Below are 288358 nucleotides of genomic sequence, written 5' to 3' on the forward strand. Positions count from 1 at the left end.
TAGCAGCCACAATAATTGAGTAGGCTTTGGCACACCCTACTGATAAGTGGTTATATCAGCCAAAGTAAATCCATGATTTATTGGAATTCTCATACCATACCTAATGGTGCATTGCTCTGTAGCAGCATTAATGGCACCTATCCCTAGCTTTTTAAGGCTTTAAAAAGTGCACACTGCCGCAGCACGGACTCAGTACTGAGTGAGTCATAGGTGAAATTGTGTGTGCATGGAAATTTAGAAGAAAGAATAATGGCTGTGTAGACATTTTCAGACAAGACACTAAATAACCTGATTTGAATCACACTGCAAGCTGTAACTGACAACAAATCACCAAGTGTTTCACATTACTCATTAATTAATCTTCCTGTCATCTTTCTGTTGTTGTGGTTCATGATTTATTGGACAGTTGGCAGAAAGACAGACCTGGAATCAGAGTTTCCTCATCTTTGCCAAAAACTTTTTGTGAGTCAGCACTGTGTGGTAGAGTCACTGATACAAGCTGTCTTCAGTGATGACTTTCAGAATCTCCTTATATTTAATTTTATTTGTGCAGCACAAATTCACAACATATGTCATCTCACAACGCCAAAAATGTGCTTTTTATGTGGCATTATGCCTTCTATTTTTTCCTCCTCATTCGTCATCTGGTCTTTACCTTCTCTCCTCCCTTTTTCGGAGCAACTTCTTCATTTTGAGAACTGTCACGACCTGTAATTTGGTGATTTAGTTTTTGGGCTGATGGCTACTACTGTAAATAGTGAATTCTTTGGAACTCTTAACCTAATCTTTATTACATTCACGTTCAACTACTGCTTTTCAGATGAGTGTAAATTGCTGGCTGTTCTAAAACATTTCAGCACGTTACATTCTTTTTGAAACAGTGCCAACAAATGGTGGTGGCATATGCCAATCATCAGCCACAAAATGAAAAGCACTGACTGGTGAAATAAACATTGATCATCTCATTACAGTCTTCTGGAGTGATTTGATAGGCTATACATCAGGGGTGTCAAGATCCGTTCCTGGAGGGCCACTATCCTGCATGTTTTAGATGTTTCCCTCTTCCAACACACCAGATTCAAATGATCAGGCTCGTTATCAGGCTTCTGCTGAGCTTGATGATATGCTGATCATTTGAATCAGGTGTGTTGGAAGAGGGAAACATCTAAAACATAGAGGATAGTGGCCCTCCAGGAACTGAGTTTGACACCCCTGCTATACATCAATAAAACTCCTTTAACTTAACATCTGTAAACAAAACAAAAACCTATCAACAAAGTTTTCTGTTAGTTTGTGTTCTTCTAAGTTTAACTCCAAGATTTTAAATAATTTCATTTGCTGCAAATGAATATCTCCTCCAAATGTCTCACTAATAATCATTATCAGCCTTAAAAAACCCACAAAACACCCCTCTATACTCGACCACACTTAGTACAGTCCGGTTCCCCCTTCTATAAATCTGCTTGGAATCTTCTACTTCCTGTTTGTCAAAGTGGCCTTCTACCTGGAAAGGTTTTGTTGGAGGTCATGCAACAAACATTTTGGGTAACTGCACTTTAATATGGATGGATGACACTGAATTAGAGTCTGTTTTAATGAGACTGAGTTCAGATTTGTAGCTCTGTCATCAAAAAGGAAATTATTTCTCAGAATTCACAGAGAAAAGTCTGAAATGTTTGCTAGGTTAGCATCCCACATGTTCTTTGGCTCAGCTAAAGCTAACTCTCTCCACCTTCTGGATCTCTTGAGTTCCTTGTTGTTAAAATATCTTGCTAGAGGTGCTGAAGCTCAGAAAGTCTGAGATGTTTGTTCAAAATAAGCTCATTCTCAAGTCTTATCTGAACTGTCCTGTTTTGTTTGAACTTTCCCTAAACTTAGGAGAGCAGCACATCCAGACTCAGTCTCATTTACCAGCCCGGTCTCACGGGGATTCGTGAAACTGTCACGTCAGTTTTTGTTTCGGTTTTATGTGCACCAACACGATGTCATGTTTTTCGTGCCGCTCACCACGAGCGAAACCCGCTGTGGTAATCACATCTGAAAGTGGTTTATACCGGCGGATTCATGACGATCTAAGCTGTCCATCGGCATTTGCGGCCGCCGGACATTCTTTAAATTCCTATGCAAATTAGGCGGATTCATGACGATTTAAGCTGTCCATCGGCGTTTGCAGCCGCAGCTGCGGCCGCCAGACATCCGGCCGCAGTAGCGGCGGCGGCCGCAAACGCCGATGGACAGCTTAGATCGTCATGAATCCGCCTAATTTGCATAGGAATTTAAAGAATGTGCAGCGGCCGCAAACGCCGATGGACAGCTTAGATCGTCATGAATCCGCCGGTATAAACCACTTTCAGATGCGATTACCACAGCGGGTTTCGCTCATGGTGAGCGGCACGAAAAACATGACATCGTGTTGGTGCGCACGAAACCGAAACAAAAACTGACGTGACAGTTTCACGAATCCCCGTGAGACCGTGTTGCATTTACATAGAGATTAAACTTCAGTGTCATTCATTGATGTTAAAGTGCAGTTTTTCAGATGTTTGTTGCACATGCTCCTCAACAAACCAGTCCAGGTGGAAGACGATGTGACGAGCAAGCTCCAGAGGATGAATATCACATTTATGTTGGAAATAAATGTCCTTTAATTCAACATTGTCATGCAAAAGTTGGATTTCCCTTTAATGATGTTGAATGTTTTGTTGATGTTGGTTTTGTTGGGTTCAAACCTGAAGAATACACAAACAGCACAGGAAGAAGAGACAGCACTCACGAGCTCCGGTCTTTTACTTGCGCACAAGGAGAGAGATAGAGACTACAGCTCCGCAGTATGCATCACTACAGACTCACAAGCTCTGGAGAGCCTGCCTCTCGTCCTTTTATTTCCTTCTCACACAATCATACGATACAGAGTCATCATACATCAGTCATAAGATATCAGAGCAGTACAAAGACATAACGTGTTACTTGCATGATCTTATAAGAGCAAGTCAGCTCACTACAGGAACAAGTCAGCTTTGTTCTTAGCTTAGAATGCTGATGGTAGTCCTCATTTCTTCATAGTCACTCAATGATAACCTGAACTCAACATAAGTATAATCATTTTAATATAAGTGTAATTCTTCTAACAGTTTCTAAATGTTTTCTGACACTCGGCCCCAAAGATTAAAACCTTTTACGGCTCACAAGCTGCAACAACTCACACATTATCAATTATCTTTCTGACTAAACTAAGATAAAAAGTGAAAAAGTGCCCAATTCCTGCATGTGGACCTCACCCCACGGGTCAAGAAGGTTTCCTTCTCCTTATTTCTACTCTGAAGTTCACCTTCTCCTGCTCAAACTGCTGACAAATGTTTCTGCTGTTCTAAAGTCTGGTATCCAGAACTTTCTAAAAACTCTCAAAGCCTCTTCTGCTGCAGATTGCTTTGTAGAACTGTTACAGAAAACCTCACTAAACCACATGGAGGGGGTTCAAGATAGTCGTCCAAATAAAACCATACAAAACCCAAACTAGCACAACCCAAATGCTCAAGTCTGCTGCAGCCTACCAGAGAAGCTCTTTAAACAGAGAATCAGGACAGGAACTCTTACCTTCTGGACAACCAAAGTTGGTTCACAAACAAGAATACAGAATGTGTCTGACCAAAAACCTCTAAAGACTCACTACAGCCAAGATAAAGACACAACTCAGCTGCACCAAATCCACTAATCACTGCACACATTAGCACCATGTGCTAACTGTGGCTAAAGAACCACATTTACCAAGACAACTATCCAGTACAAAGCCCTAAAACACACCAAGAAACACATTAAAGATGATTTTACTGCAGGAAGCTGCAAGCCAACGCCTAAAGAACAAACTAAAGCATCGGCGCCAAACCAAGTTCAGTGAAGAGAAGCAGAGGAAATGTTTGACTGCAGCCAAAAAGCAGGAAGACACTGAGCTGCTCATGTGTTCCTGATAACACCAAGCAGCCACCTGGACAGCCAATAGGAACACAGCTTAGTGGAAGTCCAGAGGGCTGGCTTAGTGAAGTAAATTTAGTTTAAAGTTGAAGCAGAAAGTGAACAGAGAAAGATGAAAACCAACTTCTGATCCCTGAAATCTCTGAGTTTTTACACATAGAATGCCTGAACATGTCAAACTGGTTCCATAGTAGAACCTCCACTGTAAAAACGTCATAGTATGGTGTGTTGCTCAAAAACATTATGACGTGGCTCTCTGGAGTTGCTGAGGAGCAACACAAAAACAGGACAAACGCTTGTTTCCAGGGGGTTAGGAGGGTATTTATTTGAAAGAGTAAATTTACAACAACACAACACATGAGCAGAAAAATCACAAAGTCTGTCTTTAGTTCAGCTGAAAATATTAGTTTTTGTCTTTTTTATTGACCAGAATTTTCAGGAAGTCGATAAAGAATAATTAAAGCTCTCATGTAGAAGTCCTACTTCTTTTGGATCCTTGTGGAGAGTTTAATCTTAGAGTTTGTAAAGCTGTTGAGTTTTTAGAGTCACATGGATTGTTTTTGATATTTAATAACCGAGTCCTGAAATAAAATTACAGTTGTGGATTTCTGTCATTTCGTCTCGACGAAACAAATAACAGCAGCATAAATCTCAAACGTCATTATGAGGAGTCTGGATTGAGGTTTCTCACTTGATAATGATCAAAACGTGGCATTTACATTGGTTTAAAGGAATGTTCCACCTTAAATCTTTCAATGTTGACCTAAAAGGTTGGTTTCAGGAAGCATTCCAGCTACAAGGTCCTCACACATCCACCTTAAAGGAACATTCCACCAAAAATCCCTGGACATACACCTAAAATGTTGGTTTAACCGAGTATTCCATCCAATATCTTCAAAGAGACTTGAGGGGCTGGTTAAATTTACTGAGGGGACCAGTCCTTGCAATTTATTCGATTTTGCAAATCAGACTATGAGGCATACACAACCCGAGAGAGCTTAGAGAGTCTGAGTATCATCTATATATGTAGGTACTGTTTCAAAGAGGATCAGTTCAGTTATGTCAAAAAAGGCAACAAGTGAAAGGTAGATAAAGTCAGAGAGCCACTTGCAGGAAAATGGTCAGGGATGTAAGCTGCATGACACTTATAGGGCTGATAAAATCAAGTAAACCATTAAACAAATATATCGTTTTTAAGAAATGAGTGAAAAAAAAACTTTACACAAAATGAGCAGTCTTAGTAAATTTATTTTGGTTATATGTTATAATAACATCATGGAACAAAATTGTGATCATTCTTTACACAGTTACATGATACTGTACATCATCTACAGTATAGCACTTTTCATGTTTACTAAATATTACAAATATTACATCATTTCCCTGGAATATAAAATACATTTAAAATCAACCTTAGGCATTTATTCAGATCTGAAGCTTTATGTTTTTTGAAAAATTTATATTCGCTCCTATATGCATGTCAAATGGGTGTTAAATGTCAAAGATGCACAAGACAGGAAATGTGTCAGAAGGGCGTTCAGCTTTACAGAAACCAGAGAAAATCTTAACAAATGAGCGAGAACTGCTTTTGATTTGCAGTTGAGTTGATAAAACAAAATAACTGTTTACAGTATGAAATCAAGTGAAACATTACTTCTTGTTGACATCATCTAATTTTCATATCTTCATCTGACAGCCCCAAACCTAGGGGCTCGTCACCTACTCTATCGGGTGGGGTTTGGCACAAACTGTTCTTCATTTTGCATTGTTGGAATTCCCAGCAGTGCCGAGGTCCTAGAGTTTTGGACGCAGGGATCCGACCACAGGTTTGTCGGAACAGAACTCTTTCCACCAGGACGGACGTTCCAGCACCTGGTTGCCCTGCATCACTGTCGACCACAGGTTCTTGTACAGCTGCAGGAAGAGACACAAACAGGTGAGTCAGAGAAGCGTTTTGTCTGTGCACACAAACCCACTAAAGACAAAAGATGCTCTGTAAAGTTCTGCATTTGGTGATCAGTAAACCCTCTGAACCCCAAAACCAACTGGTAGGTTTGGAAGTGTTACATTTAGAAGGCATGTTATTTTTTTACAAATCGCCACAATTACACCACTTAACATTGCCAAAAACTGTAAAAGCAGAAAGAAGCATTTTTACGGACAACATTCTAATGGTCCTTGAACTACTCATCTGTGATGTACGTTTCCATCAGAAAAAAATAATTGAATCTGAGCTGAAAATTGAACAACTTCATCAAAATCACTCCATTCTACAAGTCTCAATGAAGTCTCAATTATGTTTTACCAAGTTTCACAAAATTCTGTATTCGCTAACTTTTTGGCATAATTGGTCCAAACTGCAAGCTATTTTTAAACAGAGAAGATAGCTGCCAACTATGGATGCAAATAAAAGATGTCAATTTAAAAAAATCTACTGTATGTGCCACATTTTTTCCTAGTACCTGTAACACATGTTGATGCTGAAAATGTTGATTCCAGAGGGGTATACTACGAATCTAATTTTCTTTGTGCAAGTCGGCTCAACAAAAAGCAAAATAAAGTATCTATCTATCTATCCATCTATCTATAAATGAGAAACATAAAAATGTATGATGGTAAAAAGCTGCGGGTGGAAATGATGGAAGACAGGAATGCTGGTAGAAAACTGTTAAATGTGCATTATATGTTTATTTTATCAATCAGTGCAGCTGATTATTGACAACTAACAGCAGCACATTAGACCTGTTCAACTTCCGACTTCAAATATTCAAACATGATATCGTATTTAAGTGTATTTCGGTCTGACACCATCCCATAATGCAGGGTATCACTGTAAATTGAGGCCAAAATCAAAGTGAAATTAATGTTACTGACTGAATCTTGTCTGTAATAAAAAATTAACAGAGTAATCAATGGTCTAGTCTGTGTTCTATCAGCTGCAGTACCAGCAGGGTGAACAGAATTGGCAGCAAATCAGGATCAAACTTGACCTATTTAGACAATTTCTGCATCACCAACTGAATACATACTGGGTTCCCATGGCAAGTTATATTTTTCAAAAAGCAGAAATCTAACCACTGTGCTGCTTGTGCAAGTAGCTCATCATGCATTTCTGTGGTGGTTTTGTACGAACCACATGAAGGGAAGCAGCCATCTTGAACATACAACTAAATGTTCGAATGTAACGTCTCAATAACTGCACAGTAACAACCCACACAGATCTGATGAATTATGGGTCCGGACCACACTGGGTATTTGCATGTGACCACAGTTCTGTATTTATTTGGTTACACTTGAGTTAATCCAGGATAATGGAGATTCTGGAGAGTGAGTCAAAGCAGAATGCCCTGCAGACAGCCTCTGACTTCACAATGTTTATCTTCTTCAATCTTTAGATGCATTTCTTCTTCTGTTGTTGATAAATGTTATTAGAAATTTACAGGAAGGAGGATGAGAGGGAGATGACAGCACCACAGATAGGAATAGGATTGAGTCACATGTCTATGTGTGTATAGTAGTAAGATTTCTTCACAAGCTGCCTGGAAGTGTTCCCCTTCCAGAAAATAACAAAATCAGTTTATGAATCATGAAGATGATTAATATGCAAAGGTATCTGAATAATCAGCAGGGAATGTGGGACACTGCCCTAGTTGCACAGATCCTTGGCTAGACAACACTGCAGACCCTTTATGACTTCATGACAAATTACTAAAGTCGCCATGGTTGGTATAAATGGGTATTTCAAGGTCTCCCTTGTAAGAACTGAAAATGAAAATAATGTAAAACTGAAGAATTCTAGAACTGCTATTGCTATCTGTTGCCTCTAATGGGGGTAGACCAACATTTGAAATGGTTAGCACTATTGCCTTACAGTACAGCAAAAGGATTCTAGGTTTGCATCCAGTGGTATTTATGTGTCACTCCTTGCTTCCTCCTCCTCCCACAGCCGAAAGACATGTACGGTGGATTAACAGCTGATACTAAGTTGGCAACCTGTGCAGATTGTATGCAACTCTCACCTAATGCTAGCTGAGATGGACTCCAGTTTCCTGCAACCCTCCTACAAGATGAAGTGGCTCTCGTGAATAGATGGCTAGAAGTTGTGGTAGTACTAGTAAAGTTCACTGACTGTTGTGTGGGTGTCTCTTTATTATGTTCGAGATTTTAACTCGTTTTGACTCCCTTTGTTGTCACAGCACTGGAACCACTTTTTGGAGCAGAAAACAGGACAAGGGTTTGTTTGCTGATGATAAATTATAGCTGATCAAGATTCCCATGTAATTAAATTCACCATCCATGGAGAGATATGCTTCACAGGATCTCAGGACATGGAATCAACTGGGACACTAGCATCACCTAACTTTGTTAGTCTTCCAAAGATTGATATCTTGAAAACACTAGAGAGACCTTGTCGATGTTTGGAAATGTCTTTTGTAACTGATTCTAAAAGTAGAAGGATGAAGGGAAAAGTAAAAAAAAGCAGCCTGTGATATCAAGATTCATGATTAAACTATAAACCTTTAATTTATTACAAACAAATTAGAGAGATCAACTGAAAAAATAAACTTCATGAACCCTGAAGTTGACACATAGTAACAGAATACATTGTGGCTGTTCATGACATCTGCATTGGGGGGGCAGGGAAAACAAAGATGGCTTATCCTTGTTATACAACGGAAAAGTTCTCAGACGCTGCACGCAGGGTCATCGTCAACAACTGTCAAACAGTATTAATGACTTTTGCTTTCTTCTTTTCTTACCAAACACAACTCTGTGTGTGTGTTTTCCTGGATCAGCCAAAGCCTTACAGTCTTGTTCCAGTAATGAGATTTAACCTGGCAGACTACACATGTCCCAGAGTGCACACAGATGGAATGTAGTTTATGTAATTATTTTGGTACCAGTGTTCTTAGCTTTAATACTGGGAGACGTGAAATAAAAATTTTAGAAAAAGCATCAACACATATGATTGTGTGTGACCTTGTGGAGATGCACACACTCCGTTCAGTCTATTTTACTATCAGTGTGTGTTGTAACAGAAGTGAATACTCTCCAGTGTAAAATAACTTGAATGTCAAATGATTTAAAATTGCTTCACCTCTTAATAAGTGGACTATTCCTAAGCCGGTCAGTGGAGTATGTCCTCATACAAACAATCAAAAACAAATACTTTAGAAAGACAATATTGAAAATACGGGCCCTAAAGTATAAACGGCCAACAAAACCAATAAACCTATAATCTCCGGCATACAAGTAAAAAAAACTGTAGTCGTTGATGCAGAACTGAATAGATCTGTGATGTATAGTTAATCTAATATCCAAGAACATGGTAATAAAGGGACATGCGAATGCTAGAACTTAACCTGTGTCTATCTCAATGTCTAAATCATGGTTGCATGTGGAAAAGAATGGCCAAAGGAAGGAAAAATTCCGATTGCGTTACTTTACAAAGATGGAAAACGAAAGAGGAAGATGAGTGACCAACTAAAAATTAGTTGAAATACAGTTCCAGCAGTAATCAGGAGGCACAGAACAAGTCATAGCATCACTTATGATAGTCACAGTGAAAATGACACCACAGATAGTGCACTACTTGCAAAATCTATCTATGAAAAACAGATGGCTAAGTGTTCCTGACTTGGGATTATTGATTGAAACTGGGAGTTTTGGTGACAGTTCAGACAGTCTGATGGACTTTGCAAGACGTCAACCTCGATGGACGACATCCAAGAAAAAAGACCTTGGTTGCTTTTTAACACTAAACTGCTAATTAAACATTGCTTAAGTACATGCAAAAATGCATGGTGAACACTGGGAGCACATTCTTTGATCAGGTGAGGTGAAGATAAATGTGTTTGGTGGCTCAGATGGACTCTAGCATTTTTGGCAAGAACCTAGGCAGGACTACCACTGTGAAAGTGACAGTGAATCACAGAGATGGGAGTGTGATAATTTGGGCTGGATAAGTGCAGAGGTGGTGGAGGTTGACATCTACAGATGGTGTTATGAATGTCTATGGTGAGATATTACAATGACGGCTGACAAGATGATTCTTATTCTCCAGAAGCCTGACAGAAGAGCAAATCCCTAAAACCTTCTAAAAAAAGAAAAAAAAAGAAAAAAGTGAAAACTACAACCTGAGTATGTATGCTGCCTGACTTGAATCCACGAGAAAGTAGAGCAACCTAAACCCTCCAGCAAAAAGCAGCTGAAAAAAATTGCATCTGAGAAAATGTAAAGTATCTCTAATGAAATTAGTGAACCTTGGTATCTTACATGCTGAGGAGTATTGAGTCTGTGATGAAAAAAGTGGGCATATGAAATATTGGAAATTTCTGGAAAACACCTGAATCTTAATAAGAAACGTTACACTGACTTTGTAAAATTCATTAACTACTATGGCATCTGTATTTTGAGACAGTAAAAAGGCTTTTATTTTTTAAAAAAGAGCAAATACTATACTTAAGTGAGAAAATTTTAAATCATTTCACGTTTAATTGATTTTGCATAGCAGTGAACTCACGTCTGTTGTATAGTATAGTTTTTGTTAAAAAAAAAAGAACAGAATAGAAAAGAACAGACTGGAAATCGGACAGTGGAAATTTGCAAAATAAACGATAAAACTAACAATCTCAAACAAACACTGTTTCCCCAATTTGTTGCAATGGATGTGAGAAATACAAAGTCAGCAAGAGCCACAATAGCGGCATGAACAAGAAATATAGCAGGTTGAAATGAATCGGAATTCTCCTTTAAGCAGCTTCTTTAGTGGAGAAGAAAGACATTTGCTAGTTCAAGAATGTTTTGGTAGCATTTCACTAATTTTCTTTTTTAATTATAGTTTACGGACCAATCAGCAGCCAACATGACAATGACATATAAATATAAATATATAGAAACTACAGAAATTTAATATAGAAAAAAATCTGAACTTTTATCAAATCTGTTTAGAGCTTTCACCATACATTGTATGACTGCTCTGGAGCATTCAAAACCTTGTCCTGACAGGGTTTGCCTTCTGCTTCAACAGAAAACACCACTTGCTCCTCACAATTATGTCGGAACCTGACAGGTCACATAATATCACATAATACTGGTATTGGACAGAGGGTGAGCAAACAAATGCAACACAAAGACATTTTTACTGTTTCATTAGGTTTTGTGATTTTGTAAGTCTTTACCTGTCCGTCAGCATTGCCAATGGGAGAGTTAAGGATGAAATCAGTAGGTGCAAAGACATCCACCAGCGCTACCGCATCATCTTTCAGCTGGGGAAAGATATGGAAAGAGTCAGGTGGGGAGAAGCATCGTCAGCCAAAGCCATGATTTCATCATTTAGATTCATAAAAACTGGCGAAAAGTATAGATGGACACAAGGATAGGAAAGACCTGACATCAATAAACAACAGTCATGTAAATTAAAAACACAGAGGATAAATGGTATTACCTGGAATGCAAATGCTTAACTACTACATTTTCAATTTTTTAAAATAGTAGGTCATCAGAAAATCTTAAGTTTAAGACAAACACGAAAAATGAAAAATAGGTACTGTAGATTAGTTATACAGAAATTGAAATGCAGACCATTTTTAGGCCAAGTTTGAAGTCTGAAGAGATCATAAATGTGACTAGCTTGACTAGGTCTAAAATGTGGCCCCAGCAAAGCTTTGGTGGCTGGGGTCAGTCGATGGTAAAGATTCATACAGCGTGTGACAAGAAAATCTGGCTTCAGTAATGTAGCAAACTAACTAAATGACATGTTGACAATGACTCCCAGTGTGTCTGCTAATGACCATAAATCATTTGCTGTGAGACCTGACAAAGAGTGAGGCAGACAGGAGGACAGATGTTTCTGTACCTGGGAGCAGAGAGCGAGAATTGCCATCTGGACCAGCTCTGCAGGCTTCCTTCCACTGAAGTAATTGCCTGTACAGGATGAATGCAGTGTTACACAATCAAGATTCAGATTTCTCTATAGATTTCTATGTAGAACAGGTAATAGTACATACCCTGGTAGAGTGTCGCCATGTGGTTGCTGAGGCTCCACAGCCCATACAGGGCACACAGCTTGCTTAGCACTGGTCTGAGACCAGCTGGCGTGTCCTGATCAGTAGTCAGATCATGGAATCTCTGGAGGCAGTTGCATTCAATGTAGGCAATGGCAAGGGACCTACAGTAGTAAACCTGAATGCACATAGGGAAGATTTATGCTTTTAATTATTGCTTAAACAAAGTAGTAAAGCAGTAGCCTAGCCACGCTAGACCCATGTTCTGAAGGCACAAGGGTCTAGGGCCGCTCGACAGGGAGGGAGGCGGGCTAAAAGGTTGTCTATCAAATCACTCTGCAGCAATTGGGTAGGTATACAACCAATCAGCGCAATGAATAGGCTGACGTAGTTCCTAGAGCGCCGGCGGATTGTGGCTAAGTCCCATTAGCTTCCCAACCAGCGGAGCCAACTGGTATATTAAGGATTTGCCATATCCCGTCGGTGTAAGTCCAAATACGTCTTTCTTCTCAATGAAACACTTCAGTGCCGTCCTTTGTTTATCTTTCAAGTTGAATTTTAGCTTCAAATCTTTAAGGGCTGTGGCCAAAGCCAAGGTTGAAAGATAACTGCTTATTGTGCGCCGGTTGTTTCTGTCAGAATCGTCGCGCCTCTGTCATCACTTAGTTATGCCCGCCTTCTGACTCTACACTTCATGGTGATTGGTCCGGCCAGTTTTAGGAGAATCCAGCCTCGAGCCTTATGAAGGGTAACTAGACCCACCCTGGCAGAGAATTAAATTTGTTGCCGTGGGTTGTCTAGCGCGGCTAGGCTAGTAAAGCAGTGCTACAAGAATCACATTTACACTCTAGCCACTGAGATGTCTGCGTTTCACTTCCTATTTCTATCAGTGACAGGTCCAGTCTATTGTAAATCACAGAGACAGGAAGTAGGGAAACACTGGAAGAGAAACATTTTATTGTTCATTGCATTTCTTTATGACCAGTTTATCATCTTCTTATGGCAATTTTCAGTGAGATAATGCATGTGTCACAGCAGTAGTCTGGTCAAACTGGTTTCATTAACTTGTCAGTGGCCTTCCCTGTCACAATGCAGTACAAAACTTTTGGCACGTGGTAGAACAGTCAATTTGCAAAATGAAGGTGCAGCTAGCAAGTCTGCACAAATAATGTGATGAGTTATGTAAACATGGAGCAGTAACTCAGAGGAAAGTTTCCAAAATGTTGTGGAATCCATGAAAAAGGACTGAAGCTGTCTGAAAGCAAAGGGAAGCGCAACTCAATTTAGTACAAAGATATAAAAACCTTGTTCCTACAGCTAAGGAACTTTGAAATGTAAACACCTGGTGTCATGTTATGACATTTAACACATGAAATCTAGCATGCTATTACAGAACAGAATGCTGTGGAGCTGTACTTTACTGAAATTAATGAATCAAGCATTGTTTTATAAACAAACATTGTACATGTACCCAAACACTGAGTAATACGACCATGTGAAAATGTTATACTCATAAAAACAAGTCAATTAAATTATGGAATCCAGTGACACACACATTTCCCAGAACTACAGCACACACCCGTCTGACCCTGTAACCTCCAGCTTGGATGTGTGACATAAATACAAACCCGACGGTGGCAGCCAAGACACTATGAAGACACAAAAATGTTGAAAAAGTTTGGTGCCCCAGCATGACAGCCCCTTACACCTGAGATTCAGCTAAGCACAAGTTATTTCTGTTTTTAATCAGCTAGCCAAGAGAAAAAAAAATGTAAACCATAATGTCTATCTTTTTGGGAAAAAAATAGGAAAGAAATCAGCAGTATTGGTCTTGTATTTTATTGTGATTTACAACTTAAATGGAAATAATGGTTTTAACAGAAGACTTTTCAGCCGTTACCCTCAGAACTTCTGCAGTTCAGTTTTTTTCTTGGATGAAAAGCAAATATCTTCTGTCAAAACCCTGGTAGCAGACACAGCAGTTGGTGAACCCTGAATGCCAACTAAGACCAAAAATGTTGGTTGTATCTTGAGCAAAGAGGCTATCCTGTGTGTGTCAGTCTTACTTGGCTGTTGTTGCGGGCCTCAAAGTCATCCTTTCCCAAGGATCTCTGCTGCTCCAGCCTCTTCTGACTCTCCCCAAGCAGGAAACACACCAGCCACTTGTAGGCTGCCACAGGCACTGATTTGATAGACAACAAGAAGGATATTAACTGGGTTAAACTGCGAGGCACCAGAAGGGTAAAGTGACCTGGTTTTATGGAAACCAGTAAGCCTTTTAGCAAGGGATGAGAACAAGGGAGATGTGCAAAGTTGTGACAACTACAGATGAATAAAGTTGATGAGCCATACAATGAAGTTATGGAAAAGAGTAGTGGAAGCTAGACTATGGACAGAAATGAGTATTAGTGAGCAACAACATGGTTTCATGCCAAGAAAGAGTACTAAAGATGCAGTATTTGATTTGAGAATCTCAATAGAGAAGTACAGAGAAGGTCAGAGGGAGCTGCATTGTGTATTTGTAGATTTGGAGAAAGCAGATGACAGGATGCTCAGAGAGGAACTGTGGTTTTGTATGAGGAAGTCTGGAGTGGCAGAGAAGTATGTTAGAGTGGTGCAGAACATGTATGAGGACTGTAAGACAGTGGTGAGGTGTGCTGTAGGTGTGACAGAGGAGCTCAAAGTGGAGGTGGGACTGCATCAGGGATCAGCTCTGAGCTCCTTCTTGTTCACTATGTTAATGGACAGGCTGACAGATGAGGTTAGACAGGAGTCTCCATGGACTATGACGTTTGCAGATGACATTGTGATCTGTAGTGAGAACAGGTGGAAGAGAGCAGATTGGAACGGGTGGAGAAAAGTGTCAGGTTTGATGTGTGATAAAAGAGTCTCAGCAAGACTTTTTATTTAATTTGCATCTGGCTAGCGGAGTTTTATGCATGTATAAAATAAAGGGATATTTTAACATTTGATTTGAGATTTGTAAAGATCAGCTTTGGCAATGACAATTGTCTGACACAGACCTACATATAGTCCAGATTGAATTAACACAAAAAGAAACATGGCTTCGTTTGAATTTTAAAGAACTCTGTTGACAGTGGACTCAGTGTGACAATACAACGGACATAACAGACAGTAGTGCTCGATCATATATCACCAAGACTAAGAAATATTAGAAAATAAAGCCATGACAACACATTTATGGAATGATGAAGAGAAAGAGATAGTCAGTGAAGATTACTTGTTTGGTAATCCCTAACAGTTGGATGGGTTGTTGAGGGTGGTGTTCATTTCCACAAAAATTTCATTACTGAAGGTTCCAACTGCACTGTTCTTCTAGTGAATCAAGATATTTACAGTGAGACATTTGATTTTTGAGATGATTAGATCTTTGATTGTCTTTGACATTATGAAAAAACAGGAACTGAAAAGTTGTATTATTGTTCTGTGAAAAGTTTTGAATTCAAGTCTTAGCAGAATATACTGTAAAGTGTGGAAACAACATGCAGTAAGGATGATCTAATTCTAAAAAAGCAAAAAATACTAAATACCTGCAGAGTCCATACACTGCTCCATTGTTGTTGGTGTAAACCTGCTCTCCAAGATCTTCTGGTAATCATCCAGAAAATCCACAGTGTGAAGAGGAGACTCAATCCGTGAACCATCTAAAATCAAACAACACACACTGAAGCTTGAGAGACCAACCATACTTCCACAATAATTCAATTCAATTATTTATATAGCACCAATTCACAACATATGCCATCTCATAGCACTTCACATAGTAAGGTGAAAGCCAAACATATCCAAAGCTTCCTTTGGATCCCTTTTAAACAAGCACTTTGTAACAGTGGAAAGGAACAAAAACCTCTGCTTTCCCAGGATGGACATAAAAAAACAAACTCAGAATGAGCTCAGGGAAAGCAGCCATTTCAAACAGTTGAGGGTGAGGATGGGATGAGGGGTTGAAAAAGTGGCTGGGTAAGAGATAGCATGATAGCAGATGGAGAACAGGCAAACAATACAAAAGAGAACAATAAGCACTTTGGAGATCCGTGACAAAAGTGACTGCAGATCACAGATGTACAGCTCCAGATCCAGAGACAGCTGGAGAGAGGAGTGATTCCACAACAGAGCCTGTTAACTGAAAGCTCTGCAAAAGTAAACCTGCAGTCTGAGAGTGAAGGGCTCTACTAATATGGTACAATAAGGTATTTAAGACCAGATGGATCTTGGTCTTTGGGTAAGCGCGCGTGTGTATGCGTGTGTGTTTTATTCTCTGTGCGTTTTATTCTATGTAAAGCACTTTGTGCTGCATGTCTAATGTATGAAAAGTGTTTTATAAATAAAGATTGATTGATTGATTGATTGGTTTTATTTGGCTTTCAGATAAATATAACTGGGTGCCATCTGCATAACAATGGAAATTTATGCAGTGCTTCTTAATAATATTGCCCAAGGGAAGCATGTACAAAGTCAATGATATTGGTGCCAACACAGAACCCTGTGGAACTCCATAACTAACTCTGGTGGGAACAGAAGAATCATCAGTAACATGAACAAACTGAAATATGTCAATATATATGATTTAAACCAGTTTAGTGTGATGCCTTTATTCCCAATGACATGCTCCAATTCCTGTAATAAAATGTTGCGATCAATCGTCAAATGTGACACTGAGATTCAGCAGGATCAGGATTGAGACAAGCCTACTCTCTGAAGCTACCAGAAGATCAATGGTGAAGTTCTGTCTCTGTAGTAAGATGCATTCTAAATCCTGAATAAAACTCTTCAAACAAATCATTTCTGTGCAGATGGTCACGTAATGGAAGAATTTTAGAAATAAATGAGAGGATGGATATAGGTCTATAACTCACAAAAGACTTAGATCCAGAATAAGTCTTTTGAGTAGTGGTTTAATTGAAAGAATCTTAAAAGTCTGCAGTCAGCCTGTTAATAAAGAGAGGTCATGTCCAATAATTTACAATATTTGTAAATTTGAAAGAAAAACATCCTTGGGTAGTCTGGTTGGGACCGGGGTCTAACAGATACAGTTGGTACGGAAAGTATTCAGATCCCTTGAAATCTTTCACTCTCTGTGTCATTGCAGCCATTTGCCAAAATCAAAAAAGTTCATTTTATTTCTCATTAATTTACACTCAGCACCCCATCTTGACAGAAAAAAACAGAAATGTAGAAATTTTTGCAAATTTATTAAAAAAGAAAAACTGAAATATCACATGGTCAGAAGTATTCAGACCCTTTGCAGTGACATTCATATTTAACTCACATGCTGTCCATTTCTTCTGATCCTCCTCGAGATGGTTCTGCTTCTTTATTGGAGTCCACTGTATTTAATTAAACTGATTGGACTTGATTAGGAAAGGCACACACCTGTCTATATAAGACCTTACAGCTCACAGTGCATGTCAGAGCAAATGAGAATCATGAGGTCGAAGGAACTGCCCAAGGAGCTTAGAGACAGAATTGTAGCAAGGCACAGATCTGGCCAAGGTTACAAAAGAATTTCTGCAGCACTCAAGGTTCCTAAGAGCACAGTGGCCTCCATAATCCTCAAATGGAAGAAGTTTGGGACGATCACAACTCTTCCTAGACCTGGCCGTCCAGCGAAACTGAGCAATCATGGGAGAAGAGCCTTGGTGAGAGAGGTAAAGAAGAACCCGGTGGTGGTGGGAGCATCATGTTGTGGGGGTGTTTTCAGCTGCAGGGACAGGACGACTGGTTGCAATTGAAGGAAGGATGAATGCGGCCAAGTACAGATATATCCTGGAGGAAAACCTCTTCCAGAGTGCTCAGGACCTCAGACTGGGAGCAAGGTTCACCTTTCAACAGCACAATGACCCTAAGCACACAGCTAAAATAACAAAGGAGTGGCTTCAGAACAACTCTGTGACCGTTCTTGACTGGCCCAGCCAGAGCCCTGACCTAAACCCAATTGAGCATCTCTGGAGAGACCTCAAAATGGCTGTCCACCAATGTTCACCATCCAGCCTGACAGAACTGGAGAGGATCTGCAAGGAAGAATGGCAGAGGATCCCCAAATCCAGGTGCGAAAAACTGGTTGCGTCATTCCCAAGAAGACTCATGGCTGTACTAGCTGAAAAGGGTGCTTCTACTCAATACTGAGCACAGGGTCTGAATACTTCTGACCATGTGATATTTCAGTTTTTCTTTTTTAATAAATTTGCAAAAAAAATTCTACATTTCTGTTTTTTTTCTGTCAAGATGGGGTGCTGAGTGTACATTAATGAGAAATAAAATGAACTTTTTTGATTTTGGCAAATGGCTGCAATGACACAGAGTGAAAAATTTCAAGGGGTCTGAATACTTTCCATACCCACTGTATGTCCAAATAGAAGTCAGGTTCGGTGGACATCTCTAAAGCTGCTGCACCTAAAGACATGTTTATGATTATTTTTCTGACAGTCAAAACTATACTTCTTAAAGCAGGTCATGAAGTCATCACTGCTAAGTTCCAAAGAAACACAAGCCTCCACAGAGCTGTGACTCTTTGTCAGTCTGGCTACACTACTGAAAATAAACCTTGGTTTGGTCTCGTTATCCTCCATTAGAAAAGAATTATGAGCAGTTCTTGTGCTATGGAGTGCTTTTTTTTTGTCCAGAATTAAACTATGTTTGCAGGCGAAGTGAAATTCTTCAGAATTTTTGGACGGCCACTGCCTGTGAAGGAAAAATTACTCTTTCCCTCTACTAAGGAATTTTCTTGCAGCTGTTAGCTGAAGACATCTCAGAATATCATACAGGCTGCATCTGTCAACTGCAGTCACCTGAAATCATCCTGTAGATCCTATAGGTCACCTCAAATGAACCCTGTTACAATTTATTTCTCTTGAACAAAGGCTGTGAGCACGTTCAGGCCTTCTCTCTCTTTAATATGGCCATGAGAAAGACAGATGCTAAGAAGAAGATACATTCAAAGACAACTGCTGATGCACAATTGTGAACTATACCCTGTGTCACTAGTGTTCCTGATCACTGCATACACTACTTTTTTAGGGTACAAAATAGAGTTGGACAATTGTCTTAATATTGTATCAGTAAAAATCCCTTTCTGCATGAATTACAACATCCCCAAAGTCAGGTCCATCTCTTTATTTGAACTTACCATCATTTCTCAACCATATTTCCTCTCAACTCTCCCTTTTCCACGGCAAATATCTAAAACAATGTGAATCCTAACGTGGGAAAGTACTTGGAAATCATAACAACAAAAAAGCTGGTAAAACTCCCTCAGTGGACAGAGGACTCACTGATGTGTTTGGCGTGGAGCCAGCTGAGCAGATAATTGCTGGTCTGTTGCAGCAGCACATTGTTGTCTCCCTCGTATGTGCAGTTTGGGTCATTGTCATCACGCAGATCAGCCAGCCGGTTCACTGAAACAGACAGAAAACTATGGCAGTTAGGGATCTGCATTTGTGTTTCTGTATGAATATCTATATGTCCAATACTGACTAGCCAGGTATCCATGTCCACCACAGGCCTCCCTGCACTCCTGGATCCCCCTTTGAGCAGTCCATGAGCCCAGTGGTTTACTGGAGCAACCTATGGCATGGATCTCCCTGCCCATCTCTGCCTGAGAAACACGCATCAAACATGTACCACTTCAGTTTATACAGAATAGTGTGTGAGTACCCACCGGTGTACACAGTGTGGACATACACTCCACAGACACAAACTTTATGCTTGCTTACTCACTTGTCTGTCACTCTTGTCTCCCATTATCTGTCCGATCTGGAACTCAACAAAGTTCATGAAGATGGATTTGGAAAAGTGGTCAAGAGCGTACATTGCTGCCAGGTACGGAATCAGACGCCATTGCTAGAACAATAAATCACAGAGAAAAGATGTGGCTTTAGATACCTTCCTTAACATTATCCATAAAAATGTATGACTTTGTTGGATATGTTAGACTTGGTTTCATATCTAACAGTGCAGTCTTGTTTTAGTCTGATTTAGTTCTCTCTTTGTGATAACATGCTTTAATAATCTTAATATCTTATGGTAATAAAAAGTGATTTTCACAGTAATGTGTTGCTACTTCCTTTTCCTCATTTATCCTTCTCAACCCGCCCGGCCAGCAGGCAGATGGGTCCCCCCTATATAGAGTCGGGTTCTGCTCGAGGTTTCTTCCCTGTTAAAAGGGTGTTTTTCCTTGCCACTGTCGCCTTTGGGCTTGCTCTGGGGGTCAGGCATATGGGTTCTGTAAAGCGTCTTGAGACGATTTGACTGTAATTGACTCTATATAAATAAAATTGAATTGAATTGAATTGAATTAACACTTTGAAATTCCGTAATCATGTTTCATACTGATTCAGATAAAATTCTCAAATAATGGCCACATTCTTTAATTACTTTGCAATTATAAAACACAGCTCTTTAATTCTGAATCCTGCTGCCTAATAAGCATACTTCATAATGCTTTAGGATGTTAAAGGCAACAAGATATACTTCATGTTTTGTGAATCTTTCAGCCACTCTGTTCATCTCTCCAGCTAATTCCTCCATTCTGACCTGCAGCTGGTACTCCAAAACAGGAATCTCCCCTTTGTCTGAGGGTCCAAACTGTCTCCTGGTGGCTGAGAAGCGGATGGCTACAGTCATAGCCAGCTTCAGGTTGACCACAGCCATCCTGGTGATGGACACCCTGCCACCTGACAGGGCACCTAGAGATGCCCCAAAGCGCTTGTTGGGGTCCTGGAAAGAGGAAAGGAACATCAAGGAAGCAAATTATGTTCAATTGTATCACCTTTGAAGGATTGCATTATATTTCAAGTTGAACAATAGAGTATTTTGTCTTAGAATAATTAAAAACAAATACTTTATGATGACTATGTTGAAAATACAGGCCTAAAGTAAAAACTGTAGGCAACAAAAGCAAATACACCTTTTGTCACTTGACAGAAGTCAGAAAGTCTGCGATCATTGAAACAAAGCCGAGAACACCTGTGATTTCAAATTAGTCTAATTGCATTAACATGGTAATAAAATGGCCCTTAACACCAGAATTTTCTCAGATCTGGATCTAAGGAATGTATCCATCTGCATGTCTGTATCATATTGCCACAAAGATACAGGAAGACATCTGAACAATTACATATCAGTGAAAACACAGTTGCAGTAGTAGCCAGGAAGTACAGTACAGCCATAGTACCACTAACCAGAGCTACAGTGGACTCCCCCAAAAATTACACAGACAGTGCACTATTTTCTCCATCTAGCTCTACAAAAACAGATGATAAATTGCTTCAGACTTAGCACAGGGATTCTGTGAGTTGCTGTACTTCAGAGGAGGAATATTCCAGCAGGATCACAACTCAAAGCACATTGCCAAAGTTACACAAGAGTTTCTGATAAATAAAAAGATGGAAACTTTTCCCTGGCCAACTATGTCACCTGATTTTATTCCAATGGAACATCTTCGGTAAATTTTAAAATTGGCAGAGCATCTCTGCGGAAGTTTGGTATCACTCATGCAGAGGAGGATTCAGTCTGTCATTACAAATACACTCCCCTCCAAAAGTGTTGGAACAGTGAGGCCAACTCCTTCATTTTTGCTGTAGACTGAAAACACTTGAGTTTGACATCAAACAATGAATATGAGACTAAAGATCAACATTGATACACTATTTAGAAGATATTTGTAATGGAACACCAAATTTTAAGATGAGCAAAAATACTGAAACTGATAAACTTAAAATAGGCTAAAGTGAATAACATTTAATATTTATTTACAAATCATTTGCTTGCAATAACTTCATCAAGCCTGTGACCCATTGCCATCACCAAACTTTTGCATTCTATTTTTGTGATGCTTTTCCAGGATTTCACTGCAACTCCTTTCAGTTGATGTTTGTTTTGAGGTGTAACGCCCTTCAGTGTCCTCTCAGCAGGTAAAACGAGACGAGCCCTCAGTAGAGGGCAAAACCACGCCCTCTACTGGTGAAAATTCTGTCCTCCCTATACAAATGATGCAATATGTATCAATTTTGATCATCGTACGTATCTCCCTTCCTACTTGATCTGCTGACCTGTAACTCCACAACTGAGTAGGGGACCTTAGACTGATCTTCAGTGCTAAGTTTGATTATCCTGACTTCAGCACTTGCAGAGATATCGGAATGGACATAGCCACATACATACATACAGTACTTACCCAGCCAGCCAGATACCGCACCGAATGCAGTAACCCCGCTGACGTTCGTCAGGCGTGGTTAAATAGCGCTCTATAGGGTTGAAGTCTGGAGATTGACTTGGCCACTCTAAAACCTTCCACTTCCAGACCCTGATGAACTCTTTTGTTGTTTTGGCAGTATGTTTTTCGGTCATTATCTTGCTGATCTCCCAATCAGTTTGGTTGCATCTTTCTTTTAATTTGCGGACAAAATGTTTCTGTAGACTTCTGAGTTCATTTGGCTGCTGCCATCATGTGGTACATCATCAATGAAGACTAATGAGTCCATCCTAGAAGAAGCTATGCAAGCCCAAGCCATGACATTACCTGCACTGTGTTTCACAAATGAGCTTGTATGTTTGGAATCATGAGCACATCCCTTCTTTCTCCAAACTTTAGCCTTTCCATCACTTTGGTAAAGGTTCATCTTGGTCTCATCAGTCCATAAAACTTTGTCCCAGTTTTGTCCCATTTTTGAGGCTTGTTTCTGTACCGTTTGTCAAGTTCCAGCCTGGTTTTCCTACTCTTCTTGCTAACAAGCAGTTTGCATCTTCTGGTGCAGCCTCGGTACTTTTGTTCATGAAGTCATCTGTGAACAAGTAGATTGAGATTCCTTCACTCTTGCCCTCTGGAGGTTGTTGCTGATGTCACTAACAGTTGTTTTAGTGTCTTTCTTTACAGCTCTCACAATGTTTCTGTCATCAATTGCTGCTGTTTTCCTTGGTCTACCCGTTCAACATCTGTTAGTACACCATTGGTTTCTTTCTTCTTCAGGACATTCCAAATGGTTGTACTGGCCATAGCTGATATTTGTGCAATGGCTCTGATTGATTTTCCATCTTCTCTCAGCTTCACAATTGCTTGTTTTTCCACTCATAGACAACTCTCTGGTTGTTTAGTTGGTTACACTTCTAAATATAGATGCAGTCTTTACACATCAGGGCAAGAAAACACACCTGTCAGTCACATTTTGCAATACTTTTTCTCACATAAAAAAAGGGTGGGATCAAAAAAAGGTGCCATCTTCTAAGTTGTGTAACAGATCCAGATATAAATCCCTGGAAATATAAGCTGAAATGTTGATCTCTTGTCTCACATTTATCATTTGATGTTAAACCCAAATGTTTTCAGTCTCCAGCAAAAACAAAGGAATTGGAATCCCTGTTCAAATATTTTTGATGGGGAGTGTAAATGTGGACATATTTTAGTGATGATGAAGTTTGATTTTCAAGTTCCTACTGTGTGGCCTTCATTTTAGGTATAGTAAGTCAAACTTAATCTACAAATTTTACATAGTAGCAAACACCCTATTTACTAACATAAAAGCAATGTAATCATGGAGAGATAATACAATTATGAATTACTTGACACGCTGTAGTAATGTCTGTTGTATACTGTATGTAAACAAAGTATTTACTAAAAAGGTAAAACTTTAAAATTTGGAGAATAAGACAAATAGTGCTGTCCAATGGAAAACCTTCCCTCTCCATCTTGCCTTTGTGTACTCAGCATCTCCAGATGTTTTACTCAAGATGAACACACTCCTGGTTATTTACACCTCTCATGGGGTGCGGGACTTTTTTTTTTTTTTTAACTTGTTGCAGGCCTGGTTTTCATTACAAACAATCTTCTCATCATGTCCATGCATCTCACAGCAGTCACAGGGGCATTCTGAGTTTTCAGTTCACTGTATTTAGGGGGAAGGCTCACATAAACAAACTGTAAAGTATCCTAACAACAGCAAATAGCCAGCAGAGATAATTAGAGATGCGCCTGTAAACACAGTGGAGCATTTAACAGCAACCAGGGCTAGTGTTTCCCTCAGGAATTGGTGGAAATCAAAAACAGAGCTTAAAGACATAACTCCCTAATGAGTAAAGTAATAGTATCTTGCTCAGGGTTAGGTTAGGCATTTCAGCGAAAAAGGTTAAAACATTAATGATGTGTTCCCAACCTGTTTTCAAGCAGCCAAAAAAAAAAAACCCAAAACTGAAAGCAAAGCAAATACAGGGGCCAAATTTATTCAGTATCAGCATCCAACACAATCATCTATCAATCGTCAAAAACGTTTTAGCGGGAATGCTGTACTTATTTAACTTAATACTAGGAATACCCTGCTTTGGCAATCAGTAGTAATGGACACTGACCTTGAACGGTGTTACGTAGCGTCCATCAGGAGTAACATCTCCTGTCCTATTCAATAGGTTCTCCCGTGGGATTCTCACATTGTGGAATAATGCAAATCTGTAGAGAAAGAGAAAGATCGGGGGAAAAAAAAAAAAAATCAAAAAAATCTTGGTTGCACAGAAATACATAAAAGTACAGCCTACAGTGTTGTGAAAAAGTATGTGGTTTACAAAGATGAACTGCTATTTTAAGGTCTTGCCACAGCATCTCAATTGGATTCAAGTCTGTACCTTCCCTCTGTCGCTCTAAAACCTTACTTTCGTTCTTTTTTAGCCACCCAGGGGTGGACTTGTTTGTGTGCTTTGGGTCATTGCCATGCTGTATGACACATTTGTGCAGAGGTTTAGGGCATGAACTGACTGGTGGGTATTCTGCAGAAGGATTTTCTGATAGAGAGCAGAATTCACGGCTTCATCAGCTATGACAAGTCGTCCAGGTCCTGTCGATGCAAAGCAGCCCCAAACCATCAAACTACCACCACCATGTTCCACTGTTGGGATCATGTTCTTCTTATGACATGCGGTATTACCTTTACACCAGATGTAATGATCCATGAGCTCCAAAAAGTTCCATCTTTAACTAATCAGTTCACAGGATGTTATCCCAAAAGTTTTTGGGCTCAGGGTTAGGGTTAGGGTTGTTCTTTTTGGTCAGGAGTCGTTTGCACCTTGCAACTCTTCCATGGATGCCATTTTCTCCCCATGTCTTCCTTATTGTGAAATCATGTACACTGATCTGAACTGAAGCAGGTGAGGCTTGCAGATCTTTTGATGTTCATCTGGGTTCTTTGTGACCTCCTGCATAAGCCAATGTGTTCTTGGAGAAATTTTGGTAGGCTGACCACTCCTGGGAAGGTTCACCACTATTCCGTTTTTTCCCCATTTGTGGATAATGGTTCTCACTGTGGTTCGCTGGAGTCCCAGAGCCTTCGCAATGGCTTTGTAACCCTTTCCAGACTGATGTAAATCACTTGACTTGACAACTATTAGAACATGGTATCATGTGCCACTTTTTGAGACCCTTTAGCATACTTAATTATGTAAAGCAGGACACAAAACAGGAAGCAAAACAACTGTTAGCAATAAAAGATTTTTAAATGAGAAATTGTAAAATACATCATAAAATGCAAGATCAAAGACTGAGAACAGTCTATCATACAGTCATATACTCTAAAACAATGGAGGTAAGAAAGCAGTAAATTGTATATTTAAAAGAGAGATTTAAAGTTATTTATATTCTTAACATAGAGATAGAACATTAGCCATGTGTTTAACTGTTATTGCTGTTGCAATTAGGCACTTTGGAAAAAGTCCTTACTGTGTCCCATTTGATTTGAACCCCCTATGACTTACAGTAAGGGTTCATGAGAAAGCAAAAAATCTTCTAATAACCAATATTAATCATAGTAATGACAAAAACAAGAAAAATCAGTATCAGTGTTCATATGCAGACGTGACTTGATAATGTTTGAACCACTCCTTTAATCCTTTGGTTGGTGGAATGGGTTTGAAATTCACATGGAATGGAATGTATGTTTTATTTCTTTGTCAAGAACTGGGATGTTGGCAGTGGGTTCTATGAGGGCTGAGGCCTCTGTAGATTGGGCGTGTTTCAGTGTATCCCATGGATCCTTGATCAGAGTGAAATTCGGGAAGTTCAGAGACTGAGGCACTGGCTTCGTCTCTTTGGTGTAATCCCTGAACCACTCCTGAGAAGTTTTTGTAGTTTCGTGAGGTGCATTCTGTTAGGAGTGGCCACTAACTGGGACTGCTGTTACCCCAAGAGGATGAACTTGGTCTGAAACATTGTTTCGTGGATGGTCAATAGTGAACTTACATACACAGAAATGCCAGAACCCAAAGTTTCCAAGCAAAACGTTGAATTGTAACATGATCAGTGTTCACAGTGGCTGTCTACGTGTGACGTTTATGAGCTTTAAACAGTGTACGGAGCTCCATCCAGTGGCTTTACACAAGTACTGAGGGGTACAGTGTACTGCATGCATGTACTGCTGGTCATGTTGTTTTACAGGACCAGCAGTGTCCATAAAAAATGTTGAATGCAACACAGTTTCCAACAGTACGAAGCCGACTCATGTTAAGTCTACTTAGCTATCACTCATTTTAAACTTGCATAATAGAACACGTGCATGGACGTGCCACTGTCAGGTTAAGAGCATGATCCTAGAATGTGACATTTAACAATTCTAAGCTAATTCAGTTATATCAGTGGCAAGCATCAAACTTCTGATTCCTTTTTCACAACTGTCTCATACAGTCTCCAGAAAAAGCCAGTCAATAGACTTTGAGACTTTCTTTCTTTTTTGTGATTTGGACAAATTCAAAGGTTACAGCTAAAACAATTTTCTGTCACATTCAGATCAACCGACTGCATACACTCTATTGCCCAGTAAAGCTTGTCCTCTGGGGTCTGTAGAGTTTTCCTAGTATTGCTTCTCTCCAACATAAAGAAAATATCACAGTTCAGGTCACACATATCACACCAGTACCACTAATATTAATAACTAAGTCTTTTAATCAGTTTGCCTCCCAGCAGCAAAGCAGTCGGAGCTTATTCTCACTCAAAACAAGCATAACAGCATCTTTGTAAAGGCTTGCATTTTTAAAAATATTTTATTTGAATTGGAAGTATTGAGGTGATTTAAAAGTGACAGAATAATCTGTAATCAAGCACTATTACTTTAATATTGGTATAATTTGATTTGGGTACCTACTATTTTTGTTTTTTTTATAAAGGTGAGCAATTATAAATATTTCTCAAAACCTCCAATACTGGCTGCCACCTACCCATTGTCCAGTCCATTCTGGCCCAGCTTCTTTCCTATGTCTCCAACCATCACTCCAGGCAGAGATAACAGGGTTTTGGGATCTCTCACCTACAGCACAGTGACAAAACGGCAGTAAGATCTTGTCTATTTTATCATTATGCACTTTTCCTTATATTTCTAAGTCCAGTCATTGGATTTAAAAGCATCCCTGTTAAAATATATATTCTTGGATGAGTAGTTGACTTTAACTGTTCTCAAAATGTTGTAACTTTTCAAGAGTCATGCTCTTTTCACACATTTTTATATTGCTGTGTTGCATAAAATTATTAAATGATGATTAGGGTGTGAATAATTACTTATTGTGAATAAGTCTTCTATGTAAAGTAGAATTACAGAAAAATATTCAATTTTTGCACATTTCTCACACTAAAATGCTCCAGATCATCAAGTTTATTTTCAGATTAATTAAATATTAGACAAAGATAACCCACAAATCATAAAATGGATGGACAGCACGGATAAATACCAAATGAGGAGTTCATTCTTAAATTGTGTCTAGTTAACCTTCTGGTATGTGCTCAATGTAAAACCATATGAACAATAAACCAAAGCAATTAAGCTTGACTTGTCCTGTTTACCCTCACACTGTAGCTGTGTCAGATGTTTCATGTGACATTCCAGCTACTACCGTCACTATGGCTACCTTGCACACATACTTCTTTCTACCCTGCACAGCTCCATTTAAGATCAGTGATCCACACTTCTAGTTGAGGCTCCTGCTCCTCTGCCACTGGAACCAGTCAGAGCTACTCCCCAGCTATCTCAATACCTTCCTTTACAATACACAACCAATTGGTCCCACATTGTTTTTGTCTGCTTTTATGTTCACTCATTCATGTAACACTTGAAGTGTATTCAAAAAAAGAATACATGCACATTACTCTCCTTTTCATTTCTTTTATTTTATGAGGATTTGCCTGCCATCCATTCAACCACAGAGGTCCTCCTCAGATAACATGAACCTGTAAATATGGTCAGTTTATCTCGAGATGTGCTCCATACACACTTAGACAATTCACATGTCTATATGCTGTGTGGTCACATTTAAACTGTCATGCGCATCTGAAATGTACATTACACTTCAGTAAGCAAACCAACATGTGAAGACTGTTTAAATTGGATACTTTGCTTGTTGTCTTATTTGTCATTATATATTATGTTTTAGAAAGTCAATCAATGACATTTATGATCCCACTTTATAATGTGAAAAGTAAAGATAATCGGTGTCACCACGTTCTAAAGTCCTCAAAATTTAAGAGACGTCTATTCCCCATCTCTCACACACCTGGTATGAACCTCCATGTCAAAATGCCATTTAAGCTCATTAGGCCATCATGAGCTGACATTACACTGTAAATTGCCTGTTAAATCTACGTGCGATCAGTGTTTTGTTTTAACCTGAGGGAGACAGTAGTTGCAGTGCCATTGGGAATGTGGCTGTACTCCACCAGACCAGACTCTTTATACAATCTGAAGGTACAGCATTAAAAAACAATCTAAGGCAATGTGAAGAATGTAATATAGCACAGTAAAAATAATTAGTATTTTCTACTCAAGCAACTGTGAAGAGAGGGATACTCATTGTCCGTTAAATATGGGTCACTTTTGACCAATGTTGTGCATCAAAAGGTAAGTTCATTTCACATCAGAACAACACAGATGGCTGAAAATGTGGATAATACTGTGTACTCTATGATGCAACTGTGTTATCTCACCACATCAGACAACAGTGCCTGATAATGCCACCAGCTGTTTCTTTATCAAGGGTCAATGGTCAGAGTCTTACCTGGACAACAAAGGAGTGCAGGCCATGGCAGACCTTGTCAGGTGTGTAGAGCTGAGCGTACACTACAGCATGGGTGGCGGTCTTTCCCAGGTTCCCCACCCAGAACTTGGCAGCTTCAAAGTCTGGAGAGTTAATCACAAACTCCTACAGAGAAGGAACATAATCAGAATTTAATAAGTGCTAACTGTGGCCATGTCCAAATTCATGCCCTACTTGTTTAAAATAAAATGAGGTTTGAAATGTTATTACATAAATACCGTAAACATTTTATGTCTCCATGAGCTACATATATTGTCATTTAACAATTACACAAATATATATTGTGTGTGTGTGTGTGTGATGACCTCAGTGGAAGGATCATATGTGGCTGTAGTCCTCATGGCTCTAGAGTTGCTGCCATGACTTAGCTCTGTTAGTGCAAAGCATCCAAAGGTCTACAAAGAAATACACGCACAGACACATTTATTGTGAATACAGTAAGTTCCTGCTCCTGAAAATTCACTGATAAACTTAGGAATTATGATGGTGAGCTACCACCCTTTCAAAGTCTGCTCTGTCCAGTTAAACGGCCTTGAATAAGCACCGACATGTTGTAAGGTAGGGTTGTTGGCAGTGCGAAGCTGTACTGAACTCTTACCGTCATGTCGTTAGTATCTTCAACAAATTTGTTGTGTCGACGAGATCCAGAGCTGGCGACAGTTCTTCCAAACATCTGAAACAGAAGATGTGTTCAGTATCACTTACTGGAAAGAAAGAGAGGTTAGACGGAACAAAGTTTAAAGAAATACCAGCAACAATCATGAGGCTTTTATGGCTATAACGCTAAATATACGACCAAATGTACCCAAATGTTACATAGATGAAGATTAGATGATAAATGTATGTACATTCATGCTAGCAACTAACCACCAATTGTATCACATTCAGCAATTCATTATTTGTGCAAGTATTAGGTCAGAATTCTGTGCAAATTTGACTCTTTAGCATATCGTTAATTTATTGATGCTGAAAATTCACCGAGAGGACAGCATGGTGTCTGTCTTTCACTTCACCGTGTTTTAAATATACCATATCTGAAGTAACAACATTATTAATAAATTAAAGTGTAAAGTTAAGTGGAGTAAAATGTTCTCAAATTTTTACCACAGCAACTCATATTACAGATATTTACCCCTAGGCTGAGAAAGTACTTGGCATGCATAGCCCAGTCATACATCCCCAAACAGTCAATGAGCGCCAGACTCTTCGAGGGGTTGGCCATTGTCTCTTCTTCTGTCAGGAAGTTGTAGCGAAAGAGCTGTTTCACCCTGCAAGTATCATCTCAAGTTTTATTTTCTTCATGTACGGTCTGTACATATGCAACAGTGTAACCACTAACGGGTGTTGAAATAACTGAATCGTACAGCATGAGTCTAAGTATGTTGATACCTGAGGAAGGTCAGCTCTCTCTTTTTCTCAATAGGGATGTCCTCACCAGGCTGACGGGCGAACAGAGGATCATTTTCCAAAGTTGTAAACACATGTTGCTGCAGCGTAGAGAAGAAAATACAGTGTACAGAATATGTAGAGAAAGACTGACATGGTACAGGCCACTAAAATGTTTTCTGACCACTACAAATGAATGAAGTTACTTCTGTTTTCTGACAGTTCAGTTTCAGTTGAATCAGAACAAGGAAATGAAGTGACATTTGAAGTCGAAGCACTGAAAAGAGTTGAGTTCAGACCCATTCCCAGAAAAGCCAGAAGAAAATGAAAGGATGGATGTAAAGACCTTACTGATGCATGTGGTCAGATTGTTTTCACAGTGTCCATTGTCAAGACTGAACTATGAACTTCATATAATCCAAAGGCAAAGAACAGCTACTAAATGGATGTTGTGGTTAGACTGTCTTCTCAGCCTCAGTCAATGAGAATTTCGTGACACTGTCCTTCATTACCATGAAGCTTTGACTTAACATAACATATACCGCCCACGTGTCACAAGTACTCACTACAGTATCAAATGTAGATCAATCTGACGCAGAATCAGCTGTTTCCTCTTGGTTAAGTCATTTTTTTTTTACTTCAAACGTAAGCGATTTACAGAAGCAAATGCATACACTACTTTGTAATTTGTCCTCTTTTTGCCAGAATATTTTATTCCCTTGTGAAGTATCTGTAACGTCTCATTAATGTCACAGTTAGACCGATGCAGTGTCTTCTTTATAATACCAACAGAAGTTGCTGTTGTTTGTAAAATCCTACACATAGGGGCATTAACTGACCACTTTCAAACATCAGCAGTAGCAGAAAATTTGATCTAACCTTAAACAGCAGTATTTCCTCTCCTTCTATGAAGTTAAGCATGTCCTTCAAGTGAAAAGATGCTTTCTTCCTGTAGACATCCAGCAGGTTGCTGGAAAGGTCAGTCAGGTCATGGTCCATACTCTTGGGTTGAGGATATAGGGGTTCCCAATGCAGAGGAATAAGGCACTTCTCTCTTTTTGAAAAGAAATATGAAAGAAAATCAGGATTTCTGCACAGACCATTTGATTAGTCAATTGGTCAATTAACATAGAAATAAAGGAAAGTACTTTACCGACAAACAAATGTTCATGCTTTGCGGCGTCACACATGATAGTAAACTAAACATTTTTGACTAAATGTTATTCAGAGAAAACAAAATATCTAGAGCTGCCAGCTTGGCCTGGAGAAAAACAGAACAACAATAAAGAACGTTCTATGAGGTGGAATTTTCCAGTAGTAGAAGATTGGTTGTTGACAGCTGTCACTGACTTAATGACTGAGCAGTAACTAAGTTGACCCACCTTCGAGAAATGGAACAATGACTCATGATGCCATCTTTCCATGTATCAATAATATCACAAATCAAACATATGAACAACGTTCAGAAAGCATCCAAACATGATATGTACTAAGTTTGATGAAGATCTAACAAAATATGTAGAATATGGAGTCAGTAGTTGAACAGCTGAAAATTTTTTATGACACAAATCGGGGTGGCTTATATTAATCCCTTCAGTATCACTCACTGATTTCACAGATTAACATTTTAGTGGGTCATATTCTTGGAGTCCGTGACTATCTTGTTCAAAGGTTGTTTATTGTCATTGATATACAAACAACAAAAGGCACAGCATTTCCAGCAATGCAATAAATAAGCTGTGATAGAATAAATAAACTTCCTAATCTTTTTTCTCGATGAACTTCTATTCTATTATAGAGAACACACCACTGGAAGTGATGGCTAACTCTGCAAGAGCCCAGTTTTCAAAATCGCTGTCAACATCTGGCCAGGTCACCAGTCTATCACAGGGCTGCTCATAGAGACAAACAATCACACTCATATTCATACCGACGAACAATTTATAATTACCAAGTAATGTCAGCCTCTTTTTGGACTGTGGGAGGAAGCCGGAGTCAGCTCGGCGAATTTGTCACCAATAACCTGTAACTTGCAACATTGTTTCCTATGACTGGGTTTAACTCAAAGTAACCTTTGTCTTTTGGCTGTTATCAAAACGGAGCAAGGTTGAAGGCTATTCCATAAAAGGCTGAATTGTCCATGCAGCTTGTGCGGGACTGTAGGTTCAGTAGCTCCAAACTGTTTAGCTGGAAAATGCCGACATGACATGACATGACTGTCTCCTCACACTGTCACTGTTGTTTACTGGCGGACACGATGGAGAAAAGGTGGAGTTTACACAGAGACAACCTTTACTTGAACAGCAACAGCTCCTCAGCAGTCTGCATGCTTTTCTGTCCGCTATCACACAAACTGACGGTGTGACTAAAGCCACAACACGTGGACAAAAGAAGTGACTTCTTTGAGGAAAAACGTTAATTAAACTGGTGTTACCTTGAAGCTCTGCGTGAACTCTCCCTTACTTACCTTCTTTGCCGCTCTCTCTTCTTCGTGTTTTCAAAATCAGCTGTATATCAGAGGTTCGCGTCACCAGTAAAGTGGGAGGACTTTTATCTTGATTTCCGCAAAGACAGACGTCACTTCCACTGCGTATTCTCCAGAATAAAAGCACATACTTCAAGGATGACAAACCTTACGTCACGCTTTAGTGCGACAGTAACAAATTGTACAATTGTATTGCACTTCTGTGACACCAAATAATCACCTGTACTACCACTATGTAAGAATGAAAATTAAATACAATTCACTATGCCATACTTCAAAGCCATTTAAAGCCATTTTTCCCTTTATTGTAAAGGTCTGATGTGTTGTTTGTTTCATTCAAAGCACCTGAAAGAGACATTCCGTTTTTATTCATTGAGGGTACAGGGACTAAAATACAATGTAAATATATTACTGGGTGTCTGATTATAGAGTGGAAGTGGTGAAATTAGGGCATCTGTTTTGTATCTAAACCTGCGAACAGCAAAATACAGTGAACTGAGACCTCTAAACTGTTCTGGAATGATCCTTATGTCTCCTGCTGTATTGTTCATTTCTAAAAGTTTTATTACTGACATGTTATCGTATTGATTATAAAAGCAGTAACTGTCAAGGCGCACATTTGAATCCAAAGTGCAAACACTCAGTATCAGGCGCAAACATATCAAGTTTTATAATTTTAAACAAAACCAAGTTGAACAGCAACTGGCTGAGGCAAAGTAACAGGAGAGAGTAAGCAAAGTCTAGTAAAAAAAAAACAAACCCTAAGAATTCTAGAATTTAAAAAAATGGTTAGTTTTAGCAGTGCTTAGCAGGAGAAAACAGAGACAAACTCAGTTTGTTGAAGAAAACCTGCCAGAAAGAAAGTTTGCAACTTTATAGAGTAATCAGAGTAACTGACCCAGTCAAAGTCAGTCCATACATTCCACAGTAGCTGCAGGAAATTCCACTTCATGCAAGTAACATAACTGCCCCCTTAAAGACAACTGTAGCTCTCCTGTTTGGCTGACCTATTTAGCTACATTTATGTGCAGAGCAGTAGACCTATGTCTACATTAGGGCTTTGTCATGAAAACACAGGGACCCAGTGTTAAAAATGATGGCTAACTGCACCACATCATATCAATTACAAAAAAACAAACACCGCAAAACAAGTATAACGTCAGCCATTTTTAAAAAATTAAGTTTATTTTAGTAACAGTTATTTGTCTGCTTTTCTGTTCTCTTTTAAAGCCGCAATAATACAATTTTTTGGAGTGTAGTTGATCATTTAATATATTCCCATGTTTTATGTTAATTGTAAAAATCAGTCTTGTTTTTAAAGGTTATGAAATAATTTGAATATTATTTTAATTTAGACTAATTCTTTTAATAGTAACAGTTTTAAAACACTATTTTGAAAGTAACACCGTATTCCTGAAAACCGACATCATGTTTTGTTTTTGTTGCCATAAAATGGCTTAAATACTAAAATACTGCTCTCCTAACAATAAATTAACTAAATCAAACAATCAAGCAAAAAAATCATAATCTTTTCATATTACTTTAGCAATTCCATCATTTTGTTATTCTCCCATCATTGTCATTAAAAATGTTTTTATTTTAGAATATTGTAATTTTTTCCCCAAAATGTACAATATGACTTTCTTGCCATATCTTTTTCTTTAAGTTAATACTTTATCTTGCATTATTAGTATAATAGTGTGACACTGTGACTTCATCTCAGCCTGACACTACTGTTTTCTTTAGCTGTAAATCAGACCTCAGCAATGTTTAGGAGTTTTGCAGTCTTCCTCAGAACAGCTGCAGCTCAGCATTTCATTAGATATGTGGTGTGAAATGCTCACTGAGTAATCCTGAGTGTTATGAAGTGTCACCGTGCACCAAAGAGCAAATACAGAGGATTTTTCGGGGGGAGCAGTAGCTTCCTTTCTAGTGTCCTATCATGAACACTATACTTGTTCAATAACTAGCTTCTCCTATGATTCCTCTAAATATTTTTTTCCAAACCAAACTGGGAATATGTATATATGAACCAAACATTACATTGATTTGCAGGTTATTGGCTAAAACTGAAGGTGTATATAACTTAGATGAAGATATGACCAGGTTTCAAGATAAATTTATTCATAAATGCAGATAATTCCAGTGCTTCAAGTGTCAACTTACATTTTCTTGCCATTGTAGTGACGTGATGGAGGAATTCTGACAACCCACTTTTCAATCATGATTCATTTTTTGCTGTCAGCTGTCACTTACCAGTGATGCATTCTTATACTTTCTCTTCCTGGGCCAGCTATTGCTTGGAAGGAATTCCAGTCGAGTTGATGGTAATATTTGTCATCAGACAGAAGTACCAGTATCCATCAAACAGAACAGTAGACAACCAAACAGCACAAGGAAACAAATATGTGGGGGAAAACAACAACAACAACAAAAAAAACTTTGCAATAAAGTATCAGAAAAAAATGCAACAATATGGACATTGGTAAAAACATTTCACCTTCGTATAGAAATTTTCAGGATAAAAAGTGAGAATAAAAGTATGGATAGCCAAGGAGGCTCCATCACTTACACTACCGTTCAAAAGTTTGAGGTCACTTAGAAATGTCATTATTTTTGAAAGAAAAGCAGTTTTTTCAATGAAGATCACATTAAATGAACCCAGTCGAGACATTCTTAATGGTGTAAATGACTATTCTAGCTGGAAACAGCTGATTTCTAATGGAATATCTCCATAGGGGTACAGAGGAACATTTCCAGCAACCATCACTCCTGTGTTCTAATGCTACATTGTGTTAGCTAATGGTGCTGAAAGGCTAATTGATGATTGGAAAACCCTTGTGCAGTTATGTTAGCACATGAGTAAAAGTGTGAGTTTTCATGGAAAACATGAGATTGCCTGGGTGACCCTAAACCTTTGAATGGTAGAGCACATGTAAGCCCAAGTTACATTAGCAGACATAGTTCACATCACATAAGTAAGCAATGACCACCAGTGTACTCACAACACAGGATAAAACTTTGAAAAAGTTTCAAGGAACATCAGTGTGCTGTCCTAAATGAAAAATGTTGAGTTACAAAATCTTACAACACAGTTCAATTATCCTTCTTCGCTTCACCAATTTCTTCCTGATAGATTTATTTGTTCTCTAAGTTTAAATTTCTTTGAACATTGGAGAAATACGTCCACACCAGTTGCTTTTTAGCCACAAAATCAAAGCTGTTTGCATGCATGTACCTCGTATGAACAGTTCTCAGGAGTAATGTGCCAATGTGAATCAAGGCTACAATAATGTTGGTTGGTATGAAAGGCTCTCATTCTTTCACGTGGCTGGAGAAGTTGGAGAACCTGTGGATAACTTGTTCTGCCATAGCAAGTATGACGCAGGTGTTAAACTAACAAGACAGCCAGACTAACTGCCTTCACTCATTAGTTTAAATCTACCTTTGGCTTCTCAGATGGTATTTTAAATTTGTATGCATGCAGATTTAAGTTACATTATTATCGGCCATTCATTCCATGGTTTTCATTTTTTTCTTTCATTGCTGTTGTCAGTAGTCTTTACATTTTTGTTGCACTGGGTATTCCTTCCTCCTACTGCCATGGATACAACGTACAGACTTTTTCTAACTTTGGTTTTTGTGACACTACAGCAGCCAATAATGACAATATATCCAACTTCTCACCAATATTTTTTTAGTTTGTACTCAAATCTGCTTGATTAGGCCAATGCAATATCTCAGCTGATACAATTTTAATATTGTTTTGGAAAGCTTGGTGAACAATGGCTGCATGTTGACGTAGCTGAACAAGGGCATGTTGAGATGATCAGTTACACATTGAAAAGACACATCTCAAGCAAATGTGACATTTGTACAGACAATTAATTATTTTGAATGTCAGTACCTCGTCTGTTTTTTAATGTTTCTGTCAAACTTACTAATTATTCTTCGGTTTACATGAAAATACGATAGATTTTTGATGTGGCCAATGCAATACATTACCTCATATACGCACGCGTTACACATGTATACAGTCAATATTCTGTATTGATGGCAGAAGGTATGCTGCTCTGATGAACTGAGTGAATATGTGTTCCATATTCATTCTGCAACAGCTGTAGCAAAAATAGAACCGTGTGAATTTGTGTCATGTAGTGGACATCTGAAGCAGGTTTCTCTGTGACATCAAATTTTTTGATACGTTAACAAGAATAATTTCTACAAATACTATTTCTACATCAGTCTCAGAGCAGTACTACAAAATATTTTCATATCAAACTATAATAAAGAAAACTATGATAAAACTATGGTAGGTAGTCACAGAATGAAAAAAGGTCTGAAATCCTTTATCACTATGTAAAGCTATCGGTACCACAATGTAAGAATACTGCACTTTAGAGTTTATGTAAGTAAAAGTATTTAAAGTCAAATGTAGTAAAATATAAGAAGTACAAGTACTCATGGTTTTTATAGACCTGTCACATAAGGTCTAATGTGTTACACTGTAAGTATTTCATTCTCATCTCAAATACTGCTGGTATTAAACTCTTAGAGGAATAGTTCCACATTTAGATTTTCATAGTTTATAAATATTTTCCGTCTTTCCATGAGGAAGAAGAACAGATGGATATCGACTTCTACGTTTTCAAAAGACAAACTTTGATTTCAGAAGGAGCTTTGCGCTGGAACTATTTCTTCAAACATCTGCATCCTGAGGTCTTTCCAGAAAGGCCGCCGGTACAGAGCCCACAACTACAGCCTGTGCTCACTGATCACATCTGGCAACCCATGCTGTAAAGGTGTAGCCTACTTGGAGGAACAATAAACTATTATTCCAAGAACAGGACATAGTCATGTGTATTTCAGCACATAACTCCTCCTAAAGCCATAAAGTGGCATTTTCACACATTTTTCTAGATCTCATGCTGTTGGTAGTCTTCATGCTAAGCTAGGCTAACCACACCTGGACTCAAGCTCCTTACCAAATATACAAACATTTGATTAATGTCACTTTTTTTCATTTCACTCTCAAAAACAAACCATATTAGCCTAGCCGCGCTAGACCCATGTTTCTGAAGGCACAAGGGTCTAGGGCCGCTTGACAGGGAGGGAAGCGGGCTAAAAGGTTGTCTTTCAAATCACTCTGCAGCAATTGGGTAGGTATACAACCAATCAGCGCAACGAATAGGCTGATTGTGGCTAAGTCCCATTAGCTTCCCAACCAGCGGAGCCAACTGGTATATTAAGGATTTGCCATATCCCGTCGGCATAAGTCCAAATACGTCTTTCTTCTCAATGAAACACTTCAGTGCCGTCCTTTGTTTATCTTTCAAGTTGAATTTTAGCTTCAAATCTTTAAGGGCTGTGGCCAAAGCCGAGTCGAAACATAACTGTTTATTGTGCGCCGGTTGTTTCTGTCAGAATCGTCGCGCCTCTGTCGTCACTTCGTTACGCCCGCCTTCTGACTCTACACTTCATGGTGATTCATCCGGCCAGTTTTAGGAGAATCCAGCCTCGAGCCTTATGGAGGGTAACTAGACCCACCCTGGCAGAGAATTAAATTCGTTGCCGTGGGTTGTCTAGCGTGGCTAGGCTAAAACCATATAAGAGTAGAACTGAAATGTTGAACTATTTCTTTAAGACACAGACAAGAACCTGATATCAACTGTCAGCTAACTCTCAGAGAGAAAGCAAATGAGAGTGTTCCATAAATCTTGAACAACGGCTTTCAAAAAATAAAAATAAAATGAAAGAAAGCACAGACTCAGTATTTGTCTTTACTTAAAACAGAACAAATGAGGAATGCTTGTTCATGTCTCACCTTCTGGAGCTCCACGGCATTATCAATCAAGCCATGATAAAGCAATCACTCCAAATGAAGCACAGAGAAAGATTTAATGTACAGAGATAAAGGTTTGCATCACTAAGTGCATATCAAAATAAAATTATCTTTGAAGCCTACACATTTGTCACACTGACTAGTTTAAACTCTAGCAGTGCATCTTATTTATATTTTGCTCATAACAACATTAGTCTTCAAGGTAACTAGTTACTACAGCTGTTAATGGAATGGAGTAAAAAGGACAACAGTTTTCTCTGAAGGTCTCACAAAATGAAATTACTCACATGAAGTACTACACTAAATGTACGGAAAACTTTTTATCTGTTGGTTTAACTAACTCAAACCTGCATTACTCTTTCAAGCACATCGCCATTTCACCAACCCATTCTGTTAAATTGTTCATCTGTTCTGAGAACAAAATTAGGATTCTTTTTTTTAACGCCACTGTGTACTGATGTACAAAATGCTCTACACGTCTTTTGTGAAATGATTCAGTTTCGAAGCAACATTGTCAAACTGACAGAACCGATCTTACATGAAACTTGATGACTCTTTCTGAACATCAAAATGTACAACGAGAACAGTTGTGTTTCTTTGAAGTTGATGCTACTTTACAAGAGATGGGAGCTTATCTATTATTGCCAGAGACAACTAAAGTGCATGCTGCTTTACCCACTAACTTAATGGCTTGTACAGTAATTCAATAAAACATACATTAATGTCATAGATAACCCTATAATACCTATAGGGTTTGCAGCACAATGTATTAGCAGTTTATTCACTTGTATACTATGTATACAATCATCATATTTTTCAAAGTGCTATAAGTAACCCAAAAACATATTTCAATAATTCAAATCATTGTCACATTAAACCACCAATGATATTAACTTTGACCTTTGTTTCTGTGCTGTAGGGTCACCGGGTAGAAGAAAGACACACATTTAACTTAGATTAATTTTCAACTAAGGCTCATATTGAAAATAAAGGCTTTAAAAATTGACTTGAAATTTGCTGGGTATTTTTTTTTCTATTAATTTAATTGAGAAACATAAAGGTTTAGCAGTTTAGCATGAAATTTGGCACTTCTTTGAGCTTCCTTGAGCACACACTGTCCATCCACATTCAGTGAAAAAATACTGTGCATATTGAACATATTGTATATTTGTACACAATTTACCGCAAACACACGTCTAAAGTAAGCAAGGGCCTCCAGCTCTCTGGGAATTCTGAAAACAGTGACTCCACGGCTGACGATACTCTCCCTGAATAATGCGATCTGAGGGCTCTACCTGATGTCAAAGCCAATCATATGTTTGATATCATTAGCAAAAATGCTTTGTTTTATTTTCGTCATCATCTAATAGATCCTCTGTGTCAGAGTATCCCAGAATGGTGCATTCTGATCTTTTGTGCTCTTGCCTCCTGTATATATAGTACCATAACACTTCATAAACAATATTTTATTAGATGGTAGTAGCACATTTTATCTTTTTTTATAAGTTGTGGCTAAAGGTATAATATTGTGTCATAGGGATGAAGCTCTGGTGGACGATGGGTCAACAAAGTGTGTAACACATGCCACCATTGATACACTGTTATTTCTCACCTCTCTAGCATTAGCAAAGTAGCTGTTTTCACCACAAACTTCAATCTTTCCCAAACACTAACCAGTGTCCAACCCTAACTAAACTATAACTAAAGCATTGACAGGTCAGAAAGCAGTCATATTCATAATTTTTTAACGATAACCCATAACCATTTCACACCTCTGCGGACCTAAGCAAAGAAAAGGAGCACCACAGCCTTGTTATTTATTGGCCTACAACTTGTTAACCCATTACTAAACATGACTTACAAAAATGTCAATGAAAAGGTTTAATTCTGTGTTTAGTTCAGTTGTTTTTTAACTGTTATGTGACACCAAACAATCTCCTTATTAAGCATATTATTGATCTATACTAAAGACACTACTTATTATTTGTAATCTTTTAAAAAGTATCTCTTAAGTGAACGTTGAATTGAACAGGGTTAATCACATATTCTGCTGGGCTGTGTGTTTGACAACCATTCAAACCACATTGCACTCCAATTCCACACTCCAAAATAGAGGTTCTTCAAAGTCTGGGGGCCAAGCAGAAGAGCATCAGGCAGAGAACAAATCATTTCATCCTTGAAATACTGCAGGAAAGCTGTTAAGTCTTTGTTTGAATGCTCTTTTCCCTTTAGGACAATATTTAGTATCTTTGATCACATTCAAAATGATGATCACTAAAACTTAAACCACATTTGTTGGATTGATCTCAATCTGCAGAACTCAGTGGCAGAAACATTTTTTTAAATGAGTGAAGCACTTCAATTCATAGACTTCAGAGGTATGTAGAAGCACCTTAACCTTTGACGGAGGTTTTTAGAAAAGTGAAACTCTGCAAGACTTGTATATGTCATGAGCTATATGGATGACGAGCAAGGCAAAGACGCGGAAATGCAACTTACTGACAGCTTCTGTTTAAAAAAATTTAAAATGTCAAAATGCCTGGTAGGCCATAATAAAAGCATTCCCAAGATGCTTCAGTTCATGTGATGATGACTGGGTCAACTTTATGGGAATGATGCAAAAATAGGAAGAGAAATGATGCTGATGTTATTCATACAACTCAGTGTCTGTTTACATATTATACATATAAGATTAAAGGGTGATTTATAAAAGGTTAGAAGGTAAAAATTTTGAGTTATTGATCCAGGGGGAAGACATATACAGTGCCTATCATAAGTATTCACCCCCTTTGATGTTTTACCCTTTTATTGCTTTCATAAATCAATCATGGTCAATAAAATTTAGCTTTTATAACAAAAAAAATTATTGGAAAAAACTCTTTAATGTCAAAGTGAAAACAGATTTCTATAAAGTAATGTTAATGAAAGAAATTATATAAATAAAAATATTTTTTTGCATAATTATTCACCTCCTTTTTAATTTAAATGTCTAATTCAATGGAATTCCATCAAATTGTTGCCAATAGCCTCACAATTAGTGAAATGAAGATCACCTGAGTGGTGTGGGTGTGTTTCAAGTGATTGAGTTGTAAAATACCTGTGTCTGAAGGGTCCAGAGAGTGGTTGATCAGTATTTCTGGCTACCATTACACCATGAAGACAGAAGAACACTCTAAGCAACTCAGGGAAAGGGTTATTGAGAAGCACAATTCAGGGGATGGTTACAAAAAAAAATTCCAAGGCACTGAACATCCCCCAGAGTTCAGTGAAATCAATTATCAAGAAATGGAAGGAATATGGCACTTGTGTGAATCTGCCTAGATCAGGCCCCCCTCGTAAACTGAGTGACCGTGCAAGTAGGAGACTAGTGAGAGAAGCCACCAAGACCCCTACAACTACTCTGAAGGAGTTACAAGCCTCAGCTGCTGAGATGGGAGAGACTGTGCATGTAGCAACTGCTGCCCGGGTTCTTCACCGGTCAAAGCTTTATGGGAGAGTGGCAATGAGAAAGCCACTGTTGAAGAAAAGTCATATTAGATCTGGACTAGAGTTTGCCAAAAAGCACGTGGAAGACTCCATGGTCAAGTGGAAGAAGATTCTTTGGTCTGATGAGACCAAAATTGAGCTTTTTGGCCATCAGACAAGACGTCATGTTTGGCGGAAACCAAACACTGCACATCACCAAAAACACACCATCCCCACTGTGAAGCATGGTGGTGGCAGCATCATGCTGTAGGGATGTTTCTCAGCAACTGGACCTGGAAGGCTTGTAAAGATAGAGGGCAGAATGAATGCTCTAAAATACACTGAAATCCTGGGGGACAATCTTTTTCAGTCTGCAAGAGAAATACATCTTGGGAGAAGATTTATTTTCCAGCAAGACAATGATCCATAACATACTGCAAAAGCTACACAGGAATGGTTCAAAAAGAACCAGGTAAATGTTCTGGAGTGGCCGAGTCAAAGCCCAGACCTCAATCCTATAGAAAATTTGTGGCTGGACTTGAAAAGGGCTGTTCATGCCCGATACCCGTGCAACCTGACAGAGCTTGAGGAGTTTTGCAAAGAAGAATGGAGCAAAATTGCAGTGGGCAGATGTGCAAGACTGATTGAGACCTATCCACACAGACTCACTGCTGTGATTGCAGCCAAAGGTGCATCTACTAAATACTGACTTGAAGGGGGTGAATAATTATGCAAACAATTATTTTCATTTATATAATTTTCTTTCATTAACATTACTTTATAGAAATCTGTTTTCACTTAAACATTGAAGAGTTTTTTCCAATAAATATTTTTTGTTAAAAAAGCTAAATTTTATTGACCATGATTGATTTATGGAAGCGATAAAAGGGTAAAACATCAAAGGGGGTGAATACTTATGATAGGCACTCTCAGTATGCTCAATAGAAAGCTGAATGATCAGTTTCGGGAAGGGCTTTCAATAGCAATTGAAATGGCACTGCATTTATCAGTGGGGGGTTGTTGGGTTTCTCTCTATAATAATGTAAGACTTTACTATGTAAAGTGCCCCCCCGTTACCACCTCCCAGGCCCTAGATGGCCTAAATAATCTTGAGACCAGATCCAGCAATGAAGCTGATGATGTCAGGACTGAAGCAGGCAACTCAAGCTGAAATGGTTTTTAAAAGTAACGTGGCAACAGAGCACATTGAATGAACATCGAAAATACACATTTTATTTCTTTTTTAAAAAAAGTGAGGTGATCAGTGATATGCGGACACGTTTTCTGAGGTAAATTCACAACTGACTACTTTTGTAGTTTCCTCAGAACGAAGCTACCCTAAGCTTCATGACCATTCAAATATCAGCATTAAGTCTTAATTTGGGCATGACACAAGCTCAGGTGACTTTTCCAGCCAAATGTACAGTGTTCACACATGTTTTAAATTATCAGGACAAAAGACAACAAAAATTTTTTCATGCATTTATTTGTCTGGGATACCTCTATTTGCTAAATTGGGATTAAGGTTTAAGATATTTTAAATTAAATACAGGGGCTATCTGATTGTAAGGAAAACATCCAGCTAATTATATTTCAGAGATTACTCAGCTGGCTCAGTGCTGCTTGGTAATGTGCGTGTGTTTGGGGGTGCAGACAAGCTGCATATGTACATTTCCTCATCATCAAATGAAGGCATTTCAAATTTTTTATCTTCCTCGATATCATCTTCATAAAGAAAGGAGTAGAACACATAGGTTAACATGATATTTGTTTGTTTTAAAGATCTTTTCTATGAATCACAAGAAAATTATCTGACTGTCTTGAAATTGTGATTTTTTTGTGACTATAAAATTACCATAATCTAACAAAATGACTGTGAATATTTGACAAAAATAGGCAACATATATGTTAGGATGTGTATGTCTGCAATTGACATCTCTAAGTTGAAAGTCATGATGTTCTGCTAGCAAAAGGTGGGTGGCTGACTCCAAATTATAGTAGTTGCCAACAAAAAATAAATAAATTCAGTTTTATTAGAGGGTGTCCCTAAAGTCTGGACACATAGGAAATCTCATTAGCTATATTTTTTTGCCTCCACAGATTAAATATCACTTTGTCAAAAGAAGAAAGAGTTGAACTGGTACTTCTCAGTGGACGTGAAGGGAAGTATTTTTTGTGGCTAGCATGAACTTTAGCCATGACCAATTCTAAAGTTTCGGCTGATACACAAGGTCGTCCAGAACAGGGTTTGTCCATGGCACAGCCCATTTCTTTAAACTTTTTAACCACCTTTGCACCGTGGAGAAGCCAAGTGGAATCCTCCTTGGCTGACATGCACTATCTTTATCTTCATCTGCTATCTTTATGTTCATCTATACGTCCGTCCTTCACGTTGACTGAGAAGTACCAGTTCAAGTCTTTCTTCTTTCGACAAAGCCATATATAAGACATGAGTCCAAAAAAAATGACATAGTTAATGAGATTTCCTGTGTGTCCAAACTTTAGGGACACCCTGTAGAGTCTTGTTTACAAGTGAAGGTGAGATGGAATGCCAAAATAAAACACATATTCAGTAGTGTTGTGCCAAACTGCTGTGGTGAAGACTGGCCTTAGCTTAAAAGCCAAGTACTAGATTTACAATAAATCCAAAACTTGACTCAAAGTCAGAACTAGCTCCTTCACATCTGGCAATATTGCAAATAACAGTGGAATTGAATATTATCGCTACATTGCACAGACATATACTGCATTAGACTTAGGCTGGATTACCAACAGTCAACATACAGTCAACTTCCATGCGACCCCAGACCTTTGACTGGCCCCAGAGTTTCCACATTCATTGTGTGGCAACTATTTTTGTTGATCAATTTAGTTTAGTTGCCTAATTAAATAATTTATTTACCACCATTTGGGGAATGCAAGAAAACAGAGCCACCAAAAGACAATATTAAATTACGTGAAAGGGTGGATCTTATCATGGTGTTGTCTTAAAATGCCCATAAAATCCAGTTTTATACCTCCATTATTACGGCTGATTTTGTGAACTAAATGTGTGTTTAATTATATGGCCATCCACCAAACCTGGAGTCAATTCAGGGTTATTAATTCTTCCACATCATTAGGTTCCACTCATCCCTTGAGTAAACCCTGATACCTCCCAATGTTAACAGCTAGTCTGAAATGTGTGCTGTGTGTTAGCCGATAAACATGGCTATCACCTCAAAATCACAATCATGAGAATACAGCTTGGGCTATGTTATTCTAAGATCACTAAATATGGGATATGTAATCACAAAAAAACAAACGTAATTGCAGCTGTGGCTTTTACAACCTTCCATTTCTACGTGTTCACTACTGGCAGCAAATAAAAGGCCATCAGTTTAGATTATTTTCTTTGGTTACAAACTCAAGGATATAAAGATAGTTGTTCATGATGTTTCTTATGATCCCTGGGATATATGAGAGTGTGGCTACTCTCAATATTCAGAATTTTTAAAAGGAGGACTGTTTAATGATCTAATTCTGTTATGTAAAAAGCTGTTGAAAAGATTTCACTCATCGTTTGTGTTTCTTTAAAAATAGGCCCAGTCATCCTCACACCTACAGAATTGCATACCAGAGGAAGAAGGAGGTCAGAGTCGAGATAAAAGCTTGTCAAGGCAAAAGGGACAAAAATAGTTCTATACAAAATAAAGTGTATCTCCAAAAACAAACTAACTGCAGACTCAGATAGCTGCGCAGTCTCACACTCTGTACATGGGCATTTAAATGTAGAATAAGAGAGTATAAAAAATGAAGATGCTCTTATGACATAATTTTAACGCCACTGGGGAACTAATCTCTAGAGAAATAAGAAAGAATATTTAGGCCTGCTATGATACCTCCAGCTGAAACTTAATATGCAGGTGGCAATGCAGGCATAAGGACATGGATAAGGACATAATGCACTACAGGTAGGCGGAAGGTAATGATTGTTGTTATTTTTTATATGAGAACGCAACAGTGTCTATTGTGTTTATATCATGGCCATTAATCAAAGGGACAATTTTACAGTGACGCGAGTAGCTTTATCAGGCTGTCCATTAGCAATATGCTAATGTCACCATGATAACATGCTCATGATGTTTAGCCGATGTAGCTTTTACCATTAGTTTAGTGTAGTAGGTTAGCACACTAACATTGATAATTAGCATTATACAAAAATAACAGATATTTGATCAGATTTTAATGGACAAGTGTCCGATGCAGCAAAATTTTGTGTCATCCTTGGCCATGTATATAATCCACAATATTTTGTTCATGTTTAGACAAAAAAAACCCAGAAATTAATTTGTCCTAACGTGGCAAGAAAACTTCTCTTAGCACTGTTCTTTCATAGGTGCAACGGGAATACTTTCTAATAGCTTTCGCCTGCTAATATTAGAGATGATTAAAACATGTAACATTATACTTCAGTTAATTAAAATAGTTACTTGCATTACATTCCCTTTCCCCTTGTTAGATGCAGCCAGTAAACTGCTCAGCCATCTTTTAAACATTTTGAAGCATTAGCATTATGTTTGGCATTATGCTAAGAATCTACAAAAGTAAGCCTAGATTTCACTTACAGCTTCGAAAGTTAATCATTTTATTGCAGCATTTAAGTGAAAATATTAAATATATAACACATATATATTTACAGTCAAAGATTTGAAATTAAAAAAAGAAAAAAAGCTAAGACACAAGCTTGACCATAACAGAAGATAAACTGTCAGACATTTTGTGTCTGGGCATGTATATTTAACTGTGTATGCAGACAGTTGTTGTTGATAGTCCGAAGGTAATGCTAGTTAAAATGCACCCATGAAGAGTAAAGGGATGGGATCTGCAAATTACTCCTATTTGATCCTGAACTGTTCCTTTTCATTCTAACCTGTCTGTGTAGTTTAAATAAAGTGCCTTTAGAGTTGTGCAGATTCAGTAACCCAACTCAGCCTTTGTACACATTTAGAAGTGCCATATTTACAGAACGAGCAGAATTGAAAGGTTTGATGCTCTAGGGGTACTTCCATTGGTTTTCTTCAAAGAAGAGCATTTGCATGTTTGCACTATTTTTAGATTACATCACTGATACCAGTGTGAGAAAGCTTCCCCAAGCTAATGACTCTTATCACACTTTTCTAGCTCATGGGATATACAGGGCACAGACCAAACATCAGTAGCACCTGTCATCACTATGGTAAAGTATCAATTCATCCATCCATTCTCTATACACCACTTTATCCTCACTAGGTTCTCAGGGGGTGCTGGAGCCTATCCCAGCTGACTCGGGCGAAGGCAGGGGACACCCTGGACAGGTAGTATCAATTGAAGCTAAGCTAATTAGATGATTAATAAATGACATGATAATTGTTTAGGCGATAGTTCATACTTTTGTTCAGAAATATGGGTTCTGTAAAGCGTCTTGAGACAATTTGACCTGTAACTGCCGCTATATAAATAAAATTGAATTGAACTGAAATTGTTCCATTGGATTGTAATCACCACTCACATTGGTGTTTTTTTTCACAATGACATTGGAGACAAACATTAATTTTCTTTCAATGTAACAGGATGACTCTGAATTCATATGTGGGGGCTTTGATGTACAGTTCAACTTTGAAGAACCCTTTTATTAAAAAACTCTCTGTTGACCAATTGAAAGCTCTCTTGTCAGTACTAACAAAATTATCCTTGGGGAGACTCAAATTGGGCCCCTCTCAGATTGGGTCTCTCCTCTTTTAAAAAAAAAAAAATATATAAACAGTGTGTTTGCATATGTTTTCTGCAGGTCCATTTTAGACCTCTACTAAGAGGTAGTTATGTTATTTCATGCCCACTCTATGTATTTTGGGGACACAACATATTAAAAATGCCTCTTAACTATAGCCTTAGATCAGTACCTTTCTAATGTCAATTGAATATTAGGATCTTTACAATGAAGTATTTGTCACATCCCAATTGTAGCTGATTGTGTGATGTGTTTATGATTTTATGTGCCTGCCGTGTATTTCTTTCTGTATTTGTTAAATGAAATTTACTGCATTCTTAGGAGTTTTGTTTTGAAAAACTAAATTTTGTTTGTATGATTTCTATCTCCTCAATACAGAGGGTTGTGTTTCTTTATGATGTGGAAATGGTTTATGTCCATTTTTGTTGTCAAGACCCTTGTCTCATTCCTTTCTTGCCCCCTCACCTTCTGCTCCTTTCCATGCACCCTCTGTAACTAGACGACATCTGACTCCACCACGCATTGCTCAGTGTACTCTTTCACCAGCTCCACGCTCAAGGTGTTGTTGCAGAATTCAGCCATCGACTTCCAAAGTGGTGGATCCAAGAACATCTGGCACATCACATGACCCTTCAGGGTTGCAGTGTGGCGCTGCAGGTGGCACAAGAACTGCTGCCGAGCCAAGTTCAGGTCTTTACCGAACATGTCAATGTTCAGGTAATACCTGGTTCAAAACAAGTGCATCAGTAAACATGTGGAAGAAAATGAAAATGAAGAACGTGTATGTTTAAGTATCAACAAATCTACAGATAAATCCACAATTCTTGCATGCCTTGTGGTACTATTAAAAGATACTATGGTAGCCAGAAGTGCTCGTCTTACATTTTGCATTTTTTATTCTGTTTTACATTTTCTTATTGAAAATGGTTGACTCTGCCTGAAGTAGCAACATCAGCTTTAGCTTATGAATGAATAAAAACAAGACATTTACCAGTCATCTCCAATGGGCACCCTGAAAGGGAAGGTGCAAAGACTGGCCACGGTAGGATTGGATACATCATCTACCATCCAGTCAATGTCCTTCTTGAGAAGGATGGCCATGTTGCTGGGCAATGGCTTGAATGGCTGCCAGTCTTGAATGATGGTAGCATTAGGAAGGACCCCCTGCATCAGGTCAGTGGTCAGATAAAGTCGGTGGATGGCTGTATGGTCAAGTCGCACCGGTGGAATAATGGAGGGGGAGGAGGACATCGAGGAGTGGATGTCTCCACCCAGACCAAGTTCAGAAAGACGCAGCTTGAGGTCTTCAGCTCTGAAGCGCACCAGCAGAATCCCCTGTAGAAAGGACAAGCCAATTTAGGGACAGGCCGAGAAATAGAACAGTAAACATACTGAGTAAAATAAAGATTAATGGTGTTCTGCTGTAGACTTTGTGGTCTTTACCAGCAGCCATTAACCATAAGCACAGATCAACACAAAGAAAGGTGTTTGAGTCTGGTTGTGTACCTGCTTAGTTATGATGCGATATTTCTGGAAGTCCTTAGGGCCAAGCTGATCATCACGGGTCAGGCGGCTCACTTTGACCTCTGGGTACTTGGATTTGACCAGTTCAGAGCAGAAACGCAGCAGAACTCCTGCCACGCCCTTTCCTCTTTCCTGAGGGGCAACTCGAAGACCTTCCACCAGCATAGTCTCCCCGTCATCAATCACACAAACTGACTCCAGAGCAATCTATGGAGCAAACAGAGGAAGATGGAAGACTAAAATTTGAAAACAATAACACTGACACTGTCCATTTAAGTTATCCAAGTTATCCAATACTTTGGGTTGATGTAATATCCATCCATTCTCTATACACCGCTTTATCCTCACTAGGGTCACGGAGGGTGCTGAAGCCTATCCCAGCTGACTCGGGCGAAGGCAGGGGACATCCTGGACAGGTCGCCAGTCTGTCACAGGGCTACACATACAGACGAACAATCACACTCACATTCATACCTACAGGCAATTTAGAGTAATCAATTAACCTCAGCATATTTTTGGACTGTGGGAGGAAGCCAGAGTGCCCGGAGAAAACCCACGCATGCACAGGGAGAACATGCAAACTCCATGCAGAAAGATCCCAGGCCCACCCCGGGATTTGAACCGGGGATCTTCTTGCTGCAAGGCGAAAGTACTAACCACTGTGCAGCCCTTGATGTAATATTTTCTTTTGAATTCTATTTTATTTGTATGTATTTCATTATGTCCCACAGTGTTGCAGTGTCCTGTTTGCTGGGCAGCATGGTAGTTGGCATTAATTCTTAAAGGACTCAACAGCTGATTGGACTAGCATGTCTCTTGGTGATGAGAATAACATCCATTCACAAGCACATAAGGAATATCGGAATCTGGTCTCTATGGAGAAGGAAGCCAAAGACCTTCAAAAGAGTTACATGAAGGTCCCTGGACTTTGACATCATATCTCATTTAAATTCACATTCTGGTGGAGTTTGCTCATCCAGTTATTTACTTGGTTTTTTGGACTTGTTTCAGAAGTATGCAGTTCAGCCAGTGAATACTGATTAATGGTATCCCTGCTCCTCTTTAAACTATGGTAAGTCTGAGCTGAAGTAACGTGACATGCACAAATAATGCTAGTTTTAAAATTACATTGAATTGATGTTTACGTTTATAAGTTTAAATGTTGATTCTAAATAGGTTTATTCTGTACTCCATGTCATTTTTGTCTTGCTTTTTCACATGAGTATGAGTGTAAATTTATAAACAAATACACTAAAAATGACATAAATATAAACTTATTGACTTCCTCATAGAAGTAATGCAATTCTTTGCCACTGCATGGAGACAAATCACCGACTATAGTTTGTTCTGACTTTGCTTCTGGAATATAAATTTTCTGCTTTTCTCTTAAACCCAAAATAACTAAATGCTATTGACTAAACTTACCACTTTTCCCTGTTTGCGGGCCAATATCACTATACGGTTGGTTTCTTGCAGCCAGCTGGTGTATCTGGTGGGAAGGTAGTCAAGGCCTCCATAGATGTCCTGGCTCATAGCCATGATTTCTTCAAAGTCCTCCTCAGTGGCTACAGCAAATTGAAGGCCTGTGTGGGACAGGGCCTCTGGGAGCTGGGGCATAGTCAGGCTGGTGTCAATCTTCATCTTGAAACAACTGATGAGATAGAAAGTGGGGGAGAGATTATTGTGGACTGTATTTATTAAGTGTCCCACAGCGGGAGGCCATTCTCAACTTGTCAAAAACAGTCAGTCACAAATGACAACCAACTAGTCCTCCCTTAAGGCAGTAGTAAAAGCATGGTCAAGAGCTGTATTAACATAGAAGAGCCTGATTGATGTCGTTCTACACAGAATGGTCGGGATGCATGCCGTCGCAGACAAAACATCACCCACTCAAGTATCAACTGCAGACTAAATGAAGAAAAACACATTCATGGTCTCAAAGTGCCGAACAGAGGGTAGTTAAACACAAATAACTGCCTGAAGAGAAAAGTGCCAGAAAGCTAAAGTAGATGTCAGGACGAGTATAAAAGAAGCAACATAGGAAAAGGGACCAGCAGTAAAGAAAAAAAAAAGAAAGCAAAGCAGAAGTGAACTAAGCAAGACAACAAATCATAGGCAAGATGCAGACCGAAATATGGGACAAAAGAGTTAACTGACAACAGACACACAAAAGTGGTAGGCTGACACCTATCTGGATCCTTATGTCTTGTCACAGAAATCCTATTTATCCACACCCTTGCCCTCTTAATCCGTAACTAACACTCTCTGATACACACTCCACATTACAAACACCGATATTTCTCAGTAGCGTGGCCGAAGAATTCACAGAATTAAATGGACAAAATGCAACAGCAATCAGACATTTAGGGCTTAGAAGTACATCATGTGGGACCCGATACAGTTATTTCATTGAAGTGATGTAAATTAGATACAACTTGTGTGTTAGGAACTCAGATAAGCTATGGAGGGGGCTCACAAAATTCCATTAAGTTCAAGCAGCAAAGTGCTCCAGGAGCTATGTCAGAATACTGAACAAAATCAACAATATCAATCCTCAGAGTGCACAGATATCAAGGCTCTGCACTAAAGAAAACAAAACAAGTTGCTGGCTCTTATGTGGATTTTTGCATTTAATTATGTCAGGATACAATGCTTTAACACATGATGCAATACAAAGCAATCAGAAATCATGAAATAAACTTCAAAAACAAAGCATCTATAACATAAGAAATCATACAAAAAAATGACACAGCATGATAATCTAAAATAAAATACCATAAGCATGTGATAACATACAATAAGAGGTAGGGCTGGGTACAACATCTTAGTAGGTTTTGAGCATGCACCAAATGATGTTGAGTTTCAAAAGATTTCAGGTATCTAAAACTACCTCTATTCAGATGACAGTTTAAAAATAATGTAATTTGTTACTGTGATTGTCTACTTTACATGGGTATTGAAAGTCCTTCCTGTTTTTGTGAAGTTTGGAATATTGGATCAGTTGTGCAGAATAACTGGTGTCACTGCCATGTCCTTTGTTTGCCTGAGGGTGCTCCCCGTGAATTACTTCCACAGCAAATGATGACTCCAGCTGTTTCATTTCACCAACAGTTTTGACCTTAAACATCCGGGTTCCCCCACCACTCAGGAGGAAAGGAGCAAAGCAGTGCTAGAGCAGTAATATGGACATCAATGAGCACTGATGTTGGATGAAAAGGCCAGACTCTCTGTCTCTGCTCCAATTCATCCCAAAGGTGCTCAGATTGAGATCAGATTGAGGTCAGGACTCTGTGCAGGTCAGTCAAGTTCATCCACACCAGACTCTGTCATCCATGTCTTTATGGACCTTGCTTTGTGCACTGGTGCACAGTCATGTTGGAAGAGGAAGGGGCCAGCTCCAAACTGTTCCCACAAAGTTGGGAGCATGGAATTGTCTAAAATGTCTTGGTATGCTGAAGCATTCAGAGTTCTTTTCACTGGAAATAAGGGGCCAAGCCCAGCTCCTGAAAAACAACCCCACGCCATAATCCCCCCTCCACCAAACTTTTCACTTGGCACAATGCAGTCCGACAAGTATCGTTTTCCTGGCAACCACCAAACCCAGACTCGTCCATCAGATTGCCAGATGGAGAAGCGTGTTTCGTCACTCCACAGAACACGTCTCCACCGCTCTAGAGTCCAGGGATGGCGTGTTTTACACCATTGCATCCGACGCTTTGCATTGCACTTGATGATGTATGGCTTGGATGCAGCTGCTCGGCCATGGAAACCCATTCCATGAAGCTCTCTGCTGAAGCACTGTTCTTGAGCTAATCTGAAGGCCACACGAAGTTTGAAGGTCTGTAGCGACTGACTCTGCAGAAAGTTGGCAACCTCTTGGCACTATGCGCCTCAGCATCCGCTGACCCCGCTCCGTTAGTTTACATGGCCCACCACTTGGTGGCTGATTTGCTGTCGGTCCCACACACTTCCACGTTCTTATAATACAGCTGACAGTTGAGTGTGAAATATTTAGGAGCGAGGAAATGTCACGACTGGATTTGTTGCACAGGTGGCATCCTATCACAGTTCCACGCTGGAATTCACTGAGCTCCTGACAGCGACCCATTCTTTGACAAATGTTTGTAAAAGCGGTCTGCATGCCTCGGTGCTTGATTTTATACACCTGTGGCCATGGAAGTGATTGTAACACCTGATTCTGATTATTTGGATGGGTGATCGAATATTTTTGTCAATACAGTGAATAAAGGGTTTTGACATTGGTTGCAAAACCCATGTTTTGTTATTCCAATTCATCACAAAAAAATTGAATGATACCCAGCCCTAGCTATTTGTAATATCAAGGAGATGTCAACACAAGTATAATGACAAAGAAACTGTAAATTGTCCAAAACAGAGCTAAGCAACTTACTCAAAGACAGATCGTAGATACTAAGGCGCTAAAACTGAATGTCCACAATTGTGGCTTCTGAGTGCTAAACAGGGGCTACTGTTCCTGCTAGCCACAGAAAATGACCCACCCTGGAAGCACAGGTCAAGATAACACAAGAGATGATGACAAGGAAAGACCATCAGCAAACTACTGATCTATAACCTCCCTCTCTATAGCATGGTATCATAGCCTCCAAGCTGCACTACAGTACTACTCTTGCATTACAGGAAGAAAATGGAACAGGAACAGGAAACAGTTCCTTGGACTCAAAGTGCTCAACAACAGTCATTGAAGACTTCAAGACTTTAGAGCTAAGCTGACTGAGTGCTTTCTGAAGTTACAACAAGCTTTCATCTCAGTGTAACATACGTCTTTCTTGTAAGCCTGCCACTCTAAATGATCAAAGGATACTCCAGAGAAGCGGTCTTCACGGGTCCACTTTGTTTTAAAGAACCAAGTAATGACCTGGTACTCAAGTCACAGTGACTCCAATTTCTACTCAGTCTAATTATGCCAGGAAGGGTCCTATTGTACTGTTGGCTAGCTTGGTTCATCTCGTGATCAAGAGGTAAGTCACAATCAGATCTGTTCTTTTTCAATTTGATGCACATTGTACACTGGATATGGAAAGGTCCTCAACATGTGTCCCTTTCATATCAGGTAAAAATGTAGGCAATCACATGCATTCACATTGCAAATTGGTAGAGGACACTAAAAACAGTACATTTTGGTACAAGTCTTGTCCTGTCTACATAGAAATTCTGAATCCAGGACTTTACTAGATTACACTTAGAAACACATTTCCAAGTTGGAGACAGTACAGGCTCTCTGTCTATGCAGCAACATGCCATACTTGATGGGACTACTGAGTAAGGCCAGAATACCAAAATGTATTAAATATTCAAGAATAAGACAATTGGCTTACTCTACTGTATGGACCTCATGTCCCCAGTTATGAATGGAGGGCTATTAGAAAGGAATACCGGAACTGAAGAGGTTAAACTAACAGGGCAGCCCTATACTTAAGGATTTCTCAATCACAGTGGGGCCCCAAGGCCAGGAAGACAGAATAAAAGTACTCTCCTGAAGTACCACAGACACACAGAAAACAAGTATATTAACAAGTAGATAGTCATCACACATCTGTATAGGAGGGAAGCCAAGGTCAATGACGAGGCAACTCAAGGACTCAGAACTCCAAATTCAGCAAGAAGGAAGAATTCTACCACAATTCCACTATCCAGAGAGGGTGTAACTACTGTAAGAGAAAACGACTAAAGCTAAGAAACAATCATGGACAGTTTCCTGAATCAAACATAACCTGCCCATAGGTACATCCATATAGAGCATTCCACAGAGCACACCAGTTAGGGGTTTAAGAGTCTTATACTTGCATATTATAGAGGTTGGTTTGAAGGCTGTCAGCTGGTTGACAATAACAGATGAAAGCACAACATTGTGTCACCAGCAGCAGGGTAAGACCCAAGGCAAATAAAATACCAAGAAGTGTACTTGGGTATTTCAGTCCTTTAAACTCCACAGTACAAATCACAAAGTCATACAAGATCTGCATCACTGTGTGGAAAATATTTCAGTAAATCTTAACTTTAAGACTTGTTTTCTTACAACATCACAAAATAAAGAGCTCCAAAACATAATAGGCAGTTTCGTAATTATTGCTTTGTTAGAGGCCAACACAGAAATGCTAGACATATTCCAATAATCTATCAATGGGCCATGTGAGCTGTGAGGGCATTTGCAGTGAAAACACTGTCTGGCCACTGCAGACACACAAGCATACACACTGTGGACACTGGTATTTTTCCATCATGCTCTGATCCTTTGAGAAGAGCTGTCAGGCTTTGCTGGGCAGTCTGGCTCTGCCAATGAGAGTGATGCTGTTTTGTTTTGGTGTTTCTGTCTCTCACTCTCTCTCACACACTCATTTATTCACTCGTCTCTTTTTCATTCTTTCACGCTGTTGCTTCCTCTCTTTGGCTGGCAGTGTACTCCAGACAAAATGGAATTTGGCAAGTTTGCAAAGACTGTTGAACTACCATCATATACGCATCTGTGGGCAAATTCCAGTAAGCTCACTTCAGATTGCATTACGGTCAGTTAATGATGCCAATGCCAGATAAAGGAACTTTAGAGACGTGGTACGAAATGAGATTGAGGAGACAAATGCGCACAATTAAGCACACAAAATTGCTCGATTGGGTGATAATATGGAACAGGCATGGCAGTCAACAAGGTCCTTTGTTATTTTGCTTACATGGCAGTTGTCTAGATTATTGGTAGTTGAATGTTATGGTTATAGTCTACCAGTACAAACTACTATACAGTTAACAATATAACCTAAAGCTCCCCTACAACCATATCTGGGAAACAATTTTACCAACAATGTCCATAAAGAATGGCTAAGAATCAACTAATGGCAATCTTCAGTCTTTGTTTGATGATTGAGCACTATCAAGGCCTGCATTTTCCACCAACTTGTGAGAAGAAGTAGCATTCATATGATAATTTCACATAAAAGCAACATAAAGCGAGACAAAGTGAGACTGGTATTATGGCCATTTCACACTCGTAATCAAAGTAAAATGCGGTGCACATTCATTATGAGCATGCCATTTTTTTTTCTGCTAAGAAACCAAATGTAATTTTATTTGGAGTATGCTGCCAGCTGTTCTCTGTCCTCCCACACGGAAACACAGAATTGATTGGACCATCATACTGAAAAGAACAGGTCTCTTGAGCACCTGAATATTACAAAACTCAAAGGAACACACCATGTCGTCAGTAGATTATCCTGTTGGTCAAGTGATGAGAACATGGACACCAAAATCATTCATGTCTTCTGGGTAGATCCTTGGCTCCAGTGCTTCATACCAGTAGGCTCCATGTTGACGCAAACACATTAGCATATCACTCTGTTGCACGATAGCAGGCTCCATTTTTCCCACGTAGGCCCGCCTATACATGAAACAAACCATTGACACACAGGCACCAGAAAATGATTAGTTGGTAAATTTGTCAATAATCACTCTGTGCTTGTCGTCATGAAAACAAGACTGTGCCATGTACTTCGACACTGCCATGTACACTTGTTGGTCTGGTGTAAGATTACCAATACTTCAAGAGAAATACACATGCAAATCATTGCAGCAGAGCGACACATTTCTCCGCACTACCTAAAGTTAAAGTAATATTCTGCGCTGACTGTGAGTAGATATTTGGCTTTTGTACATTCAACTAAATTTGAATGACTACATTAAAAAACGAAGCTACTCTTGAGATTTGATCTTTTCAAAATAAAACTTGAGGTAATGACACTCTAGTGGGAAAACACAAAACTTATTGTCCTTAAACATACAATATCAGTGCAGGGTTTCTGCAGACATCAGCCAGTCAAATTTAATGCTTTCTAATGCCATTTTAATGCTATACTGTAAAAATGTTAATGCCATGACCACAAACTCAACAAATCACAAGGGTTTGTTTTATTTTGTAAAAGATGATTTTTATATGAAAACTGTCTCTACATTTATCTATTTCTGAATCCAGAAACCACCCCTGACCGCCCACGTGCTGTAGTCATTCATTGAATTGCACGTTTTCTAGCCATTTTTGCGGGAATTCGCATTTTCCAGCTCTCCTCCATCTGGTTCAGCCTGCCGGCCACTTTCCAAACATGTAGTTTTTGGCAATTGTTCTCGACAGGCCAGAACAATTATCTCAACGCTTCAAATTGTGCAGATGCACATATCTGATGAATCATAGTCTATAATTATATATTATTATAATCAAATATTTTTCTTGAAAACTGCAGAAAGAATTTTTAATGCCAATAAGAATCAAATTTAATGATTTTCAAGCCATTTAAGGCCTTAATTTCCCCAAAATCTATTTATTGACTATTAATGCTTCTTAATGCCCTGCAGAAACCCTGCAGTGACTACCATCCTCAAGTGTACATTTGTGTGGTTCTGGGGTTTGTTTTCAGGTTCATTTCCCAACTACATGACTCTTTCAAAGAGAAATATTGAGTGAGTGATTATCACACTGAGCTAAATAATGTGTGTTGTCCAAGCAGTCTCAAATGATTTAAAACAACAGGGTCCAGTAAGGTAAACTTGTAGAAAGTGATTTACTCACCATGAGAAACTTTCTATTTTATGCAATATATTTCTAAAATACACCTGGTGGCTAAATTTATCATTAATGATGTTTTGAAATAAAAAAAAAGACACTTATTTAGGTCCTAGGTGTGACAAAAAGAAACAGGATGTAGCTAATTGTCGTACAGTAGTACACACTGTTCTGACTTAGCATATTTTTGTAAATCAAAAACCAGAATGCAGAATGAATGACCCCATTTCCACACATTATAGAGCAGAGGTCATGGTTACTGTCAGTCCTTGGATTTACTGATAATGAAGGATACTCTGTAATAGTCCCACTATTTTTCAAAAATGACTGCTATATTCATGTATAAACAAAAAGGAGGTTATATTACAAACCGTAAGCAGGTTTAGACTATTAAATAGTAATAATTCTAGACACAGTATTGTATATTTGAAAATGCCAAAACAAGGGACCATAAATAGACACCGAAAAGATAAACCTGGCCCTTCATCAATGTTTTATGGAAACCTAGAGTAACCACAGTAAATGTAAATCTCATTTAGGTCTCACTACAAACGATCCCGATGCACCACATACAAATCAATACATTCCATGCTGAGAAAGGCCTGCCAACCACAATCAGATCTCACTGTGCACCTGGTTGTTTACTCTGTCATACTGTAGAGGCCCTGGCACTGAAACAAAGCCAAATAAATATGCCTAATGATCTAAAGTAGACAAACAAAATCTCATCATCTTAATTAGGGATATACTATGTCTATAAAAACTCCTGTTTCTCTGATCTTTCATTGTTTTGTTTTGTTTTTTGCTTTTTCTATTCAGAAAGTCATATCTTGAATTGTTTAAAATAATCATGTCTAATTCCTGCAGACATATCAAAGCTTCAAAATTAAAAAAAAAAAATGCTGACATTCCCTGTAAATAACAAAGGAATAAATGTACATAATTCATAAATGCCTTCTTTGTGTAGAGCAAATTTAGTGTTGTGAAAAGAATGCTCTAATTTAAGACAATCTTGCTACATGTAAGGGCGCAAATCAGTCCCGAAATTCTACGTTTCTATTGACATTCTACACTTTGCCCACAAAAAATATATTAAGTTTTTTCTTCCAGAATATAATTCCTCTGTTTTGGTAGAATCGAGATTACTTACTACCATGTACATGTCTATGTCCAGGAACCCAGGGTTTTAATTACAAAACTACACAAAGACAATTCTGGACCAGACTGAAAAAATTCATTCATCCTACCCAAATTTGAGAAAAAAAGTCATCATATTTTCTTAGGTTTAGAAACGTACCTAACTTGAACTCACAATATGCAGAAGTTATTCTTGTCTTACTTTGATGTCATTGTTTTTTACTGTTAAGGTCCTACCCAACAGCAACCCCAGCTCTCAACCCAAACTCAGAAGTGATTTTTTTTTAGTTATTCCTTTTGATCTAGTTACATTTGGAGACTATAGAATAGCAGTGTGATGATTTTATTCAAGCCTGTGTACGAGGAATCAACAGGAAGTCAGCCAGGATGGCCAGCAGCAATCTTAACTGTGAAGGACACTAATGGAGTCTTTCTATTTAACCAACAGTTGTGTCCAGAACACCCAAGTACCAATACAAGGATTTTCCAAATAGCACCACATATTGTAGAAAAGAATTTTAAACTGGATTCACAGCAGAGGAAGAAGAGCTGCATTTGTACATTCTCTGATGTAACTAAGTTTGAAATGGCATAGGAGTATATTACAACATCAAGCAAAGACAAGAAAGAAACAAAGATATGAAAAAAGTGATGCTGGTGGATCTTCAGTGAAAGAAACTCTGACACTAAAACTTGCCCCTGGACACAGGACATTTACCCCCGTACAGTGATTTGGTTCTGGTGATTGTTCATTGAGTAATTTATTAAATTGTTACTGAAGGGGGAGAAAAAAATATTCCAAGGTACAAACCTTTTAACTGTTTGCTGTCATTAACTCAGTTGCTGACAGGACAATAGGTTCACATGTTTTATTTAAAAGCTGTATCGATACCATTGGTCTTAATATTCAAACCATATGTTTACATTCCAACAGAAGAAAGTTCAATTTAAACATACAAACTTACATATAGTTATGTAAAGATGGATTTTCAATGGTCAACGGTACCAATATATGGGTCAAAGTTCACTAAAGTCAAACCAGAGGTGAAATGAAACTGGTTTACAAGTGTTGCCACTGCTTCTCTGTTTAAATTTGAGTGACCAGGCCAAAAGAAGAACCCTCACCCTCAAGCACATGAGCTCCTAGACAATGGTGTCAGTGACAATGGTGTCAAACACCATTTTCAGGACTGCAGTTGGTTAGTGGTCTAACCCTAACCCTTCATAGAGAATACATTACAAAACACTGAGTTGTATTTTATTGCACTTTGTACTTTCTGATCACACAAAGTGATTCAGAGGGTCTTTACAGCACGTGTTCCATGTTCTCCAAAATCAATAAAATTTTCTTTCTCAACACCCATTATCATGCAACACGAATAACTGTTTAACCAAATAGAATATACAAGATCAAAAACACATTTTGTGTCAAATGCTTTATTTTTTTAGAGATTTGTTTTTTGAGAATAGTAAATAGAACATAGAATATATACAAAGTTTACATAGACAAGTAATGAGACGTTGGAAACTCAAGACTACCATGATATACTTGATCTTTACAAATTTCTGTAGACTTTTGTGTCTGTGCATACACACACACACACACACACACACACACATATATATATATATATATATATATATATACATGGGGTAGCTTTTGTTCTTCATCCATATTAATGCCTCTGTGTTAATATCACCTGGGTCCAGTCGTGAAGGAAAAGCACCAGGTCTTTGCCCTTGACTGGTAATGGGGAATAACAGACCACACCAAGACAACGGTGACACAGCTTTTACCCTGAAAATAAAGAAACATACATTAAGCAATGAATTTTGACATTTGTGTATAATCAATTCATGCATGAGAAAAAAACAAAAAAACATGTTTATTTGTGTTTCCCTTACCTTGTCAAATATGTTATAATCCCTGGATGGACACAATAGAAGCATCATTCCTCTAATTGAACTGTTACTTTCTCCAAGCACTCACTCAGCCACTTCTGCAAATGTGCTTAATGGTTCAAGACTGCCACCTGTGCAATGCAACATCGGTCATGAATAATGCGTTATCCGAGCCAGTATGCATTATTCAGAATAAGGTAGTATAGGCTTACCAGTCGCTGCTGTGGCTGTCTGGTATGCTGCAATCTCCCGAATAGCTTTTGACATGTTAAAGAATTTTTAGTGTTCTTCGGATTCATAAAACACAACAGTAAACTTGCCAAAAAATTAGTTTTTTGACATTTTTTTAGAGACACACCTACAAAGAAATCAATGCCCTAAGCACACACCCATGATCATACACAGCTGATGACAGTTCCAGCTGTCATATAGATACCAAATGAAGTTCTGTCAGGTTGGCATTATTAAGGAGGCAGACCCTCGGTAGAGTTATGAGTTGATGGTTGTTGGTTTGTCTGTCTGTCTGTTTGTTTGGTAGCAGCATTACTCAAGAACGGACTAACAGATTTGGATGAAACTTTCAGGGAATTTCAGAAGTGACACAAGGACCAAGTGATTAGATTTTGTCAGTCTGGATCCACAGAGTTTTTAAAGATTTCTGCACCACTGGGGGATAGCAACATGGCGTCACTGTAACTATGACAACAAGTGAACACTCTGTCAACTGCCTGCTGACAATCACATGATTGCGATCCTGCTACAAATCGACAGCTGCAGATTTATCAGGACATATCTGCCGGAAATGACGCAAAGAACAATTGATTAAATTGTGAGGGTGTTTCCGAGTCCCATAAATTCCCGCCACCCGCTACATATTCAGGTCACGCAATTCGATATCCGTACAAAACATACTCATGCATAACACACAACTGTGCACAAGGTCAATTTGTTTACAGATATATCTATTTTAAATGGCCACATTCTATAATGCTGGCATTTCTGCCACAAATTTTTTCAAGATTTCAGCCGTTGGAAATGATACAACGACTGAGCAGCCTTGGCTGAGTACTGCACTCTCTGAGTGCTTTTCTTGTTGATATTGTTATTGTCCTATTCCTTTGTGGGCAGCTGACCCAACTCGGAAAAAAAACAGGAACAGGAAAGTAAAATGAAATGCACTGTCCCTTAGCTTTCCCTCAGTGTTATGTGCAGATGGTGCACATAACTGTAATAAAAACTGAAAGTAGCGCAAAAGTTGTCTAATTATGCACATTTGTAGCTTATGAGTGTTTTTGAGAGTATTTGAAGCAGAGTGATGATCCATGTTAAACTGAATCAAAATGAACTGTAGTGTGTGTGTGTGTGTGTGTGTGTGTGTGTGTGTGTGTGTGTGTGTGTGTGTGTGTGTGTGTGTGTGTGTGTGTGTGTGTGTGTGTGTTCATTATGTGATAATGAAAAAGCATGTCAGGCAATACAGTTGTGTATTTTAAAGGTATATTTTTAGGACAACAATGGCGCAGAGGAATAGGGAGAATCAAATTACATACCAACAACTTGTCAGTAACACAAATCCGTTGTTGGTTTGGCTTTGCAAATAATTTCCACTCATCGTTCCTGTATTTAAAATCAGAGTTTCAGTTGAAGTCAGACTTTAGACTGAATTACTTTGACTACAGCAATGCAGAGCTTGGTTTTTCAAACTGCTACACTGTTGTTGTCCTGAGTCATGTCCATACACAAGTACACAGTCAAAATCCCCTCAAAAAACCAATTGAGCATATAAATGTCAAAGCAAGTAATATTGCAGAAATCCTCATCAACACACTAAAATGTTCCTGCTGTAAAGTGAATGAGGGTCATGAGGTGGCAAAGATGGGTTTGGGGGAAGGGTGGGGATTATGTCATTACACCCATGGACAGCTGTCGGTGTAATAAAGATGATGAAACAGTGGAAGGGAGAGGTGAGAGGACAGAAAGAAAGCTTTGTGTTCTGTATATTTGTATTTCCTCTAGGGCTGCAACAACGAATCGATAAAATCGATAATAATCGATTGTTAAAAGCGTTGGCAACGAATTTCATTATCGATTCGTTGTGTCGCGTGATTCACATGTCATTCGCCATGTCGCGAAGCTGTCTACTTCACCTGCAGAGCAAGTTGAACAGAGAGGTGGAGGCAGAGCGGAGGCGGTGTTTTCAAAGGAAGAGTAAATAAATTCAATAAATGATCATGACTGACACGGAGAAAACTGTTTCTCAAAACAAAAAAAACATGCCGCTTGTTCACTACATGCGATTTTCCCCGCACGGCAATGCACGCATCTGAAAATGGCACGGATGGCGGACGGTCACGAGCGGACCGATATGTGGTCACGTGACCGTGCTTTCAGTTTGACCGTCCCACAGATGAGTCTGATAAACACAGCGGCTCGGTGGTAAACTTTCTGTATTATTGCGAAAACACTTAAGCGAAAAATATTTTTGAAATAATTTGAAGATGAATAAGCTGCAGGAGCTGATGCTGTCCTTGTTTTAGTTCACCAAAGGCTAGTTTAGATGTTTGAGGACAGTAGAATTCAAGTCTACTTTATGCAAATTAGCTGCAGGTAAACACACAAACGCACCAACCGGACCAGCATGCCACATGCGATGTGTCGCATCTGGTGGACACACACCTTAAGTCACTACAAAGTCCTGCATTTGTTCCACTTTAAAGTGAGGAAATATAACGTCAGTAGCCTATTTCTGTTAGCTCGCCTGATGCTAGCTTTAGCTTCTTAGCTGATTAATGACAGTGATAGGGCGTGTGTGACTGTGAGAGATGCTTTTTATTTCACTTTAATCAGCTTAAGCATGGTTTTGGATATGTATTATAAATAAACCTAACTTGCACTCAGGTGGTGGTAATAATTTAAAGATTGAGCCTCAAGTTTTAAATTTTCAGACAAAGTTTGAGTGAATACACTGGTCTGTGTTGGAGTGAGGCAGGATGAATTGCATTGACAGGCTTTATGATGAGAAAGACATCATGTCCACCACAGCAAGCAGCTGTCTGACTGAGAGCATCCTCAACATGACCGTCACTGACATGAGGCCTCTGTTGATGGTTGAAGACAAAGGCTTGACTACAATGATCTTATTTGCTCTGTCATTCCAAATCTTCGATTTCTGAATAAAGAAGCAGAAATTAAAAATGTATTTTTTTATCCGATTCATCGATTAATTGAAAAAATAATCGACCGATTAATCGATTATAAAAAATAATCGTTAGCTGCAGCCCTAATTTCCTCTGTTCAATTTCAATAACTAGACCCTCCAGAAAAACGCGGGCTAAAATCCTTGATTATGCGAATAAATATGCGGGGTTTTTATGCCATTTTATGCAGGGAAATTGCGGAAAGTTACAAAGTATGCGAATAGTTGTGAAATATGCACAAATATGCACGATTCACCTGCAGTCTGGCCGCGGAGTGATGTGTCCTCTAATCAGACACTGGGTCTGCTGCGGGGTTACTGGACTGACAGCCTGTGCTTTGGGAGGGGGAGAAGCTCACAGCAGCACCTGCTGCTTGTTGAGGACAGTAACTGCAGAATGATCCGAGTTTTCCTGTCAGTCTCCAAAACGGCAGAAAAAGTCGCTAGATTTGTAGCTAGTCGCTTTTGACAAAAAAAAGTCGCTAGGACGCTTTGGAAAGTCGCTAGATTTAGCAAAAAAGTCGCTAAGTTGGCAACACTGGCGCCGCGCTCCGCATCAGCTCGTGCTTCTAGTGTGTGTGTGAATGCGCGAACTGATGACGTCAGGCCGGGCGTCACATAAAAACTCACTCACAACTCCATTTATATTGGTTATAGTTTTCTCATTTTTTGCGGAAATTGAGAAATCAAGCGGGACCCGCATATTTCTCTTTTTTTTTCGTGGAAATGTGAGATTCTTGCGGGAATTATGCGCTGTTTTGCGAGGATTATGCGGCCTTTTGGGAAATAATTGACCCCCGCATAATCAGCGGCATTTTGGTGATTAATGCGGGAATTCATGCGATCACATAATCGCGTTTTTCTGGAGGGTCTAAATAACGGAGTGTGAGCAATGCAATGCATCACTTAACACACACAGACACACGCATTCACTAAGCATATTTGACTGTGCAGTAGTTCATCATGAGTGAGGCCTATCTGCAAACAATAAGACATTCTCCTTCACCACCTCCTGGTCTCCTTCTAGATTTCTCTTTGCCTCTTTTTGACCTCTGACCTCCTCTTTGCCTCCTACTATTTCAGTCCCAAAACCTTCTCTTCATCTCCTTCCTCTTATGTTCCACCTCCCCTGAATGTCTTCTTCGGCTCCTTTTGAACATCCCCTCCTCCTCTCTTCTTTCTTGCCTCCCTACCATCCCCCTTCTCCAGCTTCTTTACACCTCTCCTAAATCTGTCCCTGCCCTCTTTCGCCTCTCTTGTCCTCCTCGTTTGGCCTCCCCCCCTGCATTGCAGCACCTATACAGTCATTAATCTCTAGTGTCCCTTTCGTGCGACACACAATGTGTATGTGCATGCGCATGTGTGTGTCTGTGCGTGTGTGTGTGTGCAGCTCTACATCACACAGCCCTGGAAAGTCACATGGACGATGAAAGGCAGATCTCTACTGCATCCACGTTCCCACAAAGGTCTGCATTTGTCCACAAAGATCTGTGTAATGTTGTAACTGTACAATATAGACGTTTTTGCTGTTTTCAAGTAGCTATCCAGAGACCCTTTTCACCAAATTTAAACCAAAGCTGCAATACAAGACAATGTGCGTTCATATTAATTTGGACATTTCACAAATCCAACACTATACTTGCAACCCATATGTGAGCAGCTGAAATTCCTGCAGAACTTGTACACTTACCCATGATGTGTAGGATGTGATGATGCCACCATTTTAACTCTCAGTCCTCACAGAGAATCTTCATGCTTAGAGTCTTTTCTCTTCCTATGTGAAACTGCTCACATACCTCCTGTCAGGTCCTTAGAATGGTGATATTCTCCAGCTGTTATTATTTGTCAGATTGTCTTATTGGGCTTCTCAAAATTACATTTAGTGGCTATAGCAACAGTTCTGTCTATGGTTTTGTGTAGTAACACTACTAGGAATTTCATTATTAATAAATTTAACAAAGGAGACCCATATAATAGATGTATAATAGGATTGACATATAGCCTCTAACTCTAACTGCATAATGTTATTATATATTATATGAATAGGTTTATCAACCTGCAGTGGTCAGACAGGTCTGGCATAGGCCATTTACAGCACAATGTCACAGCAAAACCACACACTTTGGTTTGTGTTCATGGTCAAAGATGGTGGGTGAAGTCGGAAGCATCAGTCAGATTATTATGATCACACAGCACAATTTCATATATGAATACTTCAAACACTGAAAAGACTTAACTTATTAAGATCTTGCATGATAACAAACTACACTCAGTGTATTCCAACGTGCGCAAGTCCATCCTCTGCATACACATCCACTGCCAGTGTCAGAGACAGACGGCACTGTGTGAGTAAATGTGTTGACAGAGTTGGAAAGAATAGGATGTCCATGTTGTGCTTTCCTATTTTTTCTCTCCCTTCCATGATTAATACAATAATGCCTCTGCTCTTTCAATACCAAATACCAAACTGTCAAAAGACATCAGATCACATCAGAACCTCTCTCTCTCTCTCTCTCTCTCTCTCTCTCCCTCTCTCCATCCCTCCAGCTGCCCTAAAGGGCTTCTATAACAACACACAGTATTTCACTCATTAGCCGTCATGCACAGGAAAGACACACACATGTGATATTAGTAGGAGTATGATGATGAAAGGAAGGTATGGCTGCCACTTACAACACACTTTCATTACTAAATAACTGCACTCATCAATACTTTTATATTACTAGTGTGTCAAATGTCAGCAACTTGAGGGTAGTGATTAACCTACAAGATATTCTCATAAAATCTGCAAACTTTTTATGCTCTTCTAATCTATTCTTTTGGATTCATAACAGACAAATTTTGGTCTCATCAACATTTGTAACAGGCAGAGGCTTTAAGCAAAAATATTAGCAACTAGCAGGAGAACATAGTGTTTTTAAATTTGAGTTTCAGAAAATTACATCCCTATGTTTTAACTCGGTAGCAAAAGTTAATTTACATCCTTAGGTTTCTTCCGACTCAAACACTTGAAGTCAAACTGTTCATTTGATTCCTCAGAACTGCCACCCAGTGCCCAAGCTGGATTGAGTTCAACTTCTACACAGTCTAATTGAGTTGGGTATTGTCTTGTTTTGGTGTCTCCAAATGCCCCAAAATGCACATGGAATGATATTCTTTCAACAACAAGAATTTTTAGTCTTGGTACAACTTGTGGAAAGAAAAAATTAATTCGTTTTTTGAAGCATATAATCAAATAGTTTTCATTTTGTGTGTGCTGTTTTGATACAGTTGTATATATGTCAATAGAAATCTCTTTGCTGATGCATTTGTCAGATGTGTCACATCTGACAAACAATTGATTAACAACAGTTTCTCATTAGAGTAATAAGCTTGAACAACCAAGATCCCACAGACAGATGATTTCACACTGCAGACAGAGGGATATGTGAGTGAGACGGCCAAACTTAATGCACAAAATTATGACAAATTGTATTATGTCCGAATTGTATGCATATTGCATGCAATGGTACACACTTTGTAAGCTGCAATATGTAGTGCAAGGAAAATGACAAAGTATGAGGTTTGATATGCAGGAAATACTGTATGTCAACGGCTGTGTTTAGCTTTTTACTGCCCGTGAGTTGCCAAAAAAATATTTATTTTGCATTTTCTGCACAGTTTCCGCTCTTCCATCAACAGACATGACACCTCCCAACAAGCTTACCCACAAACTGAACTCAAACACTCATTGAACAAAAGGATGTCTGCGTTAATGTCATATTAAAGTAATCTTGGACACTTAGACCCATCCCTCCATTTGGCGCACACACACACACACACACACACACACACACACACACACACACACACACACACACACACACACACACACACACACACACGCTATAGTGTGTCCCACTTGTGTTTAGGTGGAAAGGGTAGCGGTTAAATAGAGGCCAGATGGTCTGCCAAATGTACCGTTATTACACGCCAAGTCCAATCATAGGAGAGAAGACTTTTTTTCAGAATACAGTACAATGCAACGATGAATGGTTAAAAATTGAACAAATGTGAGGTAAATATTGTCATATTATTTAACAAAATGTTTTTTAAAAAATAGAATATCTCATACACATGCAGTGGATTGCAGTATGTTACTGATTTTGTATTATGATTACATGATCATTCCTGTAAAATATTAATACAAAATACAACAGATGCACTGGTGTGAACTACTACAGTCTACTTAAAACCTTGCTATCTACAGTAGTTTCTGTTGTCCGCTAGTACATTTTGTATCTCAATAAATGGTTGCACATTAACCCTTTAGTCCTTGTGACCCCATTCGAGAGGGCCATTAGCCAATCAAGAGAACCTTTAAGTGACTGGGTTACAGGAAAAGTAATGGGACACAGCTCATATCTGTTAATTTTACATGAGTCTCATACATCTATTTATGTATTTAGTATAAGACAAAACAAACTAGACAGATGTCTAGTTCTCATTTTCTCATCTGAAATAAACAGTCTAATTCAATCACTTTGGAACCTTCATCGTTTTGAATTTTGTTGACTCTGGTTGCCATCTGAGCTCATCTTGTACCACCAATGAAACACGTCCAGCACTGCATGACAAGATATGACTATAACTAACAAATTCCTGCCAGCTTTAGCTTATATAGCACAGAAATGTGCTTCAAGTCTCTTGCTCTTTGTGGACAGATATGTTTCATGTCTGACAACAATGTAAAGTTTTTCTTTCTTTCTTCTTCTTTTTGGACAAATTGAGGTTTTTGTCCCTATCTATGTTTTAATGTTATTTAAACAATTGACTTAATGGGTTTGGTAACAATGTAAGACTGTAAATTTACTTACCTTTTATAAAGAGGCTTTTAAATATTAAGATTATCATTATATTGAAGCATTTTGTATGTTGTTAAAGCTGCTATTTTCACTGGTGATGCAGAGGCTTTGAGTCAGTGCCAGATAATCATCAGCCAAACTAATCTCGTTAGTTTTGTGATTGGATGATTGAGGCAGTTGTTTGGTACATATAACATGGAAGCTTCACAATATTACCCAAAGACCTGATGAAGGTCAGACAAACCGAAACGTTGTAATGAAATAAATATTTCAGAAATAAGTGAGACAGTCTGCAGGAGTTCATATTGTTACTCTACCAAAGAACACGGCGAAGTTATATGAGTTATGTTTGTCTGTCTATTAGGAATGTTATTCAAAAAACCGGCAAACAGATAGGAATGGTCAAAAATTGCACGAGGACGAAGTGATTCAATTTGGCAGTGATGCGACTTATATTCTGGATCCACGGATTTGTTAACAATTTCGGTATCATTGTGAGATAGCGGCACGGCATCAGCTACACACATGTAGCTATGACAACAAGTGAACACTACGTCAACTGCCTGATAATGATCACATGATATTTAGATATCTATATAGATATATTTTATATTATATTATTTACTTATCTCTTTTATTTTTCTGTATTTATTTTTGTTATTTATTTCCATGTTTATACCTTTTTTTATTTATCTTTACGTATATATGGGTATATGTGTGTATGTGTATATATATGTTTTTTTTTAAATGATCACGTGATTGTGATCCTACTACAAATTAACCGCTGCGCACGTATCGGGACTTATCTGTTGGAAATAATAAAAGGAACAATGGATTAAATTGTGGGGGTGTTTCCAAGTCCCATCAATTCCCGCCGCCCGCTAAATATTCAGGTCACGCAATTCGGTATCCGTACATAACGTACACATGCATAACACATGCCTGGGCTCAGCACAAGGTTATTTTGTTTGTGGGTACATCTATATTAAATGGCCACATTCTATGTTGCTGTGATTTCTGCCACATTTTTTCTCAACATTTCAGCCATCAGAAACTATACAATCACTGAGCAGCCTTGGAGGAGTACTGCAATGTGACTTTACAGTAAGCCACATTAATAAGAACATCACGGAATAGAAACTTAAATTAGTTCGTTTATTGCACAGGAGTATATCATGTTGTTTAACCATCAGACTGTAATGAGTCAGTTTAATGAGCAAATTTTGGATTTCATGTGCCACTAAATCCACTGTTGTCAGGTGAGATGAAAGGTGGTGAATAGAAATACACTAGCCAAAACTCAAGGGGATTGTTGCGAATATTGCTATTAAAATGTGAAATGAATAACAATAAATCATTTGTCATGAGCTGTGCTATTTTAGGATGTAAGGCAGAGGTAGTCATGAAGGAGAAAAAACTACTGAGGAGTCACCAAATCATAAAAAAAATAAAGTTTATTGTGAAGGATTAACATTGTTTTAGTTGAGCTATCTGTGTTTACTTGTTTTTTAAACTCTCTGGATTATTTTGTGCCTTTATCAGTTTTTAGAAAGCCTCAGTAGCGTCCCTCATTGCAGCACACTAAATATAGGTTAATCCTGCCATGATCGGATGATAAAATGTTGAAATCTGGAACTCTGAAGTGACATCAATCCCAGTCTGATAGATTTTGTAATCATGTTTCAGCAGGATCTAGTACCAATCATTGGTGGTGGTTGATGACTGGTTTAAATAACAGAAAACTCTGAACTCTGAATATGGAAACATACCAGACAGCTGCAAACTGCATCCTATTTTTCCCTTGCTGTAAGATTTTTGTTGTTTGAGTTAAGTATAAATTAGGTTGACAATACACACCAAAGAGATGTGGAGATGCCAAACACAGTTTTAGATAGCCTGGACGTGGACAGAAGTCAGACCTGATTGCTTCTGCTCGCACTTGGTTTCTGGTACTGCTTTGGCACAGATCTATGAACAGACACGGCCATTTTTCAGTATGGTTTATAGTGAGTAATGAGTGTGACAGCCTCACTGCGTCATAGATTTTTGTGTCTTGTTGTATCTAGGATGGCACTGGGTGCTATCAATAGAGGTGCACTACACAGAGATGACCTTGTTTTCCACCCAGTGTGCCCGTTATGGGTCGTTGGTGTCCATGCTGATAAAATTGTGGTTACAAAAGCATTGGCAGTAATGTCAATGGGAAATACATGACTGGCGTAATGGAAAATGTAGTCTTTACAGACACCAGTGAAAGTACAGAATCCAACTAAATAGGATCCCAGTCTGGGAAGCTCTGCATTATGTCCTTTCAGGGTGGGGGTACAACTTAAACCGTTATGTATCTGTATGAAAAAAAGAGCCAATGAGACAATGCACCATGTCAAATAGCTGCAGATCTTATCGTTACCTGCCATTAAAAGGTGGATGTTTGTTATTTTTCCTACACAAAACATCATCAAATACATTATAGATTCAATTCACATCAAAACAACATTTTAACTTCAAGGGTCAGTCAAAGCATGAATCCTACTGAATGGTTACTGAATGGCACTGAAAAACAAGTCTAATGTTGTCGAGAACTTGAAATACTTGACAGTTTAATGAATCAATTCGTCATCAATCAACAGAAAATAGACCAGTGCCAGAGTGTCTCACTGACTAGTTTTTGAAACGAACCCCTACATTATTCCCCATAGCTATAGATAGCATTTTTACGGTTACCTCCCTTTATTTCAGACGTTTATGCCATTTTGTCCAAATTATCTAAAATGCATAAATTATCGAACACATTACGTTGCACTGACACGGCCACAAAAATGAAATTATTTAGCAAATATGTGCACATTTCCAGCTTTCTAGTGTGATGATTTGTCAGTGTTTTATTACAGACTAAATATATTCAGGTGGACATTTACTTGCTTTTTTGATGTTGGGGATGTTGTTGATATTTTATAGGCTAGATGACACATTAACAAATAAAAAAAATCAACAGATAAGCGAACACAGTAGGTAACACCTTAAATAAACAAGCCCTACTTTGACATAATTGTACAGTACAATCCTGATTAAATATTATCCCTTAAAAGGTGCAGACTACTGTACATCCTTTTTGTCTTTTACCATTAATAATTTGGTGATGCTGGTACAAACTGTGGTCTCAGTAGAGTCATCCATAGAAAAAATCAGCAAATGTCTTCAAATAGAAAAACCAACCTCTCAGACCATATTCAATAGTTATTTCATTGTACTTCCATGAAGTCATGAGCTGACCTGATAATCAATTTGCTGTTTTTTTTTTTAGCAGAAAGCTAATCACACATTCAAAGCTCACACCAAATATGAAGCAAAATGCCAAATGATCTCTAGTTTTTGCTTCTCCAATGTGAGAAATTACAGCTTTTCTCCGTTTCACTCCAGAAATGCAGGAAGTGTAAGGCAGGGTATTTTAGACTGAAAAGAAATGAGTTGGGTGGCTTATTAGTAATTGTCAATGGAGGAATCAGCTAATTGTCTAACTCTAGATTAATAAGCAGGTAATGAAAATAGCCATCTAGGTTACTTGCAGCTCTAATTTGACAAAAGATAAAGAAAAAAAACGAGGTCTATGTGTTTGATAGATAGTGGAATGGAAAATGCCCAGCTGAGGAGAACAGAAATACCCCACATATCTGTAGTCAGCATACTCGTGCCTGTCTGTCACTGATGAAGATGTTTCTGTTTTGCTTTTTGTTTTGTTTTGGGGTTTTTTTTTGTCCAAAGGTACAGAAATTATCTACATTCCATTTTATCCACTACACTCTACAAACCCAATAGGCAGCCTAGTGGCACATGCAAAATAAATAATAAAAAAAATGCAATCATAAACTGAATATCATACCCTCGCAAAAATCACATCTTTTTTCACTCTCTTGCAAGTGTTTAAATGTATAAATTTGTCTTTTTATGCATCATCAGTTTGAGTATCTTCCGTTATACTGCGATGGAAGAATAGCTGAGCAGACTGAATGAATGAGACTTCACCAAATAGAATCATGATGACCCTAATGCCATGTTATGGAGCGTTATGGTGCACATAGGGTTCAAATGGCGGCTAAAAACGGAGGTTTATAGGAATATGCTGTTAAAAAAAAGAAAAAAATGTCAAGGTTAGACATCCACATTCATCTGTGGTGTGTGTCGTCATCAGTGATGGGCTTCCAAAGATCAGAAGGAGTCTAAATAATCCGACAATGTCACTATCGTATCATTATTGAGCAGGATGCCACACGTTTAATAATATTTCGTAATATCTAGCGCTGGTGATTAAAATCAAACAATACCGTCAAATCCGATACGTCACAATGAACCCAGCGGGCCTACCGAGCACCGATGAGCATCGCACGCGCTCCTTAGCCCATATAGGGATGTTATAGGCTGGTAATTTTCCCTCAGACAGCCTATAGGATAGCGCACTGCTGTCTGTTATCTAAACGGCAGCCGCTTGCCAGCCTTCTGTTCTGCGGGTCTTACCGCGGATGATGACCGGCGGCGGTGTCCTTGGTCGGAGGAGACAGGATGGTTGACTGTACCAGGGCTGATGCTAGAGCTGCACAGTTCCGGTGATGAATGAAAGACGGACAGTGCGGCTCTGCCGGTGATACACTGGAGACTCAGCACCGACTACAAGCCCCGCCTCTCCCAGTTCCCTACGTCAGCCTCCACACTGGAGTCACTGGAGGGGCTCAGCATCACTGCAGCCCTCCCCCCAGCATTCTGAGTGTGTGTGTGCGTGTGCGTGTGTGTGTGTGTCGAAGAAACGTGCAAAGACTTTTAACAAGCTCGAGGAGTTTGGTCATTCTGCACTAGGGTGGCAGGAATGTGTTTGTGTAAAAATGTCATCACATTATATGGAAAAACTAAAGAACAGCCATAAATAAGATCTTCTTTAAAGATCGGGTTTGAAAAATAAAAATAAAAATGGCCCCTATGCGACAAAGTATCTTTTTTCTAACAGAACACAAACGTTCACACCACTCATGAGCATGCCGATGTCTGAACTTTAAAGGTGTGTGATTCAGGATGTTATTACCAAATGGCATGGCATAGAGAGGTATGTATCTAATAAGGCTTACATGTCATAGATTTCGACTTAGACTGACTTATTTAATCTCTGTAAACAATAAGAATATGAGTGTATAAAGTGGTGGTAAATAAAATAAGATAAAAATATAGAAAATATAGTACAGAAAAAAATCAACAGAATATGCAAGAGTGATACAGAAATGCAAATATAACATAAGTAGTGCACATGAATATACAGATATAATGAATGACTTTTAGAATGTAAAGTGGTTTCATCAGGTAAAGTGATAAGAGTCCTTTTGTGATGTGCCAGATGCAGATATATTGAAAAGCCTCATTGCAGTGGGGATAAATGACCTCTTCTGTTCCTTGGAGCTGCAGGGTTCTATCAGTTTGTCGCTGAAGCTGCTCCTCAGATTGTCCACAGTTTCATGGAGGGGGTGGGAGGTGTTCTCCATGATGGCCAGCACTTTGGTCCGCATCCTCCGCTCCACCACCTCCTCCAGGGTGACCAACTGGGCTTTTCTGATCAGTTTATTTAGTCTGTAGGCATCCTTTGCCTTGATGTCTGCACCCCAGCAAACAAGAGCAAAGAAGATGGCACTCCCCACCACAGACTGATAAAACATCAGGAGTATGTGGATGCATAAACTGACAGACCTGAACCTCCTGAGGAAGTACAGCCGACTCAGACCCTTCTTTAAAAAGTATCCGAGGGTCTTCTGGGTAGTATTCTTGCTCCATTGCTTTTTTAAAACAAAACAACCCATAATTATCCGCCGTAACGATTTTGAAGACCATTTTACACAGTTCTTTGCTGATGATACAAATCTTACAATACAAATCACTGCTACAACATGTTATAGAAACAGAGCAAAATTTTAAATGGTTTAACTCAAGTAAAAAAACAAAAAAAAAAACCCCACTCAACATATAAAGACAAGCTTTGTATTTTCCAGTGAAATAGACGTTCTATGAAGACTTGACCCTAGGAATGGATTTTCCATGCAACTAAAGGAAAGGTGGTTTTGAAGGAAATGCAACTGTGACTGGATTGCAATTTCCGTTAACATAATGGTAAGATGTTATTAAGGTGTTTCGCAACAGCAGTATCGTAATAATGAATATTTCAGTCATGTGACCACTACTGTGCAACATCACCAGGAAATCAGCAATATTAGTTCATTGTTTGGGAGAGTAAAAATCATAAATGTTTACATTTGCATAAACATTTGTCATTATGTGTACAAATATGTGTTCGTGACGTTTCAGAGGTGATGGTTGTCACTTCTTTTAAACTGGAGGGCACTCATCACATTGGTAACCAAGAAAATGAAGTGAAATGCTTGTTACAAAAGTACTGACTTCATCCCAAATCATGATTTTTCCATAAACCTGACAAAGTAGTTCAGTTGCATTAAATTAGTGACTGACAATGAAAGAATTGTAATGAATAACAAAAACTTTTAGGTGGAAGTCTATGATTGATGTATGCCTCTGCCACAACTACATCCTCTAAATTTGGGCTTTCCCACCTTCATGCTACGTCATGTTACAAACATTCATATATGTCACATATACAATACCATTCAAAAGTTTGGACACACCTCCTCATTCAATGGTTTTTATCTATTTTAATTATTTTCTACATTGTATATTAATACTGATGACATTAAAACTATCAAACATTATATATGCATAGAACAAGAAAACCACTGAGAGATTGCAGTTGTCAGTCGCAGTATCATTTCCGAAATCTTGAAAAAATTTGTGGTGGAAATCACCACACCATAGTATGTGGTCATTTAATATAGATGTACCCACAAACAAAATGACCTTGTGCTGAGCACAGGTGTGTCTTTTGTATGTGTACATTGGTAAATGGACTTGCTCTTATATAGTGCTTTTCTACTCATCAGAGTACTCAAAGCACTTTTACAATTGCTCACACACACACACACACACACACACACACACACACACACACACACACACACACACACACACACACACACACACACACACACACACACACACACACACACACACACACACTAATGTGCAGGTTGCTAATCAACCTGCAGCATCAGTCAGTATACATTCATACACCAGTGGAACAGTCACTGGTAGGCAATTCAAGGTTCAGAATCTTGCCCAAGGAAACTTCGGCATGCAGCACATGACTAGGTGAGAGCGGGAATCAAACCACCAATCCTTCGATCATTGGGCGACCTGCTCTTCCACCTGAGCCACAGCCACCCCGTTTGGACCTATAATAAAGTAGACAACTGGCTGATTTAAAAGCAGCCAATTATTTTTGAATTAGGGTTCATAACCGTATTTTCCATTAAGTTTTATTGCACACAGAACTGCTGAAGGCTGACTAATATAGTTGTTCTATAATATGAAAAATAATTTGACTTTATAATGTAGACAAGCCAAAAGTTTGATTTACTCAAAACATGGATGTGTTGAACTCAGTTTAAGTTGGATATGTTGATTCCAGCATCTTGAATCTGCCTTTTGCTGGTTTTCTGGAATATCTTGAGTTGTCAACAGAACAAGACTTTTGGAAACACTGGTCAACATTTTTCACCATAACCTGACATTTTACAGACCACCCAACAAATAGATTGTGTGAGACAATAATGGGTAATTATTTAAGAATGAAAGAACTGCTGGTTTGCTGCATCTAAGTGAGTGTGAGGCTTTTTAAAAGCCAAACCTATTCATAGATGTTTGCTAGGAACTGATAAAGTTTTCTCAGGATTGACCCATAAGTTTTGAAACAAAGTTTAACTGCAGTGTCTATTTGAGTTGGGGGTGCATGAATTCACTCTTATTTTACCCATTTTTGTTACACCATAATAAAATAACTTAAAAGCATAGTATTTGCCAAGTGCAATAACTCGGAAGAAAATTAATAGAACCATAAGGTCCAGGTATGCTGTAGCATAACTTCAAAATGGAGGCCATCAGTGTCAGATTTCAACACTCTTGATGGTAAAGTATCTGACAGTTTTAATTTTTTTAAACATCAAAAAGTACTATGAGGCAACATTTACTGGCCAGTTTGAGGAACCTTCCTAAGCATAAATGAAGGTACATTCCAGAAGATACCAGTGTAACCAGGTGGTGGAAACGTTCACGTCTTTGTATAAGAAACATGAACATGTCGAAATATGTTTGTTTTAAACTAATCTGATACTCTTCTGAATATATCTGTGGTACTGATTTATTGAAATAACATGATATTATTTGGATTATAGACTTTTCATTTGTTTCCAAACTTTTGGGTCACCCTGTATATACGGATACCGAATTGCGTGACCTAAATATGTAGGAATTGATAGGACTTGGAAATACTCCCACAATTTAATCCACTGTTCCTTGTATCATTTCTGATGGATAAGCATCAACATGTCCACAGTGGTCAGTCTGTAGTAGGATCGCAATCATGTAATCGTTAGCAGGCAGCTGACGTAGTGTTCACTTGTAGTGAACAGTGACGCTGTGGCACTATCTTGCAATGATAGAGAAATCTTTTAACAAATCTGTGGATCCATACTATAAACTTTGTCACTGCCAAAGTCTAATCTTGGTCCTTGTGTCATTTCTGACCTTCCCTGAAATTGTCATCCAAATCTGTTTGTCCATTTTTGAGTAATGTTACTAACAGACAAACAGACGGACGGACAAACGTATACCGATCGTCACATAACTTTGCCACATTCCTTGGCAGAGTAATTACTTTGTAAACCAAAAAAATCTTAACCAAATCAGAATATGTTTTATATTTTAGCTTCTGGGATGCACAGTGGCGTAATGGTTAGCATTTTTGCCTTGCAGCTATAAGATTCCTGGTTTGTGTCCCAGCCTTCCTTGGTTCTTTCTGCATGGAGTTTGCATGTTCTCCCTGTGCATGCATACATTTTTGCCCGGTACTCAGACTTCCAAAATATTTTTATGATGCTAAATCTCTGGGTATGAATTCCATTCCGATTCTGTTCTCTTCACCGACCACTGTCAAAGGTGAACAAACGTGGCCGATCAGATGATCTTTACCGTGTCATCAAGGAAATCTTCTAATCTGGCGATGCAAAAAGACCAATCAAAACTTGCACTGTGAGTTAACACAAGACATACCTTTAATAGTCTTGTCCTGTCCAAGCTTAACAATCAACCTTGCAATCACCAGCTAAACACCCAAGCAGATACAACACTTATCCAACTATCTGAACAGCTAAGAAAACATTAAACTAACTACACAGAATATCCTAGCATAATCTTCATTACACTGAAGCTTTAAACCAACAACCCCTCTTAAATCAGAGTTTCTCATCTTTCATCCGGTCACTCAGGTTTGATTTACTCAAATCCAATCTGTATCTTTACTCACTGCTTTAACAGCAAGATGACAGTTTTCCTGCCCTGTGAAGATACAGCAGAGGAGACACGAAAGTGCTGGGCAGGTTAAATAAACCAGCACCATTCAACACCACACAGCGAACACTTGTGTCCAGTCCAGGTAACATGTTCAAAGTCTGGCAAACAATGTTCCCAAAAGCCCACAACCACAGAGTGATTGATATAACTGTGATGGTATAGAAAGCTCTCTGCTTTGATTGGTCAACATGCTGCTTTTCCCTGCCTCCTCCCCCTGGGCCTGGACGAATCAGAACACAGAGAACTGACAAGCTGCAAAATGATATGGCTGTTGCGGAAAAAACCAAAACGCACAAAGATGGGAGGAACATGGATTCAGGAAAGGATATAACAATGCCTGAGATTCCAAAGCTCAGCAGCCAAACACAGCCTAAACAGATGTTTCTGATTCTGACCCCACGAGCATTTCTCAACCCCATGTAGGCGATGGGATGAACCACAGCCAGGTAGCGCTCTACACAGGTCAATACATGAAAATATAGCTCTCCGGAGTAAGGAATAGAAGAAAGATAATATCCGACTAGTACCATTGCTGAGAGGTTAGTGAATAGGCCACCAAAGAAGCAGAAACTCGCCAAGATCCAGATCAGCTCCATGACAGCCATGTGGTAGGTGAAGATGTCAGAGTGAGTCGCTGTTTTAGAGGAACGCTGCTGTCGCCATCTTTGGTGACCCAGGTAGAGGACGAAGATGGAGAGAGGGAGGACGAGGAGGATTCTCAATGCAACAGTGATATAGTACATGTACATGCTAACCTCAATGCTGATACAGGCGTTGAGAAAGTTGGAGGTTGATGACGAATTAATAGACATGTCTGCTGCATATAATGTCGGTCTGGGGAGAAAAAGAAATTAAAGGGACAAATAAAGAGACAGTAAGTTAAACGGGGAAAGAGAGAAAGACTGACAGTTAATTTTGAAGATGGAAGGTTACAGGGAGTTTCGACTGGTAGCTTGAATGTTTTATCCACCGACATTGATGACCTGCAGCATTTGAGGAATCATACTTTTGATTTGTGTTCCCTGTTGCCCAAAATATGTTCAGAAAGGGATTATGCGTTTTAAATAAAATGAACCTGACATGCAATGTTTTCTTACACTAGTGATCCCTGGAAGGAACCGGAGTTTTGAATTAAATTCATTTGCAAATCTGAATTAGACAAATAAGCCAGCTGAGACAAACTACAGACCTGCAGACAGCTCAACATTCATAACAGCTACTGTAAACCAGATGGTATGGATGTGACCACATCAGTTTTTTATGTTGTTATGAAGCAATTCAGTAAAAATAACGGAGCTGAAATGTGTGGAAAAACTGGCAAGAGTCTGCTGAAGTTAATTTGCAGTGGAGCACTATGTTAACTGAAAACGAGTAAGTTATTAAAGAACACCAACCTTGTGTGCAGTGTTTCTGATTGTCCTTTTTCTCCCGTCAAACTGGCTGATTGCTGTTCACTCCAAATGTGCAGTGATGCTTCTGACTCTGTTGAAGATGTTCATGTGCCACAGCACAACCACTGTCTGAGCTTTTTGCATGATGCAAAGCAAATTAAAGATTCTGCGTGACTCTCTTACTGTAAACTAAACCATGCAAATCCACCCATCAATCCATCCATCATCTGTCCCCACTTCACCCTTCAGAGGGCCACATGGTGGCTAAAGTCGATCCCAGGTGACACTGGACAGAAGGCAGGTTGACCCCAGTAGTTTCTCACCGCTACTGACATTTTAAGCAAAGAAAACTTCACTCTTTATCCAAATAGGCATCAAAATAGAACCAGGCATAAGTCTGTGCCATTAGTTTTAAGGTATTCATATTCAGTTTCTAACATCTGAGCGACAACAAGCTGCAGATTAGGACAATAAAAGGGGGGGGGGGGGGGGGGGAGTTTTGAAGTGTTTCTTCTTCCTGAGCAATGAGTAGGACTGACATCTTTACACATCAGAGACTGTGATTCATGTTATCCATCAATTACATTTGACAGGATTCAAATTACCTGCATACAAAGGCAGACATCTATTCAAATGGAGCAGTATCACGCAGACTGTTTACATATGTGTTCATTCATAGTTTTGATGTCTTCGGTGAGACTCTACAATGTAAATAGTCATGATAGTGAAAGGTTGGACCGCCTTTTGCCTTCAGAACTGCCGTAATCTTTTGTGGCATACTTTCAAGAAGGTGCTGGAAACATTCCTTAGAGATTTTCGTTCATATTGACATAATAGCATGAAGCAGTTGCTGCAGATTTGTCACCTGCACATCTATGATGCAAATCTCCTTTTCCACCACGCCCCAAAGGTGCTCCATTGGATGTGATCTGGTGACTGTGGAGGCCATTGGAGTACAGTGAACTCATTGTCATTTTCAAGAAAGCAGCTTGAGATGATTTGAGCTTTGTGACCTGGTGCGTTATCCTGGAAGTGGTCATCAGAAGATGGGTCATAAACAGATGGACAGCAGCATCAAGGCACGTTTTTAAAGTGCAGAGTGAGGATTTGAAACTGTGTTCGTGCAAATGTTTATTGTGGGGAGGAGCAGTTCAGCAGCCTGACTACATTCAGGTCGAAGCTGTTTCTCAGTCTGGATGTTTTTTCCCCCCTAACTGTAGTCTCTTTTCAGATGGCAGAGGGGTAAACAGTTCATTTACAGGGTGGGTGGGGTCAAGCAAGATGCAGGCAGCCGTTTTCCCTGCATCTCATTGTGTAGATGTCCCTGATGGGTGGTAAGCAGCACCCGATGGTCCTCTGTGCTGAGTTTTCCACCTTCTGCAGCGCCTCTCTCTCCTCCATGTGCAGCTCCATACCACAATGTAAGGCAGGAAGTCAGGGTACTCTCCACCACACAGAAAGACCTGAGGTCATCAGCCTCCAGTCCTGCCTTCTTCAGCTTCCTCAGGAAATAGAGATGCTGTTGGCCCTTCATTATTGATGTGCCAAGTGATGGTGTTGGTCAGGTGTACTCTGAGGTACTTAATGAAGGGGGACCGTCTCGACAGCTGCACCGTTGATGTGAAGAGGTGATGGGGCAGGTCCAGATCATTTTATTGGTCTTCTGGACGTTGATGATGAAGTCATTGTCCCCACACCACCGTGTCAGGTCCACCACCTCCAGCCTGTACACCGATTCATCTTCATGGGTGATGAGTCCACCCACTACTGTATCACCTGCAGACTTCACCCTGAGATTGTCTATATCTACAGTATATTAACATAAATTGGACTTATTTCGTCTCACCAGCATCATCTCCAACCATGATAAAATTTGCACAGCAGTTTTTGCGCTGATGCATCTTGCACTTTTACACTTATTTCACAGGCAACTTTATATTGCTGTTTTTTTTTTTTACAGTTTGTTAATAGTGTATTTATTCATTCTTGTACTTATTATTATTATTATTATTATTATTATTATTATTATCATCATCATGTATGTTTCTTCTGTAAAAATGTTGCTCCTGTAACAATGTGAATTTCCACTGGCGTGGGGAGCAATAAAGGATTATCTTATCTTATTTTATCTTATTTAAAAATACTGTCAAGTGTAAACTGATAACCAAGCATAGTAAGGCTTATCACCTGGACGAAGTGAGAAACTGCCCCTGGCTCCTGATCTCCACAGGGTCCAAAAACTCCAAGCTTTTTTCTCCTATCTTGTTTCCTTTCTACTTTTGCACTGCATCTTTAGATTGCTGGGTTTTCTGTTCTCTGTGTGTAATTTGTGAGGCCTGTACCTTTCTATGCTAAGTGCTTTGAGATGACATATATTGTGAATCTGTGCTATATAAATAAAATTGAATTGAATCGAAATTGACTAGATGGATGTTTTATTGCTGATTTGCTTTGGGGGGTTTTCTGAGACAAAACAAGTCTTGCTTTGTAAATATGATGTGATGAAGGAAAATTGCAACTTTTTCAAATTATGATTTACATTATCACTGGAGTCTACATTCAAAAAAGAGCATATTTTCTTTTAGAGGGAACAGACCTTGTGAGTCTCTCAGATTAAACAGAAAATGTGATTCTAAAATTTACTTGAATGAGTGCAGACATATTATCAGAAGAGGAACATGAACAAGAAACGTCAGCTCTACAATTATAAATGAATTTATTGCAGGGATTGTGCATATCAGATATGAATTTCTTTAACTTTATTGGTGACAAAAAAAATCATTTCAGCATCTTTCAATTTGCTCATAGATTTCTGTGAAAGGTTTGGAAACATCACTTTCTCAATTGAGGAGAGCAACAAGATAGTATCAAATAAAGAATTGCAGTATAGTGAATGATAAGTATGATGACAACTGCTTGTGGATTCACACTATGCTAACACATTTGACAGAACTGATTGATATACATCTGCATGACCTCTTTTGGCAACTCGGAGTCATTTAAAAAACCGGAAGAAGACTGCACAACTATTTATACACCATTTGAGCTCTACTGCCCTCTATTGTTGTAAGTGGAGACTGCATTTGGTAGTGTAAAAGTCTCCTTTGCACTTGTAACAGTACTGCACACTTAGGGTCAAGTGGGGAATTTGTATATTCTTATTTCACATAGGACAATTTTCCTTAGAGTATATATTATTTATCGTGCATTTTGCATTTTATATTTTTCTTATTGTTTATTTTCACTTTCTGCATATTTTTGCTTATTCATCTGTATTTATGGTGGTGTTAACTTTACTCTTTCTGCTGTAACAACTGAATTCCCCCCTCAGGGACTAATAAAGTATTTCTATTGTAGTATATTTTATTCTACTTTTACATTGCCTCACAATAAGCCTTGCAATTGTCTTTTGCAAGTTGTGGTGAAGATATGTTGCATTGGGACCACAAAACTTTTTTAATGTGTTGGAAGTGCAAATTTCCGGTTTTCCAGGGGGGGAAAAATCCCAATGAACTTTCTGGACAGTTTCAAGTTAGTTATCCAGCTATTTGTTGAGTGTCCCACTATTCACCAGAAATTAGCCTATTCAGATTAAAAGAAAAACACTATACAGAATTTTTCAGAATCAGTTTGAACATGGACTCTGAATCTGTGAACGGCTTGGTTCAAGCTTTGTTAAAACATTTAAGCTTTTTACTGTTTTTTTTTAAGAAATTGGTTGTGATTTTGTTTTACTTTCTTCTGATAGTGACAGAATGAGCTGGGGAAGCACTTTGAACTCTTAAAGGAGTGCCCAGCTAAGACTGCGACTCTAGTACTGGCTTAGTTTTATTACTTGGTTTAAGCAGTTTCAGGTCTTATATGTTTGGGAGTGAAGGCCCAGCAATTGGAATCTCTAAGGCTGTAGCTGTACAAGTTGTACAAAACTGTAAGAGATGGGGCCAGATTGTAATGAAGCTGAAAAAAGCAAAGCCAGTTTGTAATTATTCACTCTGATAATGTTGTTCCAGTATGAATTCATTTGACGTTTTTATATTTGCTACAAGAAGTGTAAAAGATGAAAAGTCAACCTCATTTTGAGATATTTTTGTAATCTAAAAAATAATCCCTATACTGTGACACACATATACTCTATACACTATGCACATTAGAATTATGTGTTCTAATATATTCTACAAATACAAATAAAATAAAGACAGGAACACCAACCTGTTCAGTGTTTACTGGTAACATTGACACATAATGGAAGTCAGTAGAGGCAATTGGACCCTTTAGAAACATGAACTGTCAGAGATACAGTAGCCTACGTGTCAACATATCACTGAAGTACGTTTGTCCTCTTCATTACACAATGAAGAAGCCCAACCCATCAAATCCAGTTCTTTAGTCGGTTTAATTACATAATGATGGCACTGATCAAACAGCACTTTATTCCTAACATGAACAGGAGATGAGAACATAAAAAAATATGTTTATTTTAAAGAGTATACACAAAACAATGCATCATCTTGCCTGATACGTATTCATATAAAATCCAGGCATATCTGTCACTTAAAACAATTATTGCTCCACAAAAATGTGGCAACAGATTAGAAAACTACCCTTCCCTGTATACTTTGCGAACGACAGTTGAACCACGAGCCAATCTGCGCCATGTTAGCCTGTCACGTGACGTAGAGTGAGTTCCTGCTGTGGCTTGAAGGAAACAGATCGACATTCAGCCACGGGAGAATCGCACTTTGCGGGTAAGTTAAGACATTTGGCCGCTAAGAGGCCGCCTGAGTTCATATTAAGTGTTCTTTGGAGGGCTTTGCCCTTGGTTTCGGTGCACTGTAGGTCAGAAATGACCTGAATTTCTTGTGGAACAAGCTGTCGTTCCGTTTAGGCCTACGCTATTTCCTGGTGTAACTCCACAGATGTGCCTATTGGAATGGCCAAGTTGGAAAAGTTCACTTTTGAGGCTTTACGTGAGCTTTGTTCTTCTCCACACCGACTTTAGCTATTGTATGGGCTCAGATTTAGTACTGAGTATTTCCCTATTGTGAAGTGGAGTTCATTCTCGATGGTGATGAAGAGTGAAAGGAACACTTTGGCTCTGTGTGCATACCTTTGAACTGTGTATTGACACCGCAAACCATTCCTTAGACCACTCAGGTTATTTTGTCCGTGGTAATTGCTAGCTAACCGTACCACCCCGTATTACATTGTGCCACAGACCCATTTACTGATTTTATTCAAAACAAGAATCGTAAGTTATTTTTTAAGGAGCAGCCATTTTTAGTCCTGAACGAGTTTGTTTTTCACAGCATTTTGTCATTCTATTTACCGGAGCTGATTTTAAGTCGTGAAATATATAATATCGTACATTTGTAAATGTCAGAATGTATACGTGTGTAAAAGTGTGTGTCTGAGGATGTATGTCCAAGGTAAGACTAGAGGCTTCTCTGTGCTCCACCACCTAGCTAGCCTCTACTGTAGCCATGTGAGGTGTTCAGGTAACATCGGTAAATTGTCTATTGATATGCAGGTGTTCAACAACTGAGACATTTTAGACAACTTGCACGTCAATATATATTTTCTCCTTTTAGTATATGCGCTGCAATCAGGTGAAGAAGAGCATTATTTTGTTGATTTTATTCATTTGTTTTATGTTTTAAGTGAAAGCAGCATTGTGTTTATTGAAATGTGAAAATGCATAAAAAATTGTGTCTGTAAAAGCTTGGTAGTGGTCAAAGTAATTGTTTTTAATCATTGTGGGAATTATCATGCAGGCTTTGTCAGCTGTACAGAAACATTTAAGTTCAGAAAGAATAATGATGAACAAAGACACCATTACCATTTGACTATTTAGACCAGCATCGCAAAGACCTGTAGCATGAGTGCAGAGCCAGATCTGAATGCCATCCAGTGTAACAACTATGCCAAATGTCTTTGGCAGTGTTTCAACTTTTAAAAAGAATTTTTAATTATTTAATTATCTTTGCAGAGTGACTTCCTTAAAAAAAACAATCACCGTAATCATTCCGGAACAATAACATGAGTACGCAACACTACTCAAAAACAGACTGAAGGATTTGGATGATTTTTTTGGGAAGGTCAGAAATGACACAAGGAACAAGTGGTTACAGTTTGGCAGTGATGCTGCTTATAGTCTGGATCAACAGATTTGTTCAAGATTTCTGTATCATTGCGAGATAGCGGCACAGTGTCACTGTAACTATCACTACAAGTGAACGCGACGTCAACTGCCTGCTGACGATCACATGATTGCGATCCTACTACAAATCGACCACTGCGGACTTATCGAGACTTATCTGTCGGAAATTATACAACGACTGAGCAGCCTTGGTGGAGTACTGCGCTCTTTGAGTGCCTTTCTTGTTCCAAATAGATTTATTCAAGTCATGTGGTGGAAATTCCTGCGTTTCTTAACATTGCAGAGAAAATAAATATCACTATCAGTTTTATCCAGTATTGTGAAGAACTAATACTAATAGCTTTTCCGAGTATATCCAGTTGTGGGTCGTAAACTGTGGCTGTTTGAACAGACTTACTCACCCTGTGGTTCTGGTTAAGTCAGTCATTGTGGCTGCCAGTCATCTTCACTGCAGAACAGTTATTGGTTTAAAAATTGTTCTCTAAAATACTGTTCGCTATCCAGGTTTATTGTGAGATTAAAAGCTCTGCACTGATCATCAAAGTAAAACTATCATTCGCTGATGGTGATGTTAATGTGTTGCTATCCCAGTTGCATAATTATCAAGCTTTAGCCAACATAGTTCTGTGGTTTGTCACAGTTACGTTGCCTCGTATGTTGTAATTTTCAGCAAGCTTTTATATTGGATTTGTAAATATGTTGCGTCCAATATTGTACAACTTTTTCCTTCCAATTGTTTGTTAATTTAGAAAGAAAAAACTAAATAAATTTGTTAAAGTTTTCATTATAAACTGAATGTTTATTACTCCATCGGTTGATTTTTGTTTCATAGAAAGCAAAAGTTAATCATAGATTTGGCTATGTTCAAATCTCAAAAATGTTTGTCACCTTAAGGGGACATTTACCCTAAATTACCTCCATGCAAAAGCAATCATGCCAGATTTGTCGCTACATATTTTGGCTGCAGTGTTTTAATAACCAAATTCAGAAGATTATGTTAATGTTAACAGATCAGAATTTGTCAAGTATATATTTTTGAATATTTTAACTGTAAAATATGGCTTTTGGTGTCAATTTTGGTTTTAAAAATACATACATCCAGATTCATGATTTCTATCAGCAGCTGTTTATAGAAAAGAATAAATGAACAAGAATTTAAAAAAAAAAATCTGTCTGACATTTAAAGGCAACATAGTGTACTTATGGTTTCAGCACATGCCACACAGACATGTTTTAGCTGATGCTATAAAGGTACGGTGCAGTCATTTGATCAGACATTGGGAGCTTACTTTCCACAGGCTATAATTATTCACATAGGCTTTTAATTCTTCAAACTCCACCCTTCTCCCACAGCCTTTCGCGGAATGAGGAAGTATTTACTGCTCGTAGTTTCATGTGCAGTCACTTTAGAAAACATTCAGACCCATTACTTGTTGCACATATTTGATTATCGTACAGTTCATGTTAAATGCCTACATTTGCCCATCAAACTATACTCCACAACAAAACAAAAGTGTTTTTTAGAAATGTTGCAGAATATTATATTTTAAAAAAATCTCAGTTCTAAAAATATTTACACCCTTTCCTGTGGAAATCTAAATTGTGTACTGCTGTCTCTTGTTTGCCTTAGTTTTGCTGGAGATGTGGCTAGAACTTGATTGTCCATCTGTGGAAAGCTGAAAGGCTTTTGGTTGTTCTCTTAGATGGACTCCTTACTGATGCTGTAACAGCAACCTCTGTCAGCATCCTTATGATGTACAGTTCAGCTGAGTGTCCACTTTTTGCAGCAATTAAAATTTACCTCCCTTGTAGACCCACGCACTGTAATAAGTGTGTTAGACCCCACCAAAAAAATAAGAAAAAAACCTCTGACAAACATTTGGGAGAGACTCATGCCACAACAAACCCACTTGTCTATGTCGCTGCCTTTCTTTAGGGGATGTGCAGTTTTGGTAATGTTATGTTAATTAAGTGTGAGATTCTGTGTTGCGTTAAAGTCCTGATGCCACACTATAAGGGCCCTGCATCATAAATATAATTTTAAAAAATGGGTGTGACAAAAACTATATGGAATAATCCTATATGCACAGAAGAGCAAAATTATGTTTGCTCCCAGCAGTCCCACTAATTATTGTATATGTTAAATTTATGTTAAAAATGTATCTTGGATGGTATACTGTACTGTTTCCAGATTTGAAGCTTTCAATTATTGCTATTGATGCTGACCTACAAAGTCCAGTTTGTGTCTGTAAGGTTGTTTTTAGTCAGTTGTTTGGTCAGTAGAAAGGCTGTTATTGCTTTATATTTTTTTAAAGTGACCATGCAAGTTGGCAGCATGGCTTGTCATCCACACTAATTTGGGTAAAAGTAAGCCAGCTTCATGACGCAGAAAATCTTGACTCAATCCCAGTTTAGCTTGCTGACCTTCTGATGTCACTCATTAACGTAGGTCTCTGATTGAGACAATTTTTCAAGCAGATTGTAGGGTACTGCTCTGTTATGTAGTTTTAGGATGGTTCATTTTTTCAGTAGATAAGGTGAATTAAAGAAAATGGTTGTAAAACACAGGTTTCTGAGAGGTGTTGCCATGACTACTGAGATCCAGTATTAGAGATAACCATTCCTAGTGCGGAACACCTCTCACTTCCCTTACTTTTACCTAATTACTGTGTGTTTTATTGGAAGTGTTAGAAGTGGACTTGTTAGTTAATGATACAAGCTAATGGTACAAGTGGGCTTATTTATGTTCAAAGGTCTCTCAACCGGAGTCAACTGGTGGTCAACTCTAATCTAAATTTGCTGCTTTCGTTTTGATTTTTCCCTCAGATAGATAGCTATAAAACCTACCTCTTAAACAACATAGTCATTTAAGTGGGATTTGATTTATTTATTGGCTTGCACATATTTTTCCTCCATCCCATAAATTCGCTTGGGCCTCACCTGATACTGTATAATCCTATGTAATTTTCATGCCATTTGGTCACAGTGTGCCTTCCAAACAGGTGAACGTTTTATGGTGAGAAAATTGGGTGATGTTGATTCACAAACTGATTCTGCTGAGTATCGTTGGCATTTTGAAATGTGGACTCATAGTGACTGAAAAATAAAAGCTGATGATCATTGGATGATAACATTAACGGTGGCTGTATCTGTCATTCTCAGCCTGTGGAAGCCCCCTCCCTGAGCGATGGCCTCACCTGTCTCGGTCTACAACTCTAATGCCTTGGACGCACACATTTCCAATGTACGTGGATTTATGAGTGTGTTTTGTCTCTCTTTATAGTGGATCTGCAATGCTGTGTACTAGTGTACCAGTGTCCACTAATTAGAAATACAGCAGTGAACAAATGTTTACATACATTTGTAAAGACCCTGTATGTTACAGCAGTCTTGAGTTTCCAGTGACTCCTTCAACTCTTTAATTTTCTATGATAGAGTCATTGAAACATGTCCATCTTTCTCACACAAAAAAAACCAAACAATCACGCATTTCAGTTCTTTCATGGATTTTCCTCTGCAATTATGATAACATCTGCTGGGTCAAAAATATACATACAGCAATTCTAATATTTGGTTAAATATCCTTTGGCCGTTTTCACCTCAGTTAGGCACCTTTCGTAGCTGTTCACAAGCTTCTGGGGGGCTTCTATTTGTATCTTTTACCACTCCTCTTAACAGAATTAATGCTGTTCACTGAAATTTGTAGAATTTTTGACACGGACCTGTTTGTTCAGCACGGTCCCCAATCCTCGACAGGGTTTAAGTCAGGACTTTGGTAAGGCAAGTCTACACCCGTAGTCTGATTTAGTCTTCTTTTTTTTTTTTTTGCCACTTTTGTTGTGTGTTTGGTCTTATGTCTTGCTATAGCACCCAGCTACATCCAAGACCCAACCTTCTGGTTAATGATTTTAGGTTTTTCTGAAAAATGTGGAAGTAATTCTCCATCTTCATTATTCCTTTTACTTTGTTCAACTGGCAGCAAAACAGCCCCGGAGCATAATGCTACCACCACCATGCTTCACAGTAGGTTTGGTCTTCTTGGGGTTAAGGGCTTCACCCTCTCCCCTCCAAACATATTGCTAATCATTGTGGCCAAAAGCAAAACATTTTATTAATCTGACCACAAAACTTTTCTTCCAAATTCTTTTCTTTGTCTATGTGATCAGCAGCAAACTTCAGTCGAGCTTTAAGGTGGAGAAAAGGCTTCCTTCTTGCACAGCAGTCTTTTAGACCATGTTGATGTAAAACACACTTGACTTTGGATGCTGCCTCCTGTATTTCAGCAGCTTCTAATTCATTGCAGGCATTCTGTGAATCACCTTTTTGGAGATTTTTATTTTTCTGGTTCTTGACCAGCTGTCTTTCAGCAGCAGGTGATCACTTGTTTTTCTTTCCTGGTTGTGGCAGTGATACAACCGTGGAAAGCACTTCACAAACAGTTGTTTGCACAGTTGATTTTGGGATTTGAAGCGTCAACTTTCTCGGCTTGTTCAAGTCAGGGATTTGCTTCTCAGATCTGCACTCAGCTCCTTAGACTTTTGGCTGGTAGTGTTTGTAGCAGTAGTGTCAGATGTGGTAGTTAAACTCATGAAGTCCTCTCTGTCATAGTCTATCAGTTCAGGTGCTTAAAAGGAAACTTTCCATGTTTAAGATGTCCCATCTCACTGGTCTCTGAAGTGGTCCAGCTTGATACTGATTTGCTCTTTCTTTCCTGAGTTTAGTACCTTTTACTAAAAGATACTCGAACTTTCTGAGGTTTGACTTGAACTGTTGACTGTTTCATTTTTATAGTTTTCACATGACTACCTTCCATCTTTGGGAAACCTCTTACTTTTCTAAGAACTTCTGATTTTGGCATCCTTTATGATTCCTCTGACCTGCTTGGGATCAGGTGTGCTTAGAGAATGCCTTCATGTTGCTGTTTACCCTCTGAGGTGCTCTTTCTTCATCTTTCGAGAAGGGCTGGTCGAGGTTAACGGATGACACGGCCACTGTGACTAATGTAAACTAATTTCAGAACATCTTGCTCACAGTTTTCTTCCTGAATGAATGTCTCATGAGAGACATACTCATTTTAGGTGTTGGAGGGCTTTTTGGAGAATTTTTTTTGTTTGTCTGCTGCAGATTTGTGCCTGTTGGAATGGGAAAGGCTTTTATTTTGCTAGTGTAGTAGTAGCCAGAAGGGAACTTAGGCCTGGATCTGGAGGGAGTCACCAGACCAGCAGCAGTCCTCCTCACTCCAGTATTTTTTGTGAAACCTAAACATTTTTTGATGATGCCATGACAAAAATTACGTATTTTAAATCACTGTAAAGAAAGAGTTTCTTGTCTTTAGTTTAATATGAACATTCTCTTTAGGCATAATTATTGTGTCCCTGCTGTAAATAATTTATCAGGTTAATAGAATTGTGAAGCACTAAAAACACAGAATTAGTGATTCCCTCTGTGGAGCCAGATATCTGCCTTCAGTACTATACAATACCTTTATTAATCCCCAAAGGGAAATCCAATATAATAATGTAATGGTATAATTGTAAACTTTTGTTATATTACACATTTTTGACAGTTAATGGGTTGGTTACTGTTGTTATATTTGCATAGTTATTAATGTTGATGGTTTAAATCTTACAACATTTGTTTTACCTTTTATTTTTTTGTTTCTTTGCCCTTGTATATAACTTATCTCTAAAATACAAAATGAATAAAGGACACACATATTGATTGGTTCTACAACTTTTGGTGTGTGTTGTTTATAGACTCCCAGAGAGTCTCTGAAGATGGAGTTGTTAGCTGATGTCTCTCTACTGCCAGGAGAGGAAAGAATTATAGGTAAGTACAATTTGCTATAGCTGTTCATTCTGTTCAGAAGAATTAATTCTCATTGTCAGTTAAACTCATACAAATATATCTTCTTGTCTTTCTTTGTCACCAGTTTTATACAAACTCAGCCAGCAGTGGTATACCTGTCATCAGTTCACAAATGACTGGGTAGCTTACTGTATGGGTGTGCTATTACACTCAGAGTAGAAGGTTCTGTTATGGCCCACCTTTTTGATGCACGCTTCTCTTATTCCGCTTCCTTTTATGTACATATATGGAGATTATTTTTTTCGCTCACACTGCTGACTGTGTACATAAAGGAATAATGGCATCTGAACCAGAGTAGATATGAAAAAGGGAACCTACTCTGGGTGCAAAATCAGATAAAAGGGAAGATTAGTAGGAGTGAAATCAATCTGTTTGTGTGTTTTCCGTTTTCAGATAAAGATATCATCTACATGTGTCACTTCAATGGAGCTGTGAAAGGCAAAGTGTTGATCACGAACTACAGACTCTACTTCAAGAGCTCAGATGCTGTAAGTCCTATTAAACTCATATGGGGTCATTCACTGGCTCTGGTACGTGTGTGTCATGGAAGCATTCTGCTAATCTACAAGCGATTGGTTTAAATCTAACACTGTATCTGTTTCTGCTGTATTTAACATGGTGCACCACTCCTTTGATCTGTTATTACAGGCTGAATCTTCTACATTTTTCTTGAGGGGCTGCCCAATTTTCACCTGAATAAGCACCGTGCATGCCTCATAATCATTCACAATATTTAATCACCACCATAATATTTGCCTTTTTCTGCAATAACGAAAATGTATTTTGACCACTTCAGGCTAACAGAAACAATCTAACACAAGATTCATAGATTATCTTCTCATAAAAAGAGCTTACATTGTTGTCTTTATATAGCACTAGTATAGTATAGTGTGTACAACTATACAAATAATGAAGCTGCTCTTATTACTAGGCATTGCTTTGTCACACACTCATTTTGAGCTACACATGCTGCATGTGGAACTAGACTTAGCATACATTTTTCAGCCACATGTACTCGTGTGGATTTCTACCAGGTAAAGGAAGTGCAGGACTTTCTTATTAAATTTTCTGTGGAACCAAAAGGGGTAATTTACATTTGTCAGGGAGGGATATGAGTTGTTTTTTGGTTGTTTTTTTTTTACACAGACTCTCAGTTTCCTAACAGTACTTGGCGTCATTTGAAGCAACAGCTAATATACACTGGTGTTCAAAGAACGTGCCTCATCTAGGAATTTGCATTTCTAAGTTTGCCAGTTGCTCTCCAGGGTGTGTTTACATAGCTGAAAATACTAAATAATAGGGGTGTAACGAAATGGTCAACTCACGAAATGATACGAAATACGAAACAGGGCTCACGATACGAAATACTCACGATATGAAATAAAGATTAAAGAAAATCCCCAACAGTAGGAAGTTATGCAAAAATCTAATTTTCTTTATTTTCTTCCTTATGCAGACATACAAAAAATAATGCTGCATCAGTACAAAATAAACGCTCTTTGAAAAAAAATATTTTGCACACGGTTTTTGTTTTATCCGCCATCTTCTCACCGTTCTCTCATCGTTTACATAGGAAGCCAAAATAGATCCACACAACCGATTTATTTGACGATGGAGCATCCGCTAATTCCTCAGCCTCGTCTTCCTCCGTTTTGAAGCGAGTGTTTTGCTACGGTAGGCGAGGAGGGTCAAAAATCATCAGTCTTAGTGGTGCACGGCGCCCCTTTGCGTTTTTTATTTCGTGCGTCTTTGAATTTTATTTTGTCGTTTTTTATTTCGCGAAATTTCGTGCCACGAAATTTCTTTACACCCCTACTAAATAATGCAGTATCACACCTTGTGTCACATCAAATTATTTGATGCAGTCTTTATCAGGTATTGCCATGGTTATTCAGGAAAAAAAAATGCAATTTAAAGGCATGCGCTTTCTTTGAATGCAACTGTATTTATATGAGTGGGTCGTTTTCTGCTTACATATATAGATTACAATTTTTAACACTCAGAATAGAATCCAGTGTATTCAAAGTTCTGCCTTGTGGCACTTTGTATTGATTGGTCATAATGACACTATTCAGGATAGTGTGTTGTCTTGGTGTATGATCTTCCAGCTTGTAACATGGAATATTATGTCTCCAAAGTACATATTCCAGAAGGGGTTATTACTTTTATTTTGCTTGTTGGAGACTATTTAATTGGTATACTTGTGTGCTTGTTGTGTGTGACATATTTTGTGTGTTGCTGAGTGGGATGACGTGCTTGCTTTTGTGTGTTGTAGGATGTTACAGTGATGCTGGACGTTCCTCTGGGTGCTATCAGTCGAGTGGAGAAGATGGGTGGGGCATCAAGCAGAGGAGAAAATTCCTACGGCCTGGATATTACCTGCAAGGTGTTTGTGCACTTTGTTTATTTATTGGCCATTTGTTTATTTATAGGCATGGTGATCTGATGGTCATCTTTTAATGCTACCAAAATGATTAATAGGTCAATTTCTGTGTAATTAGTCCTAAATAGCTGCTATGATTTGTGTAATGATAACTGTTAAAGGGAGAATTCAGACACAGTGTGGCAGTGGCACTGATGTGCTGTGAAAACCATTATTTCACTGTAACATGGTGCCTTGGATAGTGGTTTGTCATTATGCGGAGCAAAGCACCAAAGATTAAGTTCAGGTTAGTTGAACTTTGACCTGCTGTGACAAATATCTGCATGACCAGTGGACACATGGCATCCAGCTAGGAATGGAAGGCAAAATGGAGGAAAAGTTGATGTGGGGGTGTGCATGAATTCGCCAATTTATACAACACGAGTTTGAGTATCAAGACCTTAGGAGGAAGCCACTTTCCCTTGTGACTCCCTGGGGGTTGTGCCGAATAAAGCAGCAGCCGCAGAACATATCACTTTGTGTCTAAAAGCACCATAACTTATAGCAATGATGTGTATAGTGTTAAAAGTTACATAATGCATGAAAGTCTACTGAGGACGATTTCCTGTCATTGTATTTGTATCTGAGCCATTGTATACATTCACTACAGCCTAACAAGTCCATGACTGAAAACCAGACATTGAGTTTTAATATAGTATAAATTCTGCCAGTGATCATTAGGGCTGGACCCGAATATCCGAATATTCGTTCGCTACGGCAGTATCCGGATATTAATTTTAGTATCCGAATATTCAATATTCATATTGGGTCTAAATACTCAGGCGGATCTCTTCTGGTCCGTGAGACCAGACGAATAAATCCGAATATTTGGGCCATCTCCGCCACCCCCCACCCCCCCTCCCGTCAGACGTTATGGGGCGGAACGAATATTCGGATATTCGTCTTTAATAGGGCCCGAATATCCGGAGACCAGAAACCACTATTCGGGCCAGCCCTAGTGATCATCCATGGACACGGAAAACTTCTTGAAAATACTTCTCGAGTTTGGAATACTGTTTTGCATGCCTTATCTGTTTTGTGTGGGATTCTGTGTTTTGACTGTAAATTTGTTGATCTTCTTTGTCCCCAAGGACATGAGGAACTTAAAGTTTGCCTTAAAGCAGGAAGGTCACAGCAGAAGAGACATCTTTGATCTCCTCTTCAGACATGCCTTCCCCCTCTCACATGGTTTGGTAAGCTGGTAATACCTGCTGCCATCTAATGGCTAATGAATGTTCTTGAATGTGGAAAAGGGAGACACACAGTACCAGTCGAAAATTTGGACACACCATAGCAGTTATTTTATACATTGTAGATTATTACTGAAGACATCAAAACTTTGAAAGAACACATATGGAATTATGTTGTAAGCAAAAAAAAGTTTGTTTTATATTTTAGATTAGAAAAACCAGCTCATTCTAGAGCACAGTGAACATTTTGCACAAAGAGAGCATATTTTAAATCGAATGCTTCACGGTCTTCTATTGTCAAATTAGTCCAGATTTAAACATTGACTGTATTTATAAGAGCAAAAAACATTTAAATCTACCCAGTGCTGGCTGAGAGAGAACATTTTTCTGCGTGTAGTCATCCTCCATTTGTTTCAAAGCCAAGCATTCATGCAAATGTTGAGATGCAGAGAAGCAGCCCCCTCATATGCCATGACACACAGCTACCCACCCACATCACAGCTACATCTGCTTGGCTAATGTTCGTACATGCTAGAATTTGTGTCAAGCTTTACACAGGACACATTTATGCCTGTGGTTAGAGCCAGTAGACACGATGAAATACCTGTGCTTTAATTCTCTGCTTGGAAGCTGAATTAAACAACAACAAAGCAAATGGTAATAAACTATTTATCCTGTGGACAAAACCATAAAGCGACCAGTGCTGCTGCTGTAATATGAATGTAGTCTATAAATGAAATCTCTGTCTCTTGCCTCCATGCAGCCTCTATTTGCATATGTGACACAGGAGAAGTATGCTGAGAATGGGTGGAACATTTACAAACCTGTAGAGGAGTTCAGACGGCAGGTAAGAAGGAAGACGAGTGCAGCATAACGATTACTTTTACATTACTATTAGTCTGCGATACCAATTCTTGTATATAGTTTTGTAATGTTGGCATGTTATGTGGAGATAAGGTAGAGTTGGGAGATTCCAAGTAAATCATAAACATCTAAAATGTGTATTAGGCAGTCTAAGCAATACGTACTTTGTAGAACTGAGTTTGGGTTCAAAGTAAAATTTGAATCACTCTGCATTAGCAATACAGTGTCATAGTCACAAATTGATGATGATCACTTTCTCCTCCAGGGCTTACCTAATAACAAGTGGCGTATTACATTCATCAATAAGAGCTATGATCTGTGTGACACCTACCCCACTGTGCTGGCTGTTCCCTTTAAAAGTAAAGAGGAGGACCTGAGACGAGTGGCTGCCTTCCGGTCAAGAGCACGCATACCGGTGAGGGCAAAACTGATCTACATAGAACGAAACTCTTGTTACGCAAAGTCAAGAACTTAAAATGTGCAATTTTGAGAAAATTAATCTTAACCCAAGATCCATTTACTCACAATCACATTAACCTCTATGTCAAGGAAATATATTGGATTAATAGTAGAATTGGAAAACACAAACAGCACTTGTAGAAGAATCAAGATTTTTTTTAATCTCTTCATGGAAATTGTTGAAAATTTACAACTAAACAATGGCATTAACAGGCAAAAGGTGAGTGCATCAGTGGATAAAAAGAAGTATAACGGGTGCTCTTCAGGATCTAGTGGAAAAAATCCATTCAAACAGCAAAAAGAAGAGCGGTCTGAGGCACTCCGAGTACCTAAAAGTCCTTTAATAACTCACTGACAGCAGTTATCGTTTGTGATATCCGCTCACAAAAGCCGATATATCGAAAAATTAAGCAGTTTGGTCTGCTTGCTTAAGAAAACTGTTAAAATAACAATAGTTTAATAATTTTTTTGGTTGTCTTTGCCCTTATAGCTAATGTCCTATCATGCATTGAGTGATTTTGAATTTGAAATTCAAAAATGTACCCCCTAATACTTGCTTTATCATACAGTCATTATGAACCGAGTTGTAATTGAAGTTGTCTCTTCCAAATTTTGTTGTGCTTTGATTTGTATGGGAATCAATGGAGTCCAAACATAGTTTTGAAGTTGTGAATTTTACAGACATCCTGTGCTTTGTCTCACGTCAGAAATAGTCACATCAACATTGTGCTGCAGCGTAATCTGTAAGCAGCTGCATAGTGTTTTTCTGTGTCTGATATGAGGGCCAATGTGACCATCCGTATAGCAGACCATCGCATACCTACTGTATGCTGTCTACGTTTAAGCAGGTGTGACAGGCCAGATAAACCCCCCGGCCAAAGTATCCAAGGGTATAAACTGGCCTAGGCCAAAGTTTACTCCGGGATATACTCTGGCCTTGACCAGTTTAAAATACTTGATTTACTTTCATTGATTTGTGTGATAAAATTAATTTGATTGATGTAATCTCATGTTACACGTGATGTATTTTAGCCAGGAAGGGTATTTTCTGGGCGAGGCTATTTCAGCCCTGGGGTATAAATTGGGCTAAGCTAAAGCATGCTTTAGCCAGGGGTTTAATCTGGCATGTTACACACAGATCAAGTCAATCTTAGTTTAAGCACGAGTCAAAAACAATATAAAGACATCTGGAAATCCGTTAGACAGAAACAATTGAAAGCAACACCAGCCAATGTGGCTGTTCTTTCATAATGCTTTGCTTACATTTTTCTTGCTTTCAAATTCAGTTGTTCCTTTGATTTGAACTCTTTATATTGTAATTGGTTTCAGACCATGCTAGTTATATTCTTTCATAATGATTTGCTTGCTGGGCATAACTCTTTGTAAAAACAAAAACTGAGTAGCTTAACAATTAAGACTATAACATGCTTTATCTTTATGTGTCAACAGGTATAAACTGGGCTAGACCAGAGTATACCCCGGTGTATACTTTGGCCTGGAGGGGTATGAAGTGGCTTAGGACAAAATATACCCCAGGGCATTCTTTGGCCTAGTCCACTTTATAGCCGGATGTACTTTGGCCGAGGACCTGTTAAACCAACATTAGTCTGGGCACAAGGATGTGGAAAACATCAATTGACCCTTTGGCTATAAACTAATTCCATGCACTGTAGAAAACAAACCCTACAGTGCCTAAAAAAGTATTCTCCCTCCTTGGAGGTGTTTCCCTTTAGTTACTTCTCAACATTGAATCATGGTCAGGATAATTTTGCTCTTCCAGCGAGAATTTCCAGACTCATGTTAAAGTAGAACAGATTTCAACAGAATAATCTCAATTAATCAAAAATGTATAATGTAACATAAGTTTTCACATTCACCCTCTCCAAATCAATAATTTGGCAGCAATTAGAGCAGCGTGGATAAGTCTCAATCACCTTGCACATCTTGACACTGCAGTTTTACTTCATTTTTCATTGCAAAGCTGCTTAAGCCCAGTCAAGTTGCATAAGGATCGTGAGTGAATATCCTGTTTCAAGTCTGTATGTCACATAAAATTTTAATTAGGTGTGCCATTTGTTGTCATTTAAAGTACCTGGCCATCATTCCTTGTCCTACAATATTGACAGGCATCTATAAATGCACGTCTTTGTGCCTTAGGTTCTATCATGGATCCACAGGGAGAACCAAGCAGTGATTGCCCGCTGCAGTCAGCCTCTTGTTGGCATGTCTGGTAAAAGAAACCGGGACGATGAACGCTACCTGGACCTGATCAGGGAGGCAAACGACACCACCAAGCTCACTATATACGATGCTCGGCCCAGCGTCAATGCAGTGGCTAACAAGGTGAGGAGTGACAGACACATGAGGGTGGAACAGGTTGCAATACTCTGCACCTGTCTTAAATAGGAAAATAGTGACAACAATGCATTGTGTAACATGATTGTGAATTGTTAGCCTAAAAATGTTCAGTTTAGAATGATGGAAAACAGAGAAAAGAAGCAACTCCTGACACAAGCTGTTTGTTCTCTATTGTTTTACGTTTAAAGCACACAACTAAAAAGATGAATGCAATGACTTTTCTTGTCGCTGACAAAATATACACAAATCTTCTGATATCTAGCCAAAACATTATTAGATGATGACAGAATCAGAGTGAAATAATTTCTTCAGTATTGTTACAACACAGACATCAGCTATGGAATCAAAAATTATTTAAGAAAAATGACTAGATGCTGCCAGTTTTGGTAGATTGAGTATGGAAGAAAGTTGTTTGAGTGTTTAGATAATGAATCGTAGAGCTTCCTGATGTTCAAATGTCCTCTAATGCCTGCATACACACGTGGACAAAATTGTTGGTACCCCTCAGTTAAAGAAGGAAAAACCCACAATTCTCACTGAAATCACTTGAAACTCACAAAAGTAACAATAAATAAAAATTTATTGAAAATTAAATAATCAAAAACAGCCATTACTTTTGAATTGTTGTTTAACATAATTATTTAAAAAAACAAACTAATGAAACAGGCCTGGACAAAAATGATGGTACCTCTATAAAAGATTGAAAACTATTTGACCAGAGTGACATGATTAACTCAGGTGTGTCATTTAATTGACATCACAGGTGTTTCCAAACTCATAATCAGGCAGTCTGCCTATTTAAAGGGAGACAAGTAGTCACCCTGCTGTTTGGTGAAAAGGTGTGTACCACACTGAACATGGACAACAGAAAGCGAAGGAGAGAATTGTCCCAGGACATCTGAAAAAAAATTATAGACAAACATCTTAAAGGTAAAGGCTATAAGACCATCTCTAAACAGCTTGAAGTTCCTGTGACAACAGTGGCTCATATTATTCAGAAGTTCAAGACCCACGGGACAGTAGCCAACCTCCCTGGACGTGGCCGCAAGAGGAAAATTGATGACAAATTGAAGAGACGGATCGTTGGAATTGTATCCAAAGAGCCCAGAGCAACCTCCAAAGAAATTAAAGGTGAACTCCAAGGCCAAGGTACATCAGTGTCAGATCGCACCATTCGTCGTTGTTTGAGCCAAAGTGGACTTCATGGGAGACGACCAAGGAGGACACCACTGCTGAAAAAAACTCCTAAAAAAGCGAGACTGGAATTTGCAAAAATGCATGTTGACAAGCCACAAAGCTTCTGGAAGAATGTCCTTTGGACAGATGAGACCAAACTGGAGCTTTTTGGTAAGGCACATCAACTCTATGTTCATAGACTCAAAAACCAAGCATACGAAGAAAAGAACACTGTCCCTACGGTGAAACATGGAGGAGGCTCAGTAATGTTTTGGGGCTGCTTTGCTGCATCTGGCACAGGGTGTCTTGAAAGTGTGCAAGGTACGATGAAATCTGAAGACTATCAAGGCATTCTGGAGAGAAATGTGCTGCCTAGTGTCAGAAAGCTTGGTCTCAGTCGCAGGTCATGGGTCTTCCAACAGGACAACCATCCAAAACAGCCAAAAACACCCAAGAATGGCTGCGAGAAAAGCGTTGGACTATTCTAAAGTGGCCTTCTGTGAGCCCAGATCTGAATCCCATTGAACATATGTGGAAGGAGCTGAAACATGCCATTTGGAGAAGACACCCATCAAACCTGAGACAACTGGAGCTGTTTGCTCATGAGGAGTGGGCCAAAATACCTGTTGACAGCTGCAGAACGCTCATTGACAAATACAGAAATCGTTTAATTGCAGTGATTGCCTCAAAAGGTTGTGCAACAAAATATTAAGTTATGGGTACCATCATTTTTGTCCAGCCCTATTTCATTAGTTTGTTTTTAAAAATAATTATGTTAATCAACAATTCAAAAGTGATGGCTGATTTTGATTATTTAATTTTCAATAAATTTTTATTTATTGTTACTTTTGTGAGTTTCAAGTGATTTCAGTGAGAATTGTGGGTTTTTCCTTCTTTATCTGAGGTTTACCAACAATTTTGTCCTCGTGTGTATGTACAATTGAGTGCTCAAACTTTGCAATCTTCAGGCCACTGGAGGAGGCTACGAGGGTGATGAATACCAAAACGCAGAGCTTGTCTTCCTGGACATCCAGAATATCCACGTCATGAGGGAATCCCTGAAGAAGCTTAAAGATATTGTCTACCCCAATGTGGAGGAATCCCACTGGCTGTCCAGTCTAGAGTCTACACACTGGCTAGAACATGTAAAGGTCAGAAAAAAACCATCTATTTCCACAATAAAATTCTGAAATCACCAAGGCGTAGTTTATCATTTTTAGTTAATGTATTGTTCCTTCTGCTCAATCCTTTTCTTGTGCAAGTAGCTTGTGTTGTCGGGAGCCATCCAAGTAGCAGACAAGGTTTCCAGTGGAAACTCAGTGGTGGTCCACTGTAGTGACGGCTGGGACCGAACTGCTCAGCTTACGTCTCTGGCCATGCTGATGTTGGACAGCCACTATCGCACCCTGAGAGGATTCCAGGTCAGTTACTGCACAGACATGAAGGGGAAACTGCTGAAATATGGGCAAAAAAAGTTGTCGAATTGGAAAGTTCACCCCAGTTGTGAGCAGCACAATGTTTTTTTGTATTGTTTTTGTGCCATACCATCCAGTAGTTGCACTGTAGCTATAAATAATGGAATGTAACTTTTATTACCAGTCTGGCTTTTACAATCAAGGTTTAGGGAAATGAACTGACAGAAATGAAGTTAATTATTGTTTGTGTGTTTGTAGGTGCTGATTGAAAAAGAATGGATCAGCTTTGGGCATAAATTTGCCTCAGTGAGTAACAGTTTAACAACACTTGTATTTAGGATGAACTACGCTAACTGTGTTGTGAATCCATACTCAATATTGTGTGATAGTTTAAAGGAATATTCAAAAAATATGAGTCAGACATTTTTACAAGTAATGACTCCGATAACTAAATGTGTGTGTTTGTGTGTGTGCTTATAGAGGATAGGTCACGGTGACAAAAATCATGCCGATCAGGACAGATCGCCCATCTTTGTTCAGTTCATCGACTGCGTATGGCAAATGACTAAACAGGTATGTTCAACACATGTGAATTATCCAGCACTACCCAAGTGTTAATGCAACTACAGAGTTCTTAACATTACTTGTTGCTTGTAACTGAAATGACATTGGGTTTTTGATAACTAGCAGGGCAAGTTTATTTGTCAAGTTCAGGTCCTGTGTCACCAACAGGCAGCCTTGTTTTACTTATGTAAGCACATCAGTCAGTGCAGGGAATGAGGTCTTAAGTGCATGGACTTTGCGGGTGTCTTCATCTGCTATTTTGGTTCATCTGTGTGCAGAGGTGCTAAATTTGCAGAAAGTGTTTGAGTGAAGTGCAGTATAGACCAGGGGTTGTGGGAAGTAATTAATTCAGTGTCAGCCAACACTGATCAGTGCTAACATCATTGGACTCGTAGCACTGAATGGCCTCAGCACAGTGACAACAGCTTAAATATAGACACAGATATCATGTTGTTTTCTAGTGTATATCCAGGCGTGAAGACGCAGCATGAGAAATCTGCTGCCAAGTGCAGACAGAGTAAGTTTTTCATTTAATTTGAAACCCATAAAGATTTAGAGAACACAATACTCCGCCAAGGCTGCTCATTCCACCATATGGCATTGTTAGAAATGCAGTATTTGTTTATTAGTTATTGATGATCCGACATCACGGCAACATAAAATGTGGCCTTTTGATGTAGATGTACCCACAAACATAATGATGCTGCACTTAGCACAGGCATGTGTTATGCATGTGTTATGCATGTGTACGTTATGTACGGATAACGACTCACATGACCTAAATATGTAGCGGGCGGAGGGAATTGATAGGACTCGGAAACATTCCCACAATTTAATCAGTTGTTCCTTGTATCATTTCCGACGGATAAGTCCCGATAAGTCCGCAGTGGGATCGCAATCATGTGATCGTCAACAGGCAGCTGACATTGTTTACTTGTTGTCGTAGTTACAGTGACGCTGCGTTGCTATCACGCAATGATACAGAAATCTTAAGTAAATCCATGGATCCAGACTATAAGCCGCATCACTGCCAAAGCCTAATCAGTTGGTCCTCATGTCAGTTCTGACCTTCTCTAAAAATGTTCTCAAAATCCATTAGTCTGTTTTTGAGTAATGTTGCTAACAGACAGACAAACCAACACTGATCGTCATATAACTCTGCAACATTCCTTAGCAGAGTAACAATGATTTGTTGAAGCTGTTTATGTGGTCACATGATTTGTCTAAGTTTTACTGTTTGTCATGTTGTAATATTCTAGGTGATGTGACAGTATTTGCACCACAGTATATTTTAAAAATACAGCATGAAACACCACTTTAATGATGTCATTAAAAAACTGATTAAAAACTGTTGTAACAGAAGCAATGACCCACATAATCAGTGAGTGCCAGTTATCATGGCATGGCATCATTTTTGGATACAAAGAACTCCTACTCCTACCTGAAAATATTAAGTGAGAAGATGGAAGATTCTTGAGAAATCCCTTAGGATCTGTTACTGTTTCTACAAATTTTGTTATTTATAACTGAAATGATTGTATATAATTCTCCAGCTTTTGTGTTAATTAATCCCCTTTTTTTGTCAATTTTCAAATTACAAAAATACCAAATATATATATGCATATATATGTGTGTGTATATATATATTTATACACACATACGTATATATAGCAGTTTATAGGGAAGATATAGGGGAAAACCATGTTGGGGACAAAAAAAGAAATCATTCCACTTTTAATATACTAAAACATATTGTCTGCGGTTTGTGTGATGGTTGATGCTAGAGGTAGGGACCCGTACCTGTAGCATCTGTACTAGAGGTACGGACCGTTAAGGTCACTGAAGAGCTGGCGCCGGTTAACTACTATTTGCTGCACATTACAGGCAGTTTATATGAATGACTCTGACGGCGAACATTGTATAATTTAACCAAAAATACACCGTCTCCTCTCACACTTTAGACAATGTAGTTTTTACGCTTTTAGACGCCGTGTCTAAATTGTTTGAAGTCCAGTTCCTATTAATTAGTTTACCGCGTTCAGTGGTGGAAGCGGCTGACGAACTCCATTGCAAATGTTCCCATTTAATTTCGGACGCTAATTTACAAGATAAAGTTAAGGATGTCGAATATGAAACAAACACTCGTGAATGGTGAGGAGCAGCTCTTTAATTCGGCATGAATTAAAAAAAAACCACAAACTCGATTTACTGTGACATTGTGAGATTTGTTTGTGGTTATGTAACTTAGCCATTCAACAGAGTCCGCTAACATTAAATTGACTGACGTGCAGTGTCTGTGTTGACAGACGTAGAAAATACGTCAGGGTTTTGTTTAGGTTGTTAATATGTAATAGTCTGTCGCTACTTTTGAAGGTAAAAAAAAATACTTGTAGTTTGCTGGCTGTTAGTTCCACCATTTGTTTTGTTTGCTGTTTGTGCTTTATTAGAACAGGGTCACGTGAATAAAAAGTTTTCCTATTTTTAATAGTAGTGCTGATTTCAAACCCCAAATCGCTGTCCGTGAAAAAGTCAGATAATGATATTTATAAGACATTATGCATGATAGAAAAGAGAACAGCAGATGACTGACATGACAGGCTCGGCACGCAGATTCACCTCGAATCACGGAAGCGCCTTCATCACTCGGATTACCAAACCGGCTCATTAATATTTATGTACGTCGGATTACCAGCCAATCACAAAGCGCGTTCATCAGCCGGCTCATTAATATTCATGTACGTCTCATTAATATTTATGATAAGGGAAAGTGCCGTATCCGTAGGCCACAGGCTACGGGTACGGGTCCGTATCTGTAGACACTACCTTGTGGGATTTCAATATGTTGCGCTGACTGATAAACATCTACCACACATGTAGAATATACCTTCAAGAATAAATAAACACTGTGAAATCTGAGATGACTGATGTCCTCTTTGAATCGTGACTGGTTACCTGTCCTCTCCTGTCAGTTTCCTACAGCCTTTGAGTTTAATGAGCACCTCCTGCTGACTATCCTGGATCATCTCTACAGCTGCCGCTTCGGGACTTTCCTCTACAACTGTGAAAGTGCACGAGATCAGCATGTAAGCTAGCATGGATAGAAAGACATTGTTTTCCCTTAGCTGTCCTACAACATGCATGCAAGCATTGCTTTGACTTTTAGCTTGTTCTGTACTCGTTTTGCAAATGTGACACCCCCTGTATTACAGGAGGTGCGGTTGAAGACAGTGTCTCTGTGGTCCCTGGTCAACAGTAAGATGGATATTTATTTAAACCCCTTCTACACCCCGGAGTCTGGCAGGGTCCTCTACCCTGTTGCCAGCATGCGCCACTTGGAGCTTTGGGTGACCTACTACATCCGCTGGAACCCACGTATACGGCAACAGGTAGGCTCATCTCATTTGGCTAATTTCAGCCTCTTCCTCTACTCTGTGTGTGTGCATGTGCCTGTGTGACTCAAAAAAAACACCCCAAGCATAAAAAAACTGAGATTCATTGTAAAAGAAGGACTCTTGATTTGAAATAAAGAAAAGGAGAAAGTTTGCTGAAACATGAGGTTGGTTCAGCTGTAATCATTGCCATACAGGGGCTGAAAAACCACTCAACTCACATAGTTTCCAGGCTGAATTAAAATCTTTGACTGGGAATCGTATATGAGGCAAGTTAATCCCATCTCCCCCTAGAGAAATAATTCTAATGGGGCTTAACTCTCCTGGTCAGAGAATGAACTCACCAAACGTGCATTCAAAACTAATAAAACATTTGAATTGTCGTCGTCTTCTTCCGTATGACATTTTGTTACTAGTGGTGTTGTCTTTCAATGTGTATTTGTACTGCCTGTGACTTTAAATGCTGTGTGTGTGTTCCAGCAGCAGAGTCCAGTGGAACAGCGCTACAAGGAGCTGTTGGCCCTCAGAGACGAGTACTTGAAGAAGCTGGAGCAGCTGCAGCTGTCGGATTCCTCCACTTCCTCCCGTCTGGCTAACAGCCCCACAGCCAACACCTCCTCCACCACCTCAACACCAACACAGCAATACACACACCTACAGACTCCCTTTTGAGGGCTGGTAACACACACTTGCTCACTCACAGATATCAGATCTACTTGTTGACTTGCACTTACGTCCTCTTTGCTCCAATTTGTGTTTCACACACACACACACACGCAGGGAATTCATTAGTATTGTGCAGTCCTAAGTGTGGATAACAAAGAATGCTAATAAGATTTAGATTTGATGGCTATATTTAATACCATAGTGGTGATAATGGTGATTTATGCAATATGTCACAGTACAGCCTTGTCTCAAGACTTTTGTATACACACACTCATCATACAATGAAGCCTTAAAGACATTCACTGGCTTTAAGTCCAAGGGCTTGAACACACAAGACACAGCGGTTGTGTTCACACAAGGAACAGAGCAAAGCTGAAGTGTTTATTTGTCTGTATGTCCTGCTGTGATTACAGATTAATGAGAATAGTTGAGCATTAAAATTCTTTCGTCACCTTAGGAAAAATAGTCTGGCAAGAAATGTTTAATTCAAGTCTTCTGAATCGCTTTTTCAGGCGCTTTTAATTTGAAAGTTACACAAAGTGTTTGACACCCTAAGATGCTGCTGAGATTAGTTTATCAAATGACATGAGAACTGATGTTGTGATTTAAAAAGTTAGAAGCAGGAAAGCCTCAGGCAGCCATGAGTGGAGATGCTGGTGAAGAAAAATTGACAGCAGAGACGAAACATTTTTTTCATTTTGATATAATGTATAGCTGAGTTTGATAGTGTTTCAGAGATTTCAAAATGTTTGTAAGTTAAACACATTTCACAGTTAGATGTCAGGAAACTGCACACACTTAGCCCAGCTTGACCCTGTGCTGCTTCACACCGTTGATGTCCTGTGTGAGCAAAGCGTAATGCTAACCACGATGTTGTACAACTCACTTCTCACACTGTTCCTCCGTGCTGCATGGCTGCGAAGTGTTGCCCAATCCTACAGGGGATCGATCAAAAGTGCTGCAGAGCTAATGCAGCAGCGTTGGAGGCCCCTACAGGAGATGTCACTGTAGTTTCCAAACAAGTGTTATATGCTGAGTGTGGTCAGATTTGGACGGAGTAGTGTGGAATTTTTCCATTGTCACCTGAGGATGGAAGCTGTCAGTAAAGCTCACATCCTGAGTTATGACATTGAGAACAAATATAGTTCTGACCAACAGTAGACTTTGGTTGGAATTAATCAGCAAATTACCTGTATGAATGCAGCTTTGATAAAGTTTAAAATATCTATATATATACCGGTATTTCAGGTGCTCAAGATAGTAAAAGGAAATGAAATGATGCTGGCTTCTAACTCTGAATCACCTCTTGTACTTTATGGAGAAAGTAGCCAAAGCCCATGAATACAATTTGTAGATATTTTTGTTTCAACCTTACTGAACATTCACATTGAATCTTGAAGTACATGTGCCTTTTGGACAAGTGTTGGCTTGTGCTTATATATGGGAGCTTCATGTAAGAATTATTGGGCAGTATACATTGGATCCAAGTAATTTATTCAGTCTCAAAATGATGAGGTAGTACTACAGTATCATCATTTTGGCATTTTGAGGTAGTCACATTTTTGAATTCTAATAATTGCGAAAGTCTAGCCTAGTAGTCATCCAGGTCATGGTAACTGTAGGAACTTCAGTTAGTAAAAATAATATGACCTAGTATGGCAAAAAAAAAAAAAAGCTTTTTAAAGCAACATATTTTTGATTTTTATATAAAAATATATATTTTGTTTAAGTTAACTGTCAAAATATTTCCTAAACAATATCAAATAAATTAAAATATACTCGAGTTTCATTAGGATCACATAGTATGATCTTTTTTTTTCTTGACTCAAATGAGCTTCCTTAAAATTCCCCAATACAAATCCATGAAACCCAATTTGTTCAAAAAGCACATGCTTTGAGAGTTGAAGTGCTTTAATGGAGCTGGCGTCTACAGAGCGGTGTACAAAGTCAAACTCCAGACATCACAGACAACAGTGTGTGTATTAATAACAGGAATGCTGAGAACAGAATCATTTTTTTTTCTACCACGACAATTAAATTAGACTATTTCCAGAAAGTACCTGACACAAGGATTTTGCTGCTAACAGCTCTTATTTGGGTTGGTTTTAACATTTGATACAAATTCAGAAAATAATCGGAAAATAACATATTTTTGCTACATCGTTCAGTCTGTCTGTTTATTACAATCACGCCTGTCACTATATATGTTCACTTAGTTTATAAGGACGCTTGATTTCAATCTTGGTTACTTAGGAGATTAGGGCTTCATTTGAGGAGGACAAAATGAAAATGTTTTAAGTGTGATAGTTTTTGCCACCACAGCGCATAATCAGTCAGAGATCATTTCAATAACGTGTTAAATTCTGGTTGTTGTGTCATTTGGACATGATTCAAAACAAGCAAAAGGCCAGTGGATAACTATTAAAAGCAGCTCCGGAACCATGCTGGTAGTGCTGCATTGTGGAAGGGGAAACAGTCAAATGTTTTTTTTGAAACTGATGCAGGTTAGAGATATCTTAAAGTCTACATGGAGCACCACTGTTGATGCAGTCCTCGGCCTAAATCTGTAACATTTTCTAAATCGCCTTTTCCACACACGGATGTTAGTGTAACCCTGAACTTTTAATAACAGTGGTTTTATTCAAATAAGCTCTTTACTGTTCTTTAGTCTTGACATTGACTCTTCAAAAACTGGATAGAATCTCTTTGACTTGTTAATAGTAGCCAGTAGAGTTGCACAGTGTGAGCAGTTGTGTTTCCAGAAAGATTTTCCCCACGAGTTAGCAGACGTATGGATAAATTAATATTAACTTTCAATAATTCAGCAGTGTTTCCTGCTGAGGACCGTGTTGACACAGCCGTTCTGTTAGCTTGGATACATGAAAAAGCAATCATATGTCACGAAACAGACATATCTGTAGTCTGTCATTTGCCCTAATTTAAATATGTCAATAACAGAATTTAAGCTTGGTGATTAAGAGGTTTCTCTCCTGTGGTTAACTTCTATAATGTACACAGGAAACAGAATGGGACTTCTGAAACCCTAAACACCCAAAACATGTCTCCCTGCTGTGTTTTTTTTTTTTTTTTACATCAGCCTTGAATTCCCAGAAATACAGCCTTCCTGTTGAAAAGCCTGCTCAGACAATACATTTTCCTCCTCACATCGTGTTCAACTCAATGGGTTTTCAGCAAATTGAGAAAAATGTATGTACAGTGTAAGACTTTCATTTGTCAGTGAGGTGTACGTCATTTTGTGAAGCGCTTCAGGTTATGTCCAGATTTGTGCCTTGACTCTTGTGAGAATCACCTTCATCTCTACAAAGAGACACACTCGAGCTGTCTTGGGCCATGTTTGAGATTGACGTCTTTGTAGTTCAGGGTTCCAAAGAAAAAAAAAAAAACCTCACATCCTTGAATTGAGGAGGAAGCAGAGCTATGTCTGTTTAAAGTGGGAGGAAGAGGGTGATCACTGCAGGGATTCCTCGGGTAACTACAGAGGGTAGAAGAAAAGACAGTTGACTAAGGTAAATTCTCTGTGTGAAAGGAAGCCTCTGTTTATCTCCTTAATTCCCACACTGTATGATGCAGTACCTGTTCAAACAGAGCAATAAAAAACGCATTTTAGTAGGTCTGTGGCATGTTTCGCCTTAATTAGTGCGAAGTAAGACGGTCAACAGTGCAGTGGGTTTGATACAGATCTTCATCTATGTGCAAATCCTGCAAGCCCACGGAAGGGGCCGAGAGTCGCTATATTTGTGCTTTTTTTGTTTTATTCCTGGGGCTTGGCACAGCACCTCTACTTGTTCTGCAGTGGTTTTGTTCTGTCCTCCCTTTACCCGGTGTGTCACTTGGTCAGTAATAACGTCTTGGTAAAGATGGCATAACTGGGGAGAGATCTTTCTAATGTATTACAGTTGAAAATAAACAAACCCAACTTCGTCAGGACCTGTTGGCTTCTGATTGGGTGGCAGCTCTACTCATACCACCTGTTCACTGATTTATTTTATAGTGGTTGAACGACATTCATATGAACTGCTGTTTAAGCATACTTGGTCCCTTTATCTTTCTAGTTTCCAAACAAATGTCAATTTACAGACTGACTAGAAGTTCTCATCAAGGCACCAGACGTAACTATGACAAAATAAGGGAGCAGAGATCTCAAACATGACCCGTTTTTATGACTGGAAGGATGAAAGAGAGGGTGATCAGAGTGCAATCTGAGTCCCGTGTTCACAGAGAGGTGGATAAAAGATTCTACCAAATGGATACTTTGGACAAAAATTTGGTGTACTTGATCAAAGGTTTGAAATTGACTGAGAAGGTTAAGCAACATGAAACATATGTGTTGGTTCCAGGGTTGTGTTGTTAGGGAAAAACAGATAAAAATCTATTTTTTTTATTTTTTACTTTGTACAAGCACCATGATGTAATTACCTCAATCAAAACCTATTTTACTGTCTAAAGTTCTATTGTTGTAAGATACAATTATTTTATGTAGTGTAAAATCTTCCAGTTTTATAATAAAGGAAAGTAATGTTGGTTCAGAAATTGTTGGTATAAATTGTGGATTTCTGCTCCATTGGGTCAAATTGTTCTGTTTTATATTTAAGGGCATTTTTATTAGGGGTTGTACTCATTTACCCAGGAGCAAAAGGCAGAAGTTTCTAGATACTGTTAAACCTTAACATCTTCCTGTCTGTTCTCTGCGGGTCTTTACCTTTGAGATTCTCTCTGGCTTTGTGGTGATGACTCTGAGACGTACTTGTTCATTTCAGTTTCACTCTTTCATTAATGTAGGGATTGTAGTTTGAGGGTATTGTGTCATATTATAGCCTGCTTTGTCATAAATACACATGAAATGTGTTTGAGGATCTTCTTTGTATCAACAAAAAGGTGAAATCTGAAAACATTTCAAATGTACTTCTTTTAATCATGTTATCTCCTCTCCACAGTTTGTTGGATGGCTCTTTTTATGTAAATATTACTGATTAAATTAATTTAAGAATTTCTGACAGACTCCCTGCATGTGTTGTTTATTCAGTTGTTTTCTTTTTTTGTTTCATTGCCCTTTATAAAGGCAGCCTTTTCTCTCTGCATTAACACTATTTGCTGACTAAACTGAGAAGCCACATAATACATTAAGGTGAGAAATTTGTGTGCAGTTAACAAAATGCCATTTACGAAACTGAAGACATAGACATGCATTTTGACTCTCCGGTATCTCCATTTTGAAACAAAATGCTACATTAATATTCCAAATCAATTATAAGTGTCTGTTCTGCTGCCTTTAAATTGTTGCAGACTTATTAGATAGAAGGTAGCAGCCTACAGTAGCTGTGGAAAACAGATACTGAAAGAATATTTTTTATGAACCCTCATGCGACCATAAAGACAGTTTCGTCTTTTTCGTGTTTGATTTCTGTAATAATTTTGGGTGTATAAATGTATATGGCATAACATTTTGCAAACCACACCTTTTGCAAATTCAGCTCCCATAATGCATCAACAATACATATAGACACAAAAATAAGTTACACTCAGGACCCTTGGGACAAAAATATCTCTATTGGCATGCATTAAAACTGCTGTTACACCTTTGTACTTACATGCAGGTATTTGTGGCCAAGTCCAATTCTAGAGTCACTGAGCTTAGAGTCAAAAAGTCATAAAATTGTGACTTGAGTCTGAATCTCGAGTCCCAAGTTCCCATCTCTGGTAGGCGAACTTGAGCTTCACATTGATGGGGATTGTTGATTATGGGCATGTTAAAACCCATAGTTGAAGCAGATAAACTTGTATTCACTTACCACATGTCCACAGACACATTCACAACTGTTCAGAATATAACTCTACTTTTCATTTGTCGCTGTTGACTTGATATAGCCCTTTGTAAGTTTTTCGTCCTTACATATTACAGGATACAAATAGAAAAAACTCATAATACTTATGTATTAAATTATTCTTTATTATTTTGTTGAACACTAGTCATTCTTTATGTTATTGCTGACAAGACAAAGATTTTGCCAGAAGATTTGCCCTGTTTTTTTTAATTTGTTGTAAGAAATCCTCCAATTTTATGTCATTCAAATATTTTCAGATGTTTCCGAATATTTGTCATTACTGGAATTGGATGTCAAAAAAGGTGGGATTCTCTCTCAGTCCCCATCTCGTTTGTTTGGTTTTTTATGATAAATTCCTTATTGTAAGAAAGACATGCATTTTAAAATATATTATTTTGACTCAAGTGTCAGTATGAAGTGTAAGTTATCATTCTGGGTTCTTGTTTTTTCAATATATACTTGCACGTTGGAAAACCTTGAAAATTTAAAGTGCCAGTATGTGTGAAAAAGGTTGTTCCTCTTTCATGTAAGCATTTGGATTAGACTGGGAACCTGAGGTTTCCACAGATCACAGTTGAAGAGATACAGTATGACATCACCTGCACACCAACATCATTTCATTTTAACTGCAAAGAAGAAAACAGTGACAGTGCAAATTGAAGAACTGCATTGTACGTTTTGTTATTATCTTGTAGTCATCAAGTAGATTGCAGTACTTTAGTTTCCTCCCAAGAAGTGAATTATTCTGGCAGTGTTAACACTAAACTGCTAAATATTTCAAATGTAAAATAAACAGAACATTAGTCAAATAGCAGCAGCAAAACAATGAGAAAAAGAAAGCGCAGGTAATGAGAGAAGTTCCATCCCAGATGTGCAGCACTGCATAGGTCACTTCATTGCTCAGTTTCACATTTGTCCTCCATATGGATCAAAATGAATCTAAAGACGGACTACATGGGTTAAATTACACCGGACAGCAAACCCAGCTCAGACGACAAACTAAACCGGATTACATACTCCAGCTGCTACATCACTGTCACTGTCTCGCTTCCTCTCATCTTTCATTTTCATCGCATGTCTAGTAGGTTGTAACTGGGCGGCGCTACAGAGCGAGGAAGAGATGTGAGTAAAGCAGTGAGGAGGAAGCGCAAATAACCAAAAGAGACGAAGCAACAAGACCCGCTAGAAAACCTCTGAGCAGATTTTACTGACGACCGCCGCTCCTCGCAAAACAAAGGGCGGCGTCTGCAGAAGGAGGATACCGGGGTTCACCCGAGCTTTAACTTCATCCGCATCCTTACACTGTGTCAGAGCGGAAAGCATCCACCCCCGCCCCGCTGACCCAGAAAGTAAACAGTTGTCTGGCAGATGGAGAAGCAGGCCGGAGCGGCGGACGGAGCAGGGCCGAACAGAAACCCCTGGGGCTCTCCAACCAACGGATCAGGCGCCGGTGATGCCGGGGACAGGTGAGTGGGCTCGCTATTACAAGAGTATGTCAAACGTCTATCTGACAATTTAGAGATGTCTTGACTTTCCACTGTCCAAAGTCACACAAAATATACCTCAAACTATTTCCCGAATCATAACTTTCTATTCGGCGTAAAGCAAAACCGCAGAATAGCGCTTGTTTTATAAACATTCAAACTTTTACAAGTGGCCTCGGAGTCTTTCCGGTTAACCGTGGTTACAGCAAATTGCCGAATTTATGACTGGAGTGTTGAGTGGCGGTACACCCTACCAGTTATTAGCTAACGGTGAACAGGCTACGAGTATATCACAATACTATATAAGAACCAGCACAAGAACGCCTACAGTGCTGTTCGAGGGGAAAAAATATGGTCTAACATCCTCCGTAGCAGACTACTAGCAGCTACAAATAGCTTCGAATTAAATAGCTACTGCTAATGTCGGCCACAGCAGGACACTGTAGGCGATGCTAGCACTAATGTTTACTGTAACCCTGTTTACTAACTCACACACCGACTATCCGCTCAGGAAAATTGCTCTGTCATTAAAAACGTAGAGTGAAGCAAAATGTCTCCCTGAATGTAGAGGCCGTTAATGGTGAATAATATCTGGAAATGTAGAGTCTTGCACATGAAAGCAGCATTTGACAGTATTATGTTGCAACATTTTGACCGTAGGAGCCGCTGTTGCACAGATGATACTTTGATTCAAAGAGATTGCTGCCATTCTATTCAGGCCAAAACAGGTTAAAAAAGGAAGAAGTACCTGTCAGTGGCAAGTGCTGCACATTTGTATTCACGTTGCAAGCTCATATTCTATTCCTAAATTATTCTGTCTGGTACAGTTTTTTTTTATTTCAGAGAAAAAGAGACACCTACTAACTACTTGATAAGTGACATCACATGTGCAGTCTGTGATGTCAGCAAACATACTGTGTTATTGATGACACCATGGCAAACGAAGCTGCTCATCCAATTATCTGCCAGGCAAATTACTCGATGTTTTTCTGATTTTCAGTATCATTTTTTCTTAATCAATTCTCCAAACCATACACACGTGGACAAAATTGTTGGTACCCCTCAGTTAAAGAAGGAAAAACCCACAATTCTCACTGAAATCACTTGAAACTCACAAAAGTAACAATAAATAAAAATTTATTGAAAATTAAATAATCAAAAACAGCCATCACTTTTGAATTGTTGATTAACATAATTATTTAAAAAAAACAAACTAATGAAACAGGCCTGGACAAAAATGATGGTGCCTCTATAAAAGATTGAAAACTATTTGACCAGAGTGACATGATTAACTCAGGTGTGTCATTTAATTGACATCACAGGTGTTTCCAAACTCATAATCAGTCAGTCTGCCTATTTAAAGGGAGACAAGTAGTCACCGTGCTGTTTGGTGAAAAGGTGTGTACCACACTGAACATGGACAACAGAAAGCGAAGGAGAGAATTGTCCCAGGACATCCGAAAAAAAATTATAGACAAACATCTTAAAGGTAAAGGCTATAAGACCATCTCTAAACAGCTTGAAGTTCCTGTGACAACAGTGGCTCATATTATTCAGAAGTTCAAGACCCACGGGACAGTAGCCAACCTCCCTGGACGTGGCCGCAAGAGGAAAATTGATGACAAATTGAAGAGACGGATCATTCGAATTGTATCCAAAGAGCCCAGAGCAACCTCCAAAGAAATTAAAGGTGAACTCCAAGGCCAAGGTACATCAGTGTCAGATCGCAACATTCGTCGTTGTTTGAGCCAAAGTGGACTTCATGGGAGACGACCAAGGAGGACACCACTGCTGAAAAAAACTCATAAAAAAGCCAGACTGGAATTTGCAAAAATGCATGTTGACAAGCCACAAAGCTTCTGGGAGAATGTCCTTTGGACAGATGAGACCAAACTGGAGCTTTTTGGTAAGGCACATCAACTCTATGTTCATAGACTCAAAAACCAAGCATACGAAGAAAAGAACACTGTCCCTACGGTGAAACATGGAGGAGGCTCAGTAATGTTTTGGGGCTGCTTTGCTGCATCTGGCACAGGGTGTCTTGAAAGTGTGCAAGGTACGATGAAATCTGAAGACTATCAAGGCATTCTGGAGAGAAATGTGCTGCCTAGTGTCAGAAAGCTTGGTCTCAGTCGCAGGTCATGAGTCTTCCAACAGGACAACGATCCAAAACACACAGCCAAAAACACCCAAGAATGGCTGAGAGAAAAGCGTTGGACTATTCTAAAGTGGCCTTCTATGAGCCCAGATCTGAATCCCATTGAACATATGTGGAAGGAGCTGAAACATGCCATTTGGAGAAGACACCCATCAAACCTGAGACAACTGGAGCTGTTTGCTCATGAGGAGTGGGCCAAAATACCTGTTGACAGCTGCAGAACGCTCATTGACAAATACAGAAATCGTTTAATTGCAGTGATTGCCTCAAAAGGTTGTGCAACAAAATATTAAGTTATGGGTACCATCATTTTTGTCCAGCCCTATTTCATTAGTTTGTTTTTTAAAATAATTATGTTAATCAACAATTCAAAAGTGATGGCTGATTTTGATTATTTAATTTTCCAATAAATTTTTATTTATTGTTACTTTTGTGAGTTTCAAGTGATTTCAGTGAGAATTGTGGGTTTTTCCTTCTTTAACTGAGGGGTACCAACAATTTTGTCCACGTGTGTAATTAATGAAGGGCTGCACAGTGATCAGTGGTTAGCACTGTTGCCTTGCAGCTAGAAGATCCCGTGTTTGCATCCCTTCCTGGACCTGGGATCTTTCTTCGTGGAGTTTGTGTGTCCTTCCTGTGCATGCATGGGTTTTCTCCGGGTACTTCGAATCATTGTTTTGTCTCTACTGCACCCATCTCTCTGTGTCTGTAGTCACCTTTCTGCACTGTCCCACCCACTGCACTATCTGATTGACTGTCTGACTATCAGGAGTAATTGTCGATCCACACTGTGGGGTAAATGTCCAAAAGATAATCAGTATCAGCCATGAAAAAAAGACAATCATTTGTTATAACAACAAATGTGTGCTGTTGAATTTTCATTCTAATTCCATTTTTGCAATATTATTTCAGTCAGTCACTCTATTACAAGATAAAGTTGCATGTTTCATGTTTCAAAAAAGAATTTTTCATATAGATTGGTTTTTTTTATTTATTTTAGAGCTCTAGAAACATTTACTACAGACAGGGCCTTGGAGTCTTTTGCTGTTTTTGATATCATATACACTCTGTAAACTCGACAGTGGACTTGAAAGATGGCTGTTGCATTTTACAAAATCAAGTGAACAGAGGGAAAGCAGAAGCAAGGGTCTGTTGGGATTATGATAAATCTAAAATTCATTTTTTGGTTTAGATAATTAATTGTAATTCCCACTGAAAAATATAGCAAAACATTCACAGAAACCAATTATGTGATCTGTATGTAGTATTTCTTAAAACCAAACAGGTACATGAAAGGTTGTTTCAGATGTTAGCTGTGGTCTATATGAAAAAACAAAAAGGCTAAGACTACTTTTGTATTTCACAGCTTCTATAATATTACACTGAGTGCAAACAACAATGAAACAACAGAATGACCTCTGTGCTTTATTGACTTGAAAAATGTGTTAATATGAAAGATTGCAAATGTTAAGTTTCTGGGGAGAACAACTCTTCAAGCAAATGGGAAAAGTGTGTTATATTTTTGATGAACATGTGTCAGCTTCTTATTCCTCTTCTTTTCCTCAGTCCAACAGGTTCTCACGTAGAGTGGTGTAAACAGCTGATAGCAGCCACCATCTCCAGTCAGATCTCAGGATCGGTCCAACCAGACTTTGTGAACAGAGACAACAAGGTAGCTAACAGCTCAACACCCATACATTCACACTGCTGGCAGTATTTCTCATCAGCTTGTGTTTTGTAACTAATAGGCTGGGAGAAGACCAGATTTCATGGTAAGGCTATCAGAAATGTCTGTGTGGATCTACGAGCACATGTGCTGTATGTGCAGTGTGGTGCAGGGCATTGTGTCTTAATTGTATGTGAATGTGCTGTATGACTCCTGTTGCTGTTGTTTAAATCAGCTACTGTACATTTTTACTTGTGCTTTTGTCTGTCAGCAGCCTGCGTTCGACAATTACACCTCTCAAAAAGAGCACATATTTACTCATTTACTGTAATACTGGAATTGGTGCTTTCATTGGTTTGAGAGAAGAAAACTTATCTGGATACATACTGTATGTGGTTGGTAGGGATGTATAGTTATGTGACATGTGGTCAGTGGAGCAATTGTTCTCTGTTGACTAAACCATGCTAGCCAAGTTAGCCTCTAGCCATGTAGCTCATCTGGAAAACACAAACAGCCCAGAGTTGAAAGACCCTCTTAATTGCATTGTGCACACGGGAAATGGTTTCCCTGTACCTGTTGAAGGCAAGTTGGGTAATATTACATGTGTAGAAACACTAACAATCAAACACAGTTAGCTATTTACCGTAGCCTCACTCATACTTCTGCTTGTGTGCAGTGTTAATGCTCCTTATGCAACAACATGACATGACCCTTAGCTAAAACTAAAACCAGATTCTGTGAGTGGGTTCAGTTTTATAACTACTCCTGTTGACTGCAGTGTCTTTTTTTGTTGTTGTTGTTTGTTTTTTATTCCCTTTTCTAGTTATTGATTAACCCCCCGCAAAAAACAATTTCTGCGTATTTAAGTGTTTCTGATGAAAATAATCCTTAAATGCCTTAAAACTGCTTAGATTGCAGATCATTGACATCCTTGCCTCTCGTTTCTCCTACCCTTCCCCGCTCACTACAGCTCGAGCATATCAGCTCACCTTCAGCTCATCTCAAACACTTTAAAATGACTTTACATCATCAAATTTCTAGAGCTGGACCCACGTCAAAGTCCGCCCTAACGTGCCTTTGCCCCACACTGACCGGCTCAGATAGTCTCAATGAGTGTCCCACAACATACTAGAGATGAGAAGCTAACAAACCGGTGTTTTGGCGTGAGCTCTCGCACGATTTCGGAACGAGATTTGCTTTCTTTCAGCGTCCTGAGATTTGGATACAGACCACAACAAAGAGCGATCGCCAAGTAATGTGGAGGTTTTCGTTCACTTCTCATCTCTAGTATGTTGTGGGACACTCATTGAGACTATCTGAGCCGGTCAGTGTGGGGCAAAAGCACGTTAGGGCGGACTTTGACACGGGAGGGCTAGTTGCCCCATACTTTCGCTAGCCGAGCTGCTAGCTGAGCTGCTAAGCTGCCTGCCTGGCTAAATACTGGAGCTATGTCAAAAATTCATTGCTCCATCACTCACATGTATGAAATTACATATGGAAACAGACCCCAGGTTGAAAAAAAACGAAGTTCCCCTTTAATCATTACACTTACATAGGATAATCCTCTGACATTATGTGGCTTATCCGATGCTTTCCTGTGGCTTGCATTTGAATTTACAAATGCTATGTATTTGCTTGGCTGTTTTGCACGTCCCCTGTATTTTAGCAGCTTATAGGTGTTGTGTTTGTTTAAATTTTGAGCTTGATTTATTTTTTTAAGTTTGCAGTGCGTTTTTGCTTTTGTAATTGCTTTGGGCTCGTGCCTGCTTTCACCCATTTGTCACAGTTGTTGAATTCCCCAGAAGAAAAGTGACATTGAGTATAGATGTCATATTGTGAATGTAGTGGTTTCCATTTCATGTGAACTACATGTGTTCTGTTTACATTTCCATGTGTGTGTGTGTGTGTGTGTGTGTGTGTGTGGGTGCGTGGGTGCGTGCGTACGTACACGCATGTGTGTGTCATGTGACGTGTTTAACCTCTAGGTGTCCAAGAGGCTGAATCCCAGGGTAAGAGCTGTTCTCTTATCAGGTTGTTTCCCGATAGATACACTACATTTAAAGCACACACTACCCCCTAATTATGATTGGCCTTTCAGCAGGGTTGTGATGCAATGAATATTTTCTAAATCTTTCAGAGAAACTGTTTATAGATAGAGTAATCAGATAGGAATGTCAGGTTTTTGGAAATTTGTCACCCAACAAATGAATAAAAGGTCATATTAAATCTGTTGCTGGCATAGAACATGCAAAGAGGAGTTGAAAGCTCACACCTGTCACAGCTTGTTACACGGTCTTTGATTCTGACTGTGTAGATGTGGTTCCTGTTTTCAATTGAAATTAACAGGAAGTGATTTTGTGGCCAAGTTGTGTGAGCGTAACTGCAGACATATTAGGGCTGTCAGTGATGTCTGAGAGCAGAGGTTAATTGTGTTTCTTGTCTCTGTCAGAAATAGACCCCAGCTCCATCCCTTTCTGCTCAGTGTGCTCTCTCTCCCTCTTTTCTCCACTTACTGTGTCTTTTGTCATGCTTTTGTTTTGTTCTGTTATGTTAATTTGGTAAAATCCACTCTTTTCCTGTAGAAATAACAATAACATCATACGTCACAAATATTTGTGTCACTTGTTTTACAGCAGGTGGATCACCTTTGTCTGATAAATCTGACACTGACCATTGTTCACGGCATGACATGAACTTTTTGAGCATTTTGTACAAGTAAATTTACATCTCAGTTGCTCAGGCACGAACGTCAGCTGTCTAGCTAAAACTGTCAGTCAGAGCTACACTTACAAGCTGTTGTCATAAGAAGTTGGCTTTCATTATAGTGTGTTGCGGCAAAGTTAATGTGATGGCTCCAGGTGTGAATGCGCACCCTGGTCACTCATCTGTCAAAGTCATGCCAGGAATCTTACTAGGTCAGACCTGGTAACATTTCTGTTTAACTTCCCACACGACACAAGCGTGAACTGAGCCTTCACATGAACTGATGGACACGCACAAGCAGTGGTACTTTGTGAAGTTCTTTAGGGATAGATTTTTCCACATTTCAGCATCAATGTTCACCCAAGAACATCACAGAGATGCTTAAAACACAGTTCTTGTGCCAAAATCACAACACACCTTTTTCATGAACTTTGCTCTATTGTTTCAAAGTTATTTGGCAATAAAATGAAATGTCCATAATAATAAAATCTGTGATGATAACAAACACTTACAGCTTGAAGAGTATTGATACTCACCAATCATGAATGTAATCTGAGAGTGAAGAGAAACTTTAGTGGAGCTATTGGCTCTCAGTTTGATGCGTCTCCAAAATGAGAGAGTTGCGCACATTTGCACACTGAACATCAGGTAATTAAATTCTTACAATTATAAACTTAGTCCAGACCTACATCTGATGGCATGTCACACTGTGTAGGTCTACATTTGTTCTTCCAGCTGTATAGAACTATTTCTACGTAGTTTATTACAAACTTGCAACATCAGACAACGGTAGGATCCACAAGTGTCTCCAAAGAGAGAGAGCTGCACACATTTACGCACAGATCAATAGTAATAACTTCATCAATTAGGTTTAACTGCAAATAATGCCAACTTGAAGAAAGAGCCGATCAGGATCCAGCAGCAGCTGTGAACATTTCTTCACCTCAGATGGATGAACTCTCACACAGAATCAGGTTGAGACCTGAGCTTTAAGTTTTGCTGTTTAGGACAACAGGAATAAATTGGACAGTTAGTTATTTGGACACTTTGATCAGCTGCTATTAGTTTAGTTTATTCTGTTATTGCACTGTTATGTACCTTACATCATTTGGTGTATTGACTAGTCTCGTGATTGACAAATATGGCATGATTACCTTTCTCTGGCAATTGTGAGGACCATTAAAGGAAAAAGGACCTTGGTGTGAAAGGGCTTGAATGACAGAATGATGTCACTTTAACAGATAGTTGAACCCAGCAATGCCTCATGTCCCGTACCTGAAAGCGGCTTAATATTTAACTGCATAGCTGCTAACACTGTCTCTCTAATATCACTTACTCGTCAGCTGCTTTGGGCTGTTAACAGTAGAATTGTAATGCACCCAGTCATATTGTTTCAGTTGTTCAGTGAAGTTGTTGTACCATTAGTTCTTCTAATTGGTCCTGTATGTGGCACAGGGTCTGGCTGCAGAACCTAGAGAAACGTCACTGCCAACGTTCCTCGGAGGAAAAACGTTTGAATTGCAAATGGTTTCCATTTAGATGAATACTCGGGTTGCCTCCTGATTGGTCAATCAAGGCGTTCTATGTTGGACTTATCACGAGGGAAAATGCATTTGTTTCAAAATAGTATTGTGAACATAGTGTCATACCTCACTGTGACCCAAATATTACCAGCAGGGGAACGTGAGCAACTGCATAGAGACTCGAGATGCACAGGAGTCCCAAAGGCCAAATTTAATCAATAGCAATAAGATCTGCGTCATTTATTATTATTGCATATTTGTTCAAAATTTGCAACAGTGAAGAACATTATTAACTGCACGGGGTTCTCCATTATCTGTCTTGTAGCCCTTTTGTGAAAATCTGGGTTTACACCTAGAATTGTTTTAGCTAATATTGAGCTATTTTGTTGCAAAGTTGTATTTAATTAAATTGCTTAGGTTGCTTAACCAAATTTTGCCACTGTAAGAGGACTGTAAGTCTGCCACCAATTATTTTCATTATCAGTTAATTTCCCAAAATAGTGCAAAATTACTAAAATTAATTAACCTCTTGCCTAATTGATTATCAATCAGTTGACTAATTATTTACGCAACTGATTATTTCAGCTATGGATATCAGTGTAACAGTCGTCTACAGAGAGTGTTGCATTATGGGCTGTTTGTAGTCTAAATGTCATCAGGGTAGTACATGTTTTCAGCTTGGTTATAGTGAATCTTTCGGTGTCAATCAGCACTAAATGTGTTGGGGTTCACCTGCAGGAGTTTCTGAAGGTTCCTGTAACATATTTTTCTGCTATATCAAAGAACTAGTATGAATCACCTCGTCATTCCACACAAGAAGGCACCGCTCTCACCACTGCAGGGAGTGGGAAATGACTACAGACACACATCTGTTTACTGTATAATCTATCTTTCTCTCTTGTTTCCCTCACTTTCTCCATGCTGGCTCTCCCCTGCAGCAGGATTCACAGGATGAAGGGATTTGTCACTATGGAGAAAGTGATTCTGAGCATCCTTCCAATGCTTTGGCAAGTCTCTCTCTCTGTCTTTCCCCTGTTTACTTCTTCCTTGCTCCTTCCTGTTCTGGTCTGCTGGCCTCAATCTGCTGTCTCCCTATTTTCTTCCAGCAATAAACGCATATGTTTTCCAGACAGGAAGAATCTTATGAAAGGTGCATTCTGGGAATTGTAGTCACCTTTTTACAACCACGTCTGAGTTGTCCATCAACATTATGGAAGTGGAATACTAAATTACATGTGGAAATTATACAGGAAGCATGTACACAATATTAAAGAAGCATTTCTGAAAAAAACTGGTATAGGTTAATGTGACAAGTATTTAGTGTGGAACCATTTGCACACCACTTTTTGGACAGCCATTTACTGCACTAATCTTATGGTGTATTATGTCAGGCTTCTTTCAGGACAAGTCAAAAGTTGCTTGTTGAGTGTTGGGAGTTGGAGAGAGGTACAAGAAAGAATGCTATAGCCTTTAGTAAATATGGTGAAGGGCCTGTTATGGTTCGGGGCTGAGTTTGTACCCCGGTATTGTTAGGGCTACTTTCTGAAATGATGGCATCATAAATGCTGAAAAGGACAAGAAAGCATCTGAGTTTATTTTTAAGTCTGACAGTGACCCTACGCACACTGCTAATGTAGTAAAATCAGATGTGAAGAATCACAGACAGTGATAGGCTGACCTGAGAAAAAAATAAGGGACAGTACGAGTCTAAAGAAGACCTTTGGGAAGTGTTAAATGAAGACTTGTAGCACTCAACACATGTATACACTCTGCTGTAATTAGAATGTTATTTTCTCATGTTGCTACTATACTGCCGCCTGCCAGAGATGCTTATTTAAGTTACATTTACGAAAGAATTCAAAAGTTGTTGACAACAGTGATCATTTTCTCCTCCATTGTGTTCAAAGCTGTGTGGAGTACAAAGAACTCTGACCTTTTCCCCCCCCAAGATAATTAAAGCAGATTTTTCTCCAGGTTGTTGGTCCCCTTATCAGACATTTGAATAAAGTTGAAACTTTTACTTCTTGTTGTCGTAAGGCAGTGAGTGGGTGGTGCTGGCATACGTTTCAAGCTTTACTTTGTCGCATCAACAGAACTGAGATGGCATTCATTTTTGTTCTTGTTTTTAACTGGTTCAGATTTAATCACTTTTCATTTCATTGGTCCATTCCGAGCAGAAATATCTACGTGAGCCTTATTTAAGTATTCCTTTGGACAAAAGCTAGTTTCTAAAATAGAATCCTATTGTACTGTGTCATAGAGTCAAATAGTAACTGTAGACTGCATAGCTTTAAACAGCAGGTGTTTGATTTATTTATTTTTATTTATTTTTGCTACAAGTCTTGCCTAAAACAGACATTTCTAAAGTGGCCAGCTCCTTTTCAAAATCACTAGAAAATGCAGGGAAACCCCTATTTTTGACCTTTATTTACATATTTGACAGCATCTGATCATGATAAGACAAGATAAGATAAGATAAGATAAGATAAGATAAGATAAGATAGACTTTATTGATCTCACACAGGAGAAATTTACCGTTACAGGGCTCTTAGAAACAAAAAACAGAGGAGTGCAAAAGTCCCGAAAGTGCAAGAACAAGATAATAAATACTATACTGTACTGGTGCAGGTCTAGTTGCATGTTGATGGTTATTTTGGTCCCACTGACTGGTCTGTGTTCTGTACAGAACCTTTCGGCTCTGAGATACGGAGCACAGGTCAAAATGTTCCAGAACCAAGTTCCTCTGCTGCCGGGGGAGACCATCAACACCACAGGTACCTTTCTCTCTCTCTGTTGCTCAGCCCTGAGTCCACCACCGTCCTCGTGTGTATTATCCTGCCACACAGTTACTATTCCTCAGGCCTCGGATTTTCTAAATGTTTGCCGCACACCTGCCAGTGAATTAATATATTTCCAATTTTACCTCTTTGTGTGTGTGTGTCTGTCTGTGTGCACGCACAGTGAAAGATGTGATGTATATCTGTCCATTCAGTGGTCTGCTTAATGGGACCCTGACCATCACAGACTACAAGCTGTATTTCACCAGCGTGGAAAAGGTACTGTAGATCTGCTTTTATTATTTACTCAGAAGTTGGCCTGAAAAAGAATTACAAATTGACATTGTGATTTTAAAAAACTGCAATTGATAAGTGGCAGTGACTGCATTGTAGGATATATGTGATGGAAGTGTGCAGTCATGACATCCTATTTGTGTGTGAGTCAGGTTTTTGACAACTTTTGATGATGTCATTTGGTAATGCTCCGTCATTTTAAGTGTACTACACAGGATTATTTTTTTTAGGATTAAAACTTCACCTGGAAATTTTTGTCCCAAATTAAACTACAGTTACATTATCTGTCAGAAAAAAAAATGCAATTAAATACACTAGTGTTCAAAAGTTTGGGGTCACCCAGACAATTTCATGTTTTCCATTAACACTCCCAAATTTATTCATGTGCTAGCATAATTGCACAAAGATTTTCTAGTCATCAGTTAGCCTTTCAACACCATTAGCTAACACAATGTAGCATTAGAACACAGGAGTGATGGTTGATGTAGATGTAGATATTCCATTAAAAATCAGCCATTTCCAGCTAGAATGGTCATTTACCACATTAACAGTGTCTAGACTGGATTTCATGACATTTAATGGTATCGTCATTAAAAAAAATGCTTTTCTTTTAAAAATACGGACATTTTTAAGTGACCCCAAACTTTTGAATGGTAGTGTGTATTCCCCAAATTGTTCAGCCCTATTCAGAAGTGTTTTAACATAGAGGCTGTCCACCGAGTTACAGTGTCAGTGTTGTTGTTACCTCCCAGTGTGTGTGGTTGCAGCTGTGTGTTGATGTCAGTCTGTGCACGTTTAGGAGTCTCACTTCGTCCTTGATGTGAACCTGGGAGTCATCAGCAGACTGGAGACCATCAGTGTTCCCAACCAGGGAGAGAACACCAAAGGACTGGAGCTGGTCTGCAAGGTATCACTTCCACACATATACACAATTATTGAGCATTTCGGTTTACAATAACAGTTATAGCTACCACCTTATATTAAATCATGCAGTTTATTCCAGAGCAGCAGCTTATGCAGCAATATAAAGCAGAAAAGCAGCAAATCCACATCACTGCGAATGCCTCCTCATTGATGCATTGTCTTATCTTCTGCTTGCAGGACATGAGGAGTCCCAGGTTTGCCTATAAAACAGATGAAAGCCAGCCAGATATAGTGGAGGTGCTGAATAAACATGCTTTCCCTCTTTCGCACAGCCTGGTCAGTCACATCCAGATCTATTCTTTCCTGTTGTTTGAATAGATGTCTATGTTGTGTTTCAAAGTAGTCACTGAGTATAATGGTGTGACCAGATTGAATACAGTACAATATAAGAATATACACGTATACTGTATTCAATTTATTATTTTGGCAGTGTGTGGAAAGTTTTACATACATTTTTTTATAAACCTTTGGTCCAAAAAAAATTTGATTATTGGTTCTGGGAGATTGTGATTCGATTATATGGTAAGCAATTAATCAGTTACTTAATAAATGATCATGTAGTTTTTGATAATAAAGCAGATTGTTTGATTGTAAGGTAATAAGGTGTCTATTCACACTTACCTATTCATTATAAACAGTTCTTCACAGTTGCAAACTTTTCTCAAGCAAGCGCCACACATTCATGTTCCAACCAAACAGACAAAAACTCTGAAAAAACTATAAAACTATTCTAAGAATCATCCAGCTAAAAAACAATTAAGAAAAAAGGCAAAAGATTCATTCTCTATTCCAGAAAATGGATCATTCTCACTGGTTTTTAGACTCGCTATCTGAGGATTCCACACAAAATATAATCGAAGAATGAAACCTGTCATTTTTAATACCTTCCTAATACCATAATACAACTATAGGACTACAGACATTCAGAATGGAATAACGTATTACAGTGAATTCTCCCCACTGTTTTTTATTTCAGGCCTGTCTATAAAGTGAACCCTATGTGGCAGTGTCACCAAACTACTGTTGTGTTTAGAAAAAAAATGTCCATAAAGTTAACTGTAGCTGCATGTAAATGCTGAAGCAGCCATCATTCTGCAGAGACTGAATGCTAACATGTGTCCTATGACATCCACTGCCAGCCGCTGTTTGCCTTCCTGTACAAGGAGCAGTTTCCTGTGGATGGCTGGAAGGTGTTTGATGCAGCAGCCGAGTACAGACGTCAGGTAACTATGCAACAGTTAACTAGATGTGTAAACCTCACAACACACATGAAGTGCGACAAAGCTGGGAGGGTATTCTGATCTAGTGTGGCAGTGTGTTGTTGGTATAAACGTTATGGCATTTTGCCATCATGCGTTTTGTTTTGCCATTATGATATTTGCATTGTTGTACACATTTTTACTGCATACCTTTAAAAATGAGCTTCCATTACGTTTTAAAATTGCTGTCAAGACACAGTGAGTTCAACTCCTACTTCTGGCAAATGTTTCGCATTTAAAGCTTAGGGCCCTGTCACACTCTAGCGTATCGAATATTTCGAAAAATTGTTTATACGCACAACTTTTCAGTGTATGAGGTCGATTTTCGGTTAATGACCGTTAGAGTAACGTGAGCCTAGCGTACCGTCAGCATATGAGTAGCGTATGTGTAGCGTATGTCAGCGTATGTGAGCGTATGTGATGTAATGTGTATTTGAGTTGGACGTATACCGACGTATGAGAAACGTATGCAGAACATCAGCCTAACGTATGAGGAGCGTACACAGCTGGTGATGTTAGGACCAACCCTGTCCAGCAGTTCATCATAAATTTCTGGAGGCATGCGTAGGAAGTTCCTGAAGGCTCTCTGATCTTCATTTCTCAATTCAACCATAAGCTGGTCATAAAGGCCAAATTGACGCCGCCTTCCAATCCAAGGTTTCACCCAGATTGCACGTCTCATTCTATGCCTTCTTCTTCTGTGTCTAGCATACTCAACTGCCAACTGTAACAAATCTTGGTGATGTTGCAGCACAGCAACCTCCATCTCTGAACTGCTGGTACAAACTGATACAGATTTGGAAATGTCAGACTTTATATACCCCCATACGCTGGAAATACGCATGTAATACGCATGGGATAAGTTGGCTGTACGCTCAGAACACGTTAGGCATAAGTTGAGTACGTTAGACTGTCGTTAGAACTACCATCATAACGTTAGCCATTCGTTAGACACACATCAGACACACATTCATGATACGCTCCTCGAACGCTAGGTTTCCTGACCCACTCAATTTCAACGTATGAGAAGCGTACTCGACGTATGAGTAACGTACCTTCAGCGTACCTCTAGCGTACCTCCAGCGTGTTCAGCGTATGAGGAGCGTAAAATTCATACGTCGGCATACGCTGAAAATTTTTGTGTGCTACCAAACCAATGCACATAAACACGCGGAATCTGTAGCATATATTTCTTTATTTATTATACATAGAAAAGGGGCTGGTCAAACTTTTCTATAACTACTTGTACCAGAGATAACTTTAAGGGACCCGAAGACACAGCAAACGTGTATAATCAGGCGGAACAAATCCGCAAAAGAAAACCACTGCAAACCACTCAAAATGTGACGATTTACAAAAAGCACAGCAATTCACTGCAATGTACACTCAACACCTCACACGATCGGGTCTTACAGGGTTAACTTGGCCGCGCAGGGTTAGGGGAAGTGACCAAGACAAACAAAAAACATTTAAAATTAACAAAGTCAGTCCGTCCGTACACACAAACACAGAGGCTGAATATACAATTTAACCTCCCTAGGGGACGGACTAACAAAAGCAAAAAACACTAACAAGGAGCAAAAAAACACTAACAAGGACAGCAGGTGACAATGGACAGTGCTGTAAAACAACAACAATAAAATTACCAGAATGTACAACTAACTTTTTAAAAAACTTTATTTTGTTGATAAAAATTCTAAAAAACCCACTGTACCTGCATGTCATGAACGCCTCACACACAGCTTCAATCACCACCACGGGTCCTCACCATCACTTGGCTTAAAACCGCATTTGGTCCTATCACAAAACACAATTAAGACCTGCACACCACTATCACTCTTTCACACTTCCAAAATGGCGTAATATTCTCCTACCACTCACCCAACGCTTCAAACGCGACCAACACAGCGTGGGTCCAGCAAACAGCCTGGCTCCCCACAGAAACTAGCACCACACGAGGGGCTGGGCTACCCACTTCCTATTTATCAGGGTTCTACCTGTGGGGCCACAGCGACACCCCCTGGTGTCACCCCTTACATCCCTCCCCAACAAGGAGAATCGTCGACCCGACGACTTTAAAACAAAAGTCATAAAAATTATACTGCCGCTTTATTAACACATGCGGACTGTGGCAGTCTATGTAAATTCGAATGTTGTCCTGCTGTTTTTCTAACTGACCTCCGAGGCTCAGAAACTAAGGTGGTGCCAGTTTCCTTAGTGGGATCTCGGCCAGGGAGATGCTGAATGTCAGACAACCCTTGATCCTCATTCACAGTAGAAACCATAGCGTCACTGTCCAACCCTAATTCATCCTCTGGTTTGGACAGATCTGCCTCTAATAGCTCAGTCGGTATCCCTTGAACGTTATTATCCTCTGCCCTACGTTCTGGGACACTCCTCAACTCTGTCCTATGCACTTGGCGGAGGGGGCCCTCTTGCCCTACAGGAACTACAGAGTAAACAACGCCTCTTGGGGGTGGGGGACAGACTACCTGATAGGGGGTTGAATCCCAAAAGTCTTGAATTTTATTCCTTCCCCTGACTGAGTGATTTCTTGTGTAAACCAAATCACCCTCTTCAAAATCGTCAGCCATCTGTCGATCCTGCTCTTTCAATTGTCTCTGTGCTCGACTACTCTCCAACTTCCTCTGTACAGTCTCATAAGCTACATTGAGGGACTTCTGGTGTTCCTCCACCCACTCCTCCAAAGGAAGATCCTGCTCAGCCTCTTCATTCCCAATCAACATGTCTACAGGCAACCTTGGCTCCCTTCCAAACATTAAAAAATAAGGGGTTTTGCCTGTTGATTGATGCACAGTGGTGTTGTAAGCATATGTTACCTGTGATAAATGCTTAGGCCATCTACGCTTCTGTTCGGGTGGAAGGACTCTCAACAGATCATGCAGTGTCCGGTTAAAACGCTCACACTGACCGTTTCCGGACGGATGATAGGGCGTAGTACGACTTTTACTGATGTTATAAATTTTACACAACTGTTGCACGAGACTACTTTCAAAATTTCTGCCCTGATCAGAATGGATACGACTCGGCGGGCCCAACAATTGAAACCAATGTTTGACCAGAACATCTGCCACTGTGCTTGCCTTCTGATCCTTAGTGGCCACCGTCTGTGTGTACTTGGAAAAAACATCAGTCATCACTAACACGTTTTCCTTCCCATCTGTAGAAGGTTCTAACATGGTAAAGTCTATGGCCAATATCTCGTGAGGCCGGGACGCTCTAATTGTACCCATATAAGTTTTTGTTTTAGGTACTAATGCTTTAGAGAGCACACATCTCTCACAGACTCTACACCACTTCTCCACATCACTGTGCATGTTAGGCCAATAACACCTAGCGCGAACCAGTTGTAAAGTTCGCTCTACCCCCTGATGCCCATGTTCATCGTGTAGTAAGCGAAGGACGCGCTCCTGTAAACACTGGGGCAGCACCAGTTGCTGAAACTCCCCCCCCCATCGGGACTATAAACACAACGATAGAGGACGGAATCTTTCATTCTGAGGCGGCCCCACTGACGGACTAGTTCTCTCGAGCCCTTACTTAGTTCCTGTCTTTCTGTACTATTAGGCATCCGCCTCTGTTCCCAGTATTTCAAAATACTGCCAATTACTGGATCTTGCCGTTGCATGGTACACAAATCACCTGGCTCCAACCCCGGGAGCGCACTTATTTCTGCCAGAACCCCTGACACTCCCTCGCCCTCCTCTAAAGACCCATTCTCAATAATTGGGTGAAGTCGGGACAAGGCATCTGCATTGGAGTTCTGGGAACCCGGGCGATATTTTAGAGTTAAGTCAAAAGATGCCAATTCTGAGGCCCACCTCTGCTCAGTGGCACCTAATTTTGCAGTTGCTAAATGACTTAGAGGATTGTTATCTGTATACACTGTACATTTATTTCCAAGTAAATATTCTCTAAACTTCTCAGTTACTGCCCACTTAAGGGCAACCAACTCGAGCTTCATAGAACTGTAATTATTCATATTACGTTCTGTAGGTTTCAGACTTCGACTGGCAAACGCGATGGGTCTCAACTTACCCCCCTGCTCCTGGGATAATACTGCGCCCAGCCCTTCATGACTTGCGTCCACCTCCAGGACAAAAGGATAGCAAAAATCTGCATAGGCCAGAACAGGGGTGGTTATCAAGGCAGTTTTGAGTGCAAAAAAACTTTGTTCACATGCAAGATCCCAGACTTCTGCTAATGGCTTCCTTGGAGTTTTACCTTTCCTACCCGCAGGGAGAAGTTTTGCAACCAGTTTATTCAAAGGGCCAGCCATACTTGAAAACCCAGCAATAAACCGTCTATAATATGAGGCAAAACCTAAAAATGATCTCAACTCTGCCAAGTTTTCAGGCTGTTTCCAATCTCTCACCACTGCCACCTTATCAGGATCTGTGGATACACCCTCTGCAGACACAACGTGGCCCAAGTACTTAACAGACTTTTGAAAGAAATTACATTTAGCCAGTTTAACTTTTAACCCTTGAGTTTCTAAACGAGAAAAAACTTGCTCCAATCGGTCAAGATGTTGCTGGACCGTAGAAGAAAAAACAATTACATCATCCAAATATAGGAGAACCGATTGATAACGGCAGTCCCCAAATAGGCGCTCCATGAGTCGCTGAAAGGTGCCAGGCGCATTACATAACCCGAAAGGCATACGGTTGAATTCAAATAAACCGAAGGGTGTACAAAATGCTGTTTTTGCCTTATCCTTTTCAGCCATTTCCACCTGACTATAACCACTGGCCAAATCTAGTGTTGAGAACCACTGCGCACCAGCCAATGCATCAAGAGACTCCTCTATTCTGGGCAGAGGGAACGCATCTTTTCTCGTTTTTGCATTAAGCATCCGATAATCAACACACATACGAAGAGAACCATCTTTCTTTAACACCAAAACTATTGGTGAAGAATATGGGCTACTGCTTTCTCTGATTATGTTACTTTTTAACAGCTGTTGTATATGGTTACGTGCAAGTTCATATTGGGAGGGTGGAATTCTTCGATACGGCTGTCGCACTGGAGCCTCATCTAACAATGGGATTTCATGCTTAATCAAGTTTGTGCAACCTACATCTAGATCATTTTTGGCAAACACTGCACTATATTTATTTAACAGCGCCCTCGCTCGATGTCTCTCCTCCTCCCCTAAGTTTTCAAACTCTGGTAGGTTAAATTCTGCTTCACCTACAGTTGCCTCATGACTCTTAATAAAAGCTGTACAACTCTCTGAGTCTACAGAAATCTCTATCTGCGCCTGCTCCCCAAAAACCACATCTGCTGTTTGAACAGTAGCAATTATTCTACGTGGAGACAACCAAACATCTGTAGTACCTACATTAGTAACGGGCACAAATGCTTTCCCCCGTTCTGCCTTTACCAATGAAGGCGAAACCAACAGCCCCTCTGGTAGTTCATTGTATTCAGGCCCTAATGGTTCCACCACTAGATCTATAGGTTGGTTAAGCGGAACATGTGGACAAGTTACTGGGACATACTTCAAGGTGCCTGCTGGGATAATAAAGGCTTCTTACCCTGCACTCTTACTGGATGAGGATCTGGGGAGCTGGTCATGGCCTCCATCACCTGACAGCAGCGCAGAACCTTCCTCAAGCCGGTTGGGGCAGATCTGAACACTGCTGCCTCCCAAAGGTCAGGGCCATGAATCCTCAGCAGTTCATAGTACAAGGGATTAAACACATTCATACCAAGCACACCCGGTACAGCTAACTTCTTTTGCCTCATATGACTGTCAGTGGGATCTTTAACAATCAAAACACCACGACACGGGAGACACACCCCCAAAATGTGTAAGTCCAGTTCTATATAGCCCAGATATGGTATGTTCAAACCATTAGCAGCTTTTAAACCCAACCAGTTACAATCTTTCAATTGCATATCAGACCAGTGGGAGAAATGATCATTAAAGTAGCTCTCAGTTATTGTGGTCACCATGGAACCACTGTCCAATAAACAGGGAACCATGACCCCCGCAAAATCAATCTCAGCATCTAAACATTCTCCAATCAAATGATTTACATTGAATTCAGAATCCGTATTACTAGAGCCCAATGCCCCCCCCACCAGCGTTTGGCTCTGAACGCTGGCAGGCTCTAGTTTTCCGTAAGCTGACTCTGCGTGCCCTCTTTAGGTCCATCTTTCACAGGACAGTTCCGTGCAATATGACCCGCTTGATCACACCTAAAACAGATAGGTTTCCCATCAGTTGTTTGTCTGGGTCTCGTAAATCGGGTTCTCGCTGGAGGTGCGCTTTGGGAGGCAAGTGCTTTAACAACTAAATCAAGTTGGGTCTGTTGCGCTTTTAAAAGTGACATTAACTCATTATATTGTAAGGAGCCCGAAACACTTTCACATGAAGCAACAGTTTCGTTAGAGGCTAAGTTGCATTCACTGTTTTTAGACTTAAACTGCCCACCACACTGTGCCATCCATCGAGTGGCTTCAGCACGAACCTCCCGAATGGTCCAAGTTGGATTGGCACAAACTAAATCCCGGAGCCTGATTTTTAAAGCCTGATCCCGTACCCCATCACAGAATTGGTCCCTCAAATCTTTTGAGGCGGCAAAAGAGGCAGCCTGGGCATCCGACTTAACAATCATGTCCATTAAATCCATCAGTGAATGCGAAAAATCAATCAACGATTCACCGTCCAATTGTCTGCGATTAAAAAATGTACGTTGTAATGCCACATGTGAATATTTACAACCATACACTTCTTTCAAAACTTTAAATATTGAGTCCATACACTCCCTCTGTTCCATAGGCAAGAATTTCACCTCTGTACGAGCAGCTCCCTCTAGATGATCATAAACTAACTGCGCTCGCTCCTTTTCAGTTGCCCCCCGGGCTTGTGCAAAATATTTTATTTTTTCTATCCACTCATCCAAAGTCCATGAGTCATTGTCCACCGTCCCAGAGAATGATGGCAGCTTCCTGTCCTGCTGGACATATATAACAGGGGCTGGTGTTTGAATAACCCCCCTCCTACCGCCCCCGTTGAGGAAGACGGCCCTCCAGTGTCCATGTTAACAGTTTGATTAGCAGTCTTCAGTGCTGCTAACTCAGTCTCAAGTTCTTTGATACGCTGCGACATAGCTTGCCTGTCTTCAGGTCAGCGCAGTCTCCTGGGAGCGTGCCTCCTCCCACTGCCCCTGCTGTCCTTGTACTAAACAAAACTTAACTGGTCACTTCCCAAGTTATCCTGTTCGTGACGCCAAATGCTACCAAACCAATGCACATAAACACGCGGAATCTGTAGCATATATTTCTTTATTTATTATACATAGAAAAGGGGCTGGTCAAACTTTTTCTATAACTACTTGTACCAGAGATAACTTTAAGGGACCCGAAGACACAGCAAACGTGTATAATCAGGCGGAACAAATCCGCAAAAGAAAACCACTGCAAACCACTCAAAATGTGACGATTTACAAAAAGCACAGCAATTCACTGCAATGTACACTCAACACCTCACACGATCGGGTCTTACAGGGTTAACTTGGCCGCGCAGGGTTAGGGGAAGTGACCAAGACAAACAAAAAACATTTAAAATTAACAAAGTCAGTCCGTCCGTACACACAAACACAGAGGCTGAATATACAATTTAACCTCCCTAGGGGACGGACTAACAAAAGCAAAAAAACACTAACAAGGAGCAAAAAAACACTAACAAGGACAGCAGGTGACAATGGACAGTGCTGTAAAACAACAACAATAAAATTACCAGAATGTACAACTAACTTTTTAAAAAACTTTATTTTGTTGATAAAAATTCTAAAAAACCCACTGTACCTGCATGTCATGAACGCCTCACACACAGCTTCAATCACCACCACGGGTCCTCACCATCACTTGGCTTAAAACCGCATTTGGTCCTATCACAAAACACAATTAAGACCTGCACACCACTATCACTCTTTCACACTTCCAAAATGGCGTAATATTCTCCTACCACTCACCCAACGCTTCAAACGCGACCAACACAGCGTGGGTCCAGCAAACAGCCTGGCTCCCCACAGAAACTAGCACCACACGAGGGGCTGGGCTACCCACTTCCTATTTATCAGGGTTCTACCTGTGGGGCCACAGCGACACCCCCTGGTGTCACCCCTTACATGTGGATGTTCAAAAATTTTTTGGGCCGTCAGCATACACCGGCGTACACCGGCGTACTAGAAACGTATTCCAGCGTACCCCTAGTGTGTTTCAGCGTATGTCAGCGTATTCCCAAAAAGTCCATACGTTCCTCATACGCTGGCTCTATACGCTATAGTGTGGCAGGGCCTTTACCGAGAAAAGCAGGGATTGTGACCTGAAAAACAAAAGGTGTTTTATGAGATATGTATGTTTAAGAAGTGACAGTAGCATAGCAGAAATCTAAACAGAACCAATGATATGACTGTTGTTGTTGAGTTATTTTTCTATATTGCAAATTGTTATCATTTTATCAAGATAGCAGGCAAACACTTAAAAGCCTGTTGCTACTGCGATAAAGATAAATAAAAGCCGTTAACACAGTAGCTTGAACATTGGAAATCTCCATGGTTTTCATAAGTAGCAAATACTAATATTATATTTTTTGGGCTCATAGTTTTTCTATGGTCTACTAATGGTTTCTTCCATGTGGTTGGATGTTTTTTCAGGGTCTACCTAATGAAAGCTGGACCATCAGTAAGATCAACAGCACCTACGAACTATGTGACACCTATCCCTCCATCCTGGTCATCCCCACTAACATCACAGATGACGACATCAAGCGAGTGGCGTTGTTTAGAGCCAAGCACCGCATACCGGTCAGTACACTCTGAGGAGAGACACCTGAGGTTTTAATATTGAATTTCGTTATTCGCTCTTGACCTTTAAAACAGCAACTGACAAAATAATCTCTTTGACTCTGGTAGATTCTTTTGTCAACAGTTTTGATGCTGTCAGATAGGATTGTACCAGAAGCGACACAGAGCTCTATTGTTTATCCCCTCGTGTTGTCCTTACCAAAAAATGTTGTTGCCTTGTCTGAAAAAAGTCCAAAAATTCAGAAAAAAATACCCAAATGTATAAAAATTTGCAAAATCTTCAGGAAGAAAATTCCTGAAAAGTTTCCCTCAAAAGTTTTATTTTTTAAAAAATAAAAAGTCCCCAAATTTGACAGCGGAATTCACTGGATTTTGGTTGATTTTTTCTGAATGTTCTTAAACATTTGTTTATTTGTTTTTTCCACCAAAAAATGTTCAAAAATTTCCTAAAAACTTTTTGAAAATGTGGAAGTTTTCACTGTGAAAATATATTTGTTTCCCCAGATTTTTAAAACTTTGAAACAGGTCAATTTGACCCGAAGGATGACAGGAGGGTTAAAGTGTTGAGGTCCTCATGCTCCTCATCGTTGTTCCTGGCAAATAAACTGAATGGTTTAAACCTGTTGTAAATCTTGGGTAAAATCAATGCTATTTGATTTTTAAATCACTGTTACAGGTGAATAGTAATCCAAAAAAAGAAACTACAGCAGTATCTAATGCTATAGTTAGTCATGTTTGTAAAATAATGTGCCTTCTTTTCTGTGAAATGAACCATGCTACTCACCTCTATTTTTGGCCTGGTGTTGTTTCGATAGAGGAACTGTGTCTCAGTCCAAACATTTGAATTCAGATTTGTGAATTTTAAAACAGGAACACAAAAAACTAAAAACAGAATGGTCCAACTTGGCCTCGCGTTTGCTTCGTACGAGACAGCATGCTACTAGAAATGATAAATATTCCACTAACTAGTTAAACTTGCAAACTTCAGTCAAAATTACTGGATATTATTACAAAACATTACAAGAAGAAAGGATGAATTTAAGCCTGTGTAGCTTCTTAAATGCAAAAAATTGTCAAAAATTAAAGATGCACAAAACTTTATTGAAGTGTCAGACTTATTTCATGTCAACTAGTACAGAAAAATAGATTATTTTGATGACAGACAATTCAAGACAAGTTGCCTTATAACAATCTGAAATAAGAGGCTTTGATTTGCTTGAAATGACGTTTTTAGTGACAAACACAGTCTATTTACCAGCTGTTTTACTTTTTCCCACCAAAATACATCATATATATCCTCACAGGATCACTCATCCGACAGTTTTTATTTTTCTTATTATCAACACGTTTTCCTAAAAAGATTAAAATGTCTGTAGCTCTCTGTCTTAGACACACTGGTTCTTCGCTGAACACATGAATCAATCACAACAGCTCACAAATATACAGTTGCATGTTTGTTTCTTTTTAACATGCAGTTATTTCCCCAACAAATGCACTGTTTGTAAAGTAGCAGCAGACTGATCCGCATTTGCTGATCTACTGAGTACTTTAATCCGCAGTTAAGATTCAAATTCATGGCATTTTGCTCACTGGTTTAAGCAGTGGTTCTGAGCTGCTCCTGCTTTTCCTGCAAGGTCTTGTCCTGGATCCATCCAGAGTCTCAGGCCACCATTGTGCGCTGCAGCCAGCCATTGGTTGGACCTTCAGACCGGCGCTGTAAAGAAGACGAACATTTCCTCCAAATCATCATGGATGCCAATGCTCAGTCCCACAAGCTCACCATATTTGATGCCCGGCAGAGCAGCGTGGCCATTACCAACAAGGTGCAAGACAGAGATTTTTCTCCTCACTGATAATTTGCTCTTGTTCAGTCCCTCTGTCATCACCCTTACCTGAAATGTACTCTCTTTATCTTTTCAATCCATCCACTCTGGCCTTGTCCACCTCTGCTGCACCCATGACATCCAGGCAAAGGATGGAGGGTATGAAAGTGAAAGCTTCTACTCCAACGTAGAACTGAACTTCCTGGAAATCCCAAACATCCATGTGATGAGGGAGTCTCTAAGGAAGATGAAGGATGTAGTTTATCCAACCATAGATGAAGCCCATTGGCACTCTGCGATTGACCAGACACACTGGTTGGAGTATATACGGGTAAATACATAAAGACATGTCATAAAGAATCATTAAATATACCAAAATACTCTGTGTAGCCTGCTAGAAACTAGTTGTTTGTGACCCTAAAGCAAGATTCTTCAGTTTTTTAATAAATCTTTACCTGCAAAGGATGTACTTAAAGTATCTTGTAACACACTCTCATGTATTCCTGTTTTGTTCAGCTGTTATTAGCAGGAGCAGCAAAGATAGCAGATAAGCTGGAGTCTGGGAAGACGTCGGTGGTGGTTCACTGCAGTGATGGCTGGGACAGAACTGCTCAGCTCACTTCTCTGGCCATGCTGATGCTGGACAGCTACTACCGCACCCTCAGAGGCTTCCAGGTCACACACTACATCACAACACCAGCTACACCCTGTAGTCTTTGCATGTGCACCATGAGAATGTCATTTAATGTCTGTGTTTTTGGGTTTGCAGGTTCTGGTCGAGAAGGAGTGGATCAGCTTCGGACACAAGTTTTCTGCTGTGAGATATTTCGACCACTTTGCTGCGTTGAAATGTCTATGTATTGTAGCATCCTCAATTATCACAGTATATTCTGGTAATGTTATCTTCATCATAGCTTTATTTAACCCTCGTGTTGTCCTTACCAAAAAATGGTGTTGCCTTGTCTGAAAAAAGTCCAAAAATTCAGAAAAAAATTTCCCCGAATTTATAAAAATTTGCAAAATCTTCAGGAAGAAAATTCCTGAAAAGTTACCCTCAAAAGTTTTATTTTTTGTAAATAAAAAATCCCCAAATTTGACTGGATATGGTTGGTTTTTTTCTGAATGTTCTTAAACATTTATTTGTTTTTTTCCACCAAAAAATTTTCAAAATTTTCCTAAAAAATTTTTGAAAATGTGAAAGTTTTCACTGTGAATATATATATTTTTTCCACATTTTTAAAAGTTTAAAACGGGTAAATTTGACCCGCAGGACGACAGGAGGGTTAAACATTAGCCTTGGCTGGCTGTCTAACAAAAGTATCATAGAAATACATTTTCACACATGAATCATTTGCAGCAAATTCACACAAAAAAGATGGCCTCTACACCCCATTCACACCTGTTATTAACATGGAATCTGTATTGTATCCACACATACATATTACCTATACTGACATCCATTTACAGCTGATATTAACAGGTGTTACATAGAGCAGTGTCTGTTAAGGTTTTCTTTAACCAGAACCCCTGTGATGAGCACTCATCACTTTAGGTCCCGCTTAGGGAAATTATTGCCATTGTGTTGCACATTTCTAACTTTACATGTAAAAGTATAGGTGTATTGGTACACAAGGCTGTACAAAGCCACATATCAAATAATTTAGCCTGTTGAATCCAATTGCAATGTATACTAAGCACATGTCAGTTCTACAGGGTGTCCCTAAAGTCTGGACACATAGGAAGTCTCATGAACTATAATTCTTTTGCCTCTACAAATTAAATATGACTTTGAAAGATAGCAGATGAATTTAACGCACGTCATCCAAGGAGGATTCCACTTGGCTTTTCCACGGTGGTGAAGGCGGTTAAAAAGTTTAAAGAAGCAGGCGTTGTCATGGACAAACCCTGTTCTGGATGACCAAATGTATCAGGCAAAACTAAAGAATTGGTCATGGCTAAAATTCATGCTAGTCCCAAAAATCACTTCCCTAACCACAACTCTGTCTTCACATCTACTGAGAAGACAAAGCCGTATTTCATCTGTGGAGGCAAACAAAAATGATAGTGAATGAGATTTCCTTTGCTCAAAGCTGTCTTTGTTGAGTAATTATTGGAGAAATGCACTGAAGCCAAACCATTCCGACCTCTCAGAGATGAAGCAATTAATGCTGATTTTCTCAAAACAACATTATATGTCAAGCTGTGGAGTAAATAGATGTGAACAGTTGGTTCTCTTAGCAACCACATTATATGCAGAAGAAAAACTAAGGTGTAAGGACCTGAGCCACACTCCTAAAATCCCTACACATCTATGAAATGTTCAGATTGTGTGTTGCTGGCAGCGATCCAAGGAGGTACGAGGTGCAGTGTGCTGGGTTTACATGTGGTACACACGTGGACAAAATTGTTGGTACCCCTCAGTTAAAGAAGGAAAAACCCACAATTCTCATTGAAATCACTTGAAACTCACAAAAGTAACAATAAATAAAAATTTATTGAAAATTAAATAATCAAAAACAGCCATTACTTTTGAATTGTTGATTAACATAATTATTTAAAAAAACAAACTAATGAAACAGGCCTGGACAAAAATGATGGTACCTCTATAAAAGATTGAAAACTATTTGACCAGAGTGACATGATTAACTCAGGTGTGTCATTTAATTGACATCACAGGTGTTTCCAAACTCATAATCAGTCAGTCTGCCTATTTAAAGGGAGACAAGTAGTCACCCTGCTGTTTGGTGAAAAGGTGTGTACCACACTGAACATGGACAACAGAAAGCGAAGGAGAGAATTGTCCCAGGACATCCGAAAAAAAATTATAGACAAACATCTTAAAGGTAAAGGCTATAAGACCATCTCTAAACAGCTTGAAGTTCCTGTGACAACAGTGGCTCATATTATTCAGAAGTTCAAGACCCACGGGACAGTAGCCAACCTCCCTGGACGTGGCCGTAAGAGGAAAATTGATGACAAATTGAAGAGACGGATCGTTGGAATTGCATCCAAAGAGCCCAGAGCAACCTCCAAAGAAATTAAAGGTGAACTCCAAGGCCAAGGTACATCAGTGTCAGATCGCACCATTCGTCGTTGTTTGAGCCAAAGTGGACTTCATGGGAGACGACCAAGGAGGACACCACTGCTGAAAAAAACTCATAAAAAAGCCAGACTGGAATTTGCAAAAATGCATGTTGACAAGCCACAAAGCTTCTGGGAGAATGTCCTTTGGACAGATGAGACCAAACTGGAGCTTTTTGGTAAGGCACATCAACTCTATGTTCATAGACTGAAAAACCAAGCATACGAAGAAAAGAACACTGTCCCTACGGTGAAACATGGAGGAGGCTCAGTAATGTTTTGGGGCTGCTTTGCTGCATCTGGCACAGGGTGTCTTGAAAGTGTGCAAGGTACGATGAAATCTGAAGACTATCAAGGCATTCTGGAGAGAAATGTGCTGCCTAGTGTCAGAAAGCTTGGTCTCAGTCGCAGGTCATGGGTCTTCCAACAGGACAACGATCCAAAACACACAGCCAAAAACACCCAAGAATGGCTGAGAGAAAAGCGTTGGACTATTCTAAAGTGGCCTTCTATGAGCCCAGATCTGAATCCCATTGAACATATGTGGAAGGAGCTGAAACATGCCATTTGGAGAAGACACCCATCAAACCTGAGACAACTGGAGCTGTTTGCTCATGAGGAGTGGGCCAAAATACCTGTTGACAGCTGCAGAACGCTCATTGACAAATACAGAAATCGTTTAATTGCAGTGATTGCCTCAAAAGGTTGTGCAACAAAATATTAAGTTATGGGTACCATCATTTTTGTCCAGCCCTATTTCATTAGTTTGTTTTTTTAAATAATTATGTTAATCAACAATTCAAAAGTGATGGCTGATTTTGATTATTTAATTTTCAATAAATTTTTATTTATTGTTACTTTTGTGAGTTTCAAGTGATTTCAGTGAGAATTGTGGGTTTTTCCTTCTTTAACTGAGGGGTACCAACAATTTTGTCCACGTGTGTAGCTTCACCTCACAACTTGCAGGACCTAAAGAACAGGCTGGCCACCTTCAGAGGTCCATCTCTTTGCACTTTGATATCAGGTCAAAAGTTTGAATCCATGACTGTTTATTTTGGTTTTGCAGCGGGTGGGTCACGGTGATGAGAATCATGCGAACTCGGAGCGCTCACCTCTCTTCATCCAGTTCATTGACTGCGTTTGGCAGATGAGTCGACAGGTCAGAGCCCTTAATCCAGACTTCAAACACTCATGTCAAATGCCCTTATCAGGCCAGAGTATACCTTTAATTACTTGTTTCCATGAAGTGACATGCTAAAGACATGTATGTGTATGCTCTGTATATTTCTGTATGTCTGCTGTATGTACACTTTTCATAGGACTTTCAGAAGCTGCTTCTCAAAATATTTTCTGACTTCTTCTGACTCCAGTTCCCAGCAGCCTTTGAGTTCAATGAGCTGTTCCTGATCACAGTGCTGGACCACCTCTACAGCTGTCTATTTGGTACATTCCTCTACAACAGTGAGCAGGAGAGGATGGCCAAGGTATGTTCCTGTTAATAAGAGTCATGGATCTGTAAGAACAATGTCAAATGAAGGTTTTCCTCTGTCCTGTGCAGGAGGTTCAGGCTAAGACTGTGTCCCTGTGGTCCTACATTAACAGGTAAAATGCTGACCTCGTTAAAATGAGTGGGTGGAGTGAATGACTATCTAATTGTCTGATGCTCTTCCGTACCAGCCAACCAGAGGACTTCACCAACCCTTTCTATGTGGACTATGAGAACCATGTTTTGTATCCACTGGTTTCCTCCAGACACCTGGAGCTGTGGACCAGCTACTACGCCCGCTGGAACCCACGCATGAGACCACAGGTACGCTGTCTCTTTACTAGGTGATTCAGGAGTATTTAAGGCAGTAATCTAGAGTCAGAGAAATGTTGTCCTTGGTAGATTAGTTCCAACAAAATCAGCAAACAAAGACAGAAAATGCATGAGCAGAATGACCACAATTCCTTGATTTTTTTTTTTTTTTTTTTTTTTTTTTTCTACACACATCAGTAGTTAGACTTGTGATGCTGCCACATAAGGTTCACTTTATGGACAGGCCTGAATGTGCTTCAATCAAGAATATCAACTGAGGCGCATTAAGACTAGCCTAGCTTAGCTAGACTGTATTCCCTTTATAAGGGATATACGGGAATACGGTCTAGCCCTCCTCCATTGACACATTTTGACAGGTTTTCAAGCTCCGAGCAGATCAGACTGAACCAATCAGAGCACCAGAGGCGGGAGTTAACGATGCGTCATCTTCAGGGCCGAGTTGGCGACCGCAACAGAGCGAGGTTTCTCTCGTGCGCTTTCCTCTGTTTTGCACGGGCTGAATTTGTCCTTAAAACCTCAACAAGAAGCAGCTCTTAAAGCTTTTCTTTTTGAAAAGGATGTATTTTTAATTCCGGCAGGCTGTACGATAGAATGCGTAATGCTGCCCTCCACTGTTGAAAGGGAGAGCTTAGATTTTCCTCAGGACCCCTGTACGGCGAAGGAAGCTGTTAAAACTACAAAACATCATGGCGGAAAGGCAATTGTTAGGTCGCTTAGTGATTGCGTCACACATGTGTTACGCTGATTGGCTCTCTCCAATTCAAGTTGTGATCGGTAGTCCCGCCTCTGGGCTAGATTTGGTTCAATGGAGCAGTTCCAGACTGACTTTATGTGTATTTGTAATACACAATATAAAGGCTGTCTGGTCCCCAGGCAACATTAAGACAGCGTGGTAACCGTCAGTCATTCCCAGTAAGCTGCTCTATGCTGCTAAAATCTTGAATCCATGACTGCGACTTTGACAAACTCACCAAACATGAGTTAAATGTGACGGCTTTGCTGTGAATTAGGCTATATTTTCATAGAATATCACAATATGTGCAATGTCACACTGACCATGCACTTTTTATTAACTGTTTTAACTTATCCTTTTTTGTGATTTTTATTACATGTATCTTGCACTGATGGAGATGCTCTAAATCTCATTGTACTTGTGTATAGTGACAATAAAAGGCATTCTATTCTATTCTATTCTAGAATTGAAAGCTACCTCCAAAGTCAGAAGATATTTACACAATAAAGAGAAAATTTGTTCCTTTAGCTGGTCTGTGTTTGTAAAATATCCACCATGTCCATGATGCACTTTGTTTAATACACAGACTAAACTTTTCACTTTATTAAGGGTTTAATAGAAACTAAAATCTATTTTAGAGTTGCTCTACTCTTTATGCTAGTATTATGTCTTGTGGATGTACAAGTTTACTCACAATTTCATTTTTTCTTGAAATTATAGCTGTATTCTAATAAGATTAAACTTTATAGAAAAAAATATTACAGTATTCTTGAAATCTTTGATTTCAGTACAGTGGCCCTAATAATTTGTCGCTGAGCTAGTCTTTTAGGCTTCACTATTCAAAAAACCACCTCAGTCCTACCTGGCTGGAGCTACATTCTACTTGTGGAGCAAAGCCTTTGTTCAAACACTGTGATTCTGTGTTTCAGGTGCCGGTGCATCAGACACTGAAGGAAATGCTGATCTTAAGAGCAGAGCTCCAGAGGAGGGTGGAGGAGCTGCAGAGAGAAGCTTCTTCCCACTCCCTGTCCTCATCCTCTGAACACTCCCCCTCCCCCACACACACCACTGGAACCCCACTGCACACTGCCGTCTGACACATCTGCAGCACCACCACACTTCCTGTCTGCCACACAAACACACACTTATATGCATGTTCTAACCCAGTTACAGCAAATGCGGAAGAGAACAATGTTTACAACCTGAGGGATTCATTCATTATAACAGTTCTAGATTTATACAGAAACATTTAGCAAAGTAAAGTGATCTCAGAGTGTGAGGTTAAAAAAATATATTTAAGAAAGATTTAAAAGCTAAAGGTGCAATCAGAGAGTGCAGAGTTCTACCCAGGCCAGCCTTCCACTCTTAAATGAAATGTGATTTCTGCAGCAAATTAGGCCGTGCTCCTCCTCTTTAAGTTTCAGGAAAATCAGCTTGGTAATGAAAACATTTCCTCCTTTGTGGAGTTTACAAGACCTAACTGAATTATTTCCACTGACTTCCTCAGTTCAGAACAACCTGCTCCATCTGTACTTAGAGGAAATCAGTTTGTGTTCATAATTACATTTGGACTCGATCCTCGCTTCAGTGATTTTATTTTTGTATGAGGAACTGTTCCATGTTTCAGGGATCTGACTGTAGACAGCTGACAGTCATGTGATGCAAATAACTTCACTTTTTAAATAAAATAACTGCATGCCCCTGACACTTTCGCTCTGCTTTGTCAGTGTTACAGAAATGTTGATTAAAGTAGAATTATTATTGTTCTGTCCAAAGTTTGAACTGAGCTGTTTTCTGAACTGTTTTTTTTTTTTCCCATTAAGGGCAGCTGTAATATTTTTCAAGTGGAAAAATCATTTTTAGAAAAAAGTAATCACAATGGCTGCATGAATCCCAGTCAAACATTTACTTCATGACACCTCCAGATCCCATCCCTTATATAAAAACATTGTGATCCTTCACCTGCCTCCCATGTGCAGACACTGCCACAGCAGAGACCAAAACAGATCAACAATTGACAATTACTGCCCCTTGTTTATTAGAATACATTCCAGTTGGGAGCTAATCATTTTTCTGTTAATTCATTGGATGAATACGTGCTTTGAAAATGGGATGAAAGCCGCTTGTGTTTTCAGTCCATGTTGTTTTGCTTCTCTGCAACAGTGAAAAACAAGTTGTCTTATCTGTCATTCAGTCTTTGTGGATTCAGGAAAGAAAGCGCCACATGAATACATTTTTACAAGAGTTAAAGTTTGGATTTTTTATCAAATCTTGAAGGTTAAACCTGCAAAAGTGCTCCTTATTATTCACTGGATTATGGCCAGGAAAATGTTCAGTGTTATCTTTTGGTGAGTATTTGTTAAATAGGGATGACAAATAGAACAACAGTCAGTCCACATTGAGAACCCTGTTACTGTTACCCAGCTAATGTGTCAAACTGAACTCAGTTTTCTAAATGTTTGTCATACAGTCAATATAATGGTAAGTTGAATGTGTTCTGAGAGGTTTCATTGCAGGCTTGGATTATGTTTCAGGAAGTTCATTAACTTTTAAATCCTGTAAAACTGCAGTTGAAAAACACTGTGTGCCACAATGGTGTTATTCTAATTGAATTAGTGTTTAAATGAGCACACACCAGATTTAACCCTCTCAACGCTCTGCCCTCTGTTATTACTATTTTTTGTGCTGATGATGTATTTGTACAGTGTAATAGCAGTCCTTTTAGTCAAATGCAGTGTCCCCTACAAAGTCCAGTACCTACATGTGGAAGCTTACGTGTAAATGTGTTCTTTTTTTTTATGTGAACATCACATTTATCGACTTATGTGAAGCTAAACACAAAACCTCGTAATGAGCCATATTCACTTCTGACATTCCATTTAAAAAATAAACCAGAAACAATTCAGAAGTCCAGTGTCTTCCTTGTCTTTTGAAACTGTTTATTGTATTGGTTCATATAATGATACCTGTAACATATTGTCAAAGTTAGCATAGTGGAATAAGAGAGAAAGCAGAGTTCACTATTACACTTCAAAGGAGTGTCCAACATCCAGTTGTCTGAAAGACACAGTTCAACACGTGCAAGCTACAAGGAATTATAATACAGTATGTAGACAAAAGCATGCATCAAAGTGCGTATGTGTATCAGAGCAGTATACTGTAGCAGTGGGAGTACTTGTGGTGGATGACCTTACAAAGGCAGCCCTCATTTCTGTGAAGTTTTAGTTTTGCTGGGCTCTGTACTGGGAACAAGATGTGGCTGTTCTTGTTTACCAGAACCTGTTTCTGAATCATAAAGTGAGGCTGCAGGATTTTGTCTGACTTTGGATGACACGGTGACCAGCATTGCAGGGACAGGACCGGCAGCGCAGCAGCATGACGGGGTGAGAGTCATGCCCCCGTGTCCACACTGTGTCTTCACTGTGGACTAATTGCCACATAGGTGCAGATCCCATGCAGGATACCATGGTGGTATTATGTACATAGCCGGCTGGTTTAGTGCAATCATTCCTCGAGAAAAATTTTTTAGATCCAGGCTTCTGTGCTTTGAACAATAGGGCGGTCAACAAATATCTTAAATTTGATTAAATGATCCAATGGTAAAATTATTTGATCAACATTCAGCAATTAATTGTGAAAACTGATGTTTTATTATGAAAAAGAGGCAGACACATTTTGAAAGACCAAATGAAACATGAGCAAAAACAGCAACAACTGTTTCTTTTCTTCAGCAGAAATAACACGTTTGACGGCACTTTTGTTCAGTCGCATTTTACTGTTAAGAAGCAAGGATTTTCAGTGCCTCAAAACTGCCTGACAATTTCTGTGGAGCTTCTGTCAAGGCAACAAGTAACTGAGCCCAAACCTGCACAACTGAAGCTTATTCGGGACAGAAGGAACGTTTTCGTACAACACGTGGCTTTAGAATGTCTTCCCTCTGTGACAGGGAAGGGTAGGATCATAAATGTAAAAAACTTCCAGAGCTTTTAATATGGTCAGCACCTCATTTGATCTCTGGTCATGGTTTCAACTTTTTATGCATCCTGCAGAGAAGCACTTGTGAAACAGTGAATCCAGTGTTTTAAATGCAGCTAGCTTTAATGAAACCATCTGGGTTTGATGATATCTTGCTGTTGTGTTTATATCAGAAATCCTATTATCCAATCATTTCCTTGAATGTGCTCCATTTAAAAGGTTCAAGATATACAGCTAGGAACTTTTAAAAGCATCCTTAGTAAAATACTGGCCATCCTTAGTCCATTGTTCCCTAAATGGCACAAAACAAAGCAACACCCCTGCAGCCTAATATCCACCTCTGCAGTAATGGTTGATGTGCTCCAAGCTCCTAATGTAAACACCACCCCAGGGTGTCAAGCCAATCATCACCAAACCATTCACAAGGGGGTAAACCACAGCAGGGTTTAACTGCTACGTGATGTAGCATGAAATTAGCTACACTCTGCTGGTAGGTAACTCAGCTGTGTTGGTACACAAGGCTGCAGCAACTTTAGATTGTACAGATGGTCATAATATGGTATCCACTGTCTGTATGTTCAGCACAGTCTGGTGATTCCCACACACTGTTCCAGATAGGACCTTAAAACAGCATCAACGTCCACAGTACCAACAGTCGCGCAGTCATTCACACATTGTGTACTGAGGTGAGCATACAGCTACACACGTATCATATCAGGTGCGTCTTTACTTTCTTGACTTGTTATAAAACGGACCCTTTACGTCCACATACACTCTACAACTCACTCTCATCCTAGTGATCAAACGAATCCAAATGTTGCACTTGAGGTCATCTGCGTTACATTCAGATTCAAGCACAGACCCAATCCTTTTTATTTTCTTCCGTTTCCAGTAAAACAAAGGCGAAGTCAATCACAATCAGCACTACGTCTTTGGTGGATTAGAGTTTTTGCTACAAGCCAAATGTTTTTGCTATAAAACATGGAAGATATTGAATACATTCAGTCAACAGAAGGTTTTGTTGTTTTGTGTTTGATTTTGAGTGATGTTCAGCTCTCGGCAGCCTGAGCCTGATCAAACAGCCGCTACTGCCCAGCACTCATAGAAGATGAAGGCAGTGGCTGTTGCTCCTGCTCAGCTGCGGCTACGGTGAGTTAGATGAATACTGTGGCGCGTCCCTGTGGAACTGTGCAGGGTACAATAAGGCAAAGAGAAAAGCACCATTTGAATTACAGCTGATAGGGCAGAGAGATTATCCATGCGTGAGTCTTACAAGGTGAACTCATCAGTTTAACAGCAACTCTCACCACCCAGAGTCCCTGAACACAACACACTGGTCTAGTTCGAAATGCAGCTCACAAGAGATGCTGGATCGCTTTTAGAAAATGGTATAAGACCCCTAAGAAACTGAGAGGAAACACTCTGGTTTATCATTCTCTCATCTGAATGGGGTGTTACAGCATTGACAACTGGTTGCACAAAGATCTGTCAGCCCATATACAGGGTGACACAAAAAATGGGAACTTTTTAACAATCCAATAAAACCAAGAGTGATGGAAGAAAAATATTTTATTCATAGTAATTGAAACCTTAAAACATGCCATTTAAGAAACAATGATGGAATTTTCGTTTTTTAAAAATGACTTCCTGTAGATGGCGTCCTCCTGCACGAATGCATTCTTGAAATCTACCTGGGGCTGTCTCAAGAGTAAAGTGTACATGACTTGACCAAGAACTCTGGACGAGTTAAAACAGAGAATTCAGGATGAAATTCACAGTATCCCAGCTGAGATGTTGCAGCGGTCAATGAGGAATCTCAACAGCAGATTTCAAGAATGCATTCGTGCAGGAGGACGCCATCTACAGGAAGTAATTTAAAAAAAATAAAAATTCCATCATTGTTTCTTAAATGGCATGTTTAAGGTTTCAATTACTATGAATAAAATATATTTCTTCCATCACTCTTGGTTTTATTGGATTGTTAAAAAGTTCCCGTTTTTTTGTTTTTTTCACCCTGTACATGTGAACCTCATAGCCATGGACAAAAATCCAGATTTTCTAAAGGCTGAAAAAGGAGCTCTGTTCATACTGCTTGAATTACTAGATGTAGGTTAGTATAGAACATTTGTCCAGTGAATCCAAAAAATACTGACTATCCCAGCTTTCATACTTATAATAACAGAGGTCTACCTTCTGAGGTCTTCCAACATGACAGTTTTTTTCCCCAAGACAATAGATACCCAGGGTCTGCACAGTGGAGTAGTGGTTAGCACTTTCGCCTTGCAGCAAGAAGATCCTCGGTTCAAATCCGGGGTGGGCCTGGGATCTTTGCAGTGTGGGTTTTCTCCGGGCAGTCCGGCTTCCGGAGAAAACTAGTCAAAAAATATGCTGAGGTTAATTGATTACTCTAAATTGCCTGTAGGTGTGAATGTGAGTGTGATTGTTTGTCTGTATATGTAGCCCTGTGACAGACTGGCGACCTGTCCAGGGTGTCCCCTGCCTTCGCCCGAATCAGCTGGGATAGGCTCCAGCACCCCCCACAACCCTAGTGAGGATAAAGTGGTGTATAGAGAATGGATGGATGAATATATACCCAGTATTTGTTTCATGGTAAGAGCAAAAACTGGGGTGCCATCTATCTTTGTGCAACCAGTTGCAGTGGCATGTTGTGCTGCAGCAGCTGGAGTGTTCAAGGACTGTGAGTAAAAGAGTGGACAAAGGAATTGTGGATAGAAGAGATTGCTTCTCCAAGGCAAAGTGTAGAATTTGTGTAGAACTACGCTGCAACCTGTCAGATATGTAACCCAAACTTCTTATAGACCACAAGCACAGCTGGATGACTGTACTGTCCAACACTATTACAGTTCTCACACAACACATACTCATTCAGTATTTGACATATTTAAGGACAAAATATAAAAACAGAGATTTATACACATTAAAGTCAAGAGCTAACATCCAAAGTCCTTCACACATTTTCTCCTGTGTAGATACAGACTATTCTGTCAGTCACTACTAAGTCCAGTCTAATCCATAATGGCAGTTGTTAACCAGTTATGGTTGCATGTTTCACCTTTATGTCATGTATTTCTTTCTTCTTTATGTTTTAAAAATGCATAGGTGGTTGTTGGTCTGTTTTTTCGAAGAACAGTTTAAAAGAAGGACCAGAACCCAAGCTCTCACGTTAAAAAAGGGTTTTGCTGACATGCATGCAGTGGGTGCATATTCTAATTGGAGAAATTCTGCAGAAAGCTCAGAAATATTCAACTACAGGCTGAATGAAAAAGTAATGTAGTGAGTACATTCTGTTAACTTCCACACAGCCACCTTTACAAATGAAACGGTTATCTTTTGTTGACTTTGCCAGTGCCACCCTCGACCACATAAAACATGACAACTTTATTCACTATTTTTCATGCTGCATTGTGGGATAATTTAAATCTCCTCCCACTTCAGATTTGGAGCAGTGCTATAAAACAATCTAAATATCAGACAGTGTAGAAAACAGTGAACGGTTTTCCGATGCAGCCCAGGTCTCCCAGTTAAAGCTTTCTCATGTAAGAACACACGAGACGAAAGAAGTGTGAAGAAAAACAACAAATCGTTGGCAGCGCACAACAAGCTCACTCACGAGGAAGCAGTAACTATCTACAAAAGTTCAGCTATGTTATTAGGAAAATTCATTTCAGGTACAAAGTGTAAAAAGAGCAGGCGAAGAGTGTAAACACACACACTAAAGACTTAAGTCTAATATGGAGCATAAATATGCTCTTAGAGACTTCTACTAGTATAAACACAGAACTGCTCACAGTACAACCATCACAACTTTCCAAAAGTATTTGTTAGGACACTATTTAAAACCTACAGCTACCTATGGCTGCTAAAATTATCTACACAGCTAAAGCACTTCTACCTTTTTAAAATGCAGATTATCTGAACTACAATGTTCTGTGTGGCAGTTAGTCACTCCTCTGTGCCTTTAAACGGCCATTGTTTATCTCATCAATGCATCTTCTTTCTGCTTTTGTAAATCATATTCCCATGGCATCCATTTTGAAGAATATCTAGTGTACTTTAGTAGCTGTGAGTCTGATCATTTAACAGCATCTGAAACTCCCTTTCTGATACAGTGACTAGGGGGACGCAGCCAAAAAGAACACAGCTTTCATCAGGTATGAATATTTTTGTGTGTAGACATACATTATAAGTTTGGGGTCACCCAGACAATTTCATGTTTTCCATGTAAACTCACACTTTCATTCATGCGCTAGCACAAGAGTTTTCTATTCATCAATTAGCCTTTCAACACCGTTAGCTAACACAATGTAGCATTAGAACACAGGAGTGAAGGTTGCTGGAAATGTTCCTCTGTACCCCTATGGAGATATTCCATTAAAAATCAGCCATTTCCAGCTAGAATAGTCATTTACCACATTAACTATTTCTAGACTGTATTTCTGATTTATTTAATGTTATCTACATTGAAAAAAATGGTTTCTTTCCCAAACTTTTTAACAGTAGTGAATATAGACAAGAAAACATATCATCTAGTTTGTTTGGGACAGAGTGAAGCCGGAAAACAGCTTCTTCCCTGATCTTGTGCCAGACAGTAAAATCCATTGTAGCAGGCTGCGACAACACAATATCAACCCTGAAAAAAAACACAGGGTCTCTGGACTGAACATTGGCATCACCCATGATAACTGATATGGATGCCTTCTGTTGCTGTAATCATATTTAGTGCAACAAGTAGGGTCACACAGTATTTAATAAGGGCTTACATACAACCTTACGCTCAGCTGTTTTGTGCATTAGAGAAATTTTAGCATGGTTTTACACATCATGTAATCTTATCCTCTTTTGGTACAGTGGAATACCTGTTCTCAGGACAGTAATGTGGTTAAAGGCACTCTGTAGAGCAACAGCTTCAAAGGTGTTAGGCATAAAGGTCACATGCTACACATTCCCAGGAATGCTTTCAGATTGCTCCAATGACAGACGGCTGATGACAGTAAAGCACCAAGAACATACAACTACAACTAGTCTTGTGTATGTTTTGAGGGAGAGAATGCATTTATTCTGTTTGTTAGGCCTCATGGATACACAGAAAGCACTAAAGCCAGATGTAACAGTGTAACTCACAGGATACTGACAAGATTTTAAACCGATCTTTATCAGTTTATGCTTTGGGTTCCTACAAGGTTTCATCTAATAGCCACCTGCTTCACAGTATGATCAGTCTGCTTATTTTATGCTCTTGTCATACTGTTCCCAAAACAAGTCATCACAATGATGTCAAGTCAAAATGGCTGCCATGGGAAAAAGGCCACTTCAGAGTTGTTTTTCTGCACACACACTACTGCTAACACAAGAAAACAGAGCGCAAACAATATTTGCTATTATGTAGCAACTTCAACATTTTCTGCCTGTCCACGAATCTCATCACAGTTCACTTTTTTCCCGGAACAAAGTGCTGACCTTTCCTCTTTTTCCACTGAAGAAAATCCCTTTCAGATCAACGGAGAAAGCACGCGCTGTGCATTTTTAAGCTTAAACTGCAGTGGAACTGATGTAGCTAGCTTCAGTTTTTTACATCAAGTGCAGCGAGTGCTTATCTGATGTTCCATATTTGGCACTATGTTCAAACGTCTGAACTTTTCTTTTGAGCCTAAATTGCTATTGTGTCAACCACTCAGTCCTTTACAAAGAACACGATGGGTGGTGCACTGCGAGTGTCACCATCCCCATTTTGAAAAACCAATCTCCTCCAGGCTCCAGTCACTAGGCATTGTAATTAATTAAAGGCTAGTTGAAACAAAACAATTTCAAATATTAGGCTATTTACACTATAAAAAGTCGTACGCAGTTTATAGACAGAAATGTTCAGATGCCTTATTTTCCTCACGGCAAAAAAGATCCAAATCTGAATAAGGCAACTTTGTACGTGAGGAGGAAGTAGATGGACCGACACGCAGCAACTAATGATGTAACCATCAAATGATGTAAACAGTAGTTACATGCAGTAACTCCAATTCCATTCCAGTGAAGCCCATAAATGTACCAAGTGGGTCAAACTGTAATTAAGCCTGTTTAGATACTTCATTGACCCTGAATTATTATTGTATGTAACATTACTGTAGTAATCAGTGATTATGATGTGCTCAGCAAACTGAAAATGCAATAAATGAAATAAAAATGTCACATTTTGTAGGTTTAGTTAGTCTCTATCACTATTAGCTGTCCAGTTCTAGGAGCTGACTGCTGGTGTGAATCATTTCCATGTTATCACATCATTTAACAAAGCAATCCGTTGCTACAGGGCTATGACAAGAATCTTGTTAAATGCCCCTCATTCAAATTCAACACCACAGTGGAGGGAAAATACAGATCTCCATTCCTTAATTTTATGAAGGGTTGTTCCAGTTCAGATCTGATTTACTTCAGTGGTCATCAATGCTTTGATTTATGACAGAAGATCAATTATTTGTCAAAAAAGTTAAACTGAAAGCCACTGTGTTCCATAGCAAGTAAAGGTATGAGATAGTCCTGATTAAAATTCACATCTTTCATTCACAGAAAAAAAAATACTACTACAAGAAAATAAAAACATAAAGGTATGCATCACAGCATACTCTGGTTCCCTGAAAGTTTAGCTGCACAAAATACAAACTTTTCTGGCTCTTTTTAAAATCAGGCTGCAGGTTACTCATTTATCAGTATCCCAAATGTTAACCAGTCGGTAAGTAAACCACCTAGTTCAACGTACAGTGACTAAATCTCTGTGAACTCAGAGCAGCTTGGCACATCCCCACAGATGCCCAGATGAGTTTCTCTCACCAACACAACATAATAAGATCAACTAGCTCCTTGCTTGTGTTGTATCTACTCTCAGATGTACGTCGCTTTGGATAAAAGCGTCTGCTAAGCGTAATTGTAGAACTTCTTTCTGTATTCTTCCCCCACTGTTCTCGCTGTGTCTGGATACGATACCACAGCAGCTTCAGCCCACAGATAACTGAAACTCACATTGTTAGTGGTGCCAAAAACAATAAATTGCTATGTACACGTACATTTGTCAAAATTCCCATAACTGGCAAGAGAACAAAAACCACATTCAGTGTAGGACTAGAAATCTCAGCTTCTGCAGCACAAACTACAGGATCAACATGACATGCTACACAACAGTCTGCCCTGTAGCGTGGCTGTGAGAGTGTGTGTGTGTGTGGGTGTATGCGTGTTTTGTGTGTGTGTATAGGTAGGGATGAGTTGTGTAGGGGGTGTCTTCGTGTGTGTGTTACACAGCATTCTCTTCAGTCGGAGGCTCAGCATTGGGCGGCTCCAGAAGAGTCTGTTGGACTGCAGAGACAAAAGTACACGTCACCTCCATCAGATATTACAAAAGCAGTCATTTACTGCACAAAGTCGGTAGATTTCTAACTGTGGGTGAAAATATGTTCTAAAAACAATCTCTTCAAGTGTGTGGACTATATTTTCCTCAAGATATGTCCTACCGATCTCCATCATCTGATAACTGCATTCAGAAACTGTGATCAGTTTTTTCCTCACATTCTATCAGTTTCATAAGTTGAAAAAAAGTTTCTTTTAACAACAAAAAAAAAATAGATGAGAATGGAAATGCACATGAAGCAGATGTGAGTAGAGTGCAGCGGCATACCTTGTGGTTCTGTCGCCACCACTGTGTCAGGGTTGTCAGCTTTCACCATGTCAGTGTTCAGGCTCTCTGTCACAACACAGCAGAACAGCCACTGAGTGTCAAAAAGTCAGAAGCACAAGCAGAACCTTAACCTGGAAGATATTTGATAGATCTAATCATCCAAAGTTCACAGATATCTCTAGTTTATGATTAAAAAGTTTAAACAAATCAGACATGGTCAAGAAGAAGGCTGCTGATTATCTGAGATTGAATAACCCAATTATGAACTGCAGCCCTGTTCTTACTATGTCTGTTGTAAATACTTCTAATACGGTGTACTACTGGTTTTACAATGTTGAGTTTTTGTACAATTAATATAATTAACACTGAATGATGTAGAATGCTGTTTTGAAGCAAATACTCATGTAATTCACAACTAAGTATCAGCTTTATTATACCGCCAAATAATGCGGCGGAGTTATGTGACGATTGATGTACGTTTGTCTGTCTGTCTGTCTGTCAGCAAGATTACTCAAAAACAGACCGGAATTTGGATGAAATTTTCAGGGAAGGTCAGAAATGACACAACCACCAAGTGGTTAGATTTTGGCAGTGATGCAGCGTATAGTCTGGATCTACGGATTTGTAAATGATTTCTGTATCATTGCAATGGAGTCAGTGTAACTATGACAACCAGCAAACATGACATCAGCTGCCTGCTGATGATCACATGATTACAATCCTACTACAAATCGACCGCTGTGGACTTATCAGGACTTACCTGTTGGAAATGACACAAGGAACATCTGACTAAATTGTGGGGGTGTTTCCAAATCCCATCAATTCACTGCCTGATTGGTAACGTGATTCAGTATCCGTACATAACGTACACATGCATAACACACGCCTGTGCTCAGTGCAAGGTCATTCTGTTGGTGGGTACATCTATATTAAATGGCCACATTCTATATTGCTGTGGTTTCTGATTATCAATAACTAATAAATAAATGCTGCATTTCTAAAGAAAAAAGCTGCATTTCTGGCAATCCCATACAGGGGAATGAACATGACAACTCCTTGGCAGAGTACTGAGCTCTCTGAGTGCTTTTCTATATGAGGAAAGTTTTCAGCAAACTAGGTAATAGGACAGGACGTGTAAGACAAAGCCTTGCCAGATGTATCGACAGCTAATGCTACTCAATACAGCTATTTTGAGCTATAGCACACACTGATCAGGCATAACATTATGACCACCTGCCTAATATTGTGTTGGTCTCCTTTATGCTGTTAAAACTCCTCTGACCCAGTGGCGCACGGACACAGGACCTGTTGATCTGCAATGTTCAGGTGGGTGGTGCTGGTCAAACATCCACATGAACGTCAGGACTCATGGTTTCCCAGCAGAACATTGCTGTTGGAGCCATTTCAGTTGGTAACCAGCAAGTGGTGCTGTGACTAGTTACCCGTGTATTTAAAGGTCACACTAATTGCCACAGGTGTGGTGCAAAGAAGAGGTGTTACAAACTGTTTGTTGGAAAGACTTTGCTTTTTGTTAAGTTTGATGAAGTCCAGAAGGTAAATAAATTGATGAATCCATTCATAATTGAGAGTTTGGACAGTGACCTTTATTGGAATATAGACTCTATTTTTGTTAATTTTTGGACCACGACGGAGTATAAGAGCACGACGAGTAGCCAAAAGCCACGGAATCAAGTTTCCCTCATCAGTTGTGTTATAACAAGACAATCAGTGTTTTTCACTTCACCTGTCAGTGGTCACAATGTTGAGGCTGATTGGTGTATATGTTAGCAGCAGTAGTCACGCGTTGCTGAGGACTACATGCTTGAGGGAATGGCCCCTCTAAAATACATGACTGCATTGTAAAAGCCTTACGCTGTATACTGAAGCAGAACTTCTTCTTCTGGTAGGAGATGTAGCTGCTGATTGCGCCCACTAGTGCCATGGCAACCGCACTAGCAATCCCTGCAATGGTGCCCACCTCTGCTGTGGTCTCTGAAAATACGCACACATACACAAATCCATACACATATTATGCTGAGGCTGCCACACAAACAGACATGCCTGCATATGGAAGAAAACAGCAAAGACAGAAAACCCACCACCGCTGTCATCATACTGGTTAATCTGATCTTTGTCACCACTTGGCCTCCCTGTGGAAAGAGAGTGTTCACATCTGATCCTTTCCGCAGTGATGGAGTGAAACGCTTTACATGTATTATCTTTGAAGGTTCATGTTACCTTTGGCTTTGTCAGGTTTGTAGGTGTTGTCGTTACTCACATCAATGAGATCGCTGTCAGAAAATCCACCTAGGAGAAGACGCAAATAATCATCACACCTAAGATTTGGACTGATATCCACCAACATACTGTCCTGGCCCACAGACTTAAGATCACTTGATATATCAACATAGGTGGGACTATAGCATTAAAGATATATAAAAATTAAAAAATACTAATTCAGTAGAAAATGAAAAACATGCAGTGATTGAAGCAAATTCATAAAAACTATAAAGCAATTTTTTGTCTTTCGCTAATAGACTCAAAAAATCCTACCACAAATATGTGAAGCAGAAGACAGTGTTTCTCTGTCAGCAGAGTGGGGGGTGGTGGGTTGTGTGGTGATGAGAGACAGAGGACAACAATGAGCTCCCTCTCTTTAGGAGAACTGACTTGGGAGTGTCATTTACTGCAATTCTTCTGTAGCACTTTTTTTAACAGACTGCGTGTTGGAGATGATAAAACGGTCTTTCTGTCTTCTGACTGACGCTGTATTTCCATTCTGCACTGCAGTCTGGTCTAGTATCACACAACTATGCTGGAGATGGATCTACTGTGACCCTGTACCGTTCTTTTTGGTCCACATAAGCTGTTGTGCTGTGGAAGTTTGCAGTGATGTCAGAAACAAGAATCTCACAATTACTGGATGAGTCTCTTTTCAGGTTTTTGAATGCTTTCTTAAAACATACTTTACATCTCACTTATTGCATCCTCTGTTCTTCTATTTAAAAAACAAATTCAGCGTCTTGTTAACATCTCTATTTAGTGTTCTTATGTTTTTATGAGGAATATCATGAGCAAAATAAGCAAACATGGCTGAGTATTTCTACCCTGAAACTGCAGGGTATTGAGGTTTTATAACAAACCTAAGGAATCAAGCCTGTCATTTGCAAAGGGGGGCTTTCCATATCATTCTGCTTCTTCAGAAGCCGCTTCTGTGCCTAAATGACTAAATAGTAGAAAAGTTACTGTTTTGCTGATCACATGACTGCAGCTGGGGCAGTTCAGTGGCTCGGTGGTTAGTACCATCGCCTCACAGCTAGAAGATCCCCGGTTCGCATCCCCGCCTTCCCGGGATCTTTCTGCATGGACTTTGCATGTTCTCCCTGTGCATGTGTGGGTTTTCTCTGGGTTCGCCGGCTTCCTCCCACACTCCAAAAACATGCTGAAGTTAACTGATAATTCTAAATTGTTCATAGGTGTTAATGTGAGTGTGATTGTTTCACTCTGTGTAGCCCTGTGATAGACTGGTGACCTGTCCAGGGGGTCTCCTGCCTTCACCCTAAGTCAGCAGGGATAGACTCCCCCCGCGACCTTAATGAGGATTAAGTGGTATATAGATAACAGATGGAAGGATGGATGGATGTTTACGGTCGAGACATGGGTTTCTTGTAAGAATCCTAAACAGTCCCTCCAGGTTTTCGCGGGAGTTTTTCGTGATTATTGTGGCCGAAAATGCCTGATTTCGTGGCAACTCTTCTAAAAAATTGCGATAAAAGTTGCGATGTTTTAAGCTTATTTGTTGTGATGAAATTGCGGAAGACAGTGACAATTGCTAAAAAGCTGCATTTTTTCCAGCTTTTAGAACATGTTTCAACACTGTAATTGACAATATTTATTCCGAAATTAATTATTTAACGTTCCAACCTATTTCCACAAAAGCTGGCACACCACAGTGGTATATTAGCAGCAGCCAGATACTGGTTTAACATGAAGTGACCTAACTATGCAGGGGGCGACGGGAATTGATGGGACTCAGAAAAACCCACAATTTAATCAGTTGTTCCTTGTGTCATTTCCGATACGTTCACAGAGGTCGATTTGTTGTTGTACGATCACAATCATGTGATCGTCAGCAGGCCGCTGAGGTAGCGTTCACTTGTTGCCATGGTTACCGTGCCGCTATCAGACGCCGTGCCGCTATGACTCCTTAACAAATCCGTGGATCCAAACTTTAAGCCGTATCACTGCCAAAGTCTAATCACTTGGTCCTTGTGTCATTTCTGACCGACCCTGAGAATTTCAGTCACTTCTCTGAGTCCGTTTTTGAGTGAGGTTGGTAACAGAGGAAGGATTCACAAAAGCTGATCGTCACATAACTCCGCCGTGTTCTTTGGTGGAATAATTAATCTAATTTACCTTCATTCTTTCAGTGCTCTAATGGATCTGGATGTAACAGTTTCCATCATGGGGATTTGTCTGGTCTGTTGTCCGCTCATTTCAGCCATTCTAATATACTTCGTGTTTTGTTTTGTTTTTTAAAAAGTGTGTATCAATCAATGATTTTTTTTTTTCTATTTTTGTATTCCACCACAGTATTGCACGGGTGTAAAACAGTTTAGCTCCGCTTTGGTGAAGAACATCAGTGAATTAATTGTTTATCACGGTCTTCAGCAGTTATTTTTGTTGGTAAATGAGAGACATTAGTATCTCACATGTCTGCATCTTCAAACCATAAACAAGGAAGTGAATTCAGTGACGTATGTGCATTACGTTGGCCAAAATTGCGGGAAAGTTGCGGCGATTGGAGAAAATTGCAAGCCCGCGCAAAATTCGCGGAGATTGGTTGATTTCGCGGGAATTCGCGGGAATTCCTGGAGGGACTGCCTAAACTAGGAGATGGCAGAAAAAGGACATATCCATTGTAGATGTGTGGGTAGACTTAGGGTAAAGTATGGAGGTACAATTTACAATGATGAGGGTTTCTTGAGAACTGGTACCAAAACTCAGACATTAACCCACAGGCAAACTGTGCATCAACAATAAATAAGAAATAATGATTTATCACTCATTAATGCCCTATGTGCAGAATATTAAGGAGATTAGAGTAACTAATCATTAAATGATGTCTTTGCTGGGCTGCACTACTGTCTACCAGTGTTTTTCACTTTTATTTTTTCAAATTCTACACATAGGGCTTTAATTGCACAGAAAATTCTTATTAAGTCATCAGACTTAATTAAGAGTGATGATTTACTAATTTTGTGGACCCTATGGGATACTCTCCCACCCACCTCCCTGCCCCTTGTTCTTATCCTTGCCACCAATGTCATTGTTGGGGTCCAAGGCATCAGCCAGGTCAAAGTCATCAGAAGCTGTAAGGGTCAAAAGGTCTATGATCAATGTTTTTGCAACATGAAGGCAAAATGAGGAGTTCAAAAAACAAACATTAGTGCATACAGAGAGGGTATTAACAGCTGAGAAAAACTAAACCAGAAACAAAGGAAGCAGATTTGTCTAAAGTCCAGAGTCCTGCACTAACCTCCCCTCATGTCTATGATATCATAAAATCAAAAAGTTGCAGTAGTAAGTCAGCTGTTCGTGATTACCTAACTCACTCTACGTTGTATGTTGAAAACTATTTATGTTAACTTTTAACACAACTATGTGTTCAAAATACGGTATGTCTGAACTTAACCTCAGAAATCGAACACAATGATGAGTTCGATTTCTGAGGAGCACAGTGAATGTTTCTCCATAGATCTCCCTGTAATGTTAATCAGAATGGTTCCTAAGACTGTTGTACTGATGAAATCAGAGCTGGTAAATGGTATATTATCCTGACTGTAATAAGGTAAAAGTTAAGAAAGTAAATTAGAAGAGAAGCTGGTCAGAAAACAAATCTCAACAACATAAATGAGGTCAAATCAGAGATGAAGACCTCATTTTAAAGAAATGCTGCTTCAAACCTGGTTCTCTGTGCAGCTGAGGTGCAGGCCTCAGGAGGAGAGCAGATAGCAAACCTTTAGGGGAATCAGGGTTCTCGCCAGCGCATTTCAGCATAACGGCCCGTTACGCTGAAACGCGCTGTCTAACGGTCGCTGTCTAACGGGCCGTTACGCTGTCGTAACAGCCCGTTACGCTGTCAGTTTAAAAGATTATGCTGTGATTAGGGCCGCTACGCTGTTATTTTGACAGATCAGGGTTCTCGCCAGCGCATTTCAAAGATTATGCTGTTGTTATGAGAGTGTGTGGCTCCGTCATGAGAGAGGGAGAGAGAGCAGCGTGTGTGTGTGTGTGAGAGAGGGGGAGAGTGAGATATCCGAGCGACCCTGAATGCAGCGCGAGTTCAGTAGAGGAGGAGAGAAGGTGTGTAGTTGCTGGGTTGGCGGTACTGTGCGGTTCAGCCACTGTTGATGGACAATAAAGGCTGCAGTGTTCTTCGATACGGCTGGGCTCCTGTGTCTTTGCCTCTACGGCTGCTGAGGAAGTGAAGGGGGTTAACCCCGGGCTTCCTGACCACGGTCGGGGCCGAACAGGAAGGGTTAACACTGTGATTAGGGCCGCTAACGCTGATATTTTGACAGATAACGCCATGTACATTTGTTTTTATCGACTGGGTGCCTATCTAGGTTAATTTATGTCTCCCCACCTCAGCCGTACTTTCCTGTCGATTGACCCGTTCCCATGTATTGCGCGTGTGCGGGAAGACCTGCCGTTACGCTGAAAAAAAATCCTGGTGAGAACCCTGGGGATGCAGTCTCTCACCTGGTTTGGGTTTGGGCTTGACTGGGGCCTTGGTGCTTGTGGGGACCTTAGGAACCACCTTGGGTGGGGCTTTGGTGGGAATTTTGGGGTCATCAAAGTCAAGCAAATCCGGAATAGGATCTGCAGAGAACAGAGACACAGTTACTGCTACATCAAGGTTTTATTTTAATCTTTACACATCTAATATTTAAACACCCTGATTCTGACAAAGTTTGCTGAGCTGGAAATGTATGAGGAAATATTTCTCTAAAACCTAATCTAACATTTCCAGGAACAGGTAAACCCCATACTGCAATGGAAGAAAAATACAAATTTAATTAACTTTCTGGACCTATGGCATTGAAAAGATGATTAAGGATACTTGAACAACGAACCAAAAAAATGTTGCTGCATGCAGACAGTTTTCATCCCCTGCGTCTCATTAAAATATCACCTTTGGACAAATCCAGAAATTGAGACGCATATGATTCGGATTCCTGATCGGAATTTTAAAAACTCCTCTATTGACATGCAAACATAATTTCATACAGACAAGATGTCAATCCCACATTCTCAGTCAATTGATTGCAACTACTACAGTGGGGAAAATAAGTATTGAACGCGTCACCTTTCTTCTCAAGACTCCATTCCTCAACAAAAGACATGTTGAAGCTCGTTTAAAGTTTGCTAAACAGCATCTTGACAAGCCTGTAGAATACTGGGAGAATGTGTGTGGTCAGATGAGACCAAAATTGAACTTTTCGGCTGTCATACTACATACCATGTTTGGAGGAGAAATGGCACTGCACATCACCCAAAAAACACTGTACCAACAGTGAAGTTTGGAGGTGGAAGCATCATGGCATGGGGTTGTTTCTCATCTCATGGTATCGGCAAACTTCATATAATTGACGGAGCAATGAATGGAGCCATGTATCGGGAAATTCTTGATATGAATCTGCTGCCATCCACCAGGATGATGAAGATGAGACGTGGCTGGACCTTCCAGCAGGACAACGATCCAAAGCACACGGCAAAGTTGACTTTCAAATGGTTTCATAAAAGAAAATCAATCTGTTAGAATGGCCTAGTCAATCACCTGACTTAAATCCAATTGAACATTTGTGGAAAGAACTCAAGAAAAGGGTTCACCAGAGGGCACCAAAGAATATTCAAGATTTAAAGACAATCTGTGCAGAGGAATGGGCCAAAATCACACCTGAGCAGTGTGGGCGATTAGTTAAAACATACAAGAAGCGTCTGGAAGCTGTCATTGCAAACAAAGGCTTCTCCACCAAGTATTAGATGAGTCTCAGTTAGCGTGTTCAATACTTTTTTCCTGTGTTATCTTACTTAATTCCACATAATCATTATTTATGGACCTGAATGTTGTGATTTCTTTTCATGTGTGGATTATTTGAGTTAATATCAATGTCTGGTAGAAATTTTGTTTGAATTGCATCTTTGGAAATAAATGTGATGAGAAAAAAGTTGACGCGTTCAATACTTATTTTCCCCACTGTATAAGATTATGGTCAAATCTGACATTAACTACAGGATACAGTGCCTACAAAAAGTACATACCCACTTGGATGTTTCACCCTTTTGTTGTTTTTATATATGAAATCACGGTTAACATAATTGGGCTTTTTGACAAGAAATTGCAATAATAACTTGTATAATATCACAGTGAAAAGGTAAAGTAAATCATTGCATAAACAGTCAGCCCCTTTAAAGTGACTGGCCTAATTCAAAAGAGGTCTGGCTAGCTCATGCAAGCAGTGTCACAACTAGTGATGGGTGTTAATTGATTGTAGTATAAAAGACAACTACATCTGGAAGATCCTGTTGTGGAAAATTCTTCATCAGTTGTTCAGGTTAAAGAAATAAGTCTACTGAGAATCACAAGTTGTCCTTGTATTTTATTTGAAGCTTCAAAGGTATAAAATCACAGAGTGCAGAGCAGTCTGTGGGAGACTATGAGGAGACTGAGAGTGGTAGCTAATTATACATTCATTCTTTAGCATTATTGTTTATGTGCATAGTAACATGTGTAGGGGAAAACCCAGAGAAGTGAAAACATCTTCAGCACAGACAAAAATAATAGATGCAGACACAGGTGCAAAATGTCATATTGTATTGTTTCTTAAAAATGCTATATTGGTTTTAACCTTCAGACTGAATTATTTCAGATATACAGTGGGTACGGAAAGTATTCAGACCCTTTGAAATTTTTCACTCTCTGTGTCATTGCAGCCATTTGCCAAAATCAAAAAAGTTCATTTTATTTCTCATTCATGTACACTCAGCACCCCATCTTGACAGAAAAAACAGAAATGTAGAAATTTTTGCAAATTTATTAAAAAAGAAAAACTGAAATATCACATGGTCAGAAGTATTCAGACCCTGTGCTCAGTATTTAGTAGAAGCACCCTTTTCAGCTAGTACAGCCATGAGTCTTCTTGGGAATGACGCAACAAGTTTTTCACACCTGGATTTGGGGATCCTCTGCCATTCTTCCTTGCAGATCCTCTCCAGTTCTGTCAGGCTGGATGGTGAACATTGGTGGACAGCCATTTTGAGGTCTCTCCAGAGATGCTCAATTGGGTTTAGGTCAGGGCTCTGGCTGGGCCAGTCAAGAACGGTCACAGACTTGTTCTGAAGCCACTCCTTTGTTATTTTAGCTGTGTGCTTTGGGTCATTGTCCTGTTGAAAGGTGAACCTTCGGCCCAGTCTGAGGTCCTGAGCACTCTGGAAGAGGTTTTCCTCCAGGATATCTCTGTACTTGGCCGCATTCATCCTTCCTTCAATTGCAACCAGTCGTAGGGATTGTATTGGGCAGGTGATGAGCAGTGCCTGGTTTTCTCCACACATACCGCTTAGAATTAACACCAAAAAGTTCAATCTAGGTCTCATCAGACCAGAGAATCTTATTTCTCATAGTCTGGGAGTCCTTCATGAGTTTTTTGGCAAACTCTATGCGTGCTTTCATGTGTCTTGCACTGAGGAGAGGTTTCCGTTGGGCCATAAAGCCCCGACTGGTGGAGGGCTGCAGTGATAGTTGACTTTGTGGAACTTTCTCCTATCTCCCAACTGCATCTCTGGAGCTCAGCCACAGTGATCTTTGGGTTCTTCTTTCCCTCTCTCACCAAGGCTCTTCTCCCACCATTGCTCAGTTTCGCTGGACGGCCAGGTCTAGGAAGAGTTGTGGTCGTCCCAAACTTCTTCCATTTGAGGATTATGGAGGCCACAGTGCTCTGAGGAACCTTGAGTGCTGCAGAAATTCTTTTGTAACCTTGGCCAGATCTGTGCCTTGCTACAATTCTGTCTCTGAGCTCCTTGGGCAGTTCCTTCGACCTCATGATTCTCATTTGCTCTGACATGCACTGTGAGCTGTAAGGTCTTATATAGACAGGTGTGTGCCTTTCCTAATCAAGTCCAATCAGTTTAATTAAACACAGCTGGACTCCAATAAAGAAGCAGAACCATCTCGAGGAGGATCAGAAGAAATGGACAGCATGTGAGTTAAATATGAATGTCGCTGCAAAGGGTCTGAATACTTCTGACCATGTGATATTTCAGTTTTTCTTTTTTAATAAATTTGCAAAAATTTCTACATTTCTGTTTTTTTTCTGTCAAGATGGGGTGCTGAGTGTACATTAATGAGAAATAAAATGAACTTTTTTGATTTTGGCAAATGGCTGCAATGACACAGAGAGTGAAAAATTTCAAGGGGTCTGAATACTTTCTGTACCCACTGTACAGTGTAGATAGGTTCAACCAAAGGTAACATGTCTATTCTGCAAAAATGGTACTTTCCATTCGTACATTCTCTATCTTATGGGATGTCTGGAGAGGTCATCAGACAAACGCAGCTTAACAAGGTTATCAAAGGCCACAAGTACCAAAGGTTAGAAATATCAAAAGGTTTTGACTGCATGTACTAAGTAGCATATATTGTAATGCTGCACATAATATGTAATGCTTTCAGTTAATTAGTAAGCATTAATGTTTGTAGATACTAAATTTTCTATTACGCTCCCCCCTTTTGATCATTCTTGATCACATAACAAAAAAGATAATATGATAATAAACACCTGTCTTGGTTTATCAATGAATACAGCCCTGCAAACCAATTTGTACTTCTCACTGAACAACTGTTAGGTTTTGAGTTCGTTGGATAGACGTGAAGTCGATCGGCTGTCCTCCAGTTGTCGGACCTCTCGTCTCGTAAAGTTTATCAGAGGTAGAGGAGGATTTTCTTTATCCCAGAGATCAGCCACCAACAATCCTGGGTCAGGGTTTTTTTTTCTTGGTTTGAATTTTTATGCTCTCCTAAGACAGCGATAACTTCCACAAGCCCCTGAGGTCTGAAAGACACCTGCAGCGCACCTGTAACTTCTCTATACTATAGGTTAGAGAACACAGTTTAAGGTTGTTGTAGCAGTAGCTGCTACGTGGCTCTTACCTCCTTCTGGTGCTGCTGGCTTTGGTGTAGCAGGTGCTGCTATAAAATGAGAGAAAATTTACACATATTAATTATTTTTATTGGTCTCATTGTCATAAGCAATCAGTGGAGAATAAGATGCAAGTTACAATAAGTGCTTTGACACTACATCAAAGCCACAGTTGTATGTCAGTAAAATTGGGAGTGCATCCCTTTGAAACAAATGACTGAAATCATAGAGCACAAGTAGTGAAAGTTGAATAAAAGTGTTAGTAAGATCTGCTGACTCTTCTGTCCTGACTTCAGTGGACGGGTCATTCCACTACTGTGGATCCAAAAGGGAGAAGTCTGACCAAGAAAAGTGACAACAGTGGATGTACCATTTCACCATTGCTGAGGGAGAAAGGTCCAGCTTCCTTGCTGGAGGTGCCACTGAGGTGAACAGAGAGGGCAAGCAGTGTGGATACCAGCAGGGCAGCAGCATTCTGGATCAGCCTAATGCAGTTCCACTGATTGTGTCAAATTCAAAGAGCTGACCTCAACAGAATTCTCTAATATGACTTAAGTGATCCATGCTTATTCAGACTTGAGACCCGCATTTTAAATTACCATCAAATTAACATAAAAAGACGCATATCTCAAACAGGGTCCCAAGTTCACCTTGTGTTTGGACTGTGGGTGGAAAAAGATGAGTGGTGTTTCACTGTACTTACGTGGCGTTTTGTCATCCAGAGCATCGCTCAGGTCGAATTCCCCCTGGGAAAGGACTGTGGCGCAGAGAAGGACATACTGTATCAGTGCTTTAAAGCTCAATCTCATGTCTGATCAAAGCATCTAGAAATATGACCATTTTCGTGCTCAGCTGTCCAGGACCAGCTGGTGACACACAGACACAAAAGCCTGGCCCCGGGGTCCAACTGTGCCCACAGTGCTCTAATCCTCCCTTCTATTTGTTTGTCTGGACTGCAGTGTACAGATTATTAAGCAGGAAAGATACAGCCACAGAGGCAAACAAAAATGAGCTAACCTCAGTGACTGTCATTTGCAGCTTGTTTTATGGTAATCCGCATTGCAAACAAGTAGAGAGGCAATTGCGGACTTGCTATAAAATATCTTCATTTCATACAGACAGTGGATAAATAGCTGTAAACCATACTCAGTTTTATTCTATTTCATTGCCATTCCTCCAATATCCACATAAAATATTTAGAAAAATAAAGATTAAACTTTCATTTAAACTGATGCAGTGCTAAAGAAGACAAGGCAGAAAAAGCACAGCTAGTTCGAACCACCTCTATTTGTCCAGGGGTCCTTTGTTGCTTTTGAGCTTTTCTCTTTGTGAATTATTGAATCATTTGACCTCTAACTGTTATTGAATGAACTCAGCTGAGAAGCTTAGGGAGGAAATGTCTCTTCGATTTACAGACACCTGATACATGGCAAGGGGCCTCAAACAAGCAGACATGGTGTTACTGGAATTGGACACATGGAAAAGGACAGGAAACTCCTGATTTATCTCTAACAATGCATAGTGTGATTGATATGTATTTCAAACAAAAAGCATACAGTAACTACAGCTGTTAAATAAACGAGTGGAGTATAAATACATTATTTCTTTTTGAAATGTACAGCGCTTAACAAATTTAGTCGACCGCCACCCACTGAAAGGTGTTTTCCACTGCTGCCCTAAATAAATTTTTTATGTTTCTGTAATGTTTAATCTGCCAGTATGTGCAAGCTTTTTAATAAAATAATCCCGATTTGCTTGCATGTGTGCCTTTCTTGATTAAGAAGACAATTCCAGTGAGCTGGCTCAAATTTGGTTACACTACCGGTCAAACGTTTGGGGTCACCCAGGCAATTTCATGTTTTCCATGAAAACTCACACTTTTATCCATGTGCTAACATAACTGCACAACAGTTTTCCGATCATCAATGAGCCTTTCAACACCATTAACTAACACAATGTGGCATTAGTACATAGGAGTGATGGTTGCTGGAAATGTTCCTCTGTACCCCTATGGAGCTATTACCACATTAACAATATCTAGACTGTACTGGATTTCTGATTCATTCAATGCTATCTTCATTGAAAAAAATGCTTTTCTTTCAAAAATAAGGGCATTTCTAAGTGACCCAAACTTCTGAATGGTAGTGTATACACCATACATCTCCCAGGAAGGCAGGATGCAGCTTTAAGTCGCATCTTATTCATCTTTCAACACCCCCCCTCCACTCTTCTGCTCAGTGCCAAGGATAAATAGACAGATTCTTTCATTAATTAACACCCAACTGTGTTTAAAGAGACATGTAAAAATATTTCTTTTTCATCTTTTAATGTTTAAGGGGGTCCTGTGGGCAAATACCATACATTATGATATGTGAACACACAGTATAGGGTGTCCTTAAAGTCTGGACACATAGAAAATCTTATGAAATGATTTTTTTTGCCTCCACATATTAAATATGGACAGTATGTTTGATATATATTTGATTCCTTATCAAATTTTACATTAATTCTATATTGAATAAAATGTTGTTAAAAATTGTATTTCTTGCAAATATGTATTTCTGGCTATGTTCAGGGACTTTAGGGACTCCCTGTATACTGGCACTAAGCTGCAGTACAGCAGCTTCGCTTCGGTTTCCTGCCCCCATGTGCTGTGTGGTACAGAGGCTGTCGCTGACCTTGTAAGGTCTGATGTGATTGATCCATGCTAGAAACAGCTTCTCCAGCTTTGCATGCATTTCTGTAAGATCCACTGATACTGATATTAAATTTGGATTTTGGGCATGCATACTCAGTGTTGTAAAAATCAGACAGGTGCATCCACCCTATCGCCACAGCAGTTATGCAAAGAACAGTACTGTCCACATTATTATTCAACCTAATACCAGCTAACTCTAACATCTTCATATTTTTTGGAAAACATGATTTCTGTCCTCCTTCTAAACTTGCTGCGCCAAATTTCTGATGATTTGCATAATATTTGCATAATCTGCATCGCTGTGCTGCACTGACTATAAAATGTTGCTAATGTTAGGTGCAAATGTAAATCAAATCATGTGCTTTTCACCTGTATTTGTTTAGATTTTGCAGGTAAATTACAAACCTTTCACCCATCAAGACTGAGTGACATCATTTCCAGCATGGCACGTGCAGCTGTAATCCAGACAGCAATGACTGGGTGTTTCCTCTCTGACCTGTCCCAACTATCAGCCTAGATCAATAACCCAACCTTGGGAAATACAGATTATCTGCAATGGCCCAGTCTATGACAGCTGCTTATTTCTCTTGTTAAATTGGCGCAACAAGAGTCAATGTGGCTCCAATAATTGAATTTAACTGTAATGTGAAAAATCTACAACATGCGGATCTGTGCGCTAAAAGGATGATTATTCAGAAAGAATGGGAATAGACGGGCCTCTGCTCCCAGACATATACCGGTGTCTGGGGCCGGTGAACCGTTCCTCGGCCTTCACCAAAGTGCGGCACAAAAGGCAGAATATGTGGTTTGCTGAGGTGCGCCGGACAAAAAGCCTTACCTTGCAGCGGCAGCAGCTGGAGCAGCAGCAGCAGATAGAGAGCGCACAGAGAGCGCAGAGCCATGATTCCACAGACACGCAGCCGGGACAAAGTGGATAGAAAGGCAGAAATAACGGGCCTGTGGCCGCTCAGCGTGTCTACAAGCTGGTCCTCTGAAAGCCGCAATCAAGGCGTTCACTATGGCACTGCGAGGCACTCCCATTCTGTGCCACTTCCTGCTGCCTTTCAAAACAAAATCTTCTGCTCTCCCCGTCATTCCCGCCGCATTTTCGGCTAATTTCTGGTTATTGATTTAACCCTCATTTCTGTATATTAAAATTATATATTTACCTTTTTTTCTCCCAGAAAATGATCATTATTTACCTTAAAATGGCTTGAATCTAAGTCTCCACCACTGATCTATTAAGTCTTAAGCACACCAGTTCACTTAAACCCTGTAAAACTGCTCTAGACTACTTAGCACATGAATAAAAGTGTGAGTTTTCATGGAGAATATAAAGCTGCCTGCCTGGGTGACCTCAAACTTTTGAACGGTAATGTATATACACATTTATATACCAGCATTGCAAGTCACTAACTACAAATCTTCTCTCTCCTGTAGCTGTGCTTCTTGGAGGTATCTTTGACTGCAGAGCTTCACGTCTCTGATCATTTCTGGCCTTACCTAATTCTGTGTTTGTTTGTTTTCTGTCTACTATCCTGCTCTCTATCCCCTTACCCTAAGGCAAATGTCTGCCCTCACTGGACCTGGTTTCTTCCTGATAAAGGGAAATATTTTCTTATCACAGTTCTCACGTGCTTGCTCAAAGGGAATCCAAAGGAAACTTTGGATTTGTTGGGTTTCTCTGTGTAATTTTTGAAAGAGCTAAAATTACTGTGTGAAATATACGCAATATATTTTGTGTACAAGCAGGTGTGACACTATTGTGACAGACCTTGAATGTATGTTTTTTTTCCTTCAACATTTTAATTACCCACTGCTGAAAAGGTATCAATTTTTATTTATTTTTAAAATTAATAATGTCTATTGTATTTCTTTATCTTATTTTTCTACTGGATAAGCACTTTGGCTCAACGGTTATTGCTTTAAAATGAAATACAATATTTATAACAAATTTTTGTGAATAGCTGAAGTTCTAAGGCCATAGGTGGGTTAATGTGGCACTAACTGCCCTGTAAATAAATGATATAAAGCAATACTGAATACTTTGAATACTGCGGCTTTAAGCTACGATCATAACTTGGTTCTAACAAGATGATATAATGCAGAAATATGTGTGGCAAGCACTTTTATTCCCAGGAGTAACTGTTGCATAACCAAGAAAATCACCAAAAAAAATCTAAATTTCCTATGCAGAATTTCGGTGGACTGTACAAAAGCATATTTTATATCAACAGGTCTCATATATAATTGAACTGCCCAGAACCTTTTAGAACAATACATGTCGACATCTGTTCCATAAGTGAAATGGCAGGTAATTGATAAATAAATCCCTCATGACTTTCATATCTTTTACCATCATATTGATTCATTTTCAGCGATAAAAAATGAACAAAATAATGTGTGGAAGATTTAAAAACCTTGCTGAATTGGCATTGCATAGATCAGATTGGCTCTGTTAGTGTGCAAGCAGTAGTGGACAATAATGAAAATAAAGTTATTTAAGAAAAGTACAATTTTGAGGTATTTCACTGGACTGTTTGTTATTCCTATTTTATGCTGTTTACAGTTTATAATAGTCTACATTTCAGAGGGAAATATTGTACTTTTTATTCCACTACACATTTACTTTGTAAGTACAGATTAGAGTTTGAGGATTACAACAACACACGGTGAGCTAATACAGTTCTCTTTTTTTAACAATTATCTAGTGATTCTCAGCTTTTTTTTTGGCTAATGATCCATCCATCCATCCATCCATCCATCCTCTATACACCGCTTTATCCTCATTAGGGTCGCGGGGGGTGCTGGAGCCTATCCCAGCTGACTTGAGCGAAGGCAGGGGACTCCCTGGACAGGTCGCCAGTCTGTCACAGGGCTACATATACAGACAAACAATCACACCTATGGGCAATTTAGAGTTATCAATTAACCTCAGCATATTTTTGGACTGTGGGAGGAAGCCGGAGTACCCGGAGAAAACCCACGCATGCACAGGGAGAACATGCAAACTCCATGCAGAAGGATCCCAGGCCCACCCCGGGATTCGAACCGGGATCTTCTCGCTGCAAGACAAAAGTGCTAACCACTACGTCACTGTGCAGCCCTTGGCTAATGATGTGCTATTTAAAAAAAAAAGAAAAACTGTGTCTATATCTGTTTCCTTTTCATGTTTGAGATGTCTATCAGTTCCACCCGCAAAACATTTCCCATCTAATCTGAATATTCTGACGTAAATAGCTGCTCCATCTGATTCCATATTTAGTTTTGATGTAAAGAAAACTAATCTGATGACTATTGTTTCCTCTTCCCTCTCTGACAATGTCTTAGATGACCTGGTGCCTTCGTGGAGTAGGAACTGACCCCAAAGTGAACATTTTGCAAATCTTTGAAGAATACATCAGATTAAGATTTGTAGACAGCATTTGCTGTACATTTGTAGATAATACTATGAATGCCTGTGGAGCTTATTGCACGGTTCCCACTGTGGGGCCTGTATTTTTAAATATAAGGGCAAATACCTGATCAGTCGACCAAGAAGTGACACAGTTACTGTAAGGGGATGTAATTTAGAATTACTGTGTTTGTATTAACATGTGATTCACTGTTTTCTTCTTCTTCTACCAGCTAAAAAGGTCATGCTAACAGGGTTGTTGTGGGAAACACGTTCCATGATGGTATAACTTCTGGTGCTGTTGCGGACAGCTGCCTGCCAGAGTTGCTCTTCGTTGTCTCACACGTCACACAAACACTTTCAGAAGCTTACATTTTGTAATTTTTTATTCTTTGTTATTTCTATTTTACTACTAATCTCTGTGTAATTCTGTATATTCCTCTAACCTTTGTTTATTGTTTATTGTACTCTGGCAAAAATAATTTCCTCTGGAATGAATACAGTAGATCTTTTCTTATCTTGTCTTATCTCATCTTACCAGAATCAGCTTTAATGGCCAAGAAGGTACACAACATACAAGGAATTTGGTTTCAGCTGTTGGTGTCACCCTAGGAATATGGAAGAGAACAACAAAAAATAAAGAAACTACAGAAAAAAGAACCGGGAGGGGGAAAAAGTAGTAGTAATAAAATGAAATATAACACAATATATACAGAAATTTCCAGCTAGAAAGGAATATATAAACACAGTAGTGCTAAAATGATAATTGCTATAAATGCAGCAGTGCAAACAGCAGAGAATGCTGTTCATGATGATAAAAAATACTGTACATGTCCATTGGAGTACTGACTTTTGCAGATGTGTGTAGGAATGGCTCAGCTGCTTATCAGGGTGATGGCAGTGGGGAAGAAGCTGATTTTGTGTCTGGTGGATTTAGTATACAGCCTGCCAGAGGGGAGGGGGGAACAGTTTATGTCCGGGGTGAGTGGGGTCTCTGATCATGTTTCCTGCCCCCTTCCTGGTTCTAGCGGGGGACAGTTCCTTGATGGAGGGCAGGGGGGCTCCAATGTGGTCTGTTTCTGTCCTGCTGTGTGGCTGCTCCAAACCACACAGTGATGACTGCAGTGTAGAACTGGATCAACATATTTTATCATAATTATTATTTTAAATATTATGTTGATTAAAAATATATTCCCACAATTACAAGAGACATCAATGAAAAAATGATTTTTAAAAAAGGAGATTTAACTTTTATTTTAACTTTTTTATTTGAGATTCAATTTGGTCATCAGCCGGGTGGGATGATACACATATGGAATTTTAGGGAGAACTCTAGACTTATTTGGTATTTTAACCCTCGTGTTTTCCTTACCAAAAAATGTTGCCTTGTCTGAAAAAAGTCCAAAAGTTCAGAAAAAAAATTTCCCCAAAGTTATAAAAAATTGCAAAATCTTCAGGAAGAAAACTCCTGAAAAGTTTCCCTCAAAAGTTTTATTTTTTTAATTAAAAAATCCCAAAATTTGACAGCGAAATTCGCTGGATTTTGGTAGATTTTTTCTGAATGTTCTTAAATATTTTTTATATATTTTTTGTTCAAAACTGTTCAAAAAAAATGTCCTAAAATTATTTTGAAAATGTGGAAGTTTTCACTGTGAAAATATTTTTTTCCCCCACATTTTTAAAACTTTAACACGGATCAATTGAACCCACAGGACGACAGGAGGATTAAAGATATTTTCAAACCTTATTTTCTCCTCTTTTTTTTTCGATTTGGTCTCAGGACAAGTACATCCACACAAAAACTGCATGTTTTAGTATTTTGTACATTGATCATTTGAAATTTGATGGGTGGGATGTAAAATGTCCTTCAATTTTGGAACGACCCTATAGTAATAGTAGTAGTTGTAGTGCACTGTAGTGTTGTGTTTTGCAGTAGTACTGAAGGTGTTTGGGTGACTGTGGTGTCCATCATGTAGGGTGGGAGTGGTTTTTGCCCCTAAGCTGCGGAAGCAGGCTGGATGATTCTAAACAGCAACAGCGGACGACCCTGAAGCAGGCGACGCTTCAGAGCTGCGGTCTAATCCAGTCTACCGGGGGCCAGGAGAGATGGGGGACGGAACCGGGACCAGGTAAGACACACATCCAGATAGGAACATACATGCTGCCAAAAAACGGACGTGCATGTCCGTTAACTCGTGAGGGGGGAAAAGGGAACCATCCAGGCTCATTTAAAACCGGATATAGAAAGGAAAACAAGGACCAGACACATAAATGGAGTGACAGTCTAAATGTTTAGTGACGCAGAGCAGCGATGAAGTGAAGCCACCTGATCATCAGCTGTTATGCTCAGTGGACTGTAGATCACTGAAATCTGACATTGTTTCTGCAATATCGAACTGAAGAGTGAGTCTAAAAAATACTTGAAAGTCTCATGAATCCGTGTCTAATAACTGCCATCGATGTTTTCACCTCCAAACAAGTCTGGCCAACTTCCTCATGAGTAAAAACGGGACGTGCTGTGGGTGTTGGCCACGGTCAGGATGAAGCCACAGTTTTTCCTCTCAGCAACTAATCAGTTATATTTACGACCAGGAATTGTTCGAGCCACCTATCTGGCAGGATGAAGCCAAACTGTGCAGGTGTTTGACAGGGGAAAAGATTCTGCCAGATCCAGCTCCACTTGGACCACTTTTACAACTCGACTCCGTCCTGAAGGATTCTTTGCGCATGATTCAGGAGCGGCTGATAGAAAACTGTAGCTACACAGCTTTCTGTTACCTTTCCAGTGGAATACAGAGGCTGGACTCTGTCTTCCACACAATTATGTCCGAGAGAACCGCAGGAGAGAGTTGATGATACGAGAGATTTTAGTTTATTTTTTAACCACTAGGAGTCGCCAAAGACATCAGTCTATCCATTCTCTGTACAGGACAACACGAGGGTTAACCTTACCAAAAAATGGTGTTGCCTTGTCTGAAAAAAGTCCAAAAATTCAGAAAAAATGTCCCCAAATTTATAAAAAATTACTAAATCTTCAGGAAGAAAATTTCTGAAAAGTTTCCCTCAAAAAGTTTATATTTTTAAATAATAAATCCCCAAATTTGACAGCAAAATTCACTGGATTTTGGTTGATTTTTTTTCCTGAATGTTCTTAAACATTTTTTTAATTTGTTTTTTCCCACCAAAAAATGTTTAAAAAAATTCCTAAAACAATTTTGAAAATGTGAAAATTTTCACTTTGAAAATATGTATATTTTTTCCACATTCTTAAAACTTTAAAAAGAGTCAATTTGACCCGCAGGACAACAGGAGGGTTAATCCTCATTGGGATCGTGGGGTGCTGGAGTCTATCCCAGCTGACTTATGGTGAAGGCAGGGGACACCCTCCATGTCATCAGTCTACCGCAGGGCTACATATAGAGACCAGCGAGCACTCTCACATTCACACCTACGGACAATTTAGAATGACCAAATAACCTGTGGGAGGAAGCCGGTGCACAGGGAGAAAGCAAACTCCATGTAGAAAGATCCCAAGCCCAGGGATGCAAACCGGGAATCTTCTAGCTGCAAAGTGCTGATCACCAAGCCACTGTGCAGACCTCGCCAAAGACAAATATTCTATTCTATTCTGCATTGAAGGAGAGAATCACAGTGAGTTCAAATCTCTCCTGAATCACATTTTTATTCATTTGGTCATGGCTCACTGGCAGACATGAAATGCAATTATTTTTATATGTGCACATCCACTGAGCAAAATAGGACAACTACTGTAAAGCATGTCAGTATTAACTTAATGTAACATTACCTGCCTGTCACTGTTGGGCTGATGCTGACATTTTATTTCAAAAACTGTTGTCAGCTCATGCTAGTGATGGGATCGACATCATCTTGCATCTGTTGTGTAGAGTTACAAACCCTTGAAGTCTACATGTTGGTCACAGATCAATCAGAGCTTACTGTCTTTGTCATTGTTAGTTTAAATAAATCTGAGCTAACAGTGTATGTGTGTGATGTATGGACCTGAGCATGGGTGTATTAAAGTCCCTCTACAGTAATCAGTTGAACCCCAAATATTCATGTCTGTGTATTAAAGGTGTACATTAGGATTTTGTAACCCTCCTGTCGTCCTGCGGGTTAAATTGACCCGTTTTAAAGTTTTGAAAATGTGGGGAAAAAAATATATATTTTCACAGTGAAAACTTCCACATTTTAAATTTTTTTTAGGAAATTTTTGAACATTTTTTAGTGGAAAAAAAAATGTTTAAAAAATGTTTAAGAACATTCAGAAAAAAACAACCAAAATCTGGTGAATTTCGCTGTCAAATTTGGAGATTTTTTATTTAAAAAAATAAAACTTTTGAGGGAAACTTTTCAGGAATTTTCTTCCTGAAGATTTTGCAATTTTTTTTATGAATTTGGGGAAATTTTTTTCTGAATTTTTGGACTTTTTTCAGACAAGGCAACAACATTTTTTGGTAAGGGCAACACGAGAGATAAATTACAAAATGGCAGCTTTCTACCACTTACCATGTTTAAAACATAAAACAAACTTGATTTCTTTGGTTTTTACTTTATTCCAACTGTTTCGAGGACAAGTTTACAGCAATCAGTTCTGTGAAACTATATATTGGGTGTGTGAGGGTGAACAGCATTTATACCATATTATAGGTGAGTACGGGAAGCCTCAGCAATACCCATACACTGCTTAGTTTATGAAACAGCTTTCACTGGAAGATTTTATTCTGATTTATTGTCATATTAAGGGTTTTTGCCTTTAGGATAAGGAGTTGACAGAAAGGGCTTCGTATGCCATGTGCTGAGGAAGTAAAGGACATTCTGGTGACAGTCAGGATGAGCACTTTGTTTTTTTTGTCCTTGTTTTCTTTCCTCAGAATGTAAAAGGCAGCACATTCTTGCACAGCCACATGCTATATTCCTAAAACTGCAGCAGTGTGCATAAAACGGGTAAAAGCTGACTGGGCCTGGATGGCCTTGATAGCAGCTCGGCTTGTTGGCCTGCAAATTTACAACAAACATGTTCTACAGTAATGTAAATCGTGAAGACCCACTTTCCATTTTGTGCTGCTGTTTACATGAAGGGTATCTGATTCATGGCAATAATATGTTGTAGAATATTTGCTGGCATACACATTACTGGCATAGACTGGCCACATTTCCTGTTATACTTATCATTCACTTCCTGTTTAGCTTCAGCAAAGACATTTTTTTTTCTCTCTCTCTGCTCTGCCCTTCACACTGCCTGGATTCCAAGCAGTGGGACTGTCGAAGGACTAAATCATATAGATTGTACAAGGAAAACAAACAAAAACGTGTGTTGGAGAAGATTTGTGAGTCACACCAACTGCCTGCTGTAGTGAATCAGCTGTATGGAGCAAAACTTAATAAAGTTTCCCAAACTAGGCAGCGCAAATCATGTGACATTACTAGTATTATTTTTTTTACTATGGTGCATTGCCTTTTTAAATGTTTAAAATTGCTCTCTGCACATATACTTGCTTAGCCTAGCCATGCTAGACCCATGTTTCTGAAGGCACAAGGGTCTAGGCACGCTCGACAGGGAGGGAGGCGGGCTAAAAGGTTGTCTATCAAATCCCTCTGCAGCAATTGGGTAGGTATACAACCAATCAACGCAAGGAATAGGCTGACGGAGTTCCTAGAGCGCCAGCGGATTGTGGCTAAGTCCTATTAGCTTCCCAACCAGCGTAGCCAACTGGTATATTAAGGATTTGCCATATCCCGTCGGCAGAAGTCCAAATACGTCTTTCTTCTCAATGAAACACTTCAGTGCCGTCCTTTGTTTATCTTTCAAGTTGAATTTTAGCTTCAAATCTTTAAGGGCTGTGGCCAAAGCCGAGTCGAAAGATAACTGTTTATTGTGCGCCGGTTGTCTCTGTCAGAATTGTCGCACCTCTGTCGTCACTTAGTTATGCCCACCTTCTGACTCTACACTTCATGGTGATTGGTCCGGCCAGTTTTAGGAGAATCCAACCTTGAGCCTTATGGAGGGTAACTAGACCCACCCTGGCAGAGAATTAAATTCGTTGCCATGGGTTGTCTATTGCGGCTCGGCTAATACTTGCTTTGATTTAGAGCAGACTGATAATCTGCAGCACTGTAAGAGGATCAGAGGGTTCATATTTCCTTAACAGTGGTTTGGCATGGGTAATCATATGTGTGACTTAACATTTGTGTTTCTCTTCGGCTACACATTTTTTCTTGGATAGATTTGCTGCTATTGCTCTTTGCTATGCGTTGTTGCTTTATTACATTTCAATTACTGTTGTTTCTCTCAGGAGCATCGGTACTGTTCCACGCTGTGAACCGTGACCTAATCACACATGGTCATTGACCGACCACACACACCACACAGCCGTTAATTTGTTTGTAGTTTATGCTGACCTTCCTGTCCAGCAGTTCATGGTGCTTGTCAGCCAGTACTGCTGCTTTCCAACTGCTCACTTTTTGTTAACACCAAACTCAAGCACTGCAATGTCTCTCTGCTCCCACAGGGTGAGTATGAGTTTAAAAAGCTGGACATATGGCATGATTGCACAGTGCCAATGATGTGTGTGTGTGTGTGTGTGTGTGTGTGTGTGTGTGTGTGTGTGTGTGTGTGTGTGTGTGTGTGTGTGTGTGTGTGTGTGTGTGTGTGTGTGTGTGTGTGTGTGTGTGTGTGTGTGTGTGTGTGTGTGTGTGTGTGTGTGTGTGTGTGTGTGTGTGTGTGTGTGTGTGTGTGTTTAGGACTGCTAATGAGATAGTCAGTTCTCACACTCACAGCTGGTCAGTGCTGATGATAGACGCTCACATACAAGGCCCTAAAGAGCCCATATTAGGCTTTTTGGTTTTAACTTTAAAATGGTCAAATTATTAATACATTCCAATGTGGATGAACTAAAATGTAGCTCTTGCATGTGCTCACATTTTAGTTCTAACTTGCTCATTCTGTCAAGATAATTTCTTGAAAAAGTCATGGCCAAAATCTACTTTTTGCATTTGAAATCAGTCTGAATTACTGTGATTGTCTGTCATTCACCTAACAAATGCATCTGACATTGTAAAATCAGGCTGGCAGTGTGAACACAAACTTAATGCCGTGACACTGTGTAGCTCAAAGTGCACACACATTTCAGGTTTCATGACATTTCAAGACACCAGTACACATATCACACTTGCTGAAGCCCAGGTTACTGATATCATAGAAACAGACAATATATTCAAAATCTGCTCTCTCACTTCATTCACAGAGTCTTTAAGAAGTCCAGTCCTAATAGCAAGGTAGGATATGTGTGCCAAGAGTTGTTTCTTTTGACCATTTTATCATTTTTATTATTAGCACTTTTGTGGATTTTTCATCAGTCTGTGATTAATCTTTCATTCTCTCCACAGCTCACAGTTTATCTAGGCAAGAGAGATTTTGTTGATCACTTAGACCACGTCGATCCAGTGGGTGAGTCAAACATGCACACATCACATTGATTTACATTAACAACCTGGTGCCTTACTCTAACCTTAACCTAAACCAAACCATAGACTGACAATACAGCTTGTCTTAACCATAAAATTTCCTGATTTCCAACATAGGCGCAAACATGCACACATCACTTCAGAGGACATCACAGTCAAACACCCAGGCTTTACCATTAACCATGTAATCATTTACATTATGGGGTGGTGCTTTTTGTCCCCAAAAGTAACTTTTTTTTGTCCCTACAGTGTGACTGTGTAAACAAATGTGTGTCTCCACAGCATGTACTATGAGGCAGTACATCATCACAGGGACATGAATGATGCTTTCATTTGTAATTTGGAAAATTTTAAATTGTCAAGTTCACCACCATCAGGCCAGCCTCAAATATCGTTTTTGTATGCATTATGTAGTGTCCATTTTCATATGAAACTGCAGTGTACTGACAAAACTCAAAAACACAGAGCAACTTAGAGGGTGGAGCTTCCTGTGTCTTAATTCTTCTTTAGAACAACTTTTCAGTTCACAATGTATAACTAAATTATTCTAATCTTTCAACCTGCCGTTGTGCAATGCAGAGCGGTTTGACAGTGTTTAAACAGACTTATGTGCTGGTGAGTCACATCTGAGCCATTTTAGGGCTCTGAGGGGTTATTTTTGTGAAAAAATAATGTAAAATCTTAATTTGTCACATGGATATTTTAATGTCATATAGTATCTTTTACTTTGTGATACATTTCAAGAAACAAAAATTATTTTTATATGCATATAGTCAGAATTACTCATTGACAATAATGTAATGATTTAGCAAAATTTCTGCTTTAACTAAAATACATGTATTTTTTGATGCTGATTTAAAGCATACGCAGTGTTTAATTAAATTCCTTCATAGCTTTTGTGTTATTTCTCTACATTTATTGCAAGTTCTTAATTTGATTTTGTTGTTAAACCTATAGACTGTTAACTGACTAACATGGCACTACGTACAGACCTTGTTCTAAATTTTTCACTCAAATGCTAACAGCTCACTCTGTGTTGTCTGATTTGAATGAACGTCTTGTGTACTTTCTTTTCTACCTGCACCTGTGCACTAAGCACCGGCCAAAATGACCAAAATTTCAGTCTGCTGACAGACTGCTTGCGGGTTGTGGCACCACCATGAAAATAGGTGGCTGCATTTGTTCAAAGTCAGTCCTGAGATGCCTTTTTTTTTAACTACGTGTGTGTACCTGTGTGTGTTCCCTAGATGGAGTGATCATTATAGATCCAGAGTATCTGAAAGATCGAAAAGGTAAGAAGACCTGAAGACAGACATAAAGTAACAGACAGACTTACAACCTTTTCAGACATGGGTCATACACACGAGATTGGACTTAAAACTCAGTTGACATATAAGAATATTTACACTGCTCTGTAACAAATGATTTAATTGTATCTGTTTAAGGTGGAGAACAGTGTGACTTGCCATTTGATGCTGATCAATTCTGATTACATGTTAAGGATAACTTATGAATTTAAGTAATGTATGAAATGCTGCTGTTGTCAAAACATAGATTAAATTCTCTATTGTTGAGTCTTAATCTGACCTGTTGCAGACTCTGCCTTGAGTGCAGTAAAATTTTGTTTTTATAGACATCCCGGTTTGTAGTAGATGTGAAATTGTAGGATGTGCAAGAGAATCATTAAGATGTATTGTAATTTGGACAGTAAATGTGCCTTTTGTTCTCTACTGTAAGATTGCAGTCGCAACGTTTGCAGAACAATGACCAGGCTTACATGAAGCTGGCACTTTCAGATGCCATCAGATGAATGGGAAGGAGGGCGTGTCTGAACAGGACTTGATTCACTGACTGATTCCGATCTCTGTCTTTACCCCTTCTCAGTGTTTGTGACTCTGACTTGCGCATTTCGTTATGGTCGGGAGGACCTTGATGTCCTCGGCCTTTCCTTTCGGAAGGATCTACATGTCAGTACCATTCAGGCCTTCCCTCCCCTGCAAGAGGAAAAGAAGCCTCTGAGCCGCTTGCAAGAGAGACTGTTGAAGAAGCTGGGTCAGCATGCCTACCCCTTCAACTTCACTGTAAGATACCCAGATAAAAACATAACCTCAGCCTCTCCCTGAGAGTACTAGAAATCAAAATAACAGCTCTACATCTCACATTACCATAAATTGATTCTACTGCTAAGACTTACTCAGGGTTTTTGAGAAGACACAATATTTGCATAGTTGAATCAAAAAGAAAAGCGAAAAGAGGAAGAGGCACAGTGTTATGCACATACAGTTACACAATTTTCTGCATTTCAGCTCTGTACACCACCACAACGGATTTAAAATGAAACAATCAAGATGTGCTTGAAAGGGGACGTATTATGCAAACCTCACTTTGTGAAAGTGTTCTTATAGTAGTGTGTGTTGCAGTAGCCTCATTATGAGGTTCGAATTTGAAAACTGTCTGTTTCCTCCCTGCCTTGCTACACCACATTTTGTGAAAATGCCTGCTCAAACGTCTGATTTTGATTTGGGTCTGCTTATGACAAAATAAGCGCCCCCCCCCCCCCCCCCCCCCCCCGTCCTACCAGTGTGCATTGTCGTGGGTGAGGGACGGGGTTCTGGAGTGGCGGTTCCCTCACAGCACCACTCTTCTCTCGTTTCCCGGAGCTCGGCTTCTCGGTGCGGGCGCCGGGCAGTCTCGTGCGAAGTGACCAGGCTCATGGCACCGGTAGCAGCTGTCTGGAGAGCGGCGGCAATGTAGGCGGCTGGGTCTCTCGCCCCTCTTCTTCCCCGGGCCCGCACTCAGCCATCCTGACGTGCGGGCTTGAACGCGGAAGTCGTGGAGGGCCGGGACGTGAGCGCGCGTTCCGCTCTCTCGGCTTCTCGAAGTGCCTCGCTGAGTGTTTGCTTTCCGCACAGCAGTGGCGGCAGCAGCGCCGGGCGGCTCCCCACTCTCGGCTGGTGGTGGCCGGTGGCTGGCCGGCGGCGGCTGGGGAGACGCTCCAGCAGCTGGGGAGATGCTCCAGCAGCCAGCCGCCGGCAGCTGGCCACCGAGACACTACAAGAAGCCGAGAAAGCGGAACGCGCGCTCACGTCCCGGCCCCCCACGACTTCCGCGTTCAAGCCGCAAGTCAGGATGGCTGAGTGCGGGCCCGGGGAAGAAGAGGAGCGAGAGACTGAGCCGCCTACGTCGCCGCCGCTCTCCAGACGGCTGCTACTGGTGCCATGAGCCTAGTCACTTCGCACGAGACTGCCCCGCGCCCGCACGGAGAAGCCGAGCTCCGGGAAACGAGAGAAGAGTGGTGCTGTGAGGGAACCGCCACTCCAGAACCCCCTGGCTGGCTGCCGGCGGCTGGGGAGATGCTCCGGTGGCCGGCTCCCGGCCGCCGGAGCATCTCTCCTGCTTGCGGCTGCTGCCTGTGGCGGCCCACCGTTTTGTCAAGGGGCGGCGGGTTCTTGGTGTGGTGGAGCTGTCAGGGATTACGGGAGCTAATTCTCCGCTGGCCGGCTCTTTTCCTCTTGGGTTTGCTCCCAAGAGGCGGCTCAGATTTCCGTGTTCTCCGGAGCAGTCGTTACGTTGATATTACAGTTCCTGCTGATATACCGGAGAAGCCCTGAGCCCGTTAGCAGGACAGTGCAGTATGTCAAAGTAGTGCCTGATAACGCATTGAAGGATTACTTTAATACCCAACATGCCGAACCAGGCCAGCAGCAACAGGACAGCACATCATCTGCTGCATCCAAACAGCAAGAGGCCGTGTCCGGCGGGAAGCAGGAAGCAGCTGTTGGCGGCGGCAGCCCCAAACAACAGCCGCCACCGCCTTCTCAAAGCAAGCCCATTGATGCGGCCAAAGCCGAGACGTGCAATTTCCTAAACGCTATCTTTCTGTTCTTGTTCAGGGAACTCCGAGACATCCCAGTCGTCAGACACTGGCTCACCCATTAAATTAAAGTGGAATGTGGAGGAGCTCCTGCACCGGGTCTGCGCACGCATACCTTGTGTTAGTAAACACTGCAAGGGGTCTATATGACGTGACTGAAAAATAGCATAATATGGGACCTTTAAGAGCAGACTTTCAGCTTTAATTTGAGGGTATTTACATCCAAATCAAGTAAACAGTGGAGGAATTCCAACACATTTTATATGTGACCTCCACCTTTTAAAGGGACTAAAAGTAATGGGACAACTGGATGCTCAGCTGTTCCATGACCAGGTTTGTGTTATTTCCTCATTATTTCATTTACAAGGAGCAGATACAAGGTCTAGAGTTCATTTCAAGTGTGGTATGTATGTTTGGAGACTGTTGACGTCAACTCTCAATATGAATTCCAAAGAGATGTCACTATCATGAGGCAAGCCATCATTAGGCTGAAAAATCCAAACAAACCCATCAGAGAGATAGCAAAAACATGAGGTGTGGCCAAATCAACATTTTTAAGAAGAATGAATGCACTGGTGACCTCAACAATGCCAAAAGGTCTGGAAGACCATGGAAAACAAGTCTGGTGGAAAACAGAAGAATCCTTTCCCGGGTCAAGAAAAACCCCTCCTCAACAGTTAACCAGATCTGTGTCCAAGTCAACAATTAGGAGAAGACTTCACCAGAGTGAATACAGAGGGTTCACCACAAGGTGTAAACCATTGGTGAGCGTGAAAAACAGGAAGACCAGATCAAAGTTTACCAGAAAACATCTAGAAGAGCCTGTGCAGTCCTGGAACAACATAATATAGACAGATGAGACAAAGATCAACTTATACACAGGTGGACAAAATTGTTGGTACCCCTCAGTTAAAGAAGGAAAAACCCACAATTCTCACTGAAATCACTTGAAACTCACAAAAGTAACAATAAATAAAAATTTATTGAAAATTAAATAATCAAAATCAGCCATCACTTTTGAATTGTTGATTAACATAATTATTTAAAAAAACAAACTAATGAAATAGGGCTGGACAAAAATGATGGTACCCATAACTTAATATTTTGTTGCACAACCTTTTGAGGCAATCACTGCAATTAAACGATTTCTGTATTTGTCAATGAGCGTTCTGCAGCTGTCAACAGGTATTTTGGCCCACTCCTCATGAGCAAACAGCTCCAGTTGTCTCAGGTTTGATAGGTGTCTTCTCCAAATGGCATGTTTCAGCTCCTTCCACATATGTTCAATGGGATTCAGATCTGGGCTCATAGAAGGCCACTTTAGAATAGTCCAACGCTTTTCTCTCAGCCATTCTTGGGTGTTTTTGGCTGTGTGTTTTGGATGGTTGTCCTGTTGGAAGACCCATGACCTGCGACTGAGACCAAGCTTTCTGACACTAGGCAGCACATTTCTCTCCAGAATGCCTTGATAGTCTTCAGATTTCATCGTACCTTGCACACTTTCAAGACACCCTGTGCCAGATGCAGCAAAGCAGCCCCAAAACATTACTGAGCCTCCTCCATGTTTCACCGTAGGGACAGTGTTCTTTTCTTCGTATGCTTGGTTTTTGAGTCTATGAACATAGAGTTGATGTGCCTTACCAAAAAGCTCCAGTTTGGTCTCATCTGTCCAAAGGACATTCTCCCAGAAGCTTTGTGGCTTGTCAACATGCATTTTTGCAAATTCCAGTCTGGCTTTTTTATGAGTTTTTTTCAGCAGTGGTGTCCTCCTTGGTCGTCTCCCATGAAGTCCACTTTGGCTCAAACAACGACGAATGGTGCGATCTGACACTGATGTACCTTGGCCTTGGAGTTCACCTTTAATTTCTTTGGAGGTTGCTCTGGGCTCTTTGGATACAATTCCAACGATCCGTCTCTTCAATTTGTCATCAATTTTCCTCTTGCGGCCACGTCCAGGGAGGTTGGCTACTGTCCCGTGGGTCTTGAACTTCTGAATAATATGAGCCACTGTTGTCACAGGAACTTCAAGCTGTTTAGAGATGGTCTTATAGCCTTTACCTTTAAGATGTTTGTCTATCATTTTTTTCGGATGTCCTGGGACAATTCTCTCCTTCGCTTTCTGTTGTCCATGTTCAGTGTGGTACACACCTTTTCACCAAACAGCAGGGTGACTACTTGTCTCCCTTTAAATAGGCAGACTGACTGATTATGAGTTTGGAAACACCTGTGATGTCAATTAAATGACACACCTGAGTTAATCATGTCACTCTGGTCAAATAGTTTTCAATCTTTTATAGAGGTACCATCATTTTTGTCCAGGCCTGTTTCATTAGTTTGTTTTTTTAAATAATTATGTTAATCAACAATTCAAAAGTAATGGCTGTTTTTGATGATTTAATTTTCAATAAATTTTTATTTATTGTTACTTTTGTGAGTTTCAAGTGATTTCAGTGAGAATTGTGGGTTTTTCCTTCTTTAACTGAGGGGTACCAACAATTTTGTCCACGTGTGTACCAGAATGATGAGAAGAGACGAGTCTGGAGAAGGGAAGGAACTGCTCAAGATCCAAAGGATACCAGCTTATCATGGAGCCTGGTGGTTGTAGTATCATGGTGTGGACGTGTATGTGTTAGAGCTCCCTTCTCACCCCCTGTCCTCCCCATCTGGCATCCCAAATACCCTATCCTATCTGTCTCCCTCCTTTTCTCTCCCTCCTTCTTTCTTCCTCCTGCTCTCTCTCTCTCTCTCTCTCTCTCTCTCTTGTTTTTTCCCTAGCCAATCTCTGTGTGGAGCACAGCCTCACAGCTGTCTCCACTCAGACAATCAGCCGCTGCACTGGAGCCCGGACAGCTGAGAAGCGTTCCACTAATCACCGCTGCTGCAATAAGAGACCGGTTCACTCATCCATTCTCCGCCAGATCGTTGTACTCGACAGACCCGACCAGCTGTCCGGGTTCCTCCCCGCCTGCCAAGATCTATCCATTTCCCCCCTGGACCCCTCCGTCATTGAGACTCCTGGATCATCAGTTGCCAGGGATCCCCGTACCATCTGCCGCCACACTCTGCTCCCCTCCGGAGCCCTCCACGGCCGCCGATCAACGGTCTCCCTCCACCTCAGCAGCCGGAACCCTTCCTCCGCCGCCGCTGCACTCCTGGACCTTCACCCCTGACCATTCTCACCCCTCCCTCATACAATAAACCACTTTTTCCTCTATTCAGCCTCGGTGGCGTGGTTCTCCACTGGAGTCCAAACCCACACCTTGTGACAGAACGATCTGGCCACCGACATGGACTCGGAGAACCCGCTGCCGGGGCTGGATCAACCAGCCAGACCCGATCTTGTCCATGCCGTCTCCTTCCATGGGCAGCTGCTGGGCCAATTCGGTAAAACACTCCGCGATCTGACAAATGCAGGTACACAGCTTAAGGTACAACTCGGCACTTTTTCCAGTCAACTGACACAGGTAGCTTCTGCCCCGACCATCCTCACTCAGCACAGGAAAACACTGCAAGAATTAGCTTCCTCCGCCAGACACAATAAGGCCCAGGCAGCTAATTTCTACACACAGCTCAGTCAGTTCTCCGCCACCCTAGCTCAGTTATCCATCCAACAGCCAGCCCCTGATTCCCCGCAGTCTAGTTCCCCTCAGCCCCCAGAACCCGCAGCTCCCCCTCCACCTGTGCCACCTGCTCTGGAGCCAGCAGGCGCCCTGACCCGGACACTGAACTCCCCCGCTGAGATTTTCTTTTGCCGCAGAGACTACTGTGTGTTTTACCTCGCCATGTGTGACCTATGGGAGAAATGGAAGGAGGATCCAAATGGCTCCACCGTAACCCTGGGTTGCAAGTTGGCAGGCCAGCGACTCCTATTAGCAGTCCACTTACCTGACTTCATTCAGGACTTCCTGAACGCTTCCCTGTCCAACCTGACCAGCTCTCCAGGCAGTCAACCGAACCTTGACTCCCCACAAACCGAGGAACCAAGAGACCTGGCCACCGTAGGCGCGACGCTAGGAGGTGCCGTGGCTCCCCGGTTCCAGCTCCAGAGGGGTCAGGCACCCCTTCACAACCTTATCTGGTTAAGATCACCTCGGACCCCCCGCCTTCGGTCCGTGTGGGGGCCTTCTTCCTGTCCCCAGCCCCAGTGGGGGTCGATGCCCCGCCTTCGGCCCCAGTGGGGGTCGACGCCCCGCCTCCAGTTCCTGAGGGGGTCGACGCCCCGCCTCCAGTCCCTGAGCTCTCGGCAGCGTCAGAAGAGCTGAAGACCTCCCCAACGCATTCAGAGAGGCGAAACGCCTTCCCCGAGTCTCTGAAGATGCTCTGCACCTTCCCTCCAGCGCCGCCCCCGGATCCGGCGCCACCCCCAGAGTGGCCTCCGGATCCGGCGCCACCACCAGAGGGGCTCCCGGATCCAGTTCTGCCCCCAGAGGGGCTCCCGGTCGTGTGTTCAGTTCTGTCCCCGGAGGACCCACTGGACCCGGCTCTGCCCCTGGAGGACCCACTGGACCTGGCTCTGCCCCTGGAGGACCCACTGGACCCAGCTCCGCCCCCGGAGGACCCACCAGACCCGGCTCCGCCCCCGGATCTAGCTCCGCCTCAGGAAGGGGCCCCAGCCCCGAATCTCGTGAGACCCCCGGAGGGGTCCTGCCTCCGCTGGCTCCCGGCTCGGCCCCCGGAGGGGTCCCGCCTCCGCTGGCTCCCGGCCCGGCCCCCGGAGGGGTCCCGCCTCCGCTGGCTCCCGGCTCGGCCCCCGGAGGGGTCCAGCCTCCGTCGGCTCCCGGCTCGGCCCCCGGAGGGGTCCAGCCTCCGTCGGCTCCCGGCTCGGCCCCCGGAGGGGTCCAGCCTCCGTCGGCTCCCGGCTCGGCCCCCGGAGGGGTCCTGCCTCCGCCGGCCTAGCCATCAATATTGTGTCCAGCCTCGGGGCCGTCCCCTATAGCGGGGCCTCCAGCCTGTCCAGTCCTGGCCTGCCTGGGCTCGGTCTGTCCAGCCCCTGGGCCGTCCTCCGGAACGGCCCCTCTTATCTGTCCAGCCCCAGTCTGTCCAATTCCCGAGCCGTCCTCCTGAGCGGTCCGTCCTGTCTGTCCAGTCCCCGGGGCGTCCTCCGGAGCGGTCCAGCCTGTCAGTCCAGCCCCCCCCGGGCCGTCCTCTGGAGCGGCTCCTCCCGCCTGTCCCGCCCCAGTCTGTCAAGCCCCGGTCTGTCCGGCTCAGGCCCATCCATCCTCGACTAGTCGGTGGCGTGGTTCTCCGCCGGAGTCCAAACCCACATCTTGTGACAGTATGGCTGCCAATGGAACTGGCTCTCTTATATTTATTGATAATGTGACTGCTGATGAAAGCAGCAGGATGAATTCTGAAGAGTTTTCAAGTAAAACTATATGCTTATATTCAGTCAAATGCTTCTGAACTCAATGGACGGTGCTTCACGGTGCAGATGGACAGTGACATGAAGCATACGGTGAAAGCAACCAAAGAGTTTTTTAAGGCAATGTTCTGCGATGGCCAAGTCAATCACCTGACCTGAATCCATGTTAGCATGCATTTCGCTTGTTGAAGACAAAACTGAAGTGAAAATGCTCCAAGAACAAGCAGGAAATGAAGACAGCAGCAGTAGCAGCCTGACAGAGCATCACCAGAAACCATACCCAGCGTCTGGTGATGTCTATGGGTTCCAGACTTCAGGCGATCATTGACTGCAAAGGATGTGCAACCAAATATTAAAAGTGACAATTTGATTTATGATTATATTAGTTTGTGCAATTGCTTTTGGTCCCTTTAAAAGGTGGAGGACACATAAAATGTGTTGTAATTCCTCCTCTGTTCATCTGACTTGGATGTAAATACCCTCAAATTCAAGCTGAAAGTCTGCATTTAAAGCACATCTCAATTGTTTCATTTCAAATCCATTGTGGTGGTGTACAGAGCTGAAATTCTGAAAATTGTGTCAATGTCCAAATATTCATGGACCTTACTGCATGTAAGAATATAAAATGTACATGTTTACACATAATTACGTACATACACACACACACACACACACACACACACACACACACACACACACACACACACACACACACACACACACACACACATATATATATATACCGTATGTATTTTCATCAGCACAAATGTACACATACATGCATAGTGAGAATATATGAGTATGAGGACATATGAGTGTAAACATGTGTATGTGCATTTTATAATATATGTATTCAAATGTGAGAATGCATTTATGTTTCTGCCTGAGTATTCTTGCACCAATTAGCTACAACATTAAATGTCACCAGCTGATATTTTGTCCGTCCCTCACATTCCACCAAAACAGCTCTGACCCATTGAGGCATAGACTCCACAGACCTCTAGAAGTGTCCTGTGGTATCAAGCGCCAAGACATTAGCAGCAGATCCTTTAAGTCCTGTAAGATACAAGGATCCAATTTTTCCCAGCAGAACATTGACCAGAACATCACATTTCCTCCACAAGCTTACATTCTTTCCACAGAGCATCCTGCTGCCATCTCATCTCCAGATAAATGACACACACCCGGCCATCCACATGAAAGTGTGACTCATCAGACCAGACAACCTTCTTATATTTCTCCATGGACCTGTTCTGACTCCGAGTTGTCTGCAGCTTTGAAGGCTGACAAGACCTCCTGTTTTACTGATGCTCCTACTCAGTGGTCTAAGAATCATAGTTTAATCTCCGTCAAAGTCGCTCTGATCTTCACTCAGCCCATTTTTTCCACGCATCGATTTTTGAACTGACTGTTAACATTCTGTATAATAAAACCCCACCAGCTGACAGGTGCCACTGGAACAGCATAATCAGTATTATTTACTTCACCCGTCAGTAGTTTTAATGTGGATGATCAGTTTGTGTGTTACTAAGTATGCATCTGGAAAGCATGAAACTGTAACCATGGCACTCTTCCCAGTGTGAGGTTTGTTGCCATATGATATAAACTGTTGCATATTTTTAGTGATGGCTGCAAGAATTACCAGATAAATGTCAACAATGTGGACCGAATTGTTGATATACTTTCACCTGCACCTACCAGCAAACAGGATAAAGGTTTCAAGTTGAACATAGAGCCTTGAGCAAAGTTTAGTCAACTGGGTCAAAATGTACTTACAGCAGCTTGAATTATTAGTTTTGGTGAAATAGACAGCTGTGTTTATTAAATATTTTAGTGGCATGACCTCTTTGCTTCTCGTGAGTCATTATAGCTGACTACGGCGAACAGTGAAAAACATGTTCTGAATGTATGTGAAGTAAGAGACCTTTTTTAATGTGTAACTTATTCACTGTTCCTAAACCAATTAATTATATATATTTTTAAATATAAGTTCCATATGAATGAGTAATTTTGTCAAACACTATAATTATTTACATGATTTTTAAAATCATATGGCAAGTCTAAATGCAGCTAGAGCTAAAGTGGAGATCTGATTTTATTTTCGTGTGCGAATGTCTCAGATCCCTCAGAACTTGCCCTGCTCGGTGACCCTGCAGCCCGGCCCAGAGGACACTGGGAAAGCGTGTGGTGTGGACTACGAGCTTCAAGCCTTCTGTGCAAAGAATGTGGAGGAGAAGATACACCAAAGGTCCCTCACTTTCTGATGCCAGAGGCTAACTAAGCTAACACATTTAGTTTGTAGAAACATACATTGTCCAGGTTCTCCTTTTGTTTCATTTTTTTTTTCATACCAGTAGCTCATACCTAATATTTTAAGCCTTGTTGCTGGCAACATTTAGTGTACCTTACAAATGTATTTAAATGTAAATGTGACTGACCCTGCTGTGTTTGTAGGAACTCAGTGCATCTGGTGATTAGGAAGGTTCAGTTTGCCCCAGAGAAGCCAGGTCCACAGCCAATGGTGGAGACCAGTCGCAGCTTTCTGATGTCTGATAGAGCTCTACACCTAGAGGCCTCATTGGATAAGGAGGTAAGATAATCACACACTTTGATGCGCTATTTAATGAGTAAAATACTAACACTGCTCGACCTCTGTCCCCTTACAGCTGTATTATCATGGTGAGCCCATCAGCGTCAATGTCCGTGTTACCAACAACTCCACCAAGACTGTCAAGCGAGCAAAGATATCTGGTAACTCTATCTGACCTCATACACTCACTTCATTCTTTCAGTTATAATGCAGCTTAGTATTTGAAGTAATATTTTTTTACCACTTGAGTAAGCAGTTTATTCTAATTTATTGTTGTTGGGTGCTGAAAGTAAAATGCAAGTATCTATTCAGCAGTGTTTAAGACTTTTACGGTTGCTTTTATGCTGCCTAATTATGTCATTAATTTATCCATAATTATAACATTTATGGCTACTCAAAACTAACTTTTAATGGCAAGTAAAGGGGCTACTATGATTCTTTTTTCTTTCTCTTAGTCCGTCAGTATGCTGATATCTGTCTGTTCTCCATGGCTCAGTATAAGTGCTCCGTTGCCCAGGTCGAAACAGAGTAAGTTCTTGTTCTATACTGCTGTCTGTCTGTCAGTCATAATGTCATGTGTGTGCTTAGTGCATTCTTTGTGATTTTTCTTCCCTTTCTGCTCATTTCTTCCTAACATCTGCCCCCAACCTCAGTCATCAGGTTTCTCCAAGCTCTACTTCCTGCCAGGTCTACGTGCTGACCCCCATGCTGGGTACCAACAGGGAAAAGAGAGGCCTGGCGCTGGATGGAAAGCTAAAGCATGAAGACACCAACTTGGCCTCCAGCACCATGTACACACACATACTGTATACACACATATCTGGCAGTAAAGGATTTACTTTTTGTGCAAACAGGCAGCTAACTCTTTCTTATGCGTATGCATTCTGAATATGTAACAGAGTAAAAGAAGGATGCAACAAGGAGATGATGGGGATCTTGGTTTCCTATAGAGTTAAAGTGAAACTGGTGGTGTCTCGTGGAGGGTAGGTAAACACACTCAAGCTTGATACAGCAATGGTTCTACAAATGACTTGATGATTTGCTGCATATCTGGAAACATACAAATGTCTACTGCAGTCAAAGACAGAAAAAACCTATGTCTCTCATTCTCTCTCTCTCCGTCTGTGTGTGTGTAGGGATGTGTCAGTGGAGCTTCCGTTTGTCTTGATGCATCCCAAACCTGCAGAACACCCCAGGTCCCAGCCCCAGTCAGGTAACACGCACAGTTGGATTTCAGAGGATATTACATTGACCTACTTTCATTCCTGGGGGCTTACCTTAATCCCTGCTCTAACCTTAATGTAAATCTATTGTTATCTCAGCCTTAAAGTCATTCAAATCACCATTTTTTAAATGGCACACGTAAAACAGCAGGTGCTGTGCCAAAGTGCATTTCAGTGAAAAAAGATGTAATTGGCATAAAGAAGTTCAAATATTGGGGTTAAGACCCGATAGAGGTATGTCTGGTGAGATTTTACACAAGTAATGTACAAATACATATGAACGGGCGGCATGGCTCAGTGGGCAGAGTGGCCGTCTTGTAACTGGAAGGTTGCGGTTCGATCCTCGGACCGTTGTGCTCATGTCGAGGTGTCCCTGAGCAAAACATCGAACTCCTAATTGCTCCTGGTGGGTTGTGGTTAGCGCCTTGTATGGCAGCTTCTGCCATCAGTGTGTGAATGGGTGAATGTGACGTATCATGTAAAGTGCTTTGGATAAAAGCACTATATAAATACAACCATTTATTAAGGAATAGAACCCTAAAATATACATATTACTACTTTAACTGACTGCAATACATACTAAAGTTAAGACCCTTTAGAGGTATTAATTATGGAGATTAAGGTAACTGATAATGCAGCTAAGACCCTTCTGTAAAGATAATCATGGAGCTGAACCTAACTAATTGAGATATTAAAGCAAAAGTTGCAGCATTCATTACTATTATCATAGAATTAGTAATTAAGTAGATTAACCCAGTAATTTTGAACTGAAGTTGTAAAAAAAATTACATAAAAACTCAGCAAATTTATGGATTCAGTGGCTCCCCTATGAGAATTTGTTTTATTTATTTTATGTGGCTAAATTTCAGTTTTTTGTTTGTTTTTATTTTATTATTATATTATTTTGAATTTTTTTTTATATTTTTATTTTTGTTTATTTGATGCTATTATGTTCCATTTGCAAGTGTGAAGAGGAATGAGTTGGAGAGGATAGCAGGGGCACACGGATAACACATAGAGAATTTAAAAAAACACTGTAGGACAAGAAGACTACAGATCAGACCTGTACAACTCCAGATCCAGAAATATCTGAGAGATGTTCAAGGAGAAAGGGGACCTAGAGGACAAAGCACAGACTATGGGAGAGAGAAGACATCAAGTTAAGGAGCTTTAGTAACATCCAATGAAACTGGATGGATAGCATGACAAGGACTAACCTGCTAAGGTACAAAAATCAACAGGATGGCGATGGTAAAGCCGTGGTTGGATTAAAAACAAAGAGAGATTGAACTACAATAGCAAAAGAGTAAACTAAAGCTGCTTCAGGCAGGCACCTTTTTTTACCTGCCGCATCAGACAGGAGAAAAATACATACGTGCATCTCCAAAGAGAGAGAGAGAGCTGGGATAATTCAATTCTTGTATTTATGTAAATTAATGCCAAGAGAGCACAGAGAGCGAATCAGTCCAGACCAGTTTCTGAAAGCAAGTCACACTGTGAGCCTACACACGTGGACAAAATTGTTGGTACCCCTCAGTTAAAGAAGGAAAAACCCACAATTCTCACTGAAATCACTTGAAACTCACACAAGTAACAATAAATAAAAATTTATTGAAAATTAAATAATCAAAATCAGCCATCACTTTTGAATTGTTGATTAACATAATTATTTAAAAAAACAAACTAATGAAATAGGGCTGGACAAAAATGATGGTACCCATAACTTAATATTTTGCTGCACAACCTTTTGAGGCAATCACTGCAATTAAACGATTTCTGTATTTGTCAATGAGCGTTCTGCAGCTGTCAACAGGTATTTTGGTCCACTCCTCATGAGCAAACAGCTCCAGTTGTCTCAGGTTTGATGGGTGTCTTCTCCAAATGGCATGTTTCAGCTCCTTCCACATATGTTCAATGGGATTCAGATCTGGGCTCATAGAAGGCCACTTTAGAATAGTCCAACGCTTTTCTCTCAGCCATTCTTGGGTGTTTTTGGCTGTGTGTTTTGGATCTTTGTCCTGTTGGAAGACCCATGACCTGCGACCGAGACCAAGCTTTCTGACACTAGGCAGCACATTTCTCTCCAGAATGCCTTGATAGTCTTCAGATTTCATCGTACCTTGCACACTTTCAAGACACCCTGTGCCAGATGCAGCAAAGCAGCCCCAAAACATTACTGAGCCTCCTCCATGTTTCACCGTAGGGACAGTGTTCTTTTCTTCGTATGCTTGGTTTTTGAGTCTATGAACATAGAGTTGATGTGCCTTACCAAAAAGCTCCAGTTTGGTCTCATCTGTCCAAAGGACATTCTCCCAGAAGCTTTGTGGCTTGTCAACATGCATTTTTGCAAATTCCAGTCTGGCTTTTTTATGAGTTTTTTTCAGCAGTGGTGTCCTCCTTGGTCGTCTCCCATGAAGTCCACTTTGGCTCAAACAACGACGAATGGTGCGATCTGACACTGATGTACCTTGGCCTTGGAGTTCACCTTTAATTTCTTTGGAGGTTGCTCTGGGCTCTTTGGATACAATTCCAACGATCCGTCTCTTCAATTTGTCATCAGTTTTCCTCTTGCGGCCACGTCCAGGGAGGTTGGCTACTGTCCCGTGGGTCTTGAACTTCTGAATAATATGAGCCACTGTTGTCACAGGAAGTTCAAGCTGTTTAGAGATGGTCTTATAGCCTTTACCTTTAAGATGTTTGTCTATAATTTTTTTCGGATGTCCTGGGACAATTCTCTCCTTCGCTTTCTGTTGTCCATGTTCAGTGTGGTACACACCTTTTCACCAAACAGCAGGGTGACTACTTGTCTCCCTTTAAATAAGCAGACTGACTGATTATGAGTTTGGAAACACCTGTGATGTCAATTAAATGACACACCTGAGTTAATCATGTCACTCTGGTCAAATAGTTTTCAATCTTTTATAGAGGTACCATCATTTTTGTCCAGGCCTGTTTCATTAGTTTGTTTTTTTAAATAATTATGTTAATCAACAATTCAAAAGTAACGGCTGTTTTTGATTATTTAATTTTCAATAAATTTTTATTTATTGTTACTTTTGTGAGTTTCAAGTGATTTCAGTGAGAATTGTGGGTTTTTCCTTCTTTAACTGAGGGGTACCAACAATTTTGTCCACGTGTGTACATGTCTTCACCTCAGATAAGTAAGCTGTCACACTCAGAATGACAGTTTACAGCTGTGTTGGACTATATTTCATAATTTATTACAAACCTGCAACATTAGACAGCTGCAGGATCCATGAATGCTGTGAAGAACATTAATGGAAAAGGGAGCTATGTCTGAGTGACTGGAATGTCATCACTGTAACGGATTGATAAAGCCCGCAATATTTCATGTCCTGTGTCTGAAAGAGGGGCTTTAGGGGCTTAAAAGTGAAATCAGGCAATGAACATTACTAAAGCAGCTTCAGAAAAACTAAAGATGAGCTCTTAATTGGGATTTGAAATTTTCCATTAGTGGGAAAGCAGTTAATGTGGAACAGCAGACTGTTCCAAAACCTGGGTGTAATAACCCAAAAAGCCTGGTCACCTCTTGTTCTGAGGTGTGAATGGGAGACTAGGGAACTGTAAGGATGAAGCCAATATGCAGAAAGATGGTGTACACAACATTCAGAACCAATGGACGTTGCACTAGACCACCAGAATCTCAGACCAGACATACAGGCGTGTTAGCTACACCTCCCCCATCCTGTCACATTTCATTTACAACCAGAAAAGTTGTGTACATAAGATTCAACAAGAAATAATCCATCTGAAATCATTCCCCCAGACTTGCATTGTAAATTGGTTGTCAGCTCGAGTTACATTATCATCGCTATCTTCTCCTTTGTTTTGCTGTCTCTTCTGCTATGCATGTATCAGTTTTATTGTGGCACAAAGCAGAGACGGTGAATCAGAGAGCAGACGCCAGTAGAGGAGAGCCAAAAAAAGCAGCATGAATGCTCATACTAATGCTCACACTGAACTGAAATGAAATGGCTACACTTTATATTCTTCGTTTTTTGGGGCTTTGGCTGAACCCTCCAGACTGCACTTTCATTTTTACAATGCAATGTAGAAGGCCACCCTCAATATCTTCATAAAATGGAAGAGCAGTAGAGGCCTGGCAGAGCATCACCAGAAACCATACCCAGCGTCTGGTGATGTCTGGGGGTTCCAGAATTCAGGCGGTCATTGACTGCAAAGGATGTTCCACCAAATATTAAATGTGACAATTTGATTTGGGATTATGTTAGTTTGTCCAATTGCTTAAGGTCTCTTCAAAAGGTAGGGCACACATATAAAATTTATTGTAATTCTTCCACCGTTCACCTGATTTGGATGCAAATATCCTCAAATTAAAGCTGAACGTCTGCACTTAAAGCTCATCTTGATCCTTGATCCTTGATCTTGATTGTTTCATTTAAATCAATTGTGGTGATGTACAGAGCCCAAATGCTGAAAATTGTGCCAATGTCCAAATATTTAGAGACCTGACTATATATCTTTTCACCACAACTAGATGTTTGCTGCTATGTTAATGCTATACAGTAGATGGTGTAAAAAACTCTATATTAAAGTCAATATAGTTTTGTTAGTTGGAAATGGTTTTTGACACCAACTAGGAGACAGATTTCCATAGTGTGACAGATTAATGTCCCTAAAAGATGAATAGTACAAGTACACACATACAAACACACCTTGTAGCCATAGATCTATGTGTGTTGGGTGGATTAGTGACATTTAATTACTTCATGTCCTTTTGTTTCCCCAGTTGCTCCAGAGAGTCAGCCTCTCGTGGATACAAACCTCATCGAGTTTGACACGAAGTAAGTGTTTGTGTGGGTGCATGTGTGTGTCTGGTACTGGGGTTTACGTCTTCTGACCACACAGTAGCAAAATTCACTGACACAACAATGTGTTTGGGATAGGAAAATGACAGGTCACTGAGTTAGAGAACAGCAAATAAAATCAGATGGTAACATGTCTGAATTCTTGCTTGTGTTGTACGTCGCTTTGGACAAAAGCGTCTGCGAAATGAAATTGTTGTAGAACACCAATTTTACTATGAGATACCATCTTGGTATCTTCTATCACAGTAACCAGACCATCTGGTACAAGTTTTTTTTTTATTCTGTTTTATTTGCTTTTTTAAAACCAAGGCATTTCTTGAGACAGCATTCATTTTTCAAACAAGACTCTAGGCTTGGTGCTTAGCACTTTGCCTTGCAGCTAGAAGATCCCTGGTTCGCATCCCCACCTTCCTGTGATCTTTCTGCATGGAGTTTGCATGTTCTCCCTGTACATGCGTTGGTTTCTCCAGGTACTCGGCTTCCTCCCAAAGTCCAAAAACATGATGAAGTTAATTGGAGATTCTAAATTGTTCGTAGGTGTGAGTGTGATTGTTTGTCTCTATGTGTAGCCCTGTGATAAACTGGTGACCTATCCAGGGTGTCCTCTGCTTTCACCTTAAATCAGCTGGATAGGCTCCAACCCCTCATAACCCTAATGAGAATTAAGCGGTGTATCGATAATGGATGGATGGATGTTGTCAATATAAACACTCAAACTCAGACTCGTCTGTATTTACTGAAATGCATTTGTGCTTATTTTAGTGTAACATGTTTCATAATAGTATGTGATGAGAATCTTTCTCTTGTCAGTACTTCCTCTCAGGTTGATGACTTTGTGTTTGAAGATTTTGCGCGCCTGCGGTTAACAGGGTTGAACGATGACAAGGATGAAGACAGTCCCTTCTTTTAGCAGAGTTAAAGGATGCTTTTATCCCAGAACCCAAGAAGAAAAAGTAAAAAATAGGGAAGATGTGGAGCAGACTGCCAGAACTCTGAGGACAGTCTGTATTCTTGCTTTAATTGTACCATTTATGCTGTCTGGACAACTCCATGTGTCTTTTGTTAAAGGAACAGTTCAACAAAATTAAGAAATCTGATGTTTGCTGTTGGAATCATACTGTTTATATGTTAGTATATAAACAGGTATTATCAGTGTTATACATGCTGCTGTGATTCAGGATAAGTAATTGAATCAGGGAAGTCTTTAGAATAAAAACAAAAGTGATGTTTTTATACTGATGGTAGGTGAGCTGTTGTCTTCAGGTATCACTAAAGCTGTAAAGAGCAATAACAGGAACGTTGGACTGTTACCACTTACTATTAATTTGTACTTAACCTCATTATGATGAACTCAAATACGTTTTATATCAGAACAAAAACAGGAATGATTTTATTTTTGTAGTTCTTTTTTCATACCAGCAAATGCCATTCCACAGACAAACATGCCTCCAGTTTTGAAGCGTGGTGTCGGTGGACATTGCTCCACAAATATCAAACCAGCAGTTTAGAGGTACCAGTATTTAAGAGGTTGAATGAATCTGATAAAGGGGATGTGATGTTTTCACAAGAATCCCTAAATTTTGGTTGGATTGAAGAATTGTGATCGAGGTATGTAGTGAACAGGACATTTTACACATTCAAAATAAACTTGTCAGTGCTCTCTAGTAAATAAACGGTGTAAAGGAGATACTGTTTCTAAATGATCTCCATCATGTAGTTGACATTTAATTTCTTATAACTAACAGTCATAATATTAACCTGCCAATTTATCATTGGAGCTACAATATTCTAATCCTTTTGCTCCATGATTATTAGGTCTATACTGCATCATCAACACAAACCTTAGATCCACTAGATTTCATAACACTATTTTTGTCTTGTTCCCCACATGCTATTTTCACAATGAAAGAGATAAAAACTTATATCTTACTGTGTCTCAGCTTAACACCCATATTTACTGTCCTTGTTTGTTCATGTCTCACCACACTTATATTTTTGTAACCATGCAGAATGTTTTTGTTTCTACTTTGCTATAAGGAAATACTTCCTATGTGTAGGTGTTAGCTATGGCACCTAGTTACTGTAATCAAGATTTAAAGTACAATGTACAAATAAGCAACAACATAATTAAAAATTGCCTTAATTTTGCTGTATACCACACTTTCTTTTGTATCTGCAAATAAAGTTTTCCATTTGTCAAATGGAAGGTGATGTATCTGCTGTGAAATCTTTCAGTTAGACTCCATCCTAACACCAGGATGCTTTACACTGAGCCCATAAAATTCAATATTGAATTCAATTGTTCAATTTTGAAAGACATGCAACAGATGTAGCTGCATCTTTTAGCCACCTGTTAATTAAAAAATGTGGGAAACTTCTCACATTCTCAAATCTGAACTCCGGCAAAGCTGAGTTTAGAGTAAATACAACCCAAACAAGGATATCTGTGGTTAAGGACAGAGTTTACTTCCATGACTGTATGTTGATACTATTCTATACAATTGAAACTTCTGTTGGCAGTACCATTCTTCTCTTGAATTTCCCTCCGTATGATGCGTGCAGCATTACAACTCAGAGAAAGTATTTTTCATTCTGCAGTACTAAAAGAAAAAGTGTTGATTATTCATAATGAAACCATTTCCAACACATTTCTTGGTTGTTTTATTAAAAATATCTTAACAGTTTTTACATATGGCCTGCTATTTGCACCAATTATCATGAACCACCCAACAACAAAATATTACCAGAAATGCAACATACATCATTTAGAATAACAGATTTCTTGCATTAAAAAACAACAACAAAAAATACTTTTTTTTTTTTTCTCTTTCTTTTAGTCATCCTATAAGTTTGTTGGGATAGTTGTGGATGTAAATAACAGCAAAAAGCATCTGTGAAAAGATTTGAACACTGGTAGTAGAAGTGGAGAATAAAGTCCCGTCAGGTATCAAAATGAAGTGCTGCTACAGTCCCAGCAGTCAGGCAGCTGCCCTCTTTGCTCTCATGTCTGCTGCTGCTGTTGCTGCTGCTGCTGCTCTAACATGACTTCACAGGTTCGTCCCAGTTCTCCAAGTTTGACCTTGGCATACTCAGCTCTGTTTAGTGCCATCTGACAGTCCTTCCTGGCTGAATAAGTGGAACCTTCATGAGGCTGACCAGTAGCTACCTGGAGAAAAGACAAGAAAATGAGCTTGAATCCGCTACTCACAATACAATACATTCTGTCTAAATGTGTTTTGACTTGACAAAGCTGCAATGACTGTATTTGTGAAGCTCATCTATAAAGTTAAAATTGTTTCATACTTACTGCTCTACCACTTACTGATGAATAATCAAAAAATTTATGCAAATATGCTCCAAAAGGCATAGTATTTTATTATAATGTCTAATTTTCAATACAGAGTGAGAGTATTAATTAGCTGTCATAGTATTGGTATACTGATATGTATATACTCAGCATCTACGAATACTACGAAAACTAAAAAGGTTGCTAATTATACTCCAGTCAAGGTGACACACTTTCTGAAACGGTACAAGGTTCATTAGGCACTACAGCTGTGTTGCTGAAACAGTACTGCAGTTGTGCGTTCAACCTGTGTGAGGTAGCGGATTTGGGAAGTCAGTTCATTCTCCACTCGGTTCACTGAGGTCTGGAACTGGACCAGCTGTCTGTCGAGGAAGCTGCCATTGGGTTTGTCTTTTGAGAGCTCCAGGACAATGTTACCTGCCAGGAATACCACACATCAGTTTATGACTATACTAAAATGAAGGCAACTGGACTTGCTGAAAGGCCTCTTCAAGTGTAAGTGGTGGGGTGTCCCAGGTATTGAGATTTATGTGGGACTGTCACATATGAGCCACTGAGCCCCCCAGCCATCATCTGAGTGCACACCATGGAAGTACAATATAAAAGTACTAGATGACTTGTCTGCAGATTCTCAGTCATTCATTGCAAACCTAGTAGCTCCAGTAAAAGGCAACTTCGCAAACAAAACAAAAAAAGTCTTCAAACACGGCTCAAAGATTGACACACATTCTGACCCCATGCAGATTCTGTATTTGTTGGTATTGTACTTCAAATGTACACAAAACAATTTACATTAGGGCGGAATGTTTGCGATTTGAAATGATCACAAATCAATTCGATATATCAAATATAATTTGATAAAATCACTCATTCAGCCCCAATTTACATGTAGTGATTCTGCCAGTTCAGCGGCCCTTGTCTGTTTTGCCCAATTGCTTGTTCCAGATATACTTTACAATGTGAAAGTACCACTGACACGACAGGCACAACACAGACAAATGTTACCGCCTATTGGAACCTAAAATTCTTCCCTGCTTGAAGATTTTTTTGCAGCTCGGAGATTATCACAGCAGTTCGAAAACAATTTCGAACTGCTGTATTTCAGTGGCTTTGCTGGGAGAAATATGTCCTCACCGGCACATTGCAGGACCGACGCTATCTCTTTTTCTGTGTCCTCCAAAGCCTTGAGTCGTTCATTAGCCATCAGTAGGCAGGAAACCGCTACAACTAGCAGCTCTCCGAGCAGAATTTCCCCTGTTCGGCGACACACTGTGGACCACGGCTGCTTCCAACAAAGAATACACTCCAACAACGTCACTGTGTCGCACAGTGGTGACGTAGCTAGGCGGAGAGGCAAGATGGCTACATCGACTTGGCTGCATGGCCCATCTGCTATGCGACTTACAGAAGGTTTGGTGTCGGTTCTGAAAGAACAGCGTCCAGAATATTTACCTGCTCTACTAGCCAACTACAGAGAACATGGCGTGTTCTCGACGCAGGTAGACCCCAGCCTGGGGAGGCACGAAGGCTTTCAGAGCTAGTTATGTGTTAGCCTACTGTCGCTGTGCTACAGCGACTGCAGGCTTTGTTGTCCAGTGAGATGACACCTGGAGATACTATGTGGAAACAGTGTGAGCTGTTGCTGTGTTGATTAAATGTGTTCCCCCTCCACTGTTAGTTACCTGTAGTGTTTCTCTGTGCAGGGCGCCGGCGCAGTCGGGGGTCTCGTGGGATTCAGCAATGCCAAACTGGGCTCGAGCAAGACCAGGTGAGACATGACCACTTTTAGTCAGCCTCCAACAGGTATCAGCACCACCAGCGATTGTATTCTAACGTTATTGCTCATTTTGTGTGCATTTCGGTGTGATATCGATATCAGTGTTGACTATCAGGCAGCGTATATAGTGATTTTTTCCCCACTATGTTGATATGTCTTTGTGGATTTTCCGAATAAATATTGATTCATGAAAGGCATAAGGGACACAATGAAAATGGATTGGCTAATGTTTTTCCGTAATAGATAAAAGGAGCAATTTACCAGTAAAATGTTTTTATTTAATACAAAACATATGAGAGATTTTGAATTATTTCTACTTTAAACTTACAGGAAATTTGGTTAAAATTATTCATCACATTATGATGAAAATCGTGTCGCCAAAAGTACAGAAAACAAAAAAAGTCACATCATTTTATGATAGGCTGTCCTGTAATGTGTGATTAGATTTTTTTTTTATTCGTCACATACAGTATGGCAGTGACTGTCCACCAGGCTTTATAAATACAAAATGTTAAAATAGATAAAAAATATAAAGTACAAAATAAAAATGTAAATAATACATTAAATGCAAATACGTAAATCGATCGCATACAAGAAATACCGAGTTGTAAAGTGGTAAGATTTATGGAATGTACACAGTGCAAGAAGTGGTGGATGTGCATTCATGGGTGTCATGGGTCAGGACGTCAAGATGTTGACAGGAATCATGGCTGGTGTGATCCCATTGATATTAATGTCCTGGTGATGTGTGGCCCAGGTTCTTGTTAATCAAAAATAACATTAGCAAGTTTTCTTTTAAAAAGAGATCGAAGAAGAAAAATGTGACAGCAAATACAGTGGCAAATCAAAGCCGGGAGGAAAATGTTATGGATAATTTCAGTGGTAGTTAAAACTCATTAATCGTAGTCGTCTTGGAAACTAAGTGATATAAATGTGTGTGTGTGTGTGTGTGTGTGTGTGTGTGTGTGTGTGTGTGTGTGTGTGTGTGTGTGTGTGTGTGTGTGCGTGCAGGTTTGAGGGGCTCTGCCTTCTTGCTCTGCTGGTTAAAGACAGCTCCAGTGATCTCTTCCAGCAGCACTGCCTCTCCTGGTTGCGCTCCCTGCAACAGGTCATACAGGTATGACACATTCACGTACATATTGAACCCACTGCAAAAGGGTCTACAGGTAAACGTGATTTACTTGAACCACACCGCAAAGAAAATTAGCTTTTTCATTCATTTCAACATGTGTGTCAAAATATTTGGTATTCATCTGTGGAAAAATGATGTGCACCCTCGCCCTCAGAGGTTAATATTGCCTCCTTTATCAGAAATAAGTTCTTGTAGGTGTTTTGCATAATTGATCACCAGTTCCTGACATTGGCTGGCTGAATTTTCTCACTAGATTTCCTGGCAAAATTTCTTCAGAATTTTTTCTAGCTCATCTCTGTACTTTCAGATTTCAAAGGGCTTCATGAGCTCTAAGAATTAAAAATACTTCTAGGAGGAAGTGGCAGGGCATATCTAGCAGCCTACTGTGTGTCACACACCACAACATGAGGGACAGTCAATCTCCTAAACATGCACACACGCGCAAATGATACACTGTAGATATATTATTAATTTCTGTAAATCTTAGCTGTGTATTACTGTTCATATTTCTGTAAATATGGACTCTCCATCTGGTAAAAATGTGTTTTGATGAGTGTGAGAGTATTCTTTATTGAACATTTGCATGCCAGTAATGCCCTGTTTGAATTGAACTGAACTGAATTTGAATAATGTGATACATTTCTTGTACAACAAAGTCATACAGACAAATAGCAAACAGCATATAGCAAGTGGCCACAGTCACACGAAAGATCACAAAAATCTGAAGTTATTATTTAACATCTGTGTGTTTCCTATTTATTCAAGCATATAGGCCAGGCCTTGATCACATAGTTACATTATAATATTCTGTTGTATTTTTTTCAACTTAAAGTATCTCTTTTTTCACCATACATGGGTTTGAATGCCTGTCTTTAGATCTTGGCATGATTACGTCATACTTACACAGCAACATAAACGGCAACAAGAACACCAGATTGTAGTTGTCAGAGGAGATTAAACAGGACTGGTTTTTATGTGTAACTCCCAAAGGAGGCTCTTCTAGTTTATGTCATTTGTTTGAGTAAACCCTTGGGCAAGATTTCAAAAAGGATTGAATATTTGCTTGTCTAAATGTGTCAAGAGGAAAATTTTCAATAAAATGTACTTATTTTCTCATGTAACAATATCAAAATACTTTAAGATTAATGAATGTGTTAACTCTAGAACTCATCAGGCCTTCTCTGTCATCCAGAAGAGACATACAATCTTTAATATGTATCTGAATAGTTCCTCTCACTGTGCAGCCGGCAAATCTCACAGCTGTAGTTAGAGCGAATTCATTGCTCCACTAGAGTGCAGGACTGTCTCTTAAAGTTCCCAAACTTAGACCCAAGCTGATAAGAGGGTCTTTAATTATTGAAATAATGAAAGACATTATAGCATTATCTAGAAATGATGATACACGTGTCTGACTGATTGTAAAGGTCCTATATGGTGACTTTCTATTTTATATTGTGCTTTGTGGTTGTCGTAATCACAGATGTCAATCATGAGGTTTCCTCTGAAGGGGCTGTGAACAGCAGCTTAGCTGTTTTCTCACAGCTACCTATGCAGTAATTATTAAGTTAGCCATCTCTGTTGTATTTTGAGCTGAAAAATAGAACAACACATTCTGGGGACATGTGAGACTTTAATTCATTTGCTGACAAAGGGTAAAATATGGGAACTTTAAAGTTTTGATTGATTCTTCTATTGACTGCATCTGCAAACACGACACCTGGACACATCTGAGTAAAGTTTAATTCTTAAAGTTAGCTTGGGTTTATCCCGTTTGCTGTTCAAATGTATGTATTACTGATCAACCTTAGTGCTTATCACTGTACTTCTTGCTGCAGCATTACTATTTTGTCTGTATTTGGTTTTTAATTCAAAGGTCGTCTTGATCTGATTCCATTTAGCAGTTTAAAATGTATCTTTTTCATGTAAGCTTTTTCTACAGTTTGAGTGTTTGTGTATGATTTATGTTGTCAGTTTAATAAAGGATAAACCATTAAATTAAAACAGACTATAGACACACTTTTATAAATGCCGAATTTTGACTAGCTGAAAGCTTGGACATTTTTCACAGCTTTTTCTCCCCTTGTGTCTGTTGGTGTTCTCTAGTCTCAGGCTCCAGTTCAGACCATCCAACTAGCAGTGAACATTTTGAAGGACCTGCTGCACTACTCGTCCCAGCTACCAGAGCTGACCAGGGAGGTTGGCCTCAACTCAGTCCTTGGGATCCTGACAACTTTGCTCAGCCTGAAGACGGAGGTGAGGTTGCAGAGCAGTGAAATGTAGTGTAAAATATAAGGAGGCTGCAGTCTCATAGTCATGATGTGATACCACAATTTATATAGAGAATGTGCTTTTTTTCTTCATGCTTTTGTCACAAGATGCCACACTGTGCTTTTTTCTCCACATGTAACTTTTGATAACTAAATGAGGAAGTCTGTCATTAAAAAAAATTGACAGTTGGGAAAAAAAAGGTATTGGTTTCAGCTGTAATACTGACCTGTTGAACAATCCACGATAACTGATAGATTTTGTTTGTTCTTTAGTGTGAGCTGGCAGCCATGGAGGGGATGACAGCCTGTATGACCTACTATCCCCGAGCCTGTGGATCCCTCAGGGTGAGACACACTCATGGGCAGATGAGATAGAGGAGACTGACTGAAATATTCACTTAAGTTAAACCTGTATTTCTTTTAATTTTGGTATATATATTTTTTTTAGTATTTTTGACAAAAGCTTATGGTCAATCGTGTGTAATTTTTTTTTCTTTCAAGGATAAACTAGGAGCATATTTTCTCTCCAAAATGGACAGCTCAAACAGGAAAACACAGGAGGTTTGTCATTCTTTCCAAACAAGTACTAAGCCAGTATAGAACTCCACAATTTGATTTTCTCCTCTGAATGCTTATGAAGTTATTTATCTTGGGGTCACTGTTTTCCTGTCAGGTGGCCTGTCAGTGTTATGGTCGTCTCCCCTGTCTGGGAGGACTCTTGGATAGAGGAGTGGGTGCAGGCAGAGCTGAGGGCTGGACCAATCACATTCACTGCCTACTGGCCTCAGCCAATGCTCTGCTGGCTCAGATCTACCAAGGTGCAGAAACAGGTATGCTTTTCTATCAGTGGTGATATATAGGCCATTTAGTGAACGTTGTTAAGTTTGTTTACTAGTTTAAAATAAGTAGTGTCCTAACAGTTTAACACTTTGAAGTGAGTTTCATCTTTTTACATGTGTGCTGTCTGCTGACAGTTTACAAGGCTCAGACTTCATTGCTGTTTGCTGTCACAGATGGAGCTGTACAATATCAGGGTCCTGGGGTGGAGCTGAGCTTTCCACATGTTGACCAAACAGATCCCCTGCTGCTGTTGCAGCTCCAACACAGATACACTGCTGTCTCTCTGGCACTCAAACACACTCTCAGGTACAAAACAGACACACGTACAACTGTACCCAAACTACAAAAATGATCCTGTTTGCACATTGTGGTCTCTATCACTGTAAATTGTTCTGGTTTTGAACTACTTAAAGTCTTGTCCCCTTTTATTTCATTGAAGTTTGATTTCTAAAATGTGTAGCTTTAACAAACAGTGTCCTGTTAACTTTAAATTGCAAAAACTATCTATGTTACAATAATCCAAAAACGAAACACCCAGAATTTTTTGTGAGAATAAAGGCATAGATAAAGGATAAACACACTTTTATAACTAAGTACTGAATACAGCAGATGTAATGCATTTTTCACTTAAGATAAAAAACAAAAATCAAAACCAGCGGTAATGTAAATAAGTCAGTTCCAGTATTTGTGGTATTCATTATGTTCCTCTTGTCCAACAGAGTGGATCCTGCATCAGCTGTCCGCGTGCCTGTCAGACCAATCCTCAACCTGGTGTGTCGAGCCCTTGCTGTCAGCTCCAAGAGCATAGTGAGTGCAGACATGCACATATGAACAGGCAAAATAATGAATAGATTCAATAATTTACACCGTTGTATGTGCATGGATACCAAGCAAACATTAATGATACTGATCAGTTCATTTTGGTTCTTTGTGTCCTTTGTTTTTGTCAGAATTTAACAGGTGATGGAAGTGTGAGGTTGTTGGTCCTCCCTATTATTCACACAGACACACTGGAGGTCCTGTCCAGTCTTATCACAGTGTGAGTACTGATGCGCACACACACACACAAATACACGATGTCTGCACATTCTTCAGTCTTCAAACTACAAACTTTGCTGTTTCAATACGACATTGATGGTTGTGTGTTGCCACCTTTGCGTCTGCACTGTGTGTATTACAGAGTACGTAGAGGCATGGTTCAGTATGCTGCAGTACTACAGAGACTGTTTTCTCAAACCCTGTCTGCCTGGACGCCTCTACCTGAAGCCAGTGTGGGACAACAGAGAGCCTACAGGTAACCGACAGGCTATTACACTTGTTCCATTTAACTACTTAGGATAATGAGTGCACAGTGTGCAAACAAGGGTAAAAAAATGTTTTAAAGAGCCTTGCAAAAAGCGATTAATTAGTGAAGGTAAATGATGTAGACTTATCACTTTTGCTTGTTGTCATTTTCACAGTGTGCACATGATTGCACAAATTTCTGGATACAGAATCATATTTATTCATTTTGTTATCTTTTTGAGAAAGTAATAATTGTTGCCATTCATCACAATGCATAAAAACACAGTCCTAGTATTTACAGGTGTTAACACAGTGTAGCCAATACTGAAATGTGTGATTAGAGTTTAGTGTCAAAACCACACAACAAATCTAAACTTGAATTAGAAACTACAGCTAATGATACTCTTGATTTTCAAGTCTGAGCTCCAAATAATTATTCAATGGAATAAAAGTTGCATTATTACTTTTCTGGATTCAACATTGCCCAAACAGCCGATAATTTTTTTTTTTTCTTTTGCAAAGTTTCTACTTGACTCATGCTTTTCCTAGGCATCTGAGGTCATTGTCTGACCAACAGGTTTTGAAGTAATTAATGTAAGTTAAAAGGAAGCCAGTCTTTTTTTATTTTAAGAATAATTTACTGACCAACATCACTGGTTAAATGTTTCATGTAAAAAGAGAAGGTGGTATGTTTGTTCTGCAGCTGAAGGGGTAGACTGAAAAGGCAGAGCACTGTGCTGTGTTGGAAAACTGTTGTTATTGTGGTTGATTATTCTTTTGACGATCACATTAACTGAATTATTTGAAATTATTCTGACACACATGGAAAAATAAAAATGACCAGAGTCAGTAGGTTGACAGTACACTACTCAGAGAGTTCAAACTGATCTCATGGGCAACTAACTAACACCACATGGGGCATTCACTTAAATACAATACAATTTATCCAGCCCAACAAGTGCTTTAGACCCACTCCTATTTGCCACATTCTTCCTGCATGTTTACGTCAAAACCTCGTACGATCTCTGTTCCGTCTATCTTGTGTTCTGAATGTCTTCTGAGCAAATTCAATGGCAGATATGGGGCAGATATGGCTTACAAAACAAATCTTGTCAAAACTGTGAAGAACAGTTCACACATGGTCCTTCCTCATATATTATGCTTATCTTCCTTCTGTTTATTTACCATCCATACAATTTGCATGCATGACACGTTTTTCCCCCCTTCATCTTCATCGTGTAGACGGATTTAAGGACAGTTTTATGAAGTGTTATTCAGTGTCTATGTTATTCAGCTTGTAATTACTCTTCATTTTGCAAAGCTCACTATTAGATTAAATCCAAACTCCACCCAGTACTCTTGTCCATTTTGTCAAAGAACTACAAGATTAGTCTAGTATTTGCAGCCTGTACACTGTGTGTTGTCACGTTAAGTTCCACTTTTGTTGTTCAATCAAAGTGCCATTACAGAATAATGCAGAACTATACAGTTAAATTGCGTTTGTGATTTTCGGTAGCCATATTTATCCAACCAGGAACTACATGCAAATTAGAATCTCCTGCCAGAACTCAACTTTACTCAAATTACAGGCACCAATGCTTCAGTGTGGTGCTACTTTAACATGTAGAACTGTGATGCTGTGCGCTAGCCTAACCTATTGCCTATGTCAAGCTTGCTGTTGCGTCACATTTGATGTCATCCCACAGCTCGGTACGGGTATCAGTGTATAAAACCTTAGAACTGTGGGTCCAGGTGGCTGGAGCCTCGGCCAACATCCTTCAGGGAAGCCCCAGCCACTCAGAACTCCTCTTTGGCCACCTGCTTGGTGACATCACACCAGGAGCAGAGTCTATTAAGGTAGATTGAACTTGCTCTTGTCTGTTATTCTAAATGTGTTAAAGCTTCCTTTTAAGTTAAGATGGTTTTGGTTTGGTCCTATTCATCAGCTCCGGGCAGGTCTATCAGCCGATGTAGTTCCTGGAGGAAAGCCAGGCCCTCGAAGGACAAAGCAATTGGTCATGGCAGACGCAGTTGGACCTTCACTGCACAGGAAGGGAGACCTTATGGCCAATCAAGAAACTTGCCTTTCAGCCCTCAGAGGTGACATGCTCTCTCAGTTTGATTTACGTCATATCCTCTGCCTGGCTTCTGATTTTGCTGGCTTCCTGTTATTCTGTATAACCACTTTTTTTTTCTCCACAGGGCTGAGACAAATCATACAGACCAGTGGAACACTACTAAAGGATGATATACACAAGGTAAATGTCTGGTTATAATGTGCAAAAATACACACGTGGACAAAATTGTTGGTACCCCTCAGTTAAAGAAGGAAAAACCCACAATTCTCACTGAAATCACTTGAAACTCACAAAAGTAACAATAAATAAAAATTTATTGAAAATTAAATAATCAAAAACAGCCATTACTTTTGAATTGTTGATTAACATAATTATTTAAAAAAACAAACTAATGAAACAGGCCTGGACAAAAATGATGGTACCTCTATAAAAGATTGAAAACTATTTGACCAGAGTGACATGATTAACTCAGGTGTGTCATTTAATTGACATCACAGGTGTTTCCAAACTCATAATCAGTCAGTCTGCCTATTTAAAGGGAGACAAGTAGTCACCCTGCTGTTTGGTGAAAAGGTGTGTACCACACTGAACATGGACAACAGAAAGCGAAGGAGAGAATTGTCCCAGGACATCCGAAAAAAAATTATAGGCAAACATCTTAAAGGTAAAGGCTATAAGACCATCTCTAAACAGCTTGAAGTTCCTGTGACAACAGTGGCTCATATTATTCAGAAGTTCAAGACCCACGGGACAGTAGCCAACCTCCCTGGACGTGGCCGCAAGAGGAAAATTGATGACAAATTGAAGAGACGGATCGTTGGAATTGTATCCAAAGAGCCCAGAGCAACCTCCAAAGAAATTAAAGGTGAACTCCAAGGCCAAGGTACATCAGTGTCAGATCGCACCATTCGTCGTTGTTTGAGCCAAAGTGGACTTCATGGGAGACGACCAAGGAGGACACCACTGCTGAAAAAAACTCATCAAAAAAGCCAGACTGGAATTTGCAAAAATGCATGTTGACAAGCCACAAAGCTTCTGGGAGAATGTCCTTTGGACAGATGAGACCAAACTGGAGCTTTTTGGTAAGGCACATCAACTCTATGTTCATAGACTCAAAAACCAAGCATACGAAGAAAAGAACACTGTCCCTACGGTGAAACATGGAGGAGGCTCAGTAATGTTTTGGGGCTGCTTTGCTGCATCTGGCACAGGGTGTCTTGAAAGTGTGCAAGGTACGATGAAATCTGAAGACTATCAAGGCATTCTGGAGAGAAATGTGCTGCCTAGTGTCAGAAAGCTTGGTCTCAGTCGCAGGTCATGGGTCTTCCAACAGGACAACCATCCAAAACACACGGCCAAAAACACCCAAGAATGGCTGAGAGAAAAGCGTTGGACTATTCTAAAGTGGCCTTCTATGAGCCCAGATCTGAATCCCATTGAACATATGTGGAAGGAGCTGAAACATGCCATTTGGAGAAGACACCCATCAAACCTGAGACAACTGGAGCTGTTTGCTCATGAGGAGTGGGCCAAAATACCTGTTGACAGCTGCAGAACGCTCATTGACAAATACAGAAATCGTTTAATTGCAGTGATTGCCTCAAAAGGTTGTGCAACAAAATATTAAGTTATGGGTACCATCATTTTTGTCCAGCCCTATTTCATTAGTTTGTTTTTTTAAATAATTATGTTAATCAACAATTCAAAAGTGATGGCTGATTTTGATTATTTAATTTTCAATAAATTTTTACTTATTGTTACTTTTGTGAGTTTCAAGTGATTTCAGTGAGAATTGTGGGTTTTTCCTTCTTTAACTGAGGGGTACCAACAATTTTGTCCACGTGTGTATTCATCAAAAAAGACAGATTTTCACTCTTAACTACTAAACTAAGTGTTTAATATTTAGGCAACTGATTTCACACACATTCCAGCAGAGAGCAATTAACTCGCTTATTAATCTGATGTTGTATGTGATTGGGAGGAAAAAAAACCCTCATAAAATACATAAGACTGGGATCACGATTTGCTGTGTGTTTGTGTAGTTGTAGTGTAAGGTAAGATGATTATGTAGTTGATTTTTCCCTCCATCTTCATCATGTAGCTACTTATTCCAGGGTGAATGCTGTTCAATAGGAAACAGTCATCCTGATTTCTTTTTTTTGCTGTGTTTTGTTTTCTTGCAGCGACTCCATGATGTGATATTACCACTGTGTGTGCGTCTACATCAGCAGCAGTGCAGCACCAGCACAGCATGTGAATCTGCGTGGGGCATAAGTGGGCAGTATAGTAGTGCTGCCACTCGAAAAGAACTATACAGGTACCACCTTTATTCAAACCGATAACATATGGTCATTGACACATTTGTGTGTTGACTGTAGTCCATCACACTGAATTTGTGTTTAAGTATTCTAATCACTGAAATTGTTCCCTTGCTTCCAATGGTTTCCATTGGGAGGATCTGTATGGGTTGACTTCTGTATTAATGAATGCTTCTTGGTGATGAATTTAAACATTCTTTAAAAAAAAAAAAAAGAACACTATTGCAGTTTTTGCAGCATGGCCTGATCATTTCTTTTTGTTTCTGGGTGTTTTGATCCTAATCTGGTCTTTAGCAGCAACACATTGTCGGGATAGCCAGCCCATTTTGTAGAACATTTTGGTCTTGTTGCACTATCCATAGGGGTAAAAATTGCTCTATTTTTTGTATATCTTTTACCAACTACTTGAAAGACTAAGAGCAATTCAAAGAATGTAAATGAATTCCGTAAAAAGGATTGTCAGCATTGGTGCGCCCTTTTGAAGCCAGGTCCAGGAGGGAAGCTGACTGTGGGAGTACAAGCCACCCGGTCACTATGCAGCCAGTGTGAGAGTTGTGTTTGCGTTTCAAAAATCGTGAAAGGTATCATTTTTTGGTGGAACATTTCCAACGGGAAGACAAGCACTGTCATTACAATTAATGATAATTATATGGAACAGAATTATGTGTAATGTAGATGCTGGAGTTATTGAACTGTTTTGTATCTGTACATTTCCAGGTTGTTGTTGGCTCTGGTCCTAGTCCCGTCCCCCTGTTGGCCTCCACCTCTAACCTGTGCTGTGTCCATTCTCAGCAATGGACGGACTGACCGCAACCTTAAGGTGACTTCTTAGAGGACTCACAAATGTGTCAACCACTGTGAATGACACAGCCACGAGTGAATTTTTTTATTGATAGTACCTTGGCAACAGGTGACACTGATCTAAATGCATTTGTTACTTTAACTTAATGGATGAGGCATGGTCAAACAGTAAGTGTTATTTACTGTCTTTGTATTTGTGGACGGTGTTTTTCTGTCTGTCAATTAACAATTTTTAACGATTTTCTACTGTTTTCAGGTCTCGTCATTCTGCGCTGAGGCTCTGACTATCTGTAACTCAATCCTTCACCCCCGCACTCCATCTGTTGCCCTCCCTTTACCACCCCTCACTCTGAAGCCCACTCATACCGCTCCAGTCCTCCCTTCCTCCCAGGGACCTGCTCCCGGACTCACTTTGCCAACCCTCCTAGGAGGCCCAACCCCTGGTCCTCCCTTCCCAGCCCGCCACTCTCTTGGGCTGGGCCCCTCTTCCCTGCTGGGCTCTTTGGAGAACCACCTGTCCCTGGTTCCTGGACTGCCGGGTCAGGCCCCTGCTGCTGGAGACATGATCCTGTCTCCACACACACACCACCAGGCAGATTCCGCTGGACTGGGTCCTCCAGAGGGTCAGAGACCTGTGTTTGTCCGATATGACAAAGAGGAAACAGAGGATGTAGAGATCTCTTTGGAAAGTGACTCAGATGACAGTGTGGTGATCGTTCCTCCAGGGATGCTCAATATGGAGAACCAGCAAGATGACACGGCAGCAAACTCGCAGAACATACTCTCTGCTGTACCAGGCAGCGCTAGTGTAGCACTACCAGGAGGAGAATCTGTCACCATGGTCTCCACCACGGCAGCAACAACCACAGTAGAGGGGACCTCTCTCCCTAATGACCTGGCCACCTCTTCTCCCCTCCTCACCACTTCCACCACCCCCATCAACTCCTTCCCGCCCTCCAGTTCCTCAGTCGTCTCCCTGGTTCCACCTTTGACCTCTAGCACACTCACAGGCCCACCAGGCGGACTAGGAGACTCGATGCCTGGCAGACCCCAGCTCCAGCAGATGCTCATGCAGCCCTCCACACCAGGCCAGCCCAGCCCGATGGGTCTGCCACTCCAGATGCACCAGCTGCAGAATCAGCTGAGTCAGCAGGGACGGCACCTCCATCAGCACCCACCAGCACCCACCAGCAACGAAGACTCAGCTGTCATCAACATCAACAGCACGGACGACGAGGAAGAAGACGAGGAGGACATGGAGGACGACGAAGAGCTGGAGGAGGAGGAGGAAGGGCTGGATGAGGAAGATGAAGAGGAGGATGTGAGCGATTTAGCTGAGGATGAATTTTATGATGGGGAGGAATATGAGGACTATGATGAAGAAGAAGGGGAAGACCTGGAGGAAGAGGAGGAGGAGGAGGAAGATGGGGACATTCCTCCACTAGAGGGAGCAGAGGACAAGGGAGGAGAGGCAGGGATAGCGGAGGGGAAGGTGCTCCGAGCAGCAGTGGATGAAGGAGGGATGTCTGGCTTTAATGTGGAGGGAGATGCTGAAGGAGGGATAGAGGAGATTCAGACCAGCAGAACACTGTTTGGAGATGACAGGATGAAGGTGCAGGAGGTGGAGAGCATTGGGGTCCTGGAAGAGGCCCGGGAGGCAGGAGAGGAGGATGACAGTGAGAAAATGAATGACCCCACCATGCCACAAATCTTGTGTGTCACCGGAGGAGCACTGGATGAGAGGGAGGAGACTGAGGAGGAGGGTGGAGGAACAGGTGCAGGGTTGCAGGAGGGGCCAAGCTCATGGGAGCAAGGAGCGAAGGAGAATGAGCAGGCAGCTGCTTCAGAAGAACAGCCAGCCAGTCAGAGTCCACAGGTAGTTACCACAACTTCAAAATGTCACATTTGAACCACACTAATGGGTAAATGTGTTACGGAACTCTCAAGCACAAGGGAAAAGGAAAAACTGGAGGTGTTTATTGAAAGAAGTTGAAATGGAAGCTGATATATACTCACCAACATTTTCTCACAGTTTTAAGTGTAAGTTACATTCTAGTCATTGAAACAGGTAATTCAGAACAAAGACAGGAAACAGGAAGACGGACTCGGTCCAACAGTAACAAAATCGACCTACCAGGACTTCTGAGGCTCACTGATTATTGTATTTTTCTGCAAAATCCAAAGGACAAGATCTCCCCCAACCTCCCTCTGACAGAATATTTACATTTTAACACACACAGTTAGGATTAAACAGGGTGTTGCACTTCGATAACTAGTTGACTGAGCTGTGGGGTTGTTAACACTGGAGCAGCGGGATACCTAGCTCAGTGAGTAGCAGCCCTGACTTTGGCACAGGAGATTGGTGGTTCTTTAGTGCTGCTCCACCTACTAACCTTGTGTTGTTTCTGCTCTCAGATGTACGTCACTTTAGATAAAAATCATCTGCTAAATGAAATTGTAAATTGGAGACATGTACAGCGCACACCATTGTTTTGTTTAATTATTAATCAGAATTAAAATTGATCTCTTCTCCTGACTCGTGAGTTCTAGATTATCTCCGGAGGTCAGGAATGTCTATACATATTAAGACACTGAGCATTATTAGACCCTCCTTAATTATGTGTTTTTGTTCCCCAACTATTGGACTAATGAAGGTGATATTGTTATAAATGTTGTCAGAAGAAAACAAATTTCTCCACCTAAAGCTGAATCTATTGAACTCAACAGGAGTCAGCAGCTGAACCTGCACAGGAAGCCAGTGTGAGTGATAACCAGCCATCATCCAGTCCCCAGGAGGAGCAGGTAGTAGCTGTTGAAGAAGGAGACCCACCAGCAGATCCTGAAACCTCTGCAGTCCTCAGTCCTAAAGAGCAAGAGGAGACAGTTGATCTGATAAAAGACAAAACGGATACAGAAGAGCAGGAGGCAGGAGGAAGAGAAGAGGGCAGTGATGGAGAGGAGGGCAAAGGTGTAAAGAGGAAGAGAGAGGAGGAGCAGCAAGAGGCAGAAGCAGAGCAAAGCACTGAGAAGAAAAAGGTAAACATTTCGACTAACTTGTTCTCTTGTACATATGCCAGTTATTAAGTCTGTATTAAATCATTAAGTAACTTGAATTTTCAAATGTCATTGATATTATTCTAGTCATGTAGTCACATTCAGTGACTTTAGAGTATCATTGTAGCATTTCCCATAAACCACCTTCGAGTAGATGTCAACTTTCTGTTTGTCCTCCAGCTGGATGATGAAGCCATGGCCTCCATGTTGGCTGATTTTGTTGCCTGCCCACCTGATGATGAAGACGGTGCCACTGGATCAAACTGCTCATGAATATTTGCCATCCTGAACTGATGTGATTGAAGCTGTTATGTATGCAGCAGATACTGCTAGAATACTGTATCATTAGTCACAAGGTTTAGTTACCTCATACAGTGACTCTGTGTTATTCATTCCATATTCAGTCCTGTTTCACATTGCTCAGATCATACCGTTAGATTGTGGCCTCTGGTTTCTGTGTTGTACTTTTTCACAATCTTGGCAAGTTTTGGCTGCACTCTGGGTGATAAGGAAAGGAGAGTCTGACTTTTTACTGTCACACCACGCAGCTACCTGTACATGAAATAAAGTGAAGTCGCCTGACATGGAGGCAAAGCTCTCTGAATTGAATTAAGCAGGACGATAGCCTTTGCTCTTGTATACAGTACACATTATCTTACAGTGAGTGTATGTTCTTTTTTAAGTTGGATGACTTTCATGGTCTTTTTGTTTTGTCAACTGTCATATGCTTTCTTATATTAAAAAAAAAAGTAAAAATTCAGTCACATACACTACATTGTTTCTCTGAGATTTACTTTCAGTTATCAGAACAGTTTTTGGTTTTATCCAACCCCACTGCTTCAATGTGTCAAATTAATTTAAGGATGTTTGTACTTACATGGGTAAATTTCATTCATCTCCATGGTTTTTAGGTCAAATCAGACAGAAATCTGAAAGATTGAACAAATAAAATCTAAACCGTGACTGGACACATACTGTACTACAAGACGGGAATGAGAAAATGCATCTTTTATCATTTGGGTGAACTGATTTGACTATTGAATGTGTTCTACTTCCATACATACTAGCTGCATGTGGGCAAAGCACATAGAACTGGAATTTGTAAGACACGATTTAAGCTGATCTTTTATGCACCGTCTAGTTTTGTATAAAATGGATTTGGAGAACAGTAAGTTCCTATCACTTTTTTCATGAGTAGTTTCTGTTTTGTGTGTTGCAAAGATGTTCTGGTGAATGAGAGGATTGCATAATTTGTACTCGATCAGAAAGCTTGTTGCCGTCAGCCAACAAGTACAGCTTAGTGCCGTACAGGACAAGTTCCTTTGTTTAGTGTAGAACACGAGCAGGTATGTGTTTCTGAAGCAAAGAAATAAGAAAAATGACTAATAGCTGTATGTATTTTCACCAGGTTCTTGGATGGTTCACAGTTACACATTGCCATATAGAAAATACTTCCAATGGGTAAATCGTACCAGATCAGCTGTACATGTTCTACAGCGTTTTGTACCTGCAGAATGCTCTTGTCCTCATGAAGGCATACGTAGCTAAACAACTGCATTCTGCCCACATTACACAGAAAGCAAATGAATATTTGTTACACTATTATGTTCATCACTGTATGTAGTACCAACAGTGAACCATGGTTCACTGTTGGTACTACATACATACATGCAGCTGTACGGTATGTGCACATACCGTGCAGTTGGTACTTTTGACCCTAACCCCTAACCTAAAAGAACAAGATGCTGAGCTTGAAAACATGGAGTGGCCAGCACAGTCTCCAGATGTAAACCCCATGGAGCTGGTTTGGGATGAACTGGACAGAAGAGTGAAAGCATAGCAACCAACAAGTGCCACACATTTATGGGAAGTTCTGCAACAGAGCTGGGAAGAACTTCCATCCATCATCTATATATGATGTAATCCTCACTAGAGTGATGGGGGGGGGGGGGGGGGCTGGAGTCTTTCCCAGCTGACTTAGGGTGAAAGCAGGGGACACATAGAGACAAACAATCTCGTTCACATTCACAGGTATGGACAATTTTGAATCCACTTAACTTTAGCATGTCTTTGGACTGTAGGAGGAAGCTGGAGTACCCAGAGAAACCCCATGTATGCACAGGAAAAAATGCAAACTCCATGCAGAAAAATCCCAGGCCTTTTAGCTGATCTTTTAGCTGCAAGGCTAACCACCGCCCTATTGTGCAGGCCCCTGACACATCCCACAGATGCTCAGTAAGATTTGGATCTGAGGAGTGTAGAACCACATGAATGTCAGGACTCATGGTTTCCCAACAGAATGTTGCATTATATCAAGATGATTGATGTTATTAACTTCACCTGTCAGTGGTCAGAATGTTGTGGCTGATCGGTGTATATATCTGCTCTGAAGATAAGGATGTGGATAAAGTTGATCTTCAGGTGGCAGGTAGTGCAGTGAAGAGGTCTTTGATGGTGAGGAAGCTAATGATGAGAGTTTTGTTGAGAATGGTTAAGTTGTGGGTATCCTCCTGTCTTCCCTCCTTCTATTCAAACCATGAGGAACAAAGTTCGGAAGTCAAGGGTATCCTGAATGTAAAACCCACAGGATATATTCTAAAAAATATGACACTGACCTTGGGGACCCTAGCTACTTGTTCATAAGATAGGGATGCCACCTTTCAGAAATGAAAATAAAGGACGCCCACCACTGCTCCTCGGGGCCACAATTCAAAAAAGTTGTAAAGATATTCACAAATTCAGACTTGGCATCAACAACTCATTAGATATACTTTGCCAAAGCATAATCGATGCCTCTTTCCCATTGTTGTAAGGTAGACAATATGCTACAAGCCCAGTTTTATCAAAAGTAGCTGTCTTTCAAGTTGCAGGGATAACATTGGTGTCAGTAGGAGCCAGTTGAAGGCTGCAATAAATTTGGTGACACTATAGAGTACAAGATTGAACTTATTATTAGTGTCTCTCTTCGCTGTTGCAGCAGTTTTGCAATTTGCAGACGGTCCCTGTTCACTCGTAGCACAACCAGGTGCTCATAGACACCAATGTTATTTGGTGTTCAAGGATGTTGGGTGGAATATACCATCAGACCAACCTCCAAGGTCTACAATAGTCAATTTTAGGTGGAATATACCATGAAACTCACCTTTTAGGACTACATTGGAGGATTTTAAGTGGAATTTTCTTCTAAACCATCTTTTAGTCTACATGGATGTTTAGGATGGTATATTCTTCCAAACCAACTTCTCAGGTCTACATTTCAGGTGGAACATTCCTCCATACTAACTTTTTGGTCTACATTGCAGGATTTTTTTCTAAACCATCCTTTCGGGTCTATATTTGAGGTTTTAGGTGAAATATTCCTTTTAACCAGTCCCTCAGGTCTCTTGGAGGATTTTGAGGATTTTGGATGGAATACTCAGTCAAAACAACATTTTAGGTTTAGGTGCATGTCCAGGGATTTTTGGTGGAATGTTCCTTTAAGGTGGATGTGTGAGGACCTTGTAGGTGGAATACTTCCTGAAACCAACCTTTTAGGTCAATATTCAAAGATTTAACGTGGAATATTTCTTTAAACCAACCTAAATTTCATCTTTTGATCATTATCAAGTGCGAAACCTCAATCCAGTCTCCTCATAATGGCATTTGAGATTTATGCTGCTGTTATTTGTTTAGTCCAGACAAAATGACAGAAATCCACAAGTGTAATTTTATTTCAAGACTTGGTCATTAAATGTCAAAACAATTCTTTACAAACTTTACAAACTCGAAGACTAAACTCTCCATAAGGATCCAAAAGAAGTTGGACTTCTATATGAAGTCTATATTATTCTTCATCTACTTCCTGAAAAGTTTGGTCAATAAAAAAGACAAAAACTAATATTTTCAGCTGAACAAAAGACAGACTTTGTGATTTTTTTCTGCTCACACTTACTCTTTCAAATAAATACCCTCCTAACCCCCTGGAAACCAGTGTTTGTCCTGTTTTTGTGTTGCTCCTCGGTGACCCTAGATTCAGGCATTCTATGTGTGAAAACTCAGAGATTTCAGGTATCAGAAGTTGATTTTCAACTTTCTTTGTTAACTTTCTGCTTCAACTTCAAACTAAATTTACTTCACTAAGCCAGCCCTCTGGTCTTCCAGTAAGCTGTGTTCCTATTGGCTGTCCAGGTGGCTGCTTGGTGTTATCAGGAACACCTGAGCAGCTCACTGTCTTCCTGCTTTGTGGCTGCAGTCAAACATTTCCTCTGCTTCTCTTCACTGAACTGGGTTTGATTCCGTTACTTTAGTTTGTGTTTTAGGCGTTGGCTTGCAGCTTTCGGCAGTAAAATCATCTTTAATGTGTTTCTTGGTGTGTTTTAGGGCTTTGTACTGGATAATTGTCTTGGTAAATGTGGTTCTTTAGCCACAGTTAGCACATGGTGCTAATGTGTGCAGTGATTAGTGAATTGGGTGCAGCGGAGTTGTGTCTTTATCTTGGCTGTAGTGAGTCTTTAGAGGTTTTTGGTCAGACACATTCTTGTTTGTGAACTAACGATGGTTGTCCAGAAGGTAAGAGTTCCTGTCTTGACTCTCTGTTTAAAGAGCTTCTCTGGTAGGCTGCAAGAGACTTTAGTGTTTGGGTTGTGCGAGTTTGGTTTTTGTACGGTGTCATTTGGACAACTATCTTGAGGCCCCTCCATGTGGTTTGAGGTTTTCTGTAACAGTTCTACAAAGCAACCTGCAGCAGAAGAGAGAGAGAGAGAGAGAGAGAGAGAGAGAGAGAGAGTTTTTCGGAAGTTCTGGAGACCAGACTTTACAGCAGCAGAAACATTTGTCAGCAGTTTGAGCAGGAGAAGGTGAACTTCAGAGTAGAAATGATGAGAAGGAAACCTTGACCCGCGTGGCGAGGTCCTGTACCAAGAGTTTGAGCAGGTTGTGAAGAGTCTGTAGTTCTTTGGTCTGAAAGCACAAGAAGAGTCGACTCATTAAAGGAGAAAACGGAAGATATTGTTTGTTCTTCTGTCGCTCTGCAGTTTCCTTAGACTGAATATCAAGTTTATATTTTTAATGATTTACCGTGTGAGCCCAAGAAGACTTCAATAAACTCCCTCCAACACATTTTATTGCGTAGGACTCGTGAAGTTGTCTTTTACGGCTGGGTCCCCCTGGATCTTTATCTGCCGTTATGTAAAAAAAGATGAGCAAAACAAGTCGCCAGCTAACTATGAAGCTATACCAAAGCAACACATACAGAAAACACTTAAGTCCAAGGCGTACGTAATCTATGTAACTAGGCCTGAGCCGGAAGATTTTTGATTGACAGGAAAGGGAGCAAACCAAACGCCTCGGTCCGAGCGCGTTGATTGGTTGATGTTTTTCAGGTCCTGCCATGTCCACAGTTATTTCTTTTAATTTTTTATTCTTTTAGAGACCATACATACAAGTCCACTAAAGGTCAGTATATTCATTTTATGTGAATCAGACAAATTAAACAAAAAAAAAAAACATCCTCCATAATGCCTTTAAACTTTAGTTTTATCCACAAACCTATACAGCGCTAAGGTGGTCAACTTTTCAACAACGTGTACATAGCATATATTAATTCTTGCAGAGTTTTCTGTGGTTTGTGCACTGTGTACACAAGCGAGCACATGTTTTCATTTGTACAGGTTTCACCAGCAGGGCTATTGTACATGAACTGTAACAGTGGTGTACTGTCACACTGTCTTGTACTGGTATGCAACTGTGTCAATACAAAGTGCAAGGTACTTCTTCCCAGTGTGCCACAGGGAATTGTGAATGCATCAGGTAACTTTGGACATAAATAATAAATGATGACTTAAATATCTTGTTTTTTCACTATAAAAGATACTCCTGGAAGACAAGTGAGCAAATTAGGACCAAATGTGACTTTGTGCCAGAACGATCTATCTGTGGTGGTGTTAGAACATATGAGCTCTATAAATTGGGATGTGTATTCCCAACTTTGAGAAACATACAGCTGGCTGTGTGAACTGATCAGGAGATAACAGCAAAATGAAAAAAATCCCTGAGCTGCATAAGGAGAAGTTTCCTCACTCTCACTCAAAAGTTACTTTATCGGATATTTCCCCCCAACTTTAGTGTATTTCTTAACTTGTGACACTGCGTAATTCATGAAATTCTGTTTCTGAATAAGGTTTCAAAGTTGCTGCTCGTATGCTGCTATGTAATGTTGATCTTATCTGACACTGTGCACCACAGATAATGACCCAATTTCACTTTTGTAATGTGTCTCTATGTCTCTCTTTCTTTCTCTCTCACATTCACGCTCCCTCTCTCCGTGTGTGTGTGTGTGTGTGTGTGTGTGTGTGTGTGTGTGTTCTTGTACTTGCTACATGGTGAGTACCATTTTCTGCATTTAACTATCAATGTGAGGACATTTTTACAAAGTGAGGACATTTTGGCCGGTCCTCACTTTGAAACAGCCATGTTTGAGGGTGAAGACTTGTTTTTAGAGAACAGGTATGAATTGAGGTTTGGTTAGGGTTAGGGTAAGGGTTAGGGTTAGGCAATCAGTTGTGATGGTTAAGGTTAGGGTAAGGCTCTAGGAAATGCATTACGCCTATGGATGTCCTCACTAAGATAGAAGTACAAACATGTGTGTGTGTGTGTGTGTGTGTGTGTGTGTGTGTGTGTGTGTGTGTGTGTGTGTGTGTGTGTGTGTGTGTGTGTGTGTGTGTGTGTGTGTGTGTGTGTGTGTGTGTGTGTGTGTGTGTGTAAGGTGAGCTACACAAAGGACTGAGTGAAGGGAAGAGGAGGAGCTGTGAGGCAGTGAGTGGACTGCAGAAACGCCTGCTGAAGAGATTCAAACTGGCTACAGAGGTAGAAGATTTTTGCATGCAGAAATGCCACATTGGCTAGAAAACTGTAGAAAGCAGAGTCCTGTGAGTTATTTCAGCAGTGAGAAAAAGAGAAGAAACAAAATCTAGAATTGAGATAACAAGAGAATTAACTGTTAGAATACAAACAGAACCAAAGGAAATACAGGAAAAGAGAAACAGCGAAGTGATACTAAGCTGTGAACAAAACACTGTGCCAAGGTAGGATATCTGTGTGTGTGTGTGTGTGTGTGTGTGTGTATCTGTGTATTACAGCTGAGTGCAATCTTGTATAGTAAATTGTCATTACTTACTCCGAACAAGCTGAAATGCTCATGCTCTTCATCCACAAAGTACTTTTTCACTTAAATAGCTTAATATTAGCGGTGACGCCATAAATCACTTTAGATTAGATTTTATTAGTTTGAAATTATGTTCCAATCTCCTTCATCAAATATAAGCATTTTCTTTCTTTCAAGTTTTCCAACAAGTCAGATTGGCTACATCGAAAATACGTACAACTTAAATGCAACACAAGTGAGTCGACACTTTGTGAAATTGCTTTTTTAAAATTCTCATTATTTTTATATTAGCATGTTCACTTTTATTTTTGATGACAGACTGGATGCTTCTGGGCGTGAATGTTACAAGTCTTTCACAGGTGTGTGAGGAGATGTTCTGCCTTTCTTCATAAGTGTTTTGTTGCTCTACTTTGCACTTTGAAATATTCCACAGGTTCTACTGGATTCCATACAAGGGACACAGCTGCTCAGGTTTTCACTTACACTTTTCTTCTCCAAAAACTCTTGTGCAGTGGTTACAGTGTATTTGGAGTTTCTTTTGATATTATACGACCTCTTTCCGATGTAGCCTTTAAAGACTCTATTCATTCAGCCCCATATCAACATACTCCTATCCTTTTTTAATTTACTTATTTTTATTACAGATCAATACATTATATTTTTGTATGTATCTTTATTTAAACTAACTAATGTGCACCACCCCACTTCTTTTCACTTCCTTTTAACACTGTTCGGGTAGAAGTCACATGTTGGTTCAAAGTACACAACAAGAACAAAACACAGTAATTTATGGAAATGTCTTGTACACATGTTTTGAATTTACCTTTCTACTACAGCAGTACACTCAACTCCCCACTCTGGAGTCCAAGCACCGGGAAAATCCACAGTCAAAGCTTTCTAAATTAATCGAACAGATATCAAAACTGTGCACACCAATGCATCAACTCTGTGTAAAAATGAAAAAAGGCACAATATAATAGAATTAATCCTGCAAACAGATTGCTTCGGTTCGGGACACTAGGTTGGATTACCAGCAGATCAAAACAGTCAACTGTTGCACCATCCCGGACCTTCAAGTCTCCCAGATGCTCCAGAGTCATTATGGGTCAATTTATTTTGATTGCATATCATGTTAAACATTTGTCCAGTCTATCAACTTGTGTCATGATGCAAGGTATGATATGGGCTACAGTAATGCCAAAATGGACATGATATTCAAGTACATTATATCTCATGATGTTCACAGGAGCTGGTTTCAGTCACATGCTGCCACGGTCTAAGGACTGTCAAATTTGCTTTATGCCACATATTTGCTTGTTTTATCAGCTCATTTGCATCAGGTTTCACATTTGCACATTACCAGGGAACTGTTACATCAGCATGGCAGTCACAAAGTACGTGACAAATACAGTTTACTCCTTTTTTTGAAGAATACCTGGATAATGGGGGCGACAGAGTGGACTGGTTGTTGGCACTGTTGTCCTGCAGCTACAAGGTCCTGGCCTTGTTTCTCAGCCAGTGTGGAGTTTCCATGTTCTCCCTCTGCATACATGGGTTTTCCCTAGGTGCTCCAGCTTCCTCCCAAAGTCCAACCACATGTTGAGGTTCACTGGTGATTTTATATTGTCTGTAGGAATGTGAGTACGCTCAATTGTCTGTCTCTCTCTTTGGCCCTGCAAATGATTGGTGACCTGTCCAGGATGACCCTGTCTTTGCCCTCAGTCAGCTGGGATAGACTTCAACTGCCCAAATGACCCTACAGAGAATTAAGCGGTGTCTAGATACACACTATATTGACAAAAGTAATGGGACACCCCTTCAAATAATTGAATCCAAGTCTTCCAATCACTTCCATGGCCACAGGTGTATAAAATCGAGCACCTAGGCATGGGTTTGGTCGGGAGCGTGGTACTTTCTTGAATGCACTGTGCCAAGAGTAAAATTTGGTGGAGGGGGTATTATGGTGTGGAGTTACTTTTTAGGGAAGGAACTCTTAATGTTTCAGCATGCCAAGACAGGTTGGACAATTTCATGCTCCCAACTTTGTAGGAACAGTTTGACAATGGCCCCTTCTGTTCAACAAGACTGACATCAGTGCACAAAGCAAGGTCAATAAAGACATGGATGAGCGAGTTTGTTGTGGAAGAACTTGACTGGTCTGCACAGAGTCCTGACTTCAGCCCAAACAGAACACCTTTGGGATGAATTAGAGCGGAGACTGAGAGCCACACCTTCTCGTCCAACATCAGTGTGTGACCTCACAAACACGCTTCTGGAAGAATGGTCAAAAATCTCCATAAACAAACTCCTTAACCTTGTGAAAACCCTGATGTTATTAAAGTTTATGTGCATGTAAAGGCAGATGTCCCAATGCTTTTATCAATATAGTGTATCTATCTATATAGGCCTGGATAATGGAATAGCTTACATACGACAATCTTAACTGTTTTTCAGTCATGCGATTATAAGCACAAAGCTGAAATGGTAAACAAGAAAGTTGAAAGAGTCAGCTGATAACTGGCTTTGGAGAGTTTTATTGAGGCTACCTACCTGGAATGATAGACAAGGAGGTTAAATTACTCATTATTACCACCGACTAATGTGGAGTGTGTCCGTGGTGTCTTCTAGTTCACATCATGTTGCTGTGGTCATAGCTAACAATTTTAGACAAATTAAAATTTAGCAGTAGACGTTAAACTAAAGTAATAGAAATGCGTTACTTTTAAACCGATGACTAAATAAGGAAAGTATGGTTTTACTTTGCTGAGGTGGAGGTGGGACTACATCAGGGATCAGCTCTGAGGCCCTTCTTGTTTGCTATGGTGATGGACAGGATGACAGATGAGGTTAGACAGGAGTCTCCATGGACTATGATGTTTGCAGATGACATTGTGATCTGTAGTGAGAGCAGGGAACAGGTGGAGGAGAAGCTAGAGGCGTGGAGGTTTGCCCTGGAAAGGAGAGGAATGAAGGTTAGCCGCAGCAAGACGGAGTATCTGTGTGTGAATGAGAGGGACCCAAGTGGAAGAGTGAGGTTACAGGGAGAAGAGATCAAGAAGGTGGAGGATTTTAAGTACTTAGGGTCAACAGTCCAGAGCAATGGAGAGTGTGGAAAAGAGGTGAAGAAGCGTGTACAGGCAGGCTGGAACGGCTGGAGAAAAGTGTCAGGTGTGATGTGTGATAGAAGAGTTTCAGCTAAAATGAAAGGAAAGGTTTACAAAACTGTGGTGAGACCAGCCATGTTGTTTGGTCTGGAGACAGTGTCCCTGAGGAAAAGACAGGAGGCAGAGCTGGAGGGAGCAGAACTGAAGATGCTGAGGTTCTCTTTGGGAGTGACCAGGATGGATAGGATCAGGAATGAGTACATCAGAGGGACAGCACATGTTAGAGACTTTGGAGATAAAGTCAGAGAGGCCAGACTGAGATGGTTCGGACATGTCCAGAGGAGAGAGAGTGAAGATATTGGTAGAAGGATGCTGAGTTTCCCACTGCCAGGCAGGAGGCCTAGAGGAAGACCAAAGAGGAGGTTTATGGATGTGGTTAAAGAGGGCATGAAGGTGGTTTGTGTGAGAGAAGAAGATGCAGCAGACAGGGTTAGATGGAGGCAATTGATTCGCTGTGGCGACCCTTGAAGGGAAAAGCCGAAAGGAAAAGAAGAAGATGGCTTTACTTTGCTGACGTTTCCTTTTCATATTCTGTCTGGTGTTCTTTTATTGTTATGTTGAATGATCTACCTGTTTTTCCTATGTATGTTTTCTCGCATGATTTTCACGGAATTTTGTATATGATGTTGCATTTATTGTCAGGTTCTGTTTTGTCTTTTGGATGAATTACAAGCTGCCGGTTTTACTGCTGTGTTGATGTTGTGTTTTTTCATTATGCTTTATATGGGTTCTGTTATCCCTCGGATATATGGAATGGGGATTTTGTCTTTATTTTTATTGTCCAGTTTTTGTGTGTGTTTTGTTTTTGTTTCTTTTAGTTTTTCTTTGTTTTTGGCTTGTTGTTTCCCTTTGTTTATGGCCCATATTGGATATTGACAGTGTGTGAGTGCATTCTTGATGTGTTTTTCCTCCTCATGTCTGTCTTTATCGTCAGTTATGATGCTGATCCATTCGTACAGTGTCCTGACTAATGAAAGTCTGTGTGCAGTTGGGTGTTTTGATGTCCAGAGGAGGTACTGGCCTGTGTGTGTAGGTTTCCTGTAAACTGTTATTTTAATGCTGCAGTCTTGGCCGATCTGTTTTTGTTGGGGGCTGTGTAGCACATTTGCTCACGTTAACTGTTAAGTAGCAGACCACGGACCAGCTGATAGCAGCTGCAGGTAAAACATGTCAGCAAGGTAAAACCATACTTTCCTTATTTAGCTGTCAGTTTAAAAGTAACGCAGTTCTATAATAAGAAATGACAAAATGAACATAATCCAACTGAAACTAAACTTGGCCTGTTACATTATTTTAGCTGTGTGGGAATCTAATGTTGTTTCTTATGAGTACTAATATACTTTCTGTACTTTTAAAACATAATTTTGCTTTAAAATCATATGTACTATCTAGTCGCCCACCAATCCAAACTCCATGTCCCTCATTTTCAGTCAGCTGCATAAACACCCCACCACTTCCTGTAACAAGACTGCACATATTTTAATATTGATGTAATTCCTGGTGAGGCTGAGCTGAGCAGTTTCATGTTGGGAACCGCTGAACTCTTCAGTACACCTCATTTTACGTCAGATGTTTATCCATGGAGATTAAATAGCAGGAGGCTTAATTTTATGAATCAGTTAAAATAGAGAAGTCAGTTGAATAGAGTAATTAGAATGTTAATCATCTGAAACTAATGTGTCACAAAATGCCTCCTATCAACATGAGCAACAGGCCTTACCTTCAAAAGCATGGGTGTTGTCAGTTTAACACTTATTCATCAACATACTCTGTGTGTGTGTGTGTGTGTGTGTGTGTGTGTGTGTGTGTGTGTGTGTGTGTGTGTGTGTGTGTGTGTGTGTGTGTGTGTGTGTGTGTGTGTGTGTGTGTGTTCTCAGATGGAAGTGTACACTGTGACAATAGCAACTGGTACATCAGAGTATTCAGGCACCAACAACTATATCTTTGTGACCCTGGTGGGGGAGAAAGGGGAGAGTGAGCGCACCCTGCTGGACAACCCTGGACTGGATTTCTGTCGAGGAGCAGTAAGTGTGTTGAAGCAGGAGCAGTAAAACGACAGTAACCAACGTGACTTTGGCTTTTCTTGCCTATATGCAGGTTTGACATGTGACAGCTGACAATGGTCCTTTCTGCACATTACATATTGGATTAAAGCTTGATGAGGATGCAGTTTATGACCGACAGATTTAGGACTTATGAACAGTGCTAATAAAGCCTTAGTTTCCTATTGCACCTAATGTAACAGTTTGACATAGCAATAGACTGAATTTACTTAAATGGTCCCAGACTGAACCGAAGACACTCTGCTTAAATGCTTAATGCAAAAAAAAAAGAAACAAACGACACTACAAAACCTGACAATAAACCTTGAACCTGAATCACTGACAACTGCCATAGTTATTCAAAATTATGTCAAATGCTTCCCAGTGGTCCATTCACTATTTTTTTTAAAAGAGGACCTACATCGCCTGCAATGGACTTGTCCTTTATGTATACACTCAAAGTGAAGTGGCCAAAGTCAAACAGTAAATTGTAAATGTTGCTTTTAACAATTAACATTGAAACATCTGACAATTACACTAATATTCTGAACCGAACCAAAAATTCCTGCAGTATTGACGTCTCTCATCAGGTACCACTGGATCTGCTGGTGCCGCAAATAACTAATTGTGTTATTTTAAAAACCGTATTACACCAGTGACCTTGTTTTTCCATTCCCTGTTAGAGCCCATTTCAGTGGCAGCTGACATTACTGACTCAATCACCTTCTGTACAATGAATCTTTATTGTGAATTGGCCATATCGCACCTCTGGTGCTGGCAGCTTCCAACTGCTGCAAATCAGATATGTAGAATGTGAAAGTACATCTGTTTTACTGAGCAGCTGGAAGTAAGAGGTCATTAGTTACTCATATTACAGAATGCACTGAAACTCATGATCCGAGAGCAACATGTCTCATAATTACTCACTTAATATGCATTGGAAAGTCTTTTTTCTGGTCCATAACTGAATCTTTTTTGAGCAGGTGGTCTGTGCTAAGTCATTATGCACAAAAAATAAATGATTGATTGTGGCATAAATATGTACATCGATCAAATGGACAGTAATTTTGCACATGATTAGAATATTTCAGTGAATGAAGCTAGTTGTTGGAATTCAGTAGGTTGTGATGAAGCCTGTAATACTGTATTTTCTTCATTCATTTCTTCCTTTTCCTGCAGGTGGATCAGTACAAGGTGACCAGCCCTTCACCTTTAGGTTCAGTGTTATTGGTCAAACTGGAAAAACAGAAGTACTGGGTGGAAGATAACTGGTTCTGTCAGTATGTCAAAGTGGAGCCCCCAAGTGGAGGCAAAGTGCTGACTTTCCCATGTTACCGATGGCTCATAGGAGACATCACGGTGGTCTTAAGAGAGGGAACAGGTAGGAAACAATCAAGGCCTACAGAATTAACTCCTACTGCTGAACCATAAAGGTGTGTATAAAGGTGTGTTTGAAGTGCTTTTGAGTAAGGCAGCCAACCTCAAACTGATCCAACAGTGGCGTTGACATTGCATTGCACTGTAAGGTGAGAATCTAGAGATCTTTTTGTTCTGGCTCAACATGATGGTTGGCTCGTGCAATTTTCAGCTTCCAAGGGTGTTCATTTAGCCTAGCCGCGCTAGACAACTCACGGCAACGAATTTAATTCTCTGCCAGGGTGGGTCTAGTTACCCTCCATAAGGCTCGAGGCTGGATTCTCCTAAAACTGGCCGGACCAATCACCATGAAGTGTAGAGTCAGAAGGCGGGCGTAACGAAGTGACGACAGAGGCGTGACAATTCTGACAGAAACAACCAGCGCACAATAAACAGTTATCTTTTGACTCGGCTTTGGCCACAGCCCTTAAAGATTTGAAGCTAAAATTCAACTTGAAAGATAAACAAAGGACGGCACTGAAGTGTTTCATTGAGAAGAAAGACGTATTTGGACTTCTGCCGACGGGATATGGCAAATCCTTAATATACCAGTTGGCTCCGCTGGTTGGGAAGCTAATGGGACTTAGCCACAATCAGCCTATTCGTTGCGCAGATTGGTTGTATACCTACCCAATTGCTGCAGAGGGATTTGATAGACAACCTTTTAGCCCGCCTCCCTCCCTGTCGAGCTTCCCTAGACCCTTGTGCCGTCAGAAACATGGGTATAGCGTGGCTAGGCTAGTGTTCATTTGCACTGTTAGGGAAAATGGGTTCAGGTTTAGAATGCCAGACCCAGAGAGCCTATGCAATTCCTGTCAGTCTTCAGGTTTGGACAACTCTTAAATTCCTTTCAGGGATATTTCAGAGAGATCCTGGATAGAACCGGAAGATCTCAGTCAACATTAAAATGTGTCATGCTCACTGTGTAGTATGGCATGACTAATCTAAGTTGAAATCACATCAGATTCCCACTAAACACTTTCATTCTGTCAGTATCCGCTTCATTTGAAATAAACAAATTATGTTGACAAATGGCTAAATAGCTAGCCACAATTCATGACTTGTCTCAGAGCATTGTAGGAAAAAAAACTACAATGATGAATGAAAAACTTCAGTTCCCAGAAGTCATCAGTACAGACTGCATTCACATAATGTGTACTTTCCCAACTCCCTCCTCTTCCTGTTTCTGTAGCAAAGACACAGATGGATGACGCCTTACCTCAGCTGCTGGCCCACAGGAAGACAGAGCTGCAGGAGAGACAGAAGATTTACAGGTCCAACACATGAAAGAACAAATAGGGCAGTTTCACACATTTCATATTGTTTATACCTAATCTATTTTGTATTATTCTGTGTGTTTTGTGTGTCAGATGGGTAACATGGGCTCCAGGGATCCCCAGATGTATTGAAGCCAAAACAGAAGCAGATTTGCCCCAAGATGCCCGCTTTGACAATGAGAAGAGGAGCGACTTTGAACATTCTTTGCAATATGCGTAGGTGGAAAACACACACACACACACATGCATACCCACACACACAAATTGGTAGGTAAATGTGTACCATTGAAAAAAAAAGAAAGCAGAAATGCCCTCTTCCTTCTCATCAGCTTGCTGGAGTTGTCTCTGAAGAAGCTAGCCATCAGGTTTGGGAAGTCTTGGAATGACCTGGATGATTTCAAACGGATCTTTTGGAAGCTGCGAAGCCCCATAGCTGGTGCGTAAATACACCCTAAACACCCTTGACAAAACCTGGTGGAGAAAATGCTAACTAGCAAAAAAATAGCTTGACAATTTTCCATTTACATATTGAAATTTCTAATGCAAAAGTAAAAACAATAAATTGACAAGCCTTACCATTACGACCATCTCTAAAACTGTGTTCCATGAGAAATCTGTCCGTTACAGTCTGCTGAGCATACAAATACTGAAACCTCCAGTGTTTATTACTTACCTGGTATGTGTGTGTAACTCAGAGTATTGTATGGAGCACTGGAAGGAGGACTGGTTCTTTGGTTACCAGTGTCTGAATGGCTCCAACCCAAGGATGATCCGGAGGTGCATGAAGCTCCCAGAGAACTTACCTGTCACACCAGACATGGTGCAGAGCTCCATGGCTGCAGGAACCAACCTGGACAAGGAACTTAAGGTGGAGAAAAGCAGCTGTCTTTACAGTCTATACAGATTTCAATGTAATAGTATACATTTAATAACTGTAGAACTGTGTCCTTCACTGTGCTTACTTCTGATTTTTCTGCTTCACTCCTGTCCAGGCAGGGAATATATACTTGCTAGACTATGCCATTATGGATGGGATTCCTTCCAACACAATCAAGGGTAAACCTCAGTACATCGCTGCTCCACTCTGTCTGCTGTACCAACATCCAAATGAAGGACTCATACCAATTGCTATACAGGTATATACTGTAATACACATCCATTATGCCTCTCAACCTGTACAGAAATTTATTAATGAATGAGCTGGATGTCACTAATCTGGATGCATGCAATGACTCAAATTATATTCTGTGAAATTTGACCAGTGGCTGTAAACAAATGATTTTCTCACAAACTAAATCTCTTAATTAGGACAATTGATGAATGATGTCTGAACTTCATATGATCTGTCACCTGAGAGGTTCTTTGTATGTAAATATCATGTTTCTTTTAATGTAGAGGAGCCAGATTGTCTCTATTTTTTCTTCTCCTCCTCAGCTTGAGCAGAATCCAGGTCTGGACACCCCTATATTTTTGCCCAGAGACCCACCTCTGGCTTGGCTGTTGGCTAAGATGTGGGTACGTCACGCTGAATTCCAGGTGTTCCAGCTGCTGTCTCACCTACTTAGGACCCACCTCGTGGTAGAGGTGTTTTGTGTGGCTACTCTGCGACAGCTGCCTGCTGTACACCCTATATATAAAGTAAGCATCTACCTCAATTTTATATGATTTGGAATCATCATTTTCATCCATGTCTGTAATAGTTACTTAAAATGCAGAGAGAATCAAAGCTTTATTTGAAACAAGATTATATTTGAGACTGGCCTTTATTTCTGATTTTCACTTTTCTGTTGTTAAAATAAACTAATTTAAATTTTATTCACAGCATATGTCATCTCAAAGCACACCACACAGTAAGGTACAGGCCTTATCAATTCAAAACAGAGAACAGAAAACTCAGTAATCCAGTGGTGCCTTTGGGCTTGCTATGAGTAAGCACACACAGACTGGTTCCTTCCCACCAGTCTGCGACATTGGGAAGGAATCATCCATCCATCTATTCATCCATCCATCCATCATCTATATACCGCGTAATCCTCATTAGGGCTGGGTCCCTGTTTAAAAAAAACAAAACAAAACAAAAAAAAATTTATCAGGTCATCTTATTGAGATTGAGATCTTGTTTTCATGAGACTTGAGGTTGAAAAACTTTAAATTTGAGAGCAGTATGCACTTCACTCCATTTAAAAAAAACAAAAAGTACCTAAAGCCAGTTCTGAGGAGGTTTTTGGGCCCGTAAGAACATCAAAGGCATATTTCTAACCCTGCTCTATGTTTTTTATTTGTACACCCTTTACTTCAAGCTGTATCATCATTCGATCATTTGATTTCTGTTTGAGAGCTGATGCTATTTTATCTCGAGTGTAGTTTGGTAAGTTTTATTTGTCTTCCTGCTCCAGCTCCTGGCTCCCCATCTGCGCTACACTCTGGAGATCAACTGTAGAGGGCGCACTCAGCTCATCTCTGCTAATGGCATCTTCAAACGGGTATTCCACTCTGAGACAGTTCATTTGAAATAGATGTTCTGCTGTTTGAGCTTATTTAATAAACCATTAATATATTTTGACAGAGGCTGTAAATGCAAGGAGACCCTCCATTTATTCAACTGATGAATGAAAGAAATGATAATCTCACTCACTCACTGTATTAAAAGGTGCTCATCATCCCAGTGATGTTTGTCATGTTTGTGTGTAGGTTGTGTCCACAGGGGGTGATGGCCTGTTGATTCTGGCCCAGAGGGAGTACAAGGTGCTCACCTATCACTCCCTTCAGCCCCAGTCTGATTTTACTGACAGAGGAGTGTCCCAGCTGCCAAACTATTTCTACAGAGAACACAGTCTGATGCTGTGGGAGGCCATACACAGGTAGACAACATGCTCATACTTGCATCTGACGGCACACTGATTCTAAACGTGATTTATTCTGGGGAAAAAAAATGTTTGGGAGAGTTAATACAGCAATGAAGAAATGTGATCAAGGTCTGGAAATCAAATGGAATGTATGAGCAGGGCAGCTATACAATACCTCATATTTAATTAGTTTCATTGATTTTAGTAAATGTTTTATAGTATACTGAGCGTTAAATGTCAAACACTGGGTGAAAAGTAACTCAGTACAGCCATTAACATGCTATGCTTAGGTCGAACGTTCAGATATTTTACTTGAGGCTTTTCTATTACATTTCCACTTTATTACATTTCAGAGAAAAATGTTGGATGTGGCTCTGTTTGGTGGCACATTTTGCATTTTGCAAACACTGCAAATTCTTTTTTTTCAAAGTTTTGTTGTAGTTCCAAAGCTAAAATGTTAAGCATGTTCAGGAGATGTATGACTTCATGTCTGTAGTGACAGTTTTTAGATGGTTTTTTTTTTATTTTGGATAATTTTGAATGGCAGTTTACGGGAATTTGGTAAACATGCTAAAAATGGATGAGTGTCAAAAACATACGTGCTATAAGTCTGAAACCTGGTGGACAGCTTCCTCTTACTCCAGTGCATTTCATACTATCAAAGCAATAGTTCCAAGATTTGATGAGAAACGAGCTAACAAATATTCCACAATGTTTTGGCTAATATCTTGGAAGCCGTTAAAAGAAAACTTCTGAGGCATGTGGAAGCAACCACATCCTTCACGTGGTTTTGTAGACTTTGTTTAATGCAATGGATTTTAATGAAGGCATTCTGAACGAATGACAACTAACTGTCCCTCTTCTTTCAGTTTTTTAGTCCCTGAGCCCTGTTTTTGAGGCACCTGCTTGAAAATGAAAAAAATAAATAAAAAGGCTATATCTCTGGAAATACAACCTCTATGTGAATAATCTTGATATTAAAATAAAGGTAAGACCAGTGAGATTTCATCAGAGGTGTAACCATCACTGTAGGTGCCACTGTGTCAGAGTAAATGCAGAAGGAACACAGGAAAAAATGAAAGTTTTTTTTCCTTGCCTAAAAAAACCTCTCTTTATAGTATCAATTCCATTTGAAAATGTGCTGTGCACTCCCTAAATACTCCAGAAACATATGTAGTAACTTCTTGACATTTCCTGTACAAAGCTGCAAGTGGCTACAGTAAAGCAGGGCAAAATTACAGAGGTTTTAGTAAAGGAATGTCTGGGCGTTCTCCAGTTTGGCACAATTTGGCACCACCTGTTCCATTTGAGTTTTCTTTGGCACCAAATGGTAAAACTAATTTATTTTCAATTCCATGTCATTATGGCTGTAAAATAAACTTGTTTTATTATATATATATATATATATATATATATATATATGTATATATATATATATATATACACCCCAACACATTATATAAAAATAAAGCCATACAAAAGGATTACGTTTGCATCCAACAGGAGCAGATTTATTCTACACAATAGCAATAACAGTAATAACAATAACAGAATGCAATCCAGAAATAAAAAAATAAAAAATAAATAAAACCAACTCCAACCAATCAACAAAAAAATATTTACAATATTTACAGAATCATCATGCAAGATGAATCACTGGCCATCATGCCACTGTGCAAAGCAGTTTTGTTTTTTTTTGCTGTGAGGCACAGGGGTACATTGCATTTTCGACAATATACTGGGGTGTTCACCCTAGGAGTGCCTCTGTCCTGGCATCTCCGACAGTATCTCCTTGATTGCGTGGCATCCGTGCCATAGTACGCTGGCTTGCACATCAACATGGGTGCTGGCTGGGGTGCTGAGCCTACTGCAAAAGACAACATTTCAGCAGCAAGCTGCTCCCTGAACATTTTATGGCTCTTTTCAGTCAAATCAGCCCTTGCCTTGCACATCTCCTTGAACAGGAGAAAACTGTTTACAATAGCAATGTCCAAGAAGTGGTAGAAAAACGTCTTGTACCACTTCATGCTTTTGTGGTGTACACTGTAGTATCCAATGAGAGCATCAGAAAGATCTACGCCACCCATGTTATTAGAATTGTTGGAAACTGTATTTGGAAAACCAACACGGTTTTTTCGAATAGTCCCACAGCAGGCAATGTTCTTACTGTAAAGGTCCTTAAAAAGAGCAGGGCTGGTGTAAAAATTGTCCACGAACAGGGTGTAGCCCGAACCAAGAACAGAAAATGGCAAAAGATCCACTACTGAACTGTAGCTGAGACCATGAGCACCTGTGCTGCCTTCGGGTTTGTCAGTTTTCCCTGAATACACTGAAAAGTTCCATGTATATCCAGTAGCAGAGTCTGCAAGGACAAAGAGTTTATACCTCCACTTTGTGGGCTTGTCTTTCATGTACTGTTTCATACTTGTTCTGGCTTTAGATGTTACCATCCGCTCATCTATACAGATGTTTCTATATGGCTGAAAATGAGCCATACAGGCAGCCACTATGTCTGTGTATAATGGTTTGATTTTGCAGAGACGATTGTAATTGGCAGGTCTTTTCCGGACATTCTCATCATCATCCTCACGACTACTGAGGTGCAGGAGATGGTGCAGGAGAGAGTTTGCAGTCGTTTCAGAAAAAAATATAGCGACACACTTTCAGTAATTATATACTATATATATAAAAGTACTGAGCATTAAAAAAGAGCTTACATACCTTTTTAACTGATAGTCACAGTCACTATCACTAATGTCCGGCTGTGGCTCAATGTCGTCTTCAGAAGACGAATCTTCTAAGATGACGTTTGTCCCACTACCACTGAGAATTATCTCAAATGCTTTTTCAGTAGTGTACCGCTTGTTTCTCTTCATTTTGACTGTAAAAAACACGATAAACGGTCCAAGTCCTCCAAACTATCTGTGCGCTCTGCGCTCTCGTGCGTAATGCCCTCTCTATGCTTTCTTTCTTTCTTTCGTTCTTTTTATTGGCGGTTGGCAACCAACTTTTAGGTCCATTTACCGCCACCTACTGGACTAGAGTGTGAGTCAAGAGATGGTCAGAGAAAGAAACGGCGGGGGCTGTAGGGACTAAGAGGTTGAATTTTAATGAAGGCATTCTGAATGAATGACAACTAACTGTCCCTCTTCTTTAAGTTTTGTCTCTGGTATGGTGAGCCTCTACTACCAGTCAGATCAAGACGTGCAGGGGGACCTGGAGCTCCAAGCTTGGATCAGAGACATATCACAGGAAGGCTTCACAGAGTGTCCCAACTTTGGTCAGTCATAAATATATTGCATTTTTCCACTAGCAAGTAACACATAGACCGATGATCCAGAACATTTTGACCAGTTACAGATGAAGCTCTTAATGTCAGGTATCTCACAACAATGACACATGTCATGGTCAGGGATGTATTATATGGTAAATGAGAGATGGCCTGGTTGTATCATCCCAGAAACTTCCTAAGAAAACAATAGATGGTCTAATAATTCTAAAGCTTTACAGCATGAAACTGGCTTAAGGTTTTCTGGCTTAAAAGCTTGACATAAAAACTCTAGCAAAAGGCAGAGACTTGTCAGGTATAAATAAGGCAGATTAATTTAGCCAGCCTATAAATTGCTAATTATGCTTTGACATAGCTGCACAGTGGGTTGGCGATTAGCACTGTCGCTTTGCAGCTAGAAGATCCACAGTTCACATCCCAGCCTTTCGACATGGAGTTGCATAGGCTTCCTCCCACAGCCCAAAAACATGCTGAGGTAATTGGTGAGTCTAAACTGTCCGTAGGTGTGAATGTGACTCTATGTGTAGCCCTGTGATAGACTGCTGACATGCCCAGGGTGTCCACTGCCTTCACCCTAAGTCATCTGGGATAGACTCCAGCCCCCTGTGACCCTAATGAGGATTAAGTGATCTACAGAGAATGGGTGAATTGATGCTTTGCCATTACCCTTTAAAAGGACTTCTTTTTATCTTTGATATTAACTCAATATGTGTTTCAGGTCTGTCCAGTAAGCTAAGCAGCAGAGAGGAACTCTCCACCCTGCTGACAGTGGCCATCTTCACCAGCACAGTCCAGCATGCTGCAACGAATAACGGACAGGTGCTAAACACTGACATTGTGACTGATGTTTATTGTTGTTTCCAAAAATGCTATATGATGCAGGAAGCTCTGGTGGTTTGAAGGTCCACTGTCTATTATATGAACTTTCTACACATCATTTTTCTTAGTTTGACTGGTGTGCCTGGGTTCCCAACACTCCCTGCACCATGAGACTCCCCCACCAACAGACAAAGATTCTGTGAGCATGGAGATGATCATAGCCAGCCTTCCTGATGTCAGTCAGTCCTGTGTGCAAATGGCTATCACATGGCATCTGGGACGAGCCCAACCAGACGCAGTGAGTCCATCTGTCTGGTTCCATGGTAACAGATTCCACAGAGACTTTACGTGAGGGCTTCAAACTTGAATTTTAGCAAGCTGACTTCACTGATTAGTTAAAGGGTTCATTCACCAAAATTAGAAGACAAGCATTTTCTTGTCCCTTCATGCCTTTTTTTTGCATGTAGTTTTTGGTTTAATCTCAGCCAGGCTCTATCTATTACTGATTTAATGACTATAAAAATCTGATAGGTCTCAAGATGTCTGAGATTTTTGCCTTTACAAAATACAGTGGAACTGAATTCACTTTCATTTGTGGTGTCAAGGAGGCCTTTTTTCCAAACACACTTTCTTTTGTCAGAGAGATCTATATATTATCAATTAAAAAGATGCAAAAAGGTATTAAGTTGTTAAATCATAGAAGACACAGTAAAGCCTGTCTTAGATTTAAATTCTTGGGGCAAATTGGCAGCACTACATAAAACATAACAGTGAATCAGATAGGTGATCCGATTCATTGTCATTACTGCACTCACTCACTAAATGCTCATTTGACCTCTGTAGCCTGTTGCCCTTTTTTAAATGCACGTGTTTCTATTCTGAGAGTTGGGTCAACACCAGGGTAAAATTCTTTGAATGTGTTGTCCAACTTGGCCAATGAAGATGTTGACATTTTTTGCAATCAGTGTATGTTCAAAGTCACTGTAAGAATAGAATGTAAATATTATACTGGGCTGATCATTCGCCCATTAATGTTTTAGTACGTTTTAAACTTGAAGTCTTGCCAAACCACAGAAATTATCTTCTGCTGCCTATAATGTGCTCATTGTTCATGTTTGAACTGTGATCAGGTTCATAATGCCAGCAGCTGACATAGTAGATGGACCACACCCAACTTCTTATGTTGTAACAAGAAATGTTGGTTTAAAATATAACTGCTTAGGCTTCGTGAAAAAACAATTAAAAATAATAATAAATCATGTGTCTTCTGCAATTTCCCATCTTCTGTTGCCTAGATTCCCATGGGCCAGTACAGTGAGGAGCACTTCACTGAGGAGCAAGCCCTGGAGCTGATTGAGAGGTTCAGAATGGAACTGAAGGAGATCGAGGGCCACATCCTGAGTCAGAATGAAGGATTGCAGCTGCAGTACCTTGTCCTCCTGCCCAGCCGTATAGAAAACAGCATCACTATATAGAAATACAGACTGTTTCTTGCAGAACCACTCTCTCTGGTGCAGACCTGACACTTCTGAGATTTGTTGTTACTTTCACATCAAATGATTTTTTACGCTGGTCTTAGGAGAGGGCTGCTGAGGGCTCAGGGGTTTGGTGGTTAGCACTGTCGCCTTGCAGCTCGAAGATCCCCGGTTCACGTCCCCGTCTTCTCACAATCTTTCTACATGGAGTTTGCATGTTCTCCCTGTGCATGTGTGGGTTTTCTCTGGGTTCTCTGGCTTCCTCCCATAGCAAGCAGTTGGTAACAGTAGGAAGGAAACAAACAAAAAAAAATCTTTAACAGGGAGGAAAATAATCCCCTCATCAGTACAAAAAACAGAGAAAATGAGCAAGTGAACCAGTACAGGGTCTCACAGTTGTCATGATGATGTCCATCAAATGCTTAGAATCAGCAGCTGAAGTGCAGTCAGTTGAGATTAGAATAAAGACAAATTTCAGTTGGAAACACTGTACAGGCAGACTGAACCAAGCTGAAAGAAATGAATAATTTAATTGAAGGACTAGCCTTAAAACACAATTGGATACTGGCAAAAATCAGAGCTACATCCACTTGCAAAGCACAGCAGTATGCAAGAATAAATCAACACACTAATCCACAACTTTTAAATGCTTAAACAAGACTACTTTTTCACTGAGTTCCAGTGGGTAGTTAGTACTACCACAATCAAATAATTCAAGCACTTGTGATTAGAGGTAGAATTAACTTAGTCCTAAAAACATCAAACACTGATCTGTTTCCACACAGTGTCCCTTTAGTTCCTGATGATGACATTTAAACCCTAAAGCAGAAGTCAGTGACCAGAGAACGGGTGAATCAAAACCCATCATCTTTCTGTTTGAACACTGCTGGGAGCTCTTCAGTCCATCAGATGGCACTAGTGCACCAGATACTCCTGTAAAAACACACATGAGTACAGATGAAAGCTTGGTATCCATTGATTAAACAATAAATATTACACTGATTAAGGGTTTTAAATCATTATCGCCTCATAAATGTAACTTTTGCACATGATCTATTCCAAACTGCAGTATGTGACTTCATTCTCAAATGAACAACATTTCATTTGGAGATTGACATTTTCAGGTCCATCATTACAAATTTCCCAGGCAAAGTATCACATATTGCTGGTTTTGTCCAACATATTTGTGTGGTGGAACAAACAGTTGAGGTGTTCATCAGTTTCAGGTGGTGTAAAGTCAATCTCAACCCTGTCATTGAATTTGGCATTGCTGCATTGATGCAAGAGTGTGAAGTGTGATGGGGTTCTGACATTAAATAATACAGTGTCATACAGCAACAGCACTAATCCTGTCTCTCAAATGTTACCATCACAACTTTTGTGATCAGAGACAATGACTACATACTGTAGCATTGCATGATCTGTTACTCAAAGTAACTTTGCCAGATCACATTTTAGTCTCTTAGAGGAACTAAAACTCACTCCAACACAACGGAAATTGTTGCAAACAGGCCTGTTTTCACGTTTCAAATTGATCCTTTTTCTCCCATCCGTCATTCACATTTTCGCTGACTCGTTCAGTAAGTCAATAACCTTAAAATGAAAACATAAATAAAAAATAAAAATCCAGAAGCTGAATGGAAGAACTCACCTTCTGTTTGTTGAGCTTCATTTGGCAGCAGGAGAATGCTCCGAACAGGATGTAGATAGCTGCTGCTATGAAGCAGTTGTAGCCCACCTTGTTGTACAATTCATAGATCCTCTGAGGGGGGTTCGGACTAAGGGGACAGACAACAAAAACTCCAGTCTGAAAAAAGGTACATATCTCACAAAAACAATTTAATTTTACCAAAGGCAGCTGATGCTTCCTTTGTTGCTGACATTTCAAGCAAGAGTTCAGAAATTGTGGAAATTGCTTGGGTTCTCTCTCGATTAAGATATCGGCACGATTAGCCTAACTTAGCATAAAGATCGGAAGAAGGATGAATGGCAAGCCTACCCTGGAACCCAACAGGGGTCATGAGTTTGATTCTACTGGTTGGCTGGGGTCCATTTTTACACGGAGATTGCATGCTCTCCCGTTGCCTTTGTGTTTGTTTTTTGGGTTTTTTGGATGCTCCAGCTTCCTCTAACAGTATAAAAACACGCATGTTTGGTTAAGTGGTGATACTAAATTGGCCGTAGATGTGTGTGAGTGTGTTTGGTTGTCTGTCTGTCTTGGCCCTGCAATGAATTAGTGAACTGTCCAGGTTACAGTTCCTACCTTTCACTCGATGTTAGATCTAGTACTACTTCATAATTCTATCACCACCAGGACTATTAGACTCCCAAAGTAATTAGAGGCAAATGTCATTTAAAATCCTCACATGAGTAGTGTCAGTGTTATGATATAGGTACAAACCTAATTGAACACTGTCAGCGATGCTATTTGTTTGCAAGGAGTTATTGATTTGCTCAATAATCTTACTTATGAAGGGAAGATTTCCAACAGGCGTGTTATTTACTTATTCAAGCATTCAGATTCCTTTTTTTCTGCAGCAGCTTCGTAACTGTAGGTTTAAGGGATGCTGGGGAGATGCCTAAGAGAGGTGAGTGATTTACAATATGCAACAAATCCACTGCCGAACAGATAATAAGCTTGTTGGCAGAATATCTAATGAGTATGTCGACAGTTTAAGATGCTGCACTATTTCTTTGAAAATATTGCTATTACCTGCAGAGAATTCAGACATAAAAAAATGTTGTTTTTGCAAAGAGAACTAGGACCATAATCTCTGTTTTGGGTCTAACACTTGATCTGATGTTTTCAATTCTTTGCTGAAAAAATGTGCAAATTCACGTATTTCAGCTGACAGGAAAGCAGGAGTGACTGCAACAGGGATCTGTTAACCTATCAACAACGGCAAATAAGTGCTAATAAGATTTCTATTATTGATACCAGAGAGATGGGACTGCCAAGTTCTGCAGAGCTCAGACCTGTAAAGACGGAGTAGATGTCACAGTCAATCTGACGTTCAGTCGTTCTCTGTCTTCATGGCGCCTTCCTGCATTCTCTCTACTCAGCTACTGTTGGGGCATCTCTCCATGGGGGGTCAGAGATTATTTTAACCTTAGCAGGTGCTATTGCATGATGAAGTGTGATGAGTGTTTTGGGAATTAAAATGACTAAAAAGCTGGTCCTCAGATTTTACTTTTGTGATTGACCAATTCCATACACCTTCCATAAACTTGTGCACACAATAATGCGTCTTTATTTCCACAGATTTGGACAGAAATGCATACAGATCTAGTCTTGTCAAACTGAGAAACGTAATGCAGCAAAGAAAATTCAGATGCATGTGCAGTAGGAGGACTAAGCCCTTTACTGATAACCAATCAGTGGCCAGTTTCATGCTGTGATCACTCAAAAGTATCCAATAAGGCAAGAATTTCTTCTACAGTGTTGTCACCAATGAAAATAAGATAATTAAAGTCAGTACATAATATTAACAGCTTTTCAGAAAAGTCATCAATCTACTATGCACAGTGTATATAGGTAGTAAAGAATAAAAATGCTTGACAAGTCTTATATCACTCTATTGTGCTTTCCAAAGGATGTAGGTGAATTTGTTGGCAAAGAAAGATATCTTTAAAACAGTAGCTACACCACCACCCTTTTTGTCACCTTGAGAAACATTAAAAGAGCTGCAATTTGAGGGGGCTGTTTGAAAAGCAACTCTTTCACTGCTCTAGATGCTATGAAGTAGCGATGTAACGGTACACAAAAACCATGGCTCAGTAGGTAAGGTCATGTTAACTGTGCTTTAACTGTACTGTGCATTATCGGCTTTCAGCTTCACACCAGTACTGTGCACAAATTTTCTCTCAAATAAAAAAATACATAATATCCATTAAAGTGCAGCATTTAGAAAATTGAACTACTTGAGTCTTAGATGTCAACCTAACTTGTGTTTGACTATAAACAACTTTTACCATCACTACAAAGGGGAGAGTCTGCACACACACACACAGAAAAATTGGCATGTGTATTGGCTGTATTTGTTTGCTACGCATAACCTAAAGACACATACCAAAAACATTTTCAGAACAAATACGTGTATTACTACACCCCTAGTATGAGGGGAAAAGCCTTTAATTAAAAATGATTTGTTAGTCAAAGAACAAACATTCAGTGCTGCCAATTTTAAAAAGAAGCCAAAGCAAAGAGTCAGCAGCTCTTTGCTTTAGGTGATGTGGAGCAGATGTTTAGGCAAGGAGGTCTACATATCAGCTATCTGAATGTGTACAGTGCCCTTCACGCTTCTGGTGTAGATTTGCATGGAGTAGTCTGGATCCACTGTTTGGATGAGCCCCAACAGGTTTAAAGCAGTCTTGGTAGTTAGAAAAAAAGAGAAACGTGTACAGCTAATGGCTCAAGAACAGTTATTAATTTGCTTTGGGTTTGCCTTGAATACATATTTTACAGGTACTATGCTATAGGGCTATAGAACTTCGCTTGGATTTGTCAAGCATGAAACCCACTTTCTGCTGCTTTCATTTTGGTTGACTGCGCTGCTTCCTTCTGCTCAGTGCAAAAAGGTTTAAACCAGCAGATTTCTACTTGCGGTGATATCCGTTACTCTCCGTTACTGCAGTGAGTTGGAATGACATAGAAACATGAAATTTGACCTAATTACTGGAAGAGACAGGCAGAGACTTGGAGTGACATGTGACAGCAGAGGCCTTACTCTGGGGTGAGGTCTTCGTCTTTCAGAGGCACATCTTCAATCAGCACTGCTGAATGCGTTGTGAAGAAAATCCCCAGCATGCCCTGAGAGACAGGAGGGACACTTAATGGATCCGGCAGTCAACATGGAAGAGTTAATGAATTTTAAAGTGTACTAGCTAATGAAATTGAAAACAGACCGTTTCTATTACTTTTATTATTATTCCTATACTATTATTATTCAAAAATGTAAGATTTCACTACATTAATTTAAACAGACTACTTTCTTTAATTGCACTCTATTTGCACAACAAATAGCATTACAGAGAAAAGCACCAAATACTGCTTGCAGGAGCAACCTTGCAGTCTGAAGAAATGTACATTGAAAACATCCAACCAAATAAAAAATGACAATAAAATACATTTCCTTTTCTAAACCTATTTTTTTACACTTTAAGGAACTCTTAAACCCTTCGTGCATGTGGAATTTATGAAACAAAGCATCTCAACTTCCTGGTTCGTCACAACACAAAAAATCCTATGCTGACAGAATTCAGGAATTACACTTATCACTCACACACGTTATTATTTCCATCACTGATTCATCTGCTGGTTGTTTTGATTCATCAAAAAGTCGTTCAGATGCAACTTTGAAGATTGTAACACCTTCAAAGACATAGCTGTGTCCAGTCACTTCAAACTATTTGGCATCCAACGATATTTAGCGAAGAGTGGCAAAGTCAGAGACGAGAGTCACTGTTTTCCTAATCAAAACAAACAAAAAAACTATTGCGACTTACTGTAATTACATTTCTGATCATAAAAAGAGCTTGTCCAACGGATCTCGTGACTGTTGATTCAACCTGATGATCATGTTGGAGGCTGAGCTCTGCTGCTGCTGACTTCTACTTTATCTCATTTACTCAAAATTAAACTCTTTCTAAGGAAAACTGTTGTCTGTTTACCTGCGTCATCCTTCCTTTTCGAAAATCAAGGTGTTATTAACGAGATTTACCGACACACAGAAAAGAGCTGAAGAATTCCCACTCACCAACATGATCACACCCCACATGCTCAGCACGATCCCACACGCAGCCAGTTTAGGTCCACAAATCAATCCACGCATGATTAAAACTCTGCTTGTTCTCTGAGACAAGAGGCAGAAAACTACAGCTACTGTAGCAACTTCTGGTCACTGGCTCAGTCGGGTGACTCTGATTGAGCCGGGACGTTTCCAGGAAGTTGAAAGCCTTCCTTAATTCACTTTCTGACTTCAGAAACAATGAGCCAAGTCGTTTATTTCAACATGGACAGATACGATTTGTTATTTGTTGATTCGGTGTATTACCAGATGTGGAGGGAAAACCTTTCGACTGTATTGTCGTAATGTTGACTTTAAGAAATAAAAAAAGAAAAATCATGTGACCTACATGCCACGTGACTTTCCTCTCCGCGTACCAGAGGCCATGGAGGCCATGCTGACGTCTAACCACGCTGCGTTTAAGCACCGTCGGAAAATGGAAACATTTGCTGTCAGCACATAATATAAGCTTTTCTTTCTTTGCTCCTACTTAGTGGTGTCTAGATCGTTTAGATATGCACGAGACCTTAAAACACAGTGTTGATGCTCTACACATTTAAATAAATGAATAAATAAATACATAGATACATTTAAGGACCTCATATGTGTGTTTAGGCTGCACAGTAGAGTAGTGGTTAGCACTGTGGTCTCACAGCTAGAAGATCCCCGTTCGCATCCCGACCTGAGCCTGGGATCTTTCTGCATGGAGTTTGCATGTTCTCCCTGTGCATGCGTGTGTTTTCTCTGGGCTCTACAGCTTCCTCTCACAGTCCAAAAACATGCCTAGGTTAAGTGGTGTTTCTAAATTGTTCGTAGGTTTGAATGTGATTGTTTATCTCTGTGTAGTGTGATAGACTGGTGACCTGTCCAGGGTGCCCCCTGTCTTCACCCTGAGTCAGCTGGGATAGACTTCAGTCCTTCCGAAAACTTAATGAGGACTAAGTGGTGTATAGATAATGGACGGACCCATATATTTACCACAAAATTACCCTCCAAATGCTGAAAAAGTGGTAAATACTTACATCTACAAGCTCAAGCGACATTCTTCACTGTTTTGTGCACATTTTGGACAGCTGGACAAAAAAGTATTTTATAAATATACCTGTGTAACAGTTATTTATCTTTGTGTGCCTGTATAGTGGTTTATATTATGTCCAGGAGTTCATTTCCATTGGCCTCCACAGTTTATTGTGTTTGACTGATATATTACTTAACCGTACACCACCAATGCTTCCTAAACTCCATCTACCAGTCAATGGTCTATGTGGTTGATGCCACTATTTCATTTTAAAATCTTTTTCAGTGGATACAGCCAGATTTCCAGGTTTCAAGAATTTTCTGGAATTCAAAATTTTCTGTTGTATAAAAATACTGAGAGTGCTTGTCTTCAAACTTGAAATCTTGTCACAGTGTAAGAAGGCCTAAAATTGGTTCCTGATTGACACTTTACAATCTCAAGCAGTTGAATAAAGTGATTTAAATTTTTCACATCAATGGTAACAAGGCGACCTGTCCAGGGTGTCCCCTGCCTTCACCGAGTCAGCTGGGATAGGCTCCAGCCCCCCGCGACCCTAGTGAGGATAAATCGGTGTATAGAGAATGGATGGATGGATGGATGGTAACAAGGTTTTCAGTTGCATTTAAGTGATGGTTTGTACAAGTTAGCAAATACTTAATACATCTCAAAAATGATAAACAATGTCAAGAGTTTTAGTTTCTCCAGTCAGCAGTTGTGTGACATCTTGGAATTTGGCTATAAAGAGCCACAGGAAAGTGGGAATGAGGTTTTAACCACAGATAACATGAATATCCTTAGCATTGTGCTGCATCTTTGGAATGTCATTTTATAAATGTAACATTTAAATTCAAGAAAAGCACCCAGAGAGTGCAGTACTCCACTAAGACTGCTCAATCCTCGTATGATTTCCAATAGATAAGTCCCGATAAGTCTGCAGCGGTTGATTTGTAGTATGATTGCAATCATATGATCCTCAGCAGGCAGCTGAAGTAGTGTTCACTTGTAGTCATAGTTAGTGGTGTCGTGCCACTATCTCGCAATGATACAAAAATCCTGAACAAATCCGTAGATCCAGACTATAAGCTGCATCACTGCTAAAATTTAATTTCTGACCTTCCCTGAAAATTTCAATCAAATCCATTTTTCTGTTTTTGAGTAGTGTTGCACACAGACAGACAATCAGAGAAACAAACAAACATACACCTATTCTCATATAACTCCACCGTGTTCCTTGGCGGAGTAACAATAAAAACAGAAATTTGGTTGAAAAGGATGATTTGACCTTAGATAATGACCTAAACATGCTGTAACTGTACATGTATTTTTTTCCTTTGCACTTTCCCACTTATATCAAAGCATATAGTAAAGTTTGTTGTTGGTGTAAACCTCCCTATTTTTATTGTATCAGGACCTGCAAGTGGGCCTACTTCATAATATTTCTACAGTGAATGTGTAGACATGGATGAACCCTCACTTGGTGAATGATAAAGTATTTTTTCTGGCACAGAATATTGTCTAGAATGTAAAACTGTGAACACACTGCCTTCTTAAATATTTTGGCTGCAGTGACCTCGACCGCCAGATGTCAGTGTTCAGGCTGCTGAGTTTACAGAAGCAACCTTCAAATCCTTTCTTAAATCAGTAGGGCTATTGATTGACTGATGCTACTTAAGTGTTTGAATCCCCCCTCCTAATATTAATTTTTAAATCAGGTACAGGTAAACATTATTCTACTGTTTAGTGTTTTTATGTTATTTAAATGTAATTCACAAATACAAGGTACTCTCTATTTTATTTCGCATGTTAATGTTAATGTCTGTATCTTGAGTTAACGATTGTTTGCGATCAAGATTTAAAAAAAAAACATCAGCCAAAGGTGTATGAAGTTTCCACTATTTTTTTCAGTCATGGAAGGGACGTAAACCTTACAAACACTGCGCACACGAGTTTAGCAAAGTGGAGATTACAAGGAGACATTGAAGGCAGCACCAGTCTTTTCATTGTATTCACTGGGAGAAATGACTTGTGTGTTTTCTGTGCTGATGTAGTTCGCCGTAGATTCAACTTTAATACTGCTGTGCGGTGCTGTGCTAAAATGGCGGCATTCTGCAGGCAGTAGCACTAAAAGCTGCGGAAGAGCAGATTTCTAGCTGCTCAACAACATCCAGAAGACACCAAATGCTACCGAGCTACACAGTTAGCATCTTAGCTGTTCGTCTACTTGAAGACATCACTGAGTGCTGCTAACGGGGTGTTCAGTTTGTGCCACAGTGACTGACGAAATGACCTCAGCTTCAACTAAAGTAAGTCATTTAAAAAAAACGGACCAGCTTTGTCTGTCTGTCTCCAGAACACTTCTCAGTAGTATCCTGTTGCTGCTCACACAAGCTCCTGGACGTTTCTCTCTCAGAGGTCACAGATTTCCATCACTTCTTTGGGGAAAATGTTCTGTATTACATGTATAGTACCTATGGTATTACAATAGCTTATGCCTGAACCTGTAACGTATTCTTGATTACTTTTAAAGTTTTTGCAGCTCGAGATACATCTTCATACACTTAATACATAAAAGCATGTGAACAATCATACACACGTTTCTCCTGGTTTGGTTTTAGACCCTCTTTTCCACTAATGGAGAAATGTTGTTTCAGCTTCCAGCTTTGCCTCAGCTCTTTCTTTAGCCCTTTTTAGTTAGAAAGTTACAGTCCCAGACATCGGTTTGACCTCAGCCCTTATCAGCACATTTGGGATAAACTAAAGTGCATTATTACTCGACATTATTGTTGGAAGGGGCTGCACAGACTCCAAGCCCCCACAGCTCTAGTGAGGACTGAGCGATGTATAGATGATGGATGGATGGATTATTGTTGGACCCCAGTGGCTCTGTGTGTACAAATCAGTGCAGCAGATTCAACATGTGCATTGAGGTCTAAACACATGAGACTGGAAGCTCCAAGTTATTGTCCATATTGTCAGAATCAGATGTTCAGGACAGTGCCTCATGTGGCTGGTTTGTGTCTACATAGCTCTGGGCGTGCACTGGCAGTCTCACAGTGTATATAATGACATTGCTGCTTTCCATGAAACTACATGCCATTTGTACTTATCCTTGTGTGTACTGTGCAGGTTGGGGAGATCTTCTCTGCTGCTGGAGCTGCCTTCACCAAACTAGGAGAACTCACCATGCAGCTTCACCCAGTAGCAGATTCCATTCCTGCAGGGTAAAAAAAACAACACACGCACATACACATGTTCATTGTAATAGTAGTTATCATTTAGTAATTTCATCAGAAATGTTTATGGAATGATGTGACCTTCCATAAAGACACAGATACACCATCCATCTGTCCATTATTAGGGTCATGGGGGGCTGGAGTCTATCCCAGCTGACTTAGGGTGAAGGCAGGGGGCATCTATGGGCAATTCAGAATCATCAATTAACCTCAGCATGTCTTTGGACTGTGAGAGGAAGCTGGAGTACCTGGAGAAAACCCACGCATGCACAGAGAGAACATGCAAACTCCATTCAGGAAGATCCCAGGCCATGCAAATCAGGGATGTGTTAGCTGCAAAGCAACGGTGCACATTCATCTGAAATACAAATATTCCAATCAGACTCTGTGAGCGTTCACATTAAAGAGGGTGTATAGTGTGACCTGTGACCCTTCTGCATAAAAGGTACCGACCATGTTCCACCTACTTCAGTCAGAGATACAGGTTGTTGTAGTGGAGTGTTATGGAGGACAGTAAAAGGTGCTGCTACTGCAAATGAAAATAGGAATGTTGGTAGGAAATTGTTACTCATGTAAGGTGACTTCCCTTTTTTAAACATGGTATTGAGGAAGTGCATTAGGTCTGTCACTGTCCCATGATACTGAAAGATGTTATTGTAGTTTTTGGATAAGTCAATAATGTTATTATCCTCCTACTCGATAAAGTCTCAAAAAATGCCATTTCCAGGTTTTATCTAAAAACTGTGCCCTTGAATCCAAATCCTGACTTGCTGCACACACATACAGTATGACCCATGTGAGCTGGTCTAAATATTAAAGTCAGTTTAGCTCCCATCTTCCCTCCAGCTGTCAGACAAAGAGCACAGTAAAGAGGAAACTCTATGAAGATGGACCACTTCCAGCCTCCTCTGACGGCCCCAAGAAGGTCGTCAAAAAAGCCACCGCGGCTGTTGCCAGGACAACACAGGGGACTCCAGGTGGCGTCACTGCTCAGGCTGTGGCGTCAGGACTGCAGGGGCCCCAGTCGGGCCAACTCCCCATAAAGAAACAGAAAACTGCAGGTGAGTCCAGCAGCACTTAACAAATGAATCTCGAAGCCAAAGAGCAATTCTGCTCTAAATGTTGGATTTTAATCAAACTGGAAAATTCACTCTCTGTTAGAATAAAAGAAGCATCATTTTGTTCACATTTCTTCAAATGATACTTCTTCTTTTTTGCAATATTGAAATCAAATCCGTTTGTGGCAGTCTGCTCAGTGGCTGTGTTTACGATGACAGTAGAGGCTACTGAATCCCATTATGTAGCACTACCTTGTTTATTTTTAATTCAGATTCAGAAAACTTGATTTGTCCACAGGGGGCAATTGAAAGTAGCCTTTGGTGATAAATGTATCACATCAATGTATTACATAGACAACAACTAATCACTTGTTACTTGTTAAGTCTATGTATTGTCCTCTAAATTGAGTGAAATGCAACTGTGTGTGTGTGTGTGTGTGTGTGTGTGTGTGTGTGTGTGTGTGTGTGTGTGTGTGTGTGTGCGCAGATGTGACCCTCAGTGCTCTGAATGACTCAGATGTCAACAGTGATCTAGTGGACATCGAGGGACTGGATGAAGGATCCAACTCCAAAAAGCTCAACAACTTTGATCAAGGTAAAGTTCATGAACAACTCCTGAAATACGCTGTGAGGTTGTTCTAGGAGGGACATGACACACATCGGCTTTGTTACTAGACAAAGTACACTAAATATAGAAAACTGAAATGTTAAAAGTTTGCATTAAACCATTATCATACAGACTTACTCTGGGATTAGCATTTAGTATTAGTCAGGTGTGGCTTCTTTTGTTCACTGGGGGAAAATTGTTCAGTAAATAAACATATTCAGATACTAAATGAGAAAAAAATGTTTTCAGTTATTCCTATTTCTAAGCCCTGTGCTGTTTTCAGGGTACCTTTGCTTTTACGCTCCTATCTTGGGCACTATAAATTCTAGCTATACGGAACAGTCAACGCTGTCCATATCATTTTTCAGTGTGATAATACTTGCAAATTTTTGTTATTACCCTTTATATTAAGGGGGGAAAGGGTGTATTAGGTAATTGTGAAGGTTTCATATGCATCTCATTATAAAAGGTGAAAAGGGTCCACAGTTTCATTTCATATACACTACCAGTCAAAAGTTTTAGAACACCCCAGTTTTTCCAGGTGTTTTTATTGGAAATTATCCGTGTTAGTATCTCATTGTACTCTGAGATGAAAGCAAAGAACAAATAAACAAATAAAGTTACATAAAATTAATTTGGAAACCAAATATGTTCTACACTTTCAACTCATCAAATTAGCCACGTACGGCCGATATAACAGTTGAACACACTTGTGATATTCTTTCCACAGTGGAAATCAAATATTGTTCAGAAAGTTCTTCCCAACTTTGTTGCAAAAGTTCTCATAAATGTGTGGCACTTGTAGGTTGCTTTGCTTTTACTCTTCTGTCCAGTTCATCCCAAACCAGCTCCATGAGGTTTAAGTCTGGAGACTGTGCTGCCACTCCATGTTTTCAAGCTTACCATCTTGTTCTTTTTTCCTAAGGTAGTTCTGGCATAGCTTGGACTTATGTTTTGAGTCATTATCTTGCTGTAGGATGAACCCCTGACCAACTAGGAACATACAGAGGGTACTGCATGGCACTGCAGAATGCTGTGGTAGCCATTTTGGTTCAGGGTTCCTCTCACTCTGTACAAGTCACTGACCCTGGATCCAGCAAAACAGCCTCAGACCATCACACTTCCGCCTCCATGTTTGACAGTTGATGCCACACACTGAGGAACCATCCTTTCTCCTACTCGGCGGTCTTCAAAAATCCTGCGGGATGAACCAAAGATTTCAAATTTTGATTCACCAGACCATAATACCTTCTTCCAGTCTTCAGTAGTCCATTGGCGGTGTTTCATGGCAACTCCACCTGTCAAACCTGCGACTCAAAGTCTTCTTGTCACAGTTGAAACTGAGACTTCTTGTTACGACCACTGTTAAGCTGTGCTTGAAGCTGTTGTCCTGTGAGCCACCTATCACTAAGCTGTTGATTCTCAGAAACTTGTCTTCTGATTTTCTTGTGGCTGTGGGTCTTCCAGACCTCTTCCTGTCAGAGAATGACCTACATTCTTAAGTGTTATGATGGTCTGTCTCTCTTCTATTGTTAATTGCCTTTTCTTCGGCATTTTTATCCCACACACTACTTTCTGCAGTACAATACTGTTCAAATAATGCTCTCGAGGGTATGTACCATGGTACCCTTATGAGTAACCTTAACTTTTTTTTAACCTCTGGAAGTTCACCACTTACCTTTGTGTCATTTCAAGCTATTCATTGGACTTTGACTACTTGAATTTCAATAAAAAACTGGACAAAAATTGGGGGGTTCTAAAACTTTTGACCGTTAGTGTACACCTGAGTACAAAGAATAATCCATTCAGTTCAACCAAGAGGACAGGATGTGAATTTGAACATAAATGTAATCTTTCAAGCTCTAAAGACACAATAGTGTGCTACACGTTTGCACTAGGTTACTTTATCCTTCATTACCATCCATCCATTCTCTATACACCGCTTTATCCTCACTTGGGTCGTGGGGGTGCTGGAGCCTATCTCAGCTGACTCGGGCGAAGGCAGGGGACACCCTGGACAGGTCGCCAGTCTGTTGCAGGGCTACATATCCAGACAAACAAGCACACTCACATTCACACCTATGGGCAATTTAGAGTAATCAATTAACCTCAGCATATTTTTGGACTGTGGGAGGAAGCCGGAGTACCCGGAGAAAACCCACGCATGCACAGGGAGAACATGCAAACTCCATGCAGAAAGATCCCAGGCCCACCCTGGGATTTGAACCAGGTATCTTCTTGCTGCAAGGTGAAAGTGCTAACCACTACACCACTGTGCAGCCCCCTTCATTACCATGAAGACACAAAATGTAGTTTGTTGAGACTCTGCTTCACATACACTGTCCTTCTACCTCACCCACTAAAGCACTAATTGTTTATCAATCTGCCACAGAAAACAGTCTCCAATAAATGCAAGATTTCTTTCCATTTGAGCAACATTTGCTGACACTTATAGTCACCATCTGTTTTGGATATTGTTGACTTTTTTTTTTAAAGATGCAAGAGGATATTTCTACGATGTATGTACTGAAAGATGTACAACTTTAGTAAGAGTCAGTGGATTTGGGAATGAGAGTCATAAATGGCATCATTTTGTTTTTTTATTAATATCTGATAATTAAAAAAAATGTTGAGGAACTCCAGACTTCTCCTTCCAATTGAGTTTTTTGTCTTCATAGATACATTGAACCTGGACTCCAGCCTCATCATGAACCCTAGTGACCTTCCTCTGCTCTCTCGCTGACCTTTCACTTTCTGCGGATTTCATAGAAATGATGGACAAACTATGAAAAAAGATGTGAAAAACTGGAAATATCTTGTGAGTCAGATGACGCTGGACACCCATGCAAGAGGCACTGAAGATGATGTGGGGTCATGCAGAACTCCACTAACGCTTGTTAGCCCTAATGTGTTTGTTATTTTTTTAATACAAGACATTTTTTAGGATGTTTTGTCTCCTCATTGACTTTTGCTTCGTCGGGGCCTCCAGAAATATTTACAAGACAGACTTTATGCAGAGACAAAGTTGTACTCAGATTTATACTTGGAGTGTATCTTTCAAGAGAAGCCATCGACAAGATGACACACTGTTTTGCAAAGGGACTTGAAAGCAAATTGACAGAAGATATCTGTCTCAGTAATGTAAACAAGACTATTTTATTCAATTCTGGTTCAGTTTAGATTTAGCAGATTTCAACATAAGTTTGAACAGTTGTTAGTGTGTTGAGTACAGTAGACATTTTGAAGAAATGCATGATTGCTTCCTGTTCGTTTTCAGTATGAAGTGTCTACATTCATCCTTCCAGCAACAGGGTTACAAGAAGAGATGACAGATTAAATTGTACACTTTCCTCAAAAGGTAAACGTAATGAGCCATTGCTTGTTGTTTTTAAGGCCCGTGTCACGAGAAAACAACATAATTGTCTCACTTTATTGAGATAAACCATGCTTGGATAAAGTCGCAGAAACATTTGAGTCAACAGAAAGGCAGTAAAGAAAAAAACTACTTAATGATCACTTACTAAGAGGGTGCTTTACAAGGTTCTCAGCCTCAGACTTTCAGTGTTGGGGCATAACTTTAAATTACTGTATCACTTTCCACAAAAAAAACAAAGGAAAGGGAGAGGAAAGCTTGAAGCTGGTGTGCTGTGGCTGCAGGACAGTGTGCATCCAAACAGCATGGTGGCAGAAGCAGCTAAATATGGCTTTGAAGTCTTACCCCATGCACCACACTTAACCAAATTGAAACCACATTTACGAGTGGTGATGAAGTCATCCGTGCTGTTTACGAGCACATGGAGCCTTAAGATGTAACTTTCTTCTGCAATGGGATGGCAACGCTTGAACACTGGTGGACTGAAGGCACAGAAGTTAAAGGAGACTATGCTGAAGCTACTAACTGAATGGGTTTGAAAATTTAAGGTTTCATTTTTTATTATTAATTTAGTGTAATGACAGGAATTAGAGGAAAGCGCTCTGTCTAAACAACTTTTAACTTTGTTCATTTGTTCCTTTTTGGACATTAACATAAAAGGTTGTGTGGTTTCAATAGGAAGTGTGTGTTGGAACTACCTGTTGCAGAAATGCATTGTTATATTGTCTTGAAAGTTGTTTTATGTGACAGTGAGTCATTAAAAATACTCACTTGTCAGCACCTGTTCTGTGTGTCTGTCACATCACTGCAACACTGTAACCTTGCAAGCGGCAAAAACTCTTCTTCACCTTTAACAGCCTTTGGAGCGGTGAGATTTCTGAGGTAAAGACCATCATTTTTCCTGTTGGGCAGCTTTTTAATGGTTTTAATGTTCATGTCCTGCAAGCAAATATAACTGATCTGTCTTACATCAGCTTATTCAATTGTAAACTAAATAAATGGAACTCATTCATCAAGCTGGCTGTATGGTAAGAACATTTGTAGAGGCATAATGTTAACTTCATGCAGTGTTTACATTACTCCGTCTGCTGAAGCTATTTACCCAATGACAGACATTCACAAAATATACAGCCAAACTGAATGACATCAGTCTGTTTTGGAATACCCAGGAAAATTCATCCATATAGCTTCAATATTTCATAAAGAGGCAGTGAACCGGGAAACCCTTTTTCCACAAATAATTGGGCAGGAACTACTTTAAAACAGGATTACAGGTGGTCGTAGCTCAAGGTAGATGCTGCAGAAGTTTGTAAAGCACGTGTTCCCACTAACTTTTTCAAAAAAAGGGTTCAAAGGAAAGTCTAAACTGTAAGCATACTGTGCAGTGAGTTTTGTACAAAATGATAGGAGCTTAATCAGGGCAAACAGTAACTTAATGATGACAGAGTTAACTTGTGACAGTATTTGATTAGGACTCAAACAGTCTGAAGTTTGTTGTTGAGAGATGACGTCGTTTCACATTACTGAACTGCAAGTACATGCAGATATTAACTTTCCCAAATTCGGCTGTTATCATCGATAATTTAAAAAAAACAATTAACTACCTGATATTTTTCTCTCTGTTAATGATCTGAGTATGTAGTAACAAATTAGGTCATAAATTGTGAGCAACATAATTAAATTTGTATGTATGTGTGTACTTGCACAGACCTTTGTTACATGGTTATATTGTGCTAGTATATTTTGTATTCTGACTTTGGGTGGCTCTTTTTTCACCAGTGTTTTACTGGTTTTAAGCAATCCAGATGTAACTGACTAACTTCTTCATACTCTGCTCATTATTGTGTGGTTGTGTATTGGTTTCATCTCTCCAAAGAATGTTGTTCCTGACCTGGGCAGGATTTTTTTTAGATGTTAGTTTATTTATTGTTCTAGCACAGTTTAATGTTGTCTCCCTTAGTCTTGAGTTTGCCATTGCTTTGCATCTTGACGTGCATTCCTTCCTTTTAAGAATGAATTAAATTGTTTATTTGACCTCTCCTTAAGTTTCTGGTGTATCTCAAATTGGTCTGTCTTTTCAGATCTAATGATGGCCTTCTCCACATGTCTTTAAAACGCATTTTGAAAGATGCCATGAACAGCTACCAAATATTGGAAATAGAAATGATGTAACAAATGGAGTCTTTTTCTTTGTCAGTATGTATAAGGAAATTGGCTGTTTTCTTCTTCAATAAATGGTTTGCACACTTCTGTCACTTAGTGGTACTCAAAGCACTTTGCAATGTGTTTCTCATTCACCCATTCACACAGCAATGACAACAGAGCTGCAGTATTTTATATTTTCTAATGTGATTTTGTTCACCTTTGAGGCCATCTGTCTGTTAATTGCTAAATTCAGTACAATATTAATAACACACACACTCAGCAGCAAAAGCTTACATACACTTGCAACGATCATATATATAAAGTCACTCCTCCAACTCTCAATATTCTGTAATGACATGACTGAACTACATGCATCACTGTCACAAAAAATAATCATGCATTTTAGTTCTTTCATGGATTTATTGTAGGTCTTTTAGAAGTACAAGTTTAGGTGAGGAAGACTAACCTAATTTGGCTAGTGACATGATTTCTTACCTTGAGTATATATATTTATGTATACACACACACACACACACACACACAGTTTGTATTTCAAATAGTAATTTATTAATAGCCTGTGTACCAGTACAAGAGATAAGAAAACAGTGTTTTCCTTACTGTGGGATGATCATGATAATGCAGAATGTTATATGTCTGGAAGAAGCAGCACATATCATGCTGGCAATGCAGACAGGAGAAATACCAGTAATGATGTGCTGCTACAGCCGGACACAGATTGTGAGTTTCAACAGATGCATTTTCACAAAACAATAATTGCTGCGTTGTTGAATGAATTCTTAAAAAAATATCAGACTCTCCATTGACTCAGTAAAATATCAATACAGCAAGGTTTCTAATAAGTGTATGTCTTTTGGACGTATAAACTCAAGCTGGTTGGTGACTGCTCAATGTTCTGAAATTTTATGCTGTGAAAACCGATGAGATTCTTCCTTGTAACAACAAATTGAATTTCTTCTCAAGCAACACAGCCACAGAGCTGACTAGTTTTGTTCATCTTTGACTGCATTTTTAAAAGTCATAATTATAACTACTTTAACTATACAAACTGTTATAATTAGAAAAAATACGTATCTTCATTTAGTTAATATATTATACAATAGAAATATTTATATACATGCAGTGAAGAAATTAGTAAATTATTGCCAACATTTCTTATGACTAATTTATTTAAAGTAAATTCTCTCCAAAAGAGTTTCCTAAATGTGCTGCTGTTCACACAACGGTATCACTATACATTTGATGCTTAACTGTATCATAAAAGTCTTCATCATGTTTGTGCAGATTAAAGGCGATGCAGCTATATTTGTATTATATATTTATTTATTAAATGGCTCAAATCCTACGATAAAAAAAAAATACATACACAAACAACACTTTCATTATCATCGTTTAGTTTCAGTTAACCTGAGTGGGTGTTTTCATTTATTTGATATTGAAATGTTATTAGATGTGTGAAACTATCCATAAAACCTGAGATCTGTTTTGTTCTTTGCGTTCGCTTGAACCCCTCTCGGGCAGACACTGTGATGGCCAACGACTTAAAGAGAGCTGCTGAAAAAATACATCTCAAACAAAATAAAAGCAACAACAGCAAACCATAGCGGATGTTGTTCACATACTCCTTAAATAAGGACAGACACTTGGGGTCAGTGTGGTGTCAGTCCTAACCAGGACAGTTAGTTATACATTTGGTGCAACACAACAGTCACTGTATTACAAAGTCCACTGACTGAAACCACACATTAAAATTTATTTAAATCACTTGTTGTGGAATTACTGTAACAACGGAAGCAGATGTTGTGTTCCTGTTGTTGCACTAAGAGGTTGTTGGGTTGCTCCATCAAGCTGAAGCACGTACTGTTAGTCGCAGGTGTACTCCGGCACTGAGATGCCTAGAAATATTAAATGTGATATTTCCCATTTATATAATCACAAATTAGTACTTCTGTCCTTAGAGCCCAATAACTTTGTGACAGTACATGTGTAGTTTCAAGAATACTGGTCAGCTTTGGCTGCCATCAGTTAACAAATACATTTGCGACAATCACATAATTAGATTATGTGGAAAAACGACATAATCAAATTACGTTCTGCTGTCTTCTTCAGGTAGACGAAGTGGGACCAAACACTGTGGCTAGACTTTGTGTTGATGCTCTCAATTCCAGAGATGATATTTGATTATGTGGATATAATTTGTTCTATTAGTTTAATAATCCAAGTCAAAGATAATGATTTCAGTTATAACAGACATTCTTTTACATGTCAACAGCACATGTGTTGGTTTTGGCCAAATGATTCAAGACAACAGACAAGTAAGAAGAGTGCACAGTGTCATATGGTTAGAATGTATTTTTGTGAATAGTGACACTGCAACGTATAGTATAATGAAATAGAAACCTAAATGTAAAAATGTTGTAGTCGCCCTGGTAATGAAGGAACTAATTTAATTCATCACTATTAGAAAAACATAATAACATATGCTGTATACAACATGTGACAAATGACCATCGGCCAGTCAGAACTGAGTATAAATTTGACTATTCAGGTCTTATTTGATAGTTAATTGCTATGGAAGGATCAAGTTCAAACCAAAGTATTTTGAGATGAAGACTTTTGTAGCAGTGATTCTCTTGTTTTGATTCTATGAAAGAAAATAATTTATCTGACGACAGTTATTATGTTGCCCCTCAATTTCGATGGCACACAAGTAAATACTCCATTGCAATATTTTCATTTATTTTTTTCTACATCATACAATTTACCACTTTTTATTTTAAATGCCAAATACATGCTCTCCTGAAATGTGTTCTCAGTTATCAGTGTATGCTCTGTGTTTGTGAATACATTCAAGATTTACATCCCAACTCTTATTTTCTACTGTAACATTAGACACCTAGATACATACAGCTCACCTTCAACAAATGATGATAGCGTAATTATTCTCAGCTACTGGTTAGTTGAAATAAAGACATTTAAAATTGGAGTCTGTCATTATGGAGAAATATTGTTGATATTCAGCTAGTTAATATATTTAATAGTTAGCTATTAAATATCAAGCTAGTGCAGGATTCACTGTCCACCACATCACCTTCTTCCACTAGTAGATTTTTTTTGCACACAAACAGAACAAAAAAGTGTTTCGGGTGTTTGGATGAAAATAGTGGCTTAAATCAGTCAGCTGATTTTACTCCAGTTGTTAATTACACCACAACAGACAAAGCCATAAATGTGACCGATTCTTTTGGTTTTATACTTTACAGGTTGTTAGTGATGCAAAAATGCTTTCTTTTGCTTGTAATTTATTGCACAATACAAGGCAACAAATTGCCCATCCTAACTAGTTATTCTGTAATTCAATCATAGTCAATTTCTTGTCACATCATGTTTTGTTTTATGATCCTCATACTCTGATAGAAAATCTCTATAATTAGGAAGTGGTAGAGTCCGAGCCCACTGGCACAAACAATGTGTTTACTGTCAGAAAATAAGAGACTAAAAATGTTGTTGCAACAAGGTTCATTCTAGAGGCAGAAACACTGTGGTGGATATAGGACTGCAGGTGGGTCTACTTTGCTCACTGACTGACACAAAGCTGAGACATTAAAACAAGCCATCTGAATTTATGCTCACTGCTGGTAAAAACAAAACAAAACAAAACAAAAACTAAACCTTTGGAAGGAAACAAATGAAACCTGTCACTGATATATGTCAGTGGACACAGTGCCTAAGGTAAAGCTGCTCACACAGAGCAGAAAACCTACACATACATGCACACAGTAACATTGAAAAAGCATGTGTTTCACTTCCGACCTCTAACAGGACAAGAAGCAGTGAGAGGAGCTGCTGCAGTCACAAGTGTAAGCCGGACGTGAAGCTGGATTGAGGGCAGTTCCCAGTGTGCTGTTGAGAATCCCAAGGCTCACAGTGGCAGCACATAATGATTTGGAGTGATTCAGCGCATATCTGCAAAACATGATGTGCTGCTAGAGCGCGCCCTGGACACTAAAACTGGTCATCAATCACTTTTATTGGTTCAGGCTGCACACATCAGAGAAAAACAAAACAAGTTCTAATTAAATGCAATAATAACATGAGATACAACAGGGAAATCCATGTGCTACACTTCTAACTTTCCCGTGGTCAGGTAGTTTCCTATCAATAATCTGCTCAATTTATCTTTATTTCTGTCAGTATCATTATCTATAAAATGTAATTATAAACTAAATATGAAACCTCTTCAGGAATGGCTGCACTTTGCTTGTGGGTTTCTTTTTTAGCAGTTCACTGCAGGCAAATGTGTAAGAATATGTAGTAAATGCCAGAATAGAATACTGACATAAGCAGTCATTTGTAAATGTTTTCTATCATTTGTTTGTGAAGAAATTTCAACAGTAATTGTCGAAAAATCAAATCTTCGAAAAATACCTAAATATATATGTGGATCTGGAGTACAATATTTTCCTTCTTTGTCTTTTCCCCCCACCTCGTAAATGTGCTTAGTGAACATAAATACACGTTCACAAAACACATTTACACACTTTAGGAGCATTTGATGGAACAAAAGACCTGTCATGTTACTTCTGTGATGATGCCACTATTTACTCTGAAATATGCTGAAAACAAAACAACTAAAGTACTACAGAAAAATGTACATGTACATTGTACAATTTTAATACAATACAATGTGCATGAACCATTTATTTTGTGAAATATGACTATATTGTGCCTGCGATACACCTGAGAGCCAGCTGCACGGTGGAATAAAGTGTGAGAATCCTCATGATGACGACTGAAACACAAACACATCATAAAGGAAACAAGTGCCAAGAAATTGGGCACTTTACATCTTTGTTACTAATTCTAAAATGTCTATACACAAAGATATAAAATATCTCCACATTACAAAAACACATCATATTTGTCTCATCAAAAAAGTCAGTCAAATCAATCAATCAATCAAAACTTTTAAACACAACTGAGAAAAAAATAGCTGCCAATAATCTGTTATGATTTCAAGATGCTGCTGGTGACCTCTAAAATAGTATGTCACTTGGAAATAACTCCATTAACAAAGCAATCCCTCTTTATCAATAGTTTATTTTGTTTGTTTGTTTAAAAAAACACTTTAGGTTAAAAAATATATATCAAACTGATGTTCTGTGTGACAGACTGATGCCCAATGTGTATCAAACTGGAAGTGTAAAACAGTGTCTTTCATTTCTTCTTCTAGAGTCAGTCACTGAGATTGAATTATTAAATTCTGCTTTCAAATATTAAGTTCTACAGCTGCAACAAAATGTAGAGAGCAGGATTCAAATTTCTGCTGTAACTCAAATCATATTAGCATCATCATATGCTGATATAAAGTAACTCAAAATAACCCATGAGAAAAGTCAGACTAAAAGTGACAGCAGCTGGAGTTTGTAGCACGAGGAAAAAAGGTGAAGGGTACGGTGTGATTAGCTGAACAGCATCTTACCTGCAGGCCTGCAGAGGAGTCACACTTTAAACACTAGGAAAGGAAAAGATGAGTTAGTGGCAGGGCTGGGCAATCCGGCAGGACTCGTGATGATGACGTGGCGGCACAATAATATTAAAAACTACCATTTGTTGTTCCAGCTTGGACATTCTCCATGAACACACTATGCTCCCTTTTATTCCTAAATGTAGGCTGAAGTGAGATGAAGCTCAGTCTCTCATGTGTCAGAGAAGAATACAGGAAAAAACAAACTGTTGCTGTAAAAGGATGCAAGACATCCGATTTACGGAATTTCCCAAACCTGTTATAGTTCGTTTAAGACCGAATAAAAATGTATTTAAAAATGCATAAATTCTTTCCACACTGTTGAACACACACTCACAGAAAGAAAGAGTTGTATGCAAAGTATACTCTATTATATGGGTACTTATAATATGGAAATATATAGTAATATAGGTAGTTTTTACAAAATCATTAAAGTAAGTATAGCCCTGTCAGGACTGAATCAGTTTATGACTAATTTTGAAAAATAAAAAAAAGGCCAAATAGTACTGTCATTTAAAAAAAATCATTATTCCACACTGATTTTCAGTATTGAACAAAATTATTTAATTTGGCCAGAGTGTTTAAAGATAAAGACACTTTAGTGTAAACAATATGATGTTTGAACTTTTCTCGTTTGCATATCTACATTTTTGACAAATGTATTTCTCAAATGTTGCTATTACAAATTACAGACACAACTATGACAAAGATAATAACTACAGAGGGGCAACAACTAAAAACACATTTAACATCACTTTAAAATTCATTGTTTAGTCTAGAAAATGGCAGAAAATAGTGAAGAATGACATATTTTAGTGCAAACACCTACACATGAAACTACCAGTTTATAACTCAAAGATATGCCGAACAATTTTTCAGCACATCCTCAATTTGGAGAATCAGAAATGAGAGAATTCATCATTTTTGTTGAAAACTGAAGCACTGCATTTGATTCCAATTACATTTTTATAAAATAATGAATCAGTCAAAAATAATATGTGTTTGCGCACTAACAGTTTATGCACAATATATAACATCCTGTGTAACTGCTAAGTAAGAGGTGTGGTGTCTAGGATAGGAAGACACCATGTAGTCTGTAGTTTAGTTTCTTACTTTCAGAAAACTTCAATGCAGTAAAAATGCTCATGGAAAGGAAATTGTCTGCAACAAACTGAATATTAGATAAACCATTTTCTTAAAACGGAGAAAAATCGTATTAGAGATTTAGGTCTACAGCTGCATGAAGCCTTAGAGAGCCATACGACCACAGTCAGTCAGAAAGAGCTCTGCTGATGGAAGGTGACTGCATTCGAAACAAGGGGTCATGTCAGCAGAGAAAGCAGCTACAGACAAGCGTTAGATTCAGACCCAAACTTCCAGCCTCATTCAAAGAAAAAAGCATGAAACAGAGAGAGGTAGACAGAGGAGGGGTGAGAGAGAAAACGAAAAGGAGTACAGCTAAAATTGTGGTGGAGGGAGAGGAAGAACGAGAGAAAGAAGCAACACTGAGCTGAGAAAGCTCCTGTCTGTGGCCTGCTGTTCTCCTATTCACAAGCAACAGGGGCCATCTTAAACACTTAAGAGGGGAAAAAAAAGAGATTCACTTACCTTCTGCTGCTGAGATCTAAACCACATAATGAAAGAACCATCTAGGCCTAAATACTAACTAAGAACACCAGTAATAGTTGCCTCTCACCCTCAGTCCTTTCAGTTAGTCAGATTGCTCTTATCAAACGGGACAGTGCCAGGAACCACAGGAACTAACAAGTTAACAGTTAAGACTAGTCCTCGAAAAATAAAAATAAAGAAAGAAACAACATCCGCGCACACACAGCCACTGCATTTGGGCTACAGGATGACAAGGATATTCAAATACAAATAAAAACAGCAAGCCTGAAAACATCACAACATCACACACACATGCTCCATACAAACACTTATCAGTGGGAATATACCCAGTCTACTATAATGGCATGGAGAGAGCAAAAAAAAAAAAAAAAAAAAAAAAAAAGGCCTGTTAGGGGTTTCTGGTTGCTCCTGTTTCTGTTCCTAGTAAGAGGGGGGCTGTCAGGGGGGTGAGGGGTAGGGGATGGGGGTGGGGGGGTTCTGGTCCCAGTCCTAAAAATTGCCCCCCCAAAACCTGAGTGCCCCCCACCCACCACCCCACCCCACCCCACCCCACCCCCGGTATTCCTTCCTGGCCCTTCACATCCTCACCTAGCAGCTATGTAAGTTTGTGTGTCCCAGTCCTCCTCAGTGCTGCCTTCTGCCTCGCTGGAGCCCTAACTACGCACACTGAGACAGTGAGGAGGCTCGGTAGGCATAAAAACCTACAGGGCTGCAGCCTTTTTCCCCAGTAATCACTTTCTACAATACAAATCAACATTTTTAGAGGTGCCGAAAAATCTGAAAAAAAATCAGGTGGTCCCCCTGTGTGTGTGTGAGACAGGTGTGAAAGGAGGGCTCTGTCGGGGCAGCCGTTTGTAAGTAAAAAATTATTTTGTGGAGGGCGAGGGGGTTGCTGCGCTGTGCCGAGCGCTGAGGCTGTAAGCCTGCCAAGCTTTCAGTCAGACTGAAAGAAAAAGACTGAGGAAACAGGGAGGGAGAAGAGGGAGGGAAATAAAATGAAGAAAGTGTGGCTCTGAGAGGAAGCTCTCTACATTTTCACACACACAGTTTCAGAAGTCTGCTTTTAGGGCTAAAGTTGCCACATAAAAAACATATACCATGGCAAACATACGAGGGAAGTAAGTGCAGCAGTCCAACTTCTGTTACGTCAAGACACAGAGGAGGAGGAAAGAGCTGCACAGCGACGCAGGTGGACGAGTGTTAATACCGAATTATGTTACTAATTGCAGTAATAGCTGTGCTCAGTGCGCCTGACTTCCCTGTATTTTGTCATGTAATTTGGACATGAAATGGGAGTCGGCAGGAAGGAGGCTGGCCCTCTCACTGCAGAAAGTGCTGCTCTCAAACTACACTGCTTTACCAGGAGGACACTGAGGCCCTGCCCACTCCTTTTCTGTTACGTGTACATGCGTGCACACACACATAGAAAAAGGAAACACAGTGCACATAAAAAAGCCCAACACTCTGCAATCACTGCGTTGGTTCAATACTTATTCAATCCGACCAAACTGGACCGAGTCCTGAAGCATCACTTCGTATAACACTCGTAACCCACAATCAAGCTTCAAGGAAGACATCCAAATATGTAGTATTCCGGTTTTATTCTAATTGAATTCACCACAGAGTTACAGTTTGTAATGACCACCAGGCTCCAGAGTAACACCATACCATCATTCTAGGGTGAGGATGATGTAATGCATGTCATTAAACCAACTACAGGCACACATGATTTGTTAAGCTGTCCATTTCACATATCCTCAAAACCTTTCGAGCACTGACTGGATTTTGACCATTAATTTCTCCTGTTCACAAATTGCAACCTCAAAGTTTGAATAAGTACAGCAGTCACATCCTATATCTCCAAATTAGAGTCAAAATTATGTTATTTCTATTCTACAGGTATGTAATGTTCCTGTATGGCTGTTAACACGCGAATCAAGCCTGCTGCAGATGAGAAGTTGGGCCTATTTTGTGAAGTTAAAAAGGTGATTACTGAACAATGTAAGGCATCAAAATAGGCCCAATTCTAGTTTTGTAACCATTATTAATATATTTTAATCTCAACATTCAGCTTTAATTTTGTGCAGCTTTTACATTTGAACTGCTCTAATCCTGAAAGTTAAAAATGAACAAATACAAATTTTTACAACCGTTAATTGTTATATTGTCATATATATTTTATCAGAGAAGTCTAAGAATTTGCTGTACTGTTTTCATGTCTATGATTACTACCACGATAACAGTCAAATTAATATTAAAAAAATACCTGGCATAAACTTAAGCAGATTTCTGTCTGAAATGAATAAAAAGACAGATATATTTGTACTACAATGACTGAAATTCAGACAACATGTGGCTCAACTGACAGCATCATAAAAACACATTTCAGGTGCTAAATAAAATTAAAGCCATCTATAAAAGAAATAGATTTTGGATTTGGAATGTTTCACAAAGATTCTACGATAGTAACCCTTTTCACTCTCTGATTTTTACTACCAGAAAGTTCCTTCTTTTTTAAAACAACAAATTAAGAATCAGTATTTTAGCCCACTATAATTTTAGAGCCCACTATTTATGACGTATTTGATAATGGTGCATGTAGCACTGAAATAAATTACTGATTAATCAGCTAACAGGAATATTTTGACAATGCTCAGTAAAACTCCATTAAATTTTGGATCCTCACTTTCTCAAATAAAATTATTTATGCTTTTTTCTTATTGTTTTTCTGCAAATTGCAGTTTGGAGATTTTGGACTGTAGCTGAGACCCTGTATGATATTTTAGGACACTACTTTTAGCTCCTGTAACTTCTGATGGGCTTTTGTAATACTTAATGACTTTTATTTATTTATGAGTTGAATCTATTGCCAGATATTAATCACTAGCATTGACACTGATAATAAGATGACTATGAAAGAGATTCACTATCTGTGAGCACCTGTCTTAGTAACATCCAGAATTTATCTCAGAATATGTGCACGTTTTCAGAAATATAGTATTTGATCATGGCACAGAATTAAAGATTGAGCTGATTACATTACTGACATGATCCACTTTGTTAAATAAATCATCAAACGAGATTTTAACTTTAGATCCAAACTCTAAAACTAGCGATCTGCGCATTTTTCCCCCCACCAAACAGGATTTTACTTAGACTTACTGAAACACAGGACTGTGCAGTGGGAGGGACAGGGATGAAGATGTGAAAAACTTGAAGCACTCACATCTCAGAGTCACAGAATACTCCAGACACACATTCATTTTCAATCCGCATGGGATTTTAGAAGTGTGTGCTGTACAATGCCCATCAAGTCATTCCATTAACTGTACTAAATGATGTTTCGGTGAAACAAAGCCGTTGCCGTTTTTCATTTTGCTGGAAAATTTTACTGACTTATAAAATCCGTCTGGCTATTTGCTTACTACAAGTTATCGAATTATTGCAATGACCAGCCCTGGACTTACATTTTAAACAAATTGAATTTAAAAACTTCTTCGCTTTCTCAAACACTGACTGCCTAATAAAGGTTGTTAACGAGTTATTAGCTGTTTTATCAGAGGATATAAGTCGTTTATACTTTGACTACTGAACCTGTAGTAACATCGTCTCCAGGTGAAATTAGTGTCTTGTCGATATTCTTCTAACACTGTAATGACAGGCAGGCGAGTCTTCGATAAACTGCTGCGTCAGTTTTCGTTGCTTGTTTGCAAATCTAAAGCTAGTTGCGGCTCTAAGTGCAGTCTCATCGACATGCATTTGGTTCTTTTTACTCGTTATTCAGGAGGTGTACAGCCGGAGGGGGCTGGGGTCTTTGGGGAGGGGGCTATGACTAGGGGAGTGTCCGCTTCTCAACGTACTCACTTATCTCTTAAACTCAGATATCTCTTAAACTTAGTACACAAATACGAACAAGTCATCCAATGTTAACTTAGGACTACACAGAGAAACTGTTGCGTTGCTTTTAAACCGGCACGTCTCATAAAGCAGCAGCTGCCAGACAACAGAGTCGCGCGGTGCTACTTTGTTTCCAGCTGCAGCTCGTGCAACCTTTACACACAGCTGTACGAAACAGCGCCCAAACTTACAATGACTACGTCTTCTTTCCCCAATAAAACCGACCAGATGCTCAGTTACTTAACTGCAAATAGTAATGCCACATCAGTAACTAAGTATCACACCTATACAAAAAGTGAAAAATATGAAATGCTTACCTTCCGATGAAAAAATGTGTCCAGAATAGAAATAGAGTTAAGATATTCCTCGTCTTTCGGGAATTATTAAAACGAGAATTTCAGTGGTGTGTAAATGTATTTGAAGCCGGACTCTCATTCTGTGTCAGTGGAGGATTTGAAAGTGGCGCCAACCGCCGTGCTCCTCTGCTCCCCACCACCGTCACACACACAAAAATAAATAGAAATCCAAACGAGCACGCAGCGACATGCAAACAAGACCAAAATGTGCCTGTCGACCAGCACAATCAATCCACGCCGTTCATTTTGAATAATTTCGCACCTGTGATTTTTATTTATTTTTTATGTTAAATTAAAATAACCGTCAGAGGCTTTTCAAGGCCGCAAAGCAGGACGGGAGATTATGCAAGGCGGTTGTGTTTTGAATTTCTAACCGGTCAGAGCACAGAGGGGAGGGGGCGAGCGTCTCCGTCTAGAGAGAGCGTGTCCGTGTCTGTGCGCGCTCACCGTAGTCATTACGTGTAATGCAAAGCTTCATACACACAAACAGGAAATGTAAAGTACACATGAAACAAAATATAATAATTTCCCTATGTAGTATCTGGGCTTCTACAAGATGTTAGAGCCACTGAGGTATCTATTTTTTTCTCCGTTGTCTTATTGGATACTTGTACAGTAGCTACATTTTATGCACATGATGCCAAAAAAGACTCAGATAGAACACTGTAGATGTAAAGATGCTAATATATGAAGCGCATAAGCTTTTAAAGGCTGCATATTCACTATTCATGTTCTTCTTACTGAGTAAATATTTCACAAATCTCTAAACATGACTACATAATGCCTACATTTGAAAATAGAAGTTAATGTAGTCAGTGATCGTTACTGTGTATATTTTTAGACTCACTAACACTGAAATTCACACATAGTAGTAGATTTTTTAATTTTCAGCAGTATCCACAATATTAACTCAATCTTGCTCTGTTTATTAACTATTATTAGTTATACTAAAAAAGACAACTGTTTCATACATATACATGCAGATTGATTATCTTAAGGTTTCATTTATATCAAAATCCTGCAAAGCAAACATGCCTAAAATATGAAATTCAAATCTCTCCGTCTCTTCTTACACCTGAATCATGATACCTCGATTCACCAAATTTTAAAAGAAGCTCATGCCTGTCAATCTCTTTATAGAAATAAATGTGTTGTCACAGAATCCTGCCAAAGGTGATAATATTCAAGCAGTCCACAACAGTGATTGTTTTACTATCTTACTATTTTCAGCAACTGACTAAAACAAGTTTTTAAAAAAACTGCAAGTGACAATGGTTGATGTCTAAGCAGCAACTGTTACCATATCATGATGGTAGTGGCCTCTTTAAGGAAGACAAAGATCACATCTACATGACATCAAGGGTCACAGTTTGATTTCATGAGTATTAAAATGATCTGACTCATGTGCTGTGGACTTTCGCAGCTGTTTGAACATCTATATGACATTTAGAATGGATGTGTGCTCTCCACTGTCATCATCAAAACACCACATGGAGGGATTATATTGATGAAGAATAGTGTTTCATCCCTTCAGTAGATCAGAGTTCAAAACACTCTGTTTAGTACAACTCTAAAATCAGGGGTTATGCAGTCATGGCAAAAAAGAACCATTTTTGCAGCATTCTGACATGTAAGACTTTGACACCTTTAAGAGGTAACCAGATGCCAATGTATGCAATGAAAATATATGTATAGTCATGAGAAATATATCTACATCTCATGAAAATATCCTAAAAAAATACAATTAATGCCAATGAATCTGGCAGGGGATTTAAAATATCTCAACTAGTGGATTAGATTGCACGAGGCATTTTGTCCAATGTTGTCTGAGCTTGCAAATTCAGCCCAAGAGCAGATGTTTGAGGAAAAAAGAAATCTCCCCCAAAAAATAAATATAAGAATTTAGCAGGTAACTCTGCAGCCCTTTTTTTTTTTTTTTTTTTTTTTTAGCAGGGTAGTCAACAAAGCATCAAAGCATCACTCTTAGAAGGATGATTTTGAGATGCAGATTCTAAAGTCAAAGTCTTGCTTTCTGTCTCTACACTTCATTGTACTTAAAATAATTGAATCATACTGACTTTTTTAGTCCAGTCAACGTTTATTGTAATACATTACCACATTGACATTTGTATTCACAAAAACCCATGTTAGCATAAGCAATTTCACATTTTACCTGCATTAGTGGATCATTAAAATACAATTAAAACATGTAGAATGTGACAGCGAAATAACAACAAAAATGACCACATTAAAACAATAAAATAAAGAAACCAGTTAGGACTAAAAATGATAATTGCACAGTCAAGACATGTTGTGAACCTGCTGAATAGGTTGCAGTTGGTTATACATTTTATTTAAGGATAACTTTTGGGGTTTGGGATACTTTCCAAATGTCACTGGGAAGACTTTTTCCAATCTAAACACCAAAGAAGGAAAAGTTTCTGGAATGAGAGTACTTTCAATTCTTTTGGAATAGATCAGAAGGTTAAAGGAGTGTTTGTGCTCTCGTGATGTCAGGGGCTTCAAGTGGACTAGGTAGTTAGTGCCACCAAAATGAGAAAAATGTGACTTCTGATAATTCCAGGAAATTTCAAATTTGTTTTACATTTTAGTTTAAGTCCAGTCAACATTTATTTGCATGTGCCACGTATCTTACTTATAAACACCCAGAGTTGTAGAAGTTAGATAATGATGATTAGAAAATAGAATAAAATTTTAACATTTTAAATAGGCAGGTTTTGATATTTATTTTGGGCAACCTAATTGTTATATTAATCAAGTAATAAAAGAATATCATTACAATAAATGATCAATAAATTAGACATTAGAAATTTAGAAAAAAATACTTGTCTGCAATGATGAAAAAATGCTGCAGCCCTACTACAGTATACCATGAAGAGAGAAGGTTAGAGTTTACTCTGTCTCCTAACACTGGAATCATATCTGACACGGCATCAATTAATTACAGTTTTAATGATATTGTTTTGAAAATCCAGTGCAATCAGTGTCAAATGTAAAGTAGATTGGATGAGCAGTTGGTAATTTACAGTGCCTAGTAAGAGTAGCCACCCCCCTTGGGAGGTGTTTGGTGTCAAGACCAAAGAACCCTCCTCCAGATGCTTATAGAATCTGTCACATGACTTCTGATCAACTCTACTCAAGATTTAATATAGGCTTTTTTCAACAGTAGTTTTCTCTCCCATTAATCCTTGACTGGTAAAGAAGTGGCTACTAGCCTCCCTCCCTCTCTTTCTTGCATGGTCACTCAGTTGTTGACAACCATCTGCTCTAGGTAGATTTACACATATGCCCAGCTCCTTAAATTTCTTAATGATTGCTTTAAGTGTACTCCATGGGGTATTCAGTGACTTCAAAATTATTTGGATTTAATTCCAGACTCATACTTTTCTGTAACCTTTTCAGTGAGTTGCTTTAAGTGTTCTTTTGTCACCATGTGGTAGGTATAATCAGGAGTGCTGATTCACCAGTGACTGGACCTTCCAGATACAGGTGTTTTTATACTACAATCACTTGAAACACATTCAGTGCAGTTAAATGATCTCCATCTATGGGATATACTCACACAAATTAAATTCACCATTATACACTTTTTCAAAGCAGCAAAAAGGGAAAACTTCCGAGGGGCCTAAATACTTGTAATAGGCACTGCATATTGCATGCAGGAATACTGGAGGCTAAGTAGTCAACTTCTTCAGAACAGGCACATTTAAAAGTGCACAGCAGTAAAATAAGAGCAGAATAAGAAAGTGACACAGCAGTAGCAAAAAAATAAATAAATCAAAACACAGTAAAATAATGAAACCAGTGTTGTTTAGTGTTGGAGCACTTTTGAACCGCACTTTTCAGGTCAGGGCTTCTTTTAAAGGCGTGGTCTTTAGCTGAGTGGTCAGTAGATCCCAACAATTTGAAGGGATTTACTGCTTGTTCAAATCAAATGTCTAATTTTCCATTTCTACATATTGAAGATGGGTGTGTTTAAAATAGTTGTTGAGTAAAAGGTTCAATTATTAGGTAATTACAGTGTTCAAATGATTTGTCCAATAGCCTGAACACCTTTCTGATTGCTTTTTGATGATAAGATGACCTATACACCCACTTTATAAAAATCAAAACAGTTTGACAAAGTGTGGAAGTATGCAGGGTTTAAACATCTCCATTTTTGAATCCTTCACACATCTAGCTCAGTTACTTATTTTGTGTACAATGAAAGTGCAAAATTATGAATGCTCTCATGGAGAGAGACTCAAAGTATACAGCGATATTACAGTTTGAATTGGTCATTAAGTTTCACTTCACTCTTTAACAACTGGCATTTTAGGTGTAACCAGTTCTACCTTTCATTTATTTCAAGAATACCCCAGATTTAAAGGGAAATCGGAGAATACAGCAAAGCACTTCAAATCTGTAAAATATTTTAAATGCACCCTATAAATAGATTTAAAACAATGACATGACAGATTGCAACATTGCATTCATGTTGAAGAGTTGAGCCAGTGTGCTGTTGCTCGAGGACAATTTTCAGAGTGGTGGTGAAGTCATCCATGCTGCTTGAAGAATAGCTGGAGGATTAAGGATGTGACCTATGTTGAAAAAAGGTGCAAGACCAATCTTTGTCCTGCGATGTTTCATTCATCTATACATCTAACTGTTGCTCTGTTTATGTATGATGGACTGTGGAATGGTTTAATTTCTGTTTTGTCAATCCCATCTCGCATCACTCCCTCCCCTGTACCCTCCCCTTTTCCCATCATTCTCAGTGGCAATAGAGGCCCATCATTTTGTTGGACAGTGGTGTTCACTGCTTGGCAGCAGTGACCACCCCCTTTGTCCTTAGTGAGGAAGTAAAGGAGGGCGTTGAGCCATGCGTTGAATGAAGCTAAAGGTCGAGTGATCTTATAACACATGGAGACTGTGGTCATGGTGTGACAAGGGACTCTCTTGGTCACTTTCAGTAGGAGAAAGATGGTTCTGGTAACATGGAAGGGAAAGAAACACAGAGCAAAGAGCAGAGTGATAGTGATGATGGTCTTGATAGATTTACGCCTGCGACTGGCATATGGGGAGTGAGCACCAAGAAAAATGGAAATCCCTTCATCTTTTCTCACTGCCCTCAACAATCCATTGCTTCCTCTTCTTCCTCTTTTATCTGCTGCAGCACTGCTACTGTATCTTCCCTCTACTTCCTGTCCCATTCTCAGCCCTCTGCCAGGTGAGGGGTGGGAATGCAGAGTCCTAAATATGGTCAGAACTACATGTGAGTAACACCAAGCAATTATGGAAAATGGCACAAAAAAGCCCAGCAAATGGAGTGTGATGCCATAGGGTACATAATCAGGAAACTCCTTGTCTATGGCATCGTCCCAGCAGTTTTGGTACTTCTCAGCAACTTCTTCCAAGTTAACATCACTGACATTATTATTTATTGATGATATGTTGTCGCTTGGGTTGGTAATATTTTCGCTTGCATTGCTCCCAACCCTTGCCAGTCTTGTAACATGACCAGTCTGAGCAAATCGGAAGATAGGGCAGGTCAAAGCAAATACTACAATCCAAACTAGCACACAAGTGCATTTGACAGCCTTCTTGGTCTCCAGTGTGATCACTTTCATAGGGTGGCAGATGCCAAGGTATCTGTGGACAGAGATGCAAGTGAGGAAGAAGATTGAGCAGTAGAGATTAAAGTAAAAAAGGAAGCGGACAAGGCGGCACATAAAGTCCCCAAACACCCAGCGGTCCTGCATAATGTAACTAGCCACAAGAAATGGCAGAGACAGGCCGTACATGAAGTCAGTAGAAGCCAAGTTCACCATATATATCAAAGAGGCATTCCAGCGCTTGGTCCAGCGGAAGGAACGGTAGAGGACCACAGAGTTAAGGGAAATGCTAAAAATAAATGTGAAAGAGTAACAAATGGGGAGGAAAATGTACTTGTAGGACTCATCTATGCTGCAAGGTGGAGTTGGAGTGGGGTAGGAAGGAGAGAAAGAAGGTGAGAAGGAGCTGGGGATGACATTGAGTGTTTCCACACTGATGTCTGTAGGAACTCCACCTCTAGATGACATTGTGATGGATTATGTGAATTTCATGTGAGAGAGAAGCTCAAGGATGCTGGAGTTTTTGTGGTTTTAGTAGAGGCCTTCTTCTCTGTCATCCTTGTATCTTTCTGGGATCTTGACTTTAGATGGTTGAATCCATGAATGGATGTTTACCTAGAAAATAAAGAATCATATTAGTGTCACACAATACTTGCTCTTGTGCAAAATATTCATTCCAAAAACTCTACGTGTGTCAATGCTCAGTCATCCCGTTAACCGTAAGAGCTTCATTATAAATCAACTGGACTTCTCTTGTAGGCTCTTGAAGATGTTTCACCTTTCATCCAAGAGGCTTCTTCAGTTCTAACTGACTAATGTAGAGTTACAGAGTTTATAGTCATTCCAGCTCACATGGCTAATGGCCCATTAATGCCTCCAGGCATGTGACCAGGACTCACATGCCTCCAGGTGTGAATTGTTGTGAAATCAGGTCGTCTACCAACAACCACAGCAATCATGGTGATGGGGCTTGTCAGTTTACAAAACAAAGGGAGTGAATTTGCCATGTCAGGAGTCAGTTAAGATGCTAACGATGGTAAAATCTTCGGGGGAGAGACCTTATCACTGGTCCCAAAGCCCCTCAGTTTAGAGATGGCTGTTCCAATTTGACATAGATGGCTTCCATCACTCCTCTTTCAAACCAAAACCAAACTGTCCTCAAAGGAATGTCTTTCATCCTTCAGATGCAGGTGAACTGCTGGGCGTTATCCTGAAGAGCTGCTCTCCTGTATTGAGTCATGTGCTTGTGAATCTGTTGTTTAGTCTCTCCTATGTACAAGTCTGTGCATTCTTCACTGCAGATGAAACATCTTCAGGAACCTACTAGACAAGTCCAGTTGATTTCTACTGAAGCTCCTACGAATACTAATTACTGCTTTCCATTGTTTTTACTGATTCTTTTAACAGCTGCTTCAAATAAAGTATTTTTGGTAGGGTTTACTTGTTGCCAGTTGTCTTTTGAAATCAACTTTAGATATGACTGTAGAAGGTGTCGCTCAAAGATCAACAACATCTCTCTTACTATGTCCTCCATACACACTCAACATTTATTTTCTGTTTGAGAACTCCAGTGTCAATTTCTGTGGTGCTGACACTATCTAATGAGCTCAACCACAAACAAATCAGGCATCATCCAGGTTACATTCTACTTTTGACCTCTAGATCTCCTCTATTAAAGCTTATTGTAAACAAAACATTAGATTTTACAGGAGCATGGAACTTTGAGGTTCCATTTCAGCCTTCAGTGGAAACTTGATTGGTACTGTTGTATCAGTTACAAGCCAAAACTGAAGTATTAAGTATACATGTTATATATGTATACTTGGAAATTTGGTCTGATGGTACAAGATCCAAACTGACACTCATTTAAAGATTACAATTTCACATTGTAATCCCCGATAGGAAAACAACTTTGTTTTTAATGTTTAACATGAAATAAAAATAGACCATGGGCTAAAAACTTGATTTTAACAAGAGTATGCTGCTTATCTCAAATTATTTCAACAAATCCATTTGTTTACCAATTCAGAACATATACCGCCTCATAGCACTATATATAGCAAGGTGAAGAAGTGAGGATAGAAGCAATTCAAATAGTATATCATATACTTTTATTAATTTTTACCAACTCAAATATACATTCTCATGACTAATGTAATAGTCAAGTCATTGCACTGAACAGTCAAATTGCTCTGACTGATACAATTCTGAATTGGGCACAAATATCAACATATTACAGGTCAAAAACCCACTGCCATGGAAACTCTCTTTTGGAAACTGTAGTCTTTCATATTACTACATTTCTAGATTAGTGCAAACTTATTTTTTATTCTGGTCTGAGTCTGAACACAAAAAAACTCCAGCCAGTTCAAAATGTATTCGTGCTATTTATACTAATGCATTTAATTTTATATCTACATAGATGTTTGTTTTCAAGTTAGGATGTGCACCTAATAGAAACAACCACCTATTAGCCTTACAAGAAGTGTAGTGTTGCAAACTGCAATATAAATATTCAAACCTAGAAGTTACTTCAAACTTCTATCTGCTGATACATTTGATGATGTGCTGTAATTTATTGTCTTGAAAAACACATTTAGATCTTAGTACAACTGATTAAATGAAGCCTTATTTTCTAACTGGACATCTGTAAGTACTGATGATTACTATCAGATAGTCTTCAGTCACCTGAATGACCGCTACTTCATCTAAAAGTGTAATGATCTAGAAGTTACACAGCATCATCATTTTTAAATAATAAGATATTTTATGACTGTCAGCTTTGGCCATAGTTTGTGCTTTTAGTAGATCAAAATACTAGTACATGGAACAATTGGTATTCAAATGATAGCAATTAGTTAACATGACCAAACCAAATATAGCCTATATTTGTTTACTTCTATCATATCGGGGGGAAGGGACCAAAAAGGCTTGTGCTTTCCAACACCCTCCCTCCTCCTTCTTCTTTGACTGTTTACAGGGGCCTTTGCACAGTCTGTTTTACCTCCTGTTGTATGCTGCTGATTCGTAGTGTGTGTTTGCCTTCCTGTGTACAAGGGTATGCTGCTGATTCAGTCCCTTCTCACCCCATTAACTCAGCAATAAGTAACCACACTTCCCGTAAGTCTCTCCATGCATCAAATGGTCTTTCTGTTACTCTACTGACTATATACCAAAACGAATTGCTATCCTCCCAATCCCAAAGTACAGTCTTATTTTTTGTCACATGATGGGTAATAGTCAACATTTTTCAAATAAATATGATTCACTCAGATGATACTACAGCTCTAAGCTGAAAGACTCACGACAGTACAAATGTATGCTTGTGCAAGTAATGAGCATGTCATCCATGGGTTATAACACCTCTCCTTAACAGAGTACAAGTAAATAAGGGTAATGTGTCAACCAGTAACATGACATATTAACAGTAAAACAACACAAATAATATGTTAAAGGGTACCACCTATGACCTAAACAGGACCTAACAGCATGTGACATTCTCATTCTTGTGCTAAGGTTGACCAATTCTGTCTCCGGACCTGCTTTCTGCTTTGCAGCCAATTCAACGGCTGATGGTTTCACAAAATAATGTCCTGTTACTGTAGTAAACTATTCAGTTGCATCAGGCTATGTAATAGCACAGTCACTGACATTGAAAATGTTATTTCCATAAGTGCAAATGCTGACTGCCTGTGAATGCATGCTACACATGCAAATTGGAGGACATTTTGCAACTTTTCGGGCATCCAGTAACCACTGGTTACTGTTCCACAGTATGAAAGTCAACATGACAATTATTTGACTTGTGTAACCCATTACATTAATCATTAAGCCTGCATTCATTTCTGTCAGGGTACTATTATCATATGCTACCATAGTTAACATGATGTAACTGCAACATTACTTCATATTTCGGGAAAACAGACAACCAAAGACCTTTTGAGTGTTTCAGTTAATTTACTGCTAATTATGTATACCTTTGACATTACCAACCATGTTGTGTTTTAGGTTATGCTAGGACAGCAAAACAGGAAGACAGGTTCTATAGTGAGAGCACAGTTGTGTCTTACAAGGTCAGTGTGTCTGAATTTCAAGTGAATAATCCTGTATTTTACACGAGCTTTAGATTTACAGAGACTACAAAAAGTTTTAGTCAAGAATTAATGCATTTAAATCCAAACTTGCATTACTGTGTGCAGCTGTCTTGTTTTGATATGACTGAGGAGATGGTGATCATTGTAGTGGTGGGGTTCTATAATAATATATTTCAAAAACTGACAGAGAAACTGTTCACAGGTTTCAGATCCTTTAAAGAAATGCAATATACAAAGTTAACTTTGACAAAGACACTTCAGTGCATGTAACTGTGGGAACTGGGAAAAATGAATGACTCAGTATTTACTGTGATGGATTATACAAGCTGTTCCAAGACTCTGCTAATAGATTTCCGTATTCGTACGAATATATAGAAACCATATTTTCTGCAAATCACATAACCTTTAATTCAGAAATATTCATTTTGTAAAATATGCGGCAGTGATTTAGAAGATGTTGGTATTTCAGCATTAATTAATTTTTCTAAATGTATTCTCTGTAGTTTGTCTATCTATTAGCTTCCATTTATTTTTATAAGAGAATAAGTATTTGCGGACTTGTTAGTCTCAATGTTCAGACTGAATGTATATTGTAATATGATAGAAGTTTACTTATACATTTTCACACTGCATATGCATTATTGGAAACCAGTGGATAGTTGAAAAGGAAGGGAAAAAACAAATCGATAGAAATGTACAGAATTCCAAAATGGCCATCATGTAAATTATACTCAATTTGTAGCTGAAATTTGTAAAATCCCTTTTTAAGCACTGGTGTGTACAAGTATATCTAAGACTTAATGTTTGCAGACGTCATACACATTTGTTTTTGGCCATTTAGCTCAATCATAGTTACATCAGAGAGCTAATTTATTAGAAATAAATAAGTAATAATTAAATACATGTTGGCCTTTTAGGAGAAAGTTTAATGAACAGATGATGTTTTCAGGCCTTAATATTTATACAACTTAATTACTTACTTTTCTAAGGACAAACAGACAGATGTTTTATGAAATTAATTTCATGTTCACTGTGTTGTTAAAGATTGTAAAACTGTGAGTAAACAAGTCAAGAGACTGTTCTCCTGGAGCAGACAATATCTTCTGAGACACCACAGGATATACAAACTGCAGCCTGGTGTGTATTCTGCCTTTGAATTTATACGCTGTCTCATTAACAAATGTTCCACAGCAAAATTATAATGTACTTTGACTTTGTATAAAAAAATAAGCTTTTCAACTCATGGTTAAAAAGACTACCCATTTTACTGCTTTGGCAAAGGTTTGGACCAAAAATAACCAGTGAAATCTTCAGAGATGCATTAGTAGTTCAGTGCTTGACAAAGAGGACTGCATCAAACTAATAAATACCAACATCACTGCAATCTGCTGCTGGACAAAAAGCTTACCTGCCAGGGATGACTTTTACTCCATATTGGTCCAGTCTCCCATCAGAATACTCACAAGAACACACAAAAACATCCAAAAGCCTTCTCAGTGCAGCTACAGCATATGTGAACGGCTTCAAACGACACCTTCCCCTGGTTATTTAAGCAAACAGCAGTTGTAATCAGTGCAGCAGTTTAGGCTATCAGAGAGTTTGACAGTTGAACCACTTCGGCGTTCTCCTTTTTCTGCTGCTTCTCTGAACGTCAGGGCAGTTTCTATGGTAATCCAATCCCTCCCTCTGTCCCTCATTGCATGTCATCCAATTCTTCTTCCCCACTTCACCATTGTGTGTGTGTCCCTCATCTGTGTAGCTGAGCTGTCTGTTTTGCAATAGAGACTGATTACTGTGAAAACACCATGTGATTTCAGATGGCAGTTTGCTGCAAAGTGGCAGATTTTGTTGAGAGCTTACACAGTTGTTATTTGGGACCCTGCACTGAGTTTTGCAAAAAGTATTTTTAGTAAAATATTGACAATTTCAAGTGTTTTCATACCTTTTTTTTTTAATAGTTTCACTGCCCCCCCCCCCCCCCCCCCCAAAAAAAAATAAAAAATCTATGTATGTAGAAACATACACACGTGGACAAAATTGTTGGTACCCCTCAGTTAAAGAAGGAAAAACCCACAATTCTCACTGAAATCACTTGAAACTCACAAAAGTAACAATAAATAAAAATTTATTGAAAATTAAATCATCAAAAACAGCCATTACTTTTGAATTGTTGATTAACATAATTATTTTAAAAAAAAAAACTAATGAAACAGGCCTGGACAAAAATGATGGTACCTCTATAAAAGATTGAAAACTATTTGACCAGAGTGACATGATTAACTCAGGTGTGTCATTTAATTGACATCACAGGTGTTTCCAAACTTATAATCAGTCAGTCTGCCTATTTAAAGGGAGACAAGTAGTCACCCTGCTGTTTGGTGAAAAGGTGTGTACCACACTGAACATGGACAACAGAAAGCGAAGGAGAGAATTGTCCCAGGACATCCGAAAAAAAATTATAGACAAACATCTTAAAGGTAAAGGCTATAAGACCATCTCTAAACAGCTTGAAGTTCCTGTGACAACAGTGGCTCATATTATTCAGAAGTTCAAGACCCACGGGACAGTAGCCAACCTCCCTGGACGTGGCCGCAAGAGGAAAATTGATGACAAATTGAAGAGACGGATCGTTGGAATTGTATCCAAAGAGCCCAGAGCAACCTCCAAAGAAATTAAAGGTGAACTCCAAGGCCAAGGTACATCAGTGTCAGATCGCACCATTCGTCGTTGTTTGAGCCAAAGTGGACTTCATGGGAGACGACCAAGGAGGACACCACTGCTGAAAAAAACTCATAAAAAAGCGAGACTGGAATTTGCAAAAATGCATGTTGACAAGCCACAAAGCTTCTGGGAGAATGTCCTTTGGACAGATGAGACCAAACTGGAGCTTTTTGGTAAGGCACATCAACTCTATGTTCATAGACTCAAAAACCAAGCATACGAAGAAAAGAACACTGTCCCTACGGTGAAACATGGAGGAGGCTCAGTAATGTTTTGGGGCTGCTTTGCTGCATCTGGCACAGGGTGTCTTGAAAGTGTGCAAGGTACGATGAAATCTGAAGACTATCAAGGCATTCTGGAGAGAAATGTGCTGCCGAGTGTCAGAAAGCTTGGTCTCAGTCGCAGGTCATGGGTCTTCCAACAGGACAACCATCCAAAACACACAGCCAAAAACACCCAAGAATGGCTGAGAGAAAAGCGTTGGACTATTCTAAAGTGGCCTTCTATGAGCCCAGATCTGAATCCCATTGAACATATGTGGAAGGAGCTGAAACATGCCATTTGGAGAAGACACCCATCAAACCTGAGACAACTGGAGCTGTTTGCTCATGAGGAGTGGGCCAAAATACCTGTTGACAGCTGCAGAACGCTCATTGACAAATACAGAAATCGTTTAATTGCAGTGATTGCCTAAAAAGGTTGTGCAACAAAATATTAAGTTATGGGTACCATCATTTTTGTCCAGCCCTATTTCATTAGTTTTTTTTTTTTTAATAATTATGTTAATCAACAATTCAAAAGTGATGGCTGATTTTGATTATTTAATTTTCAATAAATTTTTATTTATTGTTACTTTTGTGAGTTTCAAGTGATTTCAGTGAGAATTGTGGGTTTTTCCTTCTTTAACTGAGGGGTACCAACAATTTTGTCCACGTGTGTATGGCATAACATTATGACCACCAGCCTAATGTCGTGTTGGCCTCCCTTTTGCTGCCAAAACAGCCCTGACCTGTCGAGGCAAACAAAAAAAGTGTGAAAAAAGTCAAGACATGTTTTATATTTTAGATTCTTCAAAATAGCCACTCTTTGCTTTGATTACACTCTTGGCATTCTTCATGAGGTAGTCTCCTGAAACGGTTTTCCAACATTCTTGAAGGAGTTCCCAGAAGTGCTGAGCACTTGTTGGCCCTTTTGCCTTCACTGCGGTCCATTTAATCCCAATGTGCTCATTCATAGTTTTGATGCTTTCATTGAGAATCTACAATGTATACAGTCACGAAGATAAAGAAAAACAACTAAAAGGAGAAGGAGTGTTCACATTTTTGACCGGTAGTATATATATACCATATATCCATCCATCCATCTATTCTCTATACACCGCTTTATCCTCACTAGGGTCGCGGGGCTTGCTGGAGCCAATCTCAGCTGACTCGAGCGAAGGCAGGGGACACCCTAGACAGGTCGCCAGTCTGTCGCAGGGCTACATACAGTGGGTACGGAAAGTATTCAGACCCCTTGAAATTTTTCACTCTCTGTGTCATTGCAGCCATTTGCCAAAATCAAAAAACTTCATTTTATTTCTCATTAATGTACACTCAGCACCCCATCTTGACAGAAAAAAAACAGAAATGTAGAAATTTTTGCAAATTTATTAAAAAAGAAAAACTGAAATATCACATGGTCAGAAGTATTCACACCCTGTGCTCAGTATTGAGTAGAAACACCCTTTTCAGCGAATACAGCCATGAGTCTTCTTGGGAATGACGCAACAAGTTTTTCACACCTGGATTTGGGGATCCTCTCCAGTTCTGTCAGGTTGGATGGTGAACGTTGGTGGACAGCCATTTTGAGGTCTCTCCAGAGATGCTCAATTGACCCTTCGCTAAGCCCCTCCCACAAATGGCTACTGTCCAATCCTACCTTAGCAACTGTAACTAGGCACGTGAGGTCTGTCAAGCTTTCAGCAGAAGACAATATGCCGAAGCACTGTGCGTACGGTACTTGCAAGTCCAACACTCGCTATCCGCAAAGCTTGGAGGGTGGTGTTGATTTTTTGCATTCCCCAAGCCAAAGACACAAGAAGAAAGGTGCCGCGTGTGGATTAAGCAGTGTGGGAGACCGCATGATCAGCTGAATCCCTCCAAAATCAATAAGAACACCTATGTCTGTTCTAAGGTAAGTTGCTAGCTAACATTAGCTAACCGTAGCTCTGTGTGTTAGGTCAGATAACATTAGCAAAGGAAGACGTCTCAATGGAAGGTTACTTCTCTTAAAGATTGAGGCTAGAGGTACGGACCCGTACCCGTAGCATCTGTACTAGAGGTACGGACCCGGTTGTGTAGCGGTATTCTATGCAAAACCCACATACATAATTATATCACAATAATGATTTTACTGTTACAGACTATAGTGTTCAATAAATAACACTGGAGTGGATATCCTCAAACAGCATTGAACCAATACATGTATATATGAATACTTTTCTTAATGAAATACATCTTATACTCTATTATAAACCTTTCTACACTGCAGTGATCTCATTCTTCTTTATTAATTTTTAAATAACTGGCCAAAGACAGCGGGTGTAACTATAGTGAATGCAGTAGAGACACATGAAAATAGAGCACAAGCCAGTTCATATTGACATGGAAGTCCTGTTTGCTGTGAAAATGGCCACTTGATAGGGGGCGCTGGGGTATTTCAGGCAGCAAGAATGGAAAGTGCCATATCCGTAGGCCACAGGCTACACGTACGGGTCCGTATCTGTAGACACTACGTCTCTTAAAACTTGAGCTACTGTGTATTATTTGAGCAAAATAAATACTGGTGATATATAGAGACAACTTCTGACATACTGGTATAGCATATATATACTAGCAATCTACGGGTCTCCGCCTACGCTCATGTCTGGGTTTGGCAACAACAACAGATGAGATCGGTACTGCATTAATGTTGTAACCCCTTGGTTTGTGCCACTGTTGTGGCAAACTTGTGCAAGATATTGCTGGGCTTTGCTGTGCTTTAATGAGATCAAGTGTATAGATCAGCCCCACTATATGTGAGCAATATCCTGGCGCGCTGTAAACAAACACAAATTTAGCTTAGCAAGAAATGGGCAGAAACATAATGACAGTTGACATAACATTAATTTAAATGTATATAACACATATCGGCTTACCCTGCTGTACAAGCGAATTGTTGTTCTTGTATATGATTATTTTTGATGTGAAGTGACAGTACATGGGGTGTTTGGCGCTTACACTGAGATCTGTGCACTTTTCCCTCTATTTTAACGTCCTCTTCATTTGTACTCCGCCAACATTTAATTTGGTGAATGTAGTTCTCAAAAGCATATTGGAGACCCTTTTGTCTGCTTCTCTCTGATATCGCTGTAGAATATGTCCAGAAATTTGCACATATCTCCTGAGAAATATCACTCACCGGTACCGCTAAAAACTCCATATTTCATGCTAGGAGGGAAAGCTTGACAGGCGTAGCAACAGCAACCAAGGGGGGCGGGGCTTAGCGAAGGGTCAATTGAGTTTAGGTCAGGGCTCTGGCTGGGCCTGTCAAGAACGGTCACAGAGTTGTTCTGAAGCCACTCCTTTGTTATTTTAGCTGTGTGCTTAGGGTCATTGTCCTGTTGAAAGGTGAACCTTCGGCCCAGTCTGAGGTCCTGAGCACTCTGGAAGAGGTTTTCCTCCAGAATATCTCTGTACTTGGCCCCATTCATCCTTCCTTCAATTGCAACCAGTCGTCCTGTCCCTGCAGCTGAAAAACACCCCCACAACATGATGCTCCCACCACCGTGTTTCACTGTAGGGATTGTATTGGGCAGGTGATGAGCCGTGCCTGATTTTCTCCACACATACCGCTTAGAATTAACGCCAAAAAGTTCAATCTTGGTCTCATCAGACCAGAAAATCTTATTTCTCATAGTCTGGGAGTCCTTCATGTGTTTTTTGGCAAACTCTATGCAGGCTTTCATGTGTCTTGCACTGAGGAGAGGCTTCCGTCGGGCCACTCTGCCATAAAGTGCCGACTGGTGGAGGGCTGCAGTGATAGTTGACTTTGTGGAACTTTCTCCTATCTCCCGACTGCATCTCTGGAGCTCAGCCACAGTGATATTTGGGTTCTTCTTTACCTCTCTCACCAAGGCTCTTCTCCCACCATTGCTCAGTTTGGCTGGACGGCCAGGTCTAGGAAGAGTTGTGGTCGTCCCAAACTTCTTCCATTTGAGGATTATGGAGGCCACTGTGCTCTGAGGAACCTTGAGTGCTGCAGAAATTCTTTTGTAACCTTGGCCAGATCTGTTCTTTGCCACAATTCTGTCTCTGAGCTCCTTGGGCAGTTCCTTTGACCTCATAATTCTCATTTGCTCTGACATGCACTGTGAGCTGTGAGGTCTAATATAGACAGGTGTGTGCCTTTCCTAATCAAGTCCAATCAGTTTAATTAAACACAGCTGGACTCCAATAAAGAAGCAGAACCATCTCGAGGAGGATCAGAAGAAATGGACAGCATGTGAGTTAAATATGAATGTCGCTGCAAAGGGTCTGAATACTTCTGACCATGTGATATTTCAGTTTTTCCTTTTTAATAAATTTGCAAAAATTTCTACATTTCTGTTTTTTTCTGTCAAGATGGGGTGCTGAGTGTACATGAATGAGAAATAAAATGAACTTTTTTGATTTTGGCAAATGGCTGCAATGACACAGAGAGTGAAAAATTTCAAGGGGTCTGAATACTTTCCCTACCCACTGTATATAGACATTCAATCACTCTCCCATTCACACCTACGGGCAATTTAGAGTAACCAATTAACCTCAGCATATTTTTGGACTGTGGGAGGAAGCCGGAGTGCCTGGAGAAAGCCCACACATGCGCAGGGAGAATATGCAAACTCCATGCAGAAAGATCCCAGGCCCACCCCGGGATTTGTACCGGGGATCTTCTTGCTGCAAGGCGAAAGCGCTAACCAATCCACCAACTGTGCAGCAACCTATTGAATGTATGTGGTATTTAAATATTTTTTTTATGATAGCCATGTCCTGCAAAAAAACAAGCATAGAAAATACCAGGTAATGTTCTTATTTTTATATTGCTCTAAATCTAATATTTTTATCAGTTGGGGGGGCGGCATGGCTCAGTGGGTAGAGTGGCTGTCTTGCAACTGGAGGGTTACCGGTTCAATCCTCGGCCCGTCATGCTCATGTCGAGGTGTCCCTGAGCAAGACACCTAACCCCTAATTGCTCCTGATGGGTCGTGGTTAGCGCCTTGCACGGCAGCTTCTGCCATCAGTGTGTGAATGGGTGAATGTGACGTATCTTGTAAAGTGCTTTGGGTACCTTGCAGGTGTAGTAAAGCGCTATATAAATATTTACCATTTACCATTCAAAAGCTAGATCTTCCACTTGAGACTGAGCTGCACTTGACAGATGAATCAGGGACAGAAGTTGATGAAGATGTGTTTGAGGAGCTCTTGCAGGCAGGGAACCTCACTGTTAGGGTGACATTGGAAGTATATAGTGTTTATATATATATAAGTGTATACACAGACACTAGTGTTCAAAAGTTTGGGGTCACTCAGGCAATTTCATGTTTTCCATGAAAACTCACACTTTCATTTATGTGCTCACATAATTGCACAAGGGTTTTCTAATCATCAATTAGCCTTTCAACACCATTAGCTAACACAATGTAGCATTAGAACACAGGAGTGATGGTTGCTGGAAATGTTCCTCTGTGCCCCTATGTACATATTCCATTAAAAATCAGCTGTTTCCAGCAGGACTAGTCATTTACCACATTAACAATGTCTAACAATGTCAATTTTTATTGTGCCGAGTGAAGTAGTGATTATCCACAGCCATTAGAAGCTGAGCTCCACTGTAGTGCCAATGTGCATCTGCAACTCTGTGTAAAAACAGCACCAATATCTTGTGTTTCTACTTGTTACTCACCTTCATAACTGGGACAAAACCTAGCTGATATGTACAACTGAAACCTTTTTCCTGCTTCTTGGTGGCTACAACAATGTTAATATTGGCAGCTGATTGTGATTTAGTTTCAGTCTTAATCGTTTGACTAAAATGTGCATTACTTTTAATTACATTTTTTGTCATTGAATTGTTTGAATTATTGTTTGTTTAAGTACAATTTGAAATGACAAAAACTAAAAACATTTTAGTCTAGTTTTTACAATTTCTACAATATTTCATCATTCTCAGATATTATTTATTACTGTTTCCAAACTATTAGTTTCACACACAGTCTTGTTACATGTATGAAAGGGCAGCATTCCAAAATAATGAAAGGAATTGGGCCATTTTTTCTTTCATTTATTTAGCATTTATTTGACCTTAAAATGCCAACAATTTCACTGAGATGACATTGTATGTCCTCACTATACTGTTAGAAAGAGGGCATACAATGTGGACAAAAAAAAAACTCAGAAAGTACCAGGCTCAGGGAAGGCGGCCATCTGCCTCGACTGGTTGGAGAGGGAATGGGGATGAGGGGCATGGGAGATAGAAAAAGGAATCACAGCACACATGCTAAGGCCTGTGGTGGCCGTGTGTGTTTGGAAATGGACTTTGCACAGCTTCTGTGCTTGCATGGCTTGTGGGGAGGTGATTGATTACACCTGGAACTCATGACGAGTGATTAGCTTGGAGCTCCAGACCTCCCAGCCCTGGTCCTCCCCACCTCCCAACACATGGGATTGGTCCATCACTACGACTCTTCCTCTTACAAGACCCCAGCAATCACCACACACAGCAGCCAAGCTCTCAGTCAAGGTGGCTGGTATTTGTGACCAGTTTGCACTTGTGCCTGTGTGTATGGTTTGTATTTGTGTATGTGGTCTGTCGGGTGTAGAAACTCTAAATTGTCCCTAATCACTAAGACTACGGACAATTTAGAGTGTCTTGATTTAGAATGGCTTGATCAAGCCTTGAAAGTTGGTGCTACCAAATCCTGTGTCCCAACTTTTCTTGATTACTTACAACCCCCTCTGTCTGCATAAAAGTAGTGTCGGAACACACCGTGGCACCATACCCTGCAAATATTATTTGAACTACTGTAGAAAGTAGTGTGTTGCTGTAAAAAT

At 39.8% G+C, this 288358-nt stretch overlaps 14 protein-coding genes across 26 annotated transcripts; 6 read left to right on the forward strand and 8 right to left on the reverse strand.

Annotated features, from left to right (window-relative positions):
* Nucleotides 1-5197: 5197 nt before the first annotated feature.
* Nucleotides 5198-33043, reverse strand: acox3 (acyl-CoA oxidase 3, pristanoyl). 2 transcript variants are annotated; one of them, XM_022211549.2, is made up of 19 exons: nt 32902-33043; nt 31314-31488; nt 30438-30535; nt 30181-30316; nt 29647-29721; nt 29354-29443; nt 29010-29153; nt 27183-27271; nt 24336-24432; nt 20529-20711; nt 19713-19835; nt 19470-19590; nt 19268-19390; nt 15527-15640; nt 14042-14157; nt 11979-12153; nt 11828-11895; nt 11151-11237; nt 5198-5883 (listed from the first exon to the last, which is right to left on the reverse strand). In XM_022211549.2, the coding sequence occupies exons 2-19, from the start codon at nt 31431-31433 to the stop codon at nt 5764-5766; spliced, it is 2079 nt and encodes a 692-aa protein (XP_022067241.1). In that variant the 5' UTR covers nt 31434-31488; nt 32902-33043; the 3' UTR covers nt 5198-5763. The 2 variants fall into 2 exon arrangements, with proteins under 2 accessions (XP_022067241.1, XP_022067242.1); XM_022211550.2 differs by lacking the exon at nt 32902-33043 and adding an exon at nt 32386-32867.
* Nucleotides 33044-35022: 1979 nt separating this feature from the next.
* On the reverse strand, nt 35023-73850 carry nat16 (N-acetyltransferase 16). 2 transcript variants are annotated; one of them, XM_022211543.2, is made up of 6 exons: nt 73672-73850; nt 56724-56907; nt 50925-51150; nt 49482-49706; nt 48967-49310; nt 35023-48699 (listed from the first exon to the last, which is right to left on the reverse strand). In XM_022211543.2, the coding sequence occupies exons 2-6, from the start codon at nt 56780-56782 to the stop codon at nt 48471-48473; spliced, it is 1083 nt and encodes a 360-aa protein (XP_022067235.1). In that variant the 5' UTR covers nt 56783-56907; nt 73672-73850; the 3' UTR covers nt 35023-48470. The 2 variants fall into 2 exon arrangements, with proteins under 2 accessions (XP_022067235.1, XP_022067236.1); XM_022211544.2 differs by lacking the exon at nt 56724-56907 and having other exon boundaries at nt 73672-73847.
* A 10865-nt stretch (nt 73851-84715) lies between these two features.
* mtm1 (myotubularin 1) lies at nt 84716-111600 on the forward strand. 3 transcript variants are annotated; one of them, XM_022211558.2, is made up of 16 exons: nt 84716-84805; nt 89380-89461; nt 91974-92046; nt 92479-92573; nt 94361-94471; nt 95599-95700; nt 96461-96544; nt 96827-96976; nt 99178-99363; nt 101523-101705; nt 101820-101975; nt 102228-102275; nt 102450-102542; nt 105503-105616; nt 105743-105919; nt 106403-111600. In XM_022211558.2, the coding sequence occupies exons 2-16, from the start codon at nt 89405-89407 to the stop codon at nt 106592-106594; spliced, it is 1821 nt and encodes a 606-aa protein (XP_022067250.1). In that variant the 5' UTR covers nt 84716-84805; nt 89380-89404; the 3' UTR covers nt 106595-111600. The 3 variants fall into 3 exon arrangements, with proteins under 3 accessions (XP_022067250.1, XP_022067251.1, XP_022067253.1); XM_022211559.2 differs by having other exon boundaries at nt 106406-111600; XM_022211561.2 differs by lacking the exon at nt 89380-89461 and having other exon boundaries at nt 84726-84805.
* A 1842-nt stretch (nt 111601-113442) lies between these two features.
* Nucleotides 113443-146423, forward strand: mtmr1a (myotubularin related protein 1a). 6 transcript variants are annotated; one of them, XM_051943603.1, is made up of 20 exons: nt 113443-113897; nt 117640-117745; nt 117822-117845; nt 119725-119748; nt 122904-122972; nt 124652-124739; nt 124927-125021; nt 125836-125943; nt 126138-126236; nt 127100-127183; nt 135910-136059; nt 137694-137882; nt 138028-138213; nt 138399-138557; nt 138652-138699; nt 142030-142122; nt 142334-142447; nt 142522-142565; nt 142641-142773; nt 144445-146423. In XM_051943603.1, the coding sequence occupies exons 1-20, from the start codon at nt 113800-113802 to the stop codon at nt 144610-144612; spliced, it is 2079 nt and encodes a 692-aa protein (XP_051799563.1). In that variant the 5' UTR covers nt 113443-113799; the 3' UTR covers nt 144613-146423. The 6 variants fall into 6 exon arrangements, with proteins under 6 accessions (XP_051799563.1, XP_022067244.1, XP_051799564.1 ...); XM_022211552.2 differs by lacking the exon at nt 119725-119748; XM_051943604.1 differs by lacking the exon at nt 119725-119748 and having other exon boundaries at nt 122907-122972.
* LOC127532276 (uncharacterized) lies at nt 130595-134219 on the reverse strand. The gene is made up of 2 exons (XM_051943611.1): nt 132781-134219; nt 130595-131356 (listed from the first exon to the last, which is right to left on the reverse strand). Exons 1-2 carry the CDS (start codon nt 133229-133231, stop codon nt 130602-130604), a joined length of 1206 nt encoding a protein of 401 aa, XP_051799571.1. The 5' UTR covers nt 133232-134219; the 3' UTR covers nt 130595-130601.
* Nucleotide 146424: 1 nt separating the features above from the next.
* cd99l2 (CD99 molecule-like 2) lies at nt 146425-170120 on the reverse strand. Of its 3 annotated transcripts, none has more exons than XM_022211546.2 (10): nt 169903-170120; nt 167070-167123; nt 166378-166413; nt 161931-162050; nt 160457-160537; nt 157404-157472; nt 157265-157315; nt 157038-157157; nt 155166-155231; nt 146425-154846 (listed from the first exon to the last, which is right to left on the reverse strand). In XM_022211546.2, exons 1-10 carry the CDS (start codon nt 169964-169966, stop codon nt 154785-154787), a joined length of 723 nt encoding a protein of 240 aa, XP_022067238.1. In that variant the 5' UTR covers nt 169967-170120; the 3' UTR covers nt 146425-154784. The 3 variants fall into 3 exon arrangements, with proteins under 3 accessions (XP_022067238.1, XP_022067237.1, XP_022067240.1); XM_022211545.2 differs by having other exon boundaries at nt 166378-166416; nt 169903-170119; XM_022211548.2 differs by lacking the exon at nt 160457-160537 and having other exon boundaries at nt 166378-166416.
* Nucleotides 170121-174444: 4324 nt separating this feature from the next.
* On the forward strand, nt 174445-200057 carry arrb2b (arrestin, beta 2b). 2 transcript variants are annotated; one of them, XM_051943609.1, is made up of 14 exons: nt 174445-174587; nt 179724-179754; nt 179866-179926; nt 181191-181235; nt 181828-182024; nt 191300-191427; nt 191634-191769; nt 191846-191930; nt 192225-192297; nt 192423-192560; nt 192669-192752; nt 192906-192982; nt 197764-197818; nt 198653-200057. In XM_051943609.1, the coding sequence occupies exons 1-14, from the start codon at nt 174565-174567 to the stop codon at nt 198750-198752; spliced, it is 1233 nt and encodes a 410-aa protein (XP_051799569.1). In that variant the 5' UTR covers nt 174445-174564; the 3' UTR covers nt 198753-200057. The 2 variants fall into 2 exon arrangements, with proteins under 2 accessions (XP_051799569.1, XP_051799570.1); XM_051943610.1 differs by having other exon boundaries at nt 191336-191427.
* A 429-nt stretch (nt 200058-200486) lies between these two features.
* med11 (mediator complex subunit 11) lies at nt 200487-202450 on the reverse strand. The gene is made up of 3 exons (XM_022211541.2): nt 202284-202450; nt 201436-201566; nt 200487-201008 (listed from the first exon to the last, which is right to left on the reverse strand). The coding sequence occupies exons 1-3, from the start codon at nt 202351-202353 to the stop codon at nt 200844-200846; spliced, it is 366 nt and encodes a 121-aa protein (XP_022067233.1). The 5' UTR covers nt 202354-202450; the 3' UTR covers nt 200487-200843.
* Nucleotides 202451-202468: 18 nt separating this feature from the next.
* Nucleotides 202469-217473, forward strand: pelp1 (proline, glutamate and leucine rich protein 1). The gene is made up of 19 exons (XM_022211540.2): nt 202469-202648; nt 202853-202917; nt 203938-204043; nt 206162-206311; nt 206599-206670; nt 206827-206886; nt 206999-207155; nt 207339-207471; nt 207885-207972; nt 208116-208204; nt 208346-208459; nt 210156-210306; nt 210396-210549; nt 210652-210707; nt 212711-212844; nt 213563-213665; nt 213903-215522; nt 216374-216682; nt 216881-217473. Exons 1-19 carry the CDS (start codon nt 202508-202510, stop codon nt 216971-216973), a joined length of 3795 nt encoding a protein of 1264 aa, XP_022067232.2. The 5' UTR covers nt 202469-202507; the 3' UTR covers nt 216974-217473.
* A 6021-nt stretch (nt 217474-223494) lies between these two features.
* On the forward strand, nt 223495-243345 carry alox12 (arachidonate 12-lipoxygenase). Its single transcript, XM_022211551.2, is given in 16 exon segments — nt 223495-223761; nt 228883-229029; nt 230227-230428; nt 231656-231737; nt 231834-231956; nt 232070-232176; nt 232436-232608; nt 232733-232876; nt 233175-233378; nt 234137-234223; nt 234432-234601; nt 237745-237866; nt 238594-238694; nt 238823-238865; nt 238868-238992; nt 239990-243345. Coding segments are annotated over 15 exon segments (2010 nt in total). The 5' UTR covers nt 223495-223761; the 3' UTR covers nt 240170-243345.
* Nucleotides 236071-237710, reverse strand: LOC127532277 (piggyBac transposable element-derived protein 4-like). The gene is made up of 2 exons (XM_051943612.1): nt 237308-237710; nt 236071-237181 (listed from the first exon to the last, which is right to left on the reverse strand). Exons 1-2 carry the CDS (start codon nt 237460-237462, stop codon nt 236215-236217), a joined length of 1122 nt encoding a protein of 373 aa, XP_051799572.1. The 5' UTR covers nt 237463-237710; the 3' UTR covers nt 236071-236214.
* Nucleotides 240676-246240, reverse strand: rnaseka (ribonuclease, RNase K a). Its single transcript, XM_022217927.2, has 4 exons — nt 245926-246240; nt 244897-244979; nt 241821-241947; nt 240676-241102 (listed from the first exon to the last, which is right to left on the reverse strand). The coding sequence occupies exons 1-4, from the start codon at nt 245998-246000 to the stop codon at nt 241085-241087; spliced, it is 303 nt and encodes a 100-aa protein (XP_022073619.1). The 5' UTR covers nt 246001-246240; the 3' UTR covers nt 240676-241084.
* A 2651-nt stretch (nt 246241-248891) lies between these two features.
* Nucleotides 248892-257499, forward strand: LOC110968103 (chromatin complexes subunit BAP18). The gene is made up of 5 exons (XM_022217925.2): nt 248892-249276; nt 250100-250194; nt 251053-251267; nt 251752-251859; nt 254550-257499. Exons 1-5 carry the CDS (start codon nt 249256-249258, stop codon nt 254612-254614), a joined length of 504 nt encoding a protein of 167 aa, XP_022073617.2. The 5' UTR covers nt 248892-249255; the 3' UTR covers nt 254615-257499.
* Nucleotides 257500-270890: 13391 nt separating this feature from the next.
* Nucleotides 270891-280274, reverse strand: si:dkey-6n21.13 (P2Y purinoceptor 3). Its single transcript, XM_022217929.2, has 2 exons — nt 279934-280274; nt 270891-275046 (listed from the first exon to the last, which is right to left on the reverse strand). The coding sequence occupies exon 2, from the start codon at nt 274897-274899 to the stop codon at nt 273463-273465; it is 1437 nt and encodes a 478-aa protein (XP_022073621.2). The 5' UTR covers nt 274900-275046; nt 279934-280274; the 3' UTR covers nt 270891-273462.
* Between the last annotated feature and the right edge of the window lie 8084 nt (nt 280275-288358).

The sequence above is a fragment of the Acanthochromis polyacanthus genome, chromosome 23, assembly GCF_021347895.1.
Source record: "Acanthochromis polyacanthus isolate Apoly-LR-REF ecotype Palm Island chromosome 23, KAUST_Apoly_ChrSc, whole genome shotgun sequence".
Taxonomy (NCBI): Eukaryota; Metazoa; Chordata; class Actinopteri; family Pomacentridae; genus Acanthochromis; species Acanthochromis polyacanthus.

Bases quoted from the DNA above. Each gene is read 5' to 3' on its own strand.
- mtmr1a (XM_051943603.1), top strand. From the start codon at position 113,800: ATGGAGAAGCAGGCCGGAGCGGCGGACGGAGCAGGGCCGAACAGAAAC. The intron at 124,740-124,926 runs GTACCTTTCTCT...GTGCACGCACAG, and splicing joins GGAGACCATCAACACCACAG to TGAAAGATGTGATGTATATC. The intron at 136,060-137,693 runs GTCAGTACACTC...TTTTCCTGCAAG, and splicing joins GAGCCAAGCACCGCATACCG to GTCTTGTCCTGGATCCATCC.
- cd99l2 (XM_022211545.2), bottom strand. From the start codon at position 169,966: ATGGCTCTGCGCTCTCTGTGCGCTCTCTATCTGCTGCTGCTGCTCCAG. The intron at 167,124-169,902 runs GTAAGGCTTTTT...TCTGCGCCACAG, and splicing joins CCAGCTGCTGCCGCTGCAAG to TCCTTTCCCAGGGGGAATTC. The intron at 157,316-157,403 runs GTAACATGAACC...CTCTTTCCACAG, and splicing joins CAAACCTGACAAAGCCAAAG to GGAGGCCAAGTGGTGACAAA.
- LOC127532276 (XM_051943611.1), bottom strand. From the start codon at position 133,231: ATGGTTCCCTGTTTATTGGACAGTGGTTCCATGGTGACCACAATAACT. The intron at 131,357-132,780 runs GTAAGAAGCCTT...TGGCCTATGCAG, and splicing joins TCATCCAGTAAGAGTGCAGG to ATTTTTGCTATCCTTTTGTC.
- arrb2b (XM_051943609.1), top strand. From the start codon at position 174,565: ATGGGGGACGGAACCGGGACCAG. The intron at 181,236-181,827 runs GTAAGAAGACCT...ACCCCTTCTCAG, and splicing joins GTATCTGAAAGATCGAAAAG to TGTTTGTGACTCTGACTTGC. The intron at 192,561-192,668 runs GTACACACACAT...AATATGTAACAG, and splicing joins AACTTGGCCTCCAGCACCAT to AGTAAAAGAAGGATGCAACA.
- mtm1 (XM_022211558.2), top strand. From the start codon at position 89,405: ATGGCCTCACCTGTCTCGGTCTACAACTCTAATGCCTTGGACGCACAC. The intron at 89,462-91,973 runs GTACGTGGATTT...TGTTGTTTATAG, and splicing joins TGGACGCACACATTTCCAAT to ACTCCCAGAGAGTCTCTGAA. The intron at 92,047-92,478 runs GTAAGTACAATT...TTCCGTTTTCAG, and splicing joins AGGAGAGGAAAGAATTATAG to ATAAAGATATCATCTACATG.
- med11 (XM_022211541.2), bottom strand. From the start codon at position 202,353: ATGGCTAATGAACGACTCAAGGCTTTGGAGGACACAGAAAAAGAGATA. The intron at 201,567-202,283 runs GTGAGGACATAT...TATTCCTGGCAG, and splicing joins GTCGGTCCTGCAATGTGCCG to GTAACATTGTCCTGGAGCTC. The intron at 201,009-201,435 runs GTTGAACGCACA...TCTTTTCTCCAG, and splicing joins AAATCCGCTACCTCACACAG to GTAGCTACTGGTCAGCCTCA.
- nat16 (XM_022211543.2), bottom strand. From the start codon at position 56,782: ATGATTTTGGTGTCCATGTTCTCATCACTTGACCAACAGGATAATCTA. The intron at 51,151-56,723 runs GTGTGTTCCTTT...CTATCTCATCAG, and splicing joins GATAATCTACTGACGACATG to TTGTTTCAAGATGAAGATTG. The intron at 48,700-48,966 runs GTAAATGTCTTG...GTTTTGAACCAG, and splicing joins GTGCCCATTGGAGATGACTG to GTATTACCTGAACATTGACA.
- rnaseka (XM_022217927.2), bottom strand. From the start codon at position 246,000: ATGCGTGGATTGATTTGTGGACCTAAACTGGCTGCGTGTGGGATCGTG. The intron at 244,980-245,925 runs GTGAGTGGGAAT...CCTGTCTCTCAG, and splicing joins TGTGGGGTGTGATCATGTTG to GGCATGCTGGGGATTTTCTT. The intron at 241,948-244,896 runs GTAAGGCCTCTG...CTGTCCCCTTAG, and splicing joins GACGAAGACCTCACCCCAGA to TCCGAACCCCCCTCAGAGGA.
- acox3 (XM_022211549.2), bottom strand. From the start codon at position 31,433: ATGGACCATGACCTGACTGACCTTTCCAGCAACCTGCTGGATGTCTAC. The intron at 15,641-19,267 runs GTGAGTCCTCTG...GTTTGATTTTAG, and splicing joins GCTCCACGCCAAACACATCA to ATGGTTCACGGATTGAGTCT. The intron at 11,896-11,978 runs GTATGTACTATT...CATCCTGTACAG, and splicing joins CATGGCGACACTCTACCAGG to GCAATTACTTCAGTGGAAGG.
- pelp1 (XM_022211540.2), top strand. From the start codon at position 202,508: ATGGCTACATCGACTTGGCTGCATGGCCCATCTGCTATGCGACTTACA. The intron at 207,472-207,884 runs GTACAAAACAGA...CTTGTCCAACAG, and splicing joins GCACTCAAACACACTCTCAG to AGTGGATCCTGCATCAGCTG. The intron at 207,973-208,115 runs GTGAGTGCAGAC...TGTTTTTGTCAG, and splicing joins CTGTCAGCTCCAAGAGCATA to AATTTAACAGGTGATGGAAG.
- LOC110968103 (XM_022217925.2), top strand. From the start codon at position 249,256: ATGACCTCAGCTTCAACTAAA. The intron at 251,268-251,751 runs GTGAGTCCAGCA...GTGTGTGCGCAG, and splicing joins AAAGAAACAGAAAACTGCAG to ATGTGACCCTCAGTGCTCTG. The intron at 251,860-254,549 runs GTAAAGTTCATG...TTGTCTTCATAG, and splicing joins GCTCAACAACTTTGATCAAG to ATACATTGAACCTGGACTCC.
- si:dkey-6n21.13 (XM_022217929.2), bottom strand. From the start codon at position 274,899: ATGTCATCTAGAGGTGGAGTTCCTACAGACATCAGTGTGGAAACACTC.
- LOC127532277 (XM_051943612.1), bottom strand. From the start codon at position 237,462: ATGAAGAGAAACAAGCGGTACACTACTGAAAAAGCATTTGAGATAATT. The intron at 237,182-237,307 runs GTATGTAAGCTC...CCTGCACCTCAG, and splicing joins TGTGACTATCAGTTAAAAAG to TAGTCGTGAGGATGATGATG.